The sequence below is a fragment of the Herpailurus yagouaroundi genome, unplaced genomic scaffold (assembly GCF_014898765.1).
Source record: "Herpailurus yagouaroundi ecotype Mexico unplaced genomic scaffold, PumYag 181, whole genome shotgun sequence".
Taxonomy (NCBI): Eukaryota; Metazoa; Chordata; class Mammalia; order Carnivora; family Felidae; genus Herpailurus; species Herpailurus yagouaroundi.
The window spans coordinates 21,064,526-21,300,773 of NW_024412412.1; the positions used below are offsets into that span (position 1 = coordinate 21,064,526).

Sequence of the window (236,248 nt, forward strand, 5' to 3'; positions counted from 1 at the left end):
GGGGGGAGGGGGGGTCCGTAGACGCGCAAAAATCTTTTCGTGTGTGTGAGTCAACTGGCACTGACCTGTGTTTGCAACCAGGAGTGTTGACGGGATCATAGTTTTAATTTTATTCTGTATCCTGTTTCTTAAAGGATCAGTTTCCGCTCACGGACGCTGAGGCACTATGAGAAATTAGGGATACAGGAAGTGGGGACAGAGGAATCTCCTTGGTGCCTTTCAAGTCATAGTGGCTAGACCTGCACTGTCCAATAAGTAGCTGCTAGCCATATGTAGCTCTTCAAACTTAAATTAATTTAAATAAAATAAAAATTAAAAATTCTGTTTTCTCAGTCATAGTAGCCACGTTTCAAGTGCCTGTAGTCATATGTATCTAGCAGCAACTGTACTGGACAGTGAAGGTCTAGAACATTTCCTTCATCAAAGGAAGTTCCACTGGATAGAACTGACTAGACATTTTATCTTGTCTGAATATTCATGAGTCGGGCTTTAGATTTATAAATGCAGCAAACAAAAAAGTTCCCTCTCTAATTAAAGAAACAAAAAAATGAAGGGTAGCAAAAAGTTGAAAACATTTTTAGGCTCACAATATTAGGAGCTTTCTTTCTTTAAAAAAAAATTCTTTTAGTGTTTATTTTTAGAGAGAGAGAGAGAGAGAGAGAGAGAGAGACCATGCACGAGTGGGAGAAGGGCAGAGAGAGAGGGAGACACAGAATCCGAAGCAGGCTCCAGGCTCCGAGCTGTCAACACAGAGCCCGAGGTGGGGCTGGAACCCAGGAGCTGGGAGATCATGACCTGAGCTGAAGTCGGATGCTTAATTAACCAACTGAGCCATCCAGGCACCCCTAGGAGCTTTCTTTCTTTGAAGATGTAAATTTAAAGACAAGGAGCCAGAAGGATCACAACAGAGGGGGAAGAGGTGACACTAGATATTCTTCAATCTGAAGCTTGTATACAAATGATTGCTTTCAAGAGATATGTAGGGAGAAACTTATCAGAATACTGTACTCAAATTCCTATACAAAAAACTGAATCTTGGATTTAGCTTTTCAGCCAAGGGTGCTTGAAGATATAGCTTCCACACTAAGGAAAACTCCAACCTGTCTGTCTTCATCCACTGGGCATCAGGACCCTTTGTCTTTTGTTGGTTGAGCAGATAATCATTGGGTTGCTCAAAGAATTGCCTATATTCAGTTCTGTCTTTGTCAAGCTGTAGGGTAGATTTAATGTGTCTTGCCCAGTGATCTGTACAAACCCACATTAGCTCTGGTTCAAGACACCCTCTTCTCCATAAATAAATAAGTAAATAAATAAATATTAATTTTAAAAATATTTAATGTTTACTATTGAGAAGCATTTTTAGGTGTTGTGCAAAGACTTTCAATGTAACTTGAAGATCAAGCTTGGAGTGTGGTTTATAATTGTGGAAAGGAAAAAAATTAATCAGGTTTTTTTGGGGCTATGAAAAGAACAGGGAAAATGACTAATAAATATTTAATGATGACATTTAACAAAAAAAGGCATGTTGGCTCAGATTTGTAGTAGAAAAATTTTGATCATCAGGGGTTCTTCCAACAGCTAGAATTTATCCAGTGTAAATTATGCTTTATGCCTCAGGATCTTTGAGTCTACAATTATTTTCAAGGATACTTAGACACTCCATATTCTGAATTTCTTTGGATTATTTCACTGGTTGATAACACTTTTCTCTGCTCATATGTCAGTCTCTTTGATAATGGATCATGCTATGAAATGCTAGCTTCGTGGTGGAATATCAATGACCTTTATATCTGGAATATGAAGTGATGTAAGTTTTTGTTTCTCAAACACTCAAAATAGTGGTTGAGGGTTCGAAGTCCAAATGATCAGAGATCTTGGATTTTATGCCCTGAGCCAAATAATAAGCTTGAATAACAAATGTTCATTCTTTTAAGCATGCTCTTGAATATTTTTAATGGATAGAAATATTTTTAACAGATAGATAAGTTAAATTGGACTTTATTTATATATGATGTGATAATGAAACTTTTCCAGTGGTAAAGACAGTGACCTATAGGAATTTATAATTATTCTTTAATTAGAAGCATCTCAGATACAATAAACTACACATATTTGAATACAGATTCCAGTGACTTAAACTAATGTTATAAACATCAATTTTCCATTATTTTGTTAAATATAGCAAGCACTTCCTCCAACACTGGAATAAAATATCTGGTTTGGCTGAAAGTACTAATTAATTTTCTTTATAAAAAGGTCAGTTATAACTACAACCCTTAGAAAATAGCTGGAGTTTCTGATATGTTTACAAAATTTAAATATCATGAAACTGTTGAAGCTGCTTAAATATCAGCCGTGAACTTTTCAAAATTCATGTAGTGTATTATTTAACAAATGTTTATTGATTGCCTACTGTATGCTCAGGTACTGGGGATATTTAAACTAAATAACATGGTCTCTAGCTTCAAGGAGCTTATGGGTTAATGTTTATTTTTGAGAGACAGAGAGAGAGCATGAGTGGGGGAGGGGCAGAGAAAGAGGGAGACACAGAATCCAAAGCACGTTCCAGGCTCTGAGCTGTCAGCACAGAGCCTGATGTGGGGCTCGAACTCAAGGACCGCAAGATTATGACCTGAGCCAAAGTCGGACGCTCAACCAACTGAGCCACCCAGGTGCCCCTTGGAGCTTAAGGACCAATGTGAGACCAATGTACAAATACTTTCAATAATGATCTAACTGTACATTTAGTACTGTGCCAAGCGCATCGTGCCTGGAATGTGCCTAGAAGAGTAACAAAAATGGAATTTGTGCTAAAGTGGAAAGGATAAGGAAGAGTTTGCATCACAGAGAAATGGAAGGGATGGTTTTCTCACACAGGGAATGCCTTCTTCTCTTGAGAGGCCTATTTTGGGAACTAGAAAGGAAGGGAATAGATTAGTCATGATCCAGCCAGAAAAACAAAACCCACACCAGGTAGTTCAGTGGGAGGAACTTAATATGGGAAATTAAATTTAAAAAATGTTAGAAGATTGAAAGAGCAACCATGGTGAAGTGAGACAAACACAAGATTGGCAACCGCAGGAGGTCACTTGCTCCCCAGAACAAGGGGAAGGTGGTGGTGCTACGGCCCACGATGATGGGTCGCCTGGTAAATACTGGGGGCCACTGAGGTGATGTAGTCACTGCTGGAGGCAGAGTGGAGGGAGGGAGAAGAGAGAGAGAGAATGAGGGGGAGAGAGAAACATGATATTTAGTTACAAGCCAGATGGCAAGGGAGCCTGGAGAACCTTGGTTTGCAGAACAGGGCCCTGAGCATAAAGCAAAACAGAAGAAGGGTGAGGAATAATCTAAGACCAGACAGGCCACTGACCAACAGAAGGGAGCTTAGAGTAGAGGAACAGTCAAAGATAAAGTAGGTGTCAGCTCATTAAGACAAAAGAAAAAGAGGGCACCCGGGGGGGTAGCTAAATTGCTTGAGCGTCCGACTTGGGTTCAATCGTGATCCCATGGTGTGTGAGTTTGAGTCCTGCACCAGGCTCACTGCTGTCACCCTGTCAGCTTCAGATCCTCTGTCCCCCTCTGTTTCTTCCCCTCCCCAGCTTGTGCGCTCTCTCTCTCTCTCTCTCTCTCTCTCTCTCTCTCTCTCTCAAAAAATAAATAAAACATTAAAAAAAAGAAAAGAAAAAGATATTGGGATGCTTGGATGGCTCAGCCAGTTGAGTGTCCAACTCTTGATTTCGCCTCAGGTCAGGATCCCAGGGTCATGAGATTGAGCCCCGTGTTGGACTCCATTCTGAGTGAGGAGCCTGCTTAAGATTTTCTCTTTCTCTCTCCTTCTGCCCCTCTCTCCTGCTAACACACACACACACACACACACACACACACACACACAACTTTCTCTGTCAAATTAAAAAAAAAAAAAGGTCTTGTATGCTATTCAGAATTTGAATTTTTCCTAATAGCCACTAGAGAGCTTTCGAATAATTTAAAACAAGAGAACAGGGGCGCCTGGGTGGCGCAGTCGGTTAAGCGTCCGACTTCAGCCAGGTCACGATCTCGCGGTCCGTGAGTTCGAGCCCCGCGTCGGGCTCTGGGCTGATGGCTCAGAGCCTGGAGCCTGTTTCCGATTCTGTGTCTCCCTCTCTCTCTGCCCCTCCCCCGTTCATGCTCTGTCTCTCTCTGTCCCAAAAATAAATAAACGTTGAAAAAAAAAATTTTTTTTTAAAACAAGAGAACAAACTCTGGGTATGAATTCCAGTTCTGCCACTTACTAGCTCTTTGATAGGAGAACAAGATGCTAAATTTACATTAGGGACATAATTCTGAAAGCACTATAGTGGATAGAGTGGAAAGACAGAAAAGAAAAGATTAGAAACCCTTGTTCTCGACCCCTTGCAAGAAAATGAAATCCTGACCTGGGACCATGGCAAAGGGGATGGAGAGGAGGGGAAAGATTCTAGGAAAAGCCAGAGGGATCTGAATAGAAAAGAGCAGATTTCCTAGATTTTGGAGTCTGCAGACAGGGAATCTGGGAGAAGGCCCAAGGGATGGACAGGTTCATAACCCCCACTAGGCTCATCATACACCATGGCAGGGCCCGAATCCATTTCTGGACTTCCGAGATCTTGATTTTCAGAATCCCTCTTCATGACCTCCGGTCTCCACTCGACTGCAGTCACCGAGGAAGAAAATGGCTCTGGCTGCCTCCACTGCCATTAACCGTGACTTCTGAGAAGATGTTGTTTCTAAGTAACGTGCATAAAAGATCACAGAGTTAGAAAGGTGGAAATGGTTACTTCTTTCTCCTTTGGAACTGCCTACACATCACCATTCCCCGTAGGTAACTTAGGGCATCGGGGAGGTTTTCTTTGGAGATTCTATCTGAGTTACACCTTCATGTACAACGCTTCACACTCTGGTCCGGTTTGGTGTCGTTTAGGTTTGCTGCTCACTCAGTGTTAGGGGTGCAGCTTTGAAAATCACTTCCTTGTCCTCTGTGTTTTCGATGAAAAAGCAGAAGCAGTAAAGAGATCAGACAACTTGCCCAAGGTCATGCTGTGCTATCCGAGAACCTGAGTCAAGAACCCAGGCCGCCTGACTCCCAGCCTGCTGTTGTTTGCTGTCCGCTGCGAGTATAGAGTATAAAGGAACCGCCTTGGTGTCTTTAAAACTCCACACGTCGCTGGTTTAATTTAAGAAGCGAAGCCCCGGAAGTTAAAGGTCACAGGGGAACCAGTAAAATGCCATTGCTAGATTCTATTTAAAGAATATTAAATATGCCTGGGATAGGAAATATAGTCAGGTAGAAGATCTAACCTAGCAAAAGTGGAAGAATCACTTAGGGGCTGAGACGCTATTGGCATTTTGGGCAAGACAGTGTATTCATTGCGCGGGACTGTCCTGAGCACTGCGGCTCATTCAGCATCCCTGGTCCCATTGCTCCCTAAATGCCAGGACCAACGCTCCTAAACATTCTGACGAAACCATCCTCTCCCTGGAGACACTACCACCTTCAAGACAACCACCATTAGACTAAAGAATAGTACAGAAGCTTCTATCTTTATTTTTTATGTTTATTATTTATTTTTTGAGAGAGGGAGAGACAGAGACAGAGTGTGAGCAGAGGAGGGGCAGAGAGAGAGACACAGCATCTGAAGCAGGCTCCAGGCTCCGAGCTGTCGGCACAGAGCCTGACGTGGGGCTCGAACTCATGGCCCGTAAGACCATGACGTGAGCTGCCATCTGATGCTTAACCGACTGAGCCACCCAGGCACCCCCAGAAGTTTCTATCTTAAACAGATAGTGGAATGTAGGATTATTTTACCATAATGTCCATTTGCATAGAAAAAGAGTACATTTATGTTAAACTATATAATGAAATATCCTCATTTGGAAGAACGTTAAGTTTATTTCCAGAGACATCGAAGAAAAGATGAAGTTTTATCATGTTTGCATTGCATGAGTGTGGTCATATCTCAGGCCAGATATTAGAAATATAACGGAAGTACCTGGGTTAAAGAGTTCCGTTAGCTTCAGGCGGTTGCACCAAAAAATCTGGGTGCGAATTCCAGTTTTGCCACTTACTAGCTGTTTGATCTTAAGCAAGTGACTGAAATTCTTCGACCTTTCTTAAGGATATTTCTTGTTTTCTCAAGAAAAAAGATGGAAAAGCAACACGTGAAAGTCCTTTAATAAATCCAGTCATTCATCCACTCTTTAAAGTTTGAGGAGTTCCAGGGGCGCCTGGGTGGCGCAGTCGGTTAAGCGTCCGACTTCAGCCAGGTCACGATCTCGCGGGATCTCGCGGTCCGTGAGTTCGAGCCCCGCGTCGGGCTCTGGGCTGATGGCTCAGAGCCTGGAGCCTGTTTCCGATTCTGTGTCTCCCTCTCTCTCTCTGCCCCTCCCCTGTTCATGCTCTGTCTCTCTCTGTCCCAAAAATAAATAAACGTTGAAAAAAAAATTAAAAAAAAAAAAGTTTGATGAGTTCCTGAGTTTGAGGTATTGTGATAGGTGATTATACATGGTGAGCCAAAAAACCACACCAAACACAACAAAGAACCTGCCTTAATGAAGTTTACAATACAGCTAAAGAAAATGTCCACGTTTGCAGCTGTTTTTTGAATGGGGATAACTTTATTAGGAGGTTCACTGGTGTGTACATCATCAAAAATATCCCGCTGGTTTGTATACTGTGTAAACGCACATAAAACCTGTTCAAGACACGTACTTCCAGATTCAAGAATTGATTTGGATGCCATGACCTACGATGTGGGCCGTCTGTTTGTGTCCAGAAGTGAAACTATTCATAACCCGTGTGGTATCTGGACATGTTCATTTGAACAATTGGATGTCATAATGTATATTCCTCAAACTTCAAAGTCCATTTTTAGTATAAAAGCATAAATTTTACGCAAGATCTTTGGGATCTTCTCACCAAAGCAGGGCATCGTCCAGCTACTTTAAATAATCTCCCATGCCAGGTATTTCCATTTGCCCTTTCAGTTCCATTCTCTACCCTTCTTTGTGTTATGGGTGGCTCACCTTTTAAGATTTATAATCAAGGGACTCCTTCAAACTCTGGATTCTTGTTGGCTCAATCAGTCGGAGGCAGGCAGGTGATGGAGAGGGCCAGAGAATAAAGGGGGGGGGGTTAGTGTTTGCTTCACTTCCCAGATGTATGAAGATCACAGCTTCTGTGACTAAAGCTACCCCCACTCTTTGTCTCATCAGACCTGGGGCAGGGCTAGTACCCAACTCCCTGGGGTGCTCGACTCTACTCTGTTGTTTCCTTTTAGTAGATTCTTCTCAGTTACCACTCTTGAGTATGTTCTCTTCCCTACCTCTTCCACCACTGATATGACACTTTGCAAGACTGTCTATCAATCTGAGTGGTCTATTTTTTGCTGCATAAAAAAAGGACACAAATGCCCACTGAATTCTCACTTAGAAAGTCAGTATTATGTTTAATTGCGTCTTGCAAAATAAAAAATCATAGACTTATACATTACCGAAAAATACATAACAGAAAATTTGGAGACAGAGAGAGACAGAGAAAGACAGAAATCTCCCATGGTATCACCAACTACCACAACCATTATTGTTATTTTAGTATGTTCTCATCCGGTCTCTCTTTGGTGCATATTTTTCCAACATACAATTTTGTGTTCTTTCATAAATTTATCACAAGTATTTTTCATATTACTCCATGGGCTTCAGAATGATTTTAAACAGTTCTGCAGTATTCTATTCTGTAGAAATACTATAATTCATCAAAGCATTCCTCTGTTGCTGAATATTTAGGTATGTTTTCTAAGTTCTCACTGGTATAACATAACATAAATAGCTTACCCAGCTCACATACTATTTCCCTTCTATTTTGTTATTTTCTTTGGGTAGATTCCCAGAGATGAAATGAAATGAAAAAGTCAACTTTGAAAAATTATGCAGCTGTAGTAACTTTAAATATGTCCACAAATTCTTTGATATTCCTCCCTTCAGGAAGTGGAAGCTAATTCTCCTCTTGAGTATAGACTGGACTCACTTAGAACGAATAGAATAACGCAGAATTGATGGTAGAAAACTTCAAAACCTAGGTAAAAAAGTCACCATGACGTTCTCCTCTCTCTCAGATCAGCCCTTTGGAGAGACCCATGTAGCAGGGGACAAAGCCTCCAGTGAACAGCCATGAGAGCGAGCCTTCTTGGAAGTGGCTACTCTGGCTTCAGCCATGGCCACAGTGTCTCAGCAGGTGTCCAAAGTAGAGAAGGTCTTATCTCCAAGACATTCATGAGTATGGCATTTGGATAGAGAGAAGCCAATAAGATACATAGGAGAGTCACGACGTTTTAAAGAGAAATCTATTCATAGAAACACTACTGGAGACAGAGATAGTAGTAGCGAAAAGGGTCCTTTGGACTTCCAAATTGCTTTAAGTTGGACACCTTGGAGGAAATCACACAGCTGCACATGTATATTACATTCCGTGAAAAAGGAGGGATAACTAAGACGGCAGAACCAAGAGCCCAGAGAGCAGCCCAGAGCCGTAGAGAAATTATTCCTGGGCAGGAAGAAGACTGAATCTTAACAAAGGACCTTCCAGCCTTTCAGCAAGGCTACAAACCACTGACTCCTTTATTCTTCCCAGCTTCCCCCCTTTTAAACAAGAATGTCTTGTTTAAATGGTTATCCTGTCTCTGTTCCACCATTGTATACTGGGTGTGTGTGTGTGTGTGTGTGTGTGTGTGTGTGTGACAGGGGCAGGTAACTTGTCTCTGTTCTTCACACATCTTCAGGTTGAGAGAAACTCTACTGAAGGACTGTACCCAAGGAGCCTCATCCATACCAGAAACTAATTTAGATGATGAGATTCTGGAGTTTGAGCTGACGCATCAGATTTTGTGGACCTTATGAAGAGTGCGTATATTTTACATGTAGGAAGAATGTAAGTAATTTGTGGACAGAGGGTGGACTATGGTATTTTTAAATGTATCCCCTCAAGAGGTAGAGTCCAATTCCCCCCCCTTCATGCGAGTGTCTGTGGTTAATGACTCCTTTCTAATGACTAGAATAAAGTAGAAGTGAGAGAGGGAAACTTGTACAACTAGGTTGTGCAAGCCACTGTGCCTCTTTCTCGGTTATTCCGGGAGAAGTTAGCTGCCATGGCATGAGCAGCTGAATGGAGTGGTCCACGTGGCAAGAAACAAGAGTCCTCCAAGAGAGCCATGTGAGTGAGCTTTCCTGGAAGTCAATCCTCCAGTTGCAGCCATGCCTTCAGATGACTAGTCCCAGCTCACAGCTTGATGGCAACCTTGTGAGAGACCCTGGGGCTGGATTCTGCACTTTGGGTACTTTGCCTGGCAGCAATAGATAACTAATATAGCACAAGGGGAAATATTCTTTTGTAGCATTTGTCAAATAAGTTCAAATATGAGGCACTTAGCGAACTTCCCAATCTCAGATAATCATGGCAAATGATTGCCCCTTGAGGTACAGGGAAAAAGCCAGTGAGACACAGAGGGAAAGTAAAGAGGAAGATAAAAGAAGAGAGGACTAAAAGAAGGAATAAAAAAAAAATAGCAAGAGAAGGACACAGGAAAGGTGTCCATATTTCCTAGTTTACTCAGGACAGTCCCAGTTTGTAGTGTTGTCCTACTACAATTATAACTAGAATCCCCTTTCACTTTCAAGGGTCTTGGTTTGAAGGATAAATTATATGACTCTAGCTAGAGGCCAATATTTCAGTCTTCCATTCTCACTGTTTTTTGCCTTAATATTCTATCTTTTTCCCATGGCTTGTTGCCCCAGCCTCTTTCCAGTCTGTTCTGATACTAGCCCAGAGTCCTAACTTTCCCACCAAACCACAGCCTGTCACTGGCACCAGCTCCAGGAGTTAGAGGTCACCTCTGTCCACTCCCTCGTGTTCTTTCATCACAGTAAGCAGTTTGTCACAGCAGCAAAGAGATCAGTGTAGGAACTAGACAAGGGTCTGGATCTTGGTTGTATACCTGCTGGGGGAATTACTTAACTTCTTTAAGCCTCAGATATAAGCTTCAGAATAGAATATTATCTACTATCTTATAGGGATGTGGAAGATGTTAATGGGATTGTGTACATAATGTGCTTAGCACAGTGCCTGACATATATATGCTGGGCACTGTACCTTTGAGCAATTTATATGCATAATATATTTGACGAATATATGTTAGTTATAATCTTAACTTACTGTCACAGAAAACAAAGTCATCTCATTGAGGCTGAAGCACCTTAGGTGTCGGGACATGTATTTTACTGGGGAACCCTCAAGTACATGGGTACTTGTATTTATTAGTTTTAATGTTAGAAGGCAGAGACATGGTTAGGAAATGTGTTTAGGAGTAAAGTAAAAGCCAGGTAAAGACTATATTTGCTTTTCAGGCTTGATATGTTTTACTTTGCTCATTCATTCATTCATTCATTCATACATTTATCCACTTGTTCTTTCAACAAAGATATATTAGTTATCTACCAGATCACAAGCATGATGCTAACCACAGGATTGAGCAATGCTTTGCAACAAGAATAAAGCTGTATTCCCACTTCTTCCAGGAAAACATTACATTTAAAAAAGGTGTTATGTGGGAATATGAGTGACTAGTGATCTGAAGCCAAATTAAAAAATATATATACACACACACACACGTATGTTTTTCAGGGTGACTAGATTTTATTTTAAATTAGTTTTGAGCAATAGAAGCAATTTGCTGCTATAAAAAGGAACAGGTTTTAGCTTTTGACTTGATTTTTTTTTAAACTAAGAGTGGGAAAATGCAAATTATGTGAATATATAATTTGGAATCCTGGTGATGGGAGCAGAAGGAGATGACAGGAAGACAGAATTCTCTCTTTTTTTTTTTTTTGCCATAGGCAATCCTTTTCTCTGTGTTTAGGAGAAAAGAAAACTAGTAGACAGAAATAGTCCTAGGCACATGGACTATATATTTCATATGCATAGCATAAAATATTCAGTAAAGTTAAGTAGGTGTCTGAAAACCAAGAAACTTCAATACATGAAGGTGACGACAACAATTAAAGTAGGATGCCTTCAACCTATATGGTAGGTTTAAGGGATTTGGCAATATCTTTTTTTTTCATTTTTAAAAAAATATATATTTTTCACTATTTTTAATTCCCTTTGATAATGAGCACCGCTTCATACTTTTCAATAGCTCATGGATTTTTACCTCTGTGTTCATCTTCAAGGTCAAGTTTATGAACGTGCTACAAATAAGCTAACTGTAAACGAGTTAGGGATGTTTTTTAGGAGTAATAGTAACCAACATTTATTAAGTGTTTGTTAAATTCAAAGCCGTACAGGTCATTTCCCCTCAAATTCTCACAACAGCCATGGGACTCCGCCGCTGTCATTGTCTTATCCCACATGTGAAAAAAGCATGGAAAGTGGAAGAACCTTGCTTGCCTACAAAGGTAGGTGGTGACAGAGTCAGGATTTGAACCTGGGAGTCTGGCTCGAGACCCATGCTTAACCACACTATTTTGAATGGATGGGCTAAATGTTTTTCACCTGTTTATGGATATTTCCCAATTAGTCTCTTTTGAAAAAGTTATATCTTCTTGGGTTCTCTTTTAAGTCCTTGCCCTTGTCTCTGTTCTATCCAAGGATCATTTAACCTGATAAATATGCAAGTCCACACCTGTCTGCATGATGCACTGACTCATTCATTTAGCTGAAAGGTAGAAACCAAATTGGTTTTTAAAAATACATAGGAATCTAATTGAAAAATTTCATGAATCACCTTAATGAGAAACCAGTAGCAGAATCTCAAGTACAGAGAGCCTCAGACAATTGCTTTTTAAAAGCCCTGATCAACTATACATATTCATCTTGAATGAAAATGCCTCTCTAGCAAGACATTGAGTGACAGTAGTAATCACTGAAGTTTAGGATGTGAAAACCATCTCAAGTGACTTAAATTATTGTTCCTTATTCTTCTGTGTTTGAACATCATGATGTGTCTACTTAGTATTGAATAGCGAGGTGGCCAGTATTCTTTCCAGCACTGGGTAAATTAAAGACAAACCAAGTTGATAACATCTCGCTCTTATTTGTTCTTTATAAATTTACATTCTGCCGGATTTATAAGCTTCACTTTGTACCTTTTTCTTAAAGTTTATGTATTTATTTTGGGGGGGAGGGCGGAAGAGGCAGAGAGAGAGGGAGAGAGAATCCCCAGCGGGCTCCAATGAACCGTGAGATTATGACCTGAGCCGAAATCAAGAGTCGGTCACTTGACCGACTGAGCCACCCAGGTGCTCCGACTTTGTACCTTTTGAGAGTGCAGCCATTTGGAATTTGGTTGTTAAGGAGAGTCCCTAAGTTGTGTTGCTGAAATGTGAGGAATCCCTTCAGACGGTTCGCCGCAGCTCGCTGGGTGCCACTTCTCCCAGAGCGTAACACCCCGTGTTGCCCAACGCTGTGAGGGCATGAGCAGGCCGCTTACCATCCTGATGGCTTTTCTCCTGCCCTTTTTTCCTAATGGAAAATCATTTTTCCCATTGGAATTTTGAGACAATCAATATCCACTTGCAAATAGCATAAACTATTGCTTTTTCTTCATTTGTTTCTTACCACCCTATATCCCACCCAACCCACAGATGCCTTTGCACACTGGCCCAAATTTCCACAAACCAGGGCAAGAATGGCTGCATAAATTTTGGACCCTTCTGCAAAATGAAAATGCAGAGCTTTTTGTTCAAAAAAAAAAAAAAAAAAAGCCAGGAAAAAACTAAGGTAAAGCCTAAGTTTTTTTTCTCCCATGCTCTCTCTCGCTCAACTTGTCGTGATGTTTTCTGTGTGCTATTTCTGTCACGTTCAGTAAACAAAAATTAATAATGTTAAATTATTAACGTGGCTTTCACCGTTCTTCATATTCTGCAATGCCAGTTGTGAATGCAGCTATCAGAGCTTTTAATGACCATGTGGAATCATCAAAATCACAGAATTCCTATTTCATGGGACCCCTTCCACTTGGCCAGAAGAGACATATCCAAGTTACTCAGGAAGGTTGTGGAGGAAGAGAGAGTTCATCCAGCACAAAGCAGGCTGAGGTCGACTCCTTCAGGCATCGAGACACTTGCAAGGTGAGCGTGGGCCTTCACGGGTGCCCTGAGACCTTCTCCCATGACTCCGGATGCACTTGCATTTGTCCAGGCCTGACGGCTGCCGGTCCCCTCTCGTGCCAGCTGCTGGACTGATGCGCCTCCACGCTTAGGTGGAGAGCACCCTGGCGAAGTCCAGTCAGACGTCTCCACTTTCCACAGGCCTGATACTTCAACCCGCGTGGATAGGGAACCCCCCAGGGGACTGCAGGCCTGAGTTAGAAAACTGTAAGTACTTAGATGAGGATTGGGTCAAAGGCTTGTCTCCACTGAACTGTGGCCTCTGGCTGCCTGCCGGCTCCTGATGTCTCGTGGCACTGCCAGTTAGGGCAGGATGTCCCCCACCATCCTATGCCCCAAAGTTTCGCTGGATGCGGATGCCCCTCCCCATTTCTACCCATACCTTCACCCTTGTCCCTGCCAGGGGGCTGGAGGTAGGGCAAACACTTGGGCAACGGTGGGGAGGGTGCGGCTGGGCAAGGCGGAAGATAGCCAAGAACCCATCGTGGGGAGGCGGGGAGGAGGTGGGAAGGAGAACTGTGTGAGCGGAGGCTCCAAGCCCCCTGGGCAATCTCCATTGTCTCAATAATTTCACCTATAAATCAAAAATTCAAAGATAACGTTATTAAGAATTCGAAGGTGGTGACCACAGAGCATTAGACCTCAAATGTCCTGGGCTTTGTGCAGGGACACTGATCACATGACCATGAAATCAGGCCTGCTCAGGAATGTTATGAGGGAGTTAGTTGACCCACAAAGAGGTAAGGAGTCAACAAACAACATAGTTTTAAAATAAAGAGAAAATAGCTTTCTGTTGTTCCTTCCCATGATTTGTACATGAAAATTTTTAAATACCTATTTTATGTTCTTTAAGAAAATTTGACAAACCTCCCACTGATGCATATAAAAAAATCGACAGGAAATACAACTTTCCCCATTCAAACCATATTCAGTGTTCTTGGTTAATAACAATAATAATGGTACTACTAGCTGAACATATCTAGGAGACATTGTGCTAATTAAGCACTATATAGTTCTTAATTTTTAGTTCTATAAATGTACTTTATCGAAATTATCTCATCTAATCCCTAAAACATGGGGCAGATACAATTTTTAGCCCCAATTTGGAGATGAGGATCTTGATGTAGGAAAGACAGCCTAAGGCCAGGATCCAAAAAGAATGTTCTACCATGATCAGACTTTATTACAGTAATGTAGAATAATTCAATACTTAGAAGCCTATAAAGCAGATATAGCTCATATGGAGGTCAAATTCAAAAACTGTGTAATCATCGCTGGAAGCTGAAAAGGGATTTGAGATGATTCAATGCTCATTCCTTTTTCCAGGCTCTTTTAAATCCAGGAAATAAAGGATACTTTGTTAACAAGATAAAGTATTTGTGTCCAATCAACAGGAAAATATTATGCTTCATTGAAAACATTAGAGATAACCTTATTAAACAAGAACTCAAGATTTCTGCTGTCACAATTAGTATTTTACATCATTCTGGAAGCTATAATCGGTGCAGTAATACAGGAAATAGATAGAAGAGCGATAATACAGGAATGCACAAAGACACATTTACCACCATTTGCATATGATATGATTTACCACCAGAAAACTCAAAACAGTCAACAGAAAAAGATGTCAGAACTACTAAGAGTTTAGTTAAGTAGCTGAAGAAATCAATTGTTGTTCTATATACCGACAATAATCAGACAGAAAAGCCCATGGGAGAAATTCCCATTTTTAACAGCAACAAGTATGGAATATCTAGAAAAGACCTTCTTAGATGTAGTATGACTTAGATAATGAAAGCCATACATTTTGAGGATAAACTACTGAGGTAATTGTTCCTGGATAGGATAAAAATACTATAAAGGTGGTGTGGTGGTTATTTCGTGTCAACTTGACTGAGCCATGGAGTACCCAGATATTTTGTTAAACATCACTCTGGGTGTTTCTGTGAGGGTGTTTTGGATGAGATTAACATTTAAACTGGTAGACTAAGTAAAGCAGATTGGCCCTCTCTAATGTGCTGGGCCTCATCCAGTCCATTGAAGGCTTGACTGGAACAAAGGAATGCCTTCCTAGAGTAAGAGAGGATTCTTCCTGCCTTCCTGTCTTTGAACTGAAACATTGGATCTCGAGCCTGTCAGCCTCAGGACTGGAACTAAACCATCAGCATCCTTAGTTCTCAGGACTCAAGATTCAGTTTGGGAGTAGACCGTCAGCTGTCCTGGGTCTCAGCTTGCTGACTCACCCTGCAGAATTTCACATTGAAATTAATTGAAATTAATTTATCATTTTAAAGTGATTCCAGTAATCACCTGGGAGGAGATATGGTAAGATGATTATAAAGTTCATCTGAAAGTATAAACACGTAAGAATAATTAAGAGGGGTGCCTGAGTGCTCAGTCGGTTAAGTGTCTAATTTCAGCTCAGGTCATGATCTCACCTCCGTGGGTTCGAGCCCCCAGCATCAGACTCTGTGCTGACAGCTCAGAGCCTAGAGCCTGCTTCACATTTTGTGTCTCCCTCTCTCTCTGCCCCTCCCCTGCTCACGCTCTCCCTCTCTCTCTCTCTCTCTCTCTTTCTCTCTCAAAAATAAAAATAAACATTAAAAAAAAAGAATAGTTAAGAAAGTTTATGAAAAGAAGAATTTAAGTGTTGTTGTTGTAGGGGGAGGTAGACTAGTCTTATGGAATATGAAAACATAAAGCTACAATAACTTAAAAAATGTGGTTACAAGGATAGACCATCCAAAGGAAGAGAATAGTATATAATTCAGATATATAAAACATATATAAATATAAAATTTAAATATAAAAATGTTTAAAATATAATTTGCTTTATATTATGTGGCAACAAGAATTATTCTGTAAATAGTGCTGGATAAATTGGCTAGATATTTGCAGGGAAATATAGAGTTAGGTCCTCACTTTTTTTTTTTTTTTTTTTACCATTTCACAAAATTAATCCTGGTGAATTTTTTTAGTTAAATGCAAAGAAAATACAAACTATAAAAATATATGACAGAGTAGTTACCAAATTGGAAGAAGAATTTCTAAGCTTAAAAGCAATGGAAGAAATGGGATATTAAAAAAAAATCACATTCAAATACATAAAAATGAGAACCTTTGAGATTATATGTATGTATATCCCCAACAATACACTGGAAGGTTATTCACAACTTATATGAAAAAAGGGCTATATTTTTATACACAAAGAAATCAAATGAAGAGAGATTTAAGGAACTAAGGCCTGGGGGCACCTGCCCAGCTCAGTCAGTTGAGTGTCGACTTCGGCTCAGGTCATGATCTCGCTGTTTGTGAGTTCCAGCCCGTGTAGGGCTCGCTGCTGTTGGTGCAGACCCTTCTTCATGGCCTCTGTCCCCCTCTCTCTCTCTGCCCCTCCCCTGCTTGTGCCCTCTATCAAAAAAGTAAATAAACATTAAAAAAATATTAAAAAAAACCCTAAGCCCTCAATATTTGTGACAAAGAACATGAGCCGACAATGTGTAAATGATAACAATGTCAATGGTAAGCAAACGGTGCCAAAACAAAGCGATTTCTCGCTTCTGGTAATGGTGGGACAACGTGATCAGACTAACTCTCCCAGAGAGAATAATTCCATGGTACTCTCTCCTGCCACAGCTAGAGCATTTGGGTTCAGGAATCCAGGGGCAGAGGTGAGAATGGCTCCTGTCATTATTACACCTACCACCCACTTAGAGAGTATTTTGCTTCTCATTCCGGCATCTTTGATCTCTGCTGGTCTGGAGACCTTAGTCCTTAGAAGGAACATGGTTCCACCAGGGGACATAAAAATGCTTCCATTATTGGAGAAAGAAGAGATTGCCATCTGGCTACTGTGGACTCCTATGCCACTGAACCAGCAGGCAGAATGATGGGTTGCTCTTCTAGGTGGAGTGATTAGTCCCTATTACCAAGAAGAAACTGGGTTCTGCTACCCAGTAAGGCAAGAAGGACTGTGTATGGAACCCAGGATATATTATGGGTTTCTTAGGACTCCATACCCAGTAGGAAGGAAGAGTTAACAGAAAACTAAAGGGACACACACACACAAAAAATAGACCTACCCTATGACCCAGCAACAGCACTGCTAGGAATTTACCCAAGGGATACAGGAGTGCTGATGCATAGGGGCACTTGTACCCCAATGTTTATAGCAGCACTTTCAACAAAAGCCAAATTATGGAAAGAGCCTAAATGTCCATCAACCGACGAATGGATAAAGAAGATGTAGTTTATATATACAATGGAATACTACTTGGCAATGAGAAGGAATGAAATCCTGCCATTTGCAGCAATGTGGATGGAACTGGAAGGTATTATGCTAAGTGAAATAAGTCAGAGAAAGACAGCGTGTTTTCACTCATATGCGGATCCTGAGAAACTTAACGGAAGACCATGGGGGAGGGGAAGGGGAAAAAAAGGCAAAGCGTAAGAGACTCTTAAAAACTGAGAACAAACTGAGGGCTGATGGCGGTGGGGGAGAAGGGAAAATGGGTGATGGGCATTGAGGAGGGCACCTGTTGGGATGAGCACTGGGTGTTGTATGGAAACCAATTTGACAGTAAATTTCATGTTAAAAAAAAAAAAAGAGCGGATAGTGGGAGAAGTCATCGATAACAATTAGGACCTTGTGACCAGTTACAGAAATGACTGTAGTTGCTTTTCATATTTTCCTTTTGCTTCTTATAGGTATGTGCTTATGGGTACATGTCAACAATATTCCTCTTCTCTTTCCTTTCCATTAAAAATGTTTCTATACAGATTGTTAGAGCTTAATTTTATAGTTCAGTCATTAGGCAACAGAATACTCAGTGGAACTGGCATGGATTTTGACGGGTAATTGGTAACAGCCACAGTAGTGTATCGAGGGATTGTTGGGCTCATAATTGAGTTGTTTCACTTGCGTATGGCGTTCCAGAGTGTGTAGAGGTTACATATGAAAGCTGAGTGTCAAAGGGGTGGATTATGCTTTTATCAATTTCCTTTTAGCTCCCAATTCCCCCCTTTTGCCTGCTCAGTAATAAAGATGGGCTTTGTAAATGTTTCTGATTTGCCAGCCAGCTTGGTGTTAAACCTTGTCAGTTACAGGGTTCTGGAAGGACATAGGAGGAGGAAGGGATTTTCTCCTCCTGGCGTGGCCCAGTCTCTAGGCTCCCAGGCTCCACCTGTTCCCTGTGTGGTCTTTCCAGTGCTAAGTTCATGCAGGATGTGACCGCCTCTAGGATTTGGTGACTGCCTGCCCCCCCCCACTGCTCAATTCAGGCAACTGTGGTATATCTGGGATCCCGATAGCGTGGGACCGGGCCCCGACCCCGATCACTGCTCCCACATCCTGTCTTCGGCCGGGGGATCCCAGGACAACCTTGGAAATGCGCCAGACTTGGGCAGAAGGCGGCTCCTGCTTCTGGCTGTGCCCAGCCACCCGCAGCCCTGGCCGGCACCTGATGAGCCCCAGGGCTCGCCGCGGACGCTGTGATGACGGAGGGCTCGACTGCTCTGTGGACCGTCCTCTCCGGTACCCCAGACTTCCAGCAAGTCTCACTTAGGAGGCACCTCAGCATCTTCACCATCTGGTGAGTCAAAGCTGTGCCCTTTTCAAAGTCTGTTTCTTTAAATCCTTTAGCATATTTATAAGCGCTCTTAAACTTTCTATCTGCTGATTGAAGCATCTGGGCCACCACTGGGTCCGTTTCTAGGCTCCATTTTACCTCTGGCCAAGGGTCACATTTTCCTGCTTAGGGTATAGAATACTTTTGTTTGGGCAGGTGGTCACACAGGCACAGGCAGATCAGCTTGTGCCTATTGTGGATTAATTTTCGGTTTAATTAGGATGGGTTTAGAATTGCTTTTAGAGTAGAGTTACTCTCTTTTCTCAAGTTTATTTATTTATTTTGAGAGAGAGAGAGAGAGGGTATAAGCCAGGGGGAGCAGGGGTGGGGCGGGGGGACAGGGCGAGAGAATCCCAAGCAGGCTCCACGTTGTCAGCACAGAGTCTGATGTGGGGCTGGAACTCACAGACCGTGAGATCGTCACCCAAGCCAAGGTTGGACGCTTCACGGACTGAGGCACTCAGGCGCCCACAGAGAAGTCTTACTCTTAAGGCATGTCTTTCATCGAATTGTTGGGTTGCTCCCTAAGGTCTTCACATCCTGCTGGTTTGAACTCTGATGCCCCTGGCACGGCGTGACCCCCAGTAGTGGCCTTCTGCCATGCAGCCTCGTGGAGTCTAGCCCTGCATATGTGCGGCACGATAGAAGGATAGGTCTACTCAGCCACGGCTGGACCCCAAACTCTGAATTGAGGTTTTGAGTCCAGCAATTAAATATTTCTAGAAATTCTATCTGGCAAGTATATCTGTTTAATCCCAATGTTCTGTGTTGTTGTGAAACTCATTTTGGTGACTTCAGCTTGTTTCCTAGGGAGCCCTGGTGCATTCTGGGTTCAGTTCCAACGTCTGATTTGTTGGGGTCTAATTTGCGGTCTCTGTCGCTTCTCACAGTGGCTGGCCGTGTCTGGGTTTGCCTGCCTTTAAGAGGTTATGACTGTAATCCAGGAGAGTCCTGTTGGTTTCTTCTTTCAGCCGGTGTGTGTCCCTGGGTGAGTACAGGGGTCTCAGGACCCTCCAGGGCCTGCCTGAAGGTGTTAGCCCAGAGGAGGGGGGCCTTGGATTCAGGTTCGCCTCCTGCCTGCTGTTCCAAGGTTCCAAATGCTCACCTGCTGCCAGTACAGAACTCTGGCCTCAGGCCAATCCTGCCCCTTCACAAAGCCTGCAGGCTCCCTCCTCTTCAGGTTCCAGGCACCTGCGAAGTCTGCTGCCCTGGCTGGTTGTTCCTGGTTGTCACCTATGTTCTGGGTTATTTCTAATTCTTCACTCTGGCTACTTGAGGGGCAGGTCTTGGTGTTCTAAAAATTTATGTTTACCTTTTTTTTTTTTTGAAGGGAAAAATCCCTGGAGATGAGAAATGCTTGTGCGTGTTGTATCTGGTGGTCTAGTATTGTGGAAGAGACATTTGCCTCTGACCTTTTGGGGGACAAAAATACACGTATTAATTTTATAATTGGGAGAAGAACAAAGAAGTCAACAGCTCTCTGTATCTGAATTAGTAATGTACATATTTATGCGGTAAATAATCACTATGAGAAATTATTGGTATAATCTGTTTTGCATTCTCAGGTTGCCTAATTTATTTCTCGAGTCCAAACACTGGCTAAAGGATACTTTCGGCAGACTGAATCTTTGTAAGTTTTGGAAAAACACATTTAAGTTGACAAATGAAGACTGACATTTTGCTATGCTTTAATAGGCTGAACACCAAGCAAATCTTTTTCCTTTATTTGTTCATTTTGCAATAAGTCTTGACATCACCTTCTCCTCTTTCTTAAATTTGCTTACTTAGCAGGGCACAATGCAGTTTTGATGTACAATCTGATTTCAAAAGAATCTTTGAGACAGCTAATCTGTACACTCACTGTAATAAAATATTACAGCACAAACGGTATATAAGATACTCACTTTCTTGAGAACCTCTTAGCACCAACGAGCAATGACATTAAAAAAGTATAGATTTTCAGAGTGTTGTGTATGGGTCTTTTTTTTTTTTTTTTTTGTAGATTTTCCAGCTTGAATCTTTAACTCTTATAGCACCCAGAGCTTGCAGAGTAAAGCCTTCTATGCCACAGACTGGAAGTATCTTTATTCATTGCCTTCCATTCCTAAACTCATTTTATCTCCGTTTAAAATCTGCTAGTAGACTGATCTTACTTTCAAGCTGCTCGCTTCATCCTTGAAAATACACGATAGAAAATGTCATACTGAATTAGACTAAGAGCCAAGTTTAATTCTTGGTCTCTTATGGCAAACATCACTAAAATACGTTTTGTGAGAGAGCATGGCTGCGATCTTTGGCTTTTTAGGTCTACTGACTGATTTCCACGGTCGGCCCTTATCAACGAGTCCCTTTCCCATTCCCACCATCCAAGCTGAAATCATGCGATGTTCCATAAATTCACAATCATCATTAGACTCTCATTTTTCTTACAACCATCTCTGTCTACTTCAAGAAGTAACTTACCTAACTCTGGATTTGGTGAATAAATCCCCCCAAATCCTGACCTTCATGGTTTATTCCGACTTTTTCTGGACTGAGAAGCTAAGTTTTAAAAAATGTGCTTTTCTTGACAAAATAAACAAAAACGTGGTAGAAACACCGAAACAGTCCAATAACAACTCATTAAATATATGAGCGTATGGTCCCCATCATTTAATAGACCTGTGGCCCCATCCTCCCAGGTGACCATTGTTCGGTTCTGTATGGGGACTTCCCGATATATTCTAAGTATGGAGGTTAAATATATTCTTTTGGACACACCTTTCCCCCACTCCTTCTTGAAACTGCATAAAATGGCAGAGAAGCATAGCTTTCTTTCTCAAGGACAAGAGAGTACAGGCACACAATTTTCAAATCTCGGAAACAGATGGTAATTAACTTCTGGACCAAAGAGAACTTAAAAGATTGCAACATAGAGACCCCTGAAACAGTCAGGTTGACACTGCAGAGTTCCAGAAAGGCTTCAGAATGGAAGGATCCAGAAACCTCTGAAGCTGGCACTGTAAATGGGATTGACTGCAACTCTGTTTATAAGGCATTTTGATCTCAAGCTCCCTCCTGTACCAATCCCCTCTCCCCTCACACACCAGGAGAAACCTCTTCAGAGGTCAAACCATGGGTATTCCATGTACAGAGAGACTAGTACATTTGAAGGAAAGGGTATTAAATGAAGCACTCCTTCCTTTACACAACTCAGAACAAAAGAGCAGCTAGGCTTTGCACTGACAGGCAGAAGAAATTGGACCAGAGAGAAAGACCCATCAATACTGAAAAGTCAAGGTCATACGAAGTGACTCAGCCAGAAAAGCAATAAGTGAGACTCACCAGTCAAAAGTTAATTCCATATACACAGAGCTTGTAATTTGTTTTAAAATATGAACATATAGCAAAAGATGACCAGATATTTGAGAAAAGCCCCACATATGAGACACCCAAAACACAAACAGAAAAAAAAAAAAGAGTCAATGAAGAGAAGAAAACTTAAAAGAAACGAAAATAATCAGAGAGGATAAATGCTACTAAATAAACAAAGTAAGAACAGGAGGTAAATTTGAAGAACAAGTTTAAAAAATAGGACGGAATAAGTAAAAAGCTCAAGAGAATGGACAGTAAGGAGGTTCTCAAAAAATCTCAAGAAATCTTTTAAAAGGTGACAATAGAAAGACAAAAAGATTAACAGTAAGAAGGAGTAACGGAAAATTACAGACAGAATGTAGGAGACTGAGTATCAAGTAACAGAAATTCCAGAGAGACTGGACAGAGAAAATAAGGAGGGGACAAAGTTCTCGAAGAAATTATTGCTTTGTTATTATTATTTTTGCAGAACTGAATTAAGATTTTAGATTGAAAGAACTGTGGAGTGCCCAGCACATCAGTGAGCAATGATCTTTACCAAGTTAGATCAGTGTGAAATTTCAGAACAGTAGGGACAAAAAGATTCTATTAACTTCGAGAGGGGGGAGGGGGAAGAGAGAGAGAAAAGACCAAACAGGTCAGGAATCAGAATGCTATGTGATTTCCTGAGAAAATTATTGAAAGCTGGAGGACAATAGGTCAATGCTTTCAATGTTCTCAGGGAAAAGATGTGCCACCCTAGATTCCTATCCCTGGACGACTTGTCACCACGCAGGAGGTAGAGTAAACACATTTTTAGGCATACGAGATCTCAAACATTTATCGTGCAGCCTTTCTCAGGAAGTAATGGAGGATTGTGTTCCACTCCAAAATATGAACATTAAAGGAAGACCAGGGATATGGAGAAGGTAAAATAGAATCTTCGAGACAGAAAAGGGAAATCCTACAATGTTCTGCATCAGGACTGGAAACAACCACTGTGGAAGGAACAATAAGATGGGGAGTCCCAGGAGGCATTTCTAACATTATAATTAAGAACTTACATATTACCTGATGTGTTGCAATGTATTAACAATATATGTTTATTCTGGAGAGGAGTATGGGCATGATTAATGATGGGTCGGCACATGAGAAGTATATAAAAAATGAAGCAAACTGAAAAGGAGAAAATTTTAACTCTATAAGAAGATGTAGAAGAAAGGAAATATAATAATTGATGATGCTGTAATAATTGATTTAACTGAAGTTATGCTTTACATATACTAAAAGGATGGGGGAAGGGAAATGTGTGTCTTAGAGGGGGATTGTATGAGACAGCCAAATCCCCACCTTCCTTTGTAGGAAGTCAACAGTTAGTAATCTAAAAAATGAAATCAATCAAGAAATACCAGTGTAACATATTAACCTGAAATAGGAAGGGAGACACCAAAAGAAACTGCTACAAGATTGGAAAGTGACAGCCTCTGAGAAGCAGAAATGAGGGTTGATGGGGAGAGAGATGCTGGTTGTTATTCAACCCTCGAGAGTTGAGTTTTAGAAATATGTATATATATTATATCGTCCACCTATATTATATAAATATACATTATCCATATAATATTTATTATATATATATGGAAAAAGTTTATCCTTTCCAGACTTTTATAACAAGGTTTTTTTTCCTCTAAGCATTGTATCTGTATCTATAGATACATTAAAATGTAATTCTATGCAATGAAATTATGCTGCGAACAGAAACAGTATATTGTAGACTCCTCCGTACTTTGCTGTGCTCTTATAAAATACCTTGCAGATCATCTCTGTCAGTATCAGCATGAGCAGCGGACTTCATTCTTTTTCACAGTTACATGCAATTTCATTGTAAAGATGTATTTGGTGACATGCAAACTTGTGAATGTGTGTGTTGGGACAGTACAATCCCAGAAGTAAAATTCTAGGTCCGAACTCGGAGGCATGACTCTATATTGCCCTCTGAAGATGCTGCACTCAAATTTCTAGCCTCACCAGCAACTGCTACACACGCTTAACCAACACTGCGTATTCCAAACCATTCCATCTCCTCCATCTGGTATGGGAAAGGATGTATTGCCATTATTGATTTAACTTGAATTTCTTTAAATTTATTTTCCTAAAAACTGTCTATTCAATCCCAATTGAAAAGTCTGCCCTCATTCCAATCCCTTCTCCAGTCTCTTCTTACTTCTCTATTCCATTTCTCATAATTGTTTGTCCTTCTCTTCCTTTATGACACTGGAAAAACTTTATCTATTCCAGAAAACTTTTATAGTAAGGTTTAAAAAAATTTAATGTTTATTTATATTTGAGAGAGAGAGAGAGAGAGAGAGAGAGAGAGAGGGACAGAGTGTGAGCTGGGGAAGGGCAGAGAGCGGGGGGGTGGGGGGGAGACACAGAATCCAAAGCAGGTCCACGGAGCCCTATGCGGGGCTTGAACTCACAAACTGAAAGATCATGACCTGAGCTGAAGTCGGATGCCTAACCGACTGAGCCACCCAGGCGCCCCTAAAATAAGGTTTTCATTTCCTCTAAGCATTGTACATTTATGTACTGACAGTCACAATTATAGATACAATCCTTGGTTTTCAAGATGCATGCCAAAATACTGATCGCGACCTAATGATAATCACAAAGATATAAAGAGAATTCTTTGTGCTGATGTTCATCATATGGTATTTCATGGAATATAAGATGTGACTGATTGCAGGACACACAATTATTTCATGAACTACTAAAAAGTAACAATGCTGCCAATTAAGAGAAAAAAAAACCCCACAATGCTTTCTTAACACTTACAATTTTTATTTTATACTTTGTGAATATTATACAATTCATATTTTTACATCTATGGAAGTAAAAGCACTATGTAAAACTGTTAACATATTATAGGCTATAAAACATCAGGTAGAGTGTATTTTGAAAACTAGTAAATCTCTAGGAGCTGTCTTCGTAAAACAATGCCTACAAAATGCCAACATCGGTAAAACGGGGGCTGCTGTAGTGTTGGCTTAAGGATTTTAAGCCACTTAAACAATCAGTTCTGTAAAGCAAAATTCATACTCCATTAAGTCACCATGAAAAACTTTCTGAAAAGCTTTTTAGTACCCATGACTATAATTCTATAATGTATGAATTCCTATTATACACTTTGAGAAGCTTTATGGCTCTGTGATTTATTTACACCTATTAAAATGTTGATAAGATTAATCTCACTGGCATGTATTACCATACCAGAGGGACTAAGATCAATGTCGGTTTGGTAACCAACAAAAATTTTCAAAGTTTGAAGAAAGACATTAATCCACAGATATATGTACAAACAAAAAAACTAAGTTTCTTGATTCAAGGGCAGGTACATTTATTTTAAGATACTATAAGAATGTACAACAGGTTGCTTTACAATTATATTTTATCATAAGAACAATGAACTGGATAAATTAAATGAACTTCTTAATATGAAATGATACCGAGAAAACAGCATAAACTTTTTACCATGTAGGCTTTCTGTAGAGTACGATACTAAAATTTATGTATAGTTTCATGTTTCTAAAGAATAATTTGTAGATGGAAATACTGAGAATAACGGCATACATGTATTTCATATGTTACTATTAAAGCATTAAAAATTTTTAATGGATGTAAACAACAATCCAGTGAAATATTTTTACCTCCCAATTTATAGATGATAAAGTTCAAGGGTAATAATATATAATCACTGTAATTTATTACTTTTTCATTTTAATTTATCAGAATATTTTATTTATTCCCTTTTTAATATTATGTTGCAGCCTTATAAGTATTCATTTATACTGATAAAAAATAAAGCCTGCATATGTAGTGTGCCTTGGGAGAGTGACAGAATTATAAAGAATTTTAATGAGCTAATTCATTTTTAAATCTATACTGACAGAAGTGTTCTAAATAGCAATTTCTCCATGTGTGCAAGATAATATAACTTTTAGTCAAAGATGAAAGTAACTTGCATGTCTTCAATTATTTTGGATAGCAAATAATTACTATTGAGAACATTCAGTGTAAGGTAGAATAGACCTTGGACATGTTAAATGAGTGGGTTGGCATTTTCATTTAGTCAATCAACTGAGTCAACCTTCAAAGCAGGTGAAATTAAATGATTATACTGCATGGAATCTTCAAATCCATGAATCATATATATTTCTATATCAATGTAATAAATAATGCCAGATAAAGAATGTACAAAGTTTAACAAATACATAGCCAATGCTAATCACGACATTTTCTTGGAAATAACAGTACTTTTATAAATAGGCGGATGCAGAACTACCAATTTCACATTTATGACTTACAAAAACAAAGTCTGTATTTCCTATTTTCATATGCAAAAGCAAGGTGATAGCTGGAGTGTGTGCAATTTACATTAAATACATCTTAGAAAAGAAGATAAATGAACTTACCTTCCACATACAATATATACGTATATTAACTTAACTTCGTTGTTCTATTTTTGTACAGTATCCTTTTATAAACTATACGTTCTAACTGAACAAACTTCCATTAAATGCTATCAAATTATTTTCTCCATGTGAAAACCTAATTTTGTTTCTCTCTAGAAAGTTTTTCTTTTCTAAGTCTTTTGACTTAATGAATTTGAAATATCATTTTGAAAGAATTTACTTAAGTTATTCATTATGACCAGCTGTTTGACATCGCTTTTGCACGTGGTCCTTTTGCAAGAAACAAAATCTTAACTTCTACCAAATACAGACATCACTCGTGTACATCTTACATCCGCACCGTGCAACACTCCCGCACAGCAAGTCACATGGCTGCAAGACATCACTGCGACTGGCGTTGCCGACACATGCCATCTGCTGTCAGGAGCAGCGGCGTGCTAAAGGCGGTCACGACAAGGACAGTAGTTGCTGTAGCCACCACGGTTTCTACCATGAAGATGTGACTTTTTTGGAGAAAAAAAAACTGCATTTGAAATTGCTTTACCGCACACATAAAAGAGTATCAGACATTCTGATGACTTTGGCCAATAAACGAAAACTTTTAAAAACTTTTACATGATTCACACAGTATATGTAAAGTACTTTTAAAAGTTAAAAGTACATTGTAAACCATCATATTATATTTATATAGTAGCTTAATTTCTATTTGTTTTTCAAAATTATTTTAATGTAATTAAAAACCTGGTAATAATGGGGATTCATCAACAATTCTAAGGGCCTAAGATAAATCTCAAGTAATACTCATTTTTCTGAAAATAAGTTCACAGTCTAAAACCAAAGAAAATATGTTGTTGCTATTAATTTTTAAGTGATCTAGATTCCAGGAGTCATATATTATTTTGAAATCAGGTAAATTTCTAATAAATAAAAAGTATTTAAAATACATTCTTACATAGTCATTGGAAGTATCTATATACTTCTGAAAGGAATGAAAAAGTACAGAGTTCAGTAAATCAATGCAAAAGCTCAACTTGATAACACATAACATTTACAGTTAGTGAGAAGATGCATATCATCTGTCTTATGTTCAAGAAGTCAGTCAAGAAAAACTATATTTAGTGTTTCTTCTTTTCCTTCATTTCTACATGCTGTGATCTGAGACCTGCTTTTACTCTGAAATTTTTGCTTCTTGGATCATCATATAGATAATAATCCTTTAAACTTTGCTTTAGAAGTACCTAATGAGAAAAAATATTAGCAATATTTATTTACGATGAAACCAAAAGGTGATGACATTAATCAACTATTATTATGATAATAATGTGAAACAGTAAGGCACATAATAAAAACACTCGACAATATAAGATTCAAAGACTTAACATAAGATATTTCCTTTAACTTAAAATTTCAGTATTTTGCTAAGTAACTTGGCTAACCGAAAGGTCTAGAATAAAGATAGTCGTTTTTATCTAGGGTTCCATGTACTACTTACTACACAGGATTAGTAGTGTCAGCGTGACTATTTTGGGTTGGTGGGGAACACTACCTACACGAACAAAGGGTACGGTCCTACTTGTTTTTTGTTTTAATGTTAGTGAAGTTTCTAAGGCAGTGGAAACTTCCTTAAAATAGAGAGGAAGGAGACCTGACTTCTTTTGCTAGCTCAACAGTTACCACTGTAAATAAATAAGCCTAGTTGCCACTGAACATGTTAGAGCCAAAATGAGTTTCCCAAATGAGTTCCATAAAAAAAAAAAAAAAAAAAAAAAAAAAGAAAGCTTTGAAAGCTTTGTAAAATGGTGAACACTTGGTTTTCTCTTGGAAAGACACATAAATAGTGGCATATTAAGATCTGATAAGTTCTAAGGGGGAAGAAACCTACTGTATCATGTTAATTAGGATACTTCTCAAACTTAATTGATTGACTAAGTAGATTTTTGTTGTTGTTTTTTTAGAGTAATACGCATTGATATCCTATGGAACCACTTTGGGAAATATTGCTATAGACAAATACAAATGTTTCAGGCTTGAGGGAAACAGCGAGAATGTATATTGACAAGCGTATATAAACAAACAAAACTGTTACTGATGAGACCTAACTAATAAGAAATCACAATACACCAAAATTTTGTAGCTACAATAGCACACTTTTAAAAGAAAAAAAGAAAAAGTAAACCTCTCATTCTGGAGATCAGCAACAAATAGGAGTTACTTCTTTGGGTCGACACAAACGGAACGAATCTCGGGCATCTTCCTCAACTACTGCACTCGATGGTGATGGTTAGTTAACAGTAAGTAACACGGCTATGCCATGAGACAGAATGAGGCTCAAATCCTAGCTGGCCACTTACCAGCAAGTTATCTTGGGCAAATTACTCACTATGTCTTTATTTTCTCTGCTGTCACATGGAGTATCTAGCCATGAGGATTAAATAAGATACTACATGTACAAGAATACCTATTAGAGGACCAGACGCCTAAAATAATTCTAAAAAAGTCAGCTGCTATTATTACAGCAGATGTTTGGACATGGTCCTATAAAATAGTTAACTAATAATATTCCCTTAGACGCTAATGGTCCCAGAGCATAAAAATCCTATTTGGATTCATATTGTATCTGCTCACATACAAAATTGCAGGCTTAACAGAAAATTTTTCATTCAAGACATCCAAGAGAATTCCAGTCAGATGAGTATTTATTCTAGTTCCTTTTTGGATCACAGTGTTAATAGTTGTAAATTCATGCTTTGTCATAATGATTAATTCTTAAATTACTGGTCTAAAATAAAATCATTAGAAGTGTAATTCCTCAACTGAAATAATGGGCTAAAATACAAAAATAAGTTCTAAGTCTATTTCTTTCAGCTATTTCCTAAGTGTCATAATAGAAAAATAAATTATGATTCTTTGTTTCTGAACAAATTTAGACAAACAGGGAAGCTACATACTTATCTGCTGTGAAGTTCTTTCTTTAGACAGGATTTGAAAGTGGGATACTTCTGAACTGTTTTATAACCCTGCGGAACAGAGGATTACCAGTATGTAAATGTACATAAAATATTATGGGGCCACAGGTATGCAATAAATAAATAAAGCAAAAATAAAAACATATAACATTTAAGAGATAAACACAGTATCAGAGATTTGTAGCATAGTTTATATTTTAATCTGCTTCTGCTACTCTAAAATTTTTGAGGAAAAATAAATGATTTTCAGTGTATGTCCTTTCAGGTATTTGTGACCTCAGTTGGAAGTGTTAACAGCTCACCACTAGGTGGCAGTTAAGTACACAGTATCTTTACCAATTTTAAAAAATCATTAAAAATCTTTAAAAACATTGTTTAAGATGAATCTCGATTTTTTTATATATAACTTTTTCTCTTTTTAGATGTAAAACATTTAGGGGTATTCTTACCAAAGCCAGAAGATTGAACATTCTGGCTGTTAATAGAAAATTTTTTTTTTTTTTTTAACCTTCCGTTTGTGGCACATCCACAAACATGTTAAATGTGCAAACACTTGTTGATTCATGCTATATTTCATTACTTAAACCATGTTTCTGAGAAAAAAAATCACTACAGTTCTAGTAATTTTCAGTAGAAGATGTTAACAGGAAAAAAATATTTCAACAGACAAAACAAAGGTGTTCAGTGTATTTTCCATTTAAAAAGTACTGAATATGCAGTGACCGAAGAGCCTCAAATTGCCTAGTGGAAATCTGCATCGTACAAAATCCTATGTCTTTGTCTAGTACCAAGTCTGAAGTGCCTGTGTGCAGCCTGAATTAATCAAAAAATATTTGACATTTCTCCCCACAAATGGAGAGGAACGTATTAACTGGATATGAAAGTAAGTTACTGAAATTCAAACGGATTTATATTTTCAAAAAGCATTAACTTTAATCATCTCAAAGTGTTTTTGAAAATAGGTATGACCTTATGTGTTTTCTTTTCAAATATGACATTTCATGTTTCTATCCTTAAAAATCTGTATAAATTGTTTCTGAAATGGAGATGAGGTTTTTCTTTCAGTTTTTAAAAAGGATATCAATAGGCTTCAAATTTATTTTACCCGGAATCCTCTATGGAGTCTGTCTTTCATAATTCCAATAAATTCTTTATAACTTAATTGATCATCTTTGTCAACGTCAAAAATCTTGAAGACTGTGTTCACTAAATGTGGTGAAAGTTTGAGGCCAGTAGCTACATAGACGGCACGCTTAAATTCATCTGGATAAATGTTACAGAAAAGGAGGAAATAGTTAATATTATTTTTATAATATGTGTTAACTACCAGAAAGGTTATAAAAGAAGTTTTTCTGACCATGGGTCATGACTTTATGTAGCACACGACTTTTCATTAATCATGCTATCTTTTAGGGAACAGAGAATTTATGTGGTTTGAATTAAAAAGGCCAAGCAGTAGCTGTATCTTGGGTTAATAATGCATTCATATTTGATGATGTTTAATGAACACCTACTATCAGTGATAGACGTACTAGAAATTAAGCTGAATAAGTTACCAAGAAACCTACAGTTCAGACAAATGACGAGACACCTGTCCAAATAACCATTACACAGGACCACACAAATATTAACAAAGTGTATGAGAACTTGGACATAAGTGACTACTTCTGTCTGTAGTGTGGAGTCGTAAGGAAAGGAAAGAGAAGAGCAGTGATTCGGAAAGGCTGCAATTTGTATGTGAGCTGAACCCTGAGGGATGGATGAATTCCGCTTGTGGAGATGAGGGAAATGGCAGAGGAGGGGACAAGAATGAACACAGGCGTGGGGGGAAAGAGCAAAGTCTCGGGCACGCAGGGAGGGCAACAAGTGGTCTGGTCCGGACAGAGCCCAGGGGACACGCAGAAGCTGGAGAAGCTCTGCACAGGGACTCTGAGGTGAGGAGCCTGGACAGTCTTCAACAGGCAAGTGTGGGACGGAGGAGTTTACACAGCAGGCGTGTCGTAGAAGGGATCACGTCTTAGAGAGATCACTCTGTGAGCTGTCTAGGAAACATCAGAGAGGAAGGTGGATAATGGCAGGAATACCACAGGGTTGGCAACCGCAATGGTCCTTCTGAGAGGACACCTGAAAGTAAGTGCTAGCAGCAACAGCAAACAAAGAGAGACGGATTCCGAGCACCTGCCAGGGCACACATTTGATTGCTTTCATTCCTAGTTCCATACAGTAAAAGAGCAACTTTCCATTCTGAACCAGGTAAGCAGATGCTGACTTTTTTTTCCTCTCAAGGTTGACTAGGGGGTTCATCATGGCAGTAACTGCCGGTCTGTGAAAGCAGGGCTCCCAAAGTTTTGGTTTTCAAACACAAAAGTAGTTGAGCTGAGATGTCTTTTTTGAACATCTGCACTAGACAAGGGTGAAATAGGACAAATTTTCAGGTTTCTCTAACTCAGCGAGTACATGAATGAAGCTAGGTGAGGGATTATCTATGTTTTGGGGAGAGAGAGAATTTATGAGCATTTAGGGACTACAGTTTGGCTTCTCCCCAGAACTTGGTAATAGAAAAACAAGACTGTCCTCTGAGATTTAAACTTGGGAATTAGCACTTATTAGATTATGGCAGACACAGGTAGAATTACTTCTAAGACGTAAGTGGCAAGTCCTCATATGGCAAGAATAGTAAACAAAAGACACATTAGGGAAGGGAAACTGGTCCCAGCTACAGAATCTTAGAAAACGGACTAGACTCGTTAGTTTGTCTATAAAGAAAGAATGAAGCTGATCCTGAGGACGACAGCATTCTGAATTCTATGACAGTGTATTTCTTTGTAAATTAAGCAAAATCAACATACAATTTTATATGTGATTCTTAAAACTTGATTAACATAAGTCCACAGCAAAGGGGGGGGGGCTCTGTTGGCAAAATTCAGGCTTCTTGATCAGCAGGGACTGAGCAAAAGATTAGAAATACAAACATCACCCTGTGATGACGTTTGAGCGTGGCCAGTTGGCTCTTCCATAGGTGCACACGCACTCCTCAATGCTACCAGCGGCCATGAGGTTTCTTCCTCTTTGAATCTTTACAAGCATCATTAAGTCTTCTCTATAAGATGAAATGAAGGCCAATAATAAATTTAATGGAAAAATTTAGCATATTTCCCTAAACTCTGCTGGAAAACAGATTTCCCATCAAAGTATGTATCACTTTCAGGTGACTTGATGGCTAATATGAAATACTTTATTAATTTGTTATCAAAGCTCCTAGAAACAAGATAGGATCATTATTTTTTGCCTCTAAGTACTGAAAGACGATTACTTACCTTGCCCTATAGAGCGACTTGCAAAGTTATACATATTCAAGGCTATTGCAAAGTCTTCTAAGTTGTTCAGAAACTGGAAAAATGACCTGAATTCATCAAATGTGATGCCCTATATTGGGAGAATACATGGAAATATATTTAGTATTGCCAAATTTATTAAAATAAGCATCTGTACTTACTAGACATAAATAGATTAGGCACTTGCCATATCTCATGTAGGTAAACATTTCCAGGGCACATTCTGAAGCCTCCTTCCTCAAATGGAATGTAAAATTCACTCAGATTTATTTCCACTGCATAGGGTTGCTACCATTAGCATGACAGGTGAAAATATTTTTAAAACACTGTCATATCTGTACAAAGTTTCAAAAATGATACAATAAAAATGAATAAAACTTTTACAACCACTTTGGAGACCTCTTTGGTTGTTTCTTATAAAGGTAAACAAACAGCTACTATATAATCTAGCCATTCCATCCCTAGGTGTTTGCCTAGGAGAAACGAAAACACACGTCTCCACAAAGGGTTGCACACAAATATTCACAGCAGCCTTATTCATAATGTCCTAAAGCTGGAAATACCCCAGATGACAGGTGAATGCATACACAAGTAGTGGTCTAACAATACCAAAGGGCCCAGCTATGGCTTGGCAACACGGATGAAGCTCAAGTGAAAGAAGCCAGACACGAGACCCCACATGCGATATAATTTCAATATACGACATTCTAGAACAGACGAGAGTTATGTGAAGTGACGGCAAGTAGATCAGTGGCTGCTGAGGGGCTGCGGAAGGGCAGGTGGACAGGGAACGGGCACAACGCAACACTGCACTTTCTTCAGGTGACAGAAGTGTCCTAGGACTCTGGTTTCTAGTCTAGCATGAAAGAAACTTGGAAGCAGCCACTCTGTCCTAACAAGTAAAAAGCTGAATAAACAGAGGAAAAAAACCCAACAAGCTTCAATTTTGGAAAACTGTATTTTAGGCCTAAGTTTTTTAAACCCTAAGAGTAAGTATGATGATTAAGAAGAAAAACACGAGAGGAAAACCACCCCTAAAACACCAGTTTCTCCTGTACACATATTCCTTAAATATAACTCAGCATTTGGCCATTAACGTCTGTAACAATGACAATGCGAAAATCAAAATGTTGAACAGGCCAGAGGCAGGGTACTTTCACTTGTTTCTGCCACGATAACTCTGCCAGGACAGCACGAGGAGGCCCCGTGAGTGCACACTTACAGTTCTGGGCCCACGGAGAGGACTCCGGAACGTCATTTCCATAAACTGCAATGACTACCACTGCTACCAGCTCAACGCACCATGTATCTCAGACAATGTACATTTGGCCATGAAGAGCTACATTTAAATTATTATGTTCTCAGCAAAACTAATATAATTGACAAAATAAACAGAAAAAGGGCATAGGGCTAAGAATTTAGGCTTAACAATTTCTCACCTTAACATACGTGAAAAGGGAAAGGGAAACTAACAAGGCAGCATTGGAAAGGCAGGGAAAGAACCAGAAAAGTCTACGTTCATATAAGCCAATTACTGATTAAATGATTATCAGAATCATATTCATTATCTATTTTATTATCAAAATAATAATACCAATTTTTGGTATACATTATTTCCACTTCACCTGCAATGCTTTTTACCTGCAAGGAGAATTCTCACTGTCTTTTCTCTTCACTATTTTCTCTTCCTCTTTCCTTATATTCATTTATGGCCACTCCAACCCTGGATTTTGTTTTGTGACCTGATCCCAATTGCCATGTTTTCCAGGAAGGGCTGTTTGAATCAATTAGGGGGAGTGAGCCAGAAGGGGTTTGTCTTGATGTGGAGAGCTTGTTGCCAGGGAAACCGGTCACTGTTCTGGTTCTATATCAGTTTATGCTGTGGCCAGCTGCCACAGCAATTTTTAAGCAAAGTGTAAACAAAAATGTCAATTCTTTTAGGGAGCATAAGATTAAAAAGCAAATCGAGGTATGACAGAATACAATGTTCACCATCTGAATCTTTAGATTTTTCAGAAGAGTGATGTCATGTTTCAGAAAGATAGGTCAGATTCAACACCATATAATTATTCTTCTGTGTAGATTAAATTCTTTGTGTTTGGAAATAGAGAATCATAAACTTGAAGAACAGGGAATTCATTTTGATAATTTTAACAGCAGTGAGGGAATGATAGTGTCAGGAGGTAGAGTCATTTCTTCTTCCTCTCACCACCAGAATCACTTTATAATGAACCATTTGGACTTGAAAGGAAAACGTCCTAACTGTGAGAAGTGGAATGAAAAGAAGTATCTTACATTGTAGCAAAAATAACATGATGATAATAACGGAAAAATTTAAAGCATCAAAAGGACATGAGCTGAGAATCAAGAAATAAACCCAAATACCTACGATAGAATGATTTTCAATATGAGTGCGAAGGCCATTTATTGTAGAAAGAACCTCTTTCTTTTTAACATCTTTTTAACAAATGGGGCTGGGACAATTGTTTATTTACACTAAAGGAAAGAAGTTGAACTCTTATTTCACTTCATAGACAAAAGTGAACTCAAAATGGGTCAAAGACCTAAATTTAATAGCTAAAATTATAAAAATCTTACAAAAAAACAGAAACAAAAACTTCATAACTTTGGAACTGACAATGGTTCCTTCCTCTTGTTTTTGCTTTTGTTTTTTTTTTTTTTTTACATCAATATATTCTTTATTTTCAAAGAGGAAGAGCTGTTGTATTTTCTTCCTGGTAATAGTTTCTTAATATGACACCCAAAGTATGAGCAACAAAAGGAAAACAGACAAATGAGACGTTGTCAAAAGTAAACATTTTTTGTGCATTTTAAAGGATACTATCAAGGAAAGTAAAAAGACAACACACAAAATGGGAGAAAAAACTGGCAAATCACGTATCTGACAGGATTCTAGTATCCAGAACATATAAAGAACTCTTAAAAATCAATAACATAAATGGGAATGCAAGCTGGTGCAGCCACTCTGGAAAACAGTATGGAGGTTCCTCAAAAAACTAAAAATAGACTACCCTATGACCCAGAAATTACACTACCAGGTATTTATCCAAGGGATACAGGTGTGCTGTTTCAAAGGGTCACATGTACCCTCATGTTTATAGCAGCACTATCAACAATAGCTAACGTATGGAAAGAGCCCAAATGTCTACTGATGGATGAATGGACAAAGAAGATGTGGTATATATACACAATGAGGTATTACTCGGCAATCATATAGAATGAAATCTTGCCATTTGCAACTACGTGGATGGAACTGGAGGGTATTATGCTAAGTGAAATTAGTCAGTCAGAGAAAGACAAGTATCAAATGACTTCACTCATATGAGGACTTTAACGTTTATTTATTTTTGGGACAGAGAGAGACAGAGCATGAACGGGGGAGGAGCAGAGAGAGAGGGAGACACAGAATCGGAAACAGGTTCCAGGCTCTGAGCCATCAGCCCAGAGCCTGACGCGGGGCTCGAACTCACGGACCGCAAGATCGTGACCTGGCTGAAGTCGGACGCTTAACCGACTGCGCCACCCAGGCGCCCCTCATATGAGGACTTTAAGCGACAAAACAGATGAACACAAGGGAAGGGAAACAAAAATAATATAAAAACAGCGAGGGGGACAAAACAGAAGAGATTCATAAATATGGAGAACAAACTGAGGATTACTGGAGGGGGTGTGGGAGGGGGAATGGGCTAAATGGGTAAGGGGCATTAAGGGATCTACTCCTGAAATCATTGTTGCACGAGATGCTAACTAATTTGGATATAAATGTAAAAAATGAAGAAAATAAAAAATAAAAGTAAAAAAAATCAGTAACATAAAGACAACACGATTAAAAAATAGGCAAAAGACTTGAATAGATATTTTTCCAAAGAAGACAGACAAATGGCCAACAAACACAGGAAAAGATGCTCAACATCATTATTCACTGGGGAAATGCATACTGAAACACAATGATACCACTGCACATCCACTAGGATAGCTAAAATTAAAAAGGCAAGCAATAACAAGTGTTACTGTGGAGAAAAATGTAGAAACATTAGAAACTTCAGACATTATTAATGAGATTATAAGATGCAGTGGCTACTGTGGAAAACAGTTTGGTAGTTCCTTAAAATGTTAAAAATTAAGGATGCCATGTGACCCAGCTACTTACCCTGAAGTATGTATCTAATTCTCTGACAGTTCAAAACACATGTCCACATGAAAAAATTGTATACGAATATTCATAACAGCATTATTTGAATAGTCAAACTGGAAACAACTCAGAAACAATTCACCAACTGACAAACAGAGGAAATGTGATATATCTATATAATAAAGTAGTATTTGGCAATAAAAAGGAATGAAGCGCCATTATTTGCTAAAATATGGATGAACTTTGAAAAAGTTATGCTAAGTTAAAGAAGCAGACATAATGGATTACAAATTATATGACTGTACTTTTATGAATATCCATTATAGATAAATTCATAGAAACAAAGCAGATTAGTGGTTGCCATGGGCTAGGGGGAGGTGAACTGAGGAGTGACTGCTTAATGGGTTATGGGGTTTCTGTTTAAGATGATGAAAAAGTTCTGGAACTAGTACTAATGATGATTGTATAACATTGTGAACAGAATGTCTCCAAATTTTACTCTTTAAAATAGTTAAAAGGGAGAAATGGTAAATTTTATGTTATGTGTCTTTTATAATAAAAATTTACATATACTATTGAAATGTGTCATTCAGGATGTGAACAAGCATGTGTAAGTCCATTTGGATGGAACTGTGGCAAGGCCTCAGTGAACAAAACCGAGAGAATTGATAAGACATAATTCAATCAAGAGACAAACTAGAAAATGCTGTAGATCTCAAGTTGCAGTGTGATTACACTGGTTGTACTGGCAGATACCATGCTCTATGTGCAGCCATGATGGAGCTCCCAGTGTGTGCACCTGTTTATCTTTGGTTGAGGTACATAAGTGTAAAATAATTATTAGAAGACTAGGACGAGACTGGGGGGGAGTCATGCCATGGAAAATGGCAGGGTAGGGTGCTTAAAAAATTGGTCCCTCCAGCCATTAGTTGGGAAAGACTGTCAGGATTAACTTTTTTCAAACTCTGGAATCTAATCCATAGTTTATAGCAAGGAGGGGACTGGTTAATGAAGAGAAGGGTAGCTGGAATTCAGGGAGAGAGCACTGTGGTGTTTCTGTCCACTGAACTACCATTTTTATCTTTCGGTGCTGTGGGATAGTGCTGATGTTCCCGGCGTGGCTTCCTGGTGCCAGAGGGCTACTATGGTATGTGATTATTAAATGTTGTGTTATTTAATATAAAATGTATTGGTAATTAAAATGTTATTAAAATGTTACCACATGTGATTTGACCTGTATGGTGGTTCTCTGAGGGACTAGTGAAGAGGCTGACTTTTGTTTTGCCCCTCCCTCCTGGGCTTTCCTGGGGACAGTGACATCTATCAAAAGATTTAAAGACATGCACACTCTGTGCCTGCCTGACACAAGGGGTGACAGATGGGACAGGTGGCAGACAGAATCCAAAAACTTGACAAAGGGAAGGCTGAGGAGAATGGTATTAGAATAGGGGCTAACAGGGACACTGTAGATACCTGGGAAATTAAACGTAACCAGGAACTGCCACATGCTTTGAAGATACCTATGGATGTTAAGTTACCACCTCTTGCAGATCTGTGGGCTTTGTGGAGGCAGGAGATGAAGGCAAAGGAAGAGGCTTCGGTAGCCTGGGTCAGTGCAGGAGGAATGCTCCAGCTCAGAGCTGAGTTGCAAAGAGAACACTCTAGGTTTTTCTTCCTGGCTCTGGGATGTAAGGATCTCTGTCAGTTCTCTGGCTAATCACTTAGATAACAGAACAGTCTTCAGTGACTATACATGACAAGAAATGCACTTTCCCCCATTTATTTAGTGACTTCGCCAAGCTATTTTGCGTATACAGCTGTAGGGGAGAGTTTGGTTTTTCAGAGTTAACACAGTATAATATTCAAAATGGTTAGGTTTTAGCAAAAAATTACAATGCACACAAAGAATTAGGAAAATATGGCCTATTCATCAGGAAAATACAGCAACAGAAACCATCCCTGAAGAAGTCCAATCATTGGACTAAGTAGACAAAGACTCTGAATCAACTAAAATACACTCAAAAGAGCTAAAGGAAACTATGGATAAAGAACTAAAGGATATCAGGAAAACTACCTATGAACAAATTGAGAATATCAAGATAGAAATTGTAAAAAGGAACCAAATAAAAATTCTGGAGCTGAAAAGTACTATAACTGAAAACACAAAGTTGAGTAGGTATTCAGCAATAGATTTAAATACGCAAAATAGAGAATCTGCAAACTTGAAGATAGAATAGTTAAAAGTATTCAGTCTGAGGAACAGAAAGAAAAAAAAAAAGAGGAAAATTAACAGAACCTAAGGAACCTGGGGACACTATCAAGTGTACCAATACCCAAATTATGGGACTTCCAGAAATAAAAGGGGAGAAGACAGCAGAAAGAATAGTTTTACAAATAATGATTGAAAACCTCAAAAATTTGATGTAAGACCTAAGTCTACACGTTCAAGAAGTTTTATGAACTTGAAGCAGGAAGAACTGAAAAGATCCATACCAAGACACATACTCAAACTGTCAAAAGACAAAGGCCATCTTGAAAGCAGCAGGAGAGAAGTGATTCTTCATAGAGAAGGGATCCTCAATGAGACTAACAGCTGATTTCTCATCAGAAACCATGAGGCCAAAGGTAAGTAGGACAGTTCAAGTGTTAAAAGAAAAACATCCAACCATTCTGTATGTGGCAGAATTCTGTATGTGGCAGAACTATCCTTCAGAAATGATTAAGATGTTCTCAGGTAAACAACATGTGGCAAACCTATCCTTGAAAAATGAAGAAAGTAAGACATTCTCAGATAAAACTCAAGGGGGTTTGTTACTAGCAGATCTATCCTACAAGAAATGCAAAAGGGAGTCACTGAGGCTGAAAAGAAAGGAAACCAGAATCTAACTCAAAGCTATATGAAGAAATAAAGAATTCTATTTAGGGTGAAGGTAATGGTAATTACATAGATACTGCTTCATACTCGCTGGGATGGCTATAACTAAAAATTTATATATATATATATATATACACACACATATATATACACATATATATATACATATATATATATACACACATATATATATGTGTATATATATGTATATATATATATATGTGTCTATGGACAAATGAATGGATAAACAAACAGTATACATACAATGGAGCATAATTCAGCCATAACAAGGAATGGAGTACTGATACAAGTTACTATATGCGTGAACCTCAAAAATATGATGAAAGAAGCCAACCATGTAAGGTCACATATTGCATGATTCTATTTATATGAAATAGTCACAATAAGTAAATCCACTGAGACAGGAAATTGACAATGATTACTAAAGGCTGGAGAGGAATGACATAATTTGGAGGTCTATACACTAATGACTACACCCCTAAATGCTAGTCACATATCCAATTGCGTACATAACTTCTTCATTGAGATATCTCATAGGAATCTCAAACTTAAATTGTCCAAAATGAAACCATTAATTCTTTCCTAAAACCCCAAACTTGAAGTCTTGCTTAGCTCAGTAAATGGTACCGCTGTTTCACAATGTGTTTCAGGCCGAAACCCTAAGAATTCTTGATTCTTCTTTTTCCTTCACATTGAAATCTAATCCAGCAGCGAGTTCTATCAGCTCTCCTCTTTAAATGATCCAATTTCTCACCACCTTTCCCTACATTCACCCTGGTCCATGCCATGCTCATCTCTTACCTGCACTCCTATAACAATATCCTAACTTGCCTCTTCCTTTCAAAGCTGGGCCAGCTGAAGTGTACTCTGAATATACCAGCCATGATGATCTTTTGAAGGAGGAATCAGATCATATGTGGCCCATGAGTCACACCATATTTAGGTGTCACAGCAGACAGTGAATGCATGCTGAATAAATACTTGACGGATGAATGCACACAGGCCTATGTTCTAAAGTAAGGCTACCAAACTTTTCCTAGAGTAGACCAGAGGGGAAGTATTTTTATTTGTTTAGGAATATAGTCTTTGCCGCAACTACTCAACTCTACTATTAGGGTGCAAAAGCATTCACAGACGATACACTCAAAGAATGAGTGTGGCTATGTTCCAATAAAATATTATTTCTGAAAACAGAGGAGGTAGGTAGTTTGCTGACTCCTGTTTCAAATTTTAATAATGTAGTAGTGTCCCATCACTCTTACAATCACCATTAGAATAAAATCTAAATTCCTCAAAGACCTAACCCATCTCAGTCTCCCCATCTCCTACTACTTTCCTATGCCCTTACTTTACCCTATTTTGCAATTTCTCAAATAAACTCAGCTTCTTCTGTGCCCACGCCTTTGGTATTTGCTGTTTCCTCTGCCTCTTTGCATAGGTCATTCCTCACAGTCTTTCCTCAAAAGCTACCTCTTCAAAAAAACCTTTCCCCAACAGTCCATCTCCTTTTCCAGTCCTCATGACTTGTTTAACATCTATCATTCTCTGGAAATAAATCATTTATTTATTTTTTGTTTACTTGTTTATTGTGTCTCTCCACTAAGAGGTATTTCCATGAGACGGATTTTGCTGATCTTGTCACTTTATCTACAGTAGCTAGAATAAGGTCTCATAAATGGTTGATGCCCAATATCTGCTAGATACATGGATGAAAATTAAAGTATTTTAGAAATGTCAAGTGCTATCCAAGTAGCAGTACCTGTTATTCTTTTGGAAGGAAATGGATGAGAAATGAGAGGAAGGGAAAGATATAAGTAGGGTGTGGGAGGAGTATCATTGGCTTACAGTCTTGGGTTTGATTCCCTGAACAAGTGTCTAAGTATCTGAGAAGGCTCGGCTTCACTTTTTCTAAAAGAAAAAATGTCAATATCTGGAAGTCTGTTCTAAGGATTGATGACGTAATATCAAACCAAACAAACATCAGGAGAATTGATGCTGGTTCATTTGCCAAATTTTCTTTCTTTTTTTTTTTTTTTTTAACTGTAATGATTTGTAAAACTAAGATACTTCTATCAATTTTAAGTTTTCAGAAACTGAATTTAGCCTAAAGGAAAACTTTTTATTTTCAGATAATTTTTTGATGTATAAGTTGCAAAAACAGTATAAGAGTTCCCATACACTCTTTACCCTGGAACTGAACTTTTTGAGTTACAGATTGCTGTTTCCATTTGGTAAAAGACAAAGAAAAGCAGATTCATTAAAGCTCTAAATATTCTAGCAGCTTGACAAAGTAGTACAATTTCCGATATTTATTTTTAGGGATCTGGGTATCAATTGGAAAAAATTCAGTTTATCATACAAAACAGATAAAAGTCCTCTAAGAGATTATGTAAACTAATGGCCAAATGCATCAAGCCTTTTTTTCTCATTCCATAGGAGACCTGGAGAATTGTTAGCACTGTCACAGTGTAGCCACTTTAAACAAAGTCAAACTATTTGCAAGTTTTTCTTGGATAGATTAACTTGATCCTTCTATAAACACAAATAGAAGGCAATATATCCAAAACATCTCATGCTTGAAGGGGTACTTGTAACACCAGTTCCATTTGGTTGCAATGATGCATTCAAATACCACTAGATAATGCGACTGCTCAGAATTGCTGACAACACATTTGCTGCTAAACAAATAGACAATCGGTTGTCCCAGGTTCTTAACCATTCGTGCCATCCATACTCTTTGAAAACCTCACTTCACTTCCTGATAAGATCCCTCACTCATCAAAGGCTGTCTTCAAATGACCTTTTTTTAAGGATATTATGGAATTAAGTGTTACTGAAATGATGTCGATATAAACTGTTTTATATGAGGTGATGTTGATGTGGTAGTCAAAGCATATAGCTCAGTAGAATTCTCTTCAAAAATGATATTCATAATTTGAATTACACAACTGCTAATAATCTTAAAGGTTTTCAGCATTTCTAAGAAAGACATGGATATTGACCCAGAATTTTACATTAATCAAATTTTGAAAATTGGCCAGAGCACTTAGGACACTGAGGAAAAAAGAATGAAATATATCCGAAACATCTATTAATCCATAGCAGAGAAAAAGAATTAAGAAAAGGACAATATACTTTATAGACCTATATAATTACAAGATAGTATCATATGTAACAAAATAGATATGGGTGATTAGATACCTTTTCTTCAGGTATACTGTAACGCACATTTTCCAAAAATACTGATGTATTTTCCACATTTGTATATCGTAAAAGAATATGAGCAAAATCTTCTTCACTGATAGTGTTCATCCCATTAGAGTAGGAAAGGAATTCTATTTCTAGAACTTCTGTTTGTAGGTTATCCATGAATCTATGACAAAATATATAAAGAATGAATACGATAAATGAAGAGTGATGGTGGGGGCTTTGGCTTCCCCATCTGTGAAATGGGGATAACACAAAGACCTTGCAGGGGAGCAATGAGACTTTCGAGAGTTACTGTGCAGTGCCAGGCGATTACTACATTGACACTATATCCAGGTTTACTAATGTGGTTCACTGAGACTAAGGAGTTGGGGAGATACCTTCGTAGGAATATACAGGACATAATCAATCCAGATATCCAGGCATTTCTTATCATTCAGCAACTTCCTATTACACTTACCAAGATAACCACTAGTATGCTGGTACTGATGGAAGTGCGTATTTGTTATAGAGATATATTCAGTTAAGATGAAAGCAGCCAAGAGGTGAGTATTTCTGCACCAGATCGTTCCTAGAGACCTTTCTGACTTCAGCATGTTAACATTTTTCAATACAAATATAAAGGTAAGCTCACCTATAAAAATCTTCAAAGTTGAGCTCAGCTTTTCCTTTCTTTCCAAAAAAGTGCACAAGAAGTGTAGTATCTGTTACCAAACTTGTAATGTCATCAGCACGCTTAAAAAAAATCACAATTTAAAGGTTAGCTGCAATAAACAGAGTAGGGATACCCAACATCTCTCAAAGAATTTTATCACCATATAAATACCAAGAACATACAAACATTAACATTAGAATGAAAAGCATAAGGGTGCATTAATAAATGCCATTATAGGCAAAATGAAGTTCAATATTTGAAAACAGAAATATGACTGAAATTGATCTTTATCCTCAAAAAATTTTAAAGATTAGGATTATATTTTAAGGAGTTTTCAAACTCAAAGTATACATATAGGTTATCTATATTTTAAATTATCTAAGATAGCTGAAATCCTTTACTAATCACCTAAATGTTTTCTCACTATATAAGTCATTTAGTTTGGATTTTCCTAATCAACCCAAAAAATCAATGTTTTTTAAGGATGTCAAAGGAGGTAAATTCTTCAGATGTACGAAACATGGGGCTGACAAAAGAACTGTCAGAAGCTTCACAAAATAGATTCCTTTACGCATCACATTTTCCTTTTGTATTCCACATTTATGATACTTTAAATTGAAGATACTATATTTTGAAACTATTACTTTGGAAATTACACCATCTATAATTTTGTTTAAAAGTCTTAACATTATTTTTTGAATGGATAAGAAATTAATTCCAGAGGATTTTTTCCTGCAATTTCCAACAAGCGTGTTCTTAAAATCACATAATTCTAGTCCTTATAAAGTTTACTGGCCTATGAAAACAGTACTTTCCTTTAATGTAGCGATATCAATTTTCCTTTTTTTCCCCCTCTCTCCCCTTTGATTCTTTTCTCTTCCTTCTCTTCTCTCCTTCCTTCCTCACTTGGCCAATAACTCATACCTATCTTATAAACTCAGGTATAAAAATTAAAATTCAAATGACCGTAACTCTCCCATATATTATCTTGGAGAATGTAAGAAAAATAAGAGGTCAAATAAGAACTACTATTTTCTGTATTTAAAAAAAAACACAGTCATAAATATCCATCTAAAAGTACATATCTGAAATATTACTTCTTGGTGAGAATTCTGTTGGCATTTTATAGAAAACAGAAGAAATAGCATATACTTCTCTACAAAGGAGTAAGTTGTGATCTGTGTTCCCTGACAAAATGTCTCATCTTATCCATCTTCCACACATTAACTTTTGGTAATCCTTTGATTCTTTATAGTTCTCTTCCCAATCTTTCATGAAGACAGCAATTTTATCCTTCATAATATTTGTTGGATCTTTATTTCCCTTCTCCCTAGACCAACTATTATTAACTACTAATGACTAGTTCAATGTTATAGAGACTACATCTCGTGATTTGTCTTTTCCCTCCCACACGCCTTCTTTTAATCCCTGTTTTTCTGAAGTGGTCTCTTTGCTACGGTGATTACTCAGGTCTTTCTTAAAAACTCCAACAGGTAAGGTATCTTCCACTTTAAATGATCTCAGATTGGTGAAATTCTTTAGTAAGACTATAGGTCTTATTTATATTTATTTAGCTTGGATTTTCCTAGGTAATCCCTAGCATATAACCTCCTTTAACTGGTTTGAAAGATCTCTACTGCTTCTTAGTTTGCTGACAACTCCCAGGATTTTCAGGAGTTGGAATAACTTAGAAGTTTCCTGTAATATATCCAACTTCTTTGAAGATCTGATCGCCAGGGAGAAAACACCACAGCCTGGAAGCCAGGTGTCCCATACTATCTTTTAAATATACCTTATTGAACAAGCAGATGATGGATGTTGAGGAATATGAGTGGTGCCAGCCTTTCAGAACTCCCTACTGATAGCAGACAAGTATAACTTTCAGTAGCGCTCAAAAGGCACTATTACTTCCACCAGTGGCTTTAGGTGGAGGAGGCAGACTGCCGTAAGGACAGGATTTAAAATCAGAAGATCTGAGTTTATGGATCTTTTGACCTTTAGCTTCCTTATCGATACAAGAGGCACAAACCTACCTATGACAATGAATGTGAGGATAAAATTAGGATATGAATGTAAGTCAAGTATACAAGTGTTATTATTGGCAGTCATAAGCTGCTCTGGTGTAAAGCATTAAGACCTTTGGGAAAAAAGAGATTTCTCATGTTAATTATAAACATTCTTTTGTGATTGTGTATCATCAAGTCCAAGTCTAATCCATCATTATGCATGGAACAGCTTAAGGAAGCAGGGGGAGGAAATATTTGAGAAGGCATGACTAAATGGAGCATCAAGTGGAAGCTGGAAGCTCTATCCAATCAGAAGTCAGCATGAAGAACGGGGGGGGGGGGTATCCATCTAGAAGCTAGAGGAAGCGAATGTGGGGGAGGTATAAAGTGGGTAAAAAGAGGGGCCATGGTGTTCTAGAAAAAGCTGCTTACTTCACAAATAAGCAGTGGTGTGGTAAGCACATAAGACGGTGAGCTCAAGTGTCAGATTTCTGGCTTCGGATCCTGAATTTTAACCGCTTAGTTAGGTGACCTTGGGAAGTTAACCTCTCTGAGGACATTATTACCCTCAGGAATAATAACAGTACCTACCTTGAAGTGTTGTGAGGCTCAGGTAACACATGTAAATCATTTAGCACTATAACTGGCACACTGTAAATGCTCAACAAATGTTGGCTATTGTTTATTTTTGTCAAATCAATATATTTCAAGAAGTTGAAAAAGGACTAGACGAGACAGAAAAGATGATAATGTTGAAGCTTAATGCAAAAAAAGTTTTACATGGTGCACTCTTACTTCTTTTGTTAATGGAAACTGCCCATATATGTTATATAGACCTGAAAAAAAAGCCTTCAAATGAGAACACCAAAAGTTAGTGAACTCTGATAACACCCTCATGAAATGTTTTCCTTTAGTGCTGTGATGTCCTCTACCTCAAGACCTGACACAGTGAAATGAGATGGCTTTGTTTTACACAGGTTTTAAATAATGACCTCATTCTTCCAGCTTTTCTCATGCCCACTGAACAGAGCAGATCTTCGTTTACAGTCTTTCATCATCAAAATCTTATTAGACTTAGGTTGCACTTATCCAGATAATCCAGACCCACAGAGGCATAAGTAACAGTTTGACATTAGAGAAAAAAAATTAGAAAATGGAAATGGTGAAAACTTTTCTCCCCCCACTCAATGAAACAGAGCACTGCTGGGAGTCATTGAAAACTATACCAGTGCCCTTAGTATCCTGGCAGTGTTATGCAACTTAAATCACAGGGGAGTTGGGACAAAATAGAGACTTTATCCCTTTGATTCTTGTGCTCATTGTTAAAATAAAATGAATTCAGGTGTTTTCATAACAAAGCAAGAAAAAGCCACAAAAGAACCCTATGGCCATTTATGAAAGACCCTTATCTTTTGGGGCTTAAAAATTACTTTAAAAGATTTCATCAAAAATAAAATAATACATTTGCACGGAATTAAAAATGTCAAATATTACAAATTTTTAAAATATCTTTCAATGTATTTTTATTGATTACAGTGGTATAATAATCTTATCAAACTCTATGCAAGGGTGGCGTATCAAACAGATTTCTAAGTTTTCTTTCAAACTAATGTGAATTCTGAAATACTGATACTATAAACAATTCGATGTACACTGGCATCAGTAGGAACCGATAAGGAATTACGATGAGCTGTAACTTAACTACAGTTAATTCTCAATTATCCTCTCTCATGTGGGACGGTAATAACAGAGATAATCCCCAAATAATTATTTTACTTTAGAAGACAATATAAGTTTTATTTTCTTCTTTCTTCTATCTGATCTACTTTCATGATGTTTGAATCAATTCATTAAGTAATCTAGCATCTTATGAGTGAAGTGTAGGTTGATCATAGCCAATAGTGTGCTTGTACACAAGCTCTTTAGGGAAAAAAAAAAACCCAACAACCCCGATTTGTAGTGTTGGCCAATTTCTATGGTATTAATTCCTCTATCATGGCCACTTTCAAGGACCAACAGGATGTCATGGAATGTTGAATTGGGAAGAGATGTGCAGAATTAGCTCTAGGAAGCCATAAAATCTAGCTCCAGCACACCTCTGACGAGTGAAAAACATCTTCAAAAGGTCTTATGCATACATATAATCTTTGAGTATATGTAAGAGCTGACTGGTCTTCTGATATTAAACCTCCCCAGATCTGGATTACATTCAACATCGAATTAGCAGATTGTGTCCAACTGTGGGAATTTCTTAGATTAAAGACAGGCTGGAGGCTGAGAGGTGGACAGTCTCCGATGGAAAGAGAGCAGGGACACGACTGTTAGTTTGAAACTAGGTCCCAGTTGGGCTGTAGGACTCCAGGGCTCATGTCCCCAGTTGCTCTTATTTCAGGCATTTACTACCACGTGCCTGCACAAATGATTACAGAAGTAAGTACTTCTAACATACCTGTAAATGGAACATCAATGACCACTTTATGCCTTAAAAATGGTTCAAATTAAAAGGTAATTTTAAAGGGTTAATTACTGGTCATTATTACATCATATTTACATATCAGAGGTAAACTGGAGAAAGGGAAAAATGCTTTATTTATGTTTTTGTATTGTAAAATTGAGCACAATTGACAAAACTAACATTGCCAAGTGTTTGCCTAGCCTAGGGGTGCCAACAGGGTAACACTGTATATGGGTAACAGAAGTCACACCTGGATTCCTGTTCACGTCTTCAGATTTTTAGGTGTAATTTTTAAGTCAAAGTTTAGGGCTGCCTGAGTGGCTCAGTGGGTTGGGCGTCCGACTTTGGCTCAGGTCATGAATTCGCAGTCCGTGAGTTCAAGCCCCACGTTGGGCTCTGTGCTGACAACTCAGAGTGTGGAACCTGCTTCAGATTCTGTGTCTCCCTCCCTCTCTGTCCCTCCCCAACGCACACTCTGTCTCGCGCTCTCTCTCTGTTTAATAAATAAACACTAAAAAAATGTAAAAAAAAAAAAGTCAAAGTTAGAAAAAGAAATGAGAAGCTAACTTTAAAGAGAAAAATAATGAAAAATGTATCTCAGTATTTACTGAAAAGTTCTTTGTGGTAAGACTTACAGCCATTTCTAATAAAGTTCTTAAAAATTAAGAAAAAATATAAAATAGTGTTTAATGTAAAAGACATAGCCCATCTTTAAAAATGACAAATCGCTAACAAAACAAAACAAATGAAAAATCCCTAATAACAGCAGCATAATGAGTCGGTGGTGGGAGCACCCCACCTGAGTGCAGCAATAAGGTGCAATGTCACTAGGGAATTCAAGAACAATAATGAGTAATCGTCAGTCCGCTTTTTAATTTTCCATGCACTGGCAATCCTAAACAGTGTCAAGTTAAAATATCCCTCCCTTCCTTGACTGACTTCTCCTAGCATACCTCCCCTATCCCCCTTGGTAAGCTACACGCTAATATTAGGAAATTTAATATTGAAATCTACCATACGCTAAAGCATTAGCTATCTTTTACCAAGTTAAAAGTTTCAGCCTTCATGTAACATTGCAAATTATAAGGTTAAAAGATTCAGTGAAACAATAAAATAGTACTTTCAAATTTCCTGAAAGTGAGCCTTAAGTTAAAAATAGCAATATTTCTTTTTAATTAAGTTGGAAAGTCACAAGTTGATTTAATATAGACCACTATAGGTGGCTTTGCAGCCACTGCCAGCACAGAGGACATATTCGAACATACTGTTCGGACACGGGAATTATTGCTTTACTGGAGAAAAGGGAAAATATAAAATTATTGCTGGTTTCATCATTGTAACTCTGAAATGAAATGAAGACCAGATTTACAAAACGGCAAATAGTACAACGTCCTGCTTGAGGTTTAATTGTACCTCTGCGAGGTCTGAAAAGAGTGCTTGGCTTGTATTACGTCTCAGTGTATCCCAATAGCTTCTGGAGACCAGTTCCTCAGCATCTGTCTTAAGTACCTGTAGAAGTTTTAAGAAGTACATCTGAAATCTAAAGAACAGTCACAAAGAATGATAATTTATACACTTTAAGTCTCTTCTAGCCAACCTTGAAAAGAAAACACATTAACTTACCTGTTTTGTTTTCTGCTGCGCACAACAGTATTATATTACATTGCTGGTAAACCCGGGGTATTTTTTCAAAGGTGTAATGGTATATAACCACTATTTTCACGTACAATGTGGCTTTGTCAAAAAGAATCGCATTCCTCGGCCCTCCCCCATGCTGCCTACCGAAACATGCATAACTTCTAAGAAAGTGTGAAATAAGCATTTTATTCACACCTTATGTGAATTCATTTGGAGAATATTTTGGTAATTTTGTAGCGACCTATAAAAATGATACTTAATTTAAAAATCAGTTATTGTTGGCTAGTGTACATTGTGTCAGTGCATCAAAGAGTCAAAATGACCACATTCATATTTAGAGGAACAAAGCTGAAACTAATCTAAAACATATACAAAATAAATATGCCAGTTTACGTTAAGCCACCTAAAGTTACTCAGGGATTTGGTAGCTGTGTCTATTGTGAATAGATGAGGGACTTCCTAATCTTCTATCTCAGTACTGGCTAGACTGAAGAAGGTGATGGATACCAACAGTAAGAAATGCAGTCTAATCTTCATATGAAAATGCAGAACTACAAGCTTAACGTGGGTCTCTGTAAACAAACATAATTACACGCAGTTTCTGGCACGGTTTATCAGGGAAGATTTCACAGGTGCTCAGGCTTGGTATTCTGGTTTTTGTGAGAAGAAAATGCTGCTCGGTGTACTTAGGAGCGGCTGATGATTTTTATTTTTGTGTGTGTTAATTTTTAAAAGTCTGGTGCCACTAATAAAATCATAATGCATTTGGGAATTATTTCAACACACTAAACTTTACTTCATTATTATTAACTAGAAAAAAAAACACTGCTTACTGCTCATATTTTAATAGAATCTTAGATGTTAATAATAATGTATAATTTAGCAGAAATCACTTATATAAACATAGAGGTACTTATTACCATCAGTGTAAATGCAGCAATATACCAGAGGATCTGCTCATCAGCCCCTCTAGTAACAAAATAAAATGTAACTAAGCAATTATAAGCCAAGTGAGTAAAATCAGCTGAATTTAGAACAAAGTCCATGTCTTTATATAAGTATGGTAGAACCTCAGTAAATGTTAGCTAGATTAGGTACTCTGCAAAGATTATCTTAATATTTTCAACATGGATACATTTTTTTTATTGTAACTGAGAAGGTTATGGTAAAGAAAGGGATTGTTAAACCTATCAAACTAGAAAATAAGGCTTACTACCCTGTTATTTGGAGGGTAACAGGAATGATTCACTTTGTGAAGCCATGCCTCTCTCCTTCCAACAGTGGTCACCATCGCCGCTCACGCACATGCACACACACATGCACACACTCCAACACTGATGACATCAGAAGGATGTTCATAACATATTAAGGGATACAATTAGTTTGATAGACTATACTGATGTGGATCTCTACATTTTCTGAGCATAGAAAAGATGTAAATGTATTCAAACATACTGAATGATGAGATTGGGATACGTTTTATTTTCCTCTTTTTGCTACCCATATTTTAAAATATTTTAAGAATGTATATTTATCTATCAGGATAATATATTTTTCAATAAAAATATCTTACTTAGAATATAACAGCTTAATGGTCCCTCCTGTAGAAAGGTTTCACACTCAACATTTAGCTCCAAAGATTAAATTATGATAGAATATATAACTGAATTGCTATAACTGCCAATATATGTTGTTTTATCCATAGGCTTTTAGATTATATAGAGTTTCTGGGGAAAGGGACAATATTCTTACAGCAATTATTGTCATTCCTCATATTAATATGTCATTCCTTGTACTGAGGGGGAAAAAGCTAATACATGAGTGATTTTCTTGGCACAGTCATAGGTGTGTTTGTTCAGGAGACAGGATTTAATTTTTGATAATGACTCAGGGATTAATTTGGGGGATGAAATCGAGGGTAGATTTTCAGAACATGCAAAACTAGTAGAAAACTTTAATATCAGAAAAATATAACACAATATTTAAAACAAGCTTAAAGTAGCAATGAAAATCAGCCTAGATGATTTTAATAGCAAGAAAGACAAAGCAAATACAAAACCAGAATATATGCAATGCAGACTAAGAAAAGACTGAGAGGGGAAATGCCCAAATATAACTCACTAAGCATTGTGAGGGTTCTTAAATAGATATCATGATGCTTTGATATGTAAATGTGGGAAAATTTGCAAAGACTTCTTGAAGTCTTCTCAGTGTCTGATTACTATATGAGCTTTAGGCCTCCTTACTAGAATGTTGTTAGGTGTAGAAATTATTAAAAGAGGTAACAGAAGACATAGACAGTTCAGAAGAACTTCAAAAATGAATGGCAAAGGCAAAATGATATCCCACATGTACTATACTTTTTAAGACTGATATCTTTTTTTGCTTAATTTAGAGCCTGTTATTAGAACTTCCTTAAACTTTGAAGTTTGGTCAAGAATTTCCTCTGTCTTTTTGGATGAGCCAAAGTAGCATCCTACTGAAGGCATTCCATGACATTAATGATACAAAGGATAAAAGGAAGGAAGGAGCAAAGGTCTGAAAATTCCTATGTTGAAATATTAACTCCCAAGGTGATAGTATTAGGAGGAAGTGGGGCCTCTGGGAGGTGATTAGGTCACTAGGGCAGAGCCTTCATGAATGGGATTAGTGCTCTTATAAAAGAGGTCTGAGAGAGCTCATTAGCCTCCTGCCACCACTTGAGGATCCAGTGAGAAAGTGCTATTTATGAACCATGAAGTAGGCCCTCATCAGCTACCACACTGAATCTGTCAGCAACATCATCTTAAACTTCCCAGCTTCCAGAATTGTGAGAAATGTTTGTTCTTTATAAGCCACTCGGTTTAAGGTATTTTGTTATAGCAACACGAATTGGCTAAGACAGAAGGAAAAAAAGGAAGGATGGAAGGAAGGGCGGAAGGAAATAAATAAATAAATAAATAAATAAATAAATAAATAAATAAAAGAAGGGAGAAAGGAAAGACAGAAGGAAGAGAAAACAATTTAGTAAAAAAGACGACTGATTTCAAGAAGGGAACATACCATTGTGGTAAGCAGAATAATGGCTCCCTAAAGTTGTCCACATGCAGATAGGCAAATACCTATATACAGTTAGGATCTGAGAAAGGTTACACTTAGAGATTAGGCAAACTGGAAAAACAAAAACAAAGCAGCAGCCCATGGAATCAGACAGTAAACTGTCTTTACTGTTAGTGATACTCAAAAACATACATAGAAAAATAAAAGCAAACAAATAAAAAATAATCTGGGCCACTATGACAACTAGGGCCTGAAAAACTATAATCCAAGAATTGTAATTTAAAGTTACATAGGACTGGGGCACCTGGGTGGCTCAGTCAGTTAAGACTCTTGATTTCAGGTCAGGTCATGATCTCACGGTTTAGGAGTTCGAGCCCCGCATAGGGCTCTACACTGACAGTGTGCAACCTGCTTGGGATTCTCTCTCCCTCTCTCTCTGCCCTCCTGTGCTCTCTCACTCTCTCTCTCTCAAAAATAAATAAACTTAAAAAAATAAAGTTACATAGGACTGCAGTTCTCTCCAGTGTATCACAGAATAACCCACAGCCGCACCCACACACATACACATACACACACACCCCCTCCTGGAAAAAACACACCCCTAACCCAGTCCTTAAAGAATCTCCACAGACACATTCCAACAAATCTATACTCAAAATACAAAATTACTAAACACAAAAGAACATAAACCACCGTGAGTGAGACCCAGCAGAAACAACAAACCATAGAACAAAACCTGCAGACTTCAGATAATGAAATTATTAGGTATGGAATACAAAATAAGTTTAGTAAGTTTAAAGAATATAAAGCTGTATTTGAAAGGACTTTCCAGTAAGAACAGACTACTGAAAATGTATTGGCTGATCAGAAAAAAGAACCAAATAAAACCTCTGGACATTAAAGATGGAACCAATGAAATTTAGTATCATATTATACATACCTAAGGAGAAAATTAGTGAACTGGAATATAATGTGAATAAGTTATACAGAACGCAACATGAAAAGAAAAAAAATATGGCAACTTATTAAGGAGAAGTTAAGAGACATAGAAGAGAACATTAGTATCTATGAAAGTTCCAGAAACCAGTAATAGAGAAAATGGGAAAGAGACCATATCCAGAGAGATACTGGCAGTGAATATTCAAGAATTGATGAAAAAATACAATCCCTGTATTTGAGAAGCCCAATACATTTCATGCTAAATAAAGGCAAAAAGGTATACTGTAGTCAAATTGTAGAATACAAAAGGCAAACAATTTTAAAAGTAGCTAGAAAGGAAAAAACAAGATTAACTACAAAATAATAATTAGACTTGGAACTGAACTTTCAATTTCAATAACAACAGCCAGAAAACTGGAATGATATCATAATTTGCTGAGAATAAATGTCAACCTATAACAATAGATCTAGTAAGGTTATTTTCCAAATAAGGGCACAGATATATGTATGTATGTGTGTGTGTGTGTGTGTGTGTGTGTGTGTGTGTGTGTGTGTGTTTAGATGGTTAAAAGGTATAAACTTCTAGTTATAAAGATAAATAAGTCCTGGGGATGTAAGGTACAACATGGTGACTATAGTTAATAACACTGTACTGTATAATGGAAGTTGCTAAGAGAGTAGTTCTCAGCACAAGGAAAACAATTTCTAACAATCTGAAGTGACAGAGGTCAACTAAACTTATTGTGGTAATCACTTTTCAATATATACATATATCAAATTATGTCATACACATTAAACTGATACAGTGTTATATGTCAATTATATCTCAATAAAATTAGGAAAAAATAAGGGCAAAATAAAAACATTTCCAGGGAGACCCTCACTTGAAGATAAACTTTCTGAGATTAAGACTGTGAGATTTAGGAGGGATGAAGTTAAAAAGGGGATTAATAAATGGCAGATATATAAGTAATTCTAAAGTAACACTGATAGTATATATTTAAGAAGCCTAATTTGAAGGATTTAAAAAAATGACAAAAACCCAAACTTCATACAAGTTCAAGTGTCCAGGCCAGGAGGGGAATGGGAGATATCAAAGCACTTTAAGACTATTTTTTAGGGAAGAGGTGAAGACATGGCATATCTAAGACTTCATTACCATAAGTATACTTATGGATATTTATGGAAATATAGTGAATGTCTTCTCAACTAATATAGGAAAATAAAGAGGAAAAATAGTGAAAATAGAGGAAATATAGTGAATGTCTTTTAAACTAATATAGAGGAAAATAAAGAGGAAAAATTAACCTTAGTTAATTCAAAAGAAAGGTAAGAAAGGAGAAGAGTATATAGAAATGGCTAAAATAAATCTAAATAAATTAATAATCCCAGTAATGTAAATTGACTGAAATTTTCAAAAGCACAAATTATCACCCCACATAAAAAAGAACCAATAAAATACATAAAATATACGTTTTTAAAAAAGACATATCAGGGGCGCCTGGGTGGGTCAGTCAGTTAAGCATCTGACTCTTGACTTGGGCTCGGACAATGACCTTATGGTTTCTGAGTTTGAGGCCCACATTGGCCTCCATGCTTACAGCGCACAGCCTGCTTGGGATGCTCTCTCTCCCTCTCTCTCTCTCTCTCTGCCTCTCTCTCTCTCTCAAAAATAAATAAACTTAACATAAAAAAGACACATCAAAATGTAAGGAGAGAGACTAAAAAGATGCACTAAGCTTCCATTAATGACAGCCAACCTTCTCATTAATAACTGAAAAAGCTGGACAAAACACAAAGTAGATACGTCTTCTTACAAGCATCGTAGAGACATTATTTGTCTCCGCTGCTGTGTAGACTGATGGTGCCAAAGCAATGGTGGGGAGACCTGCTTGCTCGCTGCCTTAGTACAAGAACAGCACTGGCACCAAAGACCAAAGTCATGACATTCTTCGGTTCCATATACTCACATGAAAAAAACTTCACTTAAGAATGTATTTGCTGTGAATGTATCTGCTGCACTTGCATATTAGTAGTTATAAAATACAATTTTTTAAATTCACCTGTGAGCACACGTCTCTTTAATATTCACTGGGATGAAACTAGGAGCATAAAACACTTCTGTGTTCTCTAGCACAGCGGTTATCTTGAGAAAAAGCCTGCGTGCAAGGGCTTGTGTTGCAAGGTGAACTGGTCACTTTTTTTAGGAACTGTCATTTTTGCTTGGAAGAACAGTGGGTAGAAAAACTACAGTTATTCAGACTTTGGTTATCTGGCAGACATTTTTTTGAACCAAGCACGCCTGTCACTTCAAGGGAAACAAATGATAGCATTTGTTGCCAAAATAATGTGACTGCAGCAGACTGAATGCAGAAGCAGCCACGAGAAACCAGCTGTCTTCTCTTAGACCAGACACTACACAGGTTTGTGAAGAATGTGAAATACCACTCTCCTCACTACGTTTTTAAAGTTACTTTAAAAAATGTTTATGTTTATTATTTTTAAATGGATTAATAAATACTTTTAAACTTCTCGGTGTTAATTTCTAATATGGCAAGTATGGATACAACCAACATAAACCAAAGCTCTTTCGGGTCCTCTATAATTTTCAACAACGTAAAGGGATCGGGAGAACAAAAATGTTCGAGGAGTGCTGCTTACAGCAACAAAAGGGAGTGAACTAGGACTGGATGCAACAGTGTCGATGACACCAACAATCTGTCGTGTCAAAGAAGCAGAAACAGAAAAACTCCTGTAATATGATCCCATTCATACGAGGCACAAAAATGGGTAAAACTAAACCACGTTGTTGAGGGTGCATTAAGTAGGTGGTAAACCCACACGGCAAAGCAGTGATTTACATAAAAGTCATGATTGTGGTTATCTTACAGAGGAAGGGGAGGGATTGTGACTGGAAAGACCTATGAAGGGGTGTCTGGGGGCACGGCAATGTTTTATTTACTGATCTGTGGGTTATATTTTTATTATTATTACTTATTTTATATTTACATTTTATTTGCCGTAAGTTTCTGAACTAAAAAATATATTGTATTTTTTTAATTATTTTTTTAAGTTTGTTTTTATTTATTTTGAGGGAGAGTTGGAGCAAGTGGGGGAGGGCCAGAGAGAGAGGGAGACAGAATCACACGCAGGTTCCTTGCTGTCAGCACAGAGCCCGCTGCGGGGCTTGAACCCACAAACCATGACATCATGACCTCAGCCGAAATCAGGAGCCAGATGCTTAAATGACTGAGGCATCCCTGAACTAAAAAATATATTTTAAAACTAAGGGAAAGCTTCATCATTACTACAGGAAAAAACAGAAAACGAAACAAAATATGGGGTGCCAGGGTGGCTCAGTCAGTTAAGCGTCTGACTTTGACTCAGGTCATGATCTCACAGTTTGTGAATTCGAACCCTACGTTGGGCTCTGTGCTGACAGCTGAGTCTGGAGCCTGCTTCAGATTCGGATTTTGTGTCTCCCTCTCTCTCTCTGCCCCCCCCCCCCCAGCTTGTGCTCTCTCTCTCTCAAAAATACAAATAAATAAACTCAAAAAAATAGAAAATAATGCAAAATATTAATAAGACTAGAGGTGATATATTTATTTTGACAACTATATTGATTTTTAGGCAAAAAAACCCATTTCTAGAGATCTGGGGATAGTATATAAAGACACAATTCAATTAACTAAGAAGATGTAAGAAATCTATATTCTTGTGAGAGGCAGTAACGTTTCAAAATATGTAAAATTTAAAAATAACAGAATTACAAGCAGAAATTAGGTCTATCGTTGTAATGTATAATTTAAAATACTAATTGACAGAGCAAGCTGACAAAAACATTAATAATGATAGAGGTTTAAAACACATATTAACATGTTTGATCTTACACAGAATACAACCCTGCACCCATATTGGAGAATACAGAGACACTGTTTTAGTCATGTCAAAAACTGTATAAAAACTGGTGCATTTTCTGACTACAATGGAATCAGAGTAATTAAAACAATCTTTAAAAAGTTTTTAAAAATCAAATAGGGTAGTTCAAAGTAAAATATACTTGATTTTGCACTATTTATTCTTTTGCGTTTTTTACATTTATTTTCATTGCTGTGGCCAGATAATCAAGAGCTGAATATATGAGAAACATGGAGAGAATCACAGATGTTTGCAACAGAAAAGGCAACAAGGTAACTATCTTCTTGGATGCAAAGGAGTATGCTCAACCTTATAGGATGGCAAGAAATAATCTGACATAACACAGGCAGAATCTACTGTGAGGGTGATTGAATTTTGTAAGAGGCTCTTACAGAGGCCACAGAATCTCTCTATAGTCAAAGTTAGGAGGGTCCTGCACCCTTCCTGAAGGAACTTCTTCCTAAGGTAGGATCTCCGGCGGTATTCAGCTCCATGAACTATACTCACACTGTGCACTTTAGCATTCCAGCTGATGTACAATTTTGGAAACTAGCACATAACTGCCAGTAAATTTATAACATCGTCCTAATACATTTGTGCACTATATGCATTAATGATATTTGATATAAATTTTCAGGCCAACTGACCTTTTTTTCTAATTGTAAACACATTTTCCTTGTTTGCTTGTATTGTTTTGAAAATAATCATACCTTTCTGAGCAAAAACTGCTCTATCAGAGGGAAAAAAAGTCAGTTTATATAACCAACTAAGACCTAAGGGAGTTAAAAAGTCATGTAATCCATTTAATAAGACTGGATAAAAATGACACCAAGTTACACCACTTTAAAATATGTATTTTATATTCTTAGATGGAAAAAATATTTTCAGTTAAAATATGTGATAAAAAATTTTAAAATATTACAATAAGATGAAAATCATATATTTGCTTTCTTATTAAATACACAAGCATAATAAAAATGAAATAGACAATTTAAATCTACTTCTCAATATTATTCAACTAATGTCTGAGTGATTGCAATTTGTATGTGTAGTTTAAACTAGAGCTATGTTAGTATCTATTTCCTTTTGACAAGAGTACTCTGAAAATCATCTATATGAAAATCATTTGAGTTTAAAGGAAAAATATAAAATGCCACAGTTGGAAAAATGGCTCATTCAATGACACATGAGATTAGAAAAATAAGTAATAAAGTCACAAGTATTAACATTTATTAAGTTTCACAGTACATATAATCTGCGAGATTTTCCTCTCTCTTTACCTGTCTGCACCCCCCCCCAACTGTCTCACTCGTTCTCTTTAAATAAATAAACTTAAAAAAAAAATGGAGGCGCCTAGGTGGCTCAGTTGTTTAAGTGTCCGGTTCTTGGTTTTGGCTCACGTCATGTTCCCACAGTTCATGAGTTCTAGCCCCGCAGCGGGCTCTGCGTTGACAGTGTGGAGCCTGCTTGGGATTCTCTCTCTCTCCCTCTCTCTTGGCCCTTCCCCGCTCTCTCACTCGCTCTCTTTCAAAATAAATAAACTTAAAAAAAATAACCTGTGAGATTTTCATTTTATCTATTCTCACAAAGCTTTGAAATGATTAACAGAGGAACATTAAAATTTTCAAGAAAATGGAAAACTGTATTTAATGGAAAAAGTAGTGAACTTTGTAGTAAAATTTTAAAACACTTGTAAGGTGTCAAAACAAGTAGTCAGAAGGGTCCCATGGACTTGGGTTGTTCTCCAACCCATTGTAGGTCCATTCCTTGTGACTGAAGCAAGATACCGTGGGTTTATTTTATGTTGAATCATCCTCCAGTGTATGTTCAAAGCTAGAACAGAGGGGCGCCTGGGTGGCGCAGTCGGTTAAGCGTCCGACTTCAGCCAGGTCACGATCTCGCGGTCCGTGAGTTCGAGCCCCGCGTCGGGCTCTGGGCTGATGGCTCAGAGCCTGGAGCCTGTTTCCGATTCTGTGTCTCCCTCTCTCTCTGCCCCTCCCCCATTCATGCTCTGTCTCTCTCTGTCCCAAAAATAAATAAACGTTGAAAAAATAAAAAAAAATAAAAAAAAAATAAAAAAATAAAAAAATAAAAAAAAAAAAAGCTAGAACAGAGTTAATTTTTATGGTTTGGAATTCTGGCTAAGTCTCCGACACAGGAGACCGCACGCCTGCTTTGCACACTGTAACTCTAACACTTTCAGCAGGAGACGGAGTCAGTAACCCTGAACTCAGGGGCTTCTCTCAGGGGGACTTTGTTTACTGAAGGATCCTTCTAAATGACTTAAGGATCCTTGGGGAAACTAAATGAACTGTGCATGTTTACATTCAAAAGGGGCCATGGCCTATATGCTCCGTTGTTAGTAGCTGGGCTAACCAACAAGCTCTGAGTTTCCAGGAGGAAGGAAAGGAGAAGAAAACTGAGCATAAGCATATATGGAAGATCCTTTGCAGAACTGTCAACTTTTTCAAGAAAAGAAGAGTCTGAAAGTGGTAATCCTCTTCGAGAAATAACATGATATAGTAAACATGTCAAGTATCATACCAGACTTTTGTACAGACCACAGGCCGTAGGCAGGCATTCAAGATTTTAGAAAAATTTTACAGAAATAGTGATGACCAAGAAAAGTCTATTAATATTCCTCTTTATCAGAACTGAGAAAGACTGTTATCAGACGGAGAGATCTAGTACTTAAAATACCTGTGTTCTGCAGGAGCATAGCCTGAGAATCTGCTCCATAATTTGTATTTAACTCTTCAAATACTGCTGAAAAATATAAAATTTTGATTATTCTATCAGAGCTTTTGGTAGTTGTTCACTCACCTTTCCCTTATTTTAATCTAAAGTTAAAGATATACACCTGCTTTGTAAATTTTAGTCTTCTTATAAATCTAGGAAGGAAATAAAAAAAATTGGCTTGGCCGCACCTTATTATATTCAATAAATTCCTCAACATTTTCAATAGTAGATATAGCTGGATACAAAGAAATAACATCATCAAGTACAACAGGTGAGGGATATTTACATAAAGAACATTTAAAGTATTGTACATACACTATTAGTAGGAGAATGGTATCCATAAAGTTGAAGACGCTGACATAGAGCACAAAGGGCCAAATGAAGTGTCACATTTCAGAATGAACCCAAGTATAGCAAAAGAAAAAAAGAAAAAGACGACAAAATAATCAATTAGGAAGGGCAAATCATTATGCTACATTCTATATAGAGCACACACACAATACAAGTGGGATAAATGTTAAAGATGAGTAGCAAAGTTTTTCAAATTTCATACAATTAAATATTAAGTGAATCTGTGCTCATTTCAACCATCTTCATTTTAACTTTCTGACAGAACTATGGCTTTGAGTAAAACACTCCTCTGAAGTACACGGTTTTACTGAGACGCTTCAGCAATTCCATATGGATTAGGGGAAAACTAGATGTGGCAGCATGGTAGTGGATATGGTATGAGACACCATGAGCAGTGGAATCTTGTTCTGCTCTTTTTAGTGCCATGACCTGAGGCAAGTCAATGAAGCTCTCTAAGATGGCTTCCTCCTCTGGAAAACAGTATGAAACTTACCTGCAGAAATGTAATGAGGACTAAATGGGAGCAACACTTATAATGGACATAGCACAGAGTGTCTCAAGATATGTTGTTTCCCTCTTGACTTCCGAAGCACAGTTTTATTTCATGAGGATTTAGTATATTTCATATACTGTTAAGTGGCGACATGTTTTAGCTCATTTGATTCCCATAACAATCACATGTGGCCATTACTCCTATTATCCCCATGGCACAAATGAAGAAACTGAGGCACACAGAGGCTAAGGACCTGTTCAAGGTCAGGCAGATAATGAATGGCAGAGCTGATACTCAAACTCTGAAAATCTGGCTCCTGAGCCTGTGCTCTACTGTCTCTCTAATGTAATCAATGTTATTTTCACTATAAGCTAAATTTCAATTGCTTAAAGATTCAAAAATCTTACCAGTTCAGATTTGCATTATTTAAAATGTGGCATCTATTAACAATAGATTACCATAGAGAGCTGTATTGTCTTAGAGTGCTGTTTATTTAGTTCAGAGGCTGTCTAAAGATTATTTCTGAATTGCTTTAAGAAATAGTTCTGATGGCTAAATTATACAAATAAATTTCAAGAGCACTAATTAAACTCTGTAAGGTAAATACCTATGAAGTACCTGTGGAGATCAATGGCTTTAGTGTTTCCTTATATATAAACAAGCTATACAGTATATTACTTATAAGTCACTTTTATCTGTTCTTTAAAACAAGTCTCCTCCATGTATTTCCTAGAGGGAGCTTCAGTGACCTATATGCATATAAAATTATACAATTTAGGGTATGTTGATATAACTTAAGTTTCAAATTCGGATAGACTTTCCTTAATTAATCAAAGTTAATAAGGTTTTACTATATCGCTATTATGAACTATTTTCATTAAACCAGCATTAAATTTCCTATTCCTGGGCTGCAATAAAGCTCAGAGCCAAGCTTTGTGCTGACAATGTAGCTTTTCCCAGTGTGGTTTGTCTGCTGTCATTGTTCCCTTTTCTCTCTCCCTTTGTTACTTGACTTACGTATTTTAGTAAATGTTAATGATTAGAACAGCACTGTGTTTTCCTTGCAAGATTCACAAGCCCTTTCTGAAAGCAGTATAGATAAATAAACAAAACTGTTAAATTTTTGAAAATAATGTAAACATTGTGTTTCAACTATACTGGAAAAAAAAAGCCAGTTAAATTTCTGTCCATTGAAATATGATCTATTCTGTTCCTGAGGTATAGCAAAAGATTAATCAACATAATTCAGCCTCCTAAATGATATTTTATTAACAATTTACTTATGCAGTTAAATATAGTTAATCTATCAAAATTAAAATAACTTCTTACACTTTCCATATATTATCTACAGAAAATAAAATTTACGAAGGTATTTAGTTCTCTCATGTTATCGCTAATACTCTAAAAAAATGGCATTATAGAGCTAATTCATGTGGGATTTATGAATTATAATTTGAAAATCACGAGACCTGATTTAGAGAACTCGTAATGCCCCTTTTAATACCTGACTAACATTATAACCAGCTCTTTGATTTTGTAAGAAAGAGTGTCTTCCATAAGCTTTGTCAATTAGAATACGGAGGGTGACTCAACAAAAACTGGTAATTATATCACAGTCAAATAGCTTATGAAATAATAAGTATTCCATAATCCTGATAATCTGCTTTTATTAATGTAAATATAAATACACAATCTATTGGGATTAAATATGGCACCATCTGCTACAGATAATACATGTTTTTTTAAAAAAACGTGAAATATATCCTTATAACAATGAGAATAATAAAAAATGTTGCAGCTCTCTAGGTAGACCAACTAAGCTGCTGCACAGGGCCACTAATTTAACATGAAACAATCATCACTTACATCTCAACAAAACTGTGTTTCTGCTATCTAAGGACCAGACGAAGAAATAGGCTATAATGGTTAAAGTACAGATCTGGAGCTGCGCAACCATAGACTCAAATCTTAGCTTGCCATAATTACAGATAATAAGGTAACTAATTTAACTGGTGGGCCGACAAGCATCCAGCACAGTCCCTGAGAGTAAGATCTCAGCACCTGTTTGTTATTTGTATTATGTGAGCCTGGGATACTGTCGGGCGGAAATACTTGGGACAAACAGAAAGAAAACTGGTAGGGAAATGGAGGCAAAGGCTGCTTAACTCTACCTTCAGAGTAAGTTGAAAACATTACTCACCCCAGAAGAATCTCTTATTTCTAAGAACTCAAAAAAATATATTATTTCCTTGGTTTTGCTTCAACATCCATATTGTTATAGTGCCACTAAAGCCACTCACATGTAGAATTAAATCTTTGCAATTCACCTTTAAATTTTTTCATGCATAATGATCTGTATTCATCTATTGTATGATATACCCTTCAAATCTCATGGAAAACAATATAGATGAAAATGAAAAAATGCATGTGATTATGGACACAGATGTTTAATATCAATATTTAAGATAATATTGATACAGATGCATAGAAATCTAAAGCAGTTTTCCTACGTAAGAACTTTAGGAAGCTTTCCTGCAAGGGACAGCTGTAAAGTTACCCACTGTAGTTCTTGTTTCTCAGCACGAATAAAACGACTCTCAGCTAGAAGGCCCACCTGAAACTACCATAAATTATTCTTACCAGCATTGCACGCTTTTCTTCATCTCCTTTAGTTTCTCTCTTTTCATTTTTTTTCCTGAATATCTCTTGAAGCTGACAAAGAAAGTGATCAAGAATCAAATATCCAGTGAGTTTCCGGAGCCCCACTTACCACCCTGTGCTAGGTATATTCTAAAAACATCTACCGAGAACATTCATACTGCTACAGATATATTTTCTGGTACCAATTTTTTTTTTTCCTGAGAAAAAGAAAACACACCCTTGGCTACTGGCAACCTATGGTTAAGTTAAATGTACAAGATTATAGCTTTACTTTATCTCTAAGACATAGAGACAGGGAGTCTGTGACCCACAAATAAAAAAGCCTACTGGGGTATAAAGAAAACTGGAACAGAATTCAGGATTGTGGGTTGGAGCCCATCTTCTGTCACTAACTTCATGATGGTGAACAGGTCACTCATCCCTCACGAGGCCCCAGTTTGCTCACGTGGAATGAGATGGCCTCGGAAGTACTTTTCAGGTAACCGAATGCTGGTGGGAGCAAGGGCTCTGCCTATAACCCCTTGAGTAAGTTAGTCTAATCATTCACGGAATGTTTTGCACATCCAGAACAAGGAGGTAACTCCTTCCCTTACAGGAATATTTTTTTTTCTCCAGCTTTATTGAGGTGTAATCGCTAGGTCTTGTAAGAATGTTGTGCAGAGTAAATATTACACATAGTTACTCAGCACATTGCCTGTCACAGAGTAACTTCTCAAGAGATGTCATTTATTATTATTAATACTGTTATTTCCTCTTTAAAATTCTATTTTACAAAGGGAAGCCTAATCCTACCTCTATCACAGCTTTCTGGTGAGGTCAGTATTCTTGTCTGTGTAACCTGAACAGCGATCTCAACTCTTCATTTCGTAAGGCAATAGTTGAAAGTCAGATGAAATGTATTACCTCCCAACATAGGTAATAACACAAATACAGTACATAATATAAATGATTTTGTGAACAAGTACATTTATCTCCACACTTTTTCTTTGTGAAAAGAGTTTTCAGCAAAGGTTATTAATAGTCATTTCATAAATAGGCAGGATAATCCTAGATTTTAGACTCTAACAACTAAGTTGGCTCAACTCTACCTCCTTCTTTCAGGAATTCTTTGCTGTCGACAAACAAACTAAAACAACAAACAAAACCCATCACACCTGAGGCAGCAGTACAGCCACCACAAAGGCAAGGAGCACACCGTCGCTTTCACAAGAGTCAAGAGCAGAAGCCGTGGTCCTGCATGAACGTTTTCACCTCCCGTCTCCACAGACAGCTTTCCAAAGGACATCTCTATACAGGCAACTTTCAATGGACTGAGTTCCAAAAGTTAATCTTTTAATCAATGGGGTAGAACTTGGAAGTTTCTACAGAAAGTTTATTAAAAATTATTTAGAGTACTAGGCCCATTCTGAAAGTCCTAAAATGGAGTTTTATGCTATCATAACAAAACCATATTAAACTAAATCTGTTGACTTTAGGATGGTAGGAACATATCTCTATCTTTGCACTGAACCTGAAAACTCTTACCCCCCTCCCCCCCATCATCCTGGAAAACACTGGAATGAGGGGTCTGTTGTGGTTCCCGGTCCAATGGCCTGGTTCAGGGACTGTCCGAGCGAGGGCTGCATGGGTGTTAGAGGAAGCCATGGGACAGATCCCAGCAAGTAGAAGCTTGCTTCTTTTTGAATGGCTACTAGTTAGCTTTCGACAAGGATTTTTATCTCTTCTCTTTCCTACCACAGAAAAGAATGATTTCATAGTTTCTCTTCCATGTTCCAGCCTCTGAGGAAAATACTAAGCTGTTTAAGAGGTTTTTTGAGGGATTTTTAATGGCTGGTTACAAAGGAAAATATAAAACAAAATGGCTATTTATATGCCATCTTTCTCTTTTCTTTTTACTAGGGGCTAAGGGTGTATATCTTGTTACTGGAAGGATCTCTACTTTGAGGGGAGAAAAACAGACATTTTTGACATAGAAGTAGATGCAGAATCCCTGGGTGAAAAGAAATAGAAGATTCTAGAAGTGGGAGGTGGTAAGATGAGTGAGAAGCTGTGATGTTGCCACACCAGCACCAGTCCTGTGTCGGTCGGGCCTGAAGGTGAATACCTAAGAACAATCTTACTCTCCCCACTTTACATCAGACCTCATTCAAAGACAGGAGAAGGGAATAGGAAAATGGGGACCAGACCGGACCATAAGGCAGTGATAAATGGAAGAGAAAAGCAGAAAGAAAAACCACAGATCCGATCATGAGAAGGAAGGGAAGTTCCTGTGGCAAAAAGCTGTGGCTGGGGGCACTGAGAAGATGGGGTCTGAGGATAACTGAGCACAGACAACACCCCCAGACTGCTCGTTACCCACCCACTGGGAAATATCAGGCTCATTTCAAATGCTCAGAAAGCGTGTAACAACTATAATCACCTTTATATAATGAATATAATTTATATATTTTTTAATATGAAAATTATTTAAAGTACATAAGAATATACTTCTTTATTAAATTAAGGTGAAAGCATAATTTTTCACTCTTCCTTCCACATTATTTCAAATAATGCAAAAACATAAGAATATAAATATTCAATACTTAACTACTGATAAAATGCAGCATATAATATACATACCACCAAAAATTCCTTTTTGTCCACCATCTCATTACCATCGGTGTCAAACATGTTGAAAGCTATTCTAAATCCTGCATGTGGCTCTGCCAGAAAAAATAGAAAAGTACTTGTGAAATGGAAAAATGTTTATAAAGTACAGTTGTAAGCAGTTATGTATATACTGTACAAAAATACTTTCTTTAACCAAGGATTTAAAAGCAGCATGTTACTATTAGTTAAATATAAGAAAAGCTATGTATGTATACATATTTCTGCTTCCTATATTAGCACACTTAGTAACAAAATTGATAATACACTCTAGAAGTATTTGTGTGGTAACTGTTGCATAGCACAGACAGTAAAATTTAACTACCTTACTTGCAAAAATAAATACTTCTTTTTGTTATCCAAAGTCTGTCAGTTTTTTTTAAAGGGAAATATCAAATCATCACATATGTTCAACTACTTGGAGTGAAAGAAAAAAGTTAAAACATGACACAATGGACCAGTTGTAATTCTTAGGGAAATTATTGTGCAAATGACCTATGAAAATAAATGTCAAGCACAAGATATTACATATCTGAGTTTAAACCTCTAGAAGCCTCAAAAACAGAAATATCAAATAAAAGAGGCTTGAATAATTCTCAATTCCCCCCAAATACAAGGAACAATTGCTTTTCTGAGAAAGACATACTTTTACACACTAAGAGCTGCTTTAATGTTATGAATCTTATAAGAAGGTTCAATATCTTTTCCCTTCTAAAGCATAAAGAAGAAAACTTGAACGTGTCCTTCAAAGAGAAGCTCAGTACACATGCCTTTTAGAAACATCTGACCCTTTCTTTTGAGATGGCGTGCCAAAAGTTTGGAAGAGAGGCCTCCCACAGATACATTTGGTATTTACCTGTTGTAAAACCTTGAAGCTAGCAAAAGAGAAGCATGTTACCCTACTTTCTTAACTGGTAATAGCTGTCTCTAATGGAAACAGAAGCCAGTCTTATATGCAGGCTCATTTCTTGCTTATAGCTTAGGAATGTAAACTTACTTTCATTAGCATTCAGTTGAGAAAGAAATAAAAAATTTCATCATCCCTAATAACCAAGTCTTAAGCTTTCAGATGATCCTGAAAACACACAGACAGGAAGTCCTTACACATACTGCTTGGAAGGGAAAATAAAGTTAAAGCACTAACAAGCAAAGAGGAGAAAACTACAGACAGGTAACACAGATTCCGTAGCCCACTTTGTGTCAGCTCTGTTTTCACGTTTGGTCTTCGTTCTGATCTAAAAAACATCCATAATTTTTCAGTGAAATTCCTGCAAGTTTCTAAAATGGGTCCTGAACTCCAAAGGAAGATTCACTGTGTCCCAGGATCCTAACCCCTCCATGTAAGCACATGCACCAGGTGTTTTCCTTACACATTTAACCACACCCTGTCGCATCTCAGTAAGTGGCTTCCCTAGCCAGTTCTGTTATATTCTTGCCTATCATTCCGCCGTGTTAGGTATTTCAAATGAATAGTTTTGCAACCAAAGTTGTTCTAGCTGACAATACAGCTTTTTAACAAGTCTCTGAGATACTGGTTGGCACTCCTTTGATTTTCACGGAGTATTCATCATTGACTGGGCTTGAATTGTAACGGCTTTCCAGTCTGAAACAACCTCAGACAGTTGTATTACCACTAACCACCATACAACACTTCTCGTGCTTCAGCACCAACATTTTAATTTTGAGTTCGGAAGAAAAAAATGCAAAAAAGAATAAAGGATAAAATTTTTGAAACACACGTACTCCCCCCCAAACTTCCTACGATAGAACTCCAACATAACACCATTCATTAGTAAATTTAGAGTAACAAAGTGGCTCTGAATTTTCTGATCATAGAGGTACAAGGAATTTTATGACTTGTTTCTAACGACAGAGTTTCACTGATACTCTTGTTCCCATACATCTCCACATATCCCCACAAACAGAAATCCCTCTAGCGATATTCTTTCATTTACTCTCTTTCACTCATTCACCAGCTAGTTTTTTGAGAGGTGACCATGTGCTAGACACTGTTCTTGATACAGAAATGGACAAAAAAGAGAAAACCTTTGCCATCATGGACCTTGCATTCAAGTATGGGGAGAAAGACAAGAACACATAAACCAATAAATGAATCCTTTCAAATAGTTTTAAGTGCTATGAAGAAAATAAAGCACGGTAAAGGGAGAAAAAGGGAGCGGTAGGAGAGGGAGGATGGTCAGGAAAGGTTCACATTTCACATTTCAAAAGAAACCTGGATAATGTTTGTTATCATGAGGATCTTGAGGAGAGAAGCACTGATGGCAGAAAGAGCAGAGAGTACAAATTCCTGAGGTGAGAATTCAAGGAACACAAAAGCCAGGTGGCTGGAGCACAGTGAACTAGAGCAGGTAAGACCCTGCATTAAATGCAATGAAATTTAACTAAAAACACGAGTAAACCCTCTGTAGATTTCATAAAAACTGCTGCATACGAGAGCAAGAGAGTAACAAAGCTGTTCTAGGATAATGATGGGTATTCTGACACACTCACTAGTTAAAAGACTCATTCTTTCATGCTAGTCTTAGAAAATATGTGATTTCTGTGAGGGTGGCAGGAAATTTACAAATTGCCATCTGACCTGATCTTTAGGCTTTCATGTAGATTAAACCACAAGGATTGATATATGATGTAAAATTTATAACTTATGAGCACTTTATTACTATTCCAGAACCCATAAAAATAGTTACGTTTTTGCCTCTTGATAGTGCTATGCTTAGCATTTGCTGATTTTTGCAAAATAACCATGGATAAACCTAAACTGATTTTCAGTAGTAGGAGAATCTAAGATTTGTTTTCCAAGATTCCGATTAAAAAAGAAAAATGGATCCAAAAATAGACTTATGAGTACACTTACTTGTTAAAATACACAAGAGAAAAAGATATTCTGTGTAAGAAATCACACCTAGAAGAAAAATAGTATTAGTAATGCTATATATAAAATATTACTTTATATTTAGCAAGTAAAATATTATTATAATATGCAATATTGATAAGGAACTTACCGCTTTAAAGAACATGCTAAGTATTGTTTTAAGCAAGACTAAACTATTCTAAAATCACGGCAAAAAAAACCCAAATTTTAATTTGTTTCACAATGCCTCTGTAGAGCCCATGTAAAATTCCCATTAATGCTCCTAGATATTTTGACAAGGAAAGCAAAATTACAATGTTTACTTATAGCTAGCTGTAAACTTGCTGCTAGTCTTCAATGGATGAATCTAGCATAAAATAAAAAAGCTAAACTGTAAAGTGCTTAAACTTTCAGAAAAAACATTTAGATATTCTTGCTTACAAATCTAATTTCTGTACTGCTTAAAAAATGAAACTTGTCTGCTTTCAAGTTATCATTTATTATTCTGACAAACTTAATGCTTCTATTAAACGTACTCTTAAGAAATTTTTGTTTTAATTAAATGGCTTACACTTTCTGAATACTGCATCCCGAGTTCTCTATAATCCCAGAATTACAAAGTTCAAAAGGTGTTCAGAGTAAATAAAGATATATATTCTGTTACTCAAATTCTTACTTTTGGGCATAGCGCCCCAAACTAGAATTCATGCTTCACTGAATTTCCAAGAGGATCCTGAGAAAATCACAGTCAGGAATAAGTCAATTAACACTTCTCCAGATATCAGATAGTCCTAAAGTTTGGTAAAAGGGTATACAAAAATCCTTAAATAATCAGATCGTGAACCCTGAAACTCCATTTTCCCTGATGCTCTTTGAGGCTCCCCTCTTTGTTACAGAACAAAGAGGACAGGAGTCACTGTCAGGCAGTTTGTCAGAAGACTTGAAGGGAACTAGCTAGAAGCCCTGTGAAAGCATTCCCTTCTTTTGTTTATACTACAATATTGTGACCTATAGACAGATAGTTCTGGTTGACTGCCATGAATGTTATGGGAGAAAGATTCTGGAATGGCCAACGTATATAAAGATACAATACCTAGATTCCATAGGGATCCCTCATAAAAAAAAAAAAAAGAAACAAAGAGAGAGAGAGAGAAAGAAAAGAAAAAAGAAGAAAGAGAAAAAGAGAGAAAGGGAGAAAGGAAGAAAGGAAGAGAAACAGAAAGGAAAATGGGATGGGAAAGGAAGCTCTATGTCTTCACAATCCCATCTCACTGACTGTCGTTCTGACTGACCTGGTGGAATACAGAGATGCTGGTTGGGATAAAGAAGTCTAATAACTACTACACATCTTTTATTTGATAATTAACTCAAAGTTTCCCTCAGGGAATGATTACTTCTTAACAGTGAGAGCACTGATCACAATTATCATGGTAGGTACCCGTCTGTAGGACCAAATGGTTTCTGAGGTGGTGTAATCCACAGGCATGGAGAACAAAGTGAAGCTCATGATATAATTTAATAAAAATGATCAAGGAAAAGAGAAAATACTACTAAACATGAACTGTAACTTCTTAATGCTAATGCTTTCCAATTACAAAAATGGAAAACTATTAAACTGGCCCTTCAATTTATTTTAAGGCCACCCAAGATCAAAAAGTAAAATAAAATAAATACATATGCTAAGCATATAGTAATGCTGTGATCTTTACAAAAGAGGGTAAGAAAGATGCCAACTAGGTTTCTTTTGAAAATTCAACAAAAAAACTTCTAAGGGAAGTTCCTTAAAAACATTATACTATTTAGTTCCTCTATTATGATGCACTACAGTTGGCTGTTATGACTAAGTCTGGATAATGCTTTCATAAATGTTGCATTTCAATTAACTTTTTGTAAAACTGCATTTTCTTGCTGGGAAATATTTTAAGCAGATATAATTCACTTGTAAACTAATCTTTAATAGCTCTAAAGATTTAGCTTTAAAATTCCTTTGCCACTTAAACCTATTTATAAAAAAAGCAAGGCTGCCTGTAACATTCTACTTCGCCTAACCTAAAGGTTCTAAAACCTTTCCGGTATAAGGATTGCTTCAATAATCCAATCACTGTGACACAGCTCTGCACTGTCCTACAGGGTAGCCACTGGCCAGATGTGGCTACCTAAACTTAAAACAATTAAAATTAAACACAATAAAACATTTACTTCCTCAGTTACAGTAGCCACATTTTCAGATCCTTAAAAGCCACATGGGGCTAAGGGCAGTATACTATGGGAGACAAGACAGAAATACAACATTTCCATCACTATACAGATAATTCTGTGGGAGAGCACTGAATAGCTCATGTCCCCCGAAAAACATGCTAATATGCATACAACATAAAGAAGATTAGGACAGGCCTAAACCTAGGGCTTCCAGATTTAACGCTCTCCTTAACTACAAAGAATTTCCTTCTTCCATGCATTTATTTTTCTTAGATTATACTTGATCCAATTTGTATTTTCCCACTAGAAGTATTAAGTAAATATTTTTAAATTTGCTAACTTCTTTTTCTGAGCTTTGAATTTTCCTGATTCTATCATCCCACCCTAAGATTTGAATGACCTTTAAGACAACTTCTAGGAAAAAATTTCTAAGAGCTTTAAAGATACCATGGCCCTAATTTTAAAACCCTAGTTATGAAAAATCCTACAATAAAAGGTAAAGTGTCTACTCCTTTCAGATACCATGTCAACTAGGTGAAAGCAATTTGAATTTCTAATTCTACTCAGATAAAATATATAGACTATAACTATTCCTTTAAAATACTGGTCTTCATGCTAGAGTATACTATAATTATTTTCAAACCAATAATTGTTCATATAATTTCTTTAACATTTTTATTTTATATACTCTTATACTTGAGCATGTTAAAAAGTGTATTTTTAAGAAAAATTACTTTGTAAGATTAAAGAGATTTTCTTAATTAGTGTTTTCTACAAATATGAACAAAAAGTACAGTGTCAAAGAAAACAGCAATAAAATCAGTATAATTTGATTGCAAGGAAGTGTATGAATCCATGACTTAGACAAATAGATATAGCTAAGATAGTATGATGAAACAGGTGGATTTTGCAGTGAGTGTTGTTTTTAAAAGAAACATGTTCAAACTGGGTGGCCAAAAGACATCCAATAAGTTTTTCATACTGATTAAATTTTTAAATATCTATAGTTGCCTGGAAGTAAAATGGAAGGAAGAAAAATAGTTGGAGATCAGTATTTTTAAGAAATGCTTTTGTAAGTAAATATAACCTACATTTCTCTTTTTTTTAAAATTTTTTTTAACGTTTATTTATTTTTGAGACAGGGAGAGACAGCATGAACGGGGGAGGGTCAGAGAGAGAGGGAGACACAGAATCTGAAGCAGGCTCCAGGCTCTGAGCTGTCAGCACAGAGCCTGACGCGGGGCTCGAACTCAAGGACTGGGAGATCATGACCTGAGCCGAAGTTGGATGCTTAACCGACTGAGCCACCCAGGCGCCGCTAACCTACACTTCTCAATATAGTTAAAAAATAATTTTTTGTACTATGAAGGTTCATTTTGTTGTAAAAAATTTGAAAGACATGAATAATATATATAAAAATAAGAACCACCTTTAATCCCACTACCCAGAAACAATCAGTATTAATATTTTACTATTTTTCTTTTCAGTTTTTTCTCTATGTGCACACACACACACACACACACACACACACACACGAATAAAATTACTTTAAGTATGAGGAAAAAATATATATAAATAGTATAAATAATATAGTGTCCATTTAAAAATGCATAAGTATTAAAGTTAATTTACCTCTTTCTTTAAGATTGCGAAAAAGCTTTGAGGATCCTTTCCAAACTGGTGGTGTTTCTGAGAGCATTTGATTTAATTCCTATGACATAAGGTATCATAATATTAATGGTAAACCACTTACTTATAAAATAAATAAAAAGTATTTAAATGCCTATGCAAAAAAATTCTTCACTTAAAGGACCTGAGACATGGCTGTATTTATTCTATTCTATACCTGTGGTTCATTCAACCACAAAACTTAGTATTTGCCCACAGTCTAACCATAAAATAAATAATAAAGAAGCTAAGTTAAATTCAATTAGAGCTATCAAAAATTTAAGATAAGTTTAGCAACTGGAAGAATATATGTAAAAAAATCAATTTAAGATAAAACACTGAGTTTCATGAAAGCCATAATTAAGGTGGATTTCCTTATCAAGGTCAGAGATGGTGACCTGGCTTCACATACTGTCTCTTCTCTGTAGCCGTCTTGGATTTAAGGAGCTGGAAGAAGTAAATGGACAGACGGTCATACTGGGAAAGAATGAGTAATATTTTAGTAGTGACTCAAAGAATGGTGACATCAGATGAAGCAGGAGTTCAAGGGTACTGAGTTATGGTGGCCACTTTCAATTTTTTTTTCTAATTTTAACTTAAATATTCAGTAAAAAACACAGACTGCAATTGCTTAGTCTGCCTTTTTAAAATCAAACTATCACAGCAGGTTGGGCAACTAGTTTGAAAATTTAAACATTTGAATCATTGCTCAGACACCAAAGGAATTCTGAATTTATTGTTAATACTTAGTTAAAAATAATTAAATGAAAATTATATTTTGGTTAATTGTGAAGAAAAATTATTAAGGGATTTGGTAAGATAAATTGAAATAATTTGAAATAAAAAAGGTAGTTTGCTAAGTAACACACTGAAGAACAATAGAAACCACTTCTATATTCCAGACCTGATTCTTGCTACACAACGATGGTTCCCCAATACCCCAGGCATAACCTGGGAGCTTGTAAGAAAAGGAGGTCTCAGTTCTCAGACCTACTGAAACAGAATCTGTATTGTTAGTAAGAACTCCAAGTGATTTTTTTTTTTTTTTACACATTACACTTTGAGAAACACTTTAGACAAATCCTTCCTGATGCGGTTGTATCTAAAAATATTCTGTGACATTATAAACTTTTTTTTTTTTTCATTACAAAGCTGAGTTAGCAGGCAAATAAAGAATCCCTGGGAGAGTTATTTTTAGGGGTTTCCCCTGAAGTCCATCTGTGAACCCTGCTTTCATTTCCATTGTAGTGTTATCTCAACGGAATTATACACACTTGAGTGTATACCGTATCTATTAAACAAATATTCACTCCTCCATTTTAACTATTTCCATGTATTCAATTCCATCTCGTCTAGTTTAAACTCCACTTGAGTTTACAATCAAAAAAATCATAGCTACCTTTTTCTGAGTGCCCTCCATGTGCCTAACAATGGGCTAATACAATCTCTCATTTAATTTTAAAAAACAAACCTCATTCTGCATATTTTACTGAGACTTAAAAAGAATAAGAAATTCACCCGAGGTCACACAACTTCTAAATGATGGGCCAGATCCTTACTGACCAAGCAGTTTACTTTAGTAATAATTCATGTTCTTCTGGTCTAGATTATCCAATTAACACACTGATCTTTGTCTCCTGTTGACTTTAAGAAGTTTTAAAATGTATTAAAATCTGTATTTCCACTCGGAATGTGAATCTCCCTCCCCATTCAGTGCCTATCTTGGTCTCTTATAGGTAGTGGTGCTGTGTAATAAATGCTTTGCTTGGCCTTTGCCCCTGGCTCCTAGGAGACTCTGAATCCTTGAGTCACACCCAGGGTGGGCTGCTGACTGTCAGAAGGAATCACAGTGGGATCTGAGAGTTGGAGCTTTGAGCTCTCCTGACTTCTGGGGTGGGGTAGGAAAAGGGACTAGAGATGGAGCTCAATCACTTGGCCAATGAACCAATTATACCTAGATAATGAAACCCTCAATAAAAACTCAACGCCCAAGCTCAGTGGAGATTTCAGGTTGGTGAACACGCCGATGCGCGAGGTGGGGAGAGGGCACGGAAGGCATGTGTTTCGGATCCTCCTATACCTGTCCGAGGAGTCTCTTCATATGGCTAGTCCTGACTTGTGGCACTTAGAATAAACTGTTAATAAATACGGAATGTTTGTCAGTTTTGTGTCAGTCTAGAAAATTACTGAACTTGAGGAGAATTACAGGAACCTCTTGGATTTGTAGCCAGTTGGTCAGAAGTGTGGGTGGCCTCGGGACACTTGAACTTGCATGTGGCATCTGAAATGAGAGCAGTCTTGTTGGGGACTGTGTCCTTAAATCTACGGAGTCTGAAACTAACTTTGGATGGGTAGCATCAGAATTATATTGCAGGGGCGCCTGTGTGGTTCAGTCAGTAAAGCGTCCAACTCTTGATCTTGGCTCACGTTGATACCTATAGCTCTAATGTATTTATTCACCATAGTTGTATATTACACATTGAATTTGTCCTTGATATGCCTCGGTGACCATTCTTTTATTCATTTCTCAACTAACTAACATTTATATTGTTTTTTTTGTTGTTTTGGCTGTTACAACTGATGCTGCAGAAAGAAGAAAACAGAAAACATGTACAGGACTGCTGGTGTAACTATTTCTCTAGTATATATCTCTAGAAGTAGAGCTTTTGATTATATATTTTCAACTTTATTAGATATTGACAAATTTCTCTCAAAAGTGAATATACAAATTTGCATTCTACCTTGGTTCTTTCTTCTTCTTGTCGGTGCTAATTACTGGTATTGTGAGATTTCTGGCAGCTGATAATCTGACGGGTGTGAAATAGCAACATATTATTGGCTTAATTTGCATATCCCTGATTAGTAGTGAGGCTGAGCTCCTTTACATATATTATTGGCCATTCTATGTTTACTCATTTTTTTCTTATTGAGCTGGCTATCTTTCTTCTATTGATTTACAGGAGTTCTAGAGGAGTACAAGACACTCAATGTTTTCTGTTAATACACTGTAAGCATATTCTCCCATCTATCATACATCTTTTAGCATTGTTGATGCTCTTTTGGTATGCCAAAGCTTTTCATATTTAATTTAATAAAATTTGCCCAAATATCCTTTGAGCTTTGCTTTGTGTCTTATCTAAAGAATCCTCTTGTATCCCTTATTTTACTTCTAATATTTCAGAATTTTTGTTTGTCAAAAATAAGAACTTAATCCATCTGAAATTTGCTTTTGTATATGGTGATCAGTTTAGTATTTAATTTGTTTGCCTCCATGTTGGAAAGACTATTGTTTCAGTATCTAAAGGTCAATTCATTCTCTAGTGATTTACAGATCTTTCCATATATGCATGGGTCTGTTTATGAACTCTATATTCTATTATTTTCATCTAATTAAAAAACTCTTGCAATAATACAATACTATTTTAATTATAACTCTATTATTAATCTTAATATGACACAGGCCCAATTATTCTCATCCTGATGTTTTCCCCTCCTTCCTTTTCAGAATTGTTCTGAAAATTCTGGATCCTTACTCTTCCAAATGCATCATCCATGAACATGATCTATTTCTCGGTTTATTCATATCTTTTAAAAAATATAACAATGTCTTGCACATCTTCTGTTAGGTACACAAAGTAATAGTTTTTGTTGCTATTGTGAAAAGTATCTTATTTGACAGTGCAGCTTCTAATTGCTATCGCTGGTGCAGAAACATTTTATTAACTTTGGTTAATTGATCTTATACTCAGCAGCAACCTTGCTAAACTTTTACTAAATTTGAATACATTTGAAAATCTATGTATTTTTACATTTTTATCTAAATCATATGGCTTCCTACTGTGCTAATCCTTAGAACCTCTTTCTTTCTTCTTGTCATACTACATGTGATAGCCTGGATTATGTCCACCTCAAATTTACATTTGAAGTCATAATTCTCAGTATACCAGAATGTGACTGTATTGAGAAAGGGCCTTTAAAAAGGTAATTAAGATTGTTAAGTGAGGTCATTATGGTGGGTCCTAATCCAATATGACTGGTGTCCTTATAAAAAGACATCAGGACACAGACATGCACAGAACAACAACATGTGAGGATAACAGAGGAGAAGATGGCCACCTACAGGCCAAGGAGAGAGGCCTCAGAAGAAACCCATGCTGCCAACACCTTGATCTTGAACTTCCAGCTTTCAGAAACATGAGAAAATAAATTTCTGTCATTTAAGCCACCCAAACTTTGGTATTTGCTACAGCAGCCCTAGCAAATTAATAGACAGCATTAGCTTCGATCTGTAGTAAAACAGGGAGTTAGCAGTTGTGATAGGAGACATATTTATATCATATCTAATTTTATTTATATTATTATTACTATAATGTTAATTTAATTTTGAGAGAGAAGGAGAGCACAAGTGGATTAGAGGCAGAGAGAGAGAGTGAAGGAGAAAGAATCTGAAGCAGGCTTCAGGCTCTGAGCTTTCGGCCCAGAGCCTGACGCAGGGCTTGAACTCATGGACCATGAGATCATGACCTGAGCTGAAGTCGGATGCTTAACCGACTGAGCCACTCAGGCACCCCTATAACATACATAATTTTAAAGAGAATGTCTAAAGTTTCACATGTAAACATTGCATTTGCTACAGGCTTTGGGAGGGTTCTCTTTAACTGTTTAAAGAAGTTCCCTAGAATGCTATACTAATACTGATTTTTTTAATATGGAAGTTTATCATACATTTAAAAGTACAAAAAGAATATATTAAAATTTAAAGTAGAAACTGTTGGGGCACCTGGGTGGCTCAGTCGGTTAAGCGTCCGACTTTTGGCTCAGGTCATGATCTCACAGTTCGTGGCTTTGAGCCCTGCGTCAGGCTCTGTGCTGACAGCTCAGAGCCTGGAGCCTGTTTCAGATTCTGTGTCTCCCTCTCTCTCTGCCCCTCCCCTGTTCACGCTCTGTCTCTGTCTCAAGAGTAAATAAACATTAAAAAAAATTAAAAAAAAATAAAGTAGAAACTGTTAAGAAACAGAAAACTACCAGTACTTTATAAGCCTCTTTGTAGCTCTTACTTATGATATTCCCCTCCATCTTTCCCAGAGGTAAATAATGTCTTAAATTTATCATTCCTTGGTTTTCCCACCAATGACTGCATTCTTAAACACTATGATTTTCCCCCCGAGTTTTGTAATTTATATATTTGTCAATTGCTTACTTTGTCATTACATTTCCAAGATTCATCGAGTTTAAGCACTGGTATAATTCATTTGTTTTCACTTGGTATAGCAACTGCTGTATGAATATGTAAAAGCCTATTCATCACTTCTACTATTGATACATTGTAGTCTTTCTGGTCAATTATGAATAATCTAATAGTATTCCTGTGAATCTCTCCTGAAAGCATAAGCTTCTCTATGTACACACATTAGTGTAAAATTACTAGAACATAGAGTATATTCAAGCTTAACATTACTAGTACACATATGTATGTTGTTGTAGAACTGCTAGGTATAGTGTATGTGTATCTTTAGTGTTAGAAGATAATGCCAAACAATTTTCCAAAGTGGGTATGCATATACATAGTGTGCATGTATATGACACCAAGAGCTTTAACCTACCTGTTTGGTAAGTGACTTCCACGTCTTAGCAACTGTAATAAATATAAAAGAATTAGATAATAAATATTTCATGCAATGTATATCCAAATTCAGTAACCAATCTACAGCCATAATTCATAACACCAGACTTTATATCTAACAGGCAATGTTTTTTTAACTTCAAGATGTAGATCCAAGATATGGTTTATTTATGTTACGCATTTGTTTCATGTACTATAAACTAGGTATAATAAATAATGTCAGTGGGGTAGTAAACATTTTCCATAATCATTATCTTACTTTGGGGATTTCTGGATTTATAAAGTTAACTTAATCCATGTTAAAAAATCTTTTAGGCTTACAACACAAATACTGATATTTGTTAAATATTCATACTAGAATAAAAATATTAACACAGAGAATTTATAATTTCACTACCCATGATCTCTGCTGTGCTAGTATCTCTGGGTATGATTCAAATGCCTGGTCTCTCTAGGGTGGAGTGGAAGAATGGGGGCAATGAGAAAAAGAGAGGAAGGAGAGAGCAGGTAATGTGAGAGGGAGACCCTCATCCTGTTTTCCATTTTTCCCTATATTTAAGATTCATTTCTGGAACAAGAGTGTTATAGTCGAATAAAATACCTAGAATCACTACTGATTCCTACTAAAGTAGGAAATAAAGTAGGTACTACTACCTACTGATTCCTCCTCACACCCTTGAAGATATAAAACACTATAAGTCTTATAATATTGGAATAAATGGACAGTCAACATTATTATTTCCTTTACTCAGATTTGAAAACTGTGAATGCCTGCCTAAGAATTATCTCCAGGTTTCTATGTGATTAAGCCCTATAACACAGCTGCATTAGGAACTGGTAAATATTAATTATTTCAGCTACATTACAATAATGACAACCAATAATTATTCTACATGGCAATGTGGCTATTTCTTTATAATTAACCACAATTATTATAAACAGTATATCAAAGTGAAGATTATGAGATAGGCAGTTTTTGCCATGTACCTTTCTCTTCTTTTAAGTCATTTTAAGATTGGAAGCATAGAAATATATTCTAAAATTTAGCAAGCTGATTTTTATGGAGATAGATTTCTTCTCTATGTAGCAACAACATCCTTTCTTTACCTAAGATAGTTTATACAAACATGTAACCAAAAGATTAAAATCACAAATTTACAAAGAAGAATTCAGCATTTAACCTTAACTATAATACACCTATTTCATAAAGATATCTTCCTTTCCATAATGAACAGAACATTGTAAATAATATTTATTATTCTGTTGCTATTGAAATATGGCAATGAGAACAGAAGAAAAATAAATGGTACAAAAGTACATGCACACGCTCTTATGCAATGTTCAGAAGCTATTTATCAGAAGAGGAAGTGACACACTCGAGCTCTGTAGGGTTTATGAGATTTCCAGGGTACATTATTCACAAAAGACATATTCATTCTGCCGGATGTGTTACCATGCTCAGTATTATTAGCTTTTTTTTTTTTTATAAAGACTAAAGAGCCATTAAGATTGTTCTTCAAAGGATTTTCTGATTTTCGGAATTCCTTATTTCGTATTAAGTTACTACATATATAAATATAACTTGGGTGAAGAGCGACTTCAACTCTAATAGATGTATGTTATTTCTTCAGCTATAGGTTGATGTTCATTATATTTTTAATACTTTTATGTATATTTGAAATTTTTGAACAATATATTTTCTAAATCTAAAATTAAAATAATACTATGTGAAAGTAATCAATTACCTACTTTAGTTCCAGAAGGGAAATTTACCTTTTAGGTTCTATTTAGGTAGGTAAAATAAGAAATTTTCTAGATTTCAAACACAAAGCTATGATCAGCAATCAAATGTATATCTCAATTAACATTTATTTAAACTATAACTATTAAGCAAATGTTCACACAGCATACCCCTTTTATTCGTGTTGGTGTCACCATAAAATTGTATCAAAGATTTGTTTTTAATTATGATTATAGATTCAAACAATGACAATGATGGTGACAATGACAATAACAGCTACCAACATTTATTAAGTGCTTACTGTGTCTGGTACTATACTGAACACAACCAATATCACTCAATCCTCAAAAACCTTGTGAAGTTGCTATTATTTTTATTTTTATAAATGATGAGACTAAAGATTGAATAACAAAGTTTTCAAAGCTAGAAACTGAATGCTAAGGTTTAAATACAAGTCTGTCCAGGGGCGCCTGGGTGGCTCAGTCGGTTAAGCATCTGACTTCAGCTCAGGTCATGATCTCTGGTTCTTGAGTTGGAGCCCCACTTCAGGCTCTGTACTGACAGCTCAGAGCCTGGAGCCTGCTTCGGATTCTGTGTCTCCCCCTCTCTCTACCCCTCGCCCGCTCACACTTTCTCTCTCAAAAATAAACATTTAAAAAAATTTTAATACAAGTCTGTCTAATAAATAAATAAACATTTAAATACAAGTCTGTCTCATCTCAATATGCCTATATATATATATATACACATATACATATATATACATATATGTATATATATACATATATATATACATATATGTATATATATGTATATGTGTATATACATATATATAAATCGTATATATATGATTTAATAATATTCAGTCTGTGAAACCTATTTTCTCTTCTGAGGCAAATATTTCTTTTTATAACCCTACACTTTAAAAAAAGTTTTTACAAATATCTTGATCTTTAGTGATTGTTCTTAACTATATTTTAAAAGTTCCAGTTTGAGGGCACCTGGGTGGCTCAGTTGGTTAAGTGTCTGACTTTGGCTCAGGTCATAATCTTGGAGTTGGTGGGTTCGAGCCCCGTGTTGGGCTCTGCGCTGACAGCTCAGAGCCTGGAGCCTGTTTCAGATTCTGTGTCTCCCCCTCTCTCTCTGTTCCTCCTCAACTTGTGCTCTCAATCTCTCTGTCTCTCTCTCTCAAAATAAATAAACTTAAAAAAATATGTGTTTGACAAAAATTATAGAATTTGATGCAAAAATGCCATTTGATATTTAAAAAATACATTAATAGTTTTATCAAATATATGCTAACTTAAAAAAATCCACATTGTATGACATCAATTAAACAAAAAAGTACAGAACACATATATATTTTTGTATAAGGGTCTTTTCTATGTACAGTCTCTACATTTATGAAGCTTGAAATATTTTAAGAGGACAAAAGTATCAACCAATTCCAAGGCAAAATATGGTATCTGGCATATGGTAAGTTCTCAATAAATATTTCCAGAAGGGAGGGAAGAAAGAGTGGCTAAAGGAACACAGAGAGTTCTAATCCCTACCACAGCCTTCAAATTCCTCAAAAAGAGTCCTACTTAATCTATAGCCTTCTCTCTGGCTACTACCTTACATATTCCCAAAGTGGACTACCGCTGACTCTCGTCATCTCAGATATTTGTTCCTCTCCTGTAGTGCTATCCTCAGCGTCTCCTGGCAAAATATTGCAGGATAAAAGTCTCTACTTCAACTATGATCTTTCCTTTCCTTTCTACTTCACAGCCAAACATCTTGAAAGAGTCCTTTATACTGCCTGTCTTCATCTCTTCATCTTCTACTCTTGCTATCTGGTCTTTGCCCTAATCATTACACTGAAACATCATTTTAAAATCATCAATCACCTTCAAATTACTAAATCTGGTGGACATTTTTCTGCCCTCATCTAACTTGACGTCTCATTTGACCATTCTGTTCGTGTTTCTGGGCCTTTATGCCTCCATACTCCTGACTTTCTTCCCATGTCTCTGGATACTCCTAGGTGTCCTTTTGAGACTCATCTTCCAAGCCTTTGTACCTTCACCATTTAAAGTCTAGGAATTCCTCAAGAATTAGTCCTTGTCCTCTGTATTCTCCTACTACACTGCCTCTTAGGCAATCTCATCCATACATACTTCATTAATAACCACGTACAGATGAACCCTAAATATATACTCTACCCAGCCCTCTCCCCTCATCTCCACTGGAAATAATATAAAGTATCAAAAATTAATTGATTAAAAGCTAATTTGCAAAGTAGCCAATTTGCCAAATTATTTAGGATTTAATTTTTTTGAACTTTTACAATTTTTTTTCACCTCATAGAGTTACTTTTTTGGTTACTGCTGAGAATGCTTAAGATTTACTTTCTTAGAAATTTTTATGATTACACAATATGGTATTAATCAATTATGTTTACCATGCTGTATATTAGAACTTGAGGATTTCATGTGAAGGTTTTGTCACATCCCTGTCTCTGAAGAAAAAACAAATGGCTATAATTTGTTCTAATATAACTTCAGGCATTTGTTTGGCAGTTTCAAGTAGATTATCAAACAACTGATTCTTTAGTACACTGCTTTTCAAAGAATTGAAATGAACGATCAAAAGCCAGACACAACTGTGTCTTCAATATCTCCTCTTTAGATGTCTAAGGCATCTTAAATCCATCATGTCCACAGTTGAAGTTTAATTTTTCCCTTCAAACCTGGTCCCTACTGTCATCCATACAGTTAAACCAGCCAGAAATTTTTAGTACTCATTAGTCCATCATCACCATTGCTACCATCATTAGAAGCTTTTCAAGCCTGGACAAGAGTCTCCTCTCTGATCTGCTCACGCTCACCCTGGCCCTCTCCAATCTATCTCCACTCTGAAAAATCTTTTCAAAACACAATCTAATTATGGTATGTACCTGTTAAAAACAAGGCAATAGGTCCAACAGAGTTGCTTATGCTAAGACCCATGTCACCAAGCCAAAACTTAACTTAATTACAGTTTCTGCTCTGCCAGAAATGGAATCTTAAATCAGTCAATCAGCACTAGTTAGGTAATCTGCTTGACAGACCCCTGCCATCCTCTAAAGGGGAGTAACCTTGCGATAATCAACCCACATTTTTGCCTGGTATGACATCCCTATTCCTGTTCCTTTCTGCCTATATGTCTTTTGTACAGCTCCTTGGAGCTCCGTTCTGTCTGCTAGATGGGATGCTGCCTGACTAATGAATCAATGAATAAAGACAAAAAGGTCTTTAAAATGTAGTCAGTTGAATTCTTTTTTAACATACCAAATTCTTCTGCAGCTTAAACTACTGCCATGATTGTCCATTACTTTTGGGATAAAAACAGAAATTTAATATAAGTTTCCAGGCTCAAAGCTTTGGCACCACCCCACACCCCCAGCCGCACCTCGTACCATATCCTTCCCGGCTCCTTGACCTGCAGCCGCCCAGATCGGTTTCCCCTCCCGTGTATCACATTCCCTCTTGTCATGGCGTCTTGATCCATGCTGTTTCTTCGGCTGAAACTGTCTACTCTCAGCATCCTACTTGCCTAGTTAACTCTTACTCACAATTCGTATTTCACGTTGATATTTATTTGCCCAGGGAAGATTTCCCTGAGCTACTCGACTACATTACTTCTCAAAAATATACTCTCACAGCCTCGAGTATCTTTCTTTCATGGCACTGAACACGGATACAATTTGCTGTTGATTTGTCTATTTCACTGATCAGCACTGATTCCTTCTACCAGACTGTAAGCATCATGAGGGTGGAGGGCATTTATTTATTTTTTTGTTCCCCTCACCATTTTATCTCCAGTGCCTAGTGCAATACCTGGCATTTGATAGGTGTCTTTACATACATGCGATAACATGCTGTGAGATGAAATGGGAAGTGTGCATAAAGCACTTCTGTTGTATTCCAAAGTACTGTGGTTGTCTTGAGAACAAGCACTGTGACTCTGTGAGTTGCGAACTGAACCTTTTTTCATGGAACACATTTTTACTTGAAAGAACAAATGACAGATAAATTATGGTTATTTGGACTTTGGTATTTGGCAGGCTTTCTCTTACAAATGAACAGTCAGCTATCACTTCAGGATAACCACCAACAATATTTGTTGCCAATCAAAACATTTGAGCTTTCAAGTGAAAATCAGAATTTGGGAAAACGTGTATATACCACCATGAGCTTTCCAATATGTAAAGATTTTTATGATAATATCCATGAATGTGATTTTTTCAAAAATTGTATAATAAATATGTCAACATTCAGAAGATCTGCATAACTTAGTGAACCAGTATCTTCCATTTGATGTTACAAGATTATAAGGGTAAAAGATCCATTCAAAGCACAATATAAACCACTGGATTTTAACATAACAGATGTCAAAAGTTTCAAATTCCACATTGCAACAAAACTTTAAGACACTACCACTAGCCAAGTGTTGATAGAATAACCAAGAAGAATATTTACAAATATCTGAAAAAGTTATTAAAATGCTCTTCCCTTTGCCTACTTATCTGTGAGGCAGATTTTCTTAATATACTTCGTGAAAAACAACACACTGCAATGTACCAAAGAAAAAAAGGAGGTGAGAATATAGCTGTCTTCTATTAATCAGACACTGATCAAATTTGCAAGAATGTACATAATGCCAAAGAGGTTGAGAACCATTGCTCTTAACATATGGAAAGATGAGTAACAATTAGTCTATATTTACAGTGTAGGAGCCGAGACAAATACAGAAGAGGTACAGGTAGAATTCTTGGCCTAGGTCTAGCTTCAAATCCAGTCCTCTGAATTACTCTGTTCATGCTAGATATAAGAACTGAATAGGGAGAATATAAACCTATTCTATGTGGCTCCTGGGTGGCTCAGTCAGTGAAGTGTCCAACTCTCTGGCTCAGGTCATGATCTCACGGTTCCTGAGTTTGGGCCCCAAGTCAGGCTCTGCGCTGACAGTGCAGAGCCTGCTTGGGATTCTCTTTCTCCCCCTCTCTCTGCCTCTGTACCTCTGAACTCTCTCTTTCTCTCTCTCTCTCTCTCAAAATAAATAAATAAATAAACTTAAAAAAATATGAAGAGTAAGGTGTTTTTAAGTTTGATGAACTGAGAAAAAGAAAATAAAAGTTTGTGAAAAGGAAAGAGACGCCAGTAGGAGTTTATAAGAAATATTAGTCTAGTAAGATTGCACAGCATCACGTCTTTTGAAATACCACATTACTTGGGTTAGTTGTTCTGAAAATTTATACTGTTCTACCCTTTTACAAACTAGAGATAAGAAAAAAATCTTATAAAATGATTAAGAGAATTCAGAAAATATACTTACATTTGGGCTCATCTGTTGTAACAGCCAAAATAAAGTCATATGGAGTCATGAATAACTGCCCTTCACATTCTATAGAAGCAAACAAACGAAATCTTCTTTCCCGAGATGTAGCATAGAGGTCTAAGTCTTCAATGTCTGTTCTGCTGATAGCAACCTAAAGAAAGCAGATAAATTTGGACTGTGGGAAATAACATCTTTTAGAAGCTAAATGCTTTTAATTATGTTGAAAGTGAATCAACAGAGTAAATGAAAAAGTGTGAAAATACTGTCTTCTGGAGAACTAAATCATTTTATAAATAAGTTACCCATACGAATACAATGAATTAATGTGTGAAAGATCCTACAATAAATATCATTAAGGCCCTGAAAATTCTGAACTGATACTTTGAAGGATCTGTGATTTATTTAAGTTTTACTTTCAGAGAACATTAGATCTCTGAGCTAGTAGTTTCTTTAGAAGAACACTAACTCTTGCTGAACGCCTGCTATGTGTTGTTCTCTATGTAGCATTATTTATCTAATTAGAAGTCTATTTGCTAGAATCTATTGATTTTCTAAAAAAAAAAAAAAGGTAGGGGCACCTAGGTGCCTCAATAGGTTGAACATCCGCTCTTGATTTGGGCTCAGGTCATGATCTCAGAGTTTGTGAGACTGACCCCACGTGGTGTTCTGGGCTGACAGCATGGAGCCTGCTTGGGATTCTCTCTCTCCCTCTCTCAGCCCCTTCCCTGCTCTCATGCACATACTTTCTCTTTCTCTCAAAATGAATTAACGTTAAAAAATATTTTAAAAAATAAAATAAAATGAGAAAGTGAAACCCGGAACGCTATTCAGGGCTACCCCTAAGGAAACTACTTAGTGGCAGTGCTTAGATTAGATCTGAAGTTGGTAACTCTAGATCACCACAGTACAATTACCACCAATGATCATTCTGAATTCAACCTAAGGTTAAGATTTTACAGAATTAGAAGGGGGGGGGGGGGGAAGGAAGTCTCTTTTGTTTTCCTTAATTGAAAGACCAGTCCTCATAGATAAATAATTTTATCTTTATCACTGTTATTTATTTTCTCTCTGAATTACAGCAAATCTATTTTTAATAGGTTTTTTTCCTGATTACAAAAGTGATGCATAGTTATTGTATACAATTTAGAAGACAGAATTTTAAACACTTACATAGATTTTTTTCTTTTTTGGCAAAAAATGGGATTACACTATACTGTTCAGTTATCTGTTATTTTTAACTTACTAATATATCAAGACTGTTTTCCCATGTCACTACTCTACTAGACTATTTTTTAGTAGTTGTATAATATCTCATAGTGAATGTAGCATAGCACAATTAATGCATTGCACATGGTTGAATATTTAAGTGATTCACAGTATTTTACTATTATAAAACAATGTTATAATGACCAGCCTAGAATATATATATTTAAATACATCTACAAAGAGTTGAGGTAAATTCCTATGAGTGGATTTGGTTGGTCAAAAAAACCTTTTCATACATATTTTCACTCTGCCTCTATGGAGTTAACAGCAATTTACATGATTATCAAAAATACAAAAATAACATTTTTACACATTTCATAAGAAATTCTTATTTAAGAGGGCAAGCTTATTCTCTTTATTGTCTCTTCTATGTCTACTAAGTCATAATGCCGATTGTGTATAGACTGTTAAAGTTATTGAAGTATCTAATATCTTGAGAAGTCGCATCAAAACAATTCATAAAAACTTTCAACAAGGAGACTACATTTTATATTTCTAAGTCATGCTTTATTAAATGAAAAGCCAGGCAAATGACTAATATTTTCCCACTATTCTGAACACTAAGATTTTTAAAAACATTGTACAAGTAGTCAAATAAAAACTAAAAGAAAGGTTCACTCCCTACTTTTTAATGGTATGTATAAGACTATATAGTCTCTGCCTTTAAGAAATACATGACCTATACGGAGGGGAAAAATACTAGTTGGAGAGACAAAAGGTACAAACATGGAAGCAAGGAGTGAATCCAGTTAGAGTAAACAGAAATAAAGCATTGTAAAGGTTGAGGTTAATAAGAGGGCTTCAGGAAGAAAAAAATATGAATTTTAAGGTCAGGAAGAGATATGAACACTCTAGGTCTACATAGCATATTTGAAAATGGTAATAACCTCCTTGGAGCAGAGGATTTGCATTCATGGAAAAATGATTTCTGAATGCCAGACTAAAGCACTGGAATTTAAAATGATAGACAACATGGCTTTAGAAGATTCTTACATAGAATCTTCTTACATAGAGCAATGACATAAAAATGATGCTTTAGAAGAATAAAGCAACTCAGTACCAGAGACAAGTTGGTCTCAGCGATGTATTAATAACACTCAGGTGATCCACAGGTATTGTGAAATTGTTTCGGCACTGCCATGGGTGAGAAGTGAGACACTGAACAACTTAATGTCAATAATGGGCAATAATCTCCTTCAATACTCCTCAGCGATCAGTTTAACATCTTAGGTCCTTTTCTACACATATATCCCAGGGGGTTCTTCCTCTTAGCACAGGGAAATCAATCTTGTCTGTGACCACAGTTTACTCTCCTGCCTTCTTCTTGATAGGACCTATTTCTTGGACCTAATTGGCCATAATCAACCAAGACCCATTTCCAATGAACTTCCTGAAGGTCCCCTCAGTGTGGAGCTCTCATGGTTTCCACACCACAATCTGAAGTCATGCCTCAGTCTAACACTCTGAACCACAATTTTTGCCTCTAGCATCTTTATTCATTATGACCTAATATGACTTGATCTGTGACTTCTGCTCTTACCTGCTGTTGCCATTACTGCTCATGATGTACCTGTTTTCTCATCAAACTTTCCTCCCTAAGCGGCTGTGACTGGTCCCAGGACACCAAACCTGGGTGGACCACTGCAGCTGGGAATGGGATCCACCTTCCATGCCCTAATGCTAAGAACTCCTCCCTCTCCTCAATTTCTACTAACAATCAATCAACAAAACCTATTGTTCTCCCTCTAATTTCTCACATCCACCCCTGCCACCATTTTTGTTTAAGCACTCACTACTTCTCTAAAATTTTACAGTAATGCCCTACCTGTGATTTTTGCCTCTAATCCATCCTTTACTGATAGAAAGAGAAAACACAGTTTGAATCCTTTAACCACCTGAGTAATGGTATCAAAAGAAATCTGACCAAGAAGAGTTTAAGGTTTTCATTCAAACTCCACTGTATGAAACAAATTGAAGATGACACAAACAAAAGGAAAAACATTGCATGCTCATGAATTGGAAGAACAAGTATTATTAAAATGTCTATGCTTTCCAAAGCAATTTACATACTTAATGAAATTCCTATCAAAATACCAGCAACATTTCTCACAGAGCTAGAACAAACAATCCCAGAATTTGTACAGAACCACAACAGACTGAATAGTCAAAGCAATCTTGAAAAAGAAAAGCAAAGCTGGAGGTATCACAATTCCAGACTTCAAGTTATATTACAAAGCTGTAGTAATCAAAACAGTATGGTACTGGCACAAAAACAGACACATAGATCAATGAAACAGAACAGAAAACCCAGAAATGGACCCAAAACTATATGGGCATCTAATCTACAACAAAGCAGGAAAGAATATCCAATGGGAAAGACAGTCTCTTTAACAAATGGTGTTGGGAAAACTGGACCGCAACATGCAAAAAAGAATTAAACTGGACCACCTTCTTACACCATACACAAAAATCAATTCAAAATGGATGAAAGACCTAAATGTGACATCAGCTGGAGCAATTTCTTACTAGATCCAGAGGCAAGGGAAACAAAAGCAAAAATGAACTACTCGGATTTTATCAGGATAAAAAGCTTCTGAACAGCAAAGGAAACAAAACTAAAAGGCAACCTTTGGAATGGAAGAAGATATTTGCAAATGACATATCTGTTAAAGGGTTAGTATCCAAGTTCTATAAAGAACTTAGCAAACTCAATACTCAATAAACAAATAATCCAGTTAAGAAATGGACAGAAGACATGAATAGACATTTTTTTAAAGAAGACATCCAGGTGACTTACAGACACATGAAAAGATACTCAACATCACTCATCATCAGAGAAATACAAATCAAAACCACAATGAGATACCACCTCACACCTGTCAAAATGACTAAATTAACAACACAGGAAACAACAGATGTTGGTGAGGATGCAGAGAAAGGGGAACCCTCTTACAATGTTGGTGAGAATGCAAACTGGTTGCTTCCACTCTGGAAAAGAGTATGGCAGTTCCTCAAAAAATTAAAAAAAAAAACAAAAAACGGTACTACCTTATGATCCAGCAATTGCACTACTAGGTTTTTGCCTGAAGGATACAAAAATACTGGTTCAAAAGGATACCTGTCCCCTGATATTTACAACAGCATTATCAACAATAGCCAAATTATGGAAAGAGTTCAAATGTCCATTGACTAATGAATGGATAAAGAAGTTGTGGTGTACACACACACACACACACACACACACACACACACACACACTGGAATCTTACTCAGCCATCAAGAAGAATAAAATCTTGCCATTTGCAATGACATGGATGGAGCTGGAGTGTATTATGCTAAGCAAAATAAGTCAGCCAAAGGAAAACAAATGTCATGATTTCACTCATATATGGAAATAAAACAGATGAACAGGGGGAAAAAAGAGAGGCAGACCATAAGACAGACTTTATCTTTTTTTCTTTTTTTGTTTTGAGACAGTGAGCGAGAGAGTGAGAATGCACAAATGGGAGGGGAAGAGGCAGAGAGAGAGGCAGGGGGAGAATCTTAAGCAGGCTCCATGCCTAGGGCAGAGCCCAACACAGGGCTCGATCCCACAACCCTGGGATCACGACCTGAGCTGAAATCAAGAGTTGGGCACTCAACCCACTGAGCCACCCAAGTGCCCTCTAACACTCTAAACTATAGAGAATAAATTGAGGGTTACTGTAGGGGAGATGGGCGGGAGGATGGGTTTAAGGGGTGATGGGCATTAAGAAGGACACTTGTTGTGATGAGCACTGGGTGTTATATGCAAGTTATTAGTCACTAAATTCTACTCCTGAAACTAATATCACACTATATGTTAACTAACCAGAATTTAAATAAATTTTTGAAACAACAACAAAAACTCCACTGTATGAATTCTACCCACTATTGCCTTAGCAATAATAGTACCCATCGTTTTGATAATGGCATAAGGTGGTGACTTCAGGTTTATTTACCACCACCTTAAAAGAAGAACTGGGAAGGCGTTTGGAATGGTTTGTGTCCCAAACAAAAAAAAATATACCCTAAAAGGGAAGAACATGATTTATGTATAAGAGATAACTGGAGGGGCGCCTAGGTGGCTCAGTTGGTTAAGCGACCCACTTTGGCTCAGGTCATGATCTCATGGTTTGTGGGTTGGAACCCCGCATTGGGCTCTGTGCTGACAACTCAGTGCCCGGAGCCTACTTCTGATTCTGTGTCTTCCTCTCTCTCTGCCCCTCCCTCTGCTTGCAGTCTGCCTCTCTCTCTCTCTCAAAAATAAATAAACACTAAAAAAAAAAATAATAAAATAAAAAAAAAAAGAGATAACTGGAGCCTGGGTGCTTAAAATGGCTTCCTACTACTGTAGACTTGTTACTTCCTCCATTGCCTCTTCTCAATTTAGTGTGATAAATGATATAGTGTAGTAATATATACTGGCACTACTCAAATGTAACATAAACTGGTAAAAAGTAAAAACCAATTTTCCCATGTTAACCCAGTATACTAGAATGATCCTAGAACAGTTTGGTTACCATCAACTGTAAGGAATGGGTTCATCTGGCTGAAGAATGCGATGAGATGAAGAACAAAACAGGAAATCAATGCTTTCATTGGCTTTTTAAAAAGCGTATTATTATTTATTTATTTTGAAAGAGAGAGAGAAAGTGGAGGAGGGGCAGAGAGAGAGGGAGACTGAAACCCAAGCAGGTTTCATGTTATTAGCCAAGAGCCGAAGGCGGGACTTGAACCCACAAACTGTGAGATCATGACCTGAGCTGAGATCGACAGTTGGACGCTTAACCAACTGAGCCACCCAGGCACCCCTTTTCCTTGGCTTTATATTTTCTATTCATTTCCACTGACTTACTTGTCTCTTCGTACTCAGATGCCACACTGTTTTAATTAGCATGTAGTTTTAATAGCATGTAGTTATGCTTTGATATTAGGTAAAGTGAGATTTCATCTTATTATCAATATTTTAAAAATATTCATGGTGATTGATACTCAATTTTCTCCTCTAACTGAACTTTGAAATCAATGTGTCAAGTTCTATTTAAATAATACCTCCAGCATTTTGTTGGGGATGACATTCAATTTTGGTATAACTTAGGAGACTTGATTTTTCCCATCTGGGAAGACGGAGATCTATTTATTCAGGTCTTCAACTATGTCTCTCAGTAAAGTTTCGCAGTTTTCTTCATATAAGTTTTAAATACCTTTGGTGGATTTTTGGTACATTTTATAGTTTCTATGTAATTGTGAATTGTGAATGGAACATTTTATTCCTGTTACATTTTCAACTGGCTATTTCTAATGAATGGGAAAGCTACTGACTTTGGTATATTTTCCCTGTATCCAATTACCTTTTTAAATTCCTTCATTTTAATAATTTTTCCTTGGATTTTCTAAGTAAAGAATCATAAATTCTTTCATAATAATGACAGTTGGTAGTTTTTCCTTTTTAATATTTATAGTCATTTTCATTGCCTTAATTATGAGAGGTCCACATCTCTAAATAAGATGTGGAACAGTTATCAGTAATAGTAAGCATTCTTATCCTGTGCCATGTTTTGAAGAGAATGCTTCTAATGAATTGCCACTAAATGCAATGTCTGCTGTTGATGTTGATCATTATCGTCTACCTGAAATCAGCAATGGGTGTTTACCTGTTTTCCTATGCTCCCTGGAAATAAATGTATTTGGATTAGAATGGTCATCATGACCAGAGATCATCTGGTCTTCTTGCTTCTTTACCTTTTTTCTTAAACCAAAACAGAAGCATAAATATGAGTCCCCAAACAAAAATTTTAAATGTGCTAGACAAGTACAAGCATGAACAGAAATCCTCAAACAAAAACTCAAAAGTTATTGGACAAAACTCTATTATTTATATAATCTTTTAACAATTTTGTTTCCAAGATGAGTATTTAAAATCAACTAATGAGCTAATGTAAATTCATTCATTCAATAGATACTTCTTGTGTGCCTCCTATATGCAAATGAGTTCATTATAAAATAATCAGCTGGAAGATCACTTAATCTAAAACTGCTTTAGAGTCAAATATGAATAATCTTAGTTTGATCATGTTTTACATACATATATGCCTAATCACTTTCAAACCTTCCAACTGCCCATGTGCTTCTTTCTCCACAGTTTATGAACAGACTATTTTCTTTTTTTTTTTTTTTTTTTAAATTTTTTTTTTTTCAACGTTTATTTATTTTTGGGACAGAGAGAGACAGAGCATGAACGGGGGAGGGGCAGAGAGAGAGGGAGACACAGAATCGGAAACAGGCTCCAGGCTCCGAGCCATCAGCCCAGAGCCCGACGTGGGGCTCGAACTCACGGACCGCGATTTCGTGACCTGGCTGAAGTCGGATGCTTAACCGACTGCGCCACCCAAGCGCCCCAGAACAGACTATTTTCTTAATGAATGACCTAACGGCACAGACGAAGAATTTAGTAAATTTTTTTTTTAAAAAAAAATTTTTTTTTCCAACGTTTATTTATTTTTGGGACAGAGAGAGACAGAGCATGAACGGGGGAGGGGCAGAGAAAGAGTGAGACACAGAATCGGAAACAGGCTCCAGGCTCTGAGCCATCAGCCCAGAGCCTGACGCGGGGCTCGAACTCACGGACCACGAGATCGTGACCTGGCTGAAGTCAGACGCTTAACCGAATGCGCCACCCAGGCGCCCCAATTTTTTCTTTTTTTTAATGTGGTACAGTTCTAACCACACTAAATTTTGTAGTGTTTAGGAGGTTGATAAGGAGCAGCGGTCCATGAATTACTAGAAACTCAGAGGAAAGGGACAGATTCAGATTAGATTTCCAAAATATGAGATAGAACTCTCAGACCTTTAAAAGATACAGCTTTGCTTTTGAACTTTCTAAAGTTTAGAAAATCTAAACCTTTTTAAGTTCTAACATCACTATTATAAACATTCAAAAATAAGAACCAATAAATAAAGGGAAAAATGATATTCAAACCAGTTTACTAATCCTCTTGGAAGCCTTATTAGCTTACAAATGATGATGATCTTGTATCATGTTAATGTTCTGAGCATTTAAAAAAAACAAATACAGCCATTTCCCTGTAGCAATTGGTGTGAATCTATGGATAATCCTGATATTACAAGGAGCAGGCTAAGTACATGTGTATTTACTGGCTGATCTACTTTAATACCTTTTTTTGCTTATCTCAATCCAATATATCTTTTTAAAGTTAATTCCTAAAGCTTAAAATTAACCTAAACATTTTTCATTAACATGTACTGTTTCAGTAAATAATACTTTTGCATCACAAATTCCCAGTACAGAAAAAGTCATTCATAAGTATAATGTACCTAAGGCGATTGGGAAAACTAACCTGAAAACCAAAAAACCTGAATTATATAACATTAGGTGTAAAAACATTACCAAAATGAAAATCTTTATTATCAATCCAATATTATGTACTTAAAAAATAAGCTTTCAAAAGTGGTAAAGTATAACTAGACCATCTGTGAACTGCAGGGAAAACACTGACAGGAGTTATAGAAGTCATGGTCATTTAAGAAAAATTCTTCATTTCCATAGGTTGATGGTCAAACTAAAAAACACACATTTGGGAAATTGAGGAAGTGATAGCCTTTACATTGCTAAGGAGTATTGTAGAGAAAACCCTCAAGTTTATAATGGCTATAAGGGAAATGGCCTCTCCAAGAAGCTGGAGGGTAGCAGAAGCATAGACAGAGCTGCAGACTGGTATGCTTCTACGAAATAATTTCTTCAAAGTAGACACAATATAAAGTTTAACACAAAGTTTCCATGTTCCATCTTTCCTGGTGATGCCTCTTTTAAATGGCTTATTGTAAGGTGGAATACATCAGGTGAGAGATAGCTGCTGTTATCAGCAGACCCAATAAAGAAGCTCTTAAATCCAGGGAGACTGAAACATAATTTTTGTTAGGCAGTAAGGAGCACATCAACCTGTGAAGTATATATAGCTCATTAATTATCGATTTCAAAAATTTGTTCTAATAAAAAATTCTTGGAGATTAAATATAATTAATATTATTTGTACCTTGAAGATTTGGATGGTGGTGTCTCTTCTGTTCTGGAACCAAGAACTGAGCTTCCGATTTCCTTCCTATTATCAGAACGCATCCCTTATTTCCACTTTCAGTACTTGCGTTCCTGCCAACCTGTGCCTGAGACCTTTTCCTGAATACTTCAGTAGTTCCCCTGGGATTACAATGCATGCTTATCACCACCTCAGTACTTGGTGTTAAACTGCTACTTTATCAGGTCTCCTTGATGCTTCATTTTCGTGTCTGCTATAGAGATCTGCTAGTTAGCAACATGGCTGTCTACTGCCACTACCTCATGGAACCAACTAAGCTAATAAGTAACCAACATCTGGTCCTAACCTGTTCATAGAAACAAGAATGAGTCTAATTTCACTTTGTACCTGGGAACTATAATAGTCTCTGAGCTCTAGTCAGCTCCAATAGTATTTTCAATTAGCTTCAGCTTCCTGTTCAGCTTTTCAATTTCTCTGGAAGTGAGTCCTGATACTTTTGCAGCTATTACCAAGAAGATGAATCTTTGCTCCATATCAAATGGTCTATGTGATTCTTCAGCTCAGACTCTCAGAAAGGATACTTGCCAGAAAACTTCTGCTGCCATGCCCTCTCTCCTAAGATACTGCACCAAATCAGTCCTAATTAATCACATCCCTTGTAATAACATGTCTGAAATTCTGACAACAGTGAGAGTGTTGAGAGTTCCCTGAGAGTCAATACTATACTTTCAAGAAATCCTAGTTATTTTCTTTATACATCCCTGGTCTGGTACTTGCACTCCTTTCCTCCATTCCTACTGAGTTGCAATGATCTGTTTACATATCTGTCTCTGCCATTTAACCATGAATTCCTTGAGAGGAAGAGTAGTTCTTATGTTTATAAGGACTTAACCAGTGTTTAACATAACGCCTGGCACATCTAAGAGGCTTGGTAAATGATGATTGTGGAAATAAACAAATACACGCTTGTGGATGAAAACGTGATTCCTTAGCAAAGGAATACTGACTGAGTCTGGCTCAGGTAGTAAACAAGGACACAATCAAAAGAGAAGCTTCTGATTCCAAACTAGGAATCCAGACAGAGATGATAAAAGATACTCTAGGGGCGCCTGGGTGGCTCAATCAGATGAACGTTCCACCTCGGCTCAGGTCATGATCTCGCGGTTTGTGGGTGTGAGCCCCACGTCGGGCTCTGTGCTGACAGCTCAGAGCCTGGAGCTTGCTTCGGATTCTGTGTCTCTCTCTCTGCCCCTCCCCTGCTCATGCTGTCTCTCTCTGTCTAAAAAATAAACATTAAAAAAAAAAGATACTCTAAAGTTTTAGTGAGAAAGGTATAGCATAATTTATGGGTATCTGGTTTGTTTGTTTTTTATGTTTTTTATTTTTTTTATTTTTTTTTATTTTTGAGAGAGAGAGAGACAGAGCACAAGCAGGGGAGGGGCAGAGAGAGAGGGAGACATGGAATCCGAAAAAGGGTGCAAGCTCCAAGCTATTAGCATACAGCTGGACGTGTGGCTCAAACACAGGACCCATGAGATCATGACCTGAGCCAAGCCGGATGCTAAACCGAATGAGCCACCCAGATGCCCCTATGGGTGTCTGTTTTTTAAAAGTTGTTCAAACATATCTTTAAAACTAATGCTGGTAAATGCTTAAGTTTAGCTGTTGTAATAAAAAGACATATGAGATTTTTCATTTTATTATTTTAATAGAGTAAAAATTCTGGTTAAATGAATATCTTCTTAAGTAGGGATGCAGGCAAAAATAATTTGTGGCTTGAGCCTTAAAATGTAGAACACTCAATTTTCAGGCACCCCTCCCAAGTGACTACAACATATAAAAAACTGCATATTTGGATTTTAAAATGGTTCCACATACTTAAAATTTTAAAGTACACTTGACTCTTGAACAATACAGGTTTGAATCGCACACATCCACTTACACAATTTTTAAAAATAAATACAGTACAGCTCTGTAAGTGTACATTCTCTTCTTTATGATTTTAACATTTTCTCTAGCTCACTTTATTGCAAGAATACAGTATGTAATACATATAATACACAAAATGTGCGTTAATCCCCTGCTTATGTTATTGGCAAGGTCTTCCAATCAACAGTAGGTTATTAATAGTTAAGTTTGTGGAGGAGTCAAAAGTTACATAGGGACTTTCAGCTGGGGGTGGCAGTGGTGCCCCTAACCTCTGTGTTATTTAAGGGTCAACTCTAATTGCAATGTTACCAGCTGCCTATTACTTCACTTAGCGTTTTTCAGTGCATATTACCAATTCTTTTCTACAATAAAGAATAATTTTTGCTTCTATAATATCTTTCCACAAAGGGTTAATGAAACTCACAAATTATTCTAACTTTTGATTATAGGAATAAAAACAAATGGACAGTACATGTGGTGAAATTTTTAACAGTATATGGATTAGGGAAGGCCAGGGAGATGAGAATATAGCTTTTACAGTTTGAATGAATACTGGTAGTTATAACATAGAAGTACGTGGTAATTGTTGGAGAAAAACACAAATACAAATATGATTTAGAAGATGCTCAAATTTGGTAGGTTACCCTTTTTGCTACATGAAGGACTAAAAAGGAGGGTACAGCAGTGGAGGGAAGAGAAGCCAGAACAGAAAAGGTAAGGGAAATAGAGCATATGATTTATTTGGCATAATCCTGAACCAAGTACAAGACCCAGACTGGTATCAGCCAGGAATACAGGTGACACAGGCAGATTCAAGCAGCAGGCAAATTGGCCTAAGGCCATTATTTAAAGAAGAGATGAGGAGACCAAGTTAAGAGAAACCTGGATTCAGAAAGAAGAAATTTAGTCCCCAGAAAATTGGCATAAGGCCACTGGGGTATAAGATAGGAATCCATAAGACTAGAATTAAATCATAGAGATCACTTCCATTAATAAAGTCAAAAGTGGCCAATTAGCCATTAAGCTCCTTTGTCTTAGCGTCTGTGGTCAGGGTAAACCTAATAGGTGTCTAGTTAAGTGAGCTTTCATATGAGAAGAATATAGGAGACCAGTCCAGCTGACAAAATTAATCCACTTTCATCAAAAAATAATCATTTCCTCCCTTCTCAGTGATCAAAGCCTTCACCAATCAATCCTTTCTCTTCTGTGTAAGATAGGATAGGCTACATTCCTCAAATGTAATGGCTCAAACACAACAGAAGTGTGTTCATTACTCTCATAAGAGCTCAGGACCAGGGTTGGGGATGGGATCAGGGAACTCTGATTCAGAGACTAAAGATGACGTCATTATCACCTGAGGTGCGGGAGGGGGTGGGGGGTGGTATGCAAGAAGTTCATGTGAGAAACTTTTCTTGGCCAAGCCTAGAAGTGGTATAAATCACTTGTGCTCACATTCAGTTGAAGAGAACTTAGTCACATGGCCACACTTAAGTGTTAAGAGATGAAGGAAAATGAAGAAGAAACAAAACAAAACAAAACAAAAGAACTGGGCATCCACAACCCTGACTATTTTGGGGGAAGAAAAGAGATTATGGTCAACAGCTTGCAGTCTGTCATACCAACTTGGGGTAACAACAACAACAACTCATGGGATATAAAGGACAAGGGAGAAAAATATTAGAATTATATGTACGTTTAACAAAGACTTGGAGAGATTCACTTCTAGAACAAGCCACTTCTGTAGGACTGGAAGCCTCAGGGGAGGGAACACTTCCAAATCACCTTTATCAATTTTGCAGGACACTAAACTGCTGTGATTGACTTAGGTTGACGGTTCCACACATTTCATCTCCTGCATTCTGTATCTCTTCCCAAAGTCTTAGACACAGCCACTATTGGCTTGAAGTTTAATGTTTGCATGTGCACTCTCCCTAGCTCTCTATTTCCAAATTTAGCAAAATTTTTATGTATCTCTGACCTTTTCACAAAACACTGAAGCGAGGTTAAGAAAGCACTGGGTCTGATCCTCCATTCTCGATGGTGGGAGCTGCTGAGTGTAAACAGATGCTTTGTGCTCCCCCTCCACAGATCTCCCCGCATCATCTATGGGAGGCCAAAAAGTAATTACTGTCCTACAGTTTACTTTACAAAATCTGAACTGAATGATCTACAGGGAAAAATATAATGGTCTTCAAATTTTTGCTCTGCAATTCTAAAACTGAGTTATTCCTAAACTAAATTTGGTAACAGATCGCTATACTCAAAATATCAAAATAAAAAACCTAAAAATAAAATATACTCAAAATATCAAAATATCAAAATAAAAAACTAAATCGAAAGTCTAAGCAACAGAAAAAAAAATGCCTGAAAACCCCCCCACACACATACACATTTTAAATTCTAACAACTTTCTTTCATTAATATAGTAAAATTCACTCTGAAAATAAAGTATCATCAAACTTCAAAATAATGAAACTACAGCATATGTGACTTTGACAAATATTTACTGTATTAAACCTAATACAATTACGATTTCTTGGCTTCATGCGGGCCAAGGAAAATATAGACATTTTAAGTTTAAGGGAAGGCATCACTGCAATAGTTTTAGATATGGCAAATTTTGTGAAGATAATTGAATTTTTCATGTCAAAAAGATCTTGTAAAACTGCTACTGAAAACTACCCAAGCACGGACCTCAGGGTTGGCCACACAAGCTACCTTATTTGTAAGTGCAAAGCCACAGAGCAGAAAAATGAAATCAGAGATACCTGAAGATAAAAGAATTTAAATTTGCCTTTTCATGTTATTCCTCCTAGGAAATTATATTTTATACCTCCTAGGAAATTCTTTTATGGGAATTGCTAAATATTCTTTTCAAGTTTGCTAAAAACATTCAGGGAATTATTTTTCTAGCTCTAGAAAGCTTTGTCTTTTTGGTCTTACTGAAAAATTGTGAGCTACATTTTAATCTCAGTTTTCCTACTTATAAAAATGGGAGAGTCTACATGGAAATAAAAATTTCAAACACACCTATAAAATGAAATACATAATGTATTCATAAAAACAAATAATGATCACTTTTAGGTAACTTTGTGGAATGTCTGAGTCATGTTGACATGGGCAAGATGAGTGGTTTAAGAAGTGGTAGAAATGATAAAAGTTACATTTTTTAATTACCTCATCTTTCCAAAAGAAGTAAAAATATTCTGTCAATGCAATTATCTTCTTTGGAATTTCCAAACTCAGACCTCTGCAACTAGTACTTAGATGTTACTTCTTAAGGTAGTGAAACAAGGGCCTGCAGGCAACAGAGTACATCATTATCCTTCCAGTGAATAACAGAAAGGGAAGGTTCACTGCCAAGGCACAGTCTCATGTTACTTCAGGTCAGCAATTTGAAAATTTACCCTGTGGTAACGTCTGATTTTCCCAGGGAGGCAAGATTAAATGCCAGATAAAGGATTCACTACTTGACAATTAGAGAAACTGATGCCTACAAGCTGATAATACCCTAAAGAGGTAACTTGAAACAATTATATCAATTATCTAAACACTGTATAATGTATTACCTTTTAGCAGTGAGAAACAGAGCCATGAGAATGAAAAATGGAAGGAAAAATAAAAACCATTTGTATTAACCAAAATTATTTTGATTACTCATCCTTATTAGTTTCTTTAAAAAACTGTTTGATGTTAAATCAAATCAATACTAATTTTTAAAAATAAAGAATGATTAAGCATTTATTTGATTTCATGGAGAAGGCTGAGTATTTGTTATTAGGTCGCACCTGATACTGGCAACTATACTAACATTTTCATAAAACACCAAACAGCAAAGCTCTTTTAAATTTAGACTTTTATTTTATATTTTTTAGGATAAGAATCATGAAATTTTATTCACATCTATTTTTATTCTGGCTAAAAAGATGTTCATGGAAGTACTACACTTGGCTTTCTCAAATGGCTTGAGGCTCATTTAAAAGCTTCTAAGAAGATAAAAGGGGTAATATTTTCTTTGCTTGTTGGGTGGTCGAAAGGTTAAGTATCAAATTCCCAGTGTGGGAAAATCCCAAAGTACTCTAGGTGAAATGTTTTGATGCTAGGTACGTGTGTCCATGTGGAAGTACACACAGCTGAAGACCAGCCAACAGTATTTCCTGGGCCGAGATCAAACAAAGTTATAAAATTAAAAAAAAAAAAAAAAAAAAAGGCAACTGACCACTGACTCTAAAGTCTCTACGTGTAGTTATAGTAGCGTACATTTTAAGGTTCTTTACAAGTTTACAAAGCACTTTCACAAATATTGTCTCAGTATTTTGAGGACGATTGATAGGAGGATGATGTAAGTAAGGCATGTCTCTAACGAGGCCATACGCGTCGTGGTTTACTGCGTATGTCGCGTCTCTTTTGGTCTATTCCAGGCCTTTGCTCCAGCAATGCCTCCCTTGCCCTGCCTACCTAACTCACTATTTTTCTACTACTGGGTACTTCCCTCCAGCATACACATGTTGGTATTCCTCCGTCTTAGCAGGCTTCCTGTCCCACTTCTCCATTTAGCTACCCTTCCCTTCTTCCCCACCTTCTCTCCTGCATTCATTTCCTGTCTCTGACTTCCTCTACTTCAGCAGGTTCTCCCCTCTACCACTCCACTAAACTGTTTACCAAGGGCGTCAATGACCTCTTTGTTGCTAAATCCAAAGGCCAATTCTCAGTTCTCATCTTACAGCATCTGACACAGTTGATATCTCTTTTTTCCTTGAAATAACTGTCTCAGTTTCCAAGATACCACTCTCCTGATTTTCCTTTTACTCCTCTGGCAGTTCCTTCCTGGAGCTTCTCTGCAAGTCCTTGGACCTCATCTCTTTTTAAAATCTGTGATTACCCCCTTGATGATCTCATCTAGTTTTTACATATTATAAATACACTAACAGATCCAAAATTTTTACATGTACCCTTCTGAATTAATATAAATTCCACAAAGGCAGGAATTTGTTTACAGTGGTAAACTTCTGCCTCTCCAAAGCCTACAAGAGTCTCTGGCCTGTAGCAGGTTCTCCAATATTTGCTAAATAAATGAATGGATGAATGTGGTTATAAAACTTATTATAATTGTTAAATAAGGATTCCTTTAAAAATTAAAACATAATATTAAAAACTCAATAATCATCTGGTATTAACAATGTAATTGACTTCAAACTGTGCTGTTGGGAAGGCAATACAGTAAAATATGTTCAATAATTTGTCTTTTGTGGAATGGGAAATTTTTTGATATGGACATATCCTCAAATTTCAGATATATAAATTAAAAATTTCTGTTAAATGTATCTGTAACCGGGGCACCTGGATGGCTTAGTCAGTTAAGCATCTGATTCTTGATTTCGGCTCCTGTCATGATCTCACAGTTTGTGAGTTCGAGCCCCACATCGGGCTCTGTGCTGAAAGTGTGAAGCCTGTCTGGTATTCTCTTTCTCTCCCTCTCTCTCTCTGCCCCTTTCCTGTTACCTCTCTCTCTCTCTCTCTCAAAAATGAATAAACAAAACAAAAAGCATGTGTAACCACTTGAACACTAGAATTAGGATGTATAATTTTCAAGTCACTAGAGTGAGCGAAAAGAATAAAAAAAAAGGACTAATACAATGTCAGGGCATAAGAGAAAAAAATTATACATGCTCATGTAATACAGCAAAAACAGATGCAAATATGTCAATGAATATAGGTGAGTTAAACTCTCATTAAAAAAGAGTAACTCTTGGGGCGCCTGGGTGGCGCAGTCGGTTAAGCGTCCGACTTCAGCCAGGTCACGATCTCGCGGTCCGTGAGTTCGAGCCCCGCGTCAGGCTCTGGGCTGATGGCTCAGAGCCTGGAGCCTGTTTCCGATTCTGTGTCTCCCTCTATCTCTGCCCCTCCCCCGTTCATGCTCTGTCTCTCTCTGTCCCCAAAATAAATAAACGTTGAAAAAAAAAAACAAAAAAAAAAAAGAGCAACTCTTGGGGCACCTGGGTGGCTTAGTCAGTTAAGCATCCAACATCAGCTCAGGTCACCATCTCATGGTTCATGAGTCCGAGGCCCACGTCGGGTTCTGTGTTGACAGCTCAGAGCCTGGAGCCTGCTTCAGATTCTGTGTCTCCCTCTCTCTCCATCCCACCCCTGCTCACATTCTGTCTCTGTCTCTCTCAAAAATAAATAAACAGTAAAAAAAAAAAAAAAAAAAAAAAAAAAAAAGAGCAACTCTCACATTGTATTTTTAAGAAGTCATATAAATGTTCCTTACAAGAGCCAGAATTAAACATTGCCAAGAATTCTTAAAAATGCACAAAATTAAGGGCCAAAAGCATTAAATGGGGCAAAGAAAAATTCACCAAGAAGCTATTACACACATAAGGCAAAATAGTTTAAAATTCTATAATGGAAAACCGGTTAGAAAAATGCAATTTGACCAATTCACAATCATGGCTGAGATGTCAACAAATCTCTACTAGAAATGGATAGGTCAAATGACAAAATCATGTAAGAAAAAAATTTGTGTAACAAAGCAAATAAGATGTTTATTTGTTTTTAATAAACAAAATATATAAACTGATCATATATTATTCTTCATAAAAATATCAATAAGATAAAAATGTGGAAGTTATATAGGCTCAATGAAATATTCATAGACTATTAGAGAATAGGAAAAATAAATTTACCAGGAGTACCTGTATCAATACAGATAAGGTTTTTAAAGATAATATTAAGTAAAAATACAAACTAGAAAAAGATACTATAAAATCGGTATATATTATTCAAGGGTACATTCACTTATAATAATATTATGAAAACTTGCACAAGAATGATAAAAATCAAGTTTAGAACAGTGGTTATCTCTTTGGGGAAGAGAGAATTATGACAGAGGTATATATGCTAACAGTTTATTTTTTAAGCTGTCAGTGCATCTATAGCTATGCATTATATTATCTATGTACTATATTTTTGTAAGTTGGATATATGTCATTTTAAAAAATCATTCAAGTTTTATTCCTTCCCTCATATGGAAAAATGCTAAAAGTTATTAGCAAAAAAAACAACATAAAAAAGACCACTTTGGGAAATTTAAGATATACTATTACACAATTGGGCAATTCTTGGGTTAAAAAAGAAATTAAAACTGAGATTACAAGCTTTTTGAAAATAAATGACACTTAGGGATTTACAATTAACAATCTGTGTAATTTGGTCAAAGCCATTACTGACAGGGGAAAATTAATAACCTTAAACGTATTTAAAGTAAGAATTTAAAATAAGAATTTAGGGGCGCCTGGGTGGCGCAGTTGGTTAAGCGTCCGACTTCAGCCAGGTCACGATCTCGCGGTCCGTGGGTTCGAGCCCTGCGTCAGGCTCTGGGCTGATGGCTCAGAGCCTGGAGCCTGTTTCCAATTCTGTGTCTCCCTCTCTCTCTGCCCCTCCCCCGTTCATGCTCTGTCTCTCTCTCTCTGTCCCAAAAGTAAATAAACGTTGAAAAAAAAAATAAAATAAAATAAAATAAGAATTTAAAGTAAATAAACTATGTATTCAATACAATAAGCCAAAAAATAAATTAAGATAAATTTGAAGAAAATAGAAGGGAATAATTACTAAAGATAAAAGCAGAAGTAAAACAATAAAACAGTAAATAAATTTAATTTTAAAAAGTATTATTTGAAAAGACCAATAAAATAAACCCCTATCAAATCTGATTTTTAAAAAGCAATGAAAATGAAATAAACAATATTAAACATAAATTACATTATATCCACAGTTTGGAATAGCACCTAAATATAAGAATCAGAGATCTATGATTTATCGATATAATAATGTCTTAATATAATATCAGTCTAAAAGGCAAGAACAAAAGGGACAGTATGGTCACATATGTGTTACGAAGAAAATGATATATGTGTTTAAGTTTATAGGTCTGTAAATATATTTTAAAGGCCTGAGATGAGAGAAAACATTTATGACCTATAAAGTAGGAACAGGATTTAAATTTTGCCATGTCCTAGAAGTCAATAAAAAACAAAAATTGGTGAAGATATTAGAAGGCAATTCCCAAGAAACTTATAAACAAAAAAATTCTCTACGTCACCAGTAATCACAGAAATGGAACTTTTTTTTAGAAATGTAATTTGTAACAATCATGACAAATCATTTTTTCACACTCGAATTGGAAACAATCAAATTTGATAATATTAAGTAAAGGGGACACTAGAAGTTCATGACGATCGGGATGAAGTATATTTGGATGCAACCATTTTGAAGAACAATTCAATAGTTGCTATTAAAATTTAGTAGCGATGGACCTAGCAATTTAACATGTGTGTCTACATAGAAACCTGATATTCACTGTAGCAATGTTTCTGATATTGAAAAAATAGAAACAATCAAAATTTCCATGAGTGAGATAATAGTTAAATAATGGAGTAGTGTATAGCTACTAAAAAAGGATATGGTAGATTAAGAGGTGATAGTACACTGGGGTGCCAGGATGGCTCAGTCAGTTGAGTGACCAACTTTTGATTTCGGCTCAGGTCATGATTCCTGGGTTGTGGGGACGGAGCCCCACATTAGGGTCCGCAATGAGCATGGAGCCTGCTTAAGATTCTCTCCCTCTCAGGGCACCTGGCTGGCTCAGTCGGTTAAACATCCCACTTCAGCTCAGGTCATGTACTTGCGGTTCGTGAGTTCAAGCCCTGTACTGGGCTCTGTGCTGATAGCTCAGAGCCTGGATCCTTCTTCAGATTCTGTGTCTGTCTTTCTGTCTCTTTCTCTCCCCCTCCCCTGCTCATGCTCCCTCTCTCTCTCAAAATTAAACACTTAAAAAAATAAAAAAAAAAAAAAAGATTCTCTCACTTCCCCTCTACCCTTCTCCCCTGTTTCTGCTCTCCCTCCTTCCCTCCCTCCCTCTCTCTCTCAAAAAAGGGAAAAAAAAGAGGTGGCACTATAGTAAGATTAAGAGGACACCTAAGTGGGTGAAATAAACCAAGTTAAGAAAGAATGGGTAAAAAAGAGAAACCAAATTCACGCTTTAAAGAAATACACACACACACAGACTTTAGAAAAAGTTGTGGAATGGAGTATTGTTTTTTAAAAAGCAAACAGCACATATATTATTAGCCCAATTTTAGACAAGAGTTACTAGCTTTGTTTAGAGAAACCTTCCTCAAGCATAGAGATAGCAACCGAGTCTAGGACCAAATCCAGTGTTCTTCTTTCTACTCTAGACAGCTTGGCACACTGGAATAAAAGTGCATTGTTTTGTACTCCTTCAGGCCTATGTTCACCACTTCCCAGTTAGGTAACCTTGGGAAAAATAAGCTCTCTGAACCTTAGCATTTTCAACTGACAAATGGACAAATAAACACTAGCTTCACAAATTACAAAGACAAATGAAAACTACACGAGAACAATTCCTTCTCCCCTGGCCAACAGAAACAGTTCATTGAGAATCCTCTGTTAATCAGCAGGGTCCAGAAATAGTCTTAGGGCAGCTCAGCCCCATGAGTAAAGTTTGCCGTGTCAAGTGCCTCTGTGGCACTGTAAGTTGGAAGTTTCTAAATATGTTCAAGATGATAAAACTATTCCGATGGCCTGGTATTTCCTTGAGGCTCCCATCTGCCTCATACTCTGGCACCTTTCTCTCCGTTTTTCTGGCTCAGTTCCAAACATCTAGATTATACGGTATGTGGTAGGTATTTCATTTATTTCCTAAGAGCGATGGCTGACCCTTAATGACAAAATCTCTAGCTGTGCACTAAGCCACTGTCTTCTAGGCCTGGCTACATGACTCTAAGATAGTTTTTCTAGGTTGCAATCAAAGAAATGAACACAACACACCATTAATAGTGTGTACTATTTTACCCTAACTGAAGCACCTTGAACTTACCCAGTTGTATTGGTTAGCTCAGGCTGCCATAACAAAATACCACAGACTGGACGGCTTAAACAGAAATTCATTTTCCCGTAGTTTTGGAAGCTAGAAGTCCAAGATTGAGGTGCCAGCACAGAAAGTTTCTGGTGAGAAGTCTTTCTGGATGGCAGATGGTCGCCTTCTTCCGGTATCCTCACATGGTCTGTCCTCGGTGTGTGGGCACACTCAGAAAGTGTGAGTGAGCTCCCTCCCTTTGTGTCTCTTCTTATAAGGACACTTATCCTATCAGACCAGGAGCCTACCCTTATGACCTCATTTAACCTTATGACTTTCTTAGAGATGCTATTTCCAAATACAGCCACACGAGGGGCTAGAGTTTTAACATATAAATTTCGGGGGGGGACACAAACATTCGGCCCAGAACACCAACCACAGAGTGACTCATCGGCCCTTTTTCTCTACTCACTTATACAGGTCTTAAAAATGTTCTGGCAGGTCATTTCCCTCAAGCTGGCATTTTATTCTGGAGGAACTCGAATACTGGGAGATCTGAGTTGGGAGGAACCCTCTCTGTCAGATCCTTTATAAACAAACAAACAAGCAAGCGAACATTAAGTAAGATCAGTCCTAGAGTCTTTGGCCTACCTAGATCCCTGTGGAGGGGTTCCCCGCTTACCAGTCACAACTTCAAGTTTCCTGCCCACCAACCAGCCTTGGCCTACTTGCATCCCAGTGGGAGATCTCCTGCAAGCACATTCCACCACATGGTTCCCTGTCTGCCAACAATGGCCCAAGGGCACACCAGCAGGTGACTTCCAGGTTGCCAGTTCTAGCTGGTATCTCCCTGTCTGCCAGCCTCAGCCCAACCACTGCGGAAAAGCTCTTGCTGTGAACACACTTTTTCTCACGAGGCCTAAATCCCAACCTGGGGAGGCAGCTGCCCTTCCAAGTTTGTTTTTTCCTTAGGTTCTCTCTCTTGGCCCTAGAATATTCTTTTGAATTTTGATTCCTTCTCAGTAGCTTCCCTATCATAAACAGTTAATAATTCTTCATATTGAACGTTATGCATTCAAATTACCATGTGGTTTCCATCTTCTGACTGGCACCTGGCATAGAACAGCTTGAAGATGAGTATCACTGGGTGTTTCACAGTGCTGCCCCAGGAACAAGAAGACAGGTACGCCAGTGTCTGAGAAAGAAACCACTTCTCCTACAGTTCCCTGCTGCAAGCTCTACTGGCAAAAGAGAAATGTTGGCAAGTTCCAACACCAGCATTACAAGAAGGGCAATGAAGGGTAGATCTGAAGGTTACCTGACATAGTAACCGTGCTGCTATCCACACACAAAGTCGCTATCTAATTACATTAAAAAAAAAAAAAAAGAAAAAGAAAAAGTTAACACATAGCAAGACCTTCCTATGTGCCTGACCATTTTAAGCTCTCTTAATAATTCTGTAATGTAGGTACTATTACTATCCCTACTTTACAGATGAGGAAAGTGAGGCATACGCATGTAAACTTAATTAGCTTTGGCAAGGTTCTGCAGTGAAAGACTTGAGATTCAAATCTAGGTATTCTGACTCCAAAGACTACATCTCAACCATCATGTTGTATTGACCTTTGTTTCTATTGCTAAGACAAAAACAAGCTTTAAAAAGTGAAGAGATTTGTTTCTTTTCTGGAGGCCACTTTCCCCACCAGCCTGACACACCACCAGCGTGGCAAAGTTTCCTCTCATGCTCTTGGGCACAGCTCTGAGCAGTGTCACCCTTTAGACCAGAAAGCTGGCGGGCACTGTGGGGAAGAAACCAATTAAGAAGAAAGTGGAGGAGGTGCTAGAAGAGGGGGAAGAATTCGTGGGTGTAAAAGGTTCCCAAACATGGAGTGGAAAAGGCAAAGGGGATACTCCTGAAGTGCAAGGGGTCCTGAGAGGAGGACAACACATGGGAGTCAGAAGACAACCCGGACTGCCCTGACCTCAATGCCCAGTTTCTACAGTCACAGAAAACAGTACATGGGACAGATAAATCAGAGGAAGGCAAGCACAAAATTGATTCTGGCTCTGAAAATAAGGCAGAGAACAAACCAAAGAAGAAGAAAGAAGAGTCAGAAAAGCCATGGGACTTTGCCAGTGGTTTGGAGCTGGATGGAGCAGATTACTGGAGCTACAGACTCCAGCGGAGAACTCATGTTCCTGATGAAATGGAAAAAATCTGACGAGGACGACCTGGTCCCCACCAAGGAAGCCAATGTCAAGTGCCCACAGCAGGGGGGAGGGGGTCATACCCTTCTCTGAGGAAAGGCTGATGTGGCATTCCTGCCTTTCAGAGGATGGTGGCAAAGAGATGACAAGAATGCACTCTCCCGAGTACCGGCCCCTGTCATACCTGACTGCAGGCTTCAAGTGGGGAGGAGGGAGTTCTACTTGCCTTGACACCACAGGAGTGGCTTGAGAGGATGTCCTTTGAAGAGTCAGCACAGTGTGCTGTGCTCTACAGCAGCCGAAGTAAAGCCCGTCCACGCCATGTAGTTTGCACACCCATCCCAGTGGAGGGGAAGGGGGAGAAGTAGTGCAAGGCAGCTCATTCTGGGTTTTGCTGAGAAAAGCAGAAGGCCTTCCAGGAAGGACAAAACCTGCAGAATGGGTGTGTGGGACAGCAAAAGATACTGTAGATCTTCAAAGACCATCTCCACACCCCACAGCCTGCTTCCCCAAAGTGCTAACGCTGCTTTTTTACAGTGTAGCGTGTGTGTAGTGTAGTTTTTGGTAATCGCTGGTATGTCATTTGTGGGTACAAGGGATGGAGTATGAAGGGAGATAGGTAGGATCATTTTTATTAAAATTTGGGGCCTGACTGGGAAAACGGTGTCACAATGGAAAGAACAACTTAATGATGATTTTGTTCTACGTCCAGAATATTTTATCTTAAAAGAAAAGTGTCACCAGTGACCTAAATGAGGACTATAAGAAACTATTTAAAATGCCTGAAACTTATCACCCAAGGTGTTCCTTGCCTGAGCTTAATGCTATTCCCAGGAAAGAACTAAGTGAGTTAATAAATCACCAGCTGCCACTTGTGGGATGGAAACTGGTTGAGGAGGGAAAGTCTTCTATCGGAGCACATACAGGCCCACTGTTCTGTCTTAGCAGTGCTAACTCTTGATGTTGACAACACGCTTCTTTTTCAATTATAAAGTTATAAATAGCAGCTTGTTCATCCGAGCCACTGGCCAAGGCACTTGGGGAGGGAAAGAAGTGGTATAGAAAGTGGGAAAGTAGGGAAAGAAAGGCCCATGCTCTCAGAATGGAAGAGTCTTGGAGCCTCTCTGTTACTTGAATTTTGAACCCTAAAGCCACTGGTCGCAGCACTGACAGCACAAGTTCACAGAAGCTCTTTAAAAGTTGAATGGTTTCAAAAGCCCTGGTCTCAGGACATTAAACATTCACACTGGCACAGTGGTTCACTTTAGAACACAAAACAAGACTTTTTCTAATCCTAAGAATTACCTGATACCTGAAAAGCTGTCTTCGATCATGAGATCCATTAGTTCTTTTTTTTTTTTTTTTTCAATGTTTATTTATTTTTGGGACAGAGAGAGACAGAGCATGAACGGGGGAGGGGCAGAGAGAGAGGGAGACACAGAATCGGAAACAGGCTCCAGGCTCTGAGCCATCAGCCCAGAGCCTGACGCGGGGCTCGAACTCACGGACCGCGAGATCGTGACCTGGCTAAAGTCGGACGCTTAACCGACTGCGCCACCCAGGCGCCCCAAGATCCATTAGTTCTTGACACAGTCGAGACCTGCACCTAAAAATCCATTATAAAATCTTTCTAGGCATGTGTTAGGCTTCCTTGAAAACTTTGTTTAAATGTAAACTTCCTACCACATTGTCAGTTTTTGTCTTAAAACTATAGGTTTATTTAAAAAACAGTGAAGAAAAACTCTATTAGAGGCCAATGTTCCTCAATATTGCTATTAAAAAAGATAGCACACATAGACGGTAGTTATCTCTGAAAGAAAACTAGAAAAAATATCAAAATGTTAACAATTATTAATTCTGAGTGGTGGGATATACAGTTCACACCTGAACACAGGTTCACCAATACACAGATTTTTTTTTTCTGAAATAGCACTGTAAATGTATTTTCTCTGCCTTATGATCTTTTTTTTTTATTATCAAGATTATTGTCAAATTGGTCTCCATCCAACACCCACTGCTCATCCCAACAGATGTCTTCCTCAATGCCCATCACCCACCTTCCCTCCCCTCCCACCCCCCATCAACCCTCAGTTTGTTCTCAGTTTTTAAGAGTCTCTTATGGTTTGTCTCCCTCCCTAACTTTTTTTTCTTCCCTTCCCCACCCCCATGGTCTTCTGTTAAGTTTCTCAGGATCCAGATTAGAGTGAAAACATATGGTATCTGTCTTTCTCTGTATGACTTATTTCACTTAGTGTAACAATCTCTAGTTCCATCCATGTTGCTACAAAAGGCCATATTTCATTCTTTCTCATTCCCAAGTAGTATTCCATTGTGTACATAAACCACAATTTCTCTATCCATTCATCAGTTGATGGACATTTAGGCTCTTTTCATAATCTGGCTATTGTTGAAAGTGCTGCTATAAACATTTGGGTACAAGTGCCCCTATGCATCAGTACTCCTGTATCCCTTGGGTAAATTCCTAGCAGTGCCATTGCTGGATCATAGGGTAGATCTATTTTTAATTTTTTCAGGAACCTCCACACTGTTTTGCAGAGTGGCTGCAGCAGTTTGCATTCCCACCAGCAGTGCAAGAGGGTTCCCGTTTCTCCAAATCCTCTCCAGCATCTATAGTCTCCTGATTTGTTTATTTTAGCCACTCTGACCTGCATGAGGTGGTATCTCAGTGTGGTTTTGATTTATATTTCCCTAATGAGGGATGACGTTGAGCACCTTCTCATAGACCTGTTGGCCATCTGGATGTCTATTCATGTTTTCTGCCCATTTCTTCACTGGATTATTTGTTTTTCGGGTGTGGAGTTTTTGGTGAATTCTTTATAGATTTTGGATACTAGCCCTTTGTCTGATATGTCATTTGCAAATATCTTTTCCCATTCCATTGGGTGCCTTTTAGTTTTGTTGTTTCCTTTGTAGTGCAGAAGCTTTTTACCTTGATGAGGTCCCAATAGTTTATTTTTGCTTTTAATTCCCTTGCCTTTGGAGATGTGTCAAGTAAGAAATTGCTGTGGCTGAGGTCAGAGAGGTTTTTTCCTGCTTCTCCTCTAGGGTTTTGATGGTTTCCTGTCTCATATTCAGGTTCTTTATCCATTTTGAGTTTATTTTTGTGAATGGTGTAAGAAAGTGGTCTAGTTTCAAATTCTTCTGCATGTTGCTGTCCAGTTCTCCCAGTACCACTTGTTAAAGAGACTTTTTTCCATTGGATATTCTTTCCTGCTTTGTCAAAGATTAGTTGGCCATACTTTTGTGGGTCCAATTCTGGAGTCTCTATTCTATTCCATTGGTCTATGTGTCTGTTTTTGTGCCAATACCATGCTGTCTTGATGATTACAGCTTTGTAGTAGAGGCTAAAGTCTGGGATTGTGATGCCTCCTGCTTTGGTCTTCTTCTTCAAAATTACTTTGGCTATTCGGGGTCTTTTGTGGTTCCATACAAATTTTAGGATTACTTGCTCTAGCTTCAAGAACAATGCTGGTGCAATTTTGATTGGGATTGCATTGAATGTGTAGATTGCTTTGGGTAGTATTGACATTTTGACAATATTTATTCTTCCAATCCATGAGCAGGGAATGTCTTTCCATTTCTTTATATCTTCTTCAATTTCCTTCATAAGCTTTCTATAGTTTTCAGCATACAGATCTTTTACGTCTTTGGTTAGATTTATTCCTAGGTATTTTATGCTCCTTGGTGCAATTGTGAATGGGATCAGTTTCTTTATTTGTCTTTCTGTTGCTTCATTGTTAGTGTATAAGAATGCAACTGATTTCTGTACATTGATTTTGTATCCTGCAACTTTGCTGAATTCATGTATCAGTTCTAGCAGACTTTTGGTGGAGTCTATTGGATTTTCCATGTATAATATCATGTCATCTGCAAAAAGCGAAAGCTTGACTTCATCTTTGCCAATTTGGATGCTTTTGATTTCCTTTTGTTGTGTGATTGCTGATGCTAGAACTTCCAACACTATGTTAAACCACAGCGGTGAGAGTGGACATCCCTGTCATCTCCCTGATCTCAGGGGGAAAGCTCTCAGTTTTTCCCCATTGAGGATGATGTTAGCTGTGGGCTTTTCATAAATGGCTTTTATGATCTTTAAGTATGTTCCTTCTATCCCGACTTTCTCGAGGGTTTTTATTAAGAAAGGATGCTGAATTTTGTCAAATGCCTTTTCTGCATCGATTGACAGGATCATATGGTTCTTTTCTTTTATTAATGTGATGTATCACATTGATTGATTTGCAAATGTTGAACCAGCCCTGCAGCCCAGGAATGAATTCCACTTCATCATGGTGAATAATTCATTTTATATGCTGTTGAATTCGATTTGCTAGTATCTTACTGAGAATTTTTGCATCCATATTCATCAGGGATATTGGCCTGTAGTTCTCTTTTTTTTTTTTGCTGGGTCTCTGGTTTGGGAATCAAAGTAATGCTGGCTTCACAGAATGAGTATGGAAGTTTTCCTTCCCTTTCTGTTTTTTGGAATAGCTTGAGAAGGATAGGTATTATCTCTGCTTTAAATGTTGGTAGAGGGGCGCCTGGGTGGCGCAGTCGGTTAAGCGTCAGACTTCAGCCAGGTCACGATCTCGCAGTCCGTGAGTTTGAGCCCCGCGTCGGGCTCTGGGCTGATAGCTCAGAGCCTGGAGCCTGTTTCCGATTCTGTGTCTCCCTCTCTCTCTGCCCCTCCCCCGTTCATGCTATGTCTCTCTCTGTCCCAAAAATAAATAAACGTTGAAAAAAATTAAAAAAAAAATGTTGGTAGAATTCACCTGGGAAGCCATCTGGTCCTGGACTCTTATTTGTTGGGAGATTTTTGATAACTTATTCAATTTCTTTGCCGGTTCTGGGTCTGTTCAAGTTTTCTATTTCTTCCTGTTTGAGTTTTGGAAGTGTGTGGGTGCTTGGAATTTGTCCGTTTCTTCCAGGTTGTCCAGTTTGTTGGCATATAGTTTTTCATAGTATTCCCTGAGTACTGCTTGTATTTCTGAGGGATTGGTTGTAATAATTCCATTTTCATTTATGATTTTATCTATTTGGGTCATCTCCCTTTTCTTTTTGAAAAGCCTGGCTAGAGGTTTATCAATTATGTTCATTTTTTCAAAAAACCAACTCTTGGTTTCATTGATCTGCTCTACAGTTTTTTTAGATTCTATATTGTTTATTTCTGCTCTGATATTTATTATTTCTTTTCTTCTGCTGGGTTTGGGGTATCTGCTGTTCTCCTTCTATTTCCTTTAGGTGTTAGATTTTTGATTTGGGATTTTTCTTCTTTCTTGAGATAGGCCTGGATTGCAATGTATTTTCCTCTCAGGTCTGCCTTTGCTGCATCCCAAAGCGTTTGGATTGTTGGATTTACATTTTCATTTGTTTTCATATATTTTTACATTTCTTCTCTAATTGCCTGGTTGACCCATTCATTCTTTAGTAGGGTGTTCTTTAATCTCCATGCTTTTGGAGGTTTTCCAGACTTTTTCCTGTGGTTGATTTCAAGTTTCATAGCATTGTGGTCTGAAAGTGTCCATGGTATGATCTCTTTTATACTTATTAAGGGCTGTTGTGTGACCCAGTATGTGATCTATCTTGGAGAATACTGAACGTGCACTGGAGAAGAAAGTATATTCTGTTGCTATGGGATGCAGAGTTCTATATATATATATGTCAAATCCATCTGATCCAATGTTATCATTCAGGGCCCTTGTTTCTTTATTGATTCCCTGTCTAGATGATCTGCCCATTGTTGTAAGAGGGGTATTAAAGTCCCCTGCAATTACCAGATTCTTATCAATAAGGTTGCCTATGTTTGTGATTGTTTTATATATTTGGGGACTCCTGTATTTGGTGCATAGACATTTATAATTGTTAGCTCTTCCAGATGGATAGACCCTTAATTATTATATAATGCCCCTTCTTCATCTCGTTACAACCTTTAATGTAAAGTCTAGTTGTCTGATACAAGTATGGCTACTCCAGCTTTCTTTTGACTTCCAGTAGCATGATAGCTAGTTCTCCATCCCCTCACTTTCAATCTGAAGGTGTCCTCAGGTCTAAAATGAGTCTCTTGTAGACAGCAAATAGATGGGTCTTGTTTTTTTATCCATTCTGATACCATATGTCTTTTGGTTGGAACATTTAGTCCATTTACATTCATTGCTATTATTGGAAGATAAGGGTTTAGAGTCATTGTGATGTCTGTAGGTTTCATGCTTGCAGTGATGTCTCTGGTACTTTGTGGTCCTTGCAACATTTCACTCACAGAATCCCCCTTAGGATCTCTTGTAGAGTTGGTTTAGTGGTGATGAATTCCTTCAGTTTTTGTCTGGGAAAACCTTTATCTCTCCTATTCTGAATGACAGACTTGCTGGATAAAGGATTCTCAGCTGTATATTTTTTTCTGTTCATCACATTGAAGATTTCCTGCAGTTCCTTTCTGGCTTGCCAAGTTTCAGTAGATAGGTCTGCCACTACTCTTATGTGTCTCCCTTTGTAAGTCAGAGCCTGTTTATCCCTAGCTACTTTCAGAATTCTCTCTTTATCCTTGTATTTTGCCAGTTTCAGTATGATATGTCGTGCAGAAGATCGATTCAAGTTACCTCTGAAGGTAGTTCTGTGTGCCTCCTGGATTTCAATGCCTGTTTCCTTCTCCAGATCAGGGAACTTCTCAGCTATGATTTGTTCAAGTACACCTTCAGCCCCTTTCTCTCACTTCTTCTTCCTCTGTAATTCCTATGATACGGATATTGTTCCATTTCATTGCATCACTTAGTTCTCTAATTCTCCCCTAATACTCCTGGATTTTTTAATCTTTTTGTCACCTTCCTCTTTTTCCATAATTTTATCTTCTAATTCACCTATTCTCTCCTTTGTTTCTTCAACCTGGGCTATGGCCGCCTCCATTTTATTTTGCACCTTATTTATAGCATTTTTTTTAGCTCCTCATGACTATTTCTTAGTCCCTTGATCTCTGTAGCAATAGATTCTCTGCTGTCCTCTATGCTTTTTTTCAAGCCCAGTGATTAACTTTATGACTATTATTCTAAATTCTTCTTCCATTATATTGCTTAAATAGTTTTTGATCAATTCATTAGCTGTTGCTACTTCCTGGAGTTTCTTTTGAGGAGAGTTCTTCGTTTCCTCATTTTGGGTAGTCCCTGGGGTGGCTCCAAAGTGCAGGGCACTTCCCCTGTGCTGTCTGGAGTAACTTGTGTCGGTGGGCAGGGCTGCAGTCAGACTGGATGTCTGCCCCCAGCCCACTGCTGGGCCACAGTCAGACTGGTGAGTACCTTATCTTCCCTTTTCCCAGGGGCAGGACTCACTGTGGAGTGGTGTGGCCCATGCCTGGGCTACTTGTACACTGCCAGACTTGTGGAGTTGCTTCGATGGGATTTGGCATATTAGCCAGGGTAGATTCGCAAGGTGCACAGGGGTGGGAGGGGCAGGCTTAGCTCGCTTTGCCCCTGGTGGTCCCCTGTGGGAGGGGCCCTGCAGCACCAGGAAAGAGGTAGGCCCATCGGAGGGATGGATCCACAGAAGCACAGCATTGGGCGTTTGCACGGTGCAAGCAAGTTTGGTGATGGGAACTGGTTCCCTTTGGGATTTCGGCTGGGGTATGGGAGAGGGAAATGGTGCTTACCAGCCCCTTTATTCCCTGCCGAGCTGAGCTCTGTCTTCCAGGGCTCAACAACTCTCCCTCCCGGTGTCCTCTCACCCTCCCCGCTATCTGAGAGCAGAGCTGTTGACTTTTAACATTCCAGATGTTAAGTCCCGCAGGCTGTCAGAACTCATGGAGTCCAGCCCCTCTGTTTTTGCAAGCCAGACTTCGGGGGTCTGTCTTGCCGGGTAGGCTGCCCCTCCACCGCCCCGCCTCCCTCCTGCCAGTCCTTGTAGCATGCACTATCTCTCTGCCCTTCCTACCGTCTTCCATGGGCCTCTTGTCTACGCTTTCTCCAGTGAGTCCATTCTGCTAGTCTTCTGGTAGTTTTCTGGGTTATTTAGGCTGATGTGGATGGAATCTAAGAGATCAGCAGGACACAGAGAGCCCAGTGTCCTCCTACGCCACCATCTTCCCCAGGTCCTTATGATCTTGTTAGTAACATTTTTCCTCTAGCTTACCTTGTTGTCAGAATAAAGTGTATGCATATTATAATATTTGCACATAATACATATCACATACAAAATATGTGTTAATCAACTATTTATATTATCACTAAGGCTTCTGGTAAACAGTAGGGTATTAAGTTTGGAAGGAGTCAAAAGTTATATGTAGAATTTTGACTGCACAGGAGGTTGGTACCCATACCCCTGAATTGTTCAGGGGTCAACTGTACAATATTTACATACCTTTTAAATTTAGCAAAAGCAACTTCAAAAAGAGAATAAGAAAAAAGCACTAAATGTATAAAATCTTAAAAACAATTCAATTTTTCAACTGTAGAAATTATTATTGAAAAGGATTAACAAGTTTGTATAATATTACTTAGTTTTGGCAGTTTATTCCCAACACACTGGCATTTTATTTTCTGAGAGAACTTAAATGTCCCTTGAATAAATAAGAATAAAAGCTTAAAAAGCATTATCTGGGACAAAGTTTATAAACTAATGTTTTAATTTATAAAACGGATTTAAAACATATATACAATGGAATATTGTTCAGCCAAATGAAATCTTGCCATTTGCAATGATATGGACAGAGCTAGAGGGTATAATGCTAAGCGAAATAAGTCAGAGAAAGACAAATACCACATGATTTCACTTATATGTGTTATTTAATAAACAAAACAAACAAGCAAAGGGAAAAAATAGAAAGAGAGAGATAAATCAAGAAACAGACTCTTAATTTTGGAGAACAAACTGCTGGTTCCCAGAGGGGAGTAGGCAGGGGTGTGGGTGAAATTGGTGATAGGGATTAAGGAGTGCATTTGCTGTGATGAGCACCAGGTAATGTATGGAATGTTGAATTGCTATGTACACCTGAAACATTAAGATAGCATGTTAATTAACGGAATAAAAATAAAAACTTGAAAAAATGAAGTTTAGAGAGGATTAAAAGATGGGAACAAGATTAAAGCAACTACTAGTAATAATCAAAATATTAAGAAGAATAGAGTGATGTTAAGATTAAAGAACTATATAGCTCAAATGGGCCTTACAAATTCAAATCAAACATGCTATCTATGACATTTCATAGAAGTCATAGATTCCTATGACATTCAAGAAGAGTGATAACCCTGAAAGGTTAAATGACTCAGTTACTGTTACAAAGACAGACTGTGGCAGAACATTAAAACTGAACCCAATTTTTAAAAATGTTTATTTATTTTCGAGTGTGAGCAGTAGAGAGGCAGAGACAGGGGAGACAAAGAATCTGAAGCATGCTCCAGGCTCTGAGCTGTCAGCACAGAGCCTGATACAGGGCTTGAACTCACGAACCATGAGATCATGACCTGAGCTGAAGTCGGATGCTTAACCAACAGCAACCCAGGTGCCTGGAGATATAAACATTTTTATTTATTTATTTATTTATTTATTTATTTATTTATTTATTTATTTATTTAAAAAAATTTTTTTTCAATGTTTTTTATTTATTTTGGGGACAGAGAGAGACAGAGCATGAACGGGGGAGGGGCAGAGAGAGAGGGAGACACAGAATCGGAAACAGGCTCCAGGCTCTGAGCCATCAGCCCAGAGCCCGACGTGGGGCTCAAACCCACGGACCGCGAGATCGTGACCTGGCTGAAGTTGGACGCTTAACCGACTGTGCCACCCAGGCGCCCCTATAAACATTTTTAAAGGCATAATGAATACATAGTTTCTAACTTCATTCTCAAGGTCTTATACTTAGAGAGTATTATATGAGATTCAGTTTCATAATCTAGGAGAAAGTTTAAATATTCCCATCTAGAAAGTTGCCTATGAAGAAAGAGTAAAAGGCTGATGCTCAAGGAAACAGAGTAAGTTCTTCGCTATCCCCAAATTCAGAACTATGCAGTGTTTCTTTGCAGGAACCATAGCAGGCTCATAAATTTCTAGCACATTATGAAGTATACACCTGGAAAGTGGCTCCAGATCAGGTTCAAAGAGGTGGTGGTTGTAGATATTAAGCCAACTAATTTCTCCTACCACAAGGAAACTTGTAAGGCTTGAGGTAGGGAGGCAGATTCTCCTTTACTCTTTAGGTTTCATCAATGCAGTGACATTTATTTTTGCAGACTGCAATTTACTCATTACCTGAGGACAACATAAAATCTACACCTAACATTGTGATATTTAATATACATACTTTCAATTAAAATTCCATTTAAACTTGAGGAGCTATCAGTTCCTATAATGAGAATTAAAAAGTTTGAAGTAATTGGTGGTACAAATATAATTATATTAATGAAGTCATTAATCCTTCTTCCTAGGCATACAGCTAGAGTACATTTCCCAGGATCTCTGGCACTTAGATATGACCCATCTGACTCAGTTTAGAAGTGACACGTGCCACTTCCAGGCCTGGCCCGTGAAACTGTCCCTGCGTATTCCTCTATGCTCCACCACCACCACCAACAACCACTACCACCACCTTTTTGGTTAACTCGTTTGTTGACACTCTGGGGAACCTTAGCAGCCACTTGTTGAAGATGGTAGAGTCACTATCAATCTACATCTCGGAATGACTGCGTGAAGGTGAGCCACATACAGGAGACTTCTATCAACCTACACACAACCCTAGAAATATTACATAAACAATAAATAAGCTTTTATTTGGGTTAATCCACTGAAACCTGAAAGTCTACTTGTTAGTATAAACTAGCTTACCCTAATAAGATCATATTTGAATACAATTCTGTATATTAAATTGATCCTAAATCTTGGAGACGATGTGAATGTCTTGACAAGAAACAGAAAATGAAAGTTATAATTAGATATTCTAGTATTTCTTTTTGGAGAAGGGTACATTACAAATGTGATATATTCTACAAATTAAGGAGAAGCTATCCAAGGATTTTATGTGGCCAAGGGTGGAATATTTTCATTTTCAAGAATCTTCCTGAATCAGTAAAACTTTGCCTTAAACATACTCCCAGGAGTTTAACATTCTTATGGAACTAAATGAATCTGGTCGCCTGTCTTCTATCAATTTTGTTTTTTTGTTTGTTTGTTCATGTATTTTGTCATTGAGAGGACAAAGGCCCTCTGCTCTTCTCTGCCACCAACTTCACTTAGGCACTAATATCTGGCAAATAAGTTCTGAGTCACTAATACTGATGGAGGCAGATATGCCCTGGTTCTGTCATTTACCACCTTGTCAACGGCAGCCTGTAGGCATTCCTACTCACTTATTAAAGAGGACTCTAAAACCTAACTCATGATTTTCCCCATCGCTCCAAATCATGTCAGAGAGAACTTCAACATTCAAGGAGATGGCCCCCTCTACTAACTTAGCCTCAAAGCTGTCTGACTCCCAACTTCAAAACTCAAGGACAGAATTATACATTATCATTCCACCTCTTGGGCTACTGGGTACGGCTGGAGAAAAATCATGGACTGTAAACTCCTTTCTTTAGTTTTGCAGGAAGTTTCCTTCATTCCTGTTGAACTAGAAGTGAGGGACAGATAAAGGCATATTTAGTTGTGAAGAAGTGATAAATGAGCAAATTTACTTCTGATAGATCATTTCCTCTGTGAAAAATGGAGGTCATTCACTTGAGACAGGGCAAAGTGAGGTGTGCTGCCGGTAGAGAGAAACACATTTTCAAGTAGCTGTTGTGGCATTAAAAACTGAGGTGTTGGGGACATGTAAAAAACTGTTAAACATGTCTCAGTTTTCCATTTCTTGTGCACAGGTTTCCATTTCTCAAGAGTTTATACCTAAATAGAATTTCTGAGTTATTAGACATGTGAATCTCCAATTTACTATATAATGTTAACCTATTTTCCAAAGATTTGTATTCCTACCAAGAGTATGAGAATTTTTGTTGCCAAAAGTTATTGTCAGTGTTTTTAATTTTATCAGTCTAATTAATAAGAAATGGTACTTCAGGGGCACCTGGGTGGCTCAGTCGGTTAAGCATCCAACTTTTGATTTCGGCTCAGGTCATGATCTCACAGTTCATGAATTCGAGCCCCTCTTTGGGCTATGTACTAACAGTATGGAGCCTGCTTGGGATTTGCTCTCTCCCTCTCTCTCTGCCTCTCCCCTGCTCACGTGCTCGCTTTCTCTCTCAAGAATAAATACATTTGAAAAAACTTTAAATACTTCATAATGGTTATAATTGTATTTCCCTATTATTAGTGATGTTGAACATTTTCTCATGTGTTTGGTCTTCTGAGTATTTTTCTCTTGAATGGCCTGTTCAGACTCCCTGTTCGGTTTTCTATTGTGTTGTCTTTTTTCAAATTTGCTTTGCAGATCATCGCTATTTATTCTGGATACTTATTCTTTGAAAGTCCTATGTATTATAAATATCTTCTGCCATTCCAAGACTTCCTTCTATTTTATTAGGTATTTTTGTTTTAATGAAGTGAAATGTAGCAGTATTTTCCATTCTAGATTGTGCTGTTTGTCTTGTTTTGAAAATCCTTCCCCACCTAGGGTCAAAATTTTATCTTCATATATATTCCTCTCAGTATCTTGGAAGTTTTTTTTTTTTTTTTTAATCACATTTAGGACTCTGGATTTAAATCACATTTAGGACACCTGGATTATTATGACATGAAGTAGACATCTAAGTTTATTTTTGTTTCCCACATAGAACACTTTACCTTTAATCAAGTCTTATCTTCACTGTTCAATATTTGAGAGCTACCTTGTTTTAACTACTTTCAATATAATATTATTATTTTTGATGTAGTATGCAATGTTTAAGAATTACCTCATTTTTTTACCAATTTTTTTTTGGTCAAATCTTTACTTAAATTCTAGTTAACATACAGTGCAATATTGGTTTCAGAATTCAGTGATTCATGACCTACATACAACACCCATTGCTCATCAAAACAAGTGTCCTCTTCAGTACCCATCACCCATCTAGCCCATCTCCCCACCCACCTCCCTCCATCAACCCTCAGTTTGTTCTCTACCATTAAGAGTCTCTTGTGGTTTCCCTCTCTTCTCTCTGCCCCCCTTCTCATATGCTCTGTTTTGTTTCTTAAATTCCACATGAGTGAAATCATATGGTATTTGTCTTTCTGTGACTTATTTCGCTTAGCATAATACACTCTAGTTCCATCCATGTCATGGCAAAACTCAAGATTTCATTCTTTTTAAAAAGTTTTTTAATGTTTATTTATTTTTGAGACAGAGAGATATGGTATAGGTAGGGGTGGGACAGAGACAGAGGTAACAGAATCCGAAGCAGGCTCCAGGCTCCAAGCTGTCAGCAAAGGTCCTGACACTGGCCTCAAACTCACAGACTGTGAGATCATGACCTGAGCTGAAGTCAGATGCTTAATCGACTGAGCCAACCAGGCACCCCTTTAATGTTTATTTTTGAGAGAGAGAGAGAGAGCGAGAGAGAGAGAGAGAGAGAGAGAGAGCGCAAGTGGGGGAATGGCAGAGAGAGAGGGAGACACAGAAACCAAAGTAGGCTCCAGGCTCCAAGCTGTGAGTTCGAGCTGCACATTGGGCTCTGTGCTAAGTCCAAGATCATGATCTGACCCTGAAGTTGGGCACTTAGCTGACTGAGCCACCCAGGCAACCCAGGATTTCATTCTTTTTAATGGCTGAATAATATTCATTGTATATACACACCACATCTCGTTTATCCATTCATCATTAGTCGAAGGACATTTGGTATTTGGGTCTCTCCATAGTCTGGGTATTGTTGATAATGCTGCTACAAACACCAGGGTGTATGTATCCCTTCGAATCTGTATTTTTTATCCTTTGGGTACATACCTAATAATGCAATTGCTGGATTATAGAGTAGTTCTATTTATTTATTTATTCACTATTCCTTCTTGAATTTCACCCTTTATTTTACGTTAATTTCTTCCTCATATCCACTCTTTAATAGGTCTTTCAAAGATGATCTGAAACTGGTAAACTGTTTCAATCCTTAAAAATTAATTTATTTTATACTCATTCCTAAATGACAATTTAGTTAGGTATAGAAACCTAAGATGGCAGTTACTTTCTCTCAGCATTTTGAAGACATATTATACTGTCTTCGGGCTTCTATCCACTGCCACAAATTAGCCTTCCTTCAATCAGGCCAACTACTATCCCTAGTATAAACCTGTCCTGCTTCTCTTTATCTTTGATTTTACAGTTTTCCTACATTCTGACTAAATACAGATGTATTTTTGTTTATGCTTTCTAAATCTGGGAATTAACATCTTTGTTCTTTTCTGAGAACTGTTTAACTATTTCTCTTAGGATATTGCTTCTCTCTGTCTGTAACCCCTTAAGAGACAAATTTTAGACCCAGTGTATTTTTCATGTCTCTCAAATTTTCCTTACTATTTACCAATTCGTTAAAAGTGTTATATTCTGTGTAGTTTCTTCAAAATTATCTTCCAGATTACTAATTGCCTCTTCAATTATGTCCTATATGCTGCTTTACCTACCTAACCTTCAATGTCTATATTTCACATTTCTAGAAATTCTATTTGATTCTTTATTGTAATCTACCTATTCTTTTTCATACTGAGTTTTCACTATCTTTAATCATTCTAAAATACTTAAATTACAGATTCAACCAAATTTTCCTATTCTTTGTTAGGAATCCATTCAGTTTAACTTTTTTTTTTTTTAATAAAACTTCATATATTTTGTACCTTTGGATTATGAGTTTATCCTCTTCCAGACCCTCTCTGTAGGAATTACATATAGTTAATGTTCAAAGTATTTCCCTTCAAAAAAGTTTTGTATTTCTTTCTGTCAGCGACATCAGCTTTTTTTCTGTTTGGGTAACATAAGTTCTAACTCTGAACCCATATGAGGTAGTAAGGGACCATGTTTATACATTCTCAGATTTTTTTTTTTCCATGTGGAGTTCAGGTAGACATCTACAGGTCTCCTTTTCATCAAAATGAGAGGAATGATATTTTTCTAGTCCATTCTTCTGATGAGGGCTCTAGGTGTCTCAGCTTCAACTTTTCAAGGTCTTGTTTCTGTCCTTAAGTCAGCATTAAAATCCAAGTCCCTATAACTCTATGAATAATAACCCATCGCTTGCCCACGTAAGCCACAGCTCATGCTGTTCTAGTTAGTTTCCTCCTTATTTCTGCCCCTGGCAATTTCCCTTAATTTCCTGAGTACAGTAAGGTATTTAAAAGAATGCCTGAAATATTTTTATGACAGATTTATAGTATGCTGTATTACAAGAACCAGAAGTCTACACCGTTTATTTTATTAAATGGGCATTTTATTATTTATGAGCATTTTCATTTCATTTAGAAGTCAGTTTCAAAAAAAAAGTCATTTTCCTAATACAATATACTTCACACCTAAGAAAGACTGATAGATATCTATTACTCATTCTCTTTTTTCCCTACGAAGAGAACTCTGATTTTTAGCTAGGCACAACAGCACATAAAATAAAGGTAACATCCATCAGGCTTTGTTGCAGTTACATAAGCTAGAAAAAATGACTATTTTGACTATATTCTGGCCAATAAAATGTAAATAAAAGTGCTTTTCTAAGACTTGTGAAAGGCAATTAAAAGGTGCTGACCCTGCTATACAGGGGGTCAAGGTAAGTAAAGGCAAAGTCATTATCTTGACTCATTTCTCTTGATCCCAAGCCATCTGCTCTTTACTGTACCTTGTTTTCTCTTATTTCAGCCTATGTTATTTCCATATCTCTTTAATCCCTCAGTTTAAAGCTGTTGGAAAGGGCACTCGGAAGTAGAAATGAGTAAGCAGATCATTGTGGAGGGAGGAAGTGAGATAAAAGAAAGGGAGGAAGCTCTATATCGTCCCAAGCTAGACAATTACATGAGGATCACAATCGCTTTTGGATTAGGATGTGGTGCTATGAGTGAATCAGCAGGATACCACAGTGCCCTCCTTCACCAATTTTTCTAGGTTAGGTACCTCTGACCCCTCTGTCTCACCATACCTTGAGTCCTAGTACTAGTACCACAGGAATTACACTAACTCCCTAGGGAGCCACTCTGCGCTCCTATAATTAAGAAGGCACAGCTGCAGATACTTGAATTTTACAGTACATTTAAGAATGCCGCTTTCTAAAAAAAAAAAAAAAAAAGCCACTATCTTTGTAGATTCTAAGAGAACTTCCTTAATAAAACACACCACCAAAAATACGAAAGAGACACATTTTGAGAATTTCTCTATCAGCCTAAAATCAAATAATACACTCCTGGGTACCTGAGTAACTTCTGCTCTTATTTATCTGACATTCAGATAATCCCTCTCTGGTTCACTTCTTCATAACCTTCCAATTTTCAATTTTCACCATGCTACTTAAGATCAGTGTGCAACCCAATCTCTGGCTTAAGCCATGTTCTGAATTCTGCTGGGCGAGGGATGCGGGTAAAACACCAAAGACACAAAGTGCTACTCTCCTAGAATTTGCCAGCAAATGGCAGGAACCTTGATAAGTTTGCCCGCTTGCCTGCAGTTTTATAAAAATTTGACAATAACTACTATAATAATTCAGGATAAATTCTATGTTTTAAATATTTGGTGATATATATGTATTATTTTTTGATAATTAAATATTTAGTTCATAATAACATCCAGTATGTGTATTTCTAATAAAACTTAGAATATCAGATCAAAGTACGAATTAGAGATTTTAATCTTACTCCCCAAATAGGATGTATTCACTTTGATTAAGTCTGTGTTATAAAATACTTGAATCAAAACTCTTATCTGGCTTTCGTGAGGATCAAGTAATCACCAGGGCTGGCAGATCAGAGGAGAACATATGTGACAGTACATGTGCACAGCACTGAACCGGTACAGTCACTAGGACTGTATTCTTTACGAGGAGGACATAAAATCCTAATGTGACCCATTTATTTGGATATTTGGATAGGAATCAGTATGGAGAAAGCCATGTGACAAAGAAAGTTTGAGTCACACTGATCTCCTTTCACCACAAACACTGGTCCAAAAGTCGCCTACCACTGCCCTTAGGGCTCCATCATTAAGGTTGACATAGTAATAGCTTCAAAACCTTTCTTAATCTCTTGGGGATGAAAAATGAATGTTGTTTGTATATATAGAGAGAATCATAAGTCTCATCCCATCTTTAGAGTAGTAAAGTTTTAGAATAAAATTACAGTTGACCCTTGAACAACGCAGGACTTAGGGGCGCCAAACCCTGTGCAGTTGAAAACCCATGTATAACCTTTGATTCCCCCCAAACTTAACTACCAATAGCCTCCTGTTAACAGGAAGCCCTACCTATAACATGAAAAGTCGACTAACATATATTTTGTGTTATATTATATGCTGTATTCTTATGATAAAATAAAGTAAGCTAGAGAAAAGATAATGTTTTAAGAAAATCATAAGGAAAATACATTTATGGTACCGTATTTACGGAGTTAAAAACCTGCATATAAGTGGACCTGCACAATAAAAACCCCTGTTGTTCAAGGGTCAGCTGTAGTTGGAAGAAGTTTAGATGATCCTATTTGAATATAACTCATTTTAACAGGCTGGAGCTAGCTTAAACTGGACCTTAAACCCATGGGAACCTTTCTGACCTGATGTGAAGCTGGTTAGGAAAATTCATTTTGAATTGTTCCAAGCCGTTTGAATAATCCCTTATATCCCTTCCAGAGAAAGGGATAATCTAAATATCTCAACTACGGAATATTTATATTATCAATTTGATAGATATCATCCTTATTAAAGAGCAGAAAAAATGGAATTATTTGAAATTCTTTTATACACACTTGCTATATTCTAAATTTTGGAGATGGAGGTGAGTATTAAAATGAGTAAAATGTAATTTAGTGAATGGGGAATAAAGCAGAAAACATGAATTCTACTTTTCCCAATTTGGAAAAATAATTCTTCAATGAACACTTACTATGATAATCAAGTAATGATACAGCACTGAATTTCCACATTTTACTTAGCTTACATAATCTATCAATACGTCAGAGAATAAAGAGGTAAAGGGTTACTCAAAGAGGAAGATAAAAAGCATATCTAGAAAATCCTGTTTAGTACAAAAATGACTAAGTGTTTTTTTTTTAACGCTAGGTAATATCACAAATAAAACTTGTTTGATTTTTTTAAACACATTTTTCTTCAACACAAGAGTGTTTACACCAAACAAAGCAGTTACTCAAATTCTCAGTGTTTGCTACAACAATTACAGGAGATCAGTGAGAACTAATAATCTCCGGTTTAAACTTGCCCATCAAGTTTAAACTGAAGAATAAAATCTCTACTGTATTATAAGTTTGCTGCATTTCCTATGTGAGTTAAATATTACATCATGGGTAAAAAAAGTACTAATTAGATCATACTACTAAGGTTTATATATCTTAAAAAGTGGAATAACATAAAGAAAGATTAAAACAGCAAAAGCTGTGATCATGTAAAAATATTCATTGAAAAACTACATTTCATGAGCAAGTTAAAAACTCATTTTGTCATTTAAAAACTCGTATTTAACCTTGCAAATAGAAAACATGAGGAAACTAAAAGATTTCATGGCTTTCTAGTTGGTTTCTTGTTTGTTGGTTTGTTTTTTTAACGGCCATTTCAATATGCCACTCTCCCCCAAATCTCTATCATGGTTTCTCTACAAATTTCTATTATCTTGCTCTCAGAAGATGACATCATCTTCTATTTCAGAGCAAACAGAAGACATCAGGCAAGAACTCCTTCAGGTAGTTGCCAGTGAACATGTATAATCTCTGTGTCTTTCCATCCCTTCCTCCTACACACTGGAAATGGCATTGTTCCTATTATCTAAGATTACATTTTTTCTTTTGGGCTTTAACTTTCATTTCTCATCTGTACCTTGGTCCCTGGCAAATCAATTATCCCCTCTTCTTCCTTGGGGTTTAGTGTTCCTCTTCTTTCCTTCAGCTTTTAAACATATTTAAGGATCTTTCATCCAAAAGCAAAAAAATCAATTCCACGTTTCTTAATCTACTACTGTCTCTCCTTCCTCCCCTTCAAGGCCAAATTTATAAAAGGATTGCGAACACATACCTTATCTTGCCCACATCCTCTTTTCTTTAACTTTATCTCAACTTCTCCAACTATCATCTGATTTTCACCTCTAAGACCTCACCAAGATCACCCATGATCGCATTGCTGAATCCAGTGAACACTTTCACTTTCTCGTCTAAGACGACCTCCTCTGGCTGAGCTCACTGAAACTGACTGGAGCACTTATCTGAAGTACTATCTTTTGTTGGCTTCCACGACTCTCCTGGCTTTACCTGTCTAGACCTTACTTCTCAGCTTTTTGCATAGTTCTATTTTCTGACAGTCTTTTAAATCACTGATGCTCACCAGGACTCTTTCCTTACGTGCTTTTCTCTTCATGTTCTACATATTCTGAATAATGTCATCCATTCTTAGGACTTTCAGCACTTGATGATTTCCAAATCTATTGCTATAGTACAGATTTCTCTCCCGAGCTTCTGACCTATGTGTATCCAACTGGAGATTTCTCTTCCGCTGTCCAAAAGACACCTTGATCCACTGTACAAATTAAAAACATAATCCTTGCACACTCCCCCCGACTTTTTCCTCCTGAGGACCCGGTCTCTGTGAACTTGCTGCACAGTCCACCTAGAGCCCAAGACAAACACGTGAGGATCACCCCAGACTCTTCCAACTCTCTCATCCCTAAAATCCAATCCTGTTGATCCTACCTCCTTAATCTCTCTCCAATGCGGCAAATTCTCATTGCTTCATTGCTATTCTTCTAGTAAAGTCATAACCATTTATTGTCTAAAGAAATATTATGGATAAAAACTGTCCAACACGTATTTTTTTTAATTAAAGAATATAGAGAATCATACCCTCTGACGTTCTCATCAGAGAAGCTACAGCATCTTACCTGGCCTCCTCCTTTTTAGCATTCCATCCCTCCCTCTAATTCCCCATCCAGTCAAGTAATAGTCCAAAAAAGCAAATTTGATTATATCATCCTCATGCCTCATGCTAAAAATCCATCAGTGTATCCTTATGACTCTTTCTTTTTTAATGTTTATTTATTTATTTTTGAGAGAGGGTGAGCGCAAGGGATAGGCAGAGAGAGAGGGAAACAGAATCTCAAGAAGGCTCTGTGCTGGCCAGCACAGAGCCCCATGTGGGGCTCGAACTCATGACCTTGGAGATCATGACCTGAGCCAAAATCAAGAGTATAAGCAAACATCTCAAAATAAGATAAACAAAGCATTTAATACTGAAAGACTAAGGACTCGAAAGAGAATAAATCTTCTGGCTTTTCATATGCTTAGAGCGAGAGAAGGAAACAAAAATGTATGTACTCTGCATTTACTACTTCATGAAACTGAAATTAGTTATTAATTCACATCTACTACAAATGCTATGACTCCGTGTCCAATCATTAATCCTCACAGATAACACAATGAGGTAATACATCCATTATTTATTTTATCTTGCACTAATTTTCTAATCTCTAAAGTCAAATGCAAATTTGCATGGATGAGATGATTTTATAAAAGCAAGCTTTCTAAAGAACTGTAATTATAAGATATTATAACTTATTTCGGGATTTAGAATTCAGTCATTCAGTTATTAAATAAGAATTTATTAAAACCTTATGACCTACAAAGCTTATGTCCTGTATAGAGAATGAACGAAACCTCCCTCAATGGCACTTCAAAAATTTAGGACTAATATAATTGTTTTAATAATCTCAAGTGTCTTTAATAATTAGGTAGAAAATGGCATCCATTTTTCAAAAATTATTAAAGATAAATTATTTATTCAATCAATGAGAGGGAAGCTACATTTTACTTAGTACTCATAAACAGTCCAGCCTCAAATTACATAAACAGAATTACATGTGAGAATGTTAGAATCAATTAGGAAGTCACATTAAGCCCAAATACTATTTACCTGAATTCCAATTCAAAATAGAATTAAATGTTTTTCTTTTTTTTTTTAAGGGAGATTATGTAGATCAAAGGAAAATACCTGTATACACCTTCATTCAAACTGACCGCTGTGTATTATTTGACAATTTCCAAGTCTTAGAAGAGAATTAGAGATGAGATTTTTTTTTTTAATTTAAGTGGAAAGTCATGACAGTTTCAATTCCTAATTCCCAGCGTGAATCTGAATAAAAAGATACCTATAAAATGTTGTAACTATCTTTCATTGCAACCCAGACAAAAGAGGCACATGGTTTTATAACTCTTAGTTTGATGTAACCAGAAAGAGGATATATTTTTTTTCAAAATCATCCAAATTTTATTCTGTGATTTACTTAGAAAAAAGACATATACATACACCTAAATCATAGCAAGCGAATCTGTAACACAGGCCACTAGAAGGAAAGAGGGTAGAATTTGGTGGATTTGTCACAGAGTGACCAAAGAGGGGATCAGGCACTTAATTTAGCCTTCTCTACAACAATGTTCTTCTACACAGAATTAGCCTATCTTCAGTTTTACATCTTTGTGGCTTCTCTCAGTCTATAAAAAGTTGGGAATCTTCTACATTTATACATCTAGCAAATTCTTCAATATTCTGGGAAAGAATAAGCATAACCTCATGTCTCAAAATGTGCTACCTTAAAAAGAAGTTGGGAAAGATATACAGTGAAAGAAATTAAAAATGCATGATTATTGGCAATTATTATAGAACTCTACCAAAGAGATACAAATATTGTTGTCTTCTCCATTTGAGAGTAAAACTAAATTAAGTTGCTTAAAACTTTTTAAGAGATGCAAGTCAAAAATAGATGTGTTCTGTACAATAAGTAAAATATGGATGAAAGTGTATTAAGCAATCTAAATTATTTTACTCTGGACCTTAAACAAAAAGGCAGTTCTAGAACAAAATTTTTTCCCCTAATAAAAATAAAGCTTTTGTAAGATTCTAAGCAGAATCTTGTCAACATCTTTTTATAATATTTATAAAGGCCATGTCTACTGAGAAATTTTGGCAAGCCAAACTTGCACAATTAAAATAAATAGTGTCACATGATTGGTCTCCCAAAGCCTGGAATTTTGACCTTGACTAAAGTCTTCCCAATTCTAATGCTATAAATAACCAGCATTTAGTGGGACAAAATACTAAAACTATTAGTTCTCACAGAATGTGGTTGTGCTTTTCAGTGTGTATGTCCCATGTAAATGTTTAGCATGGGCTTATTCACTTGACAAATATTTATTGTGTGTCTACCAGGGTTAGGCCCCGTACCAAGCAATGAAGATATAAAGGTAACCAAGACCAACACAATGCCTCTTAAAGGGCTAAAAAAAGCAGAGAAGACAATTAACATAGAATTGCAAAAGTCATCATCTGCGGGTATAGGATAAGCCAGGGTATTTTAATAGAGTCAGGGAAAGCCTTCTGCAGGAAGTTGAGAGGCAATGTTTTAAAAACAAAAATCTTCAAGGTTACAGTAATAGAACTGTGGATCTGTAAGTTACTGCTGTTCATGCCTATCAGTTAAATTATACACTCTCATCACATGTACAGGTTAATTTATTGCTAGGCTTATATTTAGTGTAACATGATGAGTAAAAGAGGCTTTAAGCATCAACTTTCTTAGTACAGTTTCAAACCTCAAAAGGAATCATTTCTACTACCTCAAGAAATTCGTAATAAAAGCATAATAAAAAAAAGGGGGGGAGAAAAGCATAATAAATGAAGTGGCAACACAGGTTTAAAATATTTCTGACAAAATGGCAGACAGACCTCATGAGTTTCTTTCAACCCCTTCCTCTCTTAAACACATTAATATCACAGTAAAGGAATTTTTTTTTAATTTTTTTTAACGTTTATTTATTTTTGAGACAGAGAGAGACAGAGCATGAATGGGGAGGGTCAGAGAGAGAGGGAGACACAGAATCTAAAACAGGCTCCAGGCTCTGAGCGGTCAGCACAGAGCCCGACGTGGGGCTCGAACTCACGGACTGTGAGATCATGACCTGAGCCAAAGTCGGACGCTTAACCGACTGAGCTACCCAGGCGCCCCAGAATTTTTTTTTTTAAGGTAGAAGCAGGGGCGCTCGGGTGGCTCATTCGGTGAAGCGTCCAACTTCAGCTCAAGTCATCATCTCGTGATTCGTGAGTTCAAGCCCCATATCAGGCTCTCTGCTGTCAGGATGGAGCTCGCTTTGGATCCTCTGTCCCCCTCTCTCTCTGCCCCTCCTCCACTGTCTCTCTCGAAAATAAATAAACATTTAAAAAAATTTAAAAAATAAAGGTAGAAGCATACATGAACTAAGCCAGGGAAAAGGAGAGGAGACCAAAACGATTAAGAGAATTTATGAAAGTTTTATAAAATGGAGGAGATGCAGCAGCGATAAGTGAGTTAGAGGAACAAAGGCAATACAGGAGTATCGTGGAGGAAGAGACCAAATGGAAGTAAGCTGATTCGAGTTACAGACCCCAGAAAGGGAAGGTCTTGGGAATGAATCCAAGGAGCTGTGAAAGTAGAGGAAGTGATGGGGCTGCAAACAGAGCATTAGATAACGATAGGTAAGAACATCATTGGAGACTTCTCCAACACACGGGCTTTCACATACAGGTGCGCGTGCACCTGCATCTAGACTACAGCTCCTCCAACCTTTCCTATTCTTTGGAGTAACTCAATGACACCAGAGAAAAGGACTTACAAAACACTGACATTTGGATACCACTCAATTAAAAAGTCTAGGTCACCAAATTAAAAGCCATCCTCAAGTACAATAGCTTCTGAGTACCAGTAACTCCACTACTAGGCATTTACCCAAAGAAAAAAGGTATAAGACTAAAGGTATATGCTAACTCAAAAAGATACATGACTCGTATGTTAATCACAGTGTTATTTACAATAGCCAAGATATGGAAACAACCTAGTGTCTACTAATAAATAAATACATAAAGAAGATGGGGCATGCACATATACATAATGGAATATTATTCAGTCATAAAAAGGAATGAGATCCTTACCATTTGTGACAACATGGTTGGACCTAGATGGTATTATGCTAAGTGAAATAAGTCCAACAGTGAAAGACAAATTGATATGATTTCATGATTATGTGGGATCTAAAAAACAAAACAAACAAATGAATAAACAGACTTTAAATACAAAGAAAAAACTGGTGGCTTCCAGAAGGGAGGTGGGTGGGAGGATAAGCAAAACAGTTAAGAGGATTAAGAGGTATAAACTTCTAGTTATAAAATAAATAAGTCATGGAGATATAAAGTACAGCATAGGGACTACAGTCAGTAAGATTGTAATAATGTATGGTGACAGATGGTGATTACATACACACATACACCCAAAAAACATAACTCAATATACCTGGCTTTAAAAACAAATCATAACGATCTAGAAGGGTTCTGAGATTACATTAGTTTACAAATGTACTTTGTATAAATGAATCTGGAAATTACAGGTGATAAATTATAGAAGCAACTTATGCAAAGATAAGGAGAACACCAATCATTTGACTCCTCCTCAAAGAAAATAACCTGATTTCACATCCAAATTAACAGAGGCATTTACACTTAAATGTTTTAAATTGATAAAATAAAGTCTATATTATATATGTACTATTTCATAGCTCCCTGCTTTCACCAAAATTTTAAGTGGACCAATTAAATGAACATCTACAGTCCAAATGTGGTAAAGATGGCTGCAGTTGATGCTATACAAATTTATCTTGTGAGTATATGTCTTTTTCTAGAAGAAGTTGTCCTTTTTTGCCATTCCAAGAGAAAAATCAACAGTGTGGAGTTCAAACAGAAGTGGGGTTTGGAAGATTGATTTTGTTCAATATAAAGGCATCAGGCCTAGAAGTCCAGCCTCAGCATTTTTGGGCCCCAGGAGAATCTCATGACCTTGTGAAGCAAGGAACACTTTCTTCTGTATGAAGAACATACAAGTATTAAAAACTATCTGCAGGGGCGCCTGGGTGGCTCAGTCGGTTAAGCGGCCGACTTTGGCTCAGGTCATGATCTCGCGGTCCGTGGGTTCAAGCCCCGCGTGGGGCTCTGTGCTGACAGCTCAGAACCCGGAGCCTGTTTCAGATTCTGTGTCTCCCTCTCTCGACCCTCCCCCGTTCATGCTCTGTCTCTCTCTGTCTCAAAAATAAACGTTAAAAAAAAAAAAAAACAACTATCTGCAGGATAAGGCAAAATTTAAATTCTGCACATTACTTAGTTTTGCATGTAAATGCATGTTAATTGTGCTTGCTGCATACTCTATTCCTACCCAAACTCTCTTGAAATGATCAGCCAATGCTGCTGAATCCATTCTGAATAGTTCAGAGAAGAAAATATACTGACAGAAAGGAAGGTAAATTGTAAGTATATATATCAGCAAATAGACATCGTGAAACAGCCTTATAGACAAGCATATTAAGTTTTATATTCAATAATTTCTATGATTACCCCAATTTTGCTTTAGACCACAGGTTGACAGCATAAACATTTTAATACACACACACACACACACACACACACACACACACACACACACACAAAACAAATAGTTCTGAGTAGCTCTCATATATAGATAGGCAACAACCCCAGATATGTGAGGAAAACCTCCAAATTGAAAGTGAGGGCTTAAAAAATCAAACAAGAATAAAATCAAACCTAGAAGAAACAATACAATGCATAAAGGGTAAGAGAATTTAAAAACAAAACTATAATTAATATCCTTAATATAGATTATTAGCAGCCATAAATTTAGCAGCCAAAAAATAAAACAAAATGCTATACCACAAGAACATTAGAGAACAACAAAATAGTTTTGAATTTAAAACCAGCCTAGCTGAAATAAAACTCTCAACAGGACAGATGGGAGATAAAGTCAAAGATATTTCCCATACAAACAAGCAAGCAAACAAAAAGATTAAAAAGTCAGAATAGAAGATTAGATTAGGATCTGTTGGGAGGTATAACTTCAAGCTAACAGAGGTTCCAGAAAAAGAAAACAGAGAAAATGGATAAGGCGAAATTGTCAAAGAAATAATACAAGAAAAGTATACAGAACTTTTAACATGAATTTCCATATTCTATTCCTCAAGTTCCAATACAATAAATGGAAAAAAAAATGCCCACACAAAGCTCATTATTGTGAGAGCTTCAAATACCAGGGGTAAAAAAAAATTATAAAAGTTTTCAGAGCGGGGAAAAAAGTTGATTACAAAAGGAGTAACAATCAAATTGTATGATTGGAGACTCGGGAAGAGTAAGACAAAAGTGCTTTGGTATTATTTTTACAGGAATTTTTACAAACACTAATTATGTCATAATAAATATACGTAAGTAAATACATGAATAAAATTACAAAAACAAATTTACTGAACCCTCACTATATGCTAGTGTAATGCTCACTACAATTTTAACTATTTAAAATGTAGTAACTCATTTAACTCCCCTAATTCTATGAGAAAGACACCATTAAGCGTGGTCTTTTAAAAACTACATGATACTGTCTCTTAACTTTAAGAGGAATATTAATTTTTAAAAAGAAGAAAATACTGTTGTAATGCTCCCTACCTGCCCAATCTGTTCCCAGATCAACCATGGTTGATTAAAAATTCTGTCTTGGTCAGTCAGGAGGAAGGGAAAAGAAAAGCTGGAGATGACAGTTGAGGGTATCTGCTGCTAGTATTTTAAATATTCATCGTATAAAAGTACTTTATGCTATGTATTTGTGATTTGCAATTAGAAGGTCCATACAGTAGATTCCTGGGTTTAAATGCATTAACAACTTCCACCAAAAGAACTAATGCACTTACATCATATAACCAACATATATTTGGGCAAAGAATAAAGCATCTATACCTTTCATTAAAGTTAACAGAATAGCTGTCTCTTTTCTAAATTACTGTCATCTAAGCCCTTCACACTCTTAAGTCTTAAAAAGGAAATTTTCCTAGATAACTCCTAGTCATTTACATGACTATTAAACATACTGATAGGACAAAAAAAAAACCACATCGTACCCCTTTACTAACTTGTCTTACTCTCATCTTTACCTTATATTATTAATGACATAATGGTACTTGAACATTTCCATTTGAAGATCTTCTGTAGGAGTTAGCTTCATTCAGTTTCCTATTTGTGCTGTCCTATACTTACAAGAATTTGTCTTGAGGACCGAATTGGGGGGCCGGAAGTAGAATACCCTTGGGACTACTAAACTGCTATACAATAATGTAGCCGCTCCTAAGACCTCAGACCACTGCTTCAAAACTCCTCCTACAGCACTGGACCTCCTGGATCATTTGCTGTTGTCCGGCCCAGCCTGACAGTTCCTATCTCTCAAATACCCAGCTCCCCACTTTCTGCCTGTTGACTTCTTGGCGGCCGTTTTCTCGTTTTATTTTGTCTTGGTTTGAGGTTTTGGTTGGCAGCTGGTACCTGCAGCCACCTTTAAGGTCCTGGCCTCAATGGCAGCATCATCTGTATCTTCCCAACACCTGGGTGACCAACCCCTGGGCTGCCCGCCTGGCCTAGGTCTCAGTCTCACTCACAGGAGGTCCCCGTCTGCGGCCGCAGAGCTCACGCTGCCACAACCTCCGATGTCCGGTGTCACAGGGGCCCACAGTCCCCAGCGCACCGAGCAAGACTGTCACACTTCCCCTCCCCGAGCTCAGGTGGAACACCTGGGGGCCCTACCCTCCAGCGTCACCTTCGGGGCAGCCCCAGAGCGCGCACGCGCTCACGCACCTACCGTTTCCTTGGCAGCCGCCACGGGGATGGGAATCAGCCCCCGGCCGCGGGGCGGGTCCTCCGGCTCTGAGGCCGAGCTCTCCGAGGGGCGCTCGAGGGCGGGTGTCCAGGCGGAGTCGGCCCTAGGGTCCCCGTACAGCTGGTAGCACACGAGGCCGACCAGACCCCCGCCGGCTGCCGCCGCGATGCTCAGCTCCCCCCAGCGCCTCCGCCGCCTCCAAGCCGCCTCAGCCACAGCCCCCTCTTCCTCCTCCCGGCAGGAGAAGGGCCGGCCAGGCGGGCCCGGGGCTATGCCCGCCGTCCGCCCCCACGCCCCTGGGAAGGGATGGTGAGGGGAGGGCGGAGGCGGGAGCCGAGGCGGCGGCCACAGGAGCCTCCGCAGTGCAGCCATTGCGGGAGCTGCCCGCACCAGAACTAGGAGCGGGCGGGAGAGGAGCGGGGGGGGGGGGGGGGGGCGAAACCTCGCGAGAAGTCGGTGTGCGGAGGCTCGATGCTGCCCGAGAGCGACCCCTGCAAACGTGCGGCCTGGGGTACCCCGTTGGGGGCCTTCAGCTGGGGCGACCGGGGGTCTCCGGCCGCGAGAAGCCGGCGAAGGGGGCGGATCCCGCCTACTCCTCCGCCCGGCACGCCGGTCTCCACCCCGCAATCACAAATAACTGCGCCTGCCCCCCGGCAGCACCTGACTGCGCGAGAACCCAACACCGCAGGCTACGGCCAAGTCAGCAGAACTTAAAAGAGCCCTCGTGGGCGAGGGTGTCCAGGCGTCCTTCCGCTACCTTGGCCCTTTGCCTTGGCACGCCGGGGTGGGTCTTGGATCGTCGGTAGCACCCCTCGGAGAAAGTCAAGGCCCCTGACAGGTCACGAAGAATTTGCAGTTGCACCTTCAGGTGTAAAATAAAAAAGAAGCGTGGCTCAAGTCGTCAAGATGGCAGATTAAGTCAAAGGCTGTTTTGACTACACGATGACGGATTCTGGACTTTTAATGGGGGGAATGCTAACGATTTTTAGTTAGGGTTAATAGGTGTTGTTGTTGTTTTTTAAACATTACCATACCTTAATCCAACAAATCAGAAGTGTCTTGAAAAATACCCTTTTGTGAGGAGGCTGTTGGTATAAATATAAAAGAGTAAGTGTGATTGTGTCATCTATTTTTGTTAATTGCTATACAAGTTGGTTTGCTACACTGGCAGTGTCACTATTGTGAGAAAGTGTATGTGACATTCTCATCACTTCCCCGCCCCTGAGCCCAATTTTGGCAGGTTGAGTAATGCTAGCTGTGGTCTCTAGACTCTGGAATGGTGCCAGGATCCCTTAAAATATTCTGGGTCTAAGGGTGAAATGACAAAATCCAGTTGTCTCAATTGAACTGCAGTCCAAAGGGAATTAGATCAGTTGATTCAGGCAATTCTTATAAAGACTAAGGGCAAACAAAATGAGATTTTCTGACACAAAACCTGCTATTTCCATTTCCCATGAACCCCTTGCCTATAAGGAATCCATAAGATACACCTCAGTTATATCTTCTTTTAATGAAGGCTAATGGAATTTTCTTAAAGTCACTAAACAGAAAAATCCTCTGTAGCAGAAGAACAAAAACGTGCTTATGTTAGGATGCTATCACGTTATGTTTCTTTTACTTCTATCCTGTAGTTCTTAAATAATGCTGTGAGGAAGGCTCAGTGCCTCCTTGTATTATCACCAAGATTCCTTCAATTCCTGCCTTCTCTGAATTTTGGGAAATTTTAGTATTCCTAAAGAAACATTTACTCTGTGGATATATAACACAGTTCTTTTCCTGGCATTGTTTACTTTGAACTGAACACAATTTCCGGATTTCCTCATAAATTTCCAACAGGGCCTAATGGCAGAATTCTTGGACAGACTGATGAATTTTTATTGCCTGCATATTAACAGCTGAAGAGCTCTAAGGGGAATTAAGGTGGTAACACAGTAGCATCATATTACAGATCAGGAAAATGACAGAAAGTCTCCATCTACACACTTCAAGTACGCATATATGTTCTTTCTAGCTCAAATAAATTTAATATAGCCCCTGCAAGTCATTTCTCTGGCTAGAAACCAAGTTCTGCTGTGAGAGGTGCTGGATTTAGGTTTGTCAAGTATCTGCAGGGCTTTGGATAGAGCTCTCTCTGTATGCAAAAATTATTCTGTTTATAACTGTCCACAATACTTTCCCTCGAAAAGCAAAATTTCTTTTTTTTAAGTTTATATATGTATTTTGAGAGAGCACGAGTGGAGTGGGGGCAGAGAGAGGAGAGAGAATTCCAAACGGGCTCTGAACTGTCAGTGCAGAGCCCGACACGGGGTTCAAACTTACGAACTGAGAGGTCATGACCTGAACCAAAATCCAGAGTCAGACGATGAACCAACTGAGCCACCCAGGTGCCCCTCTTCAAATTTTGTCAATTCTCCTGCACGTTAATGATATCCAAAAAATGTCCCTACTCCACAGTGAGAGTCTACACATTCAAAAAAACATTCATTTATGTTCACTATGGTCTAAGCAAAAAGAAATGTTCTGAAGCATTTTTAAATGTTTACAACAGCAGGGATCAAGCCAAAAGAAGGTTTTTCAAGGAAGCATATTATCAATATAGAGTGATAAACTAGCCAGCAAAAGATTTGGACTCTTGATTTTGCTGTCTCAGTAACATAACCTTATAATGCTTTGGAAGACACAGTTTCCTGTACAGTAATAGAATTGAATAGGTGATCACCTTCCAAGCCCACGGTCCTAATTAACCAAAATGCTCCAAGCATACCAGTAAAGCATATATAAATACTTCAGAGCATTTTTCACATGTCATTTCTCTTTTCAAAACCTACAACTGCCCTACAATTGCTTTAATACTTCCCTATTAAAATTCCATACTATCACCTAGTTATTTTAACTTTTCACTACTTTTTAAATTGCAAAAAAATGAGTGACTTTTACATTTTGGAAATGTGAACTTTAAGTGTAATATGTGTCATGCCTAGGCAGAAATGTCTTGCTTAACAAAACTCCTATTAAAATATTCCTCTCACCTTATGTTACTCACTCTGAACACCGAAATCTCGACTAGTTAAAAAAAGGAGCAGTTTTTATTTATTTATTTATTTTTCAACATTTATTTATTTTTGGGACAGAGAGAGACAGAGCATGAACGGGGGAGGGGCAGAGAGAGAGGGAGACACAGAATCGGAAACAGGCTCCAGGCTCTGAGCCATCAGCCCAGAGCCTGACGTGGGGCTCGAACTCACGGACCGCAAGATCGTGACCTGGCTGAAGTCGGACGCTTAACCGACTGCGCCACCCAGGCACCCCAAAAAAGGAGCAGTTTTATCTAAGGTTCTACATCGGGGCATATGAGCCCCCTACCAGCAGGTGCACTCAATTCTGACAGAGGGAAGCTACCAGCCAAAGAGCAAAGCTTCAGGAAGTCCCTTGTCTCTTGGGAAAGTTGTCATACATATTGTCCCCATCTTCAGGTACAATTAACAAATTTAAAGGAGAAAGTGGTGGGGGAGATGTGTTTTCTGGGGTCACAGTGTTTTCTTGGTCTTTGGTCTTCATGGGGCTAGCCACTAGGAGTCTGGAACTCCATTCTTCAGCATCCAGTGCTATGAAAACAAATGACCCAAGTCACTAAGGGTCTGTTTTTTCTTTTGACTATCTTCTGCCCCCAAAGACAAACTGACAACGTTTTGTCCCCTGTTTCCCCCCTTAGTCTAAACTAAGCTGTGTCTAAGTTCTATTAGGCCAGAGCATGTATTTAGTCCAGCTGCTGGCACAGAGTAGGGCCTCAATAAGTGTTTATTAAATGAAGAAGGGAATTTTTTATCGTTGTAGGGGGAAGAGGCCAAGATGGAAAGGCAATTCAGGAGACAAGGAAATAAAGTACTTCATCAGAGGCTAAAGGAGATGATAAACCAAGTTGCATATCTGGAAATACAATTAATGCAAACAGAAGACCGAAAGGAGAAAGCAAGGGGTTGGCAAGGAAGGATCAAAGATAGAGTGTGGTTGTGGAGAAGGGTTGATTTGGGAATAATAAATTTTGTGATTTGAAGTCCTCCTTGTACATATCATATTTTGGCATAATCCTGCTGGACTTCAAGCCTTAAAATAACAGGGTTCCATCAGATTCTTTTGGTCTTTGGAGGAATCCCAGCACGATCCATGGCTGAAGGTCAGTGAATTGACCTTGATACTTCCTTCCCTTTTTGTTATTACAGATCTCACTGGTGACAACAACCAAGCTGTCAGTTGTACACGTTTAAGTTCTTAACTTTAAGACAAGAAATAAACCCACTTTGACTATTATATCTGTCCAGTCTGATTTGTACAGTTTCTGACTTTATATGATTTCCAGGGTCTTTGCCAAGTGTCTCACTGTTCAATTCTTGCTGTTTTTGTCCTCCATTGGGTGGCAAGAACTTGTTTTCTTATATATTTGGGAAACAAGGAACAGCCGCTCAGACCTGCTATTAGCAAAGCCTTCTTGTGCCTGAAAATAAGTGAGGCCTTTCTCAGTTGCCCCATAGTCATTTCCATGCCTTATAGTGACCGAAACTTCTCTGCCCATTAAAAGCTGTCTTCTGAAAGAGAATACCCTCAGAGCAATATAATGACCGTCCATTACGCAAGCATGACTAATGATACAATCTTTCTAAAACTGTTGGCAGTAACTACAAGAGTTGAACACATGTATACCCTATCACCCATTAATTTCACTCATAGGTGAAACACTCAACAGAAATAAATATTTATTCGTACCAAAGACACATAGAGAGGTAGTAGTAAGGAGCCAAAGACTAAAACGTCTCCACATGTTTATCAACAGTGGCCTAGATATGGTTTCTATCTTTATTTTTTATTTTTATTATTTTTTGGATTTGGTTTTTAAAAGTGTGGTGTTTTCAAACACAACTGAATGCTATATAGCAGTAGAAATTACTGAGCGGCCACTACATGCATTCACGTCGATGAGTTTCACAAACAGAAAGTTGAGTCAAAGAAGGTGAGCACAAAAGATTCAAGTATATTATTCCATTTATAATGTTCAAAAACAATAACAATATATACATATACATACACACACGTGGTATAAGAAATCATGATAGTGGTTTCCTCTGATGCAGAGTAGTAACTAGAAAATGGCTAAGTGGGATTCTGGAGCTCTGTTCATATTTTATTTCTTGATCTTGACGCGGAGTAGATAGTGTTTTCACCCTGAAAATTCATAAATCTGTCTACTTATAATTTGTATATACTTTTAATGTGTCTTATAATTCAATAAAAAGTTTATATGAAATAAAAAGTAGATTTTCTTCCTAATGCTCTCACATGAATGTGTTATATACTAGAGGACTGGCTCAATTATGAAGAGTTGATTGAAGAGTTGGAAATTAATGGAAAAGGTAGATAATTTTGATATAGTCTGAAGAGATTTAACCAAGGAGTATCTTACTAAAAGGCTTTTAGTGCCTGAAAACCTTTAAGAAGATGCTCAGTAGATATTTTCCTTATTTGCAAAGAAAATACCAAAACAAGAACTTTAAGCCACAACTCAGTATTTTACCTTCTATGACTTATAACACTTTCTCCTGTACAATGTCCATATGGACAGACCCAGTAGGTATCTGGTGGTACAACCACTATATACCCTTGTCTCTGGCTCTTATTCCAAACTGTCAGGTGTTGGATGGGAAATTGCTGAAAGGGCAGATAACCAAACAGAAGGGCAGCCTTCAGAACAGATGGGAAGATCAACACCAAGAGGGAACCATCAGAGAAATCAAATATAGCATAAAGTAAGTCCATATACATACATACAGAAGCTTAGTGAGATGGCAAACCAGTTTCATTTCTTGCCAAAGCCAATCGATTGGTATTGCTTATGCAGAACACTGTGCTGAGCAAAATTTTCAGATCAGGGCCAGAATTCACAGGAAGAAGTACGTTGGTAAATGAATATGTCTGTGAAAAGCAGGCTATCAGATTGGGCTGAGCTGTGTTATGGGACCACCTTGGTTTCCTTGCAACTCTCTAATCAGAGAAGACAGTGTAAATAATAGAACAGAAAAAGTGGAAAATGTTTAAATGTTTCTGTAATATGCATGTGAACATTTTATATTTGCCCTTGAAAGATTTAGCAGACTGAAAAGAATGTATAGAGATAGATTGATCTGGAAAGTTTGTAAACTTATAAAGTTCTTAGGGGTAGGCTGGGGAGTACCGACTGGAAACTGTCAAAAGAAATCTGATCTAGAAACACCCCAATACAAAGTAAATAACAGCAGAATGTTTCTAGCTGAACACAGGAGGGTGTTCAGACGTTGTGAACTTAAAGCCTCCTTCTAAACTCCCATAGCCAGGCCTGAAACATTTCTGTAAAATCTTAAACCTTAAAAACCACTAAAATGTCTGCAGTTTTAACTTTTTTCTGATGAAGAAACTGAGAGGCTGTCAGTTTAAGAATCTTCTCTGGGTCACACAATCAGAACTTGCACCTTGATATTCTGCCCTACATCTATATAGTTTCTATACTGGAATCAGAAACAGAGTTTGAAACAGTTTATTTTTTTTAAGGCACGTTAACTTGCAAGAAATACAAAGAAATGTCACTAGCTCAAATAAAGACATATTTTTAGGATAAAATCATATCACCCCAGGGAAAAGTGGTACTGAGTCTCAGGAAGTATGGTAACGAGATCAGCTCTAGAGACCTATGTAGTGAGACCTACGTGGTCCACTGCTATGAACATGAGTAGTACATGTCATAAAGAATTTCCACTATACACATAGAAAGATGTAATAGCTATAGAAAAATAATTGGGGAGTGATAAGTGTTTAGTACTTGTTACCTTTGATTTAATACAATGTATCTAATTTTAAGTTTATATATTTTAATTTTTAATAATGTCTCGACCTCTAACAACTGGCTCACTAAATTCCCGAAAATTCAATAATCATTTCTATCGAGCTGAATAGTTCTATCAAGCTGGATTCGGCACACTAGTAGTGGGCACCTGATGATGACCACATCCGTTAGAGTGTTTGGGAGTTTTGAAGACCGATGTTTCACACAGAAGGAAACACCATGAATAGGACATAAGACTAAGCCAAAGAAAGAAAAAAAAAAAAGGTTAGAATTAAAAATTTATCTTTAGCCACAAACAGCAAATTAATTGACCCATGTTTTAGCCAGTAGGGGTTAACAACTTTCCTTCCCTTCTTGGGGTTATTAATTGGTTTCAGTCAACCTATATAAAGATATTACTGCGGAATTATTTTTACTCTTTCCAATTAATTATATTTGCTGTTCCAAAGACTTGAAGTTGAAGAATCATCCCGGGTCTGGATGGCAACAACTGACTACCCAGAACCAGCTGGAGACTACTTTTCTTTTTTAAATTGAATATAATTGACAAACAACGTTCCATTAGTTTCAGTATACAACATAGTGATTGGACAAGTCTGTACGCTATGCTGCGCCCATCACAAGTGTAGCAACCATCTGTCACATCCAATGCTATGCCATTGACTGTATTTTCTATGCTGTACCTCTTAGCTCCATGACTTATTTATTCCATAACTAGAAACCTGTCTCTCTGCCCCCTTTTGCCAATTTTGCCCATCCCCCCTCCCTGTCCCTCTGGCAACCGTCAGATTATTTGGGTGGAGGTTACTCTTTGTTCTTTTTAGGAAGGGAGGAGGTGGAGACCACTCGAGCTGAGTCTGCAACGCTCCAGTTAAAAAGCTGTGCATTTAACAGCTGATACTCAATAAGAATCAGCTCTGATCTTACCAGCTAATTAGATCTTGCTTTATGTTAATGTTAATCTTCAGGTTTGATCAAAATATATTATTTCAAATTTACAATACAGTAATATAATGCATCTAAAGAATACCTAATATTTATTGCACTTAAAATTTATATTTTGTCCACAGGAAGGTAGTGATACTTAAGCCAAAGTAATCAAGTGATTTAGGTCACCATGCAGTATCTTTTTCTGTTAAAATAAATCAGTGTGCCTCAAACACTGGAGACTGATCTAAAAACTAAAAGTCTGAAAATATAGGTGTTCATAAGTTCCTTGGCAACTGAAGCATATCAAAACTCTTGCCCTTTGGAAAGGATTGCAATTTTTTCAAGATTGTTGCGAACATTCTGTTCAGGAACCTGTAAACCTCAGACCACCACATCAAGGGAAATGAAATGAACCTTTCACTTGATGATAAGACTTTGTAGAAAACCACTCAATGAGCTGCTCTAACATCATCATGCAGGTGCATGGGTCTCCTTCAACAAATTATTCCAGATTAAGTAGGTCTGTTCCTCCATCCTTCCAATGTCATGTAAGGAAACCATATTTGATTAGAATTTTATTGTGTGTGGTATTTGTTTCAGGGCATATGCTTTGATCAAAACCTATGTAATGGAGACCTGTGTTCTATGATATCTAGAATTAATCATTGACCTCTTGGCTATGGCTAACTATAATAATTACACGGACTTATTAAACATCTATGTGCCTGTGAAGAGTGTGTCCCTAGAGTGAATTTTAAATAAAGAGAAACATCAAATGATGATGACAACGGTGTGTGAAACTCAAGGTCATTATCCAACCCATGCACTTTCTCAAACTGAAAATGAACCATATGAAGAAGAAGGATGAACTAAAAGTCAGGGTAATAGAGCAACTCGTCATTAAGTCTTTTAAAAGTGAAAACAAATGAGAAATGAATTTCAGAACATTTTGTGAATGCTCCTTTCTTATTTCCAAGTCTGCAGATGAAAATTAATTTTCTTCTAACCTTTCTCTGATAACTATGAAGGACTCCTATGACATCCAGCTAGAAGAGGCCATGTTGAAACATGAAACTAGAGCTTTGGAAGAGAGGTCTTAAAGGTGGTAACTGACCATGACACAGCTTTGCATTGAAATTTAGTTGAGCTTTAAATGTGATATTAATTTTAAAAAATCATACTTTGAAAGACAGTTTACATATGCTGTAAGTGGATTATGTTAGAGACAAAAATAGTAAGTCACATATAATGGGAACTTGCAGATACATCTACAGAAATTATGTTTAAGGGAATTTCAGAAGTTGGAATCTCACGTATACAGAGAAATATCATTATCTACATATTTCTTTTGATAAAATGTCAGTGTTTGAGTTTCATCATTAGAACCTTTCTTATCTTCTTTGAAGTTCTGGTTTCAAGAAAAGGAGAATTAAAAAAAATTTTTTTTAATGTTTATTTATTTTTGACAGAGAGAGAGAGAGAGAGAGAGAGAGAGAGAGAGAGAGAGAGACAGAGCATGAGCAGGGAAGGGGCAGAGAGAGAGGGAGACACAGAATCTGAAGCAGGCTCCAGACTCTGAGCTGTCAGCACAGAGCCCGACGCAGGGCTCGAACCCACAGACCATGAGATCATGACCTGATCTGGAGTGAGACGCTCAACTGACTGAGCCACCCAAGCGCCCCAAAAAGAGAATTTAAATGATTTAAAGAGAGGGGCATCTGGATGACTCAGTCAGTTAAGCATCTGAGTTTGGCTCAGGTCATGATCTCACGGTTCGGTTAGTGAGTTTGAGCCCTTGTTGGGCTCTGAGCCTGGATCTTGCTTCAGATTCTGTGTCTTCTCTCTCTTCTTATGCTCTGTCTCTATCTCTCAAAAATAAGTAAACGTTAAAAAAATTTTTTAATGATTTGAAGAGAGAGGTTTGTGAAAATGAATCTTTACAGCAAAGCTACTGAATTTTCTTTTTCAATTAAATTTTACCTTGAAATTTGGATAACAATCATAAAATGTTAGATTGAATGGGACCGTAGAGATCATTTAGTCTAAGGCCTGAGTGTTAGAGAGGAGGAAATTGTTTGGTTCGTGCCTTACTGGGACATATTTCCGGATCTGGCTTCTGTCCGCTTCTCCTCCTTTCTTTGGCATTTCTTAACAGGACTCTGCTTAGGTGTAACTTCTTCTAAATGCTTCCCAGTTCTAAGGCCAGTTTAGCCTAACCTGCTATGTGCTTTCAACGAAGTACTCTGAACTTCCTCCTCATAGTATCACTGTTATACTGTTCTCCTTTACTTGTTTACATCAGCCAGCTAGACCATAAGCAGCAGGAAGATAGAGATTGGGTTTTGCCTTTTACCAAACACAGACAGTACCTGTTGTGTAGTAAGAACTTATATATTTTTGGGGTGCCTAGGTGGCTCAGTTGGTTAAGCGTCGTCCAACTCTTGACTTTGGCTCAGCTCATGATTCTGGGGTCGTGGGATCAAGCCTCAGGCTGCTTGGGATTCCCTCTTTCCCTTTCCCTCTGCCCCTTTCATGCTCATGCTCTATCTTAAAATAAACACACTTAGAAAAAGAACATATATTTTTTAATGAAAGACAAATACTTGTTTTTATAAAATTACAAAAAAATCCATTCAAATTTAACATGAATAGAGGTGCTTTCTTTAGGATAATAAAGAATAAAGGTATGAATTAAATTATTGGTGCGGGCGCCTGGGTGGTTCAGTTGGTTAAGCGTCTGACTCTTGATTATGATTCAGGTCATGATCCCAGGGTCATGGGATCCCTCAGTGTGGAGGCTTCTCGGGATCCTCTCTTTCTCCTTCTGCCCTCTCCTCTGCTTGCATTTTCTCTCTCTCTCTCTCTCTCTCTCTCTCAAATTAAAAAAAAAAAAGTAAAAAAAAAATTATTGGTCACATTCAGAAAAACAGGCCAATAAACTAGGTTCAATGATTGTCCTGAAAAAAACATTCCAATTGTTACACCTCATTAGTATTTACACTGATAACTTTGAGGAAATAGTCGTGGATCTGAGTTTACTGAAGTCAATCATAAAAGGCTGCGGTCCGAGCTTTTCATGTCTTATGTCCAAAACCCAGAGGGAGGCTATTTGCTGCTGTGATCATGTGTTTTGGGTGTAGATTCTGACACACGCAGGTTTAAGGGTGTTAAAATTCTCAAAGAACTGCTGTTCTTACTTGTCTGGTATGACAGCAACCTACTCGCAACGTAGTCGTTCCTTGCCATTTACTCGACTCTGCTCCCTGTCCTTGAACTCCTTCTCAATTTCATCGCCGGCTAGAAACTTACAGCCTTGTTCGCAAGAATAGCCGGAGTCAAATAGTTTCAGCGTCAACACTTCACGGGTTCCTGACAGCTGTACAGTATGTGCTGAGCTGCATTTTATTCCTGCTAAGATTATTGACACCTTCACAGTTTTTCTGTGTTTTTTTTTTTTTTTTTTTTTTATCTTCGCCAATGACACGCTCGTTATAATCGTGCCGTTTTCTGTTTTCATTTTTTGGAAGGGAGACTTGCAGGAGGAATTTACCAACAGTATGACTAGAGGCTGAAGTGAAACTTGGCAGCATTCATTCTTGTCTATCAAGGCCCCTGTTGGCCTTACCAAAGGTCTCGCAGCGTGTGTACTCACACCGTCCTCTAGTGGCTGACCCCATGGGAGACCAGCTGCCTCTCTGCCACTGTGGTGAGAACGGTCCTTTCCCTCAGGGCATGGGTTATGAGCAGAGATTATTATTTCTGAGGATAAAGAATATTTCTCCTAGCGTGCTCATCTTTTCTAACAGCCAAATTAAATTTTACACCATTGAATATACATTCTATGACTTAGAAACTCTCAGGGGAAAATATAAAAATCAATTAAAACATCTAAGCAAGTCCTTCATGTTTTATGGAGAAATCTTCAGGTGTATATATCCATTAACCAATAGATATTTATCAAGTCTAAAAAAATATGCCAGGTGCTTTTGTAGGGGCTTGATATACGTTAATGAACAAAAGAGACAAAGATCCCTGCCTGCAGGGACCATACATTCTAGGATGAGGACCACGGTTAGGAATGTGTTTCCCTTTGGATTGACATTCAAACCAGATTGCATGTAAATGTGACGTATTTCAATAGCTGTACTACTGGGACCTGTATTCTTCGCATTCAGTAATGTAATTGAGGTTTGCCTTGTCTTCTCTAACACGCCTTCAGGGCAGGGTGGAGGTAACTGGCAACATGTCACCTGCACAGCTGTTACCAGAAGCATCGCTAGCCTCCCATGTGCTAACTAACGCTGTGCAGAGTGACCGTTCTAGAAAGCTGTTTACGTCTTCCTAAATTGTGCGCCAAAATGTCAGAAGTGACTTTGAGCCCTCACTCCTCTCCCCTTCTCCCCATTCTCCTCTCTACTCCAGCACTTACTTAGCTCCAGTCCTCTGAGCAGTTTTTGCTCTCCGCAAGGCTCCAGTTCTGCAAAAACAGGACTGGTTATCGGAGGCCTCTAATTAGAGGAGAAAAATGGGTAAATAAAGCTTCAGTTACTCTTATCATATTACTTTGCTGGAAAGATATGAAATTTCAAGTTAGTCTAATTAATCACTTTTCCATTTTCTGTTGTTTCAAAAAGAATGTAATTCATCCATATTATTGATGTTACAATAAATTAAACTCTTGTATCTCCATGCTTATAATGGCGTGTTTTATTTCTAACTCATTCTAAGGAGAGACAATGAACAAACTCATTAATTATTTAAATCTATCGACTTCCTGAATTTTATGAATAGATTCTTTATTTGGAAGAGTGTCATTTTTAAAAAAATCAGATTTTTGATGGTAACTTTATGCCCTCAAAAAATGCAATTCATTTGAATACTGATGATTTGATTTTTACTTATTATAATAATAATATTCTTTTGGTGTTCATGTGCATTATGTTTCAGTAGGACAAAACACATTCTATTTAAAATATTGTTTCTTTACTTTGAAAATGGAGAAATGAAAAACAAAGAGGCTTAGTGGCATCTGTGGATACATTCATAGTTAATAAGCATTCATAGGTAATAAGCAATGAAAAAAAAAGCAACTATCATCATTTTTCTTAATCCACTCTGTAATTGCTGATTCTGGGAGGAACCAAATAAAGTAACGTGTACAAGTGATGATGTCAACTTGTATCACATTTTTTTTTTTTTAATCAGGTATATTTCAGTTGCTCCAGAGAATCGACTTCTTTTACATACTTGGGTATTTGCAGCAGGTTGGGTCGGAACAGCATTGGAAATAGATGTGAACCATTTTAATTTTAATTAGAGTTTCTCCATTAACGAGGTGGCATTTTCCTGAAAGCAATCTTTCCTCATCTGCAAAATGAAGGTGTTTGGTTGAGGTGAGTTGGCAATTTCCTTCCATGACATGAAAAATAGGAAATACTTTCACACTATAATTTTATGATATATTCAAATGATGACAGAAGATCACATGACATGTGAAAAAATTATGTAAATTTTGCCAGATGCCATGAAATAGGCTACTTCCAAGTGGCCCCAAACCCAGGGAAAACTGGCGATGATTGTTGTCATTAAAACGATCACTTACTGGGGTGCCTGAGTGGCTCAGTTTGTTAAGGATCCGACTTAGGCTCAGGCCGTGATCTCAGGACTTGTCAGTTCGAAACCCACAACCGGCTCTGTGCTGACAGCTTGGAGCCTGGAGCCTGCTTTGGATTCTGTCTCCCTCTCTCGCTGCCCCTTCCCCAGTTGTGCGTGCGCTCTCTCTCTCTCTCTCTCTCTCTCTCTCTCAAAGATAAAAAAAATTAAAAAAATAATAATCACTTCGATGCTGTAGCACTAATGGATTTTCATACACCTAGGATTCCGACAATACTTCTGCAAGTTGGATAGAACATATGCTATTAGTCCAATTTTATAGAGGAAAAAATTGAGCTCATGGGCTCCAGTGATGTAACTTTCTCAAGGTCTCATAACAATTCAGTGGCAATAGCTTGCTTGTATCTGGAAAAGTGAGTAAGGAAAGAAAAAAATACAAGATAAAAATCAAGCTGTGTTGTTAATTTCTCGTTATTCTCTGAGATGGGTAAAGTGGGAGGGGGGCTGGATTAGAGTAGTTGATGCTCCCGAAACAAGTAGGCAACAACAAAGATGTTCAATTTGTGTCAAAATTTTATTCCGCTTAAATTTGGTCCCCAAAATTATGTGATTTCATGGTCAGCTGATTTTCCTTTTTCCATGTGTGGTCAATATTGTTCACAGAAAATATCAAACCTGTTCTGATCCAGATTTAGGATTTTGTGCAGACTGAAACTCTTCTATGCAAATAGCCCAGGAATTCTGGTTTTATGTCAATTATCTTACATAATACCTGTTGAATTTACATTTTTCTTTCCTATAATTAAAGTGCTTCTAATATCTGAGATGTGATCTTTCAAAATCTACATTAAAATTTTTTGTTGATGTAATTTCATACTTACAGAAAAGTTACAAGTGGCCCTCTGTTCACATTCTTTGTTGACATTTCACTCCACCTGATTTGTTATCTATTCTCTTTTTCTGTTTATGGTTGCATATATAATTTTTTCTGAACCACTGGAGAATAATTTTGCAGACAGCATGCCCCTTTATCCATAAAGTTCTATTTTGGATTCCCTAAGACTTTTCCTTATATAACCACAGTACAATGGCAAAATCAGGAAATTTAATGTAGATACAAAACTATTATTTAACTCACAATCCATATTAAAATTTTGCCAGTTGTTTCAATAATGTCCCCTATAGTTTTATTTTTTTCTGGTTCACACTCCATCCCAGGATCATACGACACATTTAGTTTTCATGTCTGTTTAGTTTCCTTTAGTATGGAGCAGTTCCTCAACCTTTCTTTGTGTTTCTTAATTTTGACATTTTAGAAGCATGTAGGCCAGTTGTTTCACAGAATGTACCTCAATTGGGGTTTATCTGATGTTTCCTCATGAGTAGATTATGCATTTTTGACAGGAACACCAAATAAATGACATCGTATCCTTCCCTAAGATATTAAGAGGCACATGGCACTGGTTTGTCCCATTATCGTTATTTACTTTTATGATGTGGTTAAAATAGTATTCACTAGATTAATCCACTAGAAGTTACTGTTTTCTCTTTGTGATCGAGAAACAATTTTTGAGGGAGTACTTGAGATTATGTAAATAGTTTCTTCTTCATCTAACTTTTACCCCCTAGTTTTAGCATGCATTGATGATATCACTGGATTAGCAATGATCCTATGAAGGGCTGCAAAATGGCCATTTTGTAGTTCCATCATTCCTTCAGTATTTATTAGTTGATATTCTTCCATAAGGAAAAGTTCTCCACAATTCATGACGGATACACTTGATAAGTTGGAATTCATTAAAATTAAAACCTTCTGCTCTGTGAAGGACAATGGTAAGAGAAGGAGAAGACAAGACACAGACTGAGAGAAGATATTTGCGGAAGACACATCTGATAAATGGCTATTATCCAAAATATGTAAAGAACTCTTAAAATTCAACAACAAGAAAACAAATAACCAGATTTAAAAATGTGCCACAGGCTTTCACAGATACCTCACATATGGCAAATAAGCATATAAAAAGATGCTTTGCATATGGCAAATAAGCATATAAAAAGATGCTTTGCATCATATGTCATTAGGGAATCACTAATTAAGATGAAATATTATTACATACCGATTAAAACAGTCAAATATAAAAACTCTGACAACATCTAATGCTGGTGAGAATGTGCAGCAAATAGGAACCCTCATTCACTACTGGAGGGAATCCAAAATTGTACACTTACTTTGGAAGACATTTGGCATTTTCTTGCAAAACTAAACATAGTCTAACATACAATCCAGAGGTCACACTCCTTGATATTTACCCAAAGGAGTAGAAAAGTCATGTCCACACAAAAGTATGCACACAGATGCTTATAGACGCTTTACTCATAGTTGACAAAACTTGGAAGCAACCAGGAAAACCTTTAGTGGGTGAATGGATAAATAAACTGTGGTATATCCAGACAATGAAATAGCATTCAGTACTAAGGGATAATAAGCTATAAAAGCCGTAAAAAGACATAGAGGAATCAATCTTAAGTGTATATTACTAAGTGAAAGAAGGCAATCTGAAAAGGCTACATACTGTATGATACAAAGTACATGACACTCTGGAAAGGGCAAAACTATGAAGACAGTAAAAAGAGTAGTGGTGCCAGGAGTTGGAAGGGGAGGAAGGATGAGTGAGTGAACACAGAAGGTTTTTCGGGCAATAGAACTACTCTGTATGATAGTATAGTGATGGATACATATCGTTATACACTTGCCTAGGCCCATGAACACAATATACAACACACCAAAAGTGAACCCTAATGCAAACTATGACCTTTAGGTGATAATGACCTGTCAGTATAGGTCCATCAATTGTAGTAAATATACCACTCTGGTGGAAGATGTGAAATCTCTAATCTCTACTCTTATTTGCTGTGAACCTAAAACTGCTCTAAAAAAATAGTCTTAAGAAAGAAAGAGAGCTGCCCCAGTCCTGGGACCAGAGATTTTCCCTGGGTCATTTTAATGGAAGATTAAATCAAGAAACTAAGATCTAGACGTGTGCTCATGTGAGACATGTGCTCATTTGCCTCCGGTGTATCTTTGCATCTAGGCCTCTTTAGTTGTCAGAATGGAGGTACACATTGACACACACACACACACGCACACGCACACACACACACACGCCCCACATGCTGATACTGATCACTGCAATTCCAATTCATTACTACAGGATTCATTCTAGTCTTGTCTGTTTTCATATTTGTATCTCCATTCTCTGTGAAACACTGAAGTCTCATCGTCAACATATTTACTCATTTGTTCGATCTTACAAAACAGTAATCTAACCTCTACAACTAAGAAAAACAGTCTTAGTAACTGAAATTTAATATTTGTTCATGTATTTTTCTTTTGGTCTTTAGACCTTGGTTATTTGGTCAAAGAATTCCATTTGAAAATTATTAAGTGTGGCACAAAAACAGACACATAGACCAATGGAATAGAATAGAAACCCCAGAACTAGACCCACAAACGTATGGCAAACTCATCTTTGACAAAGCAGGAAAGAACATCCAATGGAAAAAAGACAGTCTCTTTAACAAATGGTGCTGGGAGAACTGGACAGCAACATGCAGAAGGTTGAAACTAGACCACTTTCTCACACCATTCACAAAAATAAACTCAAAATGGATAAAGGACCTGAATGTGAGACAGGAAACCATCAAAACCTTAGAGGAGAAAGCAGGAAAAGGCCTCTCTGACCTCAGCCGTAGCAATCTCTTACTCGACACATCCCCAAAGGCAAGGGAATTAAAAGCAAAAGTGAATTACTGGGACCTTATGAAGATAAAAAGCTTCTGCACAGCAAAGGAAACAACCAACAAAACGAAAAGGCAACCAACGGAATGGGAAAAGATATTTGCAAATGACATATCGGACAAAGGGCTAGTATCCAAAATCTATAAAGAGCTCAGCAAACTCCACACCCGAAAAGCAAATAACCCAGTGAAGAAATGGGCAGAAAACATGAATAGACACTTCTCTAAAGAAGACATCCGGAGGGCCAACAGCCACATGAAAAGATGTTCAGCGTCGCTCCTTATCAGGGAAATACAAATCAAAACCACACTCAGGTATCACCTCACGCCAGTCAGAGTGGCCAAAATGAACAAATCAGGAGACTATAGATGCTGGAGAGGATGTGGAGAAACGGGAACCCTCTTGCACTGTTGGTGGGAATGCAAATTGGTGCAGCCGCTCTGGAAAGCAGTGTGGAGGTTCCTCAGAAAATTAAAAATAGACCTACCCTATGACCCAGCAATAGCACTGCCAGGAATTTATCCAAGGGACACAGGAGTACTGATGCATAGGGGCACTTGTACCCCAATGTTCATAGCAGCACTCTCAACAATAGCCAAATTATGGAAAGAGCCTAAATGTCCATCAACTGATGAATGGATAAAGAAATTGTGGTTTATAAACACAATGGAATACTACGTGGCAATGAGAAAAAATGAAATATGGCCTTTTGTAGCAACGTGGATGGAACTGGAGAGTGTGATGCTAAGTGAAATAAGCCATACAGAGAAAGACAGATACCATATGGTTTCACTCTTATGTGGATCCTGAGAAACTTGACAGGAACCCATGGGGGAGGGGAAGGAAAAAAAAAAAAAAGAGGTTAGAGTGGGAGAGAGCCAAAGCATAAGAGACTGTTGAGAACTGAGAACGAACTAAGGGTTGATGGGGGGTGGGAGGGAGGAGAGGGTGGGTGATGGGTATTGAGGAGGGCACCTTTTGGGATGAGCACTGGGTGTTGTATGGAAACCAATTTGACAATAAATTTCATATATAAATAAAAAAAATAAAAAAAAAAGAAAATTACTAACTGTTTTTTAACTGATCATTACTCCTTTCTGTGTCACTTGAATTCACTTAGGTCATTTGTTGCTGGTTTCGTTCCCTGCCCCCACTTCTTGATTCTTTTTAATTTTATTTCACCTAAAAAAAAACTGAAAACATATTTCTGCAAAAGTCAAAGCTCTATGAAAAGTTGCTCTCAAAGAAGTGTCACTCCCTCATGTCTTCTAATCCATTCACATCCATCCCAGATAATGAATGAACAAGGTAACCAATATCATTAGTTTCTGGTTTGTCTATCCCATGTTTAACTTTGAAAAAAAAAAAAAGAAAGGCATATACATGTTTTTACACTATATTTAAAGTGTGCAAAAGCTTTGCTCTTTTCATTAATAATATCATCTTTCTCATTCTTTTCCCGGCTGTACAATGCTCCATTGTATGAATGTACCGTAATTTATTCATTTAGTGTCCTGTGTATGGAAATTTATGCTGTTGCCAATATTTTGTAATTACAAATAATAAATAATGTTGGGCAAACATACTTTTATTTTATTGAGGGTGTAAGTCAAGACTTTTAAATCCGTTTTTTTTTTCTTTCTCTCAAGTTAAACACATGTAGAAGTATCAAAAGCCATTGACTTCTTTTTCGTGTGTTAAAAACAAAGATTCATGACAATATGCTTGCTGAAAAGCTATATAGGAATTATATGGCCTGGAAAACTGTAACTACATTTTGTGGAAGTAGAAATTGTACCACATATTTGTATAACAGCAAGGCAAGTGTGGTCTCTAGGAAGTATAGGTGAAGTTGATTAGATTGCAGTGTATACTTAAAAGTTGAATAATGCACTCTTGTAAAACACTCTTCAAAATTATTTAACTTCCCATGATATCATCACAGCATGTGCAAAAAAAAAAAACTTTAGTGTTATCTTTTCCTGTCACATGACTAGTACAAACAAAAGAAATCCTTATCTTTTTGTTTCTATTCTGGCCCTTTATAAAATGGCATTAAGCACCATTCAAAACTTACACATTAAAGGTTTGGTTTGGGGGAAAAAAAGATTTATTATGTATTTCAAACAAATCACATTTGCTATATTATGAAGCAAACATTTTCCCAACAACTGAAAAGTCTAGCATCTTAGATGCACAGAAAACTATAGTTTTAAAACCACATTCCCATAGCAAGCCTAGGCATAGTGAATGAGGCAGGAATTATATTGTACTTCCTTTACAAAGCTGAAACAGGGGCATTTAGAGAGTTTAAAGAAATTACCCTGAGATGTAGGACTCTGGACTAAATCTGGAGCTAGAATCCAGGACATTTTTGTTTTTCTTTATAAAGTGGGACGTGTTGATCTCATAGGGTTATTGTGGTGATCAGTTAAGGTAATGCACTTGAAAATGCTCAAGTTGTACAAAGAGAAGGTAACTCTATTATTAGAGTATTGGGGCTTTTGGTGACCATGTGTAAAATTTCCTGATATTAATATCTAGAAGTAATACAAGAGACTTAACCAGTCTAAGGGCTATAGATCATACAGCAGGGCTTAAAGTGTTCATGTGGGGAAATAGTTCAGAGACTGAACAGGTACCTCAAGGAGCAGGTGACGATGCTAGATATCCATTGCGGAATAATTAACAGTATTGGATGTTGTACAGAACTTAGACCTTGAAACAAACCTCATTAAAAGGCACCTGATCTTAGTTTTAAAACCTTTAAGTATCTCCTCTTTAAAAGTAATCAATGTATGCGCTGGCTACTTTAGTTATCCCGCTATGAGATTCACACAACTTTGATCTAACTTTCTTTGATTTAACACTGCAATTAAGAAGATTTGGTTCAAAGTAAAAGCTCATTGGTTGATGTTTTACACTGATGTGATAATGTTTACACAGATGTGCTTTGAAATCTTGCTTATGGTGCATTTGGGGGTCCTACTACAAGACAGACCGCTGTTATTTGAAAAGTGAAATAATACGACATTTACCTGGTACAACCTTTAAAACAGACTTAGAATATACATTTATAGAGTAATTTTTCTGTTTATTGTTTTTAGCTAGTGTTTTTGTTTTATTTCATATCTATCAACAGTAAATCACTTGCTTTAAGGATTCTTTTATAACTTGATTGCACAAGGGTAAGTACTTAGGGCTGCAGTGATGAAAAGGTGTAACTTTACCTACTCTAAAGCACCTGCCAGCTAATTAGCAAAAAACCCTGCCGAGCAAATAAAATAAAGCAGTCACATCCATTTGTGCTCCAGGTTCAGGCTTTTGCTGAACAGACAGTGAAATAAGACTGAAAAATGAATCTTTAGTGATTCCCTAACACTTTTTGCTTAGGGGGAACATAAATCTGCCAAATGATTCTCAACTCTTTTGCCACTGAAAAATTTTAATGGGAAGATCTTGAATTTCACTAGTGGTACAAAACCAAAGTTTTAAGGTTTACATGGATAAGTATTCATCTCCTTCACTTCAATGACTTTTTAGTTTACAAATACACACAGGCACTCTTACATTTTTACCAGTAACTTCTCCTGTCTCAAAAACACGTCGAGAATCAACACTATCGACTCATTTTTATAATTAAAATATGAACAACAACAACAACAACAACAACAACAACAACATCTAACCTTAAAGAAAATGCAACTAAAAAGAACAGGGAAATGCTCTTAGATTGGATAAGGGCCCCAGAGGCCACTCATCATTTATGGCACTACTCATTTTCTATTTGTGGCAAATATAAGAATGTAAACCATCTTTTTTCAACGTATTTGGGTTTACCCTTAATCCCTACATTCCTGTTTATACTATGTTATTTTATTGTGTTGATGAAAAGCCCATGACCTTAGCACACGATTTAAAACTTGCATGTAGATATAAGGCAATCTTGGTTAGATCATGTGCTATCTGAGAAAAGATAAACATTAAAGCGAACCTGGGAAGGGGGGGGGGGTGTATGTGTTCCTAACCTAACCTTGATTATGTAAAGAAAATCCCCCATCTAAATGATAAAAGAAAAAAGTAATGCTTGTACATTTTATTAGTGTTTTAAAATTAGTGAGTTAAACTGTCAAAGCTTTGATTTTCCTTTCATGTGTGTCTGGGCAGGCCTAAGCCTCAGGTAACGCCCTTTTTCCTTCTCTGTCTCTTACTTTTCTTTGCACCTGTCCACTGCAGGCTCCCAGCAGCTCCCAAGGAGTCCAATTCTCCTCCTCTTCTCCCCTTTTTCCTCCTCCTACCCATCCCCTCCTCCACCCCCTCCTCCCGCCTCCTCCACCTCCCTCCCCCTTCCCCTTCTTCTATATACCTGCCAAGCTGGGCTCCTTTTTAGCAGCCATCTATCACTGCAAAGGAGTTCACATCAAAGGCGGTTGCACAGCAGTAGCTGAACGGCATCACGGTTGTTCCAAAGACAACCCCAAAGAGGGGCCTTAGTTGCGCCTCCCCAAAGTTGCTGGCTAGCTTTGGCCCAGTGTGGGAATGGTTTTTGCGACAGCATGGATAGAGGACCGTCAAGGGCCCCTTTTGGTCACTTCCGAAGAGCAAAAACGTGTCGAGAGGAGGCCGGTTTAAGATTTCAAACAGCACCTCCCCAGCGCGCATGAAAGGACTTGATTAGCATATGTCAAGAGGACCCGCATATATACTCGGTGTGTATGTACACAGGACTCTGATCTGATCAGTTGGCGGAGTTGGAGCCTCAGCCCCCGGTCCCAGCCCCAGGCCCAGCCCGGTATTGGCAGCGGCAGCTATAGATGTTTCTGCAAAGCCAGCAGCCGGCTCCCACCCGCCCAAGGAGAGAAGATCGCTCCAAGACAGTGAAAACTCCCCTGCTATCTCAGTGCAAAGTCCAGTCAGCGACCTCACAGGAGTAACCGGGCCTTTTTGCGCTTGTTTTGCTATATTTTTCCTCCAGTCACTCCCCCATCCCCGCTACATTTTTTTTCTGGGGGGGGGTCTTTTGTCTTCCGGATCGTCCGCCTCTCCCTCGGGCCCCTCCATGGCTCCCCTGGCCGAAGTCGGGGGCTTCCTCGGCGGCCTGGAGGGCTTGGGCCAGCAGGTGGGCTCGCACTTCCTGCTGCCTCCAGCAGGGGAGCGGCCGCCTCTGCTGGGCGAGCGCCGCGGCGCGGCGGAGAGGGGCGCCCGCGGCGGGCCCGGGGCCGCGGAGCTGGCGCACCTGCACGGCATCCTGCGCCGCCGGCAGCTCTACTGCCGCACGGGCTTCCACCTGCAGATCTTGCCCGACGGCAGCGTGCAGGGCACCCGGCAGGACCACAGCCTCTTCGGTACGTACCGGCTCCCCAGCACCCCCGAGCCAGCCCGTGCGGAGGGAGCCCGCGGACCCTATCCGGTGCGAGGTGCGGGCTGGGGATGAAGGGCGGGCCAGCGCGGGGACAGGGAGGACTTTTCTCCCGCAGGGCTGCAGCTCCAGACGCCGGGGGCGGGAGGGGAAGGGGTGGGTGCTCCGCCCGCACCTTGCGGCCCTGCCCTTTTTCTGCTGCCTGGGGCGAGGCCAGGACTCGGAATCACGTCTCCCTCGCACGTCTCACCTCGCAGGCAGTTTTTAGTTTTGTTTTTTAAATCTCAGTTTTGGTTTCTCCTGCTTCTTCTCACATGGCCTCCAGCACCATTTACTTAACAAAAATTAACATCCGAAGCCGTCTGCTTCTTTAAACATGCCCCCGCGGTTACGGGGTGGATAGTGACTTCGTGGCTACTGCTCAGAGGGTCGCTCCTGTGCAGGGTGGGAGCATTTACCGTAAATGTTCACCCGAAGAGGTAGGTGACAGATTCACATCCAGTGAGCGTCCCTGCTGTAAGGCTCACCTGCCTGCAATTCTTTGAGCTCTTGAAAGTTCTGTTTGGGCGAGAAAAGGGGGAGGTCGGGGGGCGGGGTGGGGGGGAGCCTATCCGGCTACTGAGCATGCCCAGTTGCTCAGTCAAGCTCCTCTAGAAATTGTGAAACCCGAAAGCAAAGATCTTCGTATTGACTATATGGAAGAGGAAATGGGGAAGCGAAGGATATGGGTGGGAACACACAGGGACGTGTTTCAGAATACCTCCGGCAGTGCCTGGGAACAGAAAGGGTTAAAATAAACAGGAGAAGGATCCCTATGACACCAGATTGGGAAATCCTATGGTCTCTATTGTTAATTACCCCCTAACTAGCTGTAGAGCTAGCAAGTGCCTTCAACAGCCTGAGCCTTAATTTTCTTTTTTTTCTGTACAATGATGGGCTTAAATTAGGTGATGACTTTTAAGGTGCTTCCAGGTTCTAACATCTCAGGATCTTCCCCCCCTTGCGGGGGTTTTCATTATATTAGAGTTAACCCGGTAGCATTCTCAAAGGATTCTTGGTCATCAAACTTGGGACATCACTGGAGAGATTTATTGTAGTTTTAACAGATAGGGTTTACTTGTCAGCAGCAATGTGAAAGGGCCCAACATCTGTCTTCCTTTCTCTTCCTTAGCGCACTGAGGGCTCTTTGAGAATCTCATTTCTGAATGGCCCTCTCTTGTCCTCTTCCCCTTGTTCTTATACTCTCATCCCTTTTTTGACTTGCAGTACTCATTAAAACTTTGGAGAAGTGTAAATCTCAGTTTCAGGGGCATTTGTAACTCTAGATGTAGAAATGAGCATGTGGTGGTCATTTGGTAGCACTTAAAGGCTTAGAAAATTAACTTTTTAAAACCCATATGTTTGCAGCTTCCACTGATCTCTTCCAAATTCCCATTGACTATGAGTCAAGAGTGTCATGACCTACTGGCCAACCTTGGGGTCACTTTTAGAAAGTGGTTTCTAAATGGAGGAGGCTGAGATTCTGATTCTAAAGAACTCTGCTGACATCAGGTGGCTCAGTTTTCTTCAAGAATTATGGCACTCCTTTTATTACAGAAAGATTTTCTGGCTACTAGAAAGATTTAGAAAGGGACACAAGGGTGGTAAGGACTAAGAGTAGAGGAGCTAGAAGTTAGGTTTAGACTTAACCCCTACCCCTTGTGATACACAGCATCCCCTTGTGATACACCGTACGGCCTTGGAAATTCAGCTTTTAAGACACTTGAGATTCTTTTTTTTTTTTTTTTTGAAATTTATTGTCAAATTGGTTTCCATTACAACACCCAGTGCTCATCCCAAAAGGTGCCCTCCTCAATACCCATCACCCACCCTCCCCTCCCTCCCACCCCCCATCAACCCTCAGTTTGTTCTCAGTTTTTAAGAGTCTCTTATGCTTTGGCTCTCTCCCACTAAGACACTTGAGATTCAGCTGTGGCCTCCAAAGACACCACTTGCTTTTTTCATTTTGTGACTCTTTTTTTTTTTTTTCAACGTTTATTTATTTTTGGGACAGAGAGAGACATAGCATGAACGGGGGAGGGGCAGAGAGAGAGGGAGACACAGAATCGGAAACAGGCTCCAGGCTCCGAGCCATCAGCCCAGAGCCTGACGCGGGGCTCGAACTCACGGACCGCGAGATCGTGACCTGGCTGAAGTCGGACGCTCAACCGACTGCGCCACCCAGGCGCCCCTCATTTTGTGGCTCTTAATAAGACTACAGGAAGATATACAATTCTATGGGAAGAGATTATAAATATTTCTAGGCTTGATGACATTCATCAAACTGGTGTTTAAATCTCTTCCTTAAGAAAAGAATAGTGTATGCCGGAATTCCTATCTTGCTGGAACATTTTTCTTTTGCTAAATTTTTGCATAAGCATTTAGTAATTGCAAAAATAGGACTTGGACCAATTTTGTAATAGTTCAAGTCACTCTATGGTGGGAGGCTACGTATCGGAACAAAATATTTACTGTTACACAAAGGGAAAAGAACGCACATTAGTTTTCATAGCCTAAAGGAGGTGTGAACAGCCTCTACCATTCATTACAGTGCATCCTAGTGGCCTTGAATCACTAACACATCATAATTTACTGCAAGGGGGAGTGTAGGTGAGAAGAAAGTTTACGTTTAGCCTGTATAACATCATATGCTTCTCTCTGTATTTGCCTTCTTTTACTAGTGCTTCCAGGATTAATTAGGAAATTATTTTGCTGTTTTTCTTTTAAACTCATTAATGTGTCATCAAAGTGAGAATTTTGAAGCAGCTTGAGCATGGCTATTGGTGATGCTAAATAACATGTTTGATAGTTTATACTAATTAGCCCGTGAATGATTAAATGAAAAACTCAGAATCCTGTATTTAAAATTTCAAAACCACATCAATAGAAGCTAAGCAAAAAGGTCTCAGTGAGGTTAATATAATTTCCTATCTGAGTTCTCTCTATATTTATAATACAGTTTTTCTGCACAGTAGTACAGTAGGAAGATTTTACCTAATATGTAAACATGAAATCATTGCTTAAAAAAAAAGTTTAACCTGAGATCAAACATATTCCTTTAAAGGCTTTTCCTTTATTCTCCCCTATTCTCCATAGATCTGTCTGATGTGGTTGCATTGTGGGTTGACTCACCTGTTTATTATGATTTTTAAAAAGGCTGGCTTTGAAAATGATACCAGAAAGACAAAGTACCTCCAAGTCTTTTTATGGGACACTGGGCATTAGAAAATCTATCTAAAATCTGTGATTACCTCTTAAGGAAGGTTTTTCATGTCTACTCTTTGTTAAGGAATTAGCTTAGTTGCCACCTCATATTATAAATAAGAAAGACTTGTCACATCTCATTTAAGAATCAAGTGATTACAAATTACTGTGTGGTATACTATTTCCTCAAGGAGAAAAAGGATCAGAATTTAAAAGTGTGGCTAAAATCTATAAGAGGAGCACAACAACCACATAACCTTGTTCCCATAAATCTCTGTGAACCATTGCAAAATTATTAATGCCTGGTTATGGATGAAGTTTTAGATGTTGTTTAATCAAGTTGAAACCACTGAATGCCATTGTTCTAAAGAGTTATGTGATTTCTTGTCTTTCTACAACTACATTGTTTTGGACAAGATAGCATTATCTTAAAATGAGAAATGGAGTCGAGGTGGTTTAGCATTTGGTTTTGCAAGACAAAAATGGATACTTTATAAGACCTGTTATATAATTGGTTTATATGGAAATGAAACTTATATTTTATTGTACTTGAAAACTGGTTCTATTATACATCCTAATCGTTTAATCAGTTCCTGTTCTCTGAAAGACAAGAGCATCTTAATGTAAATGAGATACTTAAAAAGAATTAAGTTACATGTGAGGCATAGTATGCTTTTCCACTTGAATTTAAAATTCAATACAATTTCAAGTAATTATACATTTGTACGTTTATCCTGGATGAAATGCTGTTAATATATCTTCTTCTACTGATCATGTTTTGGGTTTGTATTTTTTTTCTAATAGAAATCACTCAATGGGGCGCCTGGGTGGCTCAGTCACTTAGTAGTGTATTTAGTAGTGTATTGTTGCTGTAAGATCCTTGATAGCTCTAGTGTTCTCCGTGATCTACTACTAGTTTGAGAGAGCTCATTTGAGCTCTTAGGAATCTGTGTTTAGAGCTTAAGAATCTATGTTTCTGCCAAAGAATGAATTAGGCTGTGAACAGCATGGAACCCTCTGTATAACCAAATAGCCAGATTTTGTACTTTCCCTTGGCCTTGGGAACATCAAGTGTCCAAACAGGAACTTGTTCAATAAATCAAGATATGACATAAGAGCAAGAATTGGGCTAACTAGTGCACATTTATGCTGTTTGTAGAGCTGAAGAGGGGGTAAAGGAGCGGGGGTAGAAAGCTATCTCGGAAGGCAGTTCCAAGCACAGAAAGTATGTCTGTATATCCTTTCAGCAGAGTCAAAAGAACAAGACAAAGGAATTAGTCCAAGGGTTAGTGTATACAGAGAAAAGGAGCAATGCACAGGGAAGCATTAATTTTTTTTTACTATGGCATATCAGTGTATTAAGTGGAGAGTTTTTGATCCTAGTTTATCTATTGATAAAGAAAAATAATTTTAGAAAGTTAGCAAAAATAGCAAAAAATCTACTTGCATGCTAAAATCTTGGTATTTGACTATCACGTTTAATGAATTATAAAGTCCCTTTACTTCTTTGAACTATCAATTTTATTTTTAAGAACCATGTAACAGGAGACAGCACAGTACGTAATCTATAAAGTTTTGAAATCACTGTATCATCCTGGAGTAGAAACATTGGATTAGGGCTCAGAACGATGTGAGTTCATGTGTTTACTTCTACTAATTTCAAATGTCATATTCTAGGGCAAGTCAATAAACCTTTTTTGTGCCTCAGTTTCTTTATATGTAAAAATGGGGATAATATTATCTTACATACCTAGCTTAGTGATTTTTTTTTTTTTTTGAAGACCAGGGAGAAAATATAAGTAGAAGTCCTTTATAAACTATAAAACACTAACATACCCATATAAGGTATACTGGTTGCTGCCATTAGAAAAAGATTGACTTGAGTCATGGTTAGCAAAACCAAAACAAAACAATTAATACAACATGGTTATAATTGACTAATGGAGTCAGAAAGGACTAAGAATACCTCTATTATGTACTAATTTATGATAATAATAGTTTCCACTCTTTAAATGCCTAAATGTGTTAGTCCATACGACTCTCCTGGAAAGATGCATTTCATCCATTTTGTATATGAGGAAACTGAAACATCAAAGAAGATTTGCGACTTGCGTATTCAGACTAGCCAGTAAGTTACTGTAAAGTTTTGTTACTGTAAATTTTACAGTAAGCTCCGAAGGTCAATCTGGTTTAAGGTTTTATACCTTTAACATTATACCCTGATGGGCAATTTTTCCTTTTTAGCTTTTTTTTCCATCTGTAAAATGGGAGGATCATCATAATAAGACAGTTATATAGCACTTTTCAGCCTATAAAGGACTTTCACCTACATTACTATATTTAGCAATACCAATCTACTCTTTTCAGTAGTCATATGTTCATTAATAAATACAAGTCATTATTTTGTTTATAAATTCAGGTATCCTGGAATTCATCAGTGTGGCGGTGGGACTGGTCAGTATTAGAGGTGTGGACAGTGGTCTTTACCTTGGAATGAATGACAAAGGAGAACTCTATGGCTCAGTACGTATTTTAAAAACATTATTATAATTCTTAAAGTTAAGGCTATTCATTTTTGTTCAGTAAAATACCTACCAACAATGCATGTCAGAAGAAATATATAAAATATACGCTTGTAGAAATTAAACATCTGCATCCTGATTAATTTCCATGTGTCAGGACAGTAGTATCTACTCAATTTCAGTTTTTAAACCCCAAACAATTATTGCTTTCAGTTTGCTAGTTCTTTCTGCCCATTATCCTGGGTCTTTCTACTTCCCTCTGTATTTTGATTATTCCTGCTAGAGACAGAGAAAAATGTCATTTTCTTCTGGCCATGTTAAATTCTTTTCACCTTAATATTTCATTTAATGTAAATTTTCTCCACCAATGATCATCTTCCATAGCTAAATATATATCTTGCTGACCTTCACATATAGGAAATGAGTGAATGAAGTCTTAGGATAATGTAAGCAACAACAGAAAATGGCAGCCATACTTGACCATGTCTGCAGTCTTGATAATTACAAGAGCCACGATTCAAAAAGCGACTGTGGTCTCTCCCTTAGGATAACATATAGTCTGTTTTGAAAAGGCAAGAAATCACTGGACATTTACTACATTTACCTAATAGTAACATCTAGATCAAAGTTAATGATGGAGAATGTATCGTCAAACAATTAGTAAATACATAAAGGGAAGATCCATGATTTGGAATGATGCTTTTGAATTAGGACTTTGGATGTTAACAAGATCTTGAAAGATTTCAGAATGATAGTGGAAACTTGCTATGTAGAACTTTGGCATCTAACAACAGAGCAAGATAAGCTACAGGCCTGTTTGGTGGGGATGGTGGTAGGAGGGAGATATAATGGAGCATGGGAAAATTCTGGATATTTATTGAGTGTCTGGAAATAAAATTGAGAATTGATATTTAACTGGAAGTTCTTTGAACTAGGCTTCTGGGAGGCTTAGCAGACTGGGAGAAAGAATTCCAGACAACATAAGAACTAAAACAGAATAAAGCAAAACCAGCTCCTCCGTTTTTCTTCTTCGACAAGGATGTTGTTAGAGGCAAAGCAGTGAAAATAGAGCGATGAGACTTTGCTAAGGAAATTCTCTCAAAGGTGTTTTTTTTAATGGTAGTTACTTTCTCTCTTATAGGAGAAATTGACTTCTGAATGCATCTTTAGGGAGCAATTTGAAGAGAACTGGTATAATACCTACTCATCCAACATATATAAACACGGAGACACTGGCCGCAGGTACTTTGTAGCGCTTAACAAAGACGGAACCGCGAGAGACGGTGCCAGATCCAAAAGACATCAGAAATTTACACACTTCCTGCCCAGACCAGTGGATCCGGAAAGAGTGCCTGAATTGTACAAGGACATACTGATGTACAGGTGAAGCGTGATAGTGTCTTTACCGAAGAACCAAACTACGACCATTCTTTCTTGTTACAGTTCTCACCGTGAAATAACCCAGGAAGACCCTCAGAATGTTTTCTGGCGAGAGACTGACTTTGGAAACGATATTGAGAACGGACAAAAAATAACCCCCACATGTTGACTTGAAGCAGATCAAGACCTCTCTTTATACGTGGATTAAGTTCCCTTAGGTACACTGGGTCAGTCCTTACTGGAAAATTGAGGCTGAAAATCTGTTAAACTGTGGATAATGGGAACCCCACCTAGTTTGCTGCTGGTACCTCACCTCTCTGGATTATGTTTACTTTAAAAGTTGCATTATAAAATAGACACTTCATGTTGAAGAAATAAATCAACGCAGTTGGCCAAAATTATTGCTACATAAATTCTGAGGACCTTGTAAGATTTTGCAGGTTATGGAGTTACATGTAAAAAACCCGGATGAAACGTGGACTACGGAACATGCATGCCAAGATGGAACATTTTTTTTTTTAAGGATGGACCTATTTATACATTTTCACTTTGCAAATATTTATTATATATATTTATTTATTGAAGAGTTTATTTTTTACTGGTATATGAAGATAATGCAAAGGAAAAAACAACAACAAAAATTCCTTTACCGTGCCATTGTCATGATGTCCAGAGCTGTAAAGAAGACATCATTTTTGCAACATAGTAAACATAGAATAAAATCTTGAATTTCTTTTTAAGAATAACATAGAGCATAGACTATATATATTTTTTGCAGTCAATTACCTTCTAAGTGTAACAATGGTTCCTTTGCCTTAGAAAAATGCTTTATCAAGTTGTATTGAATTCAACACACATTCAAAAGGGAATTAAACACTTTTTATTTTGTGTTTTGTTCTCATTGCTTTTTAGATTAAAGTTATTCTACTAATATAACCTACTTGTTAAATGACAAGATTCTAAGTTCCCTGGGGAAAAACTTTGATATTTAGAGAACTTCTAATGTTGAAAAGTATCAAATATTATAGGCAACTTATGCTCACTTATTTTTGTTATATCTCCGGTTTAGTCATTTATTCAGGAAGTATTCATTAAAGCCTACTATACAGAGGACACTGTTAGGCACAAAGGAAGTTGGTGGTCAAGACCCAAGTGGGCCCTTCATGGAACTTAATGTCCAGTAGGAGAAACGGATGGCAAATAAGTCACCTGACAAATAAATACCATTAACTGTGCATTGTGATGTGCTCTATGAGGAAAGCAAGTTTCCGACACAGAAAACAGCAAATTTAGATAGGGTGAGTGAGGCAGAGAAGGCTTCTCTAAGGCGATGGCATTTTGATGGGTCTTAAAGAAGAAGGAGGCACTAGCCAGCCTAAGAGGAGAATTAAGAGCCTGATAGGAAGAGGAAACAAGGAGCCTGAACTCCCTGTGGTGAGAAAGAACTTTGTGGCTTGGCATTTCTAACAGTGTCTCAAGTGATACATGATACTGCTAGACCACAGATCGTACTTTGAAGGGCAAGGGTGACCGCCCTTGATGCTGTTTGGAGTTATGCCTATTAGCTCCACCTGTCATTACTTCAATAAATTAATGGTTATGTGCGGGGTGAGGATAGGGAGTTGAAGATATAACTTGAATAAAGCTACACGGGAATGTATATGCGCCATGAGGGGAGTTGTGTGTGCACTTGAGTGTGTACTGGGTGAGAGGGAAATATTTCAGCTCAAAACCACTTGGTTTTATAAATGTGAAAAATAACAATAAATGGCTTAGCAGTAATACGTTAGTAATTTTCAAAATAAAATACTTTTTACTTTTATCGATAAATACAAGTAAAAAAACCAACACCTAGTTTGGTTCACAGTTTGATACGTATATTTAGAGTACCTGTCCCCAAGCAAGCATGATGAAGTAGTTCAAGTCTTTTGTAAAATGATGCTGGTGTCTAAATTTATAACTGTGGAAGAAGTTTTATAAATTTAAAGAGACCATACGCTGGTAAAACATGGTCCACAATACGTATCATTACCCGATAAAAATTTTTTTGGAGATATGATAAGAATACAGGTTAACTTTTTTTATTATTGTGATAGCTACTTGTAGTGATTTTCAGATAGGAAGTATGATTGAAGCAATGGCTTTATAAACTTTTAGAAAACTAAGAAGTCGCCGCATCTTTTATTCTCATTGTATTCATATATCGGCAGCTCTTCCTAGGTCAGAAAAACAATTTGCACCTGCCGTATTAGTACTATCTGAAGAAATGATCTATTAAGTATCTGAATAGATTTCACTTGATACTCTTAAAGGGAAGTGTTGTGTGAGCATATTTAATTTATGTATGGAAGGATAAGAGTAATTTGATTTGTTATCAAATCAGTAGTTTGAAAACAACTTGTTGTATCTCAGGATGCCTATGGAAAATGTCACCCATGAGTTATCCTTTCTGCTTATTTTGATTTTCTTTCCTTTTTAAATGTTCTATTCACAATCATATATTAACTTACATTTTTCATTCTTCTTTGCTTCAAATATTAACTGTCAATTGTCCAACTTCCTTTCATTTTCTGCAATGATAAAAGAAATCTAAAAACACGGGGGCTTGGTCAAGCTTTGGGGTGCAAATTCTGTAGAGTTTGGTTTTCAATTAAGTGAAATACCAAAACAATTCAGAAACCTAAAGCTATCAAATGTGTGAGGTTGTAGGTCTATGGCAAACATGAGATATAAAAGTTAGAAAGCCACTCAGGCTATCACTTACATTTATAATGCAGTGTATGGAAATTGCCAGTTTTATGAATGAACTAATGATCAGAAATGCTGTATACACACACACTAAAACTCTGACTTCAGTAAACTGTTATGCCTATAAATAGGCTATTTCTAATTCTAATGATGAAATTTAAAAAGCTATTACATATTATTGGTAAGCAAGGAATTTGTACATTAAACAACTCCTATGTGTTCAGGGTATGCTGCTTCTACTAGCAAAAATAATTTTAGTACATCTGGGGGGCTTAGTCCCCATAAATCCTGGGCTTTCAAGTTTCTCATAATCAATACTATTATAAAATGTTTCCTTTTCAGTTTATTGTAGACAAAGATCTATAAACTGAAATTGGGCTTAATTAACCTCAGCCTGTTGGTTCCTAGGATGATATCTTGGTCCTCAAGATGTACGATATGTGAGACTAAAGGCACATCACTTTCCTCTAGCCAACAATGTAGCGTGACTAATTATTTTGGTCAATAGTACAATGTTGGTTGGTATGGTTAATTTCATTCATATAATTCCTTGACCCATTATTAGAATTGCTCAGTATCTTCCTACTGGCAGAGAAGGGGTTTAGTATTCCATGCCTAGTACTTTGGAACAAAGCTAAATATTTTCATAGAACCTACAACTAACATTAATCTAAGGTTCCCAAGATGAGCCTACTCACTAAACCTACTGTGGGCTGGTGGTATACACAGGGGCAGTAGTGAAGAATTTGAAGGGAAGTAGAGACATATGTCATTCCACTGGTTGAACAATTCATTTCTGGCTGCACAAAACAATTCTGCAGGTCACACTTGGACATTTAAGTTTCCTTAGAAATTACCCTTTTTTACCTGGTTGGTAATATGTAAATAACGACGTGGAAATGAAGGGACCATTTTAAACTGATCATGTTTATACCTAATGCCAATTTTTCTTCCAGTATGGACTTACAAATTATACAAAGTGATTTTAAAACACTTCCTTCAACTTTTTTTCTAAGCCTGTTAGAGCAAGTTTCATTGTTTCTGTGATTATTTTCTGCCCAACATACCTTTAGTTCTTTGGACAGGGACAAGTTTTGCAGTCCGACTCATTAGAATGGCCATATGTTGACGTTAATTTTTTTCAACTGAGTTTTGCAAAAGAATGAAGCCCTGTATATAGAAAACAGTGTGAGTATTTCTTAATTCTCCCAGGGAACACGTCTGGTACCATTTTAGATGTATAGAAAACAAGTTAATGTACTACACATAATAGATCCCTTGGGGTTTAATTCTCTTAGGAATCCTGTTGAGGGCCTATTGTGAGGTTGGCTATGCTGTCGTCAGAGGGCTCCCTTCTCTCTGAACAATTAGCTGTTTCCCACAGGGACCAGACATGCTAATGTAATACTATTAACCAAAATCCTATATACCATATGATTTTCAATCTTTGGATACTGTCGGAGTAATTTGAGCATGACCCCAAAGCCAATCAGATCTAAGGAGACTCTAAGTGGTTCAACCCTATATCATACTCTTCATATTTCTACCCCAAAGGGCTCATGGAGCTGTAATGGAATGTTCCAATTTCATGGTGTAGGTGCATTGCCTCGGATCTGTGACAACAAATATTGAGTAGTCTACCCAGTAAATACAAATATTTAATTTACGTTGTTTTGCTGCTGGAAGTGTTCTAGTTTTTTTTTTTTTTTTTTAAGTTTATTTCGAGAGAGAGGGAGAGAGAGTGCGAGTGGGATGGGCAGAGAGAGAGGGGGAGAGAGAGAGAATCCCAAGCAGGCTCCATACTGTCTGTACAGAACTTGACATGGGGCTCCACCTCACAAACCGTGAGATCATGACCTGAGCTGAAATCAAGAGTCAGATGCTTACCGGACTGAGCCACCCAGGCGCCCGTCTTATGTTCTTTTTAATCATGTTGATACACATTAATCACCCAGAGACAATTTTAGAGTATATTTAAATCAACTTTCATTAGCATTAATCAGTTTTTCTAGTTGTTAAAATAGGACAGATTGATCTTTTTTTTCTGGTTGAGTGTTCTCTCACACGTCCCAGGTATTGCCCTGTTCAATGTATGATTGGATGTAATTAATACTTTGAGACCAAGCGTCTTCTCTGTATAGACACCCCTCTGGAATGGGAGGCAGAAATTCATCAAATGGCTCATGACAGCTGGTTAAATGTTTTCACATATGCTGAAAGTAGCTTTGCCTCTCATCAGAGTCAGCAACCTCATACTTATGTCTTCAAAGTGCAGTTGATTAGGACAATTTGGATTGTTGCAAGGTTGTATGCTACCCTTGCCTAATAGTATCTATCAACAGAGTAGAAGGATCAGAGAACTACACTGGAAAAGAAAAATATGGGGGGAAAAAAAGATAACCAAAGGCCCCTTAGTTTTTTGTTTGTTTGTTTGTTTTGTTTTTTATTTGAGAGAGAGAGAGATCTCATGAGCTGGGGAGGGGCAGAGAGAATCCCAAGTGGGTTCCACAGTCAGTGTGAGCCCAGTGTGAGATTTGAGCCCAAGAACTGTGAGACCATGACCTGAGCAGAAACCAAAAGTCAGACACTCAAATGAGTTAGCCAGCCACCTAGGTGCCCTTAAAGTCCTCTTAGTTTTTTTTTTTTTTAAGTTTATTTATTTTGAGAGAGAGACAGAAAGTGAGCAGGGAAAGGGCAGAGAGAGAGAGAGAGAGAGAGAGAGAGAGAGAGAATCCTAAGCAGGCTCTGTGCTGTCAGCGTAGAGCCCAAGGCTGGGCTTGAACTGGCAAACTGAGATCATGATCTGAGTGGAGATCAAGAGTCAGCTGTTTAACCGACTGAGTCACCCAGGTGCCCCAAAGGGCTCCTAGTTTTAAAAGGTTTCTGCGAGCAACTGGGTGGCTCAGTTGGTTAAGCAGTCTGTGAGTTTGAGCCCTGCTCGGGGCTCTGTGCTGACAGCTCAGAGCCTGGAGCCTGCTTCAGATTCTGTGTCTCCCTCTCTCTCTGTGCTCCTTCCCCACTCATGTTCTCTCTCTCAAAAATAAATAAACATAAACAAACAAACAAACAAACAAACAGTTTCTGGACTTTAAATTAAAAATCCCCTGGCTCCATTTGCAAACTATTCAGTATTTCCTGGTTTCTCAGCCACTAGAGCTCTGTGTATGACTTGGCTTCTGAGTGGTTCACATCTATGTTGTCACCTATTTGGTCAAAGGGAGTTTTAATATTTATTTTAACATTTCTGGCTTTCGGGAATGAATACCTGTTCTGTTCCATCAATAAGTTTTCCCACCAACATAACTAAAATATAAAAAAATATAAGTTCAGGGGTACCTGGGTGGCTCAGTCAGTTAAGCGTCTGACTTTTGGTTTTGGCTCAGGTCATGATCTCACACCACTTTGGGCTCTGCACTGACAGCGTGGAGCCTGGTTGGGATTCTCTCTCTCTCTCTCTCTCTCTCTCTCTCTCTCTCTCTCTCCCTCTCTCCCTCCCTCACTCCCTCCCTCTTTCTGTGCCCCTCTCCTGCTCTCTCTCTCTCTCTCTCTCAAAATAAATAAACTTTAAAAATTAAAAAATAATAATTTTAAACACAGGTATTTATTTTTATTTTTTTTAAACCCATTTTTGCCCCAGTGAATCATGTACTCTTTTCCCAATTCAGTAAATAAGTCAGCTTTCCTTCTATTTTCTCTCTCGTATTTTAGTAAAGAAGAGGCAGGACTTAACACCTGAATTGCACCAGATCCCTTTATGGCGGGGGGTATGGCCGGGTGTGTCTAAAGTTCTCCCCTATTCATTGGCCAGACCTCATTTCTTTTGCCATGGGGCGTGAGTAATGGGAGGTGGTACTCTGAAAGGAGCAATTATTGAGAATATATTGAAGAAGACTCTACCCCTAATCATGTTGTTACCAAACTCGGTTGGGCTGGCTAAGTGACAGAAATTGACAAGAGGCCAAGCAGGACTTTCAGGCAAGGCTTTTTAGGGACGTATGCCAGAGCGCCAGGGTGACAGCACAGAGGAAAGGGTCCTCAGGCTGGCTACCTGAGGAGAAGTCAGGGAAAGTTTAAAAGAGACTTGGGGGTGGGGTGGGGCAGGGGAGGTGGGGGAAGGGTGATGTTTGAACATGTAGAGGTGGGGATTTATCAGAGCCTGCACATGAAGAGGTCATGCTTTATCATACATTGCATGTCTAATTAGCATGTTAAATCTCCATCCCTGGATGTGATTTTTAGCATTATAATGAGGGAAAAAGTCAGTGAAAGGTCAGCACTGGGGTTCACTGTGACTCAGACTGGCTTAGTCTGGTTCTCATAGGAGCAAACTGTTTGGAAGCTGGCCCATGGGACTTGTTCGGAGCTTGTGGCTTTTGGCTTCCTGATGGCAAGCAGCACCCCGAAGCTGGGCTAGAGAGCTGGGTTATTGGTTTTTTTTTTTTTTTCTCTGCATGTTCCTGGGTGAGGAGACTTGAATCTGGTCCCTGCTCTGTCTCAATTTTGTTTGCCCCCAGGCTGGAATTTAGGTAGCTATCATATTTTGTAGTATTTGGAAGTAATGGTCTTGGAGATCTTGGGAAACAGTGCAGAGGTTCAAGAACAGTGTTTCTTAGAAGAAGCAGTGTATCTTGGGAATCAGTAAGGGTGCTCTTGCCAAGGGCTGGTCTCTAGCAGTGCAGTGCACTTCTGTGAAGGTCATTACCATCTCCTGATTCTTCTGCTTCCATTTAACAATGGAGATCTCATTTGCCCATGTTTTCCTGCAACTACTTGGATGTCAGATATGATGAAATTCATAGTGGTGGCAAAAGGACTTGATGTTCTCTCTTCGAGTTGCTCTGTTTTAACTATGCTCAACGAGTGGCTGCCAATGGATTTTCTTTTTTTTTTTTTAATTTTTTAAACGTTTTTTTTTTTTTTTTTAATTTATTTTTGAGACAGAGAGAGACAGAGCATGAACAGGGGAGGGTCAGCGAGAGGGAGACAGAGAATCTGAAACAGGTTCCAGGCTCTGAGCTGTCAGCACAGAGCCCGACGCGGGGCTTGAACTCACGGACCGTGAGATCATGACCTGAGCCGAAGTCGGCCGCCCAACCGACTGAGCCACCCAGGCGCTCCTGGATTTTCAAAATGAGTACACCATTTGACAGAGCTGACAACTTTGCCATCTTCTTAGGGACATGCCAATGATTCTACATCAAGAGATCACTGGAGAGTTCACTGGAGAGTCGTTTCTTGGCTATCTGGGCTGAGACGTTAGAAAGTTGCCCTTGTAGGGGTGTTTGGGTGGCTCAGTCGTTTGCGCCTCGGACTTCAGCTCAGGTCACCATCTCACATTCATGAGTTCAAGCCCCGCATCGGGCTCTGTGCTGACAGCTCAGAGCCTGGAGCCTGGTTTGGGTTCTGTGTCTCCCTCTATCTCTGCTCCTCCCCTGCTTGCGTTCTGTCCCTCTCCCAAAAAAGAAAATAAAACATAAAAAAAAAAAAATTAAAAGAAAAAAATTGCCCATGTAAATGTCAAGGAAACTGGTGTTAAGGAGGCCATGTAATCTGATGATGAGCCTGAGGCATAACACCCTGATGTGTCTGTATCCATACATGGCACCTACTTTCTTTGCATCTTGTTTAGGAATATGGATTGTAAGCAAAAAATTTTTGTGCATAACTTATTCCAAATAACAGTACTTCCAGAAAGGTATTGTTTACTGAAGGGCTCTTGAATTTCTTTTTTTTGTTAAATTATTCTATCATATTTATCAGTTTTCTCTAGGAAGGGAAGGCAGAGCAGATACAATTGTTTCTGACTTCTACTCAATGTGCCATCTATGAAATGAATACATGTTCTATTTGAATTAGGTCAAGGACACCTGTTTATATTTCACCTTATTAGATTATAACATGATGCTAGAGAGTTTATCTCTACAGTAAGAAAGTAAATGGCCAAATGAAGGCGAACTACACTGGTGACCAAAATTAACTGGGATCTAATAGACTACATTTGCTGTATCACTAACCACAGATTACTCTAAGGTTGATTCAATGTCCATCCCTATTTTGGACTAGTCAAACCAGGGACTTAATGGGGTAAATAATGCATAAGGTTATTTCTAGTTTCTTTAGCACTCCTGTATGTAATATGGTATAGTCCTATGGCACCTTGGTACTTCCATATTTGCAATTGTGGTGATACAGGGTTGTTTTAGAGACTTCCTTTTGGCATGCTCAATTGTTGGGGTGCTACTCTTCAACATTTTGAAGGCTCTTTCTGTCCCTAGACTTGCAATAAATCCCTTGCAATTACACACTCGGGGAGAGGAGATTCCATCCCAGGAAATCTTCTTTGGTCCTCTGTGTCAAGCAATTATCACAACTCAGCAACCTCAGCTACTTTCTCCTTCATATATTGTCAAAATAATTTCTCTTCTTATATACACATTTCCCAGAATTAATGTTATCTTTGATCCTGTACCTGAAAGCCCCCGAGGTTCTTGAATATTATCCTATGTTCAAAACAGGTTACAGGGCTTAGAGTCTCTCCAAGCAGATCTAATGTTTTAATGGACCTGCGTGTTAAGGACTTTGGGGCAATTTGTCCTTCCCTTTGAGAGACTGGGTCGGATCTCGACTTTAGGGCCAGGCTTCTTAAATTAAAGAGAGATCAGAGGAAATCAAAGAAAATGCTTTGGAAGTTGTCCTTTGTTTTCATGAGCAGGGAGTTTATCCTTAAGATTTACGAATTCCTTGTCTCAGTGTTGCCTCTCTTGGCTCAGCTCCCAGTGATTTTGAAGTGGCTTGTTGCTCTCTGTGTGGAGGGCTTGCCAAGGTTGTTGCTATGGCTGCAGAGTCTGTGAGTATAGCCGGTTCTTGTGTCCTATTGATCTCTGAATCTAAGCAATTTACCAGTGGTTCCTCTTAAGAATTGCGAGATGTTACCCCTAATCTAATGACCCTTTGTCTTAACCCACAGGGAAAGTGTTGTGCAGACAGCAGACCCAATCCAGATCCAAAACTTTCCATTAGTTAATTCTCCAGCAATTTCCCATGAAATATATGCTTTGAGTTTTGGGGAGGTAGAGATATAGCCCTTTGGGAGAGACTTAAGATGCAATTTCCTTGCATTTCAGCATGAAGATAATCATCTGGGTCATTAGGTTCACCTATCCTGTTGGTCAGGATGGTAACTACTTGATGCTCTTCCTTCCCAACCTCGTTGATCCCTTGCTTATCAGTTTTCCATTGTCAGGGCTGCTCCAGTATTTGCAAAGCAGCTCATCTTGGTTTCCATGCTTTCCCCACCCAGAGAAGCAAGTATTAATTTCAGTGGGGGTGTTTTCCCTCACTTATTGTCTTTTCTATCTCTCCTTTTTTTTTTATTGTGCTAAAATATACATACATAGATACAGTTTCCCTCGTTAGCTATTTTTAAGTGTAGTTTCATGACATTAAGTATATTCACACTGTTGGGAAGCCATCATCATTATCATCCACCTAAGGAACTTTTTTTATCTTCTTCAACTGAAACTCCATGCACACTGGACACTAACTTATTTCCCATTATTCCCATCTCTTCCTAGCCCGTGGCAATCGCCATTCTATTTTCTCTATGGATTTTTTTTAAAAACACGTATTTATTTTTAAGAGAGAGAGAGAGAGAGAGAGAGAGAGAGAGAGAGAGAGAGAGAGGAAGTGGGGAGGGGCAGATAGGAAGGAGAGAATCCCAGGCAGGATCAGCTCTGTTAGTGTAAAGCCCAATGTGAGGCTCCACCTCACGAACTGTGAGATCATGACCTGAGCTGAAATCAAGAGCCTGATGCTTCACTAAGTTGCCCAGGTGCCCCTTTCTATGAGTTTGACTGCTCTAAAAATCATACAATATTTGTCCTTTTGTAACAGGTTTATTTTACTTGGCATAATGTTTTCAAGGTCACTCATGTTGTAACGTGCTAGATGCTGTCAGAGTTTTAAGCTCGAATAATATTTCATTTTACATATATGACACATTTTGTTCGTACATTCATCCGTCGATGGACATGTGGGTTGTTTCTGCCTTTTGGCCAGGAGTAGAGCCAAAAACATAGTTTGATTTCAGCACAACTGCTATGAACGTGGGTGCACAAACATTCTTTCAAGTCCCTGCTTTCATTCCTTTCGGTCACACTTCTTTAAAATGGTTGAGTGTTTTTTAAACTTTATTGAGGTATAATTTATGTAGAATAATTCAAAGAATTTAAGTGTAGAGCTTTATCACTTTTGACAAATATATGTGCCTAGTAACCACCACTCACTTAGGATATAGAATATTTCCATCAGTCCAGAATGTTCCTCCTTATCTACTGAAGTCATTCCCTCCTCCACCCACAGCTTGGTGCAAAGACTGATCTGCCTAATGTGACTATAGATTAGCTTCTATTTTTTAGAATTTAGTTTAGATGGAATCATTCCCTATGAACTCTTAATTTTCTTGAGATTTATTCATATTATTGCATGTATCAGAGGTATCTTTTTCTTTGCTAGTGAGTACTAGTCCATTGTAAGAATATGACACAGTTTGTTTATCTTTTCAACAGTGATGGACATTTGGTTGTTTCTAGGGCTATTTTGATTTTGTGTTTAATGTTTGTTTATTTATTTATTTTTTCCCCCTTAATATGCTGTATTTTATTTATTTGTTTATTTAATATAATTTATTGTCAAATTGACTAACATACAGTGTGTAAAGTGTGTTCTTGGTTTCAGGGGTAGACTCCCATGGTTCATTGCTTACATACAACACCCAGTGCTCATCCCAACAGGTGCCCTCCTCAGTGTCCATCACCCATTTCCCCTCTCTCCCAACCCCCCGTCAACCCTCAGTTTGTTCTCTGTATTTAAGAGTCCCTTATAGTTTGCCTCCCTCCCTCTCTGTAACTATTTTTCCCCCTTCCTTCCTCCATGGTCTTCTGTTAAGTTTCTCAAGTTCCACATATGAGTGAATACATGATATCAGTCTTTTCTCTGACTGATTTATTTCATTTAGCGTAATACCTTCTAGTTCCATCCACATTGCTGCAAATGGCATGATTTCATTCTTTCTCATTGCCAAATAGTATTCCATTGTATATATAAACCACATCTTCTTTATCCATTCATCAGTTGATGGACATTTAGGCTCTTTCCATAATTTGGCTATTGTTGAGAGTGCTGCTATAAACAGTGCCCCTCTGAATCAGCACTTCTGTATCCTTTGGATAAATTCCTAGTAGTGCTATTTCTGGGTCATAGGGTAGTTCTATTTTTAAGTTTTTGAGGAAATTCCACACTATTTTCCAGAGCAGCTGCATGAGGTTGCATTCCCACCAACAGTGCATGAGGGTTCCCGTTTCTTCACATCCTCACCAGCATCTGTTGTTTCCTGACTTGTTAATTTTACCCACTCTGACTGGCATGAGGTGATATCTTAGTGTGGTTTGGATTTGTATTTCCCTGATTATGAGTGATGTTGAGCAACTTTTCATGTGTCTGTTGGCCATCTGGATGTCTTCTTTGGAAAAGCTTCTGCTATGTCTTCTGCTATTTCTAGGGCTATTTTGAATAAAACTGCAATGAATATATGTTCCTATTTTTCTTGGATAAGTATTTAGGAGTGGAATTGATGAGTTGTATTTATAATAAACTGCCAAATAGTTTTGCAAGTGGTTATGCCTTATGAATTTAAAGAACATTGTATTAGAGTTCTAGTTGTTGTACATCCTCATAAATGCTTGATAAGAATAGTCTTTTTAGTTTTAGAAATGCTAGTGATGTAGAAGTATCTCATATAGTTTTAATTTGCATATAGTATGCACTTTTATTTAATTGAATTCCCTACAGACTAATAATGTTAAACATATTTTCATGAGCTTATTTGCTATCTGTATATATTTTTTGTAGAGCATCAGTTCAGATATTTTGCTTATATCTATTGGGTTATTTATCTTATTATTGATTTGTAAAAGTTCTTTATATATTCTAGGTATAAATCCTTAAAAAATTTTTTAATGTTTATTTATTTTTGAGAGAGAGACAGAGAGAGAGAGAGACAGAGAGAGAGAGAGAGAGAGAGAGAGAGAGAGACAGAGGCAGACTGTGAGCAGGAGAGGGGCAGAGAGAGAGGGAGACACAGAATCTGAAGCAGGCTCCAGGCTCTGAGCTATCAGCACAGAGCCCGACATGGGGCTTGCACTCATGACTGCGAGATCATGACCTGAGCTAAAATCAGATGCTCAACAGACTGAGCCATCCAGGTGCCCTGGTATAAATCCTTTTTAAATGTGTATTTTGCAAATATTTTCTCCCATTCTATGGTTTATTTTTTCTTTGATTAACAGGGTCTTTTGATGTACAAAACTTTTAAATTTTAATGAAGTCCAATTTATGAATTTTGTTTATGCTGTTTCTTCTGTATCTAAGAAATCTTTGCCAAATCCAAAGCTACTAAGAGTTACTCCTATGCTTATAATTTTAACTTACCTGTTTGCATCTCTGATCCATTTTGAGGTTACTCTTACCTGTCAAAGTTTTAGAATTTTAAAATATATATGAGGTAACTTTTCTATACATATCAGCTAAAGATATTTGAGAATTTATTAACATGCCATTTCAATTATCAGAGAGCTACATGTACAAGCCAAAGAGAAGTTAAAAATATATACTTATAAGTGTATACTTATAGATTCATAAGAATGTCTTCAAATACTAATATACTTTGGAGCCTCCTATGGCTCACTCTGTCCTGAGACTCATTTAGAAAACATAATCCAGGTTGGTTTTTCCAGACTCTGAGATGAAGCTTAGAGAATAAATGTCTCCAAGGCAGTGCCCATGGGATTAATAATTGTGGAAGAAGAGCAAGCCAATGGCATTGGGCAGAAGTTGAACAGTGATGCAGAAGTGATGTTGGATTTGGCCACCCTGTGCTTTGGAGCTACAATGTTCCTAACTCACTGGGACAAGTGGGCTCAGTTTTTCCTCAAGCTGGAATCAGTTGCTGATTGGGGGCCACTGCGGGAAGTGGGGATCTCTAAGCTGAGGCAATTCATAAAGGGCCTGACAGCACCTTAGGCAATTGGGGCAATAAATGCTTCTTTGTACAGACACGTGGACAATGAATCTCCATGTCTGTACAGTCTACCCGTTGTTGCTCAGACCCACATTTTCATGAATGTGCTATGACCGGTGTATCCCTTTGTCATGTGCTCACTTACTCTCATTCCTACTCTGCTGTATGTGGGGTCCCGTGCAGGCAGAGCAAACCCTTGTATAGTGCTTCTGGCCAAGACACTGTGGACAGAAAAGACAGTTTGCACCCAGAAGGTCTATTCCTATCTGACTCGATCAAAGGCCTTTTCAAGATAGAAGGGGTCAAGTACAGATAATTTGCCATCAAACGAAAGATGGTCTCCTTGAGGAATGGTGCCATAACACGAGCTCAGGATTGGTCTTTGTTGCTGGCAGGTACTGGACATCTAGAGGCAGCTGTAGCCAGATTCATTATGGGAAGTAGGAGCCCATGCTGCTGGGTTGGTGCCTAACTTCTATCTATGTCACCATTGCCACTTTTTAATATTTCCATTGTTCCAGCATTGGGCTGGCCGGTAACAGCTGTCTGCCATCAACTGGTTGCGTCACTCTATCTACCTGGTTGTTTAGTGCCTCTTCCATGGAGGGAGCTCTTAGATTGATGTTAACTCCGAATACAAAGATCGTCACGCTTTATACCCATTCTCATTTATTCATATACATTCCTTTCCGCCAGACCTCTTTGTCTCTGATCTTCCAATCTTTGTTCTTTTAGGATTTTCACCAGCTAGCCAGACTATGTGTGAATCCTTACATGTCCTAATTTCAGGTCACTTCTTGCATCACACAAAGTAGATGATCAGATTTACTATCTCAAACACTGCCAACCGGGAGGATTTTCCATGGGTTAGCTTCTACAGTGGCTGGCATCCACATACTGAGCTGATTCATCTATAAGCCAGGCTTAGGCATTTCTATCTTCCACCAGATAGTCCTTAGAGATGCCACCTCTAGTGAATGGAAGTGAACAGGTGCTGGTGCAACTGTGGTGGATGATAAGAGTCTGGCTATCTGAGTTGGTGGGTTAGGCAGGGTGTAGTTCATAATGGGAAATTCTAACCATACAGTCACTTAGCATCCCATATTCAGGCTTTCAATTTGTACCCTAGTTTAGTATCATGCTGAGAGTTGCATTTTAAAAGATATATGTTCTCTCTTGCAAATTGTGTGACCCAGGACCTGTGTTGTGGTTTTCTGTTTGGCTTTCCCATACATTTCACATAGTATCTTTTCCCACACAAAGGCACAAAGGGGTCTGTTGGCTCAAGTGCCAAGGTACAGCTTGAACTTGACCATAGACAGTCCTGAAATCTCTTGCTTGCTTGTGAACATCTTTGATTAGATTTTATTTTTAACTCTAATACTTCTTAGCACTCTTTGCAAGTGCTGTGAACAAGGATCTGACCAAAATGCCCGCACAGTGCAGGAGCTCTAGCTGAACTGTCAGGGGAGATATCTAAAATGGATTCTAGGAAGGGTTGTTTTTATTCTGTGGTTCCTGAGGCTGCTGTGTATTGCCCTTGACAGATCAGAAATGGTTATATCCATAATGGACATCCTGCTGTGTGTGTGTGTGTGTGTGTGTGTGTGTGTGTGTGTGTTGAATAGAATTGGGGCAGAGAGGGGAATATAGAAGGAGAGAGTGGAGAGGTGGCAGAAAATCCTACAAGTAGCTGTTTGTTCAAGCTAGGTAGTGGTAATGAATTCCTCTTTTGTATTTCCACTTCTCAGAGAGGCAACACTGAGCCCAAGTCTTCTAGTATACGAGTTCAATGTAGTATACATTATTAAATATGAAGTAAACATATAGACATGGTAAAACACAGATACTAGTACCTTTCTTCGTGAGAAGAAAATAAGCACTATTTATTTAGTCTAAGAGCTAAAGAACTAGAAATTTTAGGGCTTGAAGATATTTTAACTATTATCTAGCTCAATCTCTCCATTTTACAAATGAGGAAAATCTTTTATCTTATTGACTCTGTTCAGTAAAATCATGAAACATTTTGTTGTTTACAAGTTAGTAAATGTATCTTTACACTTTTATAAGTTTCTTTTATGATTTTGGCCAGCAATGATAAAATTAGTATGTTTTGATCTTTGAGCAAGTTGCTTAGAAGGAACTTAAAAGAAGTATTTAGGAAAATCCAAGTGCTGAAACATTTAAGATATGCTTTGTGGTCTCAATTTTGTGTGATTGTCAGCCAGGAAGTTCTCTGATTAAGATGGCTTGCCAGTTCCCTGCCAAATACATTATTTATTACACTAATGGGGATTTCCTATTTGAGATGTTAAAGACAAAATGTTACTAATATTATTTCCTTTAAAGTAATTGACATAGATCAATTAGTACATTCTAATGAATTAACATCAAGAATAGAACAGAGATCCATAAAGACACATAGGTATTTTATTGGCATAGATTTATTGAAATAAGTTGAACTTCACCGGATTAGACATTTCTCATTCATTACTGATAGTGAAACTTGAAGCTGGATGTTACTGAATTTATTTTTCCTTTTTTGGATTTAATGTTTTGTAAGAATGAAATAACTTTTAGCAAGAACTAAATTTTGTTGAGTTAAAGTGGCAGTTAAAATCCCATAGTTATGTGCCCAAATTTTAGAATTTAATAATCTCCTCAAAGTTGTAAAGAAACTTCTGCATACTTATGTGTGTGTATGTGTGTGTGTTTGTATATTTTCTTATAGTAGTAAGAAAAGAAAGATACGTCCCAAGCATATAATAAAGACTATATACATGTAGGTAAATAAATACTCTAAATTATACCTAATTTTAACCAAAGAAGAAAGTGTGAAACAAATGTTAATAATTTCACATTTTTAATTTGTTTGTAAAATTAAAATAAGATTTAAAAGTACAGATAGTGCTAAGCACTATGGAGGAAAAGGACAGGTGCTATAAGAAAGAGGCATTATGATGAGATAATCATAAATAGGTGTTTTGGAGGGAAAATAATTAGGCAGACAAAGAATTTCTGCAGTTTGTGTATGGAAGGCAGGATGTGTATGGATGGCAATCCAGATGATCCAGGGAACAGGATGAAAAAAGCTTTGCAGTTGGGAAAGAGTGTAATATGTTCAAGAAACTAGGAAGGAAGGCCAAGATGACCACAGTACATTTTGTGAGGGTAAGCATAGCACAAGATGAGAATGAAGAGGCTAGCATACATTTGCCACAGCATGTAAGGCCTCATAGAGCATACTGAGTTGTTGGAGTCATATTTTAGTGAAATGAAAAGATTTGAAGTAGGAGAGTGACACCATTTCATCTTTATCTTTAAAAGAACACATTGGCTGCCATATGGACATCGGGTTGAATTGGGGTAAGAGTGGAAGAAGATGGACTTTTTTTAGGAGACAATGGCATTAGTCAAGGTGAGAGTTGAACTAACTTGGACTGTGATGTTGCTGGTGAAAATGGAGACTAATGGGTGGATTCAGAGTATTTTGAGGATATGTTCAGTGAGTCTTAGTAATGTATTGAATGTGGGAGTTAAGGAGAGCTATGTCAAGATGTGCCCAGATTTTTCACTTGAGCAAATGGGTGGATAAGGGTGTGTGTGATAGTATCATTTATTGAAATAATGTAAGTCTGGAGGAAAAACCATCTTGGTAGAAAATCAAAACTTCGGTTGTGGAAATGTTAATTTTGTAACGCCAGTAAGATGATAAAGTGAATAGGCCAGCAAGCCATGGAACATATAGGTCTGGAAGTATATGCTAGAGATATAATTTAGGAGTTATTGGCATACAGTTGTAGGGAGAGAAAAATGAAATTTCTGAGTCACAGGCCAAGTAGAAGAAGAGGGTTGTCTAAGGACAGAGAGGGAGATGCTAGATAAGACAATCATGAAAATTTTGCATCACATAGAGCCAGTAAAGAGCCTTTCTCGAAGGAGGGAGCAATCAACTGTGTTGTATGCTCCTGAGAGGTCAAACAAGATGAGAACTAAACAAATGGTGATTAAGTTGGGGAATATTGGAGTCAATGGCCATTTCAGGAGGTGATTTTTAGAATAAGAGGGACAGGTGTCAGATTAGAGTGGATTGAAGACTGAAAGGGAGATGAGGAAGTGGAGAAAAGTTGTGGAGATAACTGTGATAGACACCACTGATTGGTTACCCAATAGCTGTTTCCCCAATGCTAATAGAATCCCAGGGCTTTCAGTGGTATCTCAGCAGTCAAGTCCTTAAGGCAGTGAATTAATATTGTTCAAATCAGTCATGGTGGTCTCATTCACCTTGCCATATAGTTGGGTCAGCCATGAGCATTTTCCACTTTCTGGACAACCTCTACCTTCCAATCTTAACTTAGTGTAACACTAACATTTTATTTAAAAAAATTTTTTTTTACCTTTATTTATTTTTGAGAGACAGAGAGACAGAGTATGAGCAGGGCAGAGAGAGAGGGAGACATGGAATTTGAAGCAGGCCCCAGGCTCTGAGCTGTGAGCACAGAGTCCAACATGGGGCTCGAACCCACGAACCGTGAGATCATGACCTTAGCCGAAGTCAGACACTTAACTGACTGAGCCACCCAACAATAATATTTTAAATAAAATATCACAGTTAACAGCATAACTTTGAGTCAGAAGTGTTATTTTGATACTCTCATAGTAATTATGAGCAATTGCTCTATTTAGCCTAAAAATCTTTTACTATTTAACATAACAAGAATTATAATTATTACAGTTTATTGCTCACTTGCTATATGCCAGACGTCATGCAATGTGGTCTTTGTATAATAGTTTATTTAAATTCCCAACAACATTGTGAGGCATATTTACTCTTGTTTTTCAGACAAGTTATTCAAGACTTAGAGAAATTGAGTAAAATGTCCAAGGTCACAATCAGATAAGTGAGAAAAGCCATCAGTGACTTATTCAATCTATTGAAATTGTTCATTGCCTACAGAACAGAGTGCACTTTCTACTGCATCTGTGGAAAGGGTTTTCTACCCTTGTACTCGTCTACACTTGCCAGTTTTCTTCCTTGCTCAGACCTGCCCTTTTGATTCCATTGGCTTTTAGCCAACTATTACACATAAAGATTAAAGATGTTGATTTTACTAGGCCAACCACAGTGGAAAGATAAGCTTTCCTTAAATATATTGGGGAATGGAGGCACAGTATTTAAGGGATGACCATAACAGAAAATTAATTAAAGATTATATTACCATACAACTCTACATTAGACTGAAGGACAGGAATTCACTGTATATTTATAACATGGAATCAAAGAAATATTACATAAAAGTATATAGCACTGACAGAGAGCCTGATCTTGGTAGATGTTTAAATTTTCATTTTCAAAATATGCAAATATGTAGTGTTTTCAAGAGAGGAGGAGTTAACGAGGGCATAGGGTAACTGGCTAGGAATCAGGTAAAAACACTTTTAAAGGCTTGTACTCGGGGCGCCTGGGTGGCTCAGTCGGTTAAGCGTCCGACTTCAGCCAGGTCACGATCTCACGGTCCGTGAGTTCGAGCCCCGCGTCGGGCTCTGGGCTGATGGCTCAGAGCCTGGACCCTGTTTCTGATTCTGTGTCTCCCTCTCTCTCTGCCCCTCCCCCCGTTCATGCTCTGTCTCTCTCTGTCCCAAAAAAATAAATAAACGTTAAAAAAAAAAATTTTTTTTAAAGGCTCGTACTCTGTGACCCTAGCAGGGCTCATACCTTTTAAAAATCTGTTTCTTCATCGATAAAGTAGACATAAAGCTGCCTTGTTTTCGAGATTGAAATTCAAATGAAATAAAGTAAAACCAAGTTTTCCGATCATAGCAAAGCATTTATACAACACACAGTAATTTTGTGGCTGCTGTGTTTAGGGACTGTGGTCACCTATAGTTACCATAGGCAGTGGAACAAGTGGTTAACTACGTCGATATACTGTAAATAGATGATAAACGCTGCACTAAAAACATGTGCAAAACCCTACAGGGGTATTGAAAGGTGGATGCAATGAGAAATGAGGTTGAAATAGAAAGTTAGGTAGAGAGCAGAAGGGCTGGAATCCAAAGATGTACTAAACGGTTCTATTGTTACAGCAATGTGCTTACTGAGAGTTTCTAAGTATAGGAAAAATATGATAATATGTCAATGTAATAATGATGATGGTTTTGGATAAATTGTAAGAAGAAATACAGGAGTTAGGGAGATGGGTTCAAATGCTGCTTCCAAAATCCAGTGAAGACTTCAGGTAGGGCCATCGGCACAGAGAGAAAGGGACGGTATTTCCGTGAACTCTTGTCTCCTAACAGGATGCCTTAAGCTGAGTGGCGGCAGCAAAGGATGATTTCTTTCTCACCGGTATATGGATTAGCTAGGTGATTCCACTGTTGGTTTTGCTGAAGCACGCTCTTGTGGTTGCAATCATATTACTGCTGGAAATCCTGCACGGTTCAATATGACGGACTCACTAATACGGGTATCAGCGCTAACAGTGGGCTCAGCCATCTCTCCATTCTTCCGTGGGGCCTCTTATCCTTGAAACAAGGCCATTATTTAAAAATTTTAAAGTTGATTCATTTTTGAGAGACAGAGAGAGACAGAGCGTGAGGAGCAGAGAGAGAAGGAGACACAGAATCCGAAGCAGGCTCCAGGCTCTGAGTGTCAGCACAGAGCCCCACATGGGGCTCAAACTCATGGACCGCGAGATCATGACCTGAGCTGAAGTCAGACGCTTAACTGACTGAGCCACCCAGACGCTCCTGGTCATTATTAATCTATCACAAATGTTTTGAAGGATTTTGGAGGCAAAGTTGATGGTATTTGGAGGAAAATGAGATGTGGGAAATAGGAAGAGGAAAGATCAAAGAACTTAAGTGAGGAGTAGGTAAGGATGCATTAATTGAAGAAATGAATGCAACAAGATTTGTTGGAAGGTGGCCATGGCGATTGGATTCGAGGATTTTGGGGAGAGGTTGAAACGGGTGTCTATGGGATGAGTACAGCAGGAATGTGGAAATATATATCGGAACAGAGAAGAACTTTCTAGGAAAGGGAGAGAAATTTGGGAATCATTAGCTTATAAGTCTGTAATACCATAAAAAAGGATTAAATTTCCTAGTGATAAAAGACAAAATAAAAAAGAAAAGTGGACCAAAGTTGGAATTCAGAGAAATACTAATATTTAAGAGGTTAAGGGCAGAAACAGCTAGCAAAAGAAATTGAAGAAAAAAGGTCAGAGAATAAGAAAGATATTCTGTGAAAGAGAATCATGATGAGAAATAAATCTGTAGAAATATAAGGTAATTATATTTAAAAAAAAAAAAAGCCCAGTGTATGCCATGCAATGCATTATACTTACCTATGAAGAGATTTACAGTTGCGGCTAAATCTGGTCCTCACGTTTTCCTTTGTGTAAAGGATTTGTATTAACTTGAAGACTTTTTTCCTTTCTTTCTTTCTTTCTTTCTTTCTTTCTTTCTTTCTTTCTTTCTTTCTTTCTTTTTACTAAAAGAAGAAATCTAAAGTGATGGATACATTTTCAGGTAGAAATTTATAACTGCGCATTTCATACAGACATGGAAAGTTAAAAGCGGCTGAGACACCAGGAAAGGTCACTTGGAAACTAACGGTGACCTGCCCGAGAAGGTGAGTGTGATCTCTCTGAACTGTATTCAGCCACAATATAGAACTGCTCCTGAATCTGACTGAACAGTGTTGGTAGAAAATTCAAGAGTGGATGTCACTACATAGTTGTCGAGTGGAGGATGGAAAACTGCTTACATTAAAAAAAAAAGTGCATTGTTTAGAAATGTCTGTCATTTCAATCTTTAACCTTTAAAATGTATCCTTTGAAAAGTGTGAATCGTGGTAACGTGAATGAGATGATGCTACCCACCACATACTTCCAAGGGTACACTGTGGACTGAAACATGGGGACCACCTCAGCACACAGGACTCAGGAAACTGAGTTAAACCTCGCTTAAGACAACTCAGTTCTTAAGTCATATTATGTTGACTACGTGAGGGAGGGATTATGGGGTCTGGGGGTTGGTTTAAGTCTCCAATTATTATTGTTGAATGATCTATTTCTCCCTTCAATTCTGCCCATTTTGTGGCTTTGCTATTAGGTTAATATTTACATGTTTATAATTATTATGTCTTCCTGATGGGTTGATCCTTTTGTCAATATGAAATGTCCTTCTCTGTCTCAAATGATATTTATTGCCTTAAAATCTATTATGTCTGATATTAATATAGCTACTACAGCTCTCTTAGTTACTTTTTGAAAGGTAAGCCTTCTTCCATCTTTTTACTTTCAACCTGTTTGTGTCTTTACATCTAAGATGTGTCTACTATAGACAGCTTGTAGTCGGGTCAATTTAAAAAATCCACTCTGCCAACATATGCATGTTTATTGAAGTGTTTTATCCATTTAACTCCAGTGAAATTACTCATAATATTCATTCTTGCTATTTTGCTCATTTTGATGTCTGATGTCTTTTTTGTTCCTCTACACCTTGATTACTGCTTTCTTCTGTTCTAAATCGATATTTTCTAGGGTACCATGCTGATTCCCTGTTTCTTCCTGTACTACATTTTCTGAGTTATATATCATATTTTAAACTAGCATTTACAAAGTATGATACTTCATAAAGATCATTTAAACTGTTTGCTATGCATGAAAATTACTTGGCTTCGTACTAGATTTACTGCATCAAAATCAGGGACTTTTGCCTAGAAATTTGTCTTTTTCACAAACTCCCCATGATGCATATGCACCTTAATTTGAGAAATTTAGGGGAAACTCTTCTCTCATCTCCAATATTGGAAAAGAAAGAGGAAACTAAGGCTAATTAAAGTTTCAAGTTTGAATTCTGGTACTAATCCACATGAGAAAAATGAGAGGCAGCCTAAGCCTTAAAATTCAACTATGCTCTATAAGAATTAAAATACTTGTGGTTTCACCCCTATTTCTTTTAGTTATTTAGAAGTGATCTTTCATAGGCTCTCTATTTTTATTGATAATTTAATCTAACAAATATGTGAGTGCCTTTTCAATGGTACATGGTAACATTTGTGAGTGCTTACTACACGCCAAGCATTAGATTAGGTTAACTGCATGCACTTTTAGATATTTAATAATAATACTACCAAGGAGGCAGCCCATCTTACAAATGAGAAAACAGCGACACAGAAATATTAAGCAATATAACCATGGCTGTCTTCAGCGCTTCTGTTATCAGGCACTAAGCTCTCTGTGCTTTGTTTCTACTCTAACCATCTCATGCTAAATAGTCTGATAACAATAGCCTTTGAAACCTTTGCATGTTTCCTACTTTCTTTAAATGGGAACTCAAAACAGTCTCTAAAAACCTAGGCCTACTGTCTTCTCAAGGTCTCCAAACTAAGAAATCTGTGATTAAAATGGAGTTTTATTATTTTTTACAGTTTTTATTGATTTATTTATTTTGAGAGAGAGATTTATTTATTCTGAGAGAGATAAAAATTGTGTTTTATTTATTTATTTGTTTATTTATTTTTACAGTTTTTATTATTTTGAAAAAGCGAGAGAGAGAGAGAGAACTTGACACAGGGCTCGATCCCATGAACTGTGAGATCATGATCTGAACTGAAATCAAGAGTCAGACACTTAACTGAGCCACCCAGGTAGCCCTAAAATTGAGTTTTAAAGGTATATTTCCCATGAAGTTAATAATACACTTTCTGTACCTCCCCAAACCAGACACTGGGTAAGGTGTTCTGTAATCTGTGTGCTCCTACAAATTATAGGAAGGAGGATATAGGAAAGGGTATAGATTTGGGTGTGAGAAAATGTGAGTCTAAGTACTGATTCTACCAGTTTTTAGCTGTATGATCTTTAGCAAATAAACTTAGCCTTATTTTTCTCATTGTAGAAGGGAGTTAGGAATAATCTCCCTCCCTTTTTTTTAAAAGACTTGATATGAGGATAAGGGGTGCCTGAATGGCTCAGTCGGTTAAGCCTCTGACTTCGGCTCAGGTCATGATCTCCCGGTTCACGAGCTCGAGCCCCGTGTCAGGCTCTGTGCTGACAGCCCGGAGCCTGGAGCCTGTCCCTCTCTCTCTGCTCCTCCCCCGCTTGAACTCTGCCTCTCTCAAAAATAAATAAACCTCAGAAAATAAAAAAAAAGGACTTGATATCAGGATCAAATGTAATAATAAACACGTGAAATTCTTTTTCATCTATGAATTGAGTGCTATCTATCACTTTTTAGGTATTTGAGCTTTATTCTTAGAATCACCTTTAACATAGGATTAATTATAATGGACTCTTCTGAAAGCGTAAAAGTCTGGAATTAATGACACTTAAAATTCATATAACTTACATACTTGCAAATAGTAATTTCAATCTTGGTATTGACATAATTCGTTACCAATAGCTGTGATGCATTTTCTGAATATTATAAAAATGTTACGCCATGCTTTAGTTTGCTCATTTTCAAAATGGGTATAAATCTGTTTTGTTAATTTATTGTGAATATTAAGTTAATAAAGCTTGAGAATGTATTTATGAACTGGAAAAACTATATAAGTGCTATTAGCTATATTACTCATGATTTTGAAAAATGCATTTTGATAAGCAATGAAATAAACAGTATTTTAACCTTTTGTATCATCTTCCTTTTTATTTCATAATTTTTTTTTAAACATCTGTTTTAGGTTCACAGCAAAATTGGGTGGAAGGCACACAGATTTACCATATATCCTGTGCCTCCACATAATGTATAACCTCTCCCACTGTTGACATCCTACACCACAGTGGTTCATTTGTTACAGCCAATGAACCTATATTGATAACATTATCATCCAAAGTCCACAATTTACACGAGGGTCCGCTCTTGGTGGTGTATATTCTGTGGAATTGTACAAGGCAACTGTGTGATGACATATGCCCAACATTGCAGTTTTATCCAGAATGATTTCATTGTCCTAAAAATCCTCTGCGTTCTGCCTGTTTTTCCTTTCTCTCCTCTGCCAACACTGTTTTCATAATTTTTCTTTTCCAGAATGTCAGGTAGTTGGAATCTATAGTAAATAGCCTTTTGGAATTGACTTCCTTCGGTTCGTAATAGGCATTCAAGTTTTCTCCATGTCTTTTCATGCCTTGATAGCTCATTTCTTTTTAGTGCTGAATAATATTCCATTGTCTGAATGTGCCAAGGTCCATGCATCCACCTTTTGAAGGACATGTTAGTTGTTTCCAAGTTTCGGCAATTAGGAATACAGCTGCTATAAACAACCACATGCTGATTTTTGCGTGTGTATGTTTTCAACTCCTTAGGGTAAATACCAAGGACCTGATTGTTGGCTCGAATGGTAAGAGTAGATTAGTTTCTAAGAAACTTCTCAACTGTCTTCCAAAGTGGCTGTACTTGTTTGCATTCCTACCAACAATGAACGAGAGTTCCTTTTGCTCTGCATTACTGCTAGCATTTGGTGTCAATGTATCGGATTGTCGCCATTCTAATAGGTGGGTAATGGCATGTCATTGTTTTGTTATTGCTTAATGACCTGAGATATGGAGCATCTTTTCATATGCTTATTTGCCGTCTGTATATCTTTAATGAGGAATTGTAGGAGTGTCAAGGATTGATGCCACCGGCACAAGCTAGAAAGAGGCTGGGAAGGATGATCTCTTTCAGGTTTCAAAGGGAATGTGGCTCTACTGACATTCTGATTTGGGACTTCAGGTCTCCAGATCTGTAAGACAATAAAGTTCTGTTGTCTATTTTTTTTTTATTGTTTATTTATTTATTTTGTGAGAGACAGAGACAACCTGAGTGGGGAGGGGTAGAGAGAGAGAGAGAATCCCAAGCGGACTCCACACTGTCAGTGCAGAGCCTGATATGGGGTACAAACTCACAACCGTGATTTTGTGACCTGAGCTGAAACCAAGAGTTGGACACTTAACGGACGGAGTCACCCAGGCGCCCTGAATTTCTGTTATTTAAAGCCACCTGCTTTGTGGTGTTTTGTTATGGCAGCCCTAAGAAACAGGTACATCACTTTGTGGCTTGTTTTGAGGTTGTTTTATTTTATGTCTGTAAATTTTCCAGACATAATCTGAATCTGGTGCATGGTAAGCCTTAAATATAGCAGTTTTAGTAATTTTAACTTGTCATCGCACTGAATCATGATCATCTTTATACTTGTTTGTCTACTATGAAAGAGACTTCAGTTTGTCTATCATACTATTAATAAGATCCTAGATTTTATCAGATATATTACTCATATTCTAGACGAGCAACATTGATACAGTTAACCAATTGATATAGTCTCCTTATCCTTCATTTTATTTTACTTTGTTACTCACATTTCCCTTAAGGAGTATGATTACTATAGTCGTTTAAATGTTAAGTCACAAAAGAAAAGAAAAAGTCAAAGCTTCTTCAATAAAATAAATCTTAGGGGCGCCTGGGTGGCGCAGTCGGTTAAGCGTCTGACTTCAGCCAGGTCACGATCTCGCGGTCCGTGAGTTCGAGCCCCGCGTCGGGCTCTGGGCTGATGGCTCAGAGCCTGGAGCCTGTTTCAAATTCTGTGTCTCCCTCTCTCTCTGCCCCTGCCCCGTTCATGCTCTGTCTCTCTCTGTCCCCCAAATAAAAATAAATGTTGAAAAAAAATTAAAAAAAAATAAAATAAATCTTGGAAGAGCTGGTAGACTGCTTTTTAGCTGTATTTTTAATTATGTATCTACATTGGTGTTACCAATATACATGCTATTCCATTCTCATGGGCACATCAGTGATGCTCTTTAGGCATTCTGGTTCTCAAATCTAAAATTAATTTGGGCCGACATAAAAAAATTTCAGTGTTTCAAATCCAAAAGTTTTTGAAGATTCACTTTATATATAAAAATCCAACTTCCTCGTGTATCTTTCATTAGAAACCCAGGAAACAAAGGAATTCATTCTGAGAAAACTTGAAGCTTAAAACAACAACACTTTATATGCATACTGCTAGACCTCACGAGCTATTTTGCTATGTTAGATGTCCGTGTGAAGAAGAAATTCACCTGGGTGCTGCTTTCACAAAATGTCTTTGGCTAGTAATGCAATCAGGTGATTACAGGTTGAATTATTGCCTTGTCAATTAGGAAACCATCAAAGCACAGAAATGTATCAACTGTTATCCTTCCGTCACAACTTTCTAGTGGAGAAATCTGACTAGCAACTTGTTGGGTAGACCACCTTCGCTTTTTTCAAACACACACCTCTCACAAAGAAAACTTCTTGCAGGGAGGCTGAGGGGGTTCAGAGGGAAAACAAAATTGAAAGATGAGAACTTGAAACGAGGGTAGGGAAGGTAATCAAAAGGGGAGGAGTGTTCACCTTCTAAAGAAACTCTATTGTTCTAACCCCAGAAAATCATAAATTCAGAGACTCAGCCTGTCACAAACCCAAAGGGTCAAGGAAATCCAAGTCTTTCTTGGGATACGAGATCCTGTGGGGCAACCTAAAATTACCGAGTAATGCAGAAGTAACCAAAAAATTTGATCAGCCATCCTTCAACACTAATAGGATACTTAACATCTCCTGTTGCAACAAGGCAATTGAAAATGATGGTTCACTGCCTGGAAGTAACATGAAGATGGTGAGGAGGAGTCAACTGGGTACCAACAACATTCTCCTCAAAGGACCATTCTCGTTCTCATGTGTGCTCCAAATGATTCATGGCCTGGTCAGTCTTTAACAAATTATTCGTATTCATGGGATTGTTAACTTTCAAAAAGTCTTTGAAGCTTTTTTTTATGTATCAATCATAACAAATTATATGTTGATTATTATATATTATATATTGCACATATAATATATATTGTATATATTAGTTGCCTTGTGCTATTAACCAGGTGAAGTACTAAATAAAAATCCCTGAGACCTCTAAAAAAAGGACTAATGTACAAAACAATAAGAATAAAGGAGCAAACATTTTCCTTTCTATGTATATATCTCAACACTGAGGCTGGAGATCACCAGTAGAGAGAACATATATATTAAATAACAGGCCTGAATATGGTTTAGATATGACTCAAGGTGGGGAACTTATTAAACAGTAAGTAGGCCTTTAGTTAGTGAGGGGACACCTTTGGCCTGTAGGAGATGCGACATCGACCATTACATACATTTGCAAACATCATAGCATTCATTTGTGAGGAGGCTATTTAAAATCGTCACTAACGTGGGGCTCCTGCGTGGCTCAGTCAGTTAAGGGTTCAACTTGGGCTCAGGTCACGATCTCACAGTCTGTGAGTTCGAGCCCCGCATCGGGCTCGGTGCTGACAGCTCAGAGCTTGGAACCTGCTTCACATTCTGTGTCTCTCTCTCTCTGCCCCTCCCCCACCCACACTCTGTCTCTTTCTCTCTCAAAAATAAATAAACGTTAAAAAAAATTTTTTTTAAACTGTCACTAATGATAAAGGATACGAATGCAAATAAATTGCGACTTCGGTGTTTCCTCTTTCAATATAGACTCTTTCAACACAGGAGCAAGACACTCAGTGGTTATGATAGCTTTGCCTGACTACAGACATTAGCACATCCTCATGGTCATGGATATGGATGTTGTTCCATACTCTGGGAGGTTTTGTAGGTGACCTGCAGGAGGGTGGGCCCCAGTGCTGAGTGCAACAGGTGGGAATGGCTGCGGTAGGTGAAGTTTGTGTTCCGTGGTCGAGCCCTCTTCACTCATCTGCACCCCACTCTTGTGCTGACACTGTAGCTTTTTGATTTTTGTGTTTGCAGGCTTAGAAAATGAGGCAACTGGAAGGAATAAGAGTTGGTGCTCTACGCAGGCAAAAACACCACCAGAAAAATGACTTCTGACTCTAGCTAAATCTAAATCGTGTTGCCTTTGTCTCATTACAGGACCTTCCATCTCTTACATATAGCAATTAATTCATTAGCCTTTTTACCTTCAATCTCCCATTGGCAATCCATTCATTCTCCAGATCATTTCTAGAGTGACATTTGTAAGAACAAATTTATATATGGCACCCAGATGATGCAGACTTGTTGACAATTCAACAAATGCCAATAACTCTAAGGGGAGGGATGCCTTCCCTCTATTCTTCAATAAGGTCATTCTTTAGGACTTAATTCTAGCATGACACTTCCAGGAAACCATTACTGGAATCTTCCTTTCTGGGTTAGAGGGCTCTTTCTCTTTCCTTATGCAACAATTTGTGCTAATCTGTACCATAACCCTTATCATCCTGTACTCTAGTCATCTCTTTGCTTCTCTGCTTCTTTTACCAGATTGTAAATTCTTTTTCCTGGTTTCATCATTTAATAGAATGCATCATCTTGGCCATGGGAACTTTGTTTCTGAGCCTCACCCAGTTCTTTAATATGCAAATGGGAATGATGACATTTATGTCACAGGAGTGTGGGTCAGACAAAACGAAGTAATTCGGGTACAACATGGAGCATGACGATGGCGCAAAGCAGTCATATTTGGCAGGCAAAGAGATAAGCACTTCACATGGATTAGCTCACTTATTCTGTACAACATCCCGGGAGGTGACTATTATATCACTCTCTTTTCCAGACCAGGGAAACTCTGTCTCAAGGAGAATAAGCCTCTTAACTAAGATCACATAATTAGTGAATAATGTAAGTGGGGCTCAAACACAGGGAGTCTTAGTCACTCAGTTTTCTCACTAAGCTATACTGTCTACTGTAATAAACCCGGAATGGCCACTTTTAACATAATTTCTCTTTTAGCTCTAGCACCGTTCAGTCAGAGCCAGGTAAATGTTCATTGAATGCACATTTTCTTTTTCTTAAATTTATAATTTAATTTTAATTCCAGTAGAGGTAACAGTGTTATATCAGTTTCAGATGCACAACATAGTGAGTCAACAATTCCATACATTACCTGGCGCTCATCGGGACAAGTGCACTCCTTAATCCCCATCACCTGTTTCACCCCTCTCCCTACCACCTTCCCCATCAGTTTGTTCTCAATAGTTAAGAGTCTCTCTCTCTCTCTCTCTCTCTCTCTCTCTTTTTTCTTTGATCATTTATTTTGTTTCTTAAATTCCACATATGAAGGAAATCGTATAGTATTTATGTCTTTCTCTAAGTGATTTATCTCACTTAGCATTATACTCTCTTACTCCAACCACATCATTGCAAATGGCAAAATTTCATTGTTTTTTATGGCTGAATAACATTCCATGTATGTATACACCCCATCTTCTTTATCCATTCATCTATCGATGCACACTTGGCCTGCTTGCATAATTTGGCTATTGTAAATAATGCTGCTATAAACATAGGGGTGCATGTATCCCTTTGAATTAGTGTTTCTGTATTTTTTGGGTAAATACCCAATAGCACAATTACTGGATTGTAGGCTAGTTCTATTTTTAACTTTGAGGAAACTCCCTACTGTTTTCCAGAGTGGCTGCACCAGTTTACATTCCCACCAACAGTGCAAAAGGATTCCTTTTTCTCCACAACTCAGCACCACCTGTGGTTTCTTGTGTTTTTGATTTTAGGCATCCTGACAGGGGTAAGGTGATATCTCCTGTGGTTTTGATTTGTGTTTCCCTGATGATCAGAGATGTTGAGTTTCTTTTCATATGGGTGTTGGCCTTCTGGATGTCTTCTTTGGAGAAATGTGTGTTCATTTTTTAATTGGATTATTTGTCTTGGGGGGTGCTGATTTGTATAAGTTATTTATATATTTTGAACATTAGCCCTTTATTTATGAATATGTCATTTGCAAACATGTTCTCCTTGAATATCTTCTACAAAAAAAAAAAAAAAATCCCCCTGCTTTCCCCACACCCAAGACTCAGACATATAAAAATTATCTTGGTCTCCTAGAAAATCATTTTCTTTTAAAAATTCTTAGTGTATTTTTTTTTTTAACCTCTGCATGAAGAATCTCACTTTCCTTCCTTGCCAAATAAACTCAATTTTCAATTCTCTGCTGTTTTGTCTGTGAAGCGTTTCCCGGATCCTTGATCCACCAACATTTTATTGATGCCTTAACTTTAGCACATATCTTCCTGTTCTGAAACAAGCTGTGTGTTTGTCTACATCACTAAACAATTAGCTCCTTAGGAGCATGAGTCATATTTCGTTTCATCTTTGTTTCCCTGTGCCTGATGCAGTCGGTGCCCAGTGGGCAAAGAAGAATTGTCGAGTGGCTGGATTAGAGTTGTGAGATGCTGAAATGGATTTCCAAGAGGTGTTGTGAGTTTCTCAGTATATTTTTAAAAAGGTTGATGTGTTACTTTTTTTTGATACTATTAAGTTTCTTTGTAATCCCTTCCAGAAGTGTTGGAATGGTATAGATAATTTCTATTTTTAATTCTGTTATTCTATTATGCATAGACATGTATGTGAAAGGTGTAATGCTTGTATGTATATGCAGACAGGCAAGAATTTATTGAAATGGAATAACAAAATTTATTGGTCCTTATAAATCACATGAAATAGTAACAGACTGAGTTATATCTGGCAAAATAAATGAGGTTTTGGACTTGGAAACAACAGTTCTATCCATGGACAATACTCTATCCCTCCAAATTAGTTTAGAGTAGTGTTATATGTAAGACAAAACCACAGACGCACATATTTAAGCAGTTTCTAGGAAATGCTGATGCTCTATTCCAAAAATAACTAGAAAAGAGGAAAAGTAAAATATGGCTTCTTCAACAAGGAAAACTTCAGAAAGAATTGCAGTGAAGAGGAACCATACATATCTCCAAGCTCCAGTTAGATCTATGTGCATGAAACTCAGGTTGCACCCAGATGAAAATGTCAGCAACCATGAATATGCTAGGTCTTTTTAAAAATTAGATTATTTTATTTTTTTAAAGTTTGTTTATGTAGAGAGAAAATGAGGGAGGGGCAGAGAAAGAGAGAGAGAGAGCCAAGGAGGCTCCACACTATCAGGGCAGAGCCTGACTCGGGGCTCGATCCCACAAACTGTGAGCCAAAATCAAAAGCCAAATGCTTACCCAAGTGAGCCACCCAGGCATCCCTGAAGTAGCTAGAATAGTCTCTGCCACTTAGTAGGCACTCAATGCATATGTTTTGAATGAATGAACATAAACATAATTTTGTGTGATGTAAGATCTGTTTTCAAACATTATATTTGAGTTTAGATGGATACATTCAAGGTACAGTAGAGAGAGCTCATGTAAATACTTGATTTTAGCTCATTTCATTCTCTTTTACAACATCTAAGGGAGATCCTATCCTTCACCAAAATGTTAAAGACTTTGGTTTTGGAATGTTGTGCTGCCATCTAATGAGGCAAGTACAAACTACATAAATTTCCTTTTCTTCTATTTGTTGCTATAACTTCTTCTTCAACAACAACACCCGTTAATCTTCACAGAGTTGCCAAGACTGGAGAATGTTAACGAGTGAATCCGGATCCTTGAACGCGAGCAAGTAGAAGCATGCAAACCGCTCTCTTGAAGTCTGAAAGCTCCCGATGTACAAAGCTGAGGCAGAGTAAAAGATTATATCAATTACAAATGTATTATCTTTACTTCAAATAACGTTTGCACTGGAAAATGAAACAAATCACTTTATGGGTCACGCTTTTATTTACAAAGTACACCTCTGGTTTGACCTTGTACTGACCTAAAACATGGGGAATTTCTTTAGCATAAAATAGAGCTTAAAGGGAAACTTTGCAAGAGGTTTGGGAAAGTGAAGAACCGGATTTTTTCTCTACACCTGGGACTCAAAAACAGCTCACCTGGGGCTGAAATTTTAGAGGTAGTGGACCACAGTAGAATGGTTTTTGCATGAAATATCTCACAGGAATATATACATAGTTAAGATTTGAGGGCCTTGTAACAAATGAAGATGCTCAGGCACAGAAGCCTATCTGATGGTCTTGATTGGTTAGGTGGCAACATTTTGGGACAACCAATTGAAGACCCACTCACAACTTAAAATATCACATACAAATTTTTTGCTGTGGCTTCATAATCTGTTATTTTATAGATGCTACACATATGTAAGTTTTTCCCAATGACTAGAAAATTTTCCACACTATATTGGTCATCTGATCGACAACCCGTCTTCAGTTCATGGATTTTTCCCCCTATTCCAAGAAGTTGTTTCTCTTCCCTGTTCTTTGTGATTGCTAAGAAAATATATTTGCTTAAATTTATTTTTATTTTTACTTATTTAAAAAAATTTTTTTTAATCTTTATTTTTGAGAGAGAGACATGTAGTATGAGTGGGGAGGGGCACAGAGAAAGGGAGACACAGAATCCGAAGCAGGCTCCAGGCTCTGAGCTGTCAGCACAGAGCCCGACACGGGGCTCGAACTGACGAACTGTGAGATCATGACCTGAGCTGAAGTCGGATGCCCAACCAACTGAGCCACCCAGGGGCCCCTGCTTAAATTGTGTATGTTTAGAACATACATAATCTTGCATTTCCCCCTTTTTAAGAATTGACATCTTAAAAAGTCACCAGTATTTATTAGACCACAAAGCCACGTTTTTTTATTTTTTATTTTTTATTTTTTATTAGTGATTGACAATCTGCTGAAAGGCATCAAACACAAAATGGAAACTCAACATACTGGCTAAAACTCTATGTGTACTGGAATGGCTACTTAAATGCATTTTGAGAAACCCATTCTCTTCTGAATATTTTTTTTCAATTACCTACAAATGAATTTACTAAGAAAAAAATCCGAATATAATTTCAAATCACTTGAGCTTTTTATTTGGTAACTCTCATAGTATGACAAATCCTTAAGAGCCTCTGGGTCACTATGTCAACTACAGAGCCATGAGGGTAAATCTATGTTCCTTCTTACTCCACAATTCATTTTGTCACAGAAATGCTTGAAGCCTGATTCTATTCCTATCCTTATTGCTCTTTTCCTGTCTCATGCTTGGAATCTGAACTCAAGAATTATAATGACCTGCAGTTATCAGGTGAGTGGGGGAAACAGTGCTTTAAGTGATTCAAAACTTTGGACCATGTTTGTAGAAATTGAATTGTGTCTTATGCTGTTGGTCCTGACTTTATTTATGTTTGTTTGTTTAAATTTTAGTTAACAGACAGTGCAGTATTGGTTTCAGGAGTAGAATTCAGTGATTCATCACTTACATACAACACCCAGTGCTCATCACTAGTGCCCTCCTTAATACCCCTCACCCATCTAGTGGGCCCCCCACCCCCCTTCCTCCATCAACCTTCAGTTTGTTCTCTATTGTTAAGAGTCTTTTGTGTTTTGTTTCCTTTTCTCCTCTTTTGTCCCCATTCCCATATGTTCATCTGTTTTGTTTCTTGATTTCTACATATGAGTGAAATCATATGATATTTGTCTTTCTCTGACTGACTTATTTCACTCAGCACAATATGTTCTAGCTCCATCCATGTTGTTGCAAATGGCAAGACTTCATTCTTATTGATGGCTGAGTAATACTCCAATGCAAACACACACACACACACACACACACACACACACACACACTTCTTTATCCATTCATTACTCAATGGACATTTGGGCTCTCTCCATAGTTTGGCTATTGTAAATAATGCTGCTATAAGCATAGGGGTGCATGTATCCCTTTGAATTAGTATTTTTGTATTTTTTAGGTAGATACTGAGTAGTAAAATTACTGGATTGTATGGTAGTTCCATTTTTATTTTTTTGAGGAACCTCCATACTATTTTCCAGTGTGGCTGTACCAGTTTGCATTTCCACCAACAGTACAAGAGGGTTTGCCCTTTCTCCGAATCCTCACCAACACCTGTTGCTTCTTGTGTTGTTAATGTTAGCCATTCTGACAGGTGTAAGGTGGTGTCTCATCATGGTTTTGATTTGTGTTTCCCTGATGATCAGTAATGTTGAGCATCTTTTCATGTGTCCGTTAAGCATCTGGATTCCTTCTTTGGAAAAGTGTTTATTCATGTCTTCACTGGATTATTTGTTTTGGGGGGGGGGGTTCAGTTTGACAAGTTCTTTATAAACTTTGGATACTCTTTATCCAATATGTCATTTGGAAGTATCTTCTTCCATTCCGTAGGTTGCCTTTTACTTTTGCTGATTGTTTCCTTCACTGTGCAGAAGCTTTTCAGTTTGATGAAGTCCTAAGAGTTCATTTTTGCTTTTGTTTTCCTTGCCTCTGGTGTGCTAGTCCTGACTTTGTATTTAGAGTGAAGTACTAGTTTATTTAAACCATATTACATATATAAAAAATCCAAACTGGGGTACCTGGGTGGCTAAGTCAGTTAAGTGACTGACTCTTGATTTTGGCTCAGGTCACAATCTCACAGGATCGAGCCCCACATCAGGTGCTGTGCTGGGTGTGGAGCCTGGTTGAGATTCTCTCTCTCTCTCTTTCTCTCTGTCTCCTCTGCTCCCTGCTGGCATGCACATGCACTCTCTCTGTCTCAAAAAAAAAAAACAAAAAAACAAAAACCAAAAACCAAAAAACAAACCCACAGCTCTCTATTTTTATCTTCTTAGAAGCAATAGCAATCTATTGATAGCTTTTGGAGTCACATGGGTTGCCCTTTATGGTTGAAGAACTGTGAATCATGTGCTGTATTGTTTCCTTACTGTAATTAACATGCATGCCCAAGTGAAAACTGTTAAGTTATAAATGATTATTATCTACATAACTTTTGCTTTTAGAAACTTGTGTTTTCTTCAAATTATGTGAAATTCACATTTATTTCTATTTTATGTTTCATCACCCGTATATTGCAGAGGTTGTGATGGCTCTAAACAGGTAGAAGATAACTAAAGAGGTTGTCAAGTGTCCCTTTACTGTTCAACCCTGCTGTTCATTTCTCCTCAGATTGTTCATTTGTGTACCCAGACATGTCTGAATTCCAGCGAGGAGTACAGCTTTACGTTCAAACCTAATCTCTCCCATTTCTTATCCCAAGTCAAAAAAATAATACAGATATGAAGGAAGAAATGCTTGAACACATTCAAGGTAAGTTAATGGGGGAGCTTCTTTACTCATAGCAACTTAGAATAATAGGGAGAATTCTAAACACGAGAATATTCCTAATCTGCTAGTGGCAGTGAAACTAGCAAGGTGTCATGGAGGTGATCAGGAGTTAAAGACTAAAGTTCCATGTATCCCATTAAATGGATACAATGAACTAGAACAAGCAGCTTAGCTTCAACTGGCTTCTCTTCCTTCACCTGAAGGAAGAGGGGGCTGGACTACATGATGTATAGTTTCTTCCCGCTTACAGATTATTGTTGTGCCACATACCCTTTAATAACCACAGACAGGGGTTTGAGATTTCTTCAGCAAGAACGGAAGACAGCAAGAGAGGATGGCTGTCCTGGAGAACTTGACCCTCAATAAAAAAAACTAAAGTTAGGAAACATGAGAACTTTGGAAACTTGTGAAACCAAGCATAGATAAAGTGGGCAATCTAGAATCTTACTGTCAGGATGAAGCCCGAAACCCATGTAAATGTGTTAGCTCATAACACAGCCAGTTAGCTGCTGGACTTTATACTCTGCTCTCCATGCTGTGAATAAACTTTGACTAGCTCTGTTTTTTTTTCGTTTTTCTCCCCCCATCACTCCCTAAAGATGCAAAGTCTCAGGAGTAGCCCCTTAGCCAAGGTCAGCTCTCTTGCTCATGTCCTGGCTAACCTGGACCGTCTCTTTTTCTTTCCATAGCAGGAGCCGAGGCCTTGCTTCCTTTCCCGTGTGGTGATCCATTTCCGGGAAGGCAAAAACAGCAGACCTTGGCTGGATCAGGCTTGGGACAAAATGACAATCTGGCGAATTCTTTACTCTTGTCAGTCTGAGGCTGATGGGTGAAGCTCCATGGCGTGGAGGGAGACTCAGGAACTACTTCTTGGGCAGAACCAGACGACGAGGGGTTTACGTGCCAACGTTTGCTGCTGGGCGACACAGCGCACCCGCTGCTCTGAAGGCTGAGGCTCCAAGTTTTCCAGAGGGTCTGATGAGCCTGTGGTTATGACACTAGTACCCGCAGCCCGGAAACCACGGTCCTGGGGAGCTACATTTGTACTCTGCTCCTGGGCTTGCTCCATCTCCTACCGCCCTGCTCCCGGAATGAAGATGCAGGCCAGCCGATGGGTGCCATGTCTGCTCTCGCACTATCTGGGAGTCTCAAGGGGGTACTTGGTTAGAAAGACAGATTATATATATACATATATATATATACACATATATATACGTATATATATGTGTATATATATATGTATATATATGTGTGTATATATATTTATTTATATATTTATATATAATATAATATATTATATATAATTATATTATAATATAATTATATTATATATAATATATTGTATTATAATATATTATATTATAATATATTATATTATAATTATATAATTATATTATATATAATATATTATATTATATATAATATATATATAATCTATGCCTCTGTATAAAGGTTTCAAACTGACTTGATCTTACTTAAAGAAATAATATGACATAGGGTGCCTGGGTGGCTCAGTTGGTTAAGTGTCTGACTTCGGCTCAGGTCATGATCTAGTGGTTGGTGAGTTTGAACCCCACGTTGGCCTCTGGGCTGACAGGTCAGAGCCTGGAGCCTGCTGTGGATTCTGTGTCTCCCTCTCTCTCTGTCCTTCTCCCGCTCGCACCCTGTCTCTCTCTCTCTCTCTCTCTCTCTCTCTCTCTCTCTCTCAAAAATAAATAAACATTTAAAAAAGAGGAGATAATGTGACATAATGTCAAGCATCGTTTTGTGTATGACTAATCCCACTCTATTATGCCGACTTCTTTAGTTCTGATCCCCAATGTTTCAACGATATCTTCTAGTGTTTGTTTTAAGCTTTGAAATTCCATGGATGTCCTTATGAAGTTATTATGAATACTTTATAGATAGTATCCATATAGTCACTTACTTATTTAACAAATAAGTAAGCACATGCAGGATTCTAGGTGCTGAGTATACAATTAATGAATAAGACTTCATTCCCATTCTCAAGTAGCATACAATCTTGTGAGGCAAGTATACATGTAAACAATGTAGTACAGTTTATGAAGCATGGTATATGCATCTACACAGGGTGTCCTGGGGGCAGAGTAGCAGGGCATCCAACTCTTCAGTGGGCAAGGGAGAAAGTGTTGTCATTGGAAGTTTTTCAGACAAGTTGACAGTTGACCTGAAAACAGAAGCAGGGCACCTGGGTGACTCAGTCAGTTAAGCATCTGACTTCAGCTCAAGTCATGATCCTATAGTTCATGAGTTCAAGTTCCATATCGGGTGAGTACGAGCCCCACTTCTCTCTCTGCCCCTTGTGGGATTCTTTCTCTCTTTCTCCCTCTCTCTGCTCTTTGCTCACTTGTGCCCTTTTTCTCTCTCTCCTCTCCAAAAAAAAAAAAAAAAAAGAAAGAAAGAAAAAAGAGAGAGAGGAAAGGAAATATTTTTTTTAAATAAGAGAAGCATGAAAATGGCAACTTAGTATTTGGAAAAAATATGTGCAGAAGAATAGAGACCCAAGGGAGCCTGGTATAACGGGTAAGTGGAAGGTAATTTGCTTATGACTGGTATACAGTTAGTTTTGACTTTATCATTGATGATGTAGAAGTTGTGGTATGGAAGCAAAATGACCAGATTTGAGAGTTAGGCACATCACTTCGGTGGCAATCACTGTGGAAGATGATTGAGAGAAAGTGGCACTTATGTATATGTAGGTGCATAGATGTGTGTGCGTGTGTATATGTGTGTATAAATGGAAATGTCTAGGAAAAAGCTATACCCAGAAGGGAATGTGAGTAAGACTGGCTAGGTGAGAAGAGGGAGTAAATCTGTAAATGGACAGCTATACGTGAGTACTAATTTTGAATTAGGTAAAAGGCTCTTGTGCTTATACAAATTCACATGGCATGTGCATTTCCTCACTTAGGGCGCTGTTTGCAAGCTTAAAGCCTCTAGCATTTCTAATATGTGTACACAGATGCCACCTGCATAGAATGTTTGTTGGTTCACACACAAAAATACAGTGCTGATCTCAGAGCCATCTGTCATATGCTTGGCTAGATGGTGTTACAAAATTTGCAGATCTTTGAGGCAGCTCACAAGTGAGATGCTGAAATAATATAGAATCATATTTCAAGATTGGGGAGGACTTAGAACTATTTGATTCTTCCAGTTAATGGAATTATTTATTTTTAAACCTTACTTGTTGTTGAGTCCATGATCAAAGACACAGTATAAGAAAAGTAGGGAACTAGTCCTTCTGGCTTCCTTTCCTGCTTCCCTCTATCTTTTTGTTGTATGTTTCTATCTACCAGGCTCTGTGCTACATGATGATCCCATCAGGAAGCCCATCAGGAAGCCCATCAGGAAGGCTAAGACCTGGATCCCAACCTCATGGAACTCAATTTCTCTGAGAGAAAGTAGATAGGACAAGAAGTAAATATAATGCAATTTAATAATATGATAACAGCATGACAAAAAGTAAGTAGAATGGAATATAATAAGTACTATGTTAATAGTATGAGCCAAGATTTGGGAGAACAGAGAAATGAACATTTAATTATTGTTGCCCAGCAGGATTGTGGGAGTCTTTATAGAGGATATGACACCTGACCAGGTTGTTGAAGGAGGAACAAGATTTTGCTTTGTTAGATCAGCAGGGAATTGCAAACCTGAGACAGACCACATTCCCTTGCCTTTCAATAAGAGCCTACTGAGTCTGTGTTCAATGTCTCAAGAACTTGAGGACATAGGTTAATGCTGAAATAGCAGACTAATTAAATTCTAAAATTGGATTAAAAACTTGTACTCAAGTCTGGGTATGATGATGATATGGGGAAGGAAAAGAGAAATAGTATTTGTTGATTGCTACTATTCTAAGTGCTTAATATTGCTGATCTCAATCTAACAATCAGTGAAGTAGGTATTAATACTTATTCATTTTTAAAGATAAGAAAAATTATCAAGGCTACTCAGCAGTAATAGCCAATATTTGGACTTGGATCGTTCTGACTGAAAAAGCCAACATAATTTTCTCTGCACCCTGTTCCCTCTATGCACCTTCCTTGAATATGTGCATACATATATACACAAATACGTAACATTATAAACAAACAAAAATACATACATACGTAAGTCCACATCCATGTATATATTCTTTATGTTCTTTACCATATTATGAATCTATGTTGCTGGAATACTTTTTTCCCCTAACTCAAATGATTCGGAAATAAAATATAAATACTTTATTAGGGAATAACTTAGGGGTTGTATGTGAATGGACATTACCAAGCCTAATTCTGGTTTGAACCATGCTCTTTTGTCTGATTTTGGTACAAAATATTAGTAGGACAGTCTGTACTTGTGGCAAGACTCAGCCTATCACCAACTCCTTTTATTGAGAGGCTTTCAACACATAGCTGCCTTACTGTTTACTAACACTTACAAGTGTTAAAATCTTTCATGTCAACAGTTTGGGGATCTGGCTGTTGAGTCAATGGGGGCATTTTGTTGACTTCATAGGGTTTTTACAAAGGAGATCAAAGGGATGCATTATGTTTCAATACATAACTTTATAGGACAGATGGAATCCACCTTGAAAGACCTATGACACTTAAAGCCAGATTACCGAAAGTTTCAGACACTAAAACCTATTAGCTTCCTCGAAACTTATCCTCACAGTCGGCACATTTCAGCTTCATTTATAGGTAGTGGACAATCCAGCTTGAGTTTTAAGTACCGCCAAAGTTCAAGCACGGGTTAGGAGGATGGCCACGGAGGGGTGGTTTGTTCTGGAGACGTTCTGGTCTCGTATGTGCACTTGCTCTCTTGAATGGTAATTATACGTAAATGACTAAGTCACTTCATTTGAATAGAAACATTACCCAGTCACAACTTTTGGGAAGAATTCCAGAGCTTGATATTTGGCTAGGTGGTAGCTTCACAAATCTGTTCTCTCTCTCTTAAGAAAAGAGCACGAAAGAAAGTTGTTTTTCATCTTCCAGAAACTCCAAAGAGATTCTGCTCCTGTCCACATCTGTCATCAGAAATGCACACAAACTTTTAGCTTCCCCCCTCTAGCCTTGAAACAAATTGCAGTGTTAGAAATGACGGTGGTGTACCTGAATATCCCTATTTTTTTATCGATGAAAAAAAAAGAATTCTGTGCATCCAAATCATTATTAAAGCTCCTCAAAAATCTTGTTTTGTGAAATCCTTTTAGATACATAGGGTAATTTGAAATAATTATTTTATAAATTAAAACGCTTTAAAGACGTCTTATTGTTTGGTGACATAGACATTTAACCCAGTGTTTGAAAAACATTTTTAGATGTAATTAAGTCCCAATTGCTTTAACATATACAAAGTCCTAATACTTTATTATCTTTTACACATACTGCTATTTTAAGTGGTATTGCAAGTGAAATCTTTCAGATTTTCTATAATGTGATACTTTGAGTTACACAATTGTTAGAATTTTTATTTTTCTCTTACTTTAAGCAGCTTGGTTAAACATTTCCCAAACAGGTTCTGTACCTGTTCATTTCTTAGTGACTCATCCATTTATCACCTCAAGGTTTCAAAAGAGTAGATTAAAGCAATTGTATACTATTTTTAAAATGATACGAATACATACGACATTAAATTAAGTATGCAAATAAGTGTTTAAAGACTATAAACTACATACGTGTCTGGTATTCATAAGATAACTGTTTTTCAAAATTCTTTTTCCAGAAATATACATAGGCTGTATTTATGCTTGATACCTTTTCTAGTAATAACGTAAAAATTAGCTACCATACCTGCTACCGAATGTCATACATTTAGAATCCTTTAAATAATAATTTATCTTCTTTTGGTGTTTTTAGAAATTTGCCTTCCCCTCCCCCCATTTTTGTTTAGGAGCAAACTAAACTTTTTTTTTTTTCTATTAGTGTATAGTTTCCTTCCAAGCATGTTGCCAGATAAACCCTATGACTCGGCACATAAACCTCCGAATACGCAGAAGTTTTGTTCGCCTGTTCTTCTGCGCATCACCCTTTGAAGAGTGTGTTTTTCCACTGCTGTCCTGTGGGGACCCATCAGGAGCAGAAGAGGTGAAAGGCATCCGCCCATCCGACAGGTGTGTAGGCCAAAGTCTCCGTCTCCCTTTGTTGGCGGCTCTGAAATGCAGGTGTTGAACACCAGTATCATCATTCCGTTTGATAGTTCGGCTTTTGTGTGTGTCAGGTGGGGACATTTACACTAAATCTGAAGGGGAAAACCTCTCATGACTTTGTTGTCTAGTCTGAGAAGCATAAAACAGATTTTTTTTTTGACTGGTTTTAAAGCTGAAAAGATTGGTGTGGCTTTACCTGTCAAGCTTCTAGGTAGAAGTCTTGTTTTAACTTGACCATAAAACAGATCCAATTTATTCCTTATAAAAAAAAATAAACATTAAACGGTTCTAAGTGGAACACTAGATATTTCCAGGATTTAACCAAGAGATCTCGGGTGAAGTGAATGCTTTGCCTGATTGGAAAAGACACCACCTTTTAAGACACTTGTATTTGTCTAGATCCTTTGGGTTTAAATTATAATTGTACTTTGTTTTTTATCACACTATCTGTCACCTTAAATTGAGATGTATGTAGCACCAGGTCAGAGGCACTCAAGAAAGTCTCCCTTTAAAATGCCAAAATTATCTCTAGTATCTCTTGGGCTCCCTGGATCCTATCCAGCTGTCACTTCTGCTCCATGATTCATTCTTACAACATTAACCAGCTGCTGATTTAAAAATCTATTGTTGCTGGAGTTCACGGCAGGAGTTTTGGTTCTTTCTGAAATAGGCTGAACAATAGAAGAATGATTTTACACTCTTTCTACAAAAATATGTTATTGTCATTCTGATTCTTCAATCCTGGTGGAAAAGGACGTCTATTATGCTTTGAATTCTTTTCAGGTCTGAGCATGTCTAAGATGGAAAAATGATTCATGTGTTTGCATCTCATGGAAAAGTACCAGGGCTCCAGAGTATCAACATGTGACAACATGCATTTCCCTAAATATCTTAGTATCACATGTTCCTTTTTTATCTGTTAACATTTCTCTTTCACCCAAGAGGCCACATCGCTCAACAAACGTCAATAATTTGGTAAACTAGACAGCTTTTGTTCTTCCAATTAACTCAATTCATTTATCTTTTAAATCACGGAAATTGGTAGTAAAGTGAAGCCATTTTATTCAAGGACTTAAAAATATCCTTTAAATGTTATTAGTGTTAAGCCTCACTTATGATACAAATTAAATATTGAGTACTGTAATAAAAAATTTAATGTAAAGATTGAATAACTACGTAGATTATAATATTGATAAGAGCTACGATTTATTTTGGGTCCTACTCTGTGTCAAGTGACCCCTTTAATCTTTCTACCAAGAATTATTCCAAGTAAGAAAGAGCTGAGAATAGGAAAATTTAAGTAACTTTCAGTCACTCAGCTAATTCAAACCCAGCCCCATCTGATTCTCAGCTTCTCTTATCAGGTGGTAGGTACTTGCTTCTCGGTGAAGTAGGAAAATAACACTGTGAAAAAGAAGGAATTAGGGACACCTGGGTGGCTCAGTCGGTTCAGCGTCCAATTCTTGATTTCATCTCAGGTCATGATCTCACGGTTCATGAAACGTGACAGAATGGAGTCTGCTTGGGATTCTCTCTCTCCCTCTGCCCCTCCCCCACTCATTCTGTCTCTCTCTTACTCTCTCGGCTCCCTTCCCACTCACTTCTGTCTGTCTCTCTCTCAAAATAAATAAACATTAAAAAATAAATAAAAAGAGAGAATTATGTAATAGGGTGTTAGAACGAATTGCATTTGCAGGTTAGAGTACATTCATTAACAAAATCTGCATTAGATTGCCTTACCAAAAGATTTCTAATACACACACGTGCGCGCACACACACACACACACACACTTGCTTTAAGAGTTTATATAGGAAAACTGAATTGGTGATAGTGTAGTGCCCACTTCCAATGTGCTTGACATGGATGGTTTCTTCCGATTGTGATAACAACCCTAGGAGGTAAATTATGATTCCCATTTTACACAGATGAATACAATGAAGGCTCCTAATTTAACAAGCAAGTGGGAAAGCCGGGATTTGAACTTAAGCCTCTTTTAACTCTACGAGCTAGAGCTAGGCTGCACTGCAAGCTAGTCTCACTCTGTAGGTCAGCGTTTACTACACAAATGTGAATGTGAAAGATTCACAGCGTTCGAGGTTAAATTAGAAAAAAAAAATTAATATTTATTTATTTTTGAGAGAGAGAGTGTGAGTGGGGAAAGGGCAGAGAGAGAGGGAGACAGAATCTGAAGCAGGCTTCAGACTCCAAGCTGTCAGCACAGGGCCTGACATGGGGCTCAAACCCAAGAACTGCGAGATCACGACCTGAGCCGAAGTTGGACGCTTAACCGACTGAGCCACCCAGACGCCCCTGAGGTTAAATTTATACTGAGTCCAAGGTATATTTACAAACGTTTTATGCATTTGTTTAATTAAATCTAGTATGAATGTGTGTGCATATGGATGTGTGATTTGACACTGTCCCCCCAAATTAGTAGGGGAAAAAAATCCCAGCAGTTAATGAGGGATTCTAGTCCAGTTTTTGAAGTTTTACTGTATCTTGAACTTACCACTGAAAGAAGAGGATACTGGGAAAAGAAGAGCCAGGAAGCTGGGCCCTTCCTTCTTAGACGCCCCTGCTGCCTGATTGTGCCCCTCAGCTTTGGTGAGAGCGCTTGCACAGATCTGCTCACAATTTGGACGACAAACTGTTGTTCTTCATGTTCTCTGTGGTAATGTTGCTGCGTGCGGTGCTTACGAATTTTGTGGTTATTTTGTTTTTACTGTTCTTCTAAGCATTTTTCCTCGGCCTTTGTAGTGTATCAGAAGAATGCAGAGAAATGAAACCTATTTTGTGTGTTCAAATGAGTGAACAATCACAAACTGATGAGCCCCTCTGTGCTTACACACTGGAGGCTCAGCAGGTGTGTGGTTGCTACTTTTAATTCAATATTGCACTTCCTCCTCATCAGAACTTACTTTATATCCTGAATGATTTTTCCATTTGGTTTTTGTATTCTTCCCAGTATGATTAGCAGCTCTGTAATTAACATAAACGATACAAGGACTAGATTCACTCCAGGCAAGACGAAGTGTAACTTCTAAATCCAGGTCTGTTAAGCACTTGTTTCTAACCTTAAAAATTTTCTTTTGCAGACCCAGCTTGTTATATGTAGCTAGGTTTCAATCTTCCTTATTATAGAGTTCATATCCAACCTCATATTAATGAATTTAATATGATTAAAATATAGTAGTAAGGCTCCAGTACATGCTGCTAGAATAATGGCTTAATTAAGCCTAATGTGCTTGCGTTTATAAACCCATAAACATGTTGCCCCACCTGAATCTGTAATATTTTTATATAATTAAAAACATATAATATGTAGGCACCTGGGAGGCTTAGTTAGTTAAGTGGTTGACTTTTTTTTAATGCTCATTTATTTTTGAGAGAGAGAGAGAGAGAGAGAGAGAGAGAGAGAGAGAGATAGGCAGAGAGAGAGAGAGAAACATAAAATCCAAAGCCGGCTCCGGGCTCTGTGCTGACAGAGCCCGATGTGGGGCTCGAACTCACAGACCACAAGATCGTGACCTGAGCCCAAATTGGATGCTCCACCGACTGAACTACCCAGGCAAAGTGGTTGACTTCTGGGTTTGGCTCAGGTCATGATTTCCTGGCTGGTGAGTTCGAACCCTGCATCCAGCTCTGCACTCACGGCATGGAGCCTGCTTGGGATTCTGTCTCTTCTTCTCCTCTCTGTGTCCCTCCCGTACTGGTGCTGTCTCTCTTTTTCTCAAAATAAGTAAAAATAAACTTAAAAAAATATGATTTGTTTTTTTCACATGCGAGTAAACCTTAAGAAAATGATATACTGATAAGTTTCTGGAAATTAGTTCAATTTTTAAGATAATTTTCTTTTCTCTTGGAAATACCATCGTTGGTTGTTTTCTCAGTTGTTCCGGGATACTTTGAAGTAAAGGCAGCCTGTCAAACCAAAGTATGGTGTTTTATATTAAATAAGTTATTGTATAAGATTATATATAAAACAGAAATGCCTTTGGGTACTGTGTAACTGTTGTGAAAGAGTCGGGTAGATGTACCCAACAGATCATATTTTTAATATTTATAATTGCTTTATGTGACTCAAGATCCAGAAAGTTTATAATTTTTTTAATGTTTATTTATTTTTGAGAGAGACAGAGAGAACGAGCAGGGGAGGGGCAGAGAGAGAGAGAGAGAGAGAGAGAGAGAGAATATCCCAAGCAGGCCCCATGCTGTTCACACAGAACCTGACGTGGGGCTCAAACTCATTAACTGTGAGATCATGACCTGAGCCAAAATCAAGAGTTGGACGTGTAACTGACTGAGCCACTCACAAGCCCCAAGATCCAAATAAGTTTAATACATTGTGATTAATAAAAGCTCTTGAGGATCTCCTAATCTCAGATTCCTCTTCCATTCTTTGCAATTTATTTTCTCTAGTTTTTTTTTTTTTTAATTTTTTTTTCAACGTTTATTTATTTTTGGGACAGAGAGAGACAGAGCATGAACGGGGGAGGGGCAGAGAGAGAGGGAGACATAGAATCGGAAACAGGCTCCAGGCTCTGAGCCATCAGCCCAGAGCCCGACGCGGGGCTCGAACTCATGGACCGCGAGATCGTGACCTGGCTGAAGTCGGACGCTTAACCGACTGCGCCACCCAGGCGCCCCTATTTTCTCTAGTTTTATTGAGATATTATTGACATAATACATTCCGTAAGATGCACAGTATGTTGATTTGATACACTTACATGTTGCAGAATGATTGCTCTCATAGCTTTGGCTGACGCTTCCATCACCACACATTATTATCATGTCTCTTTTGTGGTGAGAACATTTGAGAGCTCTTGTAGCAACGACTATTATCACCATGGTGTGTACATTACACCCCCAGAATTGACTGATCCTGTAACTGGAAGTTAGTGCTTTTTGGCCAATGTCTCCCCATTTCCAGGTCATATCAACTATCATATTTTACTAGGTAGCCATCTTCTTTACTTCCACTGAGAAGTGAGGTCTAATTTTTCTTGAAATAAGCTGTTTTCATCCATCTGTTATCTTTTCACTTTTGAAAGGGAAATTTGGATATGAGATATTTTATGTTTTGTTCTCCTTAATCTGTGACATAAAGCAAATAGCACAAGTCCCATGACGAAAGTCAGCTGACTTAATTTCACGGTAAGGAACACCGAGGAACATGTGACTTCGTACTAGAGTATGACCTTGGCCATGCAGCTTCAGCTGATGGTTGCTATCCAGGCATATCCCCAACTCTTTTAATAAAAGCCAGAAATTCACATTTTTAATGTGAAAACTTCTAATTTTAGAAGATTGATAGTGAGTGAAAAAACACCATGTTTGCTAGAATGACTCAAACAAAGCTCACTGCCAACAGGCCTCCAGTTTGTGGGAACTAGTTTTCTCTGCATACAGTTCGCTCAGAGAAATGGTAGATTGCCAGTCAACCCAAGATACGGTATTTCTTCCTCTCCAAATGTTCCCCTTTCTTAGCTTTACTAATGACATTTTTGTTGTTCTTTTAATATAAATATTAGTACCCAAGCATTCAGGGTAGCTATCGTGGAGGTCTGTGGTGGGCCAAAAACTTTAGAACTGATGTAGCCCACTTCCCTCATTTCACAAGTGAGAAAATGGGACAGGAGGGTTTTGTCTTTTTATCTCCTTTGTTTTATGATTTGGCCAGTAACATTCTTTGCGGGGGATTTTCCCCACAAAGTCAATTTCGGTTTAGTTCACTGGACTTACACTGTGGTATTCTCAGAATATAGTTTCTGAAAAAAAATTAAATCTAGTTTACTTTCTAAGAGTTCCTGTTGCATTGTCCACTTTGTCCTTTAGTATCCCATGTGTGAGAAACCTCAGTAGAGAAACTTCGACTGAATCTCAGTGTAAGGATAAACATTGCTTCTTGGAGGCAATCAGGATGTCCAGTCTTACGATCGGTTTGGATACTGGAGTCTGTGTTTCCTCTGTATTTTGACCTCTGTTGACCCTTAGGGAAGTCAGGGCCGAATTAGCAATTGACGTTTAGCAACTGACTTTAGGACTTCAAGGCCTGCTTTTATGTGCTTACAATTTTTCACGGTCTTTTTACTGGGAGAGTCTCTTTCTCTCTGATTATATATATTTTATTATTTTGTATTATATATATTTTTATAAGTCATATAAAATATTTTGTAGAAATACTTGGAATATAAATAAATATGTAAACTTACATTTATATATGCAGGCGTATGCATATACACATTTGTACGAAGTCACATATTCGGAGCAGGTGGTATGCTATTATGTTCTTTATGGACAGTCATCCACTAGCTTTAGTAATTATCGCTTTTCAAAATTAATAACCCACAATAAGCACCCAATCTATTTTTTAATGAATTGATTTCTCTAACATGTGTATCATGCAAAGGGTGAATGATCAACCAAACAATTTCTCATTATTAAGGGCAGGATGCTATTTTTCAGGATGCCATATGAAAGTGCCTCTAGAATGGCTATCCCCTTTGTACTTAGGTTTTTTAAATTCATCAGCTTTGCCAACCTTGGATTACAGGGTTTCTAGGGTAGGGACAATGTTGCTTTAGTATACATGATACATTGTGTAACACTGTTTCTTACAGATGCTTTCTAAAAGCCTTCAGTGATGGGAGCAGCTGGATAATTTCCTTTTTTATTCACATTTATTTATTTTTGAAAGACAGCGAGACAGAGTGCAAGTGGGGGAGGGGCAGAGAGGAGGGACACAGAATCCGAAGCAGGCTCCAGGCTCTGAGATGTCGGCACACAGCCCGACGCGGGGCTCAAACTCATGGACCGTGAGGTCATGACCTGAGCTGAAGTGTGACGCTTAACCGACTGAGCTACCCAGGCACCCCACGATAATTTTCATTTTTATGGGAGAGTGTTGTAGCTCTTCTTTTCTTTTTTTTTTTTTTTTAATTTTTTTCAACGTTTTATTTATTTTTGGGACAGAGAGAGACAGAGCATGAACGGGGGAGGGTCAGAGAGAGAGGGAGACTCAGAATCGGAAACAGGCTCCAGGCTCTGAGCCATCAGCCCAGAGCCTGATGCGGGGCTCGAACTCATGGACCGCGAGATCGTGACCTGGCTGAAGTCGGACGCTTAACCGACTGCGCCACCCAGGCGCCCCATCTCTTATTTTCAAAAGAAATGGAAATAACTCAAAACATGATTCAAAATCTGCCTTGTTCCAGGTACTTGGTGTATTTTCTCACTGCATTTATCAATATTCTCACAAAATAGGTTATTACCCTCCTTCTGATTGGCTAGAAAACTAAATCTCTGACCTGCCTTAGGTCACGTAATAAGCAGCGACTCCCCAGCTGGCCATCAAATTCCATCCATCCACCTTTGTATGGCACTGGTTTTTGGGAAGAGTAATTTAGGGGATTTCTCTGACTCAGTTTTATGCTCAGCTCTCACCTGCCCACCTGTGCAATGTGTCTTTAATGTTCAGATAAAGAAAAGATTTGGTAGGGATGGAAGTCAATGTTCACATAGGTCCAACGATAGTGTGATTAGAGGTACTTACACATCTGTCTCAGCCGAACCCGTGTAACAAAAATATTTAATTTAGAATAAGCATGATTCAGAATAATTCTATCTTCCTTATAAGTGTTTAATTCAACTCCCAAGTGCCCCCGGTTTGATTAATAATCTTGAGTATGAAACATTTAAATTTCTAATTAGTTAAATATAAAAGTTAGAGGAGTTATCTTTGCCTTAATCATGCCCCAAGCTAGGCTCCCACCCTTTCTCCTAGGACTTGTGACTTACTAATAGTAAAAAAGTCTTTGCTATCTATTCTATATTTTGATCTCTTTATATTACTTATGGCAGATAATTCTATTGGAATGATTAGGACTTAGCTTGGAGCTAAACAGTCATTCTTATCTAATTAGTTTAATATCTTAAATAATGCTAATGTAATTTTAGGCCAATTGGATTGATTTTCTACTAGATTCCTGAGTGACAAATGGCTGACCCAGAGACATGGGCACATAGTTTTGCATTATAAATTCCTGAAAGATGGGGACTTTGCTGGCTATCCATTTTTTTTCTATTGTGATTAATGCCATGATAAATAATTTCAGTTTCAACTAAATAATTTCATTAGCTAAAACAATATCAGAGGAAAAAATAATTTCGGTTCCCTTTTATTTCTTCTTCCTTTTTTTCTTTTTTCTTTTTTCGGATTGTGAAAATTTTCAATAGGCATGTGTTACTTAATCTATCAAGAAAAAACCGTGGAACTATTATCATTTTAAATAAGTAAAAAGGAAGCAGTGATACTGTAGGCTATGTGTTTGTGGATCAAGCAGCAGATTGAACTAATGCCTCAGGGAAAAAAAGCATTTTGTTGTTGTTGTTGTTGTTGTTGTTGTTGTTGTTGTTGTTGTATAGATTAGAATGCATTTACAAAAAAGCAGCCTGAATAAACAACATTTGGCACACTAAGAGTTGAGCTTGTACTAAGATTCGAGTTTTCATATTTTGCCTTTAGAGGAGAACTATAGACTCAAATTCTAGTGACAATATTATTTATATTGTGTGGGGTGAAAAGATTTTGTGAGTTTTGGTTATCACCATTCGAAATTCTCTAAGTTAGTTGAGACAGAAAGTGCAAGAATAACTTCGGCTGTGGAATAAAAGCTGAACTCAATCCTAACAGGGGTGTTTTTGGTGTTTTCAACCTCAGGACTCAATACAAAGTGATTATATGATACGAATTTGAAATGAGGAAAATTCGGGCTCGTCACCTTTGGGCTTTATCTAAAAAACAAGCTAATAAAAAGCCCAACCCTGTCCCTTACCATCAGTAGTTTTCAAAAACATATTTTGATATTTATTAGTTCACCTTCAAAATAGATACAGATGAATCTGGAGAAGAGAAACCCCATTCAAACAAGTAAGGACACACAGGGATTTAAGGTGATATCTCTAATGAAATACAGAGCTTCAGTACTGTGAGAAAATTAAGACTTGGGCCAAGAATCAAAGAGTTGCTGAAGAGTGTTCAGAAGGCGTTTTTATAGTCTGGGATCAAGGGGGTTTCATCTGCTGAAGTGTCGACGACCAGTAATGGTCTGTTAATCCATGAGGAGCTTTTATATTGTTTTCTTTGCAGTTGCTGAGACTGTTAACGCTTAAGAGTAAGAGGTTGCAGGCTGGAAGTCAGATGAGCTCCAGAGGGAAGATGTCCCACCTTAATTCAGTGCCATTCGATGCAGGAGGGCACGGAATGCTTTTAGGGTTCCCTTCGAGGTTAAAGAGGTCAACTACTCTCAGTTGCTTCATTGACATTTAAGGGACAAAAAAAATTAGAGAAAGAAAGAAAGAAAAAGATACAGAAGGATAGTGAGCTATTCAGGTTTCTGAATCAAGAGTAATGGTTGCACTTAATTTTTTTTTTTTTTTTTTGGATACATGGCATTTGATTCTTCCATGCTGAAGTGACCTAGTGGCCAGTATAAATTTGGTATACATTTGCATATCATTTAATTTGAATGTTTATGAAGAAACTTTAGGGTCTTCATAGTAAATATTGACGTTTTAATACTGGAATTTAGTCTTAATTAAAAAAAGAAGGTGATTAAAAGCTGCTTGTTTTTATTTTGAATACAGCAGTACCACATCTTACCAGGGGGCTAACTTCTCAAGTTAGAGCATGCAAAAATCACATGGAATCAAAATTATGCTTGAAAAATTCTTACCTCTTCCACAAAGTACAGCATATCTGGTTTTCTGTAAACAGCCTGTACAATAATTATGTACATACTAAAATATAACATATAACAAAGAGCATATAAAGTATAATTTCACATTATATAACATTTCTCCATTGCATCTTTATTGTTGTTATTATTTTTGCCAAACGCATTGTTTCTGCAAGCTAAGTATGCATCTGAAGAAACACCAATTACATATCTGGTTAAGTGAAAGGAAGAAGCTCTTTGGTTTTCAAATGTCAGTGTAGTAAGAATAACCAAAAGATAAATGTTGCCTTGGCATATTTAATCAATAGCGAGATTCTGTTTATCTATTAAATCATCACCATTGGTCTCAGTATGGGAGAAGGGAAATGCTGAGTTCTCTAAAACCCCATCCCAAATGGCTTTGAAAGATGATTTCAGCAATTAGATCTATGAAGTAATTTAATGAAACATCCTCAATTTTATCCTCTCCTTTTTGTTAAAAATTTAGAAAACACCAAGTAAATCTCCCAATAAATGAACTACTGAGAATATTTAAAATTCTAGTTAAAGGCAAAGATACAAAATCTCTCTACTTTTCCTACTTTTTTCCATCATTGACTTATCTACAAACCTCTCCTACTTTAAAATGATCACCACTACCATAGGGGACATGATTTTTATTAGCTTAAAAAAAAAGTCCCCCCCCCCCCCCGCTTGTTATCTTTAGAATACCTCATGGTAGGAAGACAGGCTAAATTAAACAGAAGTACTTAATAATTTAAGAAAAATATTTTCATATTTTAGCTATTCCATAGTGAGTGTTATATGCTACCATGGCAACATCTTCCCCTCCATGGCTATTGTTTAGAAATCTAAATGATCGTGGCTGTTAGTTAAGAAAGTGGTGCTCAGATTTGACCAAGGTGAAAGGTGAAATTAGGCCAAGGTGAAGACAGTGGTGGCCTTGGGTCTGAGTGTGGCCTCCACACACAACGTACGATGTGCATCTCTGGAACGTGGTTATAAGGGTTAAAAGAAAGTAATCTTTGGAAGTTCTTTATACACCTTAAAGCACTTGAAATTCTATGATTTGAAGGCAGTATTGTATAGTGTAGAATAAGAGTGTTATTGCTGCAAAGTAGACCTTAAAACCCCAGCTCTTTAACAAATGGTGTTAGCTCTCCTGGTTTAGCTAATTTCATTAAACCCTAGATTGATAATCAGTAACAAGAACACAGTAACAGTATCTACCGGGTAAAGATGTGAAGATTAAATAAAATAATGCATGTAAAACTTACGGCTCAGTGCTTACCGCATGTTAGGTATGTAGTCAATGCCTGTTTTTAAAATTATAATTTGTTACAATTCTCAGGTTCTAAGGAAGTTTCATAGCACATATAAACAAAAAACATATTTTCTTAGTCTACAGAGTATCATAGTCTTTGAATAGTTTTACAAATAAAATGTAACATAATTTGAAAAACAATAACCGGGGCACCTGGGTGGCTCAGTTGGTTAAGCATCCAATTTTGGTTCAGGTCACGATTTCACGGTTTGTGAGGTCAAGCCGCACATTGGGCTCTATTCTGACAGCGTGGAGCTAGCTTAGGATTCTCTCTCTCCCTGTTTCTCTGCCCCTACCAGGCTCATGTGTGCACGCTCTCTCTCTCAAAATAAATAAATAAGATAAAGTTAAAAAAAACAACAATAATCAAATGACATATTCTTCATTAATTGTACTCTGTCCTCTTGAATTTTCTACCACCATCAGGTTCATCAGTTTCCAAAGACTCAGCAGCTGGCTGAAGGGATCTTTTAGAATTATCTGCTTTCTTCAGCCTAAATCCTTTTCTACGAGGAGATCCTTTCTGAGAGGAATGGGGCAGGGGTTGACTTCTTTACTTTGTTAACGTGTGTGTGTGTGTGTGTGTGTGTGTGTGTGTGTGTGTGTAGTAGACAGACATTGAAGATAACCCACCTTAATGTGAGATGAGTTGTAATAGCTCATATCTTAGTGAAGCCATCTGCCAGAAAGTAATGGTAGCAGACTTTGGTACATGAAGCAGTCTCCTACAATTAATCAGCAAATTCACGAATTGCCTCTCATTTGCATATCTTGAAAAATAATAATTTCAAAATCTGAGTTCCTAGTAAGATATGAAAGCAGTATGAAATCTAAACATATTAATGCAATTTAAATATAGTGTCATTTGTTAATTAGCCCAATCGTTGAACATGGATTAAGCAGCGCAGATCAAATAAACCAATACTTAGATCTCTCTCTTCACACCTTTATTTTCCATCTCTCTAATCTCCTCATGAATTTTACCAGTTAATCTTTGCTTAATATGTACATACTATACATTTCAGAATTCAAGGAAGTTTTGTTAGATACTGTAATAAATTTACCTATAAACATGTATGACTTCCAAGGCTTCTCCATGCTACTCACTTTTTATCTGGGTTTGTCCTCGGGTTTCTAGAATATATGTACTTGGCATTACCTAAGATTATGTAAGATTACAGACCTGTTTATTGCATCATAGGACCTAAAGGGAAACTTTCTCATGAAAAAGACTGAAGTGGATTATATTGACTTCTCAAGTATGTGGTCAGTTTTACTGTGATTATTATTGTTTCTTAAATGGTAGCTGGAAGAAAATAGGGGTAAGCCTATTGAGTTTCAACCCTTTGAGTTCTTTATTTTGTGTTTTTTTCACTTTTACAATTGGATCAAGGAGTGAAATTGATATATTTAATAATTAGTATTGATATAAATTAATATGTAGATCACAACTTTAAAATACATGCCCTTTTTCTCCAAATCTAATATAAAATGTAATACTGCTTACCAAGTGATTGAAGGTGAAGTGCAACACATCAAATTATTCAATAATTTTCAAAACACTTGAATCCAATTACTTGAAATGGCTGACTCATCTTGGAAACTGTTGATGAAATCTCTTCGTGTTATTTGACTGTTCCTAGCTAAATGATGCCCCTGAATCATGATCTGTCATGGAAACTGTCATGCAACAAGACAAAATGGCTACGTGGCCACACACTACCTCGCCTCAAGACTGGACTGTCTCCCAACAAGCTAGTTCCTTTCCTGGGAGGAGGGTCTACAAGTTAACTATTATTTGTCAGTAATCACATCCATCTTCCAATTCTTCCCAGTTAAATTGGTATTCAGTTGACTTCCAGCTTCTGTAAGCAGAGAATTTCTTTAACATCAGTGATATGTTAATGATGCCAATTTTTTTCTCAGCTTCTGCTGAATTTAGGGGAATTGTTAAAATTTTTTTTTGTTTTGTTTGTTTCAAGGTTTTAAAAGTTTATTCATTTATTTTTGGGAGAGAGAGAGAGCGAATGCACACACAAGTGGGAGAGGGACAGAGTGAGAGGGAGAGAGAATCCTAAGCAGGCTCTGTCAGCGTGGAGCCTAACTCGGGGCACGAACCCATGAGCTGTGAGATCATTAACTGAACCGAATCCAAGAGTCAGAGGCTTAACTGAATGAGCCATCTGGGTGCCCCTTGTTTTAAGCTTTTATTTAAATTCTAGTTAGTTAATGTACAGTATAATAATAATTTCAGGAGTAGAACAAGTGATTCATCACTTACATATAACACCCAGTGCTCATCACAACAAGTGCCCTCCTTAGTACCCATCACCTGTTTAACCCATCCTCCCCTCCAGCAACCCTCAGTTTGTTCTCTATAGTTAAGAGTCTATTTCTTGGTTTGTCTCTTTCTCTTTTTTTCCTTTTGCTCATTTTTTTTGTTTCTTAAATTCCACATATGAGTGATATCATGTGGTGTTTGTTTCTCTCCGACTTATTTTGCTTAGCATAATGCACTCTAGCTCTATCCACATCGTTTCAAATGGCAAGATTTCATTTTTTATGGCTGAGTAATATTCCATTGTGTATATGTGTGATTATATATATATGTATATATATATATATAATCACATATATATATATATTTATATATATATATTTATATATATATATATTTATATCTCACAGCTTCTTTATTCATTCACCAGTCAATAGACAGTTGAGAATTTGGGCTCTTTCCATTAAAATGATTTCCAATCATTTTAATTCTTTCTACAACAGACAAATATTAACTATCTCTATCATATACTAACTAACATAAATTATATATTGGAAGTCATATTTGCTTAAGTCAAACAATCCTTCAGCTTAGAAGAGAGGTATTGTAAATGGTATCATTGAACATGGTCATTTGCAGGCTTCCTGAGATTTTTTACCACAAAACCTCTGCCTCTATTTCCTCACCTGTAAAATACAAATGATGATATTAATCACAATCATCAAATGGGTTAATATATATTTAGAATGGTATTTTATAAAGATAATTTTATTTTTACTAATCAAATCAAAGCTGTTATGCACACAAGGGATGGGCATTTAGTGAGTTTTTTTTGTTTTGTTTTGTTTGTGTGTGTGTGGGTGGGTGGGTTTTTTTTTTTTTTGCTGGTGAAATGTTTAACTTTTATTCTGGTTGCAGTGGGAAGTAATCGGAGGTTTTTTTTTTTGTTTTTTTTTTTTTTAACTGATTGTACTTTTCAGAGCAGTTTTAGTTTAATAGCAAAATTGAGCAGAAGGTGCAGAAATTTCTTCTATACCCCCTGTCCCATAAATATATAGCCCCCCTGTTATCAACATCCTCCACCAGAATCACATATTTGTTACAATTAACCACCTGAGAGTGGTACATCGTTATCACCCAGAGTGAGTTTATGTTAGGGTTCACTTTGGGTGTTCATTCTGTGGATTTGGAGAAATATGTAATGACGTATACTCACTATTATACTATCGTACCAAGTAATTTCACTAAAAATCCTCTTCCTTGTCCCACCTATTCAACCCCCTTTTCCACCAATCTTGGCAGCCAGTGATCTTTTAGTGTTTCCATAGTTCTGCCTTTCCCAGAATGTCATATAGTTGGAATCACACAGCATGAAGCCATCTCAGATTACCTTCTTGCAACTTTGTAACATGCATGCACTTTGTAATATGCATTTAAGATTCCTCTGTGTCTTTGTATGGGTTGGTAGCTCATTTCTTTGTATCACTGTATAATATTCCATCGTATGGATGCATCACAATTTATTGTCATCCAAGAACATCTTGGTTGCCTCCAGATTTTGGCAATTATGACTAAAACTGCTACAAACATCTATGTGCAGGTTTTTGTGTGGACATGTCTTCACTTCCTTTCGGTAAATATGAAGGAGTGTGATTGCTGGATCATATGGTAAGAGTATGTTTAGTTTGATACGAAATGTCCACTTGTCTTCCAAAGTAGCTCTATCATCTTGTACCTGCCAGCAACGAGTGAGGTTTCCTTTTGTTGCACCCTTATCAGTATATGATGTCATTAGTATTGTGGATTTTGGCCATTCTACTAGGTGTGCAGTCGTATCTCATTTTAATTTCCATTTTCCTGACGATATACGATATTGAACATTTTTTAAAATGTTTATTTGCCACCCCTAACTCTTTGGTGAGGTGTCTGTTAAGGTGTCTTTTGTCCATTTTAAAATCAGGTTGTTTGTTTTCTTGTCTTTGGGTTTTAAGAATTCTTTGTATAATTTGGATAACAGTGCTTAGCTGTCTCTTTTGCAAATATTTTCTCCCGGTCTCTGACTTGCCTTTCCATTCTCGTAACTGTGTCTTTCACAGAGCAGAATTTTTGAATTTTAATGAAGTCCAGTTTACCAACTATTTCTTGCATGGATTGTGCCTTTGGTGTTGTATCTAAAAGTAATCGACATACCCAAGGTCATCCGGGTTTTCATCTATGTGGTCTTCAGTGTGTTTTATAGTTTCGTGTTCTACATTTAAGTCTGTGATAAACTTTGAGTTAATTTTTGCGAAGAGTGTGGGGTCTTTGTTTAGATTTACTATTTTTGTACATGGATGTCCTGCTGTTCCTGCATCATTTATTAAAGTGACTATCTTTGCTCTATTGCATTGCATATGCTCCTTTGTCAAAGATCAGTTGATTAATATTCATGTACTTCCCTCTCTCTGAGTTTTACTCTGTTTCTCAACGTTCTAATATATGAACACAAGTAGCAACCTCACTTCTACTGCCTCGGTTTGTGTTATCTGGTACCTGGCCTACTGCAATAACCTTTTCTTTTCCCAGATGATAGTAGAGTTTCCTTGTAGTTCTTCTACACCAGTGGCTTGCAAACTTTAAAAAAATGCAGCCAAATCTTCTAAAATCAAGCTAACTCTCAGGTGCATCCAAAAAAACCCCATTATACCACACAGATAGAAGGAGAAGCCTCTGATGTCTTTGCAATCAGAGGATTGGGCCTGGCCTCTCTTGTCTCCCTTGTCCATTTTCCTTACCTGCAACTGAGGTCCACTTGACACTTGGTAGAACTCCGTGAAAAGTAGCACTATTTGGTAGGGCTTCTTAGAGACCTGAAAACTACTTTGGTTTAAGTTCCATTTCTGAAGCCCAAATCTGATCATCCCATTTCTCTGCTTAAAAGTCTTTGTATATCCCAATAATTTCATATCTAAATATCTTAAACTATGTTCAACACCCTCTAAGATCTGCCCCCCACCGTCTCACTCTAGACTGTACCCAGGTCTTGATGGTTTCATTTCTACCTTTCCATGCCAACTTCATAACTGCTGAAACTAAACTTTATAACTTCCCTGTCTCAGAAAGTACCAGTGATACTTTGCTACCTGAGCGTTTGCATATGGTGATATCTTTGAAATCCTCTTTCCCCTCTTGCCTATAACGAAATCCCAGTAATACCTCTTTCAAAGCTTAGGTCAAGCACTATCTCTCCATAGAGACTTCTATGCTGCTGAACAGAGAGAGGGTCTCTTCTCCCTTAGTTAAGTACCTGTTTTCCCTAGTGGTCTGTGAACTCCTCAAGGACTAGGAACATGTCTGCACACCGTATCTTCCCTTCTTTTCTATCAACCACAAACGTTATGCTGTCTGACACAAAGAAGAAGTCCATTACATATTTGCTGGATGAAGAAATGAGTCAAATATTCTCATATAACAGAAAAGACATGAAATAGATAAATAGACTTGCTTGGCTAAAAAGAGTTTGGGGCCAGATCTCCAGGTTCCTTAAAATGGTAAAAAAAGAAAAAAATAAAAGAATTTTAAGAAAAATCCTTGAGTATCTGTGAGCCTATTCTTCCTGACAAGATTAGACCCTTTAGAATAATACTCCTTAAAGTTAAAATTTTTGTATAATGTTACTTACCATCAGAAATTTTCCTTTTTACCAAAGTAATGCACTTTTCTATTCCTGAGCATACACCTAAGGTAGGAGAATGATCTTAGCCCAGCAAAGGATGAGCTTATTGAAAGATGTTGCTGCACATTCGCGTCAAAAAGAAATAGTACTTCTTTAAGAGCGCTCCAATTCTGAATTTCTTTCCAGTCCTTAAAACTCAAGGAAAATTCTCCCTTGATCTTAGATTTTAGTACTATTTTTGAGTTTTAAATTCCGCTGCAATCTCTTGTCTGGAGTAATAATGTCTACCACTTGAAGGCACACTTAGCGTTATTATTATTTGACTCAAGAGGTTAATCCCTAACTGTAGGTTTGTGGTTGAGGGCCATCTTAGAAAAGCTGAATTTTGGCAGGAACTTTAACCACAAATATTTAGGGGGTTTCTTTTCAGTTCAATTTTTATGTTACTAAAAGCTGGTGCCGCCTAAAATACCTTTCATTTCCTCTTTGAGCCTGTACGTATAAAGAACATGCTGACCAACTATTAATACTACACTTATTCTTTAAACACAATAAACAACTATGGACTACAGGAGCTTAATAAGTCTTTGGTGATTGAGGGACTCACTCTAATGGTGGTGAACAGTTGTTGCCACTTGTGTGATATGTGAATAAATATCATCTCTTAATTTACATCTTCCTCTTCTGGTATTTCTCTTGACCTTAGACACATGTATATTTTCATAGGTCATAGAAAAACACAATGGCAGAAAAGAAAGAAGATAGGATTAGATCTTGCATTATAGCTCTGGAAGGGATTCTATAAAATGAGTCCAACATGTGAAATTTATAGATGAAAATAGTGATAGTCTAAGACACCACGGGATATGCTCCAGGTCACAGTTAGCTAATTGCAAAAATATTACTGGAAAACCTAGTCCATTTACCAGGCTCCCAGGTTCTCTTTTTATTGTTCCAACCTTTTGAATATTTTTAAGTTGGGTCAAGTCATGACCCATTGACATTCTCATTTCAGCCTTGGATATAGCAAAGTTTTACAGGATCTAGCTTAGCCTCTTCAGGGTGGCTGCCTTAAGTTATGTAGGCAATCCTTGCATGAAGTGTTAGATGACCTGAATCACTTTCAGTCTCAGTGTCTTTGACATAATCTTAATTTAGGCCAGCTCACAGCCTATGGGACCTCTGTGTAGGGCATTTATCTCAGACCCTCTTAGTTTTTTTTTTTTTTTTACAACTTTAGTGAGATATCATAGAAATACAAATATTTAAAGTGTGCATTTTTGATAAATCTTAACACACGTATATGCCTACAAAACTGCCACCATAATCAAGATAATGAGCATATCCATCACAACCAAAAGTTTCTGCATACCTCTTTGTAATCTCTCCCTCCCCTTAGCCTCTCTCCCACCCCTTTCCCAGGCAACCACTATTCTTACCTTTTGTTCCATTGATTAGTTTTATTTTATAGAACTTTAAATAAATAGAATCATACAATAGGTACTCATTTTTATGTGGCTTATTTTACTTAGCACAATTATTTTGAAGTTTGCCCATGTTGTATTGAGTGTTGATGGTTTATTCCCTTTTATTTGTAAGTACTATTCCATTGTCAAATACACTATACTTTATTTATTCATCTGTTGATGGTCATTGGGTTATTTCCAGTTTTGGACTATTACTAATAAAGCCGCTGTGAACACTCATGTACAAATGTTTTTATAGACATAAGCTTTCATTTCCTTTGGGTAGATACCTAGGAGTGAAATGAATGGATCACAGGGTAGGTGTAAGTTTACCTTTTTATGATTTGCCAAACTATTTTTTTCATAGTTCTTATCTCCTATTCCCACCAGCGGCACATGGGTATTCCACTTGTTCCGCATCCTTGTCTACACTTGCTATGCTCAGCCTTTTACATTTTAACCATTCTAATAGGTGTGTATCACATTGAGGGCTTAATTTGCATTTACCTAATGACTAATGATGTTGAACACGCTTAAGTTTATTTGCCACCAGTTGAACAGATGAAGTTATCTTTTCAAAACTTTTTGTCCTTTGAAACATTGTATTATTCATTTTCTCACTATTGTGCTTTGAGGGTGGTTTTTGTATTTTGGATACAAGTCCTTTATCAGATACATGACTCCAAAATAGTTTCTTTTAGTGTAGCTTGTGTTTTAATTTTTTTAATGTTGTCTTTTGAAGAACAACGGCTTTTATTCTGAAGAAGCTCAGTTTGTAATTTTTTAAAAAATTGATTTATTTAAAGGGGTCTAAGTAATCTTTGCCCAACTAGGGTCACAAAGATTTTTTTCTTACATATTCTTTTGCAAAGTTTTACAGTTTTAGGTTTTACATTGACATCCATAATCTATTTGCAGTGGATTTTTTATACTTTTGTGTTTTTTTTCATATGGTTATCCAGTTGTTGAACATTATTTATTTTAAAGATTATTATTTTACCACTGGTTTGCTTTTGCAGCTTTATTGATGATCAGTTCTTCATATATGCATGGGTCTATTTCTGGACTTTCTATTTTGTTTCCCTGATGTATTTGTCTATCTTTATGCCAAAACCACACTCTCTTGATTGTTGTAGCTTTATAATAAGCCTTGGGACCAGGTAATGTTAGCACTCTAATTTTGTCCTTCTTTTTGAATGAGGTTTTTGGGTTTTGTTTGTTTGTTTGTTTGTTTTGGCTATACTAGGTCCGGTGCATTTCCATACAAATGTTAGAATTGGTTTGATAATTTTTACATAAAAATCTGCTGGGGCTTTATTGGAATTATGTTTAATCTTGAGTTTTAGTTTGAGGAAAAGTAACACCATAACAATATTGAGCTTTTCAGCCATAAATGTGGCATATCTTTCCATTTATTTACTTTAAAAAACGTCTCAGAAATGTTTTATAATGCCCAACATGAAGGTCTTCGGTATCTTTTGTCATATTTTCCCCTATTTTATATTTTGATGATGTTGTAATTTAAAAAATCAGCTTCTGATTATTTAAAGTTTTAAAATTTCAGTTAGTTAACTACAGAGTAGTATTAGTTTCAGATGTACAATATAGTGATTCAGCACTTCTACACAATACCCGGCTACTCATCACAACAGATGCCCTCCTTCATCCCTATCACTGATTTAACCTTCGTCCCCACCCACCTCCCCTTTGGTAACCATCAGATTGTTCTTTATAGTTAAGAGTCTGTTTCTGGGTTTGCCAATCTCTTTTTTTCCCCTTTGCTCACTTGTTTTCTTTATTAAATTCTCCATATGAGTGAAATCATATAGTACTTGTCTTTCTCTGACTGACTTGTTTACTGCTAGTACATAGAAGCATCTTTAACTTTTGTTTGTTGGTTTTGTATACTGTGATTTGTTACATTCATTTATTCTAGAAGAATTTTTTGTAGATTTTATTGGGTTTTCTACATAAGCAATGTCTGTGAAAAAAATTGTACTTCTTTCTCAAACTGGATGTATTTCATTTATTATTATTATTAGCCTTATTGCACTGGGTAGAACCTCCAATACAACATTAAACAGAGGTAGTAAGACTGAACTTGCTTGCCTAATTCCTGATCTTAGGGGAAAACATTTATCTTCCACTCTTAGGTATGTTTGGTTAACAATTTTTTCTGTAACTATTGAGATGATAATATTATTTTCTTTTAACTTGGTGATCATGGTGAATTATATAGATTTTCAATGTTAAACTTTGTATTCCTTGGATAACCCCTTCCTTTGTCATGATGTGTTATTCTTTTTATGTAATTCTGGATTCTATCTGCTAAAATTTGTTAGGAGTTTTTCCTTTGTGAGGCACATGGGTGGCTCTCTTGGTTAAGCATCTGAGTCTTCATTTTGGCTCAGGTCATGATCCCATGGTGGTGGGATTGAGCCCTGTGTTGGGGTCCATGCTGAGTGTGGAGCCTGCTTAAGATTCTCTCTCTCCCTCTTCCTCTGCCCCCTCCCTGCTTGCACACGGGATCTCTCTCTATTAAAAAAAAAAGGCGTTTTGCCTTCTAAGTTCGTGAGGAAGATTGATCTATAGTTTTCTTGTAATGCCTTGTCTGATTTTGGCCTAAAGGTAATATCGTCTTTATCAAATAAGTTGAAAAGTGTTTCCTCCACTATAGTTTTTGGGAAGATTTTGTGTAGTATGTATATGTTTGTAGCATATTACCATTATTACTATATTTATAGGTATATATGTTATAAATATATGTAAATCCATAAATATGTATGTTTTATTATTATATATATTTTATGCAACCATATTACAGTTATTTCTTCCTTAAGTGCTTTGTAGGATTCACCATTGAATCTATCTGGGAATGAAAATTGTCTGTGTGAAAAAATTTTAATTTGTTGTAATAGCCATAGATTTATTTTGGTTGTCTATATCTTTTGGAGTGGCCTTTGATGGTTTGTCTTTCAGAAATTTTTTCCCCATTTTATCTAAGTTGTTTAATGTATTGGGATAGAATTGTCTATAGTACTGTTTCATCATCCTGTCCTTTAAATATCTACAAATTCTATTCACTTTCACAGGTACTTTACCACACGCCCCATAAGTAATGCATTTTTTCTAGTTTGGCTTGAGAACAGGAAGCATGGTCAACCCTATGGGATTGCCTCATGGTCTTTCCTCTAATCCTTTCTGGGTATTGATTCCTCACCTTGGTAGTTTCCGTGAATGCATATTTTTATAACTACCTAGGACACATATCCAATGTTCTCTCCCTGTGCTGCACTTTTCTTTCCAGAGTAATGTCTTTAAACACCAGCTGCTTTGGTTACCTGGAACTCTGTGTTGGATCTTCTCAGCTCAGGTGGTCCCTTGGGTTCTGCCTGGCTCCCCTTCCTTTCATGTGGCCTGGAAACTCTTCGATGCAGTAAGTTGGGGTAGATGCAGGGCTCAGTCCCTTTTCCTGTCTCTCAGCAACCACCATTATTTGTTGTCTCATGTTCAGTCCCTTGAAGATCGTTATTTTATATATTTTCTCTGGTTTTTGGTTAAGTTGGGCAGGTAAATCGAAATCTCTGTTACTGCATTTTGACTGAATGGAAGTCCCTTTTTCAATTCTAAGTTACTGGAAGGAAGTTTTTGATTGATCTGAACTCCAGAACTTATTGAATGAAGGTGGGAAGACTTTTAACAATTCAGATAAATTCAAAATTACTTTGAGGTATAGATTAGATGAGATATCACAGTAACAGGTGAGGAAACTATAACCGATGATCTACAGGACAGCAAGAGAGCACATAGAAAGGTGTGAACGAGGGGGTCCAAGGACACTTTTCCATAAGAAGTGCCATAAATCTGGGACCTGCTTGGTATTAACTAAGTTGAAGTAGAAGAGGGAGAGTGTTCTGCATATAGAGAGTGGCTTTCATTCATTTATTCATACCCTGAGAATACATTTGAAAGCCATTTTTAGGCATCTCTATGTGTCAGGCTGCATTGTAATGAACAAGATAGGCATAGATCCTACCCACATGGAACTTACACTGAAGGAAGGAGACAGAGTAAAAATAAGGAAGAAAGATCTACAAAATAATTATGCATTGTTATAATGATTAGGAGGTAATCTATCGACAGGATAACTGGGATCATGTAGAATCTTCTAAGGATGGGTCATAAGGACATGCTTCTTTGAGAAGATGACACTTTAAGATAAATCTTAAAGACTGAAAAGGGCCTCGCCCTGTAACTTTAGGAGGAAAAGAGTGTATCAGGCTGATGGAACCACGTATTGGTGAATGCAAGTTTCGTACAGTAAAGAAGAGAAAGGTGTGCAGAACGCCTAGAGCAGAGAGTGTACAATGGGTAGTGGCTCAGTGAATAGTTGAATAGGGGGCATCAGAACTATACTGTAGAGGGCCTTATAAGGAAATCTGAAAATCCAGGCTGCTTTAGGATCTGAGAAGTTGCCATGGACATGTAGAGATCCTGTGAAAAGAAGGTAATATAAAGGTGAGTTAAAGCTGACGACGTCAGCTGGCCATCCTTAAGAGAGAAATGTCCTTTGAGGCATTCGATCAACTTTTTGAGGAAATTGTTCTAAATTCTTTGTAGGAGGGAAATGTACCTCTTAGAGTATAAGCTCTCTGAATGTGTCTGTGTTGCTTACAGCCTTATCCCTAGTGCTTAGCATAGTGTCTGGCAAACTGGAGATATATGAACAAATACTTGTAGATATATGGGGGCCAAAAGAGATGAAATTTCAAAAGATCTTTCACCAACTTAGCAAGGGCTTCTAAGAATGACAGCAGAGAGGTAGCAAGGTAGTGTTTGATGGAGGATAGTTCCAACAGGGACAAAAACATGAACTTGAGCCATGAGAAGGGAGATAGACTTGGAAGAAGTGTTGGAATTATGATTTTTTAAAGATTTTACTTTTAAGTGATCTTTATATCCAACGTTGGCCTTGAACTTACAAACTTGAGATCGAGAGTCTCATGCTCTACTGACTGAGCCAGCCAGGTACCCCGAAAGTATTGCCATTTAAATAACTCTCCCACCAATGGCAACAAAGGTAAAATTGTTGCCTGCGAAGAAAACACAGTGCCAGGAAATGTGGGAATTGGCAGTCACTTGAAGAGGGTTGAGATCTTAGCAGGCACTTTGTGGAGTTCGGAGTCTTGCCCAGACAATTACAACAGGGTCCTGTCCGATTTCCTGCTTCCACCCTTGTTCTCCACCAACAGACTTTCCTTATAGCAACAAAGTAATCTTAATATGTCAATTGGACACATTCCTCTCATGCTTTAAAGTTCTTCCAAAGCTTCCCTCTGTCCTCAGAATAAAATCCAAGCTCCCTTTTGGTCTGTAACGCTCTGCAAGAGGAGCCCCATTTCTCCAGCATTCCCCACTGCTTCCTACCTTCCAGGTGTGCTCGGCTTTGCCTTCCTTGCCTCAAGGACCTTACTCCTGGGGTTTCCTTGTCCTGGATTACCTTCACTCTTAACCTGCTAGCACCTTCTTATGTTTTAGGTCATAGCTAAAATGGCCATAGGGAAGTCTTCCTTAGCGACCCTAATAAATTGGTTTTTAATTTTTTAATTTTAGCCCGTTGTTATTTTGTAATACTATTTATCATAGTTTGCTATTATCTTTTTGTCTTTATCTTTGTCTGCCTTCCCATAAAAATGTAAGCATCATGTATACAGGATCCATGTTTTTATTCATCAACATTGATCCCTAGGACCTCGCACAGGACTTGGCACATGGTACTGCCTCATAAATTGTGGTTGAATGAATGAAGAAATAAGGAAGGAAAGGAAGAAAGAGAGAGGGAGAGGGAGAAAGAGAGAGAGGAAGGAAGGAAGGAAGGAAGGAAGGAAGGAAGGAAGGATGGAAGGAGAGATGGAAGAAAGGAAGAAAGAAAGAAAGAAAGAAAAAGAAATTCTTCTGTTTTCCCTGATAGGACCTAAGGGAGGTGATCACAAATTATATTTTTTCTTCATTATGGAAAATTTGGAAAACAAAAAAAATGAGAAGAAAAAGTATGGTTATAGTCCTTCCTAAAGATACCCATTAATATTTCTGCCTAGATCCTTATAGTCTTTTTCTTTTGCATTTTAAAATACGATTGCCATCATATAGCATATATACAATTTTAGTTACGGATTTTTAAAATTAGCTAATTTTTATGGTATAATCATAGTGTAGAAAAAATTAACTATATAAAAAGGATTAATAAAATGGCACAGTGTCTTGACATATAGAAAGTTACTGTTATTCATATTTGGATGTATTCTAGTATTTCTCAACCTTATTTTCATTCTCTCTCCCTTAAGAATCCTTCTTAGACATTTTCCAGTTGCCTTCCCCATCATTCCATAAAATTGTAATACCACAGATATACTGTATATCTATTTATCTGTTTATGTTTACCTGTGCTTTGTACATATAAACTCCAAGGTTTTTTTTTTTACCCTCTGTAACAACCAATTGTGTACTTTTGGGAGTGGTATTGCCTCAGTTGGGAATCACAGTCTATTGTATTTTTTTAAAAAATTTTTACGTGACCTTTTAAAAAATGCTTATTTATTTTTGAGAGCGAGTGAGCATGCATGGGAGCTTGCGTGTGTACACACACACACACACACACACACACACACACACACATGCACACACACGTGGGGGAAGGGCAGAGAGCGAGGGAGACGCAGAATCCAAAGTCAGGCTCCAGACTCTGACCTGTCAGCACAGAGCCCCATGCGGGGCTTGGACCACAAACTGAGATCATGACCTGAGCCCAAGTTGGATACTTAGACAACTGAGCCACCCAGGCACCTGCATGGTAAATTGTATTAAGCACTTTTTTTCCCCTCCTATGAACCTGTATTTTATGTTGTTGACCAATAAGTGCATGTATAGATTTTATAGCACTCTTAGTGCAGAGCCATCCCTAAATCCGAAGTAGAATATGATATGAAGAAGAACGTTGTCACAGATGGTAATAAGCCACTGTATAGTTTATTAGTCTTCTTTTAAATTAATAAAAACTGGCTCACTATGGATATGCATTTTCCAAAATTAAGCAAAATGTTTCATAGTGCTGAAACACACATAACATAAAATTTCCCATTTTAACCTTTTTTAAGTGCATAGTTCAGTAGGGGTAAGTATACTCACGTTACTGAGCATATAATCTCCAGAGCTTTTTCACCTTGCAAAACTGAGATTGCATTCTTATTAAACAATAATTTCCCATTCCCCACCCTCCCCAGGCCCTGGCAACTTCCATTGTGTTTCTGTGAGGTTGATTACTCTTGATAGCCCCCTGTTTGTCTTTTTGTGGGCTGGCTGTTTTCATTCAGCATAGCTGCTCACTTCCATCCATACTGTAGCGTGTGTTCGTGTTTTTTGTTTGTTTGTACTTAAGGCTGAATACCATTCCATTGTATGTATAGATCACATTTGGTTTCTCCATCCATCAGTGTTGCTGTACCCTTTGGCTATGGTGAATAATGGTGCTGTGAACATGGATATACAGATGTCTCTTTGAGATCTTGCTTTCAAATTTTTGGATGTATAAGGATATGAATTGTAAAGATGCAATAACCACACACATTTCCCAAGACAAGAGTAATAGGAGAATAATAATTACCAACTAAGTCAAACATTTAAAGTCAAATTTCCTTCCTACTCTGTGGAATTCTCCTGATACAACATAATCTATCTCGGAGTTTGAGGTTCAAGCCGGTTAAGAACACGTTATAGTCTTTATGACATTTCTTCCAATTTTGTAGTTACCATTTGGTATTTGCCTGTGCTTAGTTGGAATGTATGTTCAAATAACTTAAATTTTTTTTTTCAACGTTTATTTGTTTTTGGGATAGAGAGAGACAGAGCATGAACGGGGAGGGGCAGAGAGAGAGGAAGACACAGAATCGGAAACAGGCTCCAGGCTCTGAGCCATCAGCCCAGAGCCCGACACGGGGCTCGAACTCCCGGACCGCGAGATCGTGACCTGGCTGAAGTCGGACGCTTAACCGACTGCGCCACCCAGGCGCCCCTCTTAAATTTTTTTTAACATTTATTCATTTTTGAGAGACAGAGAGAGATAGAGTGTGAGTGGGGGAGGGGTAGAGAGAGAGAGGGAGACACAGAATCTAAAGCAGGCTCCAGGCTCTGAGCTGCCAGCATAGAGCCCCACACGGGGCTCAAAATCACCAACTGTGATATCATGACCTGAGCTTTAGTTGGACACTTAACCGACTCAGCCCCCCCAGGTGCCCCTCAAAATAACTTTAAAAGTATAAAAGGACTAATATATTTTCTGAGCTTCTGTGGAATAAGCACAGCTTTCTATTTCCTTCACACATGTAGATTATGTTACAGGATAGAAAATTCTTTATTTTATTTTATTTTATTTTAATTTACATTCAAATTAGTTAGCATATAGTACAATGATTTCAGGAGTAGATTCCTTAGTGCCCCTTACCCATTTAGTCCCTCCCCCCTCTCACAACCCCTCCAGTAACCCTCTGTTTGTTCTCCATATTTACGAGTCTCTTATGTTTTGTCCCCTTCCCTGTTTTTATATTATTTTTGTTTCCCTTCTCTTATGATCATCTGTTTTGTCTCATAAAGTCCTCATATGAGTGAAGTCACATGATATTTTTCTTTCTCTGACTAATTTCGCTTAGCATAATACCTTCCAGTTCCATGCAC

At 37.7% G+C, this 236,248-nt stretch overlaps 2 protein-coding genes, 3 long non-coding RNA genes and 1 pseudogene across 11 annotated transcripts in view; 5 read left to right on the forward strand and 1 right to left on the reverse strand.

Annotated features, from left to right (window-relative positions):
• Positions 1-1,710: 1,710 nt before the first annotated feature.
• Positions 1,711-12,750, forward strand: LOC121039736 (uncharacterized). The gene is made up of 5 exons (XR_005794959.1): positions 1,711-1,807; positions 8,130-8,257; positions 8,793-8,941; positions 11,381-11,463; positions 12,652-12,750. It is a non-coding gene; the product is annotated as an uncharacterized LOC121039736 (long non-coding RNA).
• Positions 12,751-18,562: 5,812 nt separating this feature from the next.
• On the forward strand, positions 18,563-20,765 carry LOC121039961 (uncharacterized). The gene is made up of 2 exons (XR_005795062.1): positions 18,563-18,767; positions 20,134-20,765. It is a non-coding gene; the product is annotated as an uncharacterized LOC121039961 (long non-coding RNA).
• A 4,185-nt stretch (positions 20,766-24,950) lies between these two features.
• On the reverse strand, positions 24,951-137,961 carry MICU3 (mitochondrial calcium uptake family member 3). Of its 5 annotated transcripts, XM_040490084.1 has the most exons (15): positions 137,352-137,951; positions 86,164-86,317; positions 79,045-79,076; positions 73,406-73,484; positions 69,578-69,625; positions 66,676-66,758; positions 64,036-64,107; positions 60,867-60,905; positions 49,692-49,787; positions 43,797-43,897; positions 43,157-43,328; positions 32,889-32,997; positions 30,677-30,834; positions 29,554-29,622; positions 24,951-27,843 (listed from the first exon to the last, which is right to left on the reverse strand). In XM_040490084.1, the coding sequence occupies exons 1-14, from the start codon at positions 137,739-137,741 to the stop codon at positions 29,554-29,556; spliced, it is 1,602 nt and encodes a 533-aa protein (XP_040346018.1). In that variant the 5' UTR covers positions 137,742-137,951; the 3' UTR covers positions 24,951-27,843. The 5 variants fall into 5 exon arrangements, 4 of the variants coding, with proteins under 4 accessions (XP_040346018.1, XP_040346020.1, XP_040346019.1 ...); XR_005794960.1 differs by lacking the exon at positions 30,677-30,834 and having other exon boundaries at positions 137,352-137,957; XM_040490086.1 differs by lacking the exon at positions 69,578-69,625 and having other exon boundaries at positions 137,352-137,952.
• LOC121039999 (chromobox protein homolog 1-like) lies at positions 98,775-109,771 on the forward strand (annotated as a pseudogene).
• Positions 137,962-159,377: 21,416 nt separating the features above from the next.
• Positions 159,378-167,973, forward strand: FGF20 (fibroblast growth factor 20). Its single transcript, XM_040490401.1, has 3 exons — positions 159,378-159,924; positions 165,601-165,704; positions 166,845-167,973. Exons 1-3 carry the CDS (start codon positions 159,639-159,641, stop codon positions 167,088-167,090), a joined length of 636 nt encoding a protein of 211 aa, XP_040346335.1. The 5' UTR covers positions 159,378-159,638; the 3' UTR covers positions 167,091-167,973.
• A 37,327-nt stretch (positions 167,974-205,300) lies between these two features.
• The window catches only part of LOC121039738 (uncharacterized), a 77,702-nt gene continuing 46,754 nt past the window's right edge, over positions 205,301-236,248 (forward strand). For 2 of the 3 annotated variants that reach the window (XR_005794961.1, XR_005794962.1), the window contains exons 1-2: positions 206,272-206,383; positions 208,837-209,024. This is a non-coding gene — a long non-coding RNA (uncharacterized LOC121039738). Of the gene's footprint in view, positions 205,442-206,271; positions 206,384-208,836; positions 209,025-236,248 lie in introns of those variants that run through there. The other variant, XR_005794963.1, reaches the window with a different exon arrangement.

Coding starts and splice junctions, on each gene's coding strand:
- MICU3 (XM_040490084.1), bottom strand. CDS start 137,741: ATGGCTGCACTGCGGAGGCTCCTGTGGCCGCCGCCTCGGCTCCCGCCT. Junction 66,759..69,577: donor TCTCTTGTGTATTTTAACAA/GTAAGTGTACTC, acceptor TTTTTCTGGCAG/AGCCACATGCAGGATTTAGA. Junction 30,835..32,888: donor AAGTCGCTCTATAGGGCAAG/GTAAGTAATCGT, acceptor ACATTTATCCAG/ATGAATTTAAGCGTGCCGTC.
- FGF20 (XM_040490401.1), top strand. CDS start 159,639: ATGGCTCCCCTGGCCGAAGTCGGGGGCTTCCTCGGCGGCCTGGAGGGC. Junction 159,925..165,600: donor GCAGGACCACAGCCTCTTCG/GTACGTACCGGC, acceptor TTATAAATTCAG/GTATCCTGGAATTCATCAGT. Junction 165,705..166,844: donor AAGGAGAACTCTATGGCTCA/GTACGTATTTTA, acceptor TCTCTCTTATAG/GAGAAATTGACTTCTGAATG.